This window comes from Salvelinus alpinus, chromosome 38, assembly GCF_045679555.1.
Source record: "Salvelinus alpinus chromosome 38, SLU_Salpinus.1, whole genome shotgun sequence".
Lineage (NCBI taxonomy): Eukaryota > Metazoa > Chordata > Actinopteri > Salmoniformes > Salmonidae > Salvelinus > Salvelinus alpinus.
Window position 1 is genome coordinate 13,402,347 of NC_092123.1, and position 288,358 is coordinate 13,690,704.

Below are 288,358 nucleotides of genomic sequence, written 5' to 3' on the forward strand. Positions count from 1 at the left end.
TTTTCAGAAGGGGTGCAACTCTCGCTCTCTTGAAGACGGAAGGGACGTAGCCAGCGGTCAAGGATGAGTTGATGAGCGAGGTGAGGTAAGGGAGAAGGTCTCCGGAAATGGTCTGGAGAAGAGAGGAGGGGATAGGGTCAAGCGGGCAGGTTGTTGGGCGGCCGGCCGTCACAAGACGCGAGATTTCATCTGGAGAGAGAGGGGAGAAAGAGGTCAAAGCACAGGGTAGGGCAGTGTGAGCAGAACCAGCGGTGTCGTTTGACTTAGCAAACGAGGATCGGATGTCGTCGACCTTCTTTTCAAAATGGTTGACGAAGTCATCAGCAGAGAGGGAGGAGGGGGGAGGAGGGGGAGGAGGATTCAGGAGGGAGGAGAAGGTGGCAAAGAGCTTCCTAGGGTTAGAGGCAGATGCTTGGAATTTAGAGTGGTAGAAATTGGCTTTAGCAGCAGAGACAGAAGAGGAGAATGTAGAGAGGAGGGAGTGAAAGGATGCCAGGTCCGCAGGGAGGCGAGTTTTCCTCCATTTCCGCTCGGCTGCCCGGAGCCCTGTTCTGTGAGCTCGCAATGAGTCGTCGAGCCACGGAGCAGGAGGGGAGGACCGAGCAGGCCTGGAGGATAGGGGACATAGAGAGTCAAAGGATGCAGAAAGGGAGGAGAGGAGGGTTGAGGAGGCAGAATCAGGAGATAGGTTGGAGAAGGTTTGAGCAGAGGGAAGAGATGATAGGATGGAAGAGGAGAGAGTAGCGGGGGAGAGAGAGCGAAGGTTGGGACGGCGCGATACCATCCGAGTAGGGGCAGTGTGGGAAGTGTTGGATGAGAGCGAGAGGGAAAAGGATACAAGGTAGTGGTCGGAGACTTGGAGGGGAGTTGCAATGAGATTAGTGGAAGAACAGCATCTAGTAAAGATGAGGTCAAGCGTATTGCCTGCCTTGTGAGTAGGGGGGGAAGGTGAGAGGGTGAGGTCAAAAGAGGAGAGGAGTGGAAAGAAGGAGGCAGAGAGGAATGAGTCAAAGGTAGACGTGGGGAGGTTAAAGTCACCCAGAACTGTGAGAGGTGAGCCATCCTCAGGAAAGGAACTTATCAGGGCGTCAAGCTCATTGATGAACTCTCCAAGGGAACCTGGAGGGCGATAAATGATAAGGATGTTAAGCTTGAAAGGGCTGGTAACTGTGACAGCATGGAATTCAAAGGAGGCGATAGACAGATGGGTCAGGGGAGAAAGAGAGAATGTCCACTTGGGAGAGATGAGGATCCCAGTGCCACCACCCCGCTGACCAGAAGCTCTCGGGGTGTGCGAGAACACGTGGGCAGACGAGGAGAGAGCAGTAGGAGTAGCAGTGTTATCAGTGGTAATCCATGTTTCCGTCAGTGCCAAGAAGTCGAGGGACTGGAGGGAAGCATAGGCTGAGATGAACTCTGCCTTGTTGGCCACAGATCGCCAGTTCCAGAGGCTGCCTGAGACCTGGAACTCCACGTGGGTCGTGCGCGCTGGGACCACCAGGTTAGAGTAGCAGCGGCCACGCGGTGTGAAGCGTTTGTATGGTCTGTGCAGAGAGGAGAGAACAGGGATAGACAGACACATAGTTGACAGGCTACAGAAGAGGCTACGCTAATGCAAAGGAGATTGGAATGACAAGTGGACTACACGTCTCGAATGTTCAGAAAGTTAAGCTTACGTTGCAAAAAATCTTATCGACTAAAATGATATAGTACTGCTGGCTGGTGAAATAGGCTAGCTAGCAGTGGCTGCGTTGTTGACTTTGTTTGAAAGTGTAGCTGGCTAGGTAACCTCTAACTGGCTAGGTAACCTCGACAATTACTCTAGACTACACAATTATCTTGGATACAAAGACGGCTATGTAGCCAGCTAAGATCAAACAAATCAAACTGTTGTACTGTAATGAAATGAAATGTAATACTACCTGTAATACTACCTGTGGAGCAAAGCGGAATGCAACTACTCGCTCCAAACCAAACCGGAAGTGCGTATCGTAGAGGGAGAGGCAATAAAAGTGTTGTTTCTTGTATTATTGTCTTTTGTGTCTTTAGAGGAAGCACGAATAAATGCAATAACTCCAAAACAGTGGAAAGATTGTTCCTGTGCGAAATGTCATCAGTTTGACCGGTTTTTACGAAATGAGAAGCTGAGAAAACGATGAAACAGGTTTCTGATAATACTTCAGTTAAACTTGAGTGCATATTGTACGTGGTTTAAATACTGTAAATATCTGCAAGTATGCATGTATGTATTACAATGATACACTTCAACAGTGTTTACCACTCCTGCTCTGAGGTGGGGAGAGAGGTGTAGAAGACAGAAAGGGAAAGAGGTAAGAACATTGGCAGACAGCATATGATTCATGAATTACAGTGCTACCCTAATATTCTCTCAGTTCATCACAATTGCGGTGTCTCCTAACCAGCCAGTTGGCCCGAAGGTTATCTTAAGAGCGGGTGAGGTGGCGATGACGGGACTGGCTTCCTCTCTCACATCCAAACATACCTGCAGACGAGTGACAGATGGATAGAGAGAGAGCATGATTAAGCCTTGTTTTTTTTATTCTAACAGGGTCAGTCATCATAATCAGGAGGTGAAATGCTAAACTGACCTTGGATCATTAACTCTGGGACTACTACATCTCTGTCTGTAATTCAATGTAAAGCATCTCTTTAATAATACTTCCTGTTGACCCGACCAACTGACATCTCACCTATGATCATGCTGTGCCCTCAGTGTCAGCCAGTTCAGATGCGGGAGGGGTTCACCTAAACAGCTGATATAACCTAGAGGATTTAGGGAGAAGGGGGAGAGGGATGAAGTGAAGAAGAGAGACTGTTATTGTGTGTGTGTGTGGTCTCACCTGGTGTCTACATTAAGTGGCTACAGATTACTTTATGCTGAAAAACAGACACATGAGGACAAACAATAGAAGATAATGTCAATAGAAGATACTGTATGTGACGCAGACACCTATCGGAGTGTACGTGAAACATTTAAATATAGAGGGCTATGTGTCTCACCACCAGGGAAATCATGAATTGGCAGCAACAGAACAACAACAGGTGAAAAAATGGCTGTGTTAATGTGGTGTAAATCTGAAAATTAGCAGCTGACATCTTAAAGTTTTTTAAATTAATGCATGTGAGACAGGTACAAAAAATGTACAAAAAACCAGACAGAGATGGAGAAAAAGAACACAGAACAGTTTAATTAATTATGGACACTTTTGCCAGCAATAAAGCTTCCATGGCCTGTTCCTCGGACAGTGAACATCTAGCAATATCTACATTTTCGACCCCTTGATCAGCTCGCTCTCTGAAAGTTAAGAAAACAGCTTATTTTTTATAGATATGAAAACAATAACTGAGATATGACCATTCAATTTAAATCAGCAGATGTCCTTTTTGGGATATGTCAATACAGCCCAGTGCTGCTTACCTGAGATGACATCTTCGTAGGTGTCCGCTTTGACTTCCTTTGTGTCGAGAAAAAGTTGCTTTCAGAATAATTATTTTTGATTGAAAATAAAAAAGTTTTTTCTCTCGACAAAAAGACACAAAATGTACCTCCATAGCATATAACAATTTGCCTGTGAAGAACCACACTTTCATACAAATGTGCTACTGTATGCAGAATTCTTGACACACAACCGAAGATGCTGCCATATCCTGCCAGCACGCCCACAAGCGAGCCACTCAGGAGCAGAATGATGACGCATGGAAGAGGGAAAGGGATGAGATGGGAACAACAATTTGTTGCAAGTTGGGGAGGGGGGCTCTTAGCTGAACAATAGACTATAAAACCTTTACTAAAGAATAGTCTAATAGCTGAGCTAGGTGTGAGAAGAAAAAAAACTCCTATCACAGACCAGATTTGACCTAACGACCAAGGGGTAGCTTGCTACTCAATGTAATAAAGTAATTACTTTTCAAATAAGTTACCTTGCATGTTATGTTGGCTGACAATTTGCTAGCTACGCTGTCCTTATGAACCACATAGCATATCATTACAGCAGTATGTACTGGTATGTCAGTGTCACGAACCGGCTCGAAGCCCGTAACAAAAATGGAGACAACGTGGAGATAAAAAATAACAAAACATATTTATCAACTGAAGTAAAGTAAATACAATTAACAATGGTGTGTGTTTAGTCAGTAGTGTAAGTGAGTGGTCACGTGTATACATGTGATGAGGGGTGTTGAAAGGTGCCAACGCAAACAAACCAAATAGCCACAACCAAAATCTGTCTGTGTCTGTATGGAGAGTCTCCCCAATGAATGGGGAAGAGGTGCATTTATCCTGGGACACAGCCGAGCCCAGGTGTGTCCCATTTCACTGACGACCCTCCCGGTTCCGCCCACCGACATCCTATTTAAGGAAAACAAGAGCCAAGAGAAAGAATTCGGCAGACAGAGTGGGAGGGTCGTCACAGTCAGCTAGCTACCTAACGTTAGTAGTTATACATCAAACTTGCCAGTATATTAACTATAGGCTAACTATCTACCCAACGTTTATTGACTTGATTATAATTGTCATTTTTAGCTTAGCTAAATGGTATAGTCGTTGTGTTTTCTCAATGGACATTTGGGTGCTTTCGTAAATTCGCTCTGGCTATCTATAGGCTGGACAATAGAACGAGTCAAAAATCACCCAAGGCTGAAAAACAGCTTAAGAACGTTGGCTAAACTGGAACACTAGCGCGAGCCCATAGCAAATTAATTGAATCGAACGTTCGCAGAGCCTGTTTTTACTGGAGTGATGGTTAGAATTCCATTAAAAATGTATCCCTTTTTCTTTTACCACAACAATCTGTTTGTGGGACGAAACTGGAAAAAAAACTACTTGTGTAGAAAGTATCATCCGCACCTCGATGGTGTCAACTGTGCTTATGTCTCTGAAAGAAAAAGTAGGGAAAAAATAAAAACTTCAGACTTTCTGGTCTAGCGATCGATGACAAACGAGCTCGCTGCACAGACTTACATAATTAGAAAGGTGGAGATTCTCCTGATTAAAATGGTGCCCTACTTGAAAAAAGCTTTTTGGCGAAATAGACCGGCATGCCTTTCCATAGGAAAACAAAGGGGGGAGCTCAGCGTTCCAAGGGCAAAAAATATTTGGGGGCTAGCATTTGATGACAACCGAGCTAGCTGCCCAGGCTTACATAATTAAAAAGAGGGGATTCTCATGTTTAAAATGGCGTCGACTTGAAAAAATATCTAAATATACACATTGCGAGATATTTTGTGAAATAGACAGACATGCCTATATTTCCCCCATAGGAAACAATGGGAAGACTGCAGAGTTCCGATATTATTTTTGTTGTTTACATTTTAACTATAAAACAATGTGAGCAGGTCTCATTGTCAACAATAGTGAAGCAGGCATTGTGACGTTGAACAATAAACTGGGAATAGGACGTTCGGAAGGCGAGTTGGTACCACGGTGCTCAATATAACTAATAGGAGCTGGCAGGGTGAAAAATGCACTAAGGCCTGTTTTTTTTCGTGATTACTTCAAAACGACGGCAAGCAGCTGGGAAATATGGTCATATTATGAAACTGGGCTCCATGGCGGATGCAATTAACTAGTTTTTTATCAGAAAAGAACGTTGTTAAAAATGTCATGTGTCCAGCCTTCTATCTACATGGATTTCAGAGCACTCTCGTCAGTGTACCAGAGCGCAGAATAATTACTTTACGAGCGCTCAATACCCGTTGAATATTTCCAGCAGCACATTTACAGTCATCAACGCTCTGGTTAACACAAAAACTGCCTTACCAGCTCTGCTAGGGCGAGAAAAATAGTCAGAGTGGTCTCATTTGTGTCTGGAAGTAGCTAGCCAGCGTTATGGCCGTTGTAAGGCCAGAACGCTCAAATCAACCCTACTCCTTGGCCCGAACGTCCAGTGTGCGCTCCGAGAGAAAAACGGTCTGAATTTACAAACCAACAATGCTCTGAATTTATGAGCGTCACAATGTACAGCGCTATATTTTCGGTTCTATCCTAACGGAAACCCAGAGGGTTTTTCATTTTTCATGGAGTAGAAATACCATAATATTAATCAAATTAATTAAGCAAGTACCAGTCAAAAGTTTGGACACACCTACTCATTCCAGGATTTTTATTTATTTTTACTATTTTCTACATTGTAGAATAATAGTGAAGACATCACAACTATGAAATAACACTGGCCTCCCGCGTGCCCTGTATTCTGTATTACAGACATGGCCTGCTCTCCCTTATGTAAGGAATTAGGCACTTTCCCATGTTTACTACAGTATGTATTGTAGACTGCACAGTAGCCTAATAAACAAATAAACACATTTCGTTCATAAAATAAAGATTAAAAAAATACTCTCTCAAAATGCAGATGTTTATTTAGTTATGGATCCATAACGAATTACTTTGGGAATAAATATCACTGATTTACAGAAATATTGGAACAAAGTTGTCTAATGAAGGCAAACAATTTAGAATCCTTCAATCCTGTAGCCTACTCCCGACAATCACGTTGTACAGCGCCATATTTTCCATTCCATCTTAACAGAAACCCCTAGGGTTTCGTTTTTCTTCTTTCTCTGAATGGAAACACCATAATATCAATCAAATTAATTTGGCCAAATTTCTTAAAATCAATCCCATTACTATGTTATTACAAGAAAGGTTTGAAATTCTCTGGTAATGCCAATACGGAATACTATAAAATGCTTCTCAAAGATGCCCTCTGGTGGTCAAACTAGCAATAACTTGCAGTAACAGAAAGAATGGCTGAGAATTGAATGACTGCCCCAGAATGCCGCAGCAGCACGCAAGGTGTACCGCAGTATGACACAACTTTTAAAGGAGGAACCACAAATCAGGATGTTTCATCATAGACATAGATACATTCTATTATGGTTTTCTTGGTAGCCTATTGGTTTTCGTTGCTGTAGATGTTACTTTACGTATTGGAAAAGTGTTTATGTTGAACTCATGAGCTAGGGGCATGATTTTCCATGTTTGAAGCGGGCCTGTATAGGTCTATTTATTTGGGAAGACAGCTGTGCATGGCTGCATCTCACCATAGTAGGCTGTGTTTTGGTTATTTAGATCTCCATTCACCTTTAGTTTACTGTGTTTCCTGTTAACTAACTTTATCGAACTGATATTTTGTTTAATAGACCTACTACTTTGTACCATTGTTTTGTTCTGTTCGCATTCGCAGTTGTGTCTGTATGGTAAGCCAAACTGCTATTCTGTTTTTTGTTGCAGGCATGAATAACTAGGCTATTACTTTCAGCATTTAGTTTGCATTATTTTGGTAAGACAGCTGTGTGTATGGCTGCATTCACATAAACTATTTGTAATAGGTGAATTGCCCTATCTATCTTGAGGCATATATTCATTACCAAAACGGCCTTGCTGTAGCACGCTGTTCATTGTGCTGATACAGCGCAGCAGAGCTCAAATCAAACTTTATTTGCCACATGAGCCAAATACAACAAATGTAGCCTTTACCGTGAAATGCTTACTTACTATCCCTTAACCAACAGTGCAGATCAAGATTTTTTTTTTTTTTTACCAAGTAGGCTAAAATAAAAAGAAATAATAAAAAGTAATAATAACGAGGCTATATACAAGGAGCACCGGTACCGAGTCAGTGTGCAGGGGTACAGGCTAGTTGAGGTAATATAGATGACATGTAGGTGGCGGCAAAGTGACTATGCATAGGTAATAAACAAACGAAGAGTAGCAGCAGTGTACAAGAAGGGGGGGGGGGGGGGGGGGGGTCAATGGAAATTGTTCGGTGGCTATTTTTATGAATTGTTCAGCAGTCTAATGGCTTGGGGGTAGAAGAAAATTACTATATGCAAAGATATAGAAAACATGAAAGGCTATTGAAGCAAATTGCTGCATTTCCGATTCATTCTTGTTACATATAATTTAGTAGTCATTAAAGTGAAATGGTGTTATTCTTATTCTATAATGACATACTTATTCATGTGAAAAATCATTCAAACTTCAAAGAGAAAAGTTCATCATTCATGTAATGCTCCCTGTTGTTAGTGTTTTGTAGGTCAGTGTGTTATGGGTGACAATGTATGCTTTCTGAGTGAGAATTGTTGCCAGTGTTATGGTCGAACGAGCTTATTGTGAGACATGTATGAAGCGTTTTGGTGGTTTGATGCATGTTGGTAATGCAGACTATGTGAAGAGTTTTGAAAAAGTGGCTTCTGTATTGACCGATGCTTGTTAGCAATTGAAAAAAAATGTAACAGGTGTGCCTTCTTAAAAGTTAATTTGTGGAATTTCTTTCCTTCTTAATGCGTTTGAGCCAATCCGTTCTGTTGTGACAAGGTGGGTGGGGGTGGGGGTATACAGAAGATAGCCTTATTTGGTAAAAGACCAAGTCCATATTATGGCAAGAACAGCTCAAATAAGCAAAGAGAAAAGACACTCCATAATTACATTAAGACATGAAGGTCAGTCAATATGGAAAATTTCAAGAACTTTGAAAGTTTCTTCAAGTGCAGTCACAAAAACCATCAAGCCCTATGATGAAACTGGCTCTCAGGAGGACCGCCACAGGAATGGAAGACCCAAAGTTACCTCTGCTGCAGAGGATAAGTTCATTAGATTTACCAGTCTCAGAAATTGCAGCCCCAATCAATGCTTCAGAGTTCAAGTAACAGACACATCTCAACATCAACTGTTCAGAGGAGATTGTGTGAATCAGGCCTTTATGGTCGAATTGTTGCAAAGAAACCACTACTAAAGTATACCAAAAAGATGAAGAGACATGCTTGGGCCAAGAAACACGAGCAATGGACATTAGACCATTGGAAATCTGTCCTTTGGTCTGGAGTCCAAATTTGAGATTTTTGGTTCCAACCGATGTGTCTTTGTGAGACGCGGTATGGGTGAACGGATGATCTCTTCATGTGCATTTCCCACCGTAAAACATGGAGGTGTTATGGTGTGGTGGTGCTTTGCTGGTGACACTGTTTGTGATTTATTTAGAATTCAAGGTATACTTAACCAGCATGGCTACCAAAGCATTCTGTAGCGATACGTCATCCCATCTGGATTGTGCTTAGTCCCACTATCATTTGTTTTTCAACAGGACAATGACCCAACACACCTCCAGGCTGTGTAAGGGCTATTTTACAAAGAAGAAGAGTAATGGAGTGCTGCATCAGATGACCTGGCCTCCACAATCCCCCGACCTCAAGCCAATTGAGATGGGTTGGGATGAGTCGGACCGCAGAGTGAAGGAAAAGCAGCCAACAAGTGCTCAGCATATGTGAGAACTCCTTCAAGACTGTTGGAAAAGCATTCCAGGTGAAGCTGGTTGAGAGAATGCCAGGAGTGCGCAAAGCTGTCATCAAGGCAAAGGGTGGCTATTTGAATCTCAATATATTTGGATTTGTTTAACACTTTTCTGGTTACTACATGATTCCATATGTGTTATTTCATAGTTTTTAGGTCTTCACTATTATTTTACAATGTAGAAAATAATACAAATAAAGAAAACCCTTGAATGAGTAGGCGTTCTAAAACTTTTGATCGGTAGTGTATATATATAAATAAAACACAATTTTGGGGGCTTGCCTGTTTTGCATGTTATTTTGGCATTAATACGTGTCACACATCAGTTTGCAAACAATGTAAAAAAATATATATATCGTTGAGTAAATAAAGCAGCATTACAACATGGTCTGTCTCTCAGTGCTTTCTGTGGTGGTGTACAATGATGTAATATGCAAGGGAGATATGTATACTGTAGCTAAGAAAGTAATACTAAGTGTATGTTGTGTAGTAAGCTGTTAGTAGCCCATGTGCCTCACCCTAATATTTATGTCTATTTTCACCAACGCGATATTGTAAACGCATCGTTCGTGGCCAGTGTGTGCTTGTTTGCCAACTTTTTTTGTACAGCTTTTGTCACGACTTCCGCCGAAGTCGGCCCCTCTCCTTGTTATGGTGCTGTTCGGCGGTCGACGTCACCGGCTTTCCAGTCACCACCGATAAATGTTTCATTTTCGTTTTGTTTTGTCTGTATTACACACACCTGGTTTCAATTCCCATATCATGTTCCCTTTTTAACCCTCTGGCATACCTTTCTGTTCTGTCCGTGATTGTTGGTGTCTTAGTGGTTGTTGTAGGTGTTAGTTTGTATGTATTTTCCTTATTGGAATATTGCGTGTTTGTTTTAGAGTAAACTCAGTTGTTTTGCTCTAGCCTGTGTCCTGCGCCTGACTCCATTTGAAATGTCCGTGATTCTGTCAGCGATTGGGTGCAGAGATGTAGCGGAGTCAGGCGTTCTGTATATAGAGTTCTGTATATAGTTGTCATCCTCAAAGACAAACGCACAAAAATAATACATTCTTGTAATGTATTTTGAAAATCTACAATAATGTCCATCAGCGTGGCTAATATCACGTCTAGAGATACTACAAATGCACACCCCTATTTCTAGGTGTAAAATGGAACAGACCCAGCTCGAGGCGTGGCCTTGGAACGTGAGGGGTTGTACAAAAAGGTTGACCATAGAGGCGACAAGGTGACGCACACGAATGCATAGCCATGTGAGTTTGAGATTGCTCTGAAGGGATGGCATGTACTTTTAGGACTACATGCATGGGAAAAACAACTTGAAATAGATTTGACAAATGTATTTTGTGGTCTTTGACCTACCTTAAAATTAGTCAAGTCACACCTTATCCATCCAGGACTTCTACATCAGGTGGTGTCAGAGGAAGGTCTGAAAAATTGCCAAAGACTCCAGCTACCCAAGCCATATACTGTTGTCTGACACACGGTGCCTTCTCGAATCAACAGGCGCCAAGACCGCTAGTACCCCCAAGCCATAAGACTGCTAAATAGCCAGACCACTAAATTAGTCAATTAATGGGTACCCAAAATATCTGCAATGACTCTACACACACACTACATTGTCACTCCCACACATATCCCTCACACATTAAGAGACTACATATGCACACACACACATACTGACTACAAACATATACACTCATTTGCTGCTGCTACCCTGTTCTTATTTTACTCTTATCTATCCGGATGCCTAGTCACTTTACTCTGCCTTCATGGACATATCTACCACAAGTACATCTGCACATTGATCTGGTACTCCCTGTATATAGCTCCATTCTTGTGTATGTTATTTTATTCCTCATGTGTTAGTTACTATTTTCTTTTTAAAACTCTGGATCATTGGGAAAGGTTCGTAAGCAAGCATTTCACTGTAAAGTGTACACCCGTTTTATTCGTCGCATGTGATAAAATTTGATTTGATTACAGTAGTATCTCATGAAAGCACATGATTGTACATCTTCAGACATGATTGAGTTTGTATTATTAAATCCAACACAACCCTATAATTCCCATTAAAAATAAATGCTAGTTGCACAAGCAAGATAAGACAAGGTCATTCAAAAAAATCATTCAAACATTTTAGCAATGTCATAGAAGCAAAAGGGAAGACATGGTCAAGCACGCAATTTGATAAAACATTTATTTCAGAAGACCCAACAAAAATGAATCTAAACAGGACTGTCATAAGTCAGTTTACAGATTGTCTACATGATAAATACTGTTTGCAGTGCTCCAAGTACAGACAAGGAACAACAAGGTAAAACAAACTCAGTAAAAAACACTTTTTTGTGCCATAATAGATTTGTGTTGGTACAGAACCTACATGCCAAACACAAGTCATTTACCCTTTTGGTCTAACACACACAAAAAAAAACAACATAACATTAGGCATCTGTAACGACGTTCCTCCTCCTCTTCATACGAAGAGGAGGAGTAGTGATTCGACCAAGGTGCAGCGCGTTGAAATGCCATAATGAATTTTATTAAACAAGAACAAAAACGAACTATACTTGAAATGATTACAAAATAACAAAACGAATGTAGACAGACTAGAACGATGAACTGACATAAAACACGCAGAACGAACAAGTACTTACTACAAACAAAATGACAAACGAACGAAACAGTCCTGTATGGTGCAAACAAACACAGACACAGGAGACAACCACCCACAAACCAACAGTGTGAACAGCTAACCTATATATGGTTCTCAATCAGAAGACAACGTCAAACACCTGTCTCTGATTGAGAACCATATAAGGCTGATTACAATAGACCTACACATAGAAACACAAAACATAGAAATGCCCACCCACACTCACGTCCTGACCAACAAAACATACAAAACTAACAGAAAACAGGTCAGGAACGTGACAGCATCGCTGACTTATCATAACTCATAATTCTAATAACCTGCATTTTAAGCAATACCATCACCAGACAAACTAGGATCAGCTTACCACAATCACATCTCTTGCATTACAACACAGACAGTAATAAAATAAGAATTTCAAATATCAAATACAAAAACGACAATGCTACAGTTGAAGACAGAAGTTTACATACACTTAAGTTGGAGTCACTAAAACTTGTTTTTCAACCACTCCACAAATTTCTTGTTAACAAACTTTAGTTTTGGCAAGTCGGTTAGGAGATCTACTTTGTGCATGACACAAGTAATTTTTCCAACAATTGTTTACAGACAAGATTATTTCACTTATAATTCAATGTATCACAATTCCAGTGGGTCAGAAGTTTACATACACTAAGTTGACTCGGCCTTTAAACAGCTTGGAAAATTCCAGAAAATGAGGTCATGGCTTTAGAAGCTTCTGATCATTTGAGTCAATTGGAGGTGTACCTGTGGATGTATTTCAAGGCCTACCTTCGAACTCTGTGCCTCTTTGCTTGACATCATGGGAAAATCAAAGAAATCAGCCAAGACCCCAGAAAATAAATTGTAGACCTCCACAAGTCTGCTTTCATCCATGGGAGCAATTTCCAAACGCCTGAAGGTACCACGTTCATCTGCACAAACAATAGCACGCAAGTTTAAACACCATGGGACCACGCAGCCGTCATACCGCTCAGGAAGGAGACGTGTTCTGTCTCCTAGAGATGACAGTACTTTGGTGCAAAAAGTGCAAATCAATCCCAGAACAACAGCAAAGGATCTTGTGAAGATGGTACCAAGTATCTACAGTTGTGGTCAAAAGTTTTGAGAACGACACAAATATACATTTTCAAAGTCTGCTGCCTCAGTTTGTATGATGGCAATTTGCATATACTCCAGAATGTTATGAAGAGTGATCAGATAAATTGCAATTAATTGCAAAGTCCCTCTTTGCCATGCAAATGAACTGAATCCCCCCAAAAACATTTCCAATGCATTTCAGCCCTGCCACAAAAGGACCAGCTGACATCATGTCAGTGATTCTCTCGTTAACACAGGTGTGAGTGTTGACGAGGACAAGGCTGGAGATCACTATGTCATGCTGATTGAGTTTGAATAACAGACTGGACGCTTCAAAAGGAGAGTGGTGCTTGGAATCATTGTTCTTCCTCTGTCAAACATGGATTCCTGCAAGGAAACACGTGCCGTCATCATTGCTTTGCACAAAAAGGGCTTCACAGGTAAGGATATTGCTGCCAGTAAGATTGCACCTAAATCAACCATTTATCGGATCATCAAGAACGTCAAGGAAAGCGGTTCAATTGTTGTGAAGAAGGCTTCAGGGTGCCCAAGAAAGTCCAGCAAAATGCCAGGACCGTCTCCTCAAGTTGATTCAGCTGCGGGATCGGGGCACCACCAGTACAGAGCTTGCTCAGGAATGGCAGCAGGCAGGTGTGAGTCCATCTGCACGCACAGTGAGGCAAAGACTTTTGGAGGATGGCCTGGTGTCAAGAAGGGCAGCAAAGAAGCCACATCTCTCTAGGAAAAACATCAGGGACAGACTGATATTCTGCAAAAGGTACAGGGATTGGACTAAAGTCATTTTCTCTGATGAATCCCCTTTCCGGTTGTTTGGGACATCCGGAAAAAAGCTTGTCCGGAGAAGATAAGGTGAGCGCTACCATCAGTCCTGTGTCATGCCAACAGTAAAGCATCCTGAGACCATTCATGTGTGGGATTGCTTCTCAGCCAAGGGAGTGGGCTCACACACAATTTTGCCTAAGAACACAGCCATGAATAAATAATGGTACCAACACATCTTCCGAGAGCAACTTCTCCCAACCATCCAGGAACAGTTTGGTGACAAACAATGCCTTTTCAAGCATGATGGAGCACCTTGCCATAAGGCAAAAGTGATAACTAAGTGGCTCGGGGAACAGAACATCGATATTTTGGGTCCATGGCCAGGAAACTCACCAGACCTTAATCCCATTGAGAACTTGTGGTCAATCCTCAAGAGGCGGGTGAACAAACAAAAACCCACAAATTCTGACAAACTCCAAGCATTGATTATGCAAGAATGGGCTGCCATCAGTCAGGATGTGGCCCAGAAATTAATTGACAGCATGCCAGGGCGGATTGCAGAGGTCTTGAAAAAGAAGGGTTAACACTGCAAATATTGACTCTCTGCATCAACTTCATGGAATTGTCAATAAAATCCTTTGACACTTACGAAATGTTTGTAATTATACTTCAGTATTCCATAGCAACATCAGACAAAAATATCAAAAAACTTTGTGGAAATTAATATTTGTGTCATTCTCAAAACTTTTGGCCACGACTGTATATCCACAGTAAAACAAGTTCTATATCGACATAACCTGAAAGGCTGCTCAGCAAGGAAGAAGCCACTGCTCCAAAACCGCTATTAAAAAAAGCCAGAGTACAGTTTGTAAATGCACATGGGGACAAAGATTGTACTTTTTGGAGAAATGTCCTCTGGTCTGATGAAACAAAAATAGAACTGTTTGGCCATAATGACCATCGTTATGTTTGGAGGAAAAAGGGGGAGGCTTGCAAGCCGAAGAACACCATCCCAACCGTGAAGCACGGGGGTGGCAGCATCATGTGGGGGTGCTTTGCTGCAGGAGGGACTGGTGCACTTCACAAAATAGATGCATCATGAGGATGGAAAATTATGTGGATATATTGAAGCAACATCTCAAGACATCAGTCAGGAAGTTAAAGCTTGGTCACAAATAGGTCTTCCAAATGGTATTGGAATGGCCATCACAAAGCCCTGACCTCAATCCCATCGAAAATTTGTGGGCAGAACTGGGACCAAAATTCTCCCAACTTATTATGGGAAGCTTGTGGAAGGCTACCCGAAACGTTTGACCCAAGGTAAACAATTTAAAGACAATGCTACCAAATACTAATTGAGTGTATGTAAACTTCTGACCCACTGGGAATGTGATGAAAGAAATAAAAGCTGAAATCATTCTCTCTACTATTATTCTGACATTTCACATTCTTAAAATAAAGTGATCCTAACTGACCAAAGACAGGGTATTTTTTACTAGGATTAAATGTCAGGAATTGTGAAAAACTGAGTTTAAATGTATTTGGCTAAGGTGTATGTAAACTTCCGACTTCAACTGTACTTGTTCCCTTTGGTAGATGGGCCAAAGTGTCTCTTTCTCCTCTCCATCCCCAGTGCAACAACGATGTTATAGTAACCATTGGATTTTAAGGCAGGCTAGCGGCTCTAGGCAAAGTTGCGTCACCGCTGGGGCAGGTAGATACACTGACTACTTTCTTGGGAAGGGCCAGCCTCCCCCGATTTAGGATCCGTGGTAGTGGTGCATGTCACTGAGCACGGCCTGGTCGTAACACTGCTCCACGCACACCGAGCTGCTGTGCTCTTCAGCCAGGTCCTCTGCCGTGTCCCCAAAGCCATGGTAGTGTCCGTAGTGCAGGGTGTCTCCCAGGTCGCTGGCCATGGCCTCCCAGGAGGGCCGGTGGGACACGCAGCTGCTGGGGCTTCCTGTCAGGTGTAGCGAACCGCACATCTCGTGGGCTGAACGCTGCCGGGTCTCCTCCGCCTCCTGATTAGCTAACCGTGTTGACGACAATCCGTTTTCAGTGGAAGTAGCCAAGGCCGTCAGTCCCCATGGCGTGGAGAAGCCGGTTGACAGCACAGCAGGGTTGTCCCCACTGAAGTGTTTTGGCATGTGGCCATTGGTGGAGATGGCACCGTTCTGTGGCCCATTGTTGCCGTTCGTCTGACCCGTGGTGGCTTTGGGGTCATCTGCTGTTGAAAAAAAGACATGACTAGTCATATTCAAATGTTGGATGACACAAAGAAGGAACACACTTGGCAGGTTAATGAACAGGATTTGGTAGCAACTCTCCAAACACATAAATACGAGGTAAGCATCTTGATTTTGTTTTGCAAACACGTCCTTGTCCGATTCTCATGATACGTTTACAAAAATAAACCTTTGAATATGACCCAGACAATTACTTTACCCTAGATAGATGATTTCAATGTAATTAAATGCCTATCATCACGTCAAGGTCATCAAAAAGGTTAATAAAAATATTACTTTCGAGTATACATTCTCTATCGATGTGCCTTTCAAAAGCATGACAATGTACCAGAAATACATACCCCTGGCCAAACTAGATTTGTACTTACACTAACAAAACATTAATAACTGTCAGAATCAGAAAAAAATCTAGGCGTACTATAAACATTGGTAATTATTTCTATAATGTACAGTTGAAAGATACTGTGTCAGATTAATCACTACCATACCATGCAAATAAAATTGAAAATGTATTATTTGCTAAGGTTTATCAAATATAGTGGCACAGCACAAATCCTTAATTAGCCTATTATACAATGCAGTCCATATTGTGTTTCATTGAACTGATTAAACCACAACTGGCCAATTTTATAGTACAAACAAGTTCATTTCTCATCGCTTTCCTTTGGAATGTAAAATCAGTCAGGGGAGTAAGAAGTCTACCCTTTGGCTCTTAAACAAAGGATTTACAAGGAGTTAAACTTCTTGTCAATAGGGGGGCGCTATTTTCACTTTGGGAAAAAATCGTGCCCAAATTAAACTGCCTCGTACTCTATTCTAGATCATACATATGCATATTATTATTACTATTGGATAGAAAACACTCTCAAGTTTCTAAAACTGTTTGAATTATATCTGTGAGTAAAACAGAACTCATTTTGCAGCAAACATCCATACAGGAAGTGAAGAATATGAAAACGAGGCTCTGTTCCAGGGCCTGCCTATTCAACTGGCTTATATTTATCGATATGCATGCACTTCATACGCCTTCCACTAGATGTCAACAGGCAGTGGAAGGGGGAATGGGGTGTCTAGCTTGATCTGAGGTCGAACAAGAGCTTTTGGAGTGGCAGGTCAGGAATTTCCTTTCTCTACCTAGGCGCACGAAGCACCTCCATATTGTCTTCTGATAAGCGTTCGGTATACACGGCTAATATCTCCGGCTCTGATTTTATTTGATACATGTGATAATAACATCGTAAAGTATGTTTTTTCAACCGAGTTTTATCAGATTATTCAACGTTTATTGGGACTTTTGGAGTTTTCCGTTCTTTGCGTCGAGAGAAACTGGGAACGTCATCAACATTGGCTAGCATTGTGGCGCGAATTCGACAGGAGAAAAGGACATTCTAAAACCAAACAACGATTTATACTGGACCAAGGACTCTTTGTACAAGATTCTGATGGAAGCTCAGCAAAAGTAAGAACAATTTATGATGTTATTTCGTATTTCTGTGGAAAATGTTATTTCTATTCTCCGCCGTTTTGGTTGGCGCTGTCTCGCAATAACGCAAGCTGTTTGTTATGGTAAAGTTATTTAAAAAAATCTAACACGGCGGTTGCATTAAGAACCAGTGTATCTTTCATTTGCTGTACAACATGTATTTTTTTGTAAAGTTTATGATGAGTTCTTTGGTCAGATTAGGTGAGTGTCCAAAATAGCTCCTGACATTCTGCGGAAATGTTGCTACATTTTCACAATGTATAACCACGGTTTGCAGCTCTAAATATGCACATTTTTGAACAAAACATAAGTGTATTGTATAACCTGATGTTATAAGACTGTCATCTGATGAAGTTGTTCAAGGTTAGTGATAAATTTTATATCTTTTGCTGGTTTTTGCGAATGCTATCTATGCGGTGAATAAATGCGTTTGTGTGTTTGGCTATTGTGGTAAGCTAATATAATGCTATATTTTATTTTCGCTGTAAAACACTTTTTTTTTTTTTTTTTTTTTTTTTTTTTAAATCGGGAAATATTGGCTGGATTCACAAGATGTTTATCTTTCATTTGCTGTACACCATGTATTTTTCATAAATGTTTTATGATGAGTATTTAGGTATTTCACGTTGCTCTTTGTAATTATTCTGGCTGCTTTGGTGATATTTTTGATGGTAGCTGCAATGTAAAACTATGATTTATACCTCAAATATGCACATTTTCGAACAAAACATACATTTATTGTATAACATGTTATAAGACTGTCATCTGATGAAGTTGTTTCTTGGTTAGTGACTAATTATATCTCTAATTGGTCGGTTTTGTGATAGCTACCTATGCGGTAGAAACATGGTGAAAATATGCGGTTGAGTCTTTGGCTATTGTGGTTAGCTAATAGAAATACATATTGTGTTTGCTGTAAAACATTATAAAAATCGGAAATGATGGCTGGATTCACAAGATGTTTATCTTTCATTTGCTGTATTGGACTTGTGATTTCATGAAAATTATATTATATGATATACCTGTCCCGTTAGGCTAGGCCAGTCAGCTTTTTTGATGAGGAGGATCCCGGATCCGGGATGGGTATTAAGTAAAGGTTAAACCAAAGCACCAGCTTGTATCTCATTCTCTTAATTTTCTTTAGATCAAACAGGGTATGGGACAAGGTTATTATAGTTGTGATTTTGTATTCGTTTCTATTAGTTCTTCAAAGTTGTTACGGACAGAAAGTAGCCCATGTGTGGGAAGCTAGGAGCCATTTATGTGTTGTTGGCCTTTTGTTGTTTTTTGGGGGATTTTCACATCTTGCCACTGGGGGCAGTAATACAAGCTGAAGGTCAGGTAATAGGTTTGGCTATGTTTAAAGGAACATAATGTGACTTGGATTTGAAAGGATAATCGTCGGTGTCTGACTCAGATTCAGACATTTCTGCCACGCCGTTTATAGTCATGGCCAGCTCTGGTGATTCTTGTTCATGGGTATTCTCTTGCCTGTTGCCTGTTCTCTTGCCATGTTCGCCCCGTTGTCAGTTACGAGTAGGCTCTTCTCGTTTGGTATGTCCTATACGTCCAATGTGCAGTCAATTACCACTCCGGTGTGTGGATGTTAAATCCAATAGAGGCTGAGCAACACGTGGTGTCTTGTTGGAGGAGCGGTGATAGAAGCAGGCTGATATGCACATAAACAAAGCAGTCAGTCTTTTCTTGCTCCAGCAGTCTACACACAAGGTTGCTTTTCATGCCTCTTTTAGAATGTCCTTAACTTTATGGGTTGCTGTACCCATTTGCAAAGCAATCAACACGTTTACTCTAGCAGAGGCAGAAGTTTTAAATTTGGGATCAAGTCCCACTGGGCAAAGACGTCAATTCAGAATCTATTCCACACTGGCGTGGAAACAACATTGATTCAACCAATGTATGCCCAATGGGCTGGTTCATCGCACGGTCTTGTGGACTTGCCAGACTGGATGAATAAATTAACCAATGCTGCTTTAATACATTTTTTACACATTTGAATGAGGTTTCCATGTTTCTGCTCTTTTCATTCAAACTGCTAGTTGGTTGTCCTAACGTTGCCGTGCAGCTACTTGTAGCTTCTGGCTGTCTCACCTTGTCCTTAGCCTGAAATTGTTTGCATGATTCTTTGTGGGCACTGTTCAGATTAACTTTGAGATTGGTTGGGATTTCCCTTTTGCTGCTGATACTATAATACATGGTTCTTTCCAGCGTACTCAATGTACTCAAAATAATCCCATACAGCGCTTTACCTTTTGCTGCCACCATTGCTCACCCTCAGATTTCTTCCCCGTTAGGTTGTGATAGTGATGCACAAGCTAGGCCTAGTTGAAACATTGCCATCTACTGGCAGCATTTTTCCACCAGATTCAGAAAACTAAGTCATGCGTGCTCTGAAACATGACTTGCCAAACCGTGCTTCTAAACCCGGAAGCCAGCTGCACCAATGTGTCAGAGGAAACACCATTCAACTGACGACTGAAGTCAGCCGGCCCGCCATAAGGAGTCGCTAGAGCGCAATGAGCCAAGTAAAGCCCCCCCGGTCAAACCCTTCCCTAACCCAGACAACGCTAGACCAATTGTGCACCACCCTATTGGCCTCCCGGTCACAGCAGTTTGTGACACAGCCTGGGATCGAACCCGGGTCTGTAGTGACACCTCAAGCACTGCGATGCAGTGTTTTAGACTGCTGCGCCACTTGGAGGACGATGTTTTTTATTTTAATTCGTTATACAGTCAAAGATAGAAAAATATTGAAACTAAATGTTCTTCATTATTTTAACAAAAACTGGAAAAACAATTTAGTTTTGTTTACTATAACCTCGGTATTGACAGAAGGGAATATGTAGGGGGCGAACTTGGAATAACACTTATACCATGTAATCAGTCAAAATGTACTTTCATAAACACCCTCTTTCAAGAAAACCTGAATCTACAGGATACATTCATTAAAGCCTTACAGTTTCAGTCCAGGTAGGGATTCTGCCATTTAGTTGTTTGCAAAGCATAAATGGCACGCAGGGATGTGGATATAGTCATATTTTTTTTACACAGGATTCGACTATGGCATAACCAAATTGTGGATGACAGACGGTTGTGGAAAAACAAATGTCATTTTTTGAGGTTCATTCACACAACTACCATATTGGGGAGGCCTATCAAAAACAAGGGAAATCATTCAAACTGAACAGTAAGGAAAGGGCATTTGCATACACACGGAATGGGAAAATGCATTAATGGATTCCATGCATAAAATATGCATGTCTGGATATGTGTGCATTCCTACATCTTGAACATGAATGTGCCAGAAATGCAGAAGGTGTGGGATGAGCTGCTCAGGGATAGTGAAAGTTAACATTGACATTACTAGAAGCTTAATACATTTCTTAACCACTGAACATTTTCAGATGCCTTGATCTTGACAAGATATTAAAGTCAAGACCATAACAACCTAGCTTATACATACACATGATTCAGAGAGTGAAACTGGCTTTTTAAGAAATGCCACTACAAATAGGTGCAGGAGTTTGTGTAGCGGCATAGGATCTGCATGGAGACCACAGTAGAGATATCCAGCTCTTTCGGGGCTGTGGAGGGGCCAGTCCCACCTGAGACGGGGTCTGCAGACTCCATATACATGGTCTCCAGCTCCTCCCCGCAGCCATGCTGCATCCACTTGGGCAGGTCCACACCTGAGGGACGACGGACAGACAGAGCTGAATTAGACATAGTTAATGACCTACTATAAGAATGTCTACAGATCAAATGTTGTTCATTTGGTATCTATAAGAGTTGCCGTTCGGACTTTAATGCCCACTGACATTCCATGCAATTACATTTTTGTAATAGCTAGAAAGATAGTCCAACTGATTCATATCGAATCAGCACATTGGCAAAGATAAATACACACATTTGAACATTTCGCAGGCCCTGCATCAGACTAGATAGGCCCCTACCGTCTGTTCTGGCCTTCTTGATGTGATTGTGCTCCACGCCGTCCAGAAGCCTCTTTCTATTGGCCAGCCCATTGAGACCCTGGCTTTGGCTGAGAGAGCGGTGGCCGTTTAGCGCCCCGTTGGAGTGGAAACCATTGAGCTGGTTGAGGTGGTTTTGAGCGTTGGAGAGCAGCTGGGCGCACTCCCAGAAGCCCTGGGCATGGGCCAGGTCTGCCGCCGTCAAGCCATTAGCGTTCCTTAAGCTGCCCGGTGAGATGGGACCGAAGTTAAGAACTTCCGCAAGCTAAAGCAAGCACGTACAAGACAAGTCACACAGCCCCCTCTATATCCAACCCTGTCTGCTCTACTTCTGCTATCATTCTACAGATTATTGCACTGACTCAGTTACACTGAAACTGACCCAATTCTTATCCTGAAATAACAAAACAAAAATAGACGAAGGATGGTAGAAACCAACACTGCAGTAAGAGATGATTAATGTCCATCTATGGGTAGCATTAAACGTGACAATCCAGGAAAGAATTTTACTTTTCGTAGTAGTTCAGTAGATAGAGTAGGTCCAGCTAGACAGAAGAGGACCAGAGCTTCAACTGCAAAGTAATCCAAAAGTGAGGTTTTAGAGAATGCAGTCCCAAAAAGATAAAATTGTGGAAAAACCTTGTGCTTAAACCAACTGGTAGAAAAAGTGTTCCGTTTACATTTTTTTTTTTGGATAGCAAGGTAGACTGAATAGAATGTCACACCATATAGACAGAGCATCTAAGTTGTTTATAAGGATTCAAAGATGTAGCATTTCTCTGCTTTGAAACTCACTATAATACTCAGTTGGTTGTTGGAGTCAATGAATGATTAATTACATGGTAAGAAGAGTTAACACACGTAAGAAAACTATCCTTTTAAGCACAGACTTGAGAATGTAGGCTATTGCAACAACCTATTGGTCCCGGTTCTCTGGGCCCTACCAATAACTTATGTTCAAATAGTCTTACCAAGAGGATGCCATGTCAACAAGCTCCACAAAGTCCAGATCTTCATGATGTGGTTGATGATGGAAAAATATGATAATTTGCAGAGTGAATAAGAGTGGGATCCATCGAGAAAGTGAAGACCCGGTGTAGTGTCCCTTCATTATAGACATTAGAGAAGCCAAGATCGTCAAGCTTCCTGGATATGGACAGACAAATGTTCAAGTGAAAGCCCCTGCCGGAATGTAGATCTGCGTGAAAGCCATGATCCCAGATGGTATTTCAGGCATTGAATAGGCCTAGAAGTTCAGTCCATATTCATAGCTAACAAGGTTAGATTTTCAGAATGTCTAAGCAGGAACAGAGAAGACCAAAATAATGTTTAATTGAAGTTAAGGAACTGTATTCCTTCCCCCTAAATGGATAATGTGAAAGTAGTAAGGCTGTGTTAACACAAGCAGCCCAATACAGATTTTTTCCCCCATAATGGGCTGCCTGTGTAAGCACAGCCTGAGACACACAGGAAAGGCATGTTGGCCAAGTGACTGTTTGGAATGGACACAGCATCAACATGGATTGTAGCATCCTCACCTTAGACCTGACCATCTCCCACTGCAGTGTGAGCTAATCCTGGTCCGAATTCATGAATGAACAAAACCCTTTAATTAGTCTCGTAACTCACTTGTATAAATGGGCCTCCCAATACTATTCATTGAAGAAATCAAGTCATAAAGTGCATGTCACTAGTATGGGTTGTCTGTACCACAATACATCAAGATGTTCAGAAATCTAATTAAATATTTGTATATTTTTAATATGACTGGTTGAAAAAGTAGAAGATATATTACTTGATCTTTATCTTGTCATTTAAGAAAATATGTTATACCCTTGGTTTTAGTGATGGGAAGAAAATAAAAATCGATTTAGTTATCGGGAAATTATTTGACGATATTTCGTATGGTATCAATTTGACAATATTGCAATATTATTTGTGCGCTAGTTGGCTGTACCTGCGTCAAAACACTGCATAGCTTGTTTTTTTGTTTTTTTTAAGGGAGCCAATTTGTTGTTATCAGCACTTTTATTTGTAGAACTGATCAAAATAAATTCTCAAAGCTCTCCTGTTCCTCTGTAGCAGACATATGGTGGGCAATATGTTTGGAACGTCGAATCGCAAAAAAAGAATATATATTTTTTTATATGATTACAGTAGCGAATTGCAATACATACAGAATCATGAGAATTACAATACATATCGTATCGGCACCTAAGTATCGTGATAATATCGTATTATGAGATCCCTGGCAATTCCCAGCCCTACTTGGTTTCAGTGTAAACAAAATGTTTAGAGAACATTTTCCATCTGACCTAAACTGTCAGTTCCTTAGGCCTCGTCTACCTCATATTTAAAAGAGGTAGCCAAAAACATTACAATATACAGTGCATTCTGGAAAATATTCAGACCCCTTGACTTATTCCACATTTGTTACGTCACAGCCGTATTCTAAAATGGATTAAATAGATTTTTCCTCAATCTACACACAACCTATAATAGCAAAGCAAAAGCTGTTTCAGAATTTGTTTAAATGCATTACAAATAAAACAAATACCTTATTTACTTAAGTATTCAGACCCTTTGCTATGAGACTCGAAAATTGAGCTCAGGTGCATCCTGTTTCCATTGATCGTATTTGATGTTTCTACAACTTGATTGGAGTCCACCTGTGGTAAATTCAAATGATTTGACACGATTTGGAAAGGCACACACACCTGTCTATATAAGGTCACACAGTTGACAGTGCATGTCAGAGCAAAAACCAAGCCATGGGGTTGAAGGAATTGTCCGTAGAGATCTGAGACAGGATTGTGTCGAGGCACAGATCTGGGGAAGGGTACCAAAACATTTCTGCAGCATTGAAGGTCTCCAAGAACACAGTGGCCTCCATCATTCTTAAATGGAAGAAGTTTGGAACCACAAAGACTCTCCCAGAGCTGGCTGCCCAGCCAAACTGAGCAATCTGGGAAGAAGGGTCTTGGTAAGGGAGGTGACCAAGAACCTGATGGTCACTGACATAGCTCCAAAGTTCCTCTATGGAGATGGGAGAACCTTCCAGAAGGACAACCATCTCTGCAGCACTCCCCCAATCAGGCCTTTATGGTAGAGTGGCAAGACAGAAGCCACTCCTCAGTAAAAGGCACATGACAGCCCCCTTGGGGTTTGCAAAAAGGCACCTAAAAGAATAAGAAGCAAGATTCTGGTCTGATGAAACCAAGATGGAACTCTTTGGCCTGAATACCAAGCGTCACATCTGGAGGAAACCTAGTCAGGATCGAGGGAAAGATGAACGGCGCAATGTACAGAGATCCTTGATGAAAAACTGCTCTAGAGTGCTCAGTACCTCAGACTGGGGCGAAGGTGCACATTCCAACAGGACAATGACCTTAAGAAGACAGCCAAGAGAATGCAGCAGTGGCTTCGGGACAAGTCTCTGAATGTCCTTGAGTGGCCCAGGCAGAGCCCAAACTTGAACTCGATCTATCATCTCTGGATACCTGAAAATAGCTGTGCAGCGACGCTCCCCATCCAACCGGACAGAGCTTGAGAGGATCTGCAGAGAAGAATCTGAGAAACTCCCCAAATACAGTTGTGCCAAGCTTGTAGCATCATATCCAAGATGACTCGAGGCTGTAATCGCTGCAAAAGGTGCTTCAACAAAGTACTGAGTAAAGGGTCAGAATTCTTATGTAAATATAATATCAGTTTATTTTTAATACATTTGCAAAAATGTCTATAAACCTATTTTTGCTTTGTCATTATGGTGTACTGTGTATAGATTGATACATTTTCATCCATTTTTGAATAAGGCTGTACATAACAAAATGTGGGAAAAGTCAAGGGGTCTGAATACTTTCAGAATGCACTATATATTCCACAGGTGGTAAATGTCAAACTTGTTTGGCATCAGAAGGGTTGGCACTCAGAGGGCTGTGGGCAGAACATTGGTTCTGGCAGGGACATTCTGCTGCTGGCGATAGCTTCTGTAATTACATTGAAATTAGGGAATGTTAAGACACTGTCTCCCAACACTGCAGCATCAGTCAATTGTACAGGGTTGCTCATTATAGCAGCCTATATCAACGTCGAACAGATTTTTGGGTGCATTGCAACAAAGACAAGGGACTTTACATTGAGCCCTGTGTTAGCGCGTTTTTTTCTCTTCTCAAAACTATACGACCAGATGATTACAAGCACACTGCACATGCGTACTAAAATGAGCTTGATTGCAACGAAAAACCAACAAGAATAAACTAGTGATTTAGCTGCTCTTCCGTTGACAGACAGCTTGCTGTAACTTGTTGTCATCCAGGTTCTCTATTCTCACCCCTCAATGAAATAATGACCTATCAGGAGCATAGGAAACCATAAGCCTGATGAATGTAAAATACTTAATATAAGAGAAGTAGTAGTAGACTTCATTCAAACGTTTCATCTTAAAATTGCAAAATAATGTGTGCCATTTGAAATAACTTTTTACTATTTTCATTTGATAAATGAAGATGATATGTAACTCATCATGATTGACTTGATTTAGTTACATATTTCAAATATGGACAGTGCAGGGATATCCCCCCCCGGTCTTGATAAGAAATTATTATAGTTTGTAAAGACACATTGTAATTACTGGATTACATAAATTGGAAATAAAAAATTAACATGAGCACCAAAATTTGTTTTCCATTAGTATCTAGGGTAAATTACCACAGCAGATTTGCCATGGTAAATTAGGAAATACTTTATTTCAGTTGTACGGAATGATTGTCAAATTGATACATCGCTTTTAGGATTAATTATGATTCATTTTTCCCGATGATAACCACCAGACGGCGAAAGTCTTCAAATGTTGGCAGCGATCGGGACTAAAATAACCTTGGCATCTACTTTAGGGAGTAGTAAAATCGGTGGCCAATGATGGTTGTAATTGAGATCAGCTGTGCAGGAGATAATCTTGTGTTAGTACGCTGACCAATGTTCGTCGAAATAGGCCCTACGTGTGTGACATGTGTGACATGTGACATTCATTTGGTCATTACTACTACTTATGGAGATTGATCATTTATGAATTCAGACAAATGCAACATAGGCCTAAGCTCTACTTTATTCCTCATCACTTGTATAACAAGCTCAAAAAATGTAGTAAAATAAACAGCAAAATGCAATTAGTTGTAAGTTAGAATTTCAAGTGCACAATCATATCACATTACAAATGAAATGAACAGATGATTTGCATACAGCTATTTCCCCAGTATACCCCAGCTATCCACTACTTACAAATAAAATGTTTCCAAACATGATCAGATTTTTTTTTTTTAACTGTCTTATAAACAGACATTACTTAGTATTGGGGAGTCACCTGGAGAGTCGCTCTCAATGCCAGGCAACCTGCAAGGAAGAACCCTAACCCAACACCTTTGAATGGTCTGCTCATCTATTTTCCAATCAGTTCACCTATTTGCGATCAGTTGAATGGAGGTTGGTTGTACCCAAATCCATAGATCCTAATAAAAATCAGTTAGGAAAGCACCATTTTGGCTCGGTCCCCAAAAATATAAATAAATAAAAAACTCAGTGATCATGTTTGCTTGGGCTTTCTTTCAGCGCGGAAAGAATAGGACTACTGTTTTGCCTTGCAACACTAACATCCGGATACCAGGGGTCCATGAAAACAGACCAATATAGCAACAGTGTTGGCTATTAATAGAGAAGTCTGTGTATGCAATATCCTATGATGGACTTGGGCCTGGTGCACATTGTATGTATGCCAGTGGCTCCTGTCGTTATTTAGTCTGATTATAAAATAATGAACAAGATGCTTATCAGGCATCTTGTAAACAAGGATTGATCTTTTTCTAACGGCATTGATTGAGTCTATGGGATTTATACCCTGTCAAGACTGGGTATTAAATTAGGCTTACTTCTCTTGTCTGGCATTGAGAGTAAGACCTGTAACAAAAGTTGCTAAATGCATACTAATGACTCAATTGGACTGCATTCTGCACCATTTCTGATTTGTAAATCCTGAGCTTGACCAATAATCCTATGGTTAGTTAGCAAGTATCTGAATAAAATTAGATGAACAATTAGGTAAACTAAACATGCAGGTCTAGACATGACTATCATGGCTGCTATCCTAGCATTAAAACCAATCACTGCAAGAAATACCTTGACAGTTTGCCAGTGTGTAGAAACCAAGCGATAGTGAGAACACTCAATGCCACAACTGTAAGATGTTCGCTGTAGCACTTGTGGCAGATTCTGCAGTGCCTATTTGGAATGCTCCCCCTTTCTGGGATTACTTGAGAAATTCAAGTTCAAATTCAATAGCTGCAAAACATCGAAACGTGCAGGGGATTTGTTTTTTAGTGACAGTACAATTTTTTTGCAATCAATTCTTAGATGGCCATTTAGCAAATGATTTCAACAAGATCTAAATCAAATATATTAACATTCAAAACAGTGAAACAATCCTACATAAAACATGGAAACATTAATGAATCATTGTTATGCTGTAACAAGTAAGCAACCTAAACTCACGCAGGAACTGCTGTCCTAACATAACTCTCTATATTTTCACCCCTTCACTGACTGTCCCACTAAATTCAGGAACCTGAAAGCTCATGATGTAGAAAAATATAATAATATAGCAGTCACTTAACTGTACATGTATACATTTCGGGACTATGCATTTGGTTTCTCTTGAAAATGTATCTTTAAATCAATGAGTAATTTGGTAATTATGGCACTTGGAGGATTGTTAATAAGTTGACAAGAAATGACCAAAAAAACTACTGCTCCATGTCCTGGTGAATCTGGCAGTATAAATAATGGAAAGTAAGACAATAATGGAAAGAATTGGAACGCATGGGGTAGTTAATAATAAAATATAAATAAACATTTGATGGGTACTTATATTTGTCCTGTTTCACATATGCACAAGTGTGTATTATACGCATGGAACTGAAATGTATTTTTTGCATATCCCAACTCCCCCTGAGACAACCTTGGAGAATAAGGTCACAGCCAGAGTCAGCCATTATCAACTGCAACCCTGGAGCAATTAGGGCTGAGTGACTTGCTTAAGTCGGCTCGGGAATTGAACTAGCAACCTTTCGGTTACTGGCCCAACGCTCTAACAGCTAGGCTACCTACAGCCCGGTGATCAAGGCATTGGCACGTAGATAACTTGATTTCGGAAAAGTATATGCAAGAATTTGGAACAACGTAGAGGCCTTCGATTATTCTATGCAATTGCTCACATTAAGCTCCATCAGAGTTATACAGCAAGTAACTGCATGCTTTTCATGATCTGTAAACATCAATTGATGAAGTATTTTCAGATACGCAAGGGTAGCCTATCCATTTGGCATGTAGCTAGCTAAGCAGCGTGTCATTTAGCTTGCTTTATCAGAGATTAGGCTTTGGAAAGAGCTTGACATTGGCAAGTCCTCGTCTTAGTAAAGTTGTCAGTCGGACTACTGTCATCACCAGTATAGATTGCAAGCAAATCAAATAATATTTGGATATAGCCATCTAGTTTATCCCCTGAAGTTTGCTTGTTAACTAGCCATATTGACGTGATCTGTTGTTACCTAGCCAATTTAATGTGGTCCATCATTAAATGAAGCCTATGATGTCTGTCAGCAGCTATCACGATTAACACTTAAAAACAATGTTCAAAAGGGGATAATGTTAGCTAACTAAGCTAGGTAGGCCTACATTGCTTGGATAAGAATGTACATTAGGTCTAGTCAACTGTACAACGTTTCTACCAGTAGCTTACATAGTAAACATGATCAGCAAACAGTAAATCTGCAAAAGCACCCTTCTGCGTGACAGGCTGAACCCATAAAGTATGGGAAATGAACCTAAACCCTGTCAGGTATAGTTCACTTTTATTTTATAAAATCACTCAAATATCCAATTAATGGTGGCCAATATTGAGAGATATCGTAAGGCTACCCTCACGTATCTGAAATTACATGATAAATGGCTGTTTACTGATCTTTTAAAGAATGCCATTACTTTCTGTACAACTATGATGGAGCTAAATGTGAGCAATTGTTTTGCACGGAATAATCAGAAATTTGTGGTTCTGACTATGCTCTTCAAGAGGTGATGATATTACAACCAAATAGTTAACATTATTTAACAATCCCTTGAAAACGTCACGCAGATGTCAGTGGTTTTAGCAGAGCTTGGAGTCTCCTTGCCCGCCAGCAGGCAAATCTAATCCTCTGCACCTTATTGTGATGTTTTATTGATAATGGCATCTTCAAGATGTATAGTTGTTCAAGCTATGTTATCAGGTATAGCTGAGGAGGGTGTTATAAAAACATGTAATGGTGTAATTTGGGTAAGGAATGTTAAGGTTTGTTCTGCTCAGAATGTATTTGGAGTTACGATTTATTTTAAGAGAAAAACTGAGTAATCATGTGGTCTAGGACAGAGTCATCCTACAACAAAAAAGCTCCTTATAAAGTTTAACGTTAAACCCACGATTTGGAGAGATGTCCAATAAGATCAATACGAACAGTCTCTCCATGGACACAACGTCAAATGAATTGTGAACAAGTACAAATCTGCCTTCACCTAATCTCCAGGCTTTGAACGAGAATAAATATGATGTAACAAGGACATAACATGTAATAATTGTTCCATGGTGGCTTTGGTTGGTACGTGTTATTTTTTGAAGTCATAAGGGATTCAAGAGAAATCAAAAGTTTCCATCTTTTGTAAGACACTACAGTCCTGATTGAGTGTGGTGAGGAAGGACACTTTTGAGAGACATTATTTAAAACCTCAACTCTTATTGAGCCACAGTTGGAGGCAATATCAACTCTGAGGTATAAACAGTTGAATAGTCTGTTTTTCCATGGAAGCCGCTAATCCAGTATTTTGGCTCACTTGGCTTGGGGAAGTCAATACAGAGGCATTGACCATTAAAATTAGAACCAATCCCTGCTACAGAAATGAATTTAGGTTTGCCAGGCTTTTGAAAGCCATAGAAATGGTGAGTTCTTATCTTATAGCCATATTCTAAATTGGTGGATGTGGAATAAATATTGGATTTAAGGTTCTCGTATTGTGCCAATTTAAGTTACTTTAAAGGAATTACCATGGATCTTTAATTTTCAAGATAGTTGAAAATATCTCAAACTAATGTTGAGAGGATAATGTCAGTGTCAGATGTCATCTTCTTGAGTGACTGCAAATTAAAATAGTCTACGAAACATGAGCTTCCTTCACTTTACTAGTCACTATACATTTTACCTAAACTTTTCACTAACATAAGGACTAAAATACTAGATCTTAGTAGCTGTCAAAGGCATGAAAAAGCATGGGTAATACATAATGCTATAAATATACACAGATGCAGACTACTAAGAGTTATATTATGACTTGTACCACGTTTCTTACAAATCATTTTTCATTGATAGTTTTGGAAGGAAACATGGACCAAATGCACATTTGCTCATTTTCAATTCTTTCATGATTAAATAATCCTTGTGGAGATTTGTGAAATTGTGACAAAAACATGACAAGGAAGTGAAATCGTCATTGTGACTAATGGGCTTGACTGTGAAACTTGACTGTAAATGTGGTTAAATCAATTAGGCGAGGTGTCCAGGTACAATGCTTGTTATCAAGCTTACAGAATACTCAACACTTAAGGTGGGGTATGCCCTTAACACTGCATTCCTTAATACCACCAAACGTACTAAATTAGTACAGGGCCTAACTGTTTGCGCCAGCTACAAGTTCATGCGTATACACTAATGAAAAGTATCCGATAAGATGCAGTTTAAAGCAGATTAAAAAAACTCAACATGACAACTGAATAAATTCAAAAGACGCCAAAGTAAACACTTACACTTCAACATTCACCTTCTGCTACCATTTCTGTCAAGCCGTCTCCAGATACAGTTTGTCACATACGCTTGATAAATCCAACGTATGAACCACACAGAACGCACTGCAACGCTGCAAGGCCAACGCAGCGTTCCGATGGAAATGAATGTACTTCTGGTGTACCAAAATGCACTGACGCGATTGGTGTGATCGAGGCGTTAGGCCAAGGTTAAGTTAAGATATCACATACCACTGTAGTTCCGTAACACTACATATATGCTATAGTTCTGTTGTCACATCCCTCACATGGTGAGATAATTATTAGATGGCACTAGCAAGGAGAGGGAGAAATCCAGACTCCGTATAAGAAAGGAGGAAATGTGCATTTGCCCTATGCCCTGCTGAGAGAAGTACATTAACTCTGAATAGTATATTTCTAGTATATATTTACAGACATTTTAAACGCATTCAGTTAGCATAACCTTACATTATTTAACTTTACCGAGTTACAATTAAAGACAATGAAACGTAAACATTGAAATAACCACTACAGCAGCAGACTTATTGATGAGGAACGCCACCAACAAACATTCTCCAAAACCCATGTGTATCGCACAAACGGCAGTAGACAAGTGGGACAAAAAGTCACCTACAATAAGTATGAGAGTGTGGTTGTGATGGCAGATTTTAATTCAAGACCATCATTTCGAGTGGTTGAAGTGGATGGCACATGGTAATGATACAGTGCAGCGAGGGAGAGTATTACTGAGAAGGTTGGGAACTGACTAATTGGCACTGTCGTCGCCAACTAAGCTGTTTTTAAATAAAATCACACAGAAACAACTTCCTCATCAACCCCTCGGGAAAGGGGCTTTATCATGAGTCACCTTATGGACACAGAGGATTTGGATGTCCCCCACCGAAATGCAAATGAGCTTATGGCGCAGCCTAACAGCCAAATCCTTACAAAGCTCCATTTGCTGCAGAAGCACCCCGAACGAATCAGCCAGTTCAGGCCTTTCATTACAGAGCCATCTGGCACCTGTGCTGTGACAATTGTGTCAATTAGTGATTTCATTTAAAAAGAGAAGTAGGTCCCTCGTGTCACTCAGAAATGATCCGATTTATTACTCGTTTCTGCCATGTTTGTACTGATTTGGTTCATAAAATAATTTGTTTGAGCAAGCATGCTTGTAAAGACACCCTACTGGCACAAACATTTTCTACAACACAACCCAGCACAGAAGTGGCACAAAGACAATCATTGAGAAATACGGGATGCCAAATTCACACAGCTAAATTGCCTCGACTTCAAGGGGGGGGGGCAGAATGCAGAGTGGAGGCCATCTGGTGGAGTTCCCCTTCTCAACAATAATGTTGTTGCCGTGGTAACAACGTATTGTGTGGTACAGTTTGGTGTAAACGGGCACAGTGAAGTGGGGGACTTACTCCGGTTTAGCACCCTGTATCAAGAGGGCGTTGACACACTCCATACTACCAGCCCGGGCTGCCTTGTGGATAGGGGTCTCACCTACATAGTCCTGGAACAAGACAAGGCAAAAACACATCACTATATAAAGTGATAGAGAACACTTTAGATGGATTAATCATGCACTCAACCAGTACAATGGGGAGAATGGAAAAACATTATGGCTTGCAATATATCAATATACAAGGCATTGTTAATACATTTTAGTAATTTAGCTGACGATTTCCAGGAGCAATTAGGATTAAGTACCTTGCTCAAGGGCACATTCACAGATTTTTCACCTAGTCGGCTCAGGGATTCAAACCAACGACCTTTCAGTAACTGGCCCAACGCTCTTAACCACTAGGCTACCTGCCGCTTATGTTGATATTGGCCACTCATAAATAAGGCTCTAAGTGTCTGCTGAAAGGGGCCACTATCTGTGCAGCATGCCCCAACAGTTGAGCACAGCTGCAGACAGCAGCAACAGTCCTCCAGAGAGACTAATCACAGAGAGAGGCTGTGAAAAGGTGTCTGCTGCCAACAGAGACAGTGGGCACTGGAGACAGGTGCTGAACTCCTCACCCAGCTCTCCGGCACCCCCTCAAGCCAAGCAGAACTGACACATTGCACTCTAGCCAGAATATCCGCCCTCCAGCTACCATCCCGTTCTGCTCCATGCAGCCAGAATGTAAGTCAGGCTGCACAATTTCACTGTTAGTGAACAGTTAAGGGTGGTGAAGGGATAAGGGGCTCTGTGTGTATGTATTAGAGATGTAACGTTCACTGATATGCATCTGTCCCTGATTCAAATGTTTAAGATATGATTGCATGGTTCCGTGGACCCCAAACTGATCCAAATTAAGCTTGCGGCGGTCCAAAAATCAAGAACTGTTGCTCATGACTTTTTCGACCTTCCGTAAATACCTAATCTTTTGTGACAACTGATGCGTTTTTCACCTTCAGTGTCAAACTAAGCATGTTACTGTGTTGACAGTCATTGATCTACAAGTCATTTTGCATACTGAACAACCCCAGGGAATATCATTAGCCTAGTCAAACTGTGCCCAGCTTAGCGAGCTAACCAATGTGAAGTAGGCGGCCTGTTCCTGATTTTGCACATTTGCGTGGCACCTTCAACATTCAAACACAAAAATGGCTAGATATTAGGCTTTATTAGTTGAGTGACAACCTATGTAATTTGCTAGGTGGTTGTTGTCTATGCGCTGTTAAATTATTTTAGCATAATAAAAGTAAGCTACCGGAGACAACCCTCAGCTGGCTATACCTGCTGAACGGAGCTTACAATATATATTTTTTTCACCATCAGCAATAGTTTTGGTAGTTTTGCTTTAAACAATCAGGGTATATGGTCATTTTTAGATACACAGGGTAAAGTTGATAATTTCATAACTAGGACAAAAATCACTTGCTGGGTTTTTCACACTCAACAGGTTCCTATGTGTATCAAAAATGGTCCACCTCCCAAAGGACATCCAGCAAACTTGACACAACTGTGGAAAGCATTGGAGACAACATGGGCCAGCTTTCGACACCTTGTAGAGTCGATGCCCTGACGTGTTGAGGCTGTTCTGAGGGCAGAGAGGGGGGAGGGGGTATAACAATAGTAGGAAGGTTTTCCTAATGGTTAGTATATTCAGTATACATCGAACGGAAAATTTATGCGTTTACGTAACAAATATTAGTGCATCGAATCATATCGCAGTAAACGGAATCGTACCGAATCGTTTCAAACTAAAACGTATCGTTCCTGAATCATTTCGGAGCCCATGTATCCATTTGCGTATCAAATCGTCTTAAACGGGAACGATGCACATCCCTACTATTTATTTATGTGTGTATGTTTGTTGTAGGGCAGTGTAGCGATGCTCCCCCGTAGCTCTGAGGCATCACAATCTTCTCCTACTTACCCCATTTACATTGGATCAGACTGCTGAACTTGACCCATAAAACCTCTAAATGTCACAGTGGCAAGAGCCAGGTGGAAAGGATGAAGCAGTGGAGTGTTATGCAATCATGACGACCTAATCTGAATTCCTGAGCAGAGCTTCCCTGGCTGCTTCTTTTAGGTGCATTTAAAAAAGGTAGTCACAGACAAACTGTAGCACCGGCAGGCCGGGGCAGAACCAATTTGAGCTGTGGTCATGACATGGCTGCCTGCCTGTTGGCTCTATGGTGTGACTCCGAGGCCATACATACTCTCTAGTCAAACAGTCTGGTGTGACGTGAAGAGACAGTCTCAGACAAACCGACACACAGCATGAACTATAGCTCTGTCTCCCAGAAAGCCTGATCCCTCCATAGTAGGATAATTCTGGCCAACGTGGGCCGCATGGAAAAGATAGACATAGGAGGTTTGACTCACTTTTGCAAACAGGGAAATTACTGACAGTTTGACACAAACAGGCCTACAAATCATGTAGCTCTTGTAGTCGGTCCTGTTATTTTGTCTATCCAGTCATAAGTGCCATTGTTGTGTAACCTGTAAGACTGAGACCCACCTGTCTGTTGATGTCGGCCCCGGCCTGCAACAGCCACAGCACACACTCTGGGTGGCCTCCAAAAGCCGCGATGTGGGCGGGCGTCTGGGCAAACCTTGTCGTCATGGCGTTCACCTTGCAGCCCACCTGCACCAGGCACATTACACACTCCAACTGTAAAGAAAATGAGAGTGAGTCAACATACTGTAGTTGATCAATCACAAAAGCTTTTCTGTTGAGAGCAGAGTTAATGATTGACAAGAAACACAGCCGTTACGCAAATCACAGTGAGTGTATTACTACAGACTGTTGTATTCAGAGCTCTATGTCATTACAGAAACCAAACCACAGCAAAGAAAGTGTGTTTGTTTGAGGTAAACCCCAAAGGCACACTAACCAACCAGTGGCATCTTTATTAGGGCTTGGACGATACCAGTATCGCAATATTTTCATACCAAAAATAAAAACACGAAGAACAAACTCTTCCGTGCTTCTACACCTGCATTGCTTGCTGTTTGGGGTTTTAGGCTGGGTTTCTGTACAGTACTTTGTGACATCAGCTGATGTAAGAAGGGCTTTATAAATACATTTGATTGATTCCATCCTTTAAAAACCTGCTGTATGTCAGATAGTGTGCTATAGCTTGGAAAATGTGACTCTGGATGACAACATAATTGTTTGTTTCCAACATTAGGGCTGTTTTCCCAAAGCAGTTCAATACACTTTGTGTTTTGTTTCCTTGCCTCGATAGTAATCGCGACATTGGCATTGTCCCAACCCTAATCTTGTTGGTCTCCACATTTTTTCCCCCTGTATTGAGCTTCTTGTACCGAAGAGGACACCTAAGCCCATATATGGTCACAGTATAGGGGCTTCAACTGCAGTCACTCCCACTGACTGTTATGTTCAGACCAGCCTCTGTGTGGGAAGAGTGGGCACACCCAGCCTAAGCAGTTTTGGCGGGAGACACTACTGTTTTCCTGGCCAACAAAGACACTTTAACCCCGCAATATCAAATAATGTTGTCTGGGAGGACATGTAGCCTAATAGCTCTGCAACAAAGACCAGGCCATGAGTCATAGTTGATATTGTACTGAAGTCCCACTTCAAGACGGGGCTTGGTAAATACAGTACATGTAGTTTAAAAACATGATCCAAGCAGCTGTTCAAAATGTGTATGCCTGACTGACTTAACTAAACAATCTCTCTCCTGTCAAATGTGCATCTCTAGATTGAGAAGTGCCGAAATGATAAAAATAAAATGAAGATATGATAGTCCGGGTGGCCATGCTGTGGACACGGGGCAGAGAACGCAGCTGTTTCATTGTTTCGGCTTTGGGCACAATAGTAACTAATAACTGCCTCATTCCTTCCCTCTTCTGCCCTGTTCCTTCTCTAACATCTGTGGAACTTTCTCCAAACCACCTCACCCAGGGGAAACTTGCCAGTGACAAACACAGAGCTCTAGTGTGACCAATTTGGTCACATATGCGACAAAATATAGTGTATTCGGAAAGTATTCAGATCCCTTTTTTTCCACATTCTGTTACTCTTATTCTTTTTCCACATTCTGTTACTCTTATGTTATTCTAAAATGTATTAAATTGTTCTATCAATCTACACACAATACCCCATAATGACGAAGTAAAACCAGTTTTTTTAAATGTTCGCAAATTTATAAAAAATAAAAATCTCACATTTACGTAAGTATTCAGTACTTTGAAGCACCTTTGGCAGCAATTACAGCCTTGAGTCTTCTTGGGTATGACGCTACAGCCTTGGCAGACCTGTATTTGGGGAGTTTCTCCCATTCTTCTCTGCAGATCCTCTCAAACTCTGTCAGGTTGGATGGGGAGCGTCGCTGCACAGCTATTTTCAAGTCTCTCCAGAGATGTTCGATTGGGTTCAAGTCCGGGCTCTGGCTGGGCCACTCAAGGACATTCAGAGACTTGTCCCAAAGCCACTCCTGCGTTGTCTTGGCTGTGTGCTTAGGGTCGTAGTCCTGTTGGAAGATGAAACTTCACTCTGGAGCAGGTTTTCATCAAGGATCTCTGTACATTGCTCCGTTCAGCTTTCACTTGATCCTGACTAGTCTCCCAGTCCTTGCCGGTGAAAAACATACCTACAGCATGATGCTGCCACGACCATGCTTCACTGTGAGAAGGGATGGTGCCAGGTTTCCTCCAGCTGTGACACTTGGCATTCAGCCCAAAGAGTTCAATCTTGGTTTCATCAGACCAGAGAATCTTGTTTCTCATGGTCTGAGTGTCTTTAGGTTCCTTTTGGCAAACTCCAAGGGGGCTGTCATGTGCCTTTTACTGAGGAGTGGCTTCCATCTGGCCACTCTACCATAAAGGCCTGATTGGTGGAGTGCTGCAGAGATGAGAAGCTTCCAGAAGGACAACCATCTCCACAGAGGAACTCTGGAGCTCTGTCAGTGACCATCAGGTTCTTGGGCACCTCCCTCTCCGATTGCTCAGTTTGGCCTGGCGTAGGAAGAGTCTTGGTGTTTCAAACTTCTTCCATTTAAGAATTATGGAGGCCACTGTGTTCTTGGAGACCTTCAATGCTGCAGAAATGTTTTGGTACCCTTCCCCAAATCTGTGCCGACACAATCCTGTCTCTGAGCTCTATAGACAATTCCTTCGACCTCATGGCTTGGTTTTCGCTCTGACATGCACTGTCAACTGTGGGACCTTATATAGACAGGTGTGTGCCTGTCCAAATCATGTCCAATGAATCGAATTTACCACAGGTGGACTCCAATCAAGTTGTAGAAATATCAAGGATGATCAATGGAAACAGTATGCACCTGAGCTCAATTTCGAGTCTCCTAGCAAAGGGTCTAGGAGACCCTTTGCTAGGAAACACATAAGGTGTTTATGTTTAAATTGGGAAAACTTTATTATTATTATTTTTTTTTTTATATCTGTTTTCGCTTTGTCATTATGGGGTATTGTGTGTAGAATGAGTTAAATTACATTTAATCCATTTTAGAATAAGGCTAACATAACACAATTTGGAAAAAGTCAAGGGGTCTGAATACTTTCCCAAGACACTGTACTTTGAGGATTTTGGAAATTAGGCCCTTTATCTACTTCCTCAGAGTCCGATGAACTTGTGGATACCATTTTTGTCTCTATGTCCAGTATGAAGGAAGTTAGAGGTAGTTTTGCATGCTAGCAGATACCCATAAACTTCCAGTCATTGCACTAGCCAATGCTAACGCTAGCCAATGCTCACAAAACTACCTCTACCTTCCTTCATACTGGAAACAGAGACATAACAATGGTAGCCACAAGTTCATCTGACTCTGGGAAAGTAGATAAAGTCCCTCATTGCCAAAATCCCGAACCATCCCTTTAAAAAGATCTGACCATATCACCAGCGCAATGTTTTTTTCTTCCTGTCGATGATTGGGGGAATGGATTTTACATTGAGGGAGCTCTATTACGCTGGCCCAGGTTGAACCAAGCAATGGCCCGTCACGTCACTGAGCGAAAGCAGGGAGGGAGGAGCGCCCTTCTCAAATCAAACAAATCTGCACCGCTCGGTCATGTGGTCAACAAGGCAGCATGGTGCATCGTCCATAAACATACAACATCTATTGTCCATTAAATTAATGTTTGAAACTAGTTATCATTGGAAAGGCCAATACAGCGTTTTTTCAAAATCAATCACTTTTCCATATGAAAACACAGAATCCTACTCATCACTTAATTACGCAGAGGTGGAAAAAGCACCCAATCGTCATAGTTGAGTAAAAGTAAAAATAACTTAATTAGAAAATGACTCGAGTAAGTCACCCAGTAAAATACTACTTGAGTAAAAGTCTAAAAGTAACTAAAGTAAAATATACTTTATCAGAAGTAAAAGTATACATTTCAAGTTCCTCATATTAAGCAAACCAGACGGCACATTATTTTCTTTTTTGCGGATAGCCAGGGGCACACTCCAACATAATTTACAAACTCAGCATGTGTGTTTAGTGAGTCCGCCAGATCAGTCAGTAGGTTAGACCAGGGACGACAAATTAGAGCATTCATGTCCTGCTAAGCATTCAAAATATAATGAGTACTTTTGGGTGTCAGGGAAAATGTATGGAGTAAAATGCATTATTTTCTTTAGGAATGTAGAAGTAAAAGTTGTCAAATATAAATAGTAAAGTACAGATACCCCCAAAAACGACTTAAGTAGCATTTAAGTATTTTTAAACCACTGTAATTATTCCCTTTTGTTTTGAGCAGACTTCACCATAGGCCAGAGCGTGGCACCTGGCTCACCCCCAGGAGGCAGCCCGGTTCTAAAACAAATGCAATCACATTTCACCCGGCTCAAATTCTTCCCGCTGGGGTAACCCAGCCAGAAAAACAAACCCCTTTATTCATAAACCATGTCACAGGTTGTTCTAAAGCCATTTGCGAGCAAGTTTAACCATTTGTTTTACACATTGTTCAGTCATGTTTGTTACCTCATTAGCTAGCTAACAACCTGGTAACATTACCAGTATATCCAAAAATTTGGGGGCACAAAAAGAAAGGAAACGCTTCTTCAGGAGATCTATGATCATAGCAATATACAAATGACAGATCTCTTGCATGTTGTCATCAGAAACTTGACCTTCTTAAAGAGACAGTGTAAATGTTCTAGAATGTATTGCAATAGGAAAATTGTGCTTTTACATGTTGAAACCTCATATTACACATGACTTGTTAATTTTAAAAGTGTAGCTTTTAAAAAAGTGTATTTACAGTTAAATATTTTTTTCTAGGGCACAGCATGTGCTTCACAAGTAGCTAGAATTCATATAGGCTATATCTCAAGGCGGTGACCCGTTCCTGTAGGTTCATGCTCTACAACATTCGCAGAGTACGACCCTGCCTCACGCAGGAAGCGGCGCAGGTCCTAATCCAGGCACTTGTCATCTCCCGTCTGGATTACTGCAACTCGCTGTTGGCTGGGCTCCCTGCCTGTGCCATTAAACCCCTACAACTCATCCAGAACGCCGCAGCCCGTCTGGTGTTCAACTTTCCCAAGTTCTCTCACGTCACCCCGCTCCTCCGCTCTCTCCACTGGCTTCCAGTTGAAGCTCGCATCCGCTACAAGACCATGGTGCTTGCCTACGGAGCTGTGAGGGGAACGGCACCTCCGTACCTTCAGGCTCTGATCAGGCCCTACACCCAAACAAGGGCACTGCGTTCATCCACCTCTGGCCTGCTCGCCTCCCTACCTCTGAGGAAGTACAGTTCCCGCTCAGCCCAGTCAAAACTGTTCGCTGCTCTGGCACCCCAATGGTGGAACAAACTCCCTCACGACGCCAGGTCAGCGGAGTCAATCACCACCTTCCGGAGACACCTGAAACCCCACCTCTTTAAGGAATACCTAGGATAGGATAAAGTAATCCTTCTAACCCCCCCCCCCCCCTTAAAAGAGTTAGATGCACTATTGTAAAGTGGTTGTTCCACTGGATATCATAAGGTGAATGCACCAATTTGTAAGTCGCTCTGGATAAGAGCGTCTGCTAAATGACTTAAATGTAAATGTAAATCTCAATAGATACAAATAAAACAATTATGGTGCTCTTAAATGTACTGTTGCGTTCTTAACTTCTTAAAGTTGTGAGTACCAGTGATCCCAGTTGGGAGCCTGTCAGTTCATTTCAATTAAACAAGTCAAGAGTTTGAAAGATATTGGTGGGGGAAAAAATGTACGTACATTTGTTTATGGGATATACTTGTAAAACAAAGTTTGAATAAAACAATGCCACAGTCATGCAAGACTTTTGAGAAAATGGTTTGTTCCATGAGCACAGCACAGCCTATAAATGTATGCAGAGCAGGTACGTGCAAGTTGTTTCAACTGTAGATATTTTTTGGCGGGTTGTTTGCCATTGGCCCATGCACAGCCAATAGAAAACGATGCAATGCTTTATAAAATATTGGACATTTCCTGAAATAAACTGACAGGAAGGGAAGACTAGCTACTTTCTCGGGAAGACTAACGTTAGCTCTATGGCCCAACAAATACTGACAACTAGGCTTCAACAGCAGCATGAATTTACTATTAGGACAATCAATTTCGCTATTACATAGCTGTACATTCACACAATAGTTGCTTTCAGGTATGAACGCACGCACGTTTCACGACATTAGGTGATAACATTTGATTTCACATTATGGAGATGAACAAACACCTAACGTTAACAATTAGAAAATATAAGAAAACATTCTTCTTATGATGAGTGTTGAGACAAAAAACGTAAGTCGCTGTTCAGATAGACAGCTTGCTACATTGTAACGTTTTAGATAAATATACATACTTAAATTGTATCGGATTAGCATCACAAATCGGAAAATCTAACTTTGTCAGTTTTTCGAAAATGATAACAGCATTTCTAGCTATATTTACGCCTGCTAACAATGTGACCGGATGAATCATCTATCCCTATTGGTTTTAGATTGTTTGCGAGCTACCTTTCCAAAATGTGCTGCCCAATGAATGGGAGTCCAGCCATAGACGGAGTCTTCCGTGATGAGGTCTGCTTGGTTTGTGGTGCACTGAAGAAGCGAACACAAAGCAACAACGTCTCCATCCCTGCACGCCCGGTGGAGAGGGTAACGAATGTTCAGCACCTCGTCGTTTGAAAATCCAGACTCTACGCCGACGGACATGGTTGCGGTACGGTGTGTACAGATGTTTGGGAGAAAAGTAGCCGTATCAAGTTGCCTTAGTCGCCAAGAATTTAACCAACTTCGCACGCCCCTGACGGTACATGCACAAGTGATACACAAAGGAAAGGAAGAGATGAGAGCTCGCGCTTTCAACTTGGCGCGAATCGCAAAACACGGACTGATTTTTTTTCTTGGCTGTTTGGTTCTATCAAAACCCGTCATGGAGTCCTTTGTTAAATCTTCTTCTTTGTCGATGAGGTTTAACGGCGGTTAGCATCCAATAAATGTTGCATTACCGCCACCTACTAGACTGGAATATAACTCACTTAGACTTTGCTTGAGAATTATTTATTTATTTTTTAAACAAATACCCTACCATCTAACCCTACACTCACTAAAAACTCACCATCCTACTCAACTGTTTAAATCAATTTAGTCCTACCTCAGGCCAACAGCATGAAAGGATGGGATACCACCACTTAACATACCCTGTAACTCTTCTGACGTCCAGTCTTGCACATCCAAATACCTCTCTGCAGCTGCCACCACAACCTCAATTTTCCGCGACTTACATTCTATCCCTGCAGTACAGTTGATAACCATTGCTATAAATGCTAAAAATCCAATCTTACTGAAACATTTCACTTGTTGGCCTATCCTTGTACAGCTGTACTACTCACACCACTCCTCTCAGGATCCCTCCCCCTTCATCCATCTTCCTCTACTTTCTTCATTGCTTCAGCATACAACAACTTCTGCACTATAACCCTGGAAACCTCAATCTGCCTCTCTTACACCGGACATTTCTGATCCCCAGCCCCATGGGCACCCCTACAATTAACACCTACCACTATTTTCCCCAATGCTACACATTCCTTTGTCTCATGCCCTTCTGCACATTTCTCACACCTAGGAACCTCCCTCCTACACACTGCTGCAACATGCCCATAAGCTTGACACCTATAACAACAATGTATTTGGCACAAAGCTCGTACGGGATAATTTACTATCCTAACAGCACTTTGTTGGGCAGTGTCAACATCAAAAGGACAGACAACAACTCTTCCATTTCACCACTCACGCCACCCTGTCTGCATCGCACCAAAGGACGAGCATCACAAACACCATGAATCTTCCCCTTCAGTTGGTCAACTTTCACATTTACCGCTACCCCAGTAAACACTCCTCTCAATGGCACCATTTCCTTGAGAGCAAAACAATTCACATCTCTTGTCCCCATTCCTTTAACACGGAGCACCTACTTCCTCTGACAAGCAGAAACCCAAGCAATTATCACAAGACCACTTTTGGTTACCTTCACCGATTCCACAGCACCCACCTCTGTTTTCACCCACCCTGAAACCACAAATGAATCAGCCAAAAGGCAAGGGTCCACTTTTCACTGCTACTGTCACAGACTCAACTTTAGCCTGGGCTCCGAGAACTTCACCACACCTACCACCTCCGATACTTTTCCCTCATTCACTTCCATTTCTCCTCCTGTCTTCGATCTGACGTACAGCCGACTCTGCTTACACTTTCTATCATTCTTCTTTAACAAATAATCTCCCTTTTTCCCGCCATGTTTAACCTACTCAGGCTCAACCTCTTCCTCCCTCTCTCTCTTCGAACTCCTTTGCCTCTTTTTCCCTCCATTCCTCCTCCTTATTCCAAGTATACGTCCCCTTATGATAATACTGCACTTCTCCTGACATACATCCTGACATCTTGTTCTTGCCCTCTCAAGGGGCACCATTTAACCGGCTGTCACAATCTCTGTACAATCAGCACAAACCCCTCGGGATGTAGCGCTCAACAGTGCATCCCACTTCTAAAGCAGCTGCTTTGTCTTGATGTTCTTCTTTGTCATTAGCTACCGAGAAGCTTTTCCATTTCAAACAAGCGCGCTCTTCCAACCACAGACACTTCATTTTCTACATCATTGCTACTGCTTCTTCTGTCCCTTTGTTGAATCAGGCTATACAGTGTCTTTAGAAAGTATCCACAACCCTTGACTTTTTCCACATTTAGTTGTGTTGAAGCCTGAATTTTAAATTTGATCAATTGAGAATTGGGGTTAGATTTTGGGTTACACAATAGCTCATAATATCAAAGTGGATTTATGTTTTTAGAATTATTTACAAATTAATTAAAAAATTAGAAGTTGAAATGTCTTGAGTCAATAAGTATTCAACCCATTCTTATGACAAGCCTAAATAACTTCAGGAGTAAAAATATGCTTAAAAAGTCATATAATAAGTTGCATGGACTCACTCTGTGTGCAATAATAGTGTTTAACATGATTTTTGAAGGACTGCCTCATCTCTGTATCCCACACATCTGTAATGTCCCTCAGTCGAGCAGAATTTTCAAACACATATTGAACCACAAACACCAAGAAGGTTTGTCAATGCCTTGCAAAGAAGAGCACCTATTGGTAGATGTGTAAAAATGAAATGATTAATTACACTTTGGATGGTGTATCCATACACCCAGTCACTAGAAAGATACAGGCATCCTTACTTACTCAGTCACCAGAGAGGAAGGATGTCACGACTTCCGCCGAAGTCGGGTCCTCTCCTTGTTCGGGCGGCGCTCGGCGTCGCCGGTCCTCTAGCCATCATCGATCCACTTTTCATTTTCCATATGTTTTGTCTTGTTTTCCTCACACCTGGTTTCAATCCTCTCAATCATTTGTTGTGAATTTAACCCTCTGTTCCCCCCATGTCTTTGTGTGGGTTTGTTTATTGTTTCATGTATGCGCACGTTAGGCTGGTTGCGCTGGGTTATGTCAACCCGTATTGTATTTCGTGTTCGTTGTGCCGTGTGTTTTTGGTTCGCCTAATAAAAGGCTCTGTTTGCTACCCAATATCTGCTCTCCTGCGCCTGACTCCCTTACAGCCATTTATGCATACCTAACAAAGGAAACAGCTCAGGGAATTCACCATGTGGCCAATGGTGACTTTAAAACAGTTCAATGGCTGTGACAGGAGAAAACTGAGAATGGATCAACAACATTGTAGTCCCTCCACAATTCTAACCTAAATGACAGAGTGAAAAGACTGAAGTCTGTGCACAAGGCACTAAAAGTGAAACTGCCCCAAAAATTGGCAATTTTTTAAAACTTTATGTCCTGAGTACAACACATTATGTTTGGGAAAATTAAACACAACAACTCACTGAGTACCACTCTTCATATTTTCAAGCATGGAGTTGACTGCATCATTAAATCTGTTTTACCAAATTTCTACCAGCATGTCATGTGCAACCAGAGGGGAAAAAAGTTGACCACCTTTACTCCACACACAGAGACGAGTACAAAGCTCTCCCTCGCCCTCCATTTGGAAATTCTATCCTCCTGATACCTGCTTACAAGTAAAAACTAAAGCAGGAAGTACGAGTGACTCGCTCAATATGGAAGTGGTCAGACGACACGGATGCTATGCTACAGTAATGTTTTGCTAGCACAGACTGGAATAAGTTCCGGGATTCATCCAATGGCATTGAGGAGTATACCAACTCAGTCACCGGCTACATCAATAAGTGCATCGACGAAGTCGTCCCCACAGTGACCGTACGTACTTATCCCAACTAGAAGCAATGGATTACAGGCAAAATCGCACCAAGCTAAAGGCTAGAGCTGCTGCTTTCAAGGAGAGGGGCACTAATCCGGACACTTTTAAGAAATCCTGCTCTGCCCTCAGACGAATCATCAAACAGGCAAAGCATCAATACAGGTCTAAGATTGAATCCTAATACACCAGCTCTGACGCTCATCGGATGTGGCAGGGCTTGCAAACTATTACGGACTACAAATGGAAACCCAGCTGCGAGCTGCCCAGTGACGCGATCCTACCAGAGGGGCTAAATGCCTTTTATGCTCGCTTTGAGGCAAGCAACACTGAAGCATGCATGAGAGCACCAACTGTTCCGGATGAGTTTATGATCACGCTCTCCGTAGCCGATGTGAGCAAGACCATTAAACAGGTCAACATTCACAAGGCCGCGGGACCAGACGGATTATCATTATGTGTACTCAGAGCATGCGCGGACCAACTGGCAAGTGTCTTCGCTGACATTTTCAATCTCTCCCAGTCTGTAATACCTACCTGTTTCAAGCAGACCACCATAGTCACTGTGCCCAAGAAAGCGAATGTAACCTGCCTAAATAACTACCGTCCGTAGCCATGAAGTGTTTTGAAATGCTAGACAAGGCTCACATCAACACCATCATCCCGGAAACCCTAGACCTACTCCAATTTGTATACTGCACCAATAGATCCACAGATGACACAATCTCAATCGCACTCCACACTGCCCTTTCCCACCTGGACAAAAGGAACACTTACAGTGGAGAGAACAAGTATTTGATACACTGCCAATTTTGCAGGTTTTCCTACTTACAAAGCATCTAGAGGTCTGTAATTTTTATCATAGGTACACTACAACTGTGAGAGACGGAATCTAAAACAAAAATCCAGAAAATCACATTGTATGATTTTTAAGTAATTCATTTGCATTTTATTGCATGACATAAGTATTTGATCACCTACCAACCAGTAAGAATTCCGGCTCTCACAGACCTGTTAGTTTTTCTTTAAGAAGCCCTCCTGTTCTCCACTCATTACCTGTATTAACTGCACCTGTTTGAACTCGTTACCTGTATAAAAGACACCTGTCCACACACTCAATCAAACAGACTCCAACCTCTCCACAATGGCCAAGACCAGAGAGCTGTGTAAGGACATCAGGGATAAAATTGTAGACCTGCAAGGCTGGGATGGGCTACAGGACAATAGGCAAGCAGCTTGGTGAGAAGGCAACAACTGTTGGCGCAATTATTAGAAAATGGAAGAAGTTCAAGATGACGGTCAATCACTCTCAGTCTGGGGCTCCATGCAAGATCTCACCTCGTGGGGCATCAATGATCATGAGGAAGGTGAGGGATCAGCCAAGAACTACACGGCAGGACCTGGTCAATGACCTGAAGAGAGCTGGGACCACAGTCTCAAAGAAAACCATTAGTAACACACTACGCCGTCATGGATTAAAAATCCTGCAGCGCACGCAAGGTCCCCCTGCTCAAGCCAGCGCATGTCCAGGCCCGTCTGAAGTTTGCCAATGACCATCTGGATGATCCAGAGGAGGAATGGGAGAAGGTCATGTGGTCTGATGAGACAAAAATAGAGCTTTTTGGTCTAAACTCCACTTGCCGTGTTTGGAGGAAGAAGAAGGATGAGTACAACCCCAAGAACACTATCCCAACCGTGAAGCATGGAGGTGGAAACATAATTCTTTGGGGATGCTTTTCTGCAAAGGGGACAAGACGACTGCACCGTATTGAGGGGAGGATGGATGGGGCCATGTATCGCGAGATCTTTGCCAACAACCTCCTTCCCTCAGTAAGAGCATTGAACATGGGTCGTGGCTGGGTCTTCCAGCATAACAACGACCCGAAACACACAGCCAGGGCAACTAAGGATTGGCTCCATAAGAAGCATCTCAAGGTCCTGGAGTGGCCTAGCCAGTCTCCAGACCTGAACCCAATAGAAAATCTTTGGAGGGAGCTGAAAGTCCGTATTGCCCAGCGACAGCCCCGAAACCTGAAGGATCTGGAGAAGGTCTGTATGGAGGAGTGGGCCAAAATCCCTGCTGCAGTGTGTGCAAACCTGGTCAAGAACTACAGGAAACGCATGATCTCTGTAATTGCAAACAAATGTTTCTGTACCAAATATTAAGTTCTGCTTTTCTGATGTATCAAATACTTATGTCATGCAATAAAATGCAAATGAATTACTTAAAAATCATACAATGTGATTTTCTGGATTCCGTCTCTCACAGTTGAAGTGTACCTATGATAAAAATTACAGACCTCTACATGCTTTATAAGTAGGAAAACCTGCAAAATCGGCAGTGTGTCAAATACTTGTTCTCCCCACTGTATGTGAGAATGCTGTTATTTGACTACAGCTCAGCGTTCAACACCATAGTTCCCACAAAGCTCATCACTAAGCTAAGGACCATGGGACTAAACACCTCACTCTGCAACTGGATCCTGGACTTCCTGACGGGACTCCCCCAGGTGGTAAGGGTAGGCAACAACACATCTGCCACGCTGATCCTCAACACGGGGGTGCCTCCTCAGGCCTACCACAATGATGAGACAGCCTATAGGGAGGAGGTCAGAGACCTGGCTGTGTGGTGCCAGGACAACAACCTCTCCCTCAACGTGAGGAAAACAAAGGAGATGATTATGGACTACAGGAAAAGGAAGGCCACACACGCCCCCCATTCACACCAACGGGGCTGTGGTGAAGCGGTCGAGAGTTTCAAGTTCCATAGTGTTGACATCATCAACAAACTATCATGGTCCAAACTCACCAAGAATGTTGTGAAGAGGGTACGACAACACCTTTTCTCCCTCATGAGACTGAAAAGATTTGGCATGGGTCCCCAGATGCTCAAAAAGTTAATCAGCTGCACCATCAAGAGCATCCTGACATGTTGCATCACCGCCTAGTATGGCACCAGCTGTTCATCCGACCGTTAGGCGCTACAAAGGGTAGTGTGTATATCCCAGTACATCACTGGGGCCAAGCTTCCTGCAATCCAGGACCTACATACTAGGCGGTGTCAGAGGAAGGCCCAAAAATGTTCAGACTCCAATCATCCAAGTCATAGACTGTTCACTCTGCTACCGCACGGCAAGCGGTACCGGAGCACCAAGTATAGGTCCAAAAGCCTCTTTAACAGCTTCTACCCCCAAGCCATAAGACTGCTGAACAATTAATCAAATATTTGCATTGACACCCCCGTTTGTTTTTACGCTGCTGCTACTCGCTGTTTACTACAGTTGAAGTCGGAAGTTTACATACTGTCACGTCCTGACCATAGAAACCCTTTATTTTCTATGGTAGAGTAGGTCAGGGCGTGACTAGGGGTTTAGTCTAGTTTATATTTTCTATATGGGGTTCTAGTTTGTTTTTTCTATGTTGGTGTTTTGGTATGATTCCCAATTAGAGGCAGCTGGCTATCGTTGTCTCTAATTGGGGATCATACTTAAGTAGCATTTTTCCACCTGTGTGTTATGGGATATTGTTTGGAGTTAGTGCACATAGCACTAACGTAGTCATGGTTTGTTCGTTTATTGTTTTGTTAATTTTCACTAGTAATAAAGTATGTGGAACTCATATCGAGCTGCGTTTTGGTCCGTCTCTACAAACGACCATGACACATACACTTAGGTTGGAGTCATTAAAACTCGTTTTTCAACCAATTTCTTGTTAACAAACTATAGTTTTGGCAAGTCGGTTACGACATATACTTTGTGCATGACACAAGTAATTTTTCCAACAATTGTTTACAGACAGATTATTTTGCTTATAATTCACTGTATCACAATTCCAGTGGGTCAGAAGTTTACATACACTACGTTGACTGTGCCTTTAAACAGCTTGGAAAACTCCAGCAAATGATGTCATGGCTTTAGAAGCTTCTGATAGGCTAATTGACGTCATTTGAGACAATTGGAGGTGTACCTGTGGATGTATTTCAAGGCCTACCTTCAAACTCAGTGCCTCTTTGCTTAACATCATGGGAAAATCAAAAGAAATCAGACAAGACCTCAGAAAATAAATTGTAGACCTCCACAAGTCTGGTTCATCCTTGGGAGCAATTTCCAAACGCCTGAAGGTACCACATTCATCTGTACAAACAATAGCACGCAGGTATAAACACCATGGGACCACGCAGCCGTCATACCGCTCAGGAAGGAGACGCGTTCTGTCTCCTAGAGATGAACGTACTTTGGTGAGAAAAGTGCAAATCAATCCCAGAACAACTGCAAAGGACCATGTGACGATGCTGGAGGAAACAGGTACAAAAGTATCTATATCCACAGTAAAACGAGTACTATATCGACATAACCTGAAAGGCCGCTCAGCAAGGAAGAACCCACTGCTCCTCAACCGCCATTAAAAAGCCAGACTACGGTTCGCAACTGCATATGGGGACAAAGATCATAATGTTTGGAGAAATATCCTCTGGTCTGATGAAATAAAAATAGAACTGCTTGGCCATAATGACCATCGTCATGTTTGGAGGAAAAAGGGGGACGCTTCCAAGCCAAAGAACACCATCCCAACCGTGAAGCACGGGGGTGGCAGCATCATGTTGTGGGGGTGCTTTGCTGCAGGAGGGACTGGTGCACTTCACAAAATAGATGGAATCATGAGGATGGAAAATTATGTGGATATATTGAAGCAACATCTCAAGACATCAGTCAGGAAGTTAAAGCTTGGTCGCAAATGGAAGGCTACCCAAAATGTTTGACCTAAGTTAAACAATTTAAAGGCAACGCTACTAAATACTAATTGAGTGTATGTAAACTTCTGACCCACTGGGAGTGTGATGAAAGAAATAAAAGCTGAAATAAATCATTCTCTCTTCTATTATTCTGACATTTCACATTCTTAAAATAAAGTGGTGAACCTCACTGTCCTAAAACAGGGAATTTTTACTAGGATTAAATGTCAGGAATTTTGAAAAACTGATTTGAAATGTATTTATCTAAAGTGTATGTAAACTTCCGACTTCAACTCTATCTATGCATAATCACTTTACCCCTACCTACATGTACAAATTACCTCGACTAACCTTTACCCCCGCCGGTACGTGGTTTCGGTACCCCCTGTATATAGCCTCATTATTGTGTTGCGTTGTGTGACAAAACTGCACATTTAGAGTGGCCATTTTTGTCCCCAGCACAAGGTGCACCTGTGTAATGATGATGCTGTTTAATCAGCTTCTTGTTGTGCCACACCTGTCAGGTGGATGGATTAGCTTGACAAAGGCTAAAATGCTCACTAACAGGGATGTAAACAAATATATGTACACAATTTGAGAGGAATAAGCCTTTTGTGCATAATTCTGGAACATTTTGGGATCTTTTATTTCAGCTCATGAAACATGGGACCAACACTTTACATGTTGCGTTTATATTTTTGTTCAGTGTAGTATATTTGAATTTAACCATATTAGTTGTTGTAATATTTGATCTGTATTTTCTGGAGGATGAAACTGGAATTGCAACCAGCTTTGTGTGGCTTGTTTTAGAAAAGGAAATATTTTAGAAAAAGGGATGATCCATTTTTACTAATCTACTGGAGAACAAGTTCGGGTTTAAGTATAACTTTTCGATGACAGGTTTTTTCAATTCATTTTATTTAACCTTTATTTAACTAGGCAAGACAGTTAAGAATAAATTCTTATTTACAATGACGGCCTACCAACGGCCAAACCCTAACCTGGACGACACTGGGCCAATTGTGCACGGCCCTATGGGACTCCCAATCACGGCCGGTTGTGATACAGCCCAGGATATAACCACGGTCTGTAGTGACGCCTCTACCACTGAGATGCAGTGCCTTAGACCGCTGTGCCACTCTGGAGCCCTGATGCTTTTAGTGAGAGGTTTAATGCTTTAATATTTTAAGCCCCCAAAACTCATATTCATTTACAAATAGGCACGTTTTATTTTATCTGGCTTGCCATTCCAAATAAAGTGAAATAATTTTTGCTCAAATTATTTTAAAGACAAATTGTTTTCCATGTGCCGGGCCATAAATAAGATAGGTAAACTGGGATGTGTTCTAAAGAATGAATCATGGTGATTTTTCCACAAATAGACAGGTATTTTCCTTACCATAGTAGCAAAATCTTATCTATTTTTGCTAACTTTCTGTTCAAATTTGTTGTATTAAGTTATTTTATTTCTTTAGGGACCTTTTAATTAACATGTTGATGTAACCTTCAATCGGTCCAAATAACTGTCTGGTAATGTATTATGTCAAAAAAGGAGTTATTATTGTAATTCATTTACATTACATTTACGTTTAAGTCATTTAGCTGACGCTCTTATCCAGAGCGACTTACAAATTGGAAAGTTCATACATATTCATCCTGGTCCCCCCGTGGGGAATGAACCCACAACCCTGGCGTTGCAAGCGCCATGCTCTACCAACTGAGCCACACGGGACCATTATAGATTATAGAGTTCATTTTTATTAATCAAAATTACATTTGATGATTTAAACAATAACTGTGACCATTATTATTTTATGTAAAATTGTTATGTCTTCTAATCAAATTAGAAGTTTTAAGAAGAAAAAAGATTCACAATAATTCAATTTACAACAATAGGCACAATAGTTTCACAATATCATATAAACAAAGGCCTGCGCAGGATTTACAATGAAAATAATAGGATACATAAAAAAATTAATAAAAAAAAGAGTAGAACAGTACATACTGTAGCAGGGGTTCTCATAAAATCAGATTTGCATCCATAACAGTTGTCTGAAGTTTACATATTTTTTTGTTCTTCATCAATTTAAGGGATTCTGTATAAATGTGGAATTCATGTTGGAAAACAAAGTTGTGGATAGCCTTCGTAAATGTCACTTTGTGGATAAAAAAATGGGCAATATTTATTACATTGTTCAGAAATTCCGAATTTGAATATTTTATAATATCACCATATACAGTATATGATATAATTGCTTGAAAACGCTATCTCTGGTAGCGCAAACCAGTCTTGAAGAGCAGTCCAGCATGTTTGGGTGAAGGTACAGGAGAAGAATACATGCATGGTCCGCAGTTTTGACCAAGGTTGAAACGAAGCCTTAGAAATTAACTGGATGGATAAATAGTATTGAGAATTTTTAATTGCACTTTAGTTTACAGGGGAAGCTAAGACAAATCGTTTTTATTGCAATGGACAGGCCGCCTACTCGTCTTCTTTCTTGGATTAACTGCCAGTTACCTCATCTCACCAAAAGCAGGGGGTATGAAATCAAATCGATTATAGAGTTCGCCAGTTTGTAGTCCTAGAACCCGGAAATTAGTTTCCTCTGGTTTGTTCAACCATCCCTTTGGAATAAATGCCAAAATAAGGTCTGAGGTTGACACAAGTTTAGGAGATGCTATACTTTTTGTTATATGAGATAATATTAGTCAGTTAATTTATGAATAGGCCTTTGTGCTTTTTTTATTACATAAATTCTTCAAAATTCACAAAAAGTGAAATTAGCTGATGAAAATGAACGCATAGAACAAAACGTATAAGATCTAAACCTGTGTTTAAAACATAACTTATTTTCAGAGTTTACGCTATTACTATTTCTCTCTTCCATGTAGGATAATTACGGGGTGTAAAGAAGGCATCTAAATCAAACGAGAGCTTGTATTTTGAAGGCTCAAAACGGACGTGACGTTATTTTTGTTTACAAATATAGCTAGCTAGCTAGGAAGCAATCCGCTGGCAATTGTTTATTCAACGCTAGTTCAATTACAAAACGATAACAAAATGAACGGAGTTTACACTGTGTTGTTGGCTGACGCATAGTCATTCACATGGCACTATATACTGTGAGGTTAACATACATATTTAGTTTGGTTTTAGCTAGCTATCATCATGAAGTTGGCAAGCTAAATGGCTTATTAGCTTTGGTACGTTATCAGTATTAGCTAGTGACGAGATTTTTGGGGACGTGGATCGTGTGGTATTTCTGCAAGCTCATTATGGAAGGAGTTCTCTATAAGTGGACAAATTATATGACAGGTAACGTTATGCATTTAATGTGTTTGGTCCATAGTTTAGCTAGCTAGCTTGACTATCTCGTTAGCATAGTTGTCACACTGACATTCAATTTAGCTAAGCTAACGTTAGCTTAGATACACAACCTACCTCTGCTTGTCTGCCCTTCACAGCCCTTGCTGTGTCATTTGATATATGTGTAAGGTAACTAACTTATAAGATTCTTACTAACTTACAACCTACACTTATAAGCTAGCTAACTTTGCACTAACCGACTAAACTCAACGATTTACGATGGAGTTGGGCTGTGACTAGTGCTGTGCTTGTGGGCGGACTGGAGCTGTCACATACAATTACCAATGTTGTGTGTAATTGCGGGCTGTTCTTTGGGTGCTGAAATCAGTCGTTTTTTTATGTGACGTTGATGTTCCAGTCTGCCCACACTAGTCAATTGTGTATGATTGCGACCTGCAATTCGGGGCGTTCCTGCATGTGGGCATTCACCCCCCCCCCCATGCCATCTTCATGCTTCTGTGACACTTTTGATATTCTGGATATCCCCTGATTGTCTATGCGATTTAAAATATTGTCAAAAGGGAAATACAAGTATTATCAACGTTTTTTGGGGGTGAAGAACACTGTACCAGTGTCCTAGATATCTATCGGTGTCACCCTGCCTCCCGCCTGCTGTGCATCGGAGTCCTCCTAGTTGGGTCATTCCTACATTGCAGTACCTTTTGGACCTCATAACTTTAGAATACAAAACAAATATTTGTATATATTTTTTTATTCAGGAAAAGGACATCTTTGACTTTCAGAAAAACATATTGGTCAAACTAAGACACTTTGATCTATTTTAGGTGCATAACCCCATACAGTTATTGCATAATAACAGGGTGGAACCTAGCCTAAAGACCCTAGACATAGAAATTAACGTTTGAACCAGGAAAGTTTCCTTTCACAACCTCTATGAGCCAGAATGCTGAATAAAATCATACTTTACCGGTTGTCCGTGTGGTTGGTCCTTTTGCAGATAGGAATGTGAGACAAAATATTCCCAGAGTAGTGTTATCAACCCGACCTTAAGTAGGCCTATGCTGGTCTGTTTATCGTTTGTATTTCTGGTTTTTATTTTCAATACTGATGCAATTCGCATGTGACAAACACTTACACAATATGGCCGAGCCTAACCGAACGGCAAACACTTCCAGCTGATTGTGAGGAAATGTGCTTCGGTCGACTACATTTGGTTATGTTCGGCTATTTTTTACACATTGAGCATCACGTGCAATGCATCAACCGATTAAAAACACAAGCGACAGAACCCACCGCGCCACAAAAAGTGGGGTAAACGACACTTTCCTGTGGATACCCTATCTCCACCTCCTACCGCCAAAAGAACCAATAGCATGTACAACCAGTAAATTAAGTGTAAATATAATTTTATTTAACTTTCTGCCTTGTAGAGACTATTGCGTCTTTTTTACAGCGACTTCTTTCAGACTGATATTCATAATTAACCATGGAAACAGTGATATTTAGGCAAGGTAGAACCTAACAGGGTGGAAATGTGTAGCCTTAATTAGCCATAGCTCTGTGGGTGATTGAGATTAAACTAGCATAATGGTAAACATTTGAACAGGTTTTGAACTTCTATATGAAATGTATTTTAACATTTAGAAAATGTGTTACATTTTCTATATAATTTAGCCTAATAGGGTGGAAATGCATGTGTGAGACAAGTGTCATGAAACATGGGAAAATAAGTGTTTTATATTTATTTAGCTTTGCACCATTGTTTTCCCACCAAACAACAACATGAACATAGAAATAGGAGTTATGGATATGACATTGTCATTGAAAGCAAGTCTAAAGATGTGCTATGCAGAAATCGCTCTGTCATTTTCTTTTGCTTAAATTCTAATAGAATGGGCTATTTTCAGTTCATGTGACAAAATAAGCAAGGTTGTTGTAGAGTGATTGTACCATCTAAACCGTTGTGAAAAATATTTTCCATAACTAAAAATATTGTATTTTCAACTGTTTGAAACTGGTGTACAAAACTGAGGCTAAAACGAAATTTAAGAATGGGAAGCATAGAAATAGCCCACATAGACTTGCTTTCTATGACACTTTCATCTCTATAACTCATATTTCTATGTGAATTTGGTCAGGTCACCCAAACAGTTACAAATTACAGCTTTAAAGGAGAATTACTACAAACTAACAAGGTAGAAAGTGATATCAAGAATACAGAACATTTTAAATGCAATAAAAATAAATACAATCATGAAAAAAAAACTTTGAGATTTTATTAACTAGGACTATAAAATAATGACTTTTTGGGGGGGGGGATTTTTTTATGGCTTATATTTCTATTAGAAGTTGATGAATAACACCTGGGTACATGGCAAAAACACCCAAATCCACAGAAAAAGTATTCAAAATGCATAAAATGCCCTTTCAATATCCATATTTTGGTGTTTTTAAGGTAAAGGACACCTGATCTCATATTTACATTTTTTTGTAATCACATTTTAAACTAAATAAGAACTGATATTTCCTGGCAACAGAACATGCACCGCAATGTAGGAATGACCCAGTTAACTAGCTAGCACACAGTGTCTTTTGCTCCCTCTTGCCAAACACCTGGCCTCACCATTGTTAACAGAACTGCAGAAAAGCAGTGCCTGACAGGCCGGGGCGAGGGATACTGTCTACCGGTGTGCTAGCTAGCTACCTATCCCGCCTGCTGCTTGCTGTGTAACGGAGTCCTAGCTTGCTAGCTAGCACCTATTGTCCTAAATGCCTGCCGAAGAACTGCCCTTGTTAACAGAACTGCAGGAAAACATTGCACGACAGGCGGGAGTGAAGGACACTGTTTACCATAGCTAGCGACCGTTGTCGCCCCGTCTCTTCTTCTGTGGAGTTTATTGTCAGTTGGCATCCATCGTTATGGTGCATTATCGCCACCTACTGTACTGGAGCGCCCCACCCCCTGCCTGTTGTACCGGAATCCTAGCTTAAAAATGGACCAATAGAAGTATAAAGAGGGATTCCTGCATATGCAAGAATGCCCACGTGCAATTCTGCCCCAAATTGCAGGTCGCAATTGCCCCCTTCTCACACTAGTCACCGCTCAACTCCATCGTAAATTGTGGAGTTGAGTTTAGGCTACCTGGAAGAGAGTGTTTGACTAGGTGTTCTTGGTAATACTGGTTGGTTGTGTTGATATCTAGCTATGTTGATTCATCAGTTGTCTGCACAGGAAGAACCAACCTGTAAAAACAGAAGTTGTCAGTGCAAGAAGAACTAACCTAGCTCATCTGAAATGATTACAGGGTGGCAGCCACGCTGGTTTGTTTTACACAATGGAATAATTTCCTACTATGATTCTCAAGATGATGTCTGCAAAGGGAGCAAAGGAAGTATTAAGATGTCCGTCTGTGAAATCAAAGGTATGATTTGTTTCTGAAAGGCCTATATTGTGCCACTCACCCAATGAATTTGGTAGTGGTTACATTTCTCAACTCCCATCCCTCAGCTGTTTTCCCAAACATTGGCAGGGTTTCTGCTTCATTGTTCTTTTAAATCCCAGATTGCCAGTTAAACCCCTCTAATCTCAGTACAGGTAGTATTTGCTATTGAAATCTCAATTTATGGTTGATTCTTGTGCTGAAGGGTTGTGTTGATGTATTTTTCATTAGTTCACCCCACTGACAATAACAGACTGGAACTGATCATACCAGGAGAGCAGCATTTTTACGTCAAAGCTGTCAATGCTGCCGAACGACAGAAGTGGCTTGTGGCACTTGGAAGTTCTAAAGCCGGCCTTGCTGACACGAGGGCCAATAAAGAAAAAGGTACTGACCCAGCAGTGTTTTCTTTGTTTGTCATTAATCTCCCTTGTGCTTGTCTCCCTCTCACATTGACCCTCATGCGTTCTCATTCAGTGTCCTAATTGAACATGTACTGTATAGGCCTATCCTTTAGGGTGTTTTCACATATTGTCCTCTTTAAAATAACCAATCGCAGTCCTCTTTAAAGTGAACTTTGGGGTAAAAAAAATAAGCTAAATAACTCACACCGGCCATCACAAAGCCTTGACCTCAATCCTATAGAAAATGTGTGGGCAGAACTGAAAAAGCGTGTGCGAGCAGGGAGGCCTACAAACCTGACTCAGTTACACCAGCTCTGTCAGGAGGAATGGGCCAAAATTCACCCAACTTATTGTGGGAAGCTTGTGAAAGGCTACCTGAAACGTTTGACCGAAGTTCAGCAATTTAAAGGCAACGCTACAAAATACTAATTGAGTGTATGTAAACTTCTGACCCACTGGGAATGCGATGAAAGAAATAAAAGCTCCAAAAAATCATTCTCTCTAGTATTATTCTGACATTTCTCATTCTTAAAATAAAGTGGTGATCCTAACTGACCTAAGACAGGGAATTTTTACTAGGATTAAATGTCAGGAATTGTGAAACTGAGTTTAAAAGTAGTTGGCTAAGGTGTATGTAAACTGTCCTAACCAACTTGCCAAAACTATAGTTTGTTAACACAAAATTTGCGGAGTGGTTGAAAAATGAGTTTTAATGACTTTAACCTAAGTGTATGGAAACTTCCGACTTCAACTGTAAGTGAACTGGCATTGTGGCGTCGTGACAACAACCTCTCCCTCAACGTCAGAAAAACTAGTTGATTGTTGACTTCAGGACTTCAGGAACCAGAGGAGGGAGCAGGAGAGTCACAAGTTTTAAGTTCCTCTGTGTCCACATCACGAGGACTTGTCATGGACCAACTACACTCTTGTCAAGAGCGCGGCTGAAGAAATTCGGTATGCTGCCCCGGGTCCTCAAGGTTTTACCGCTTTGAGAGCGTCCTGACCAGTTGCATCACGGCCTGGTACGTTAATTGCTCCGTCCACGACCACAATGCCCTCTAGCAGGTGGTGAAGATGGCCCAATACATCACTGGGACCGTACTCCCACCCATCCAGGACATCTACTCAAAATGTTGCCTGAGGAAGGACCCCATCGTCAAGGACCCCACACACCCCCAGCCACAACCTGCTCTGATTCTCCGCACCTTTTTCAGGACCCTGTCTTTAAAAGATAATTCGTAAAAATCCAAATAACTTCACAGATCTTCATTGTAAAGGGTTTAAACACTGTTTCCCATGCTTGTTCAATGAACCATAAACAATTAATGAACATGCACCTGTGGAATGGTCGTTAAGACACTAACAGCTTACAGACGGTAGGCAATTAAGGTCACAGTTATGAAAACTTAGGACACTAAAGAGGCCTTTCTACTGACTCTGAAAAACACCAAAAGAAAGATGCCCAGGGTAGGGTGCCTGCTCATCTGCGTGAACGTGCCTTAGGCATGCTGCAAGGAGGCATGAGGACTGCAGATGTGGCCATGGCAATAAATTGCAATGTCCTTACTGTGAGACACCTAAGACCGCGCTACAGGGAGACAGGATGGACAGCTGATCATCCTCGCAGTGGCAGACCACGTGTAACAACACCTGCACAGGATCGGTACATCTGAACATCACACCTGTGGGACAGGTACAGGATGGCAACAACAACTGCCCGAGTTACACCAGGAACGCACAATCCCTCCATCAGTGCTCAGACTGTACGCAATAGAGAGAGGCTGGACTGAGGGCTTGAAGGCCTGTTGTAAAGGCAGGTCCTCACCAGACATCACCGGCAACCCACCGTTGCTGGACCAGACAGGACTGGCAAAAACTGCTCTTCACTGATGAGTCGTGGTTTTGTCTCACCAGGGGGTAATGGTCGGATTCGCGTTTATCGTCAAAGGAATGAGCGTTACTCCGAGGCCTGTACACTGGAGCGGGATCAATTTGGAGGTGGAGGGTGTTCTGAGGCAGTGTCACAGCATCAATGGACTGAGCTTGTTGTCATTGCAGGCAATCTCAACGCTGTGCGTTACAGGGAAGAGATCCTCCTCCCTCATGTGGTACCCTTCCTGCAGGCTCATCCTAACATGGCCGTCCAGTATGACAATGCCACCAGCCATACTGCTCGTTCTGTGCGTGATTTCCTGCAAGACAGGAATTGTCCGTGTTCTGCCATGTCCAGCGAAGTGCCCGGATCTCAATCCCATTGAGCACGACGGAACCTGTTGGATCGGAGGGTGAGAGCTAGAGCCATTCCCCCCAGAAATGTCAGGGAACTTGCAGGTGCCTTGGTGGAAGAGTGGGGTAACATCTCACAGCAAGAACTGGCAAATCTGGTGCAGTCCATGAGGAGGAGATGCACTGCAGTAGTTAATGCAGCTGGTGGCCACACCAGATACTGACTGTTACTTTTGATTTTAACCCCCCTTTTGTTCAGGGACACTATTCCATTTCTGTTAGTCACATGTCTGTGGAACTTGATCAGTTTATGTCTGTTGAATCTTATGTTCATATGAATATTTACACATGTTAAGTTTGCTGAAAATGAACGCAGTTGACAGTGAGAGGGCGTTTCTTTTTTTTGCTGAGTTTACGTTCATGCTACACACATTTCACAACTGCTGCTACCAGGCTCTTATTATACTGCTCAGATTAAACACTGCCCTGCCCCCCTTCCACAATACACTTGTAAATATTAGACTTCCTGTATTATACCAATGCTAAAATATTTATTCTATTCTACTAAGCCATTTACTTTATATTTTATTATTTCTTATTGTTGCATTGTCGAGAAGGAACCTTCAAGTAAGCATTTCGTTGGACGATGTATACCATGTGTATCCCGTAAATACAACTAATAAAACTTAAAAACTAACATTTTGAAAGCTAATAGATTGCATTTAGTTAAAAGATGAGACAATTCTAATCAGAACATAATATTAGCATGTAAATATTATTGGTAACAGAATAAATAGCAGAAGAATACTGCAGATTAAATAATGCTGTAATGGCGAAGGTGCATAAAGATGGCGGAATTCAGATATGAAGTCTTTGTTTTGGCACTATCCACAGAGTTTTTAATCTGTGACGTGATACAATGTACCTATAAATCAGCACAATCTAGTTTTCCATTTTTTTCTAATTGCGGCCGTCTTTGAACTTGTATTGGGATCATTCATGTACAGTGCCTTCAGAAAGTATTCACACCCCTTGACTTTTTACATGTTTTGATGTGTTACATCCTTAATTTGTAGGCTATAAAAATAAAGAGAGCCGCACACTCAAGCTCCCAGTAATTTATTTGGTAAACCTGAATTTTTCTCTCGCAGGCCTACAAACAATACCCAATAATGTCTAAGTGGAATTATGTTTTTCTGAAATGTTTACAAATGAAATGTCTCGAGTCAATAAGTATTCAACCCCTTTGGTATGGCAAGCCTAAATAAGTTCAGGAGTAAAATAATTGCTTAAATGAATTTCACTTTCAGCAGAACAATAACCTTAAAACACATGGCCAAATCTACATTGGATTAGATCACATGTAAAGTGGTTGTTCCACTGGATATCATAAGGTGAATGCACCAATTTGTAAGTCGCTCTGGATAAGAGCGTCTGCTAAATGACTTAAATGTAAATGTAAATCACATATTGCAAACAAATAATCTGATTATCGTGCCAGTACAAATCTCTACACATATTTGGGAATTTCTCTCCATCCTTGAAAATCGCTAATCAATATCCAAAAACGGACATGTTTTCCCCACGAACTTTCTCATCATCATCTCTGTTTTGTGGCACCAATGTGAGGGGCATGACAGGGGAAACAGTGTTGCAGTAGTCTGTGTGGTGCGGGAATAATGACAAGTGAACCTGGGGAGCTTTGTGTTCACATTGCCCTTAAAAAGGGAACCGAACTTAGATGAGTGATCATGTGTTACCTTAACCTGGATGTCAGTCTGTTTATGCTCTCTTGCTGACTAATCCTTATGGAATTGTGATGCCAAATGACAGCAATGAAGTTGGAAATGGCTGTGTTTCCCCTTCAAGCATATCGCAATCGTGGCTGCAATGGTAAAAAAAATATGGAGATATATAGATGTATGCCCCAGAAAGACCCCATCTCCCCCGCAGGGAGACCCCCCTCACCGCTAACTCTGACACTGCTGCTGGAAAAAATCCTAGGGGGAAACTGAAGAGCACCAACCGATCTAGGACCACTGACCAGGCTAGAGTTACAGTACCTTACCTTAAAGGGCCTCTCACTAACATAACAGTGTTCTGTTTTTTTTATTGGAAGAAATAACAGAGACGACAGAATCTCTGAAAACGAAGATGTCCGAGCTGCGTCTCTACTGTGACTTGCTAATGCAGCAGGTCCACACGATACAGGAGTCTGTGGGCCAGGAGGACCAGGAAGGAGACCACTCCAATTCCAGCTCGGAGGTAACTATACCTGCATGGTTTTAGCTAGGCTGTGTCCCAAATGGCACCCTATTTCCTACATACTGCACTTATTTTGCCCGGAGACCTATGGGCCCTGGTCAAAAGTAGTGCACTGTATGGAATAGGGTGCCATTGGGATGCAGCCCTAGTGTTGGCTGTCAGAAATCACCAGCGTGGCGGCAGGTAGCCTAGTGGTTAGAGTATTGGGCCAGTAACCGAAAGGTTGCTAGATGGAATCCCTGAGCTGATGAGGTAAAAATCTGTCGTTCTGCCCCTGAACAAGGCAGTTAACCCACCGTTCCCCGGGCGCCGAAGACGTGGATGTCGATTATGCCAGCCCCCCCCCCGCACCTCTCTGAATCAGAGGGGTTGGGTTAAATGCGAAAGACACATTTCAGTTGAATGCATTCAGTTATACAACTGACTAGGTATCCACCTTTCCCCATTTGCTCTTTTACTCTTCATCTACGCCAAATTAAGTCTTGGTAGTGCCACTGTACTCGAGATCAGAGCGACAGGCCAAGATCTGGACGGTTGCCGGTGTGAATCCCTGGGCTGGCGAGAAAATATTTGGTGCAAGCTGGTACTGCAGTTGTGCCTTTGAGCAAGGCACTCATCGTGGGTGTTTGGTGTGTCTGCAAGCCCAGGGTTGGGAATTAAAAACAGTCAACAAAAATATGTATTTGTTTTGATGAGTACAGAAATTAAGTTAATTCTGTTAAACCAGAGCTCCAGACTAACGTTTCCCCCTGGTGGCACTGGAGCCAGTAACTTTTTCAGTTGGTGGCACTAGCAGCAATTTGGTCGGGGTCACGCAATAGAAAGTAATTTAGATGTACAATGCTAGTGTAATGGACTGATATAGTATTCAATAAATACGTTGTTACATATAACATGTCCAAGCAGGAATGCGTAATTCAATATATTTTTGATATGTAACATAATCCAGTGATTGTCATGAATGGTTGATAATTAATTATTGTTATGTTTTACTGTCAAAATAGGACTCCAGAATTAAATTGGTACTAATTCACCACCTAAGGGAGTGAACATTTCAAACACATTAGCTAGATTGCTGACTAAAAATATAACACCTACTGCTTGTGTTGCCATGTATTAATCTAACAGTATATTAAATGTTCCCAATGAGGCCTAGTGCACTCGTGATGGCTGATATGCAGTTCGCACGCTCCGTATTTCAAAGCCATATCAGACATCTTGATTGTAAAACAGTGTGCTTTGAGCTAAATATTGAGAGTTGAGAAATAATAAGTATACCTACAGAAAGCTGAGATCCTCCTTTTTTTGTTTTTGTTGCATGGACAGCGGCTTGCTTCCAAAGTTGTTTTACCCCCGCAATTACATTTTTAAATGTTATACAATCATAATGCATTTTTCGGGGTGCACGAGGGGGGAGAAGAGGGTGTGAGAGACTCACTCATTGCATCAGCCGGCCCCATCAAAACAGGCACAGTGGCAGGCCAGACAATTTCATTACAGGAACCATGAGGATAATGCACTTTACTGTTTGACAAAAGCATGGGTTTATCCACCCAAAACATTTTAAGTTTTGATTGAGGTGACCAGGTAAAATGTGCAACTCTCACCGGTATGTCCAATTTAAAAAATGTAACCTTCACAGCCAAGTCAAAGGGTCGTGAAATGTGACTAAAATGGTTGTAGTTTGGAGCGTTGTAAACTCTTCAAGCACTTTTTAGTAACACATTGTGTTGCCAATTTAAGGAGTAGTTTCTTCACACCACCTAAGAAGGCCTGAGGCACATGTAGTAATATATTAGGCTTAATATTGTGTATATTTATGTCTTTTATTTTTGTCCGTGCCCAATCTCCAATTGTAGTTGACTGATTCGCCTCTCCTTGTCTTTTCTTTGTTGCTCCAGACTCTGAATGAGGCCTCCTCTTTACTGAGTGCCACGTGTAACACCTTCATCAAAACACTGGAAGAATGTATGAAGATGGCCAACTCCAAGTTCAAGACAGACATGGTGCTGTTGAACCCTCCAGACGATATGATGATGTCCCCTGTTTCTCCGTCCCCAATACAGATGGCCCGGGTAGGATGGTATTCAATGTACTGTCTAGTGAAGTTTCCCATAGGTACAGATCTTGGATCAGATTCCTCTCCCCAATCCAATTAGTGGGGAAAATGCAACACTTGACCCATGATCAATGTCTAGGGGCAACTTCACCATACTCTGTACAGCTTCATCACAGGGGTGTGTTCATTAAGGCATGCAACAGACAACGTTTTAAAACATTGCAAAATGAGCATTTCGTATTGGAAAATTACAGGTTGTCACTCCGTTTCAATCCGTTTTCTCCCATTTGGTGCCTAATGAACACTACCCAGATGTCTTATCTCTTTATCTCTTATCTCTTCTCATCTGTTGCATCCTTGCTTGACTTGATCCAAAGCATAGCTATACAGTCCCCTATGTATGCTAAACAAGAATATAAACTCAACATGCAACAATTTAAAAGATTTGCATTTCATATCCCCATGTTAGGAATAACTTTACCCGCTCTGAGAAACAAGCCCTTAAATCTCCAGAATGACACCTCTATAATCATCCACCCAGTGGACAAGGGATGTGCTTTTACTGTACAAGAATATGCTGTCTATAAAACTGAATTACTCAGGCAACTGAATTATCAGACGTTCTATAAGAGACTCACTACAAACCCGACAATCGGGTTTAATCTAACACACTGTCAAGTGCATGCGCAATGGTGATATCACCAAAAGAGAACACAGATTATTGCGTAAAAACAGCTCTACGCTGGTAATCTGCACTCCCTAAAATACTGTTTAATTACAATACCTTCAGAAACTATTTACACCCCTTGACTTTTTCAACATTTTGTTGTGTTACAAAGTGGGATTAAAATGGAAACGATCTACATAAAATACTTAGTAAAGTCAAATTGGAAGAAAAATTATAACATTTGTAAAAAATGATTGATATTTGAAAAACTAATATCTTGATTAGATAAGTATTCAACCTCTTGAGTTAATATATGTTATACCTTTGGGAGCAATTACAGATGTGGGTCTTTCTGGGTAAGTCTGTAAGAGCTTTCCTCACCTGGATTGTGCAATATTTGCTCATTATTATTTTCTAAATTATTCAAGTGCTGTCAAATTGGTTGTTTATCATTGCTAAACAACCATTTTGAGGTCTTGCCATAGATTTTCAAGCAGATTTAAGTCAAAACTGTAACTTGGCCACTCATGAACATGGTAAACAACTCCAGTGTAGATTTGGCCTTTTGTTTTAGGTTATTGTCCTGCTGAAAGTTGAATTCATCTCCCAGTGTCTGGTGGAAAGCAGACTGAACCAGGTTTTCCTCTAGGATTTTGTCTGTGCTTAGCTCCATTCTGTTTCTTTTTTATCCTGAAAAACTCCCCAGTCCTTAATGATTACAAGCATACCCATAACATAATGCAGCCACCACTATGCTTGCAAATATGGAGAGTGGTACTCAGTAATGTGTTGTATTGGATTTGCCCCAAACATAACACTTTTTCATCAGGAAAAAAGTTAATTGCTTTGCCACATTTTTTGCATTATTACTTTAGTGCCTACTTTACTGCCTTTAGTGCCTTGCATGTTTTGGAATATTTTTATTCTGTACAGGCTTCCTTTTCACTCTGTCAATTAGGTTAGTATTGTGGAGTAACTACAATGTTGTTGATTGATCCTCAGTTTTCTCCTATCACAGCCATTAAACTCTGTAACTGTTTTAAACTCACCATTGGCCTCATGCTGAAATCCCTAACAACTAAGTTAGGAAGGACGCCTGTATGCTTGTATTGACTGTGTGTGTTGATGCACCATCCAACGTGTAATTAATAACTTCACCATGCTCAAAGGGATATTAAATGTCAGTTTTTTTGTTATTTTTTGTTATCCATCTACCAATAGGTGCACTTCTTTGCGAGGCATAGGAAAACCTCCCTGGTCTTTGTGGTTGAAACTGTTTGAAATTTACTGCTCGACTGTAGGACCTTACAATTATCTGTATGTGTGAAGTACATAGATGAGGTAGTCATTCAAAAATCAAGTGGATCCCTGCAATGCAAGGATTTATTTAGCAACACTCCATCCATTACACATGGTTCTCCCTCTCAAGCGCTCCTTCTCAAGGATGCTTTCAAATCAATATTTTTTTTTTGCCTTTCCATCAAGTTAGTAGGTTATTGTCATCGGTGCGATTTGAAAATCAGATAGCTTCCTTATGTTTCAGTAAACCATTAGCCAACACTTTAAAGATTAAATTAAATGTCATAAGTTTACTATCGCTTCATTTTATTTCAGTGATTTTAAATACATTTTTTCCTGTTATTGTGAACTGTGGGCTATAACTATTAAATTAAAGGCCTATCACGAACCTGTTTTTGTAGGTGATTCTGGTAGGCTGATAAAAGCATGTTGTTCGCAGCATAAACCAGCCTATTATCTCGGAAATTCATGAATTTGTTGGTGATGGATACTTTACTTTAGGCTACTGTTAAAGAACTCACGGGCTATTTCTCTGCCAGAGCGCGTAAGATAACTAGTCCTACCGGTAAATGCGGTCTAAGCAATTTCCTTATATCACGTTACCTCCCTACATTGATTCTATTGATGGAAAACCGTTGTTTACGTGTAGTGTTGCACACATTTAATTCTAGCTCACAATCAAGGACGGCTGTGTATTCCGTACAGCAATGGTGAAGTGTAGGCCTACGACTATGCAGCCTTGTGACACTGTCCTGCTGGACTCTGTGCCTGCCCCTACTTAAATGTAATAGATTTTTTTTAAATAACATCCACACAAGGTGACGGCTTTATCTCAATTTCAAAATTGAAATTACATTTCCTATAGTTAGAAAGTAGAATATAAACTAGATATAGACTACTGTGGGTGGAGTAGGCTAAATGATTACAATTGAATAGGCCTAATTGAAATCGTGATAGAGGAAACGAAAAATGCTAGGCAGAGCATGGCCAGAACTTATGGCTGAGCAGTACCAGAGTGACATTGGAGCAGAAGAGAAGGCCGACACCATTTTAAAAAATCTGCTCAAATTACGCTCTGCGGCCTACTTACATGCTCTGGCATTCAAAAGCAGCCCTGCATGATCAAAGAACTGTCAATTAATAATCATATCAATGGATGGAATGGCTGCAACAACCATTACACTGTCTGACAAGCTACGTAACAAATTAGGCCTAATTAGGCAAAATAACAATTAAGTCATTCAAACAAGATAAGTGGTTGAAACTACTTATACTAATTTGTTTAAAATGGATACTATCGTTTGAATGACAAACGAGATACAAATTGTTCGAAAAATATACTAAAAGTCGTTTGAACAAGATACTAAGTCATTCAAACGATATACTAAGTCGTTCTAATGAGAATTCCAAGAGTGTACAATTTATTTTATTTTTTGCCTCGGGCTTCTGTAGACTTGAACAGAGACTGTGTTTTAGTTTCCTATGTTACTTACTTTTGATACACCTGTTTTGGAATATACCACAATTGCGGATGTTCGCTTTTATGCTGCTGTGAATAGGCTCAATGTAGGAATCATATTTTGTAATTTTAAAGTCCTTGATATTCAGTGATAGGCACAGGTACTAACGGTGTCCATTTCCTTTTTTCATTTGCAGATGAAGCGGTCCATAAGTTACCCGGGCACGTACAATTTCGACAGGTATTCTTGCGTACAGAAAACATTCCACTGGTTCTACTACAAAGGTCCTTGTCATTACCAGTGTGCTTCTAGGTGTAGAGTGAATTTGCCCTTAGACGCTGATCTTGGGACAGTTTTATATTTCCCCCACTAATGGTTAGGGTTGGGGAAGCTGATCCTAGATCTGTATCTAGGGGAAAATTCACCCTGGAGCTGTGTTTCTAAGTGAAGCCTTTGTCATTTCCAGGTCTGGTCTCCCGCCAAAGGAGAGTGTGTTATCAGGTCAAAGGTCAACCCAGAGGAGGACACGGACTTGTTCGGACACAGAGGCTCACAGTGACAGCTGTGTTTATGAGATGGACCGTAAGAGATATGAATGAACAAACACACACGCACACTGCTCCCCTCAAACATTACAGTAATTACCAAATTATGTCACTTCTCAGACTCTACGTTTGTGAATTCACATACCAGACATTTTCCATGTGTTTTCATTTGATTTATTCATATACCTACCCTGCCTTTCTAAGGTCTTCGAAAGCCTAGTTAACAAACAGATCACCGACCATTTCGAATCCCACCGTACCATCTCCGCTATGCAATCTGGTTTCCGAGCTGGTCATGGGTGTATCTCAGCCATGCTCAAGGTCCTAAACGATATCATAACCGCCATCGATAAGAGACAATACTGTGCAGCTGTATTCATCGACCTGGCCAAGGCATTCGACTCTGTCAATCACCACATTCTTATCGGCAGACTCAACATCCTTGGTTTCTCAAATGACTGCCTCGCCTAGTTCCCCAACTACTTCTCAGATAGAGTTCAACGTGTCAATTCAGAGGACCTGTTATCCGGACCTCTGGTAGTCTCTATAGGGGTACCACATGGTTAAATTCTCGGGCTGACCCTTTTTTCTGTATATATCAATGATGTCACTCTTGCTGCGGGTGATTCCTTGATCCACCTCTACGCAGACGACACCATTCTGTATACTTCTGGCCCTTCTTTGGACACTGTGTTAACTAACCTCCAGACAAGCTTCAATGCCATACAACTCTCCTTCCATGGCCTCCAACTGCTCTTAAATGCAAGTAAAACTAAATGCATGCTCTTCAACCGATCGCTGCCCGCACCTGCCCGCCCGTCCAGCATCACTACTCTGGACGGTCTTGACTTAGAATAGGTGTCTGGTTAGACTGTAAACTCTCCTTCCAGACTCACATTAAGCATCTCCTGTCCAAAATTAAATCTACAATCGGCTTCCTATTTTGCAACAAAGCATCCTTCACTCATGCTGCCAAACATACCCTCGTAAAACTGACTATCCTGCCGATCCTTGACTTCGGCGATGTAATTTATAAAATAGCCTCCAACACTCTACTCAGGAAATTGGATGCAGTCTATCACAGTGCCGTCCGTTTTGTCACCAAAGCCCCATATATTACCCACCACTGCGGCCTGTATGTTCTCGTTGGCTGGCCCTCGCTTCATATTCGTCGCCAGACCCACTGGCTCCAGGTCATCTAGAAGTCTTTGCTAGGTAAAGCCCCGCCTTATCTCAGCTCACTGGTCACCATACAGCACCCACCAGTAGCAAGCGCTCCAGCAGGTATATTTCACTGGTCACCCCCAAAGCCAATTCCTCTTTTGGCCGCCTGTCCTTCCAGTTCTCTGCTGCCAATGACTGGAACGAATTGCAACAATCACTGAAGATGGAGACTCATATCTCCCTCGCTAACTTTAAGCACCAGCTGTCAGAGCAGCTCACAGATCACTGCACCTGTACATAGCCCATCTGTAAATAGCCCATCCAACTACTGCATCCCTATACTGTTATTGTTTTTTGCTCCTTTGCACCCCAGTATCTCTACTTGCACATTCATCTTCTGCACATCTATCACTCCAGTGTTTAATTGCTAAATTGTAATTATTTCGCCACTATGGCCTATTTATTGCCTTACCTCCCTTATCTTACCTAATTTGCACACACTGTATATATACTTTTTTTCTATTGTGTTATTGACGGTATGTTTGTTTATTCCATGTGTAACTCTGTGTTGTTGTTTGTGTCGCACTGCTTTGCTTTATCTTGGCCAGGTCGCAGTTGTAAATGAGAACTTGTTCTCAACTAGCCTACCTGGTTAAGTAAAGGTGAAATAAAAAAAAGTGTATTTTTTAGCATTTTGTTATGTTAGTTCAGTATTTTTCTTGCACACATACATTCCCTTTTTATAAGTTGTTAGTCGGGGCTGGTGTGTAGTAGGGGAGGACACAACGTACCGAAACACTTTGGATTCTAATTGGACAAGTTCATGTATGACGAGGCACCTCCGTTTCAAAATACTTTCTCCTGTATTCTCCTGCTGAAAATGAGCCTCCATTTTGTCTCATCCATACAGGCACTGCTGTGCTGTGTCTCAATGCCAGTGTGAACGGGCACTCCTCCCACAGTATCCCTGAGGAGTGTGGTGCCATCAGTCCTACCAGTCCCAGAGCTATGTCAGACACTCCAGATACTGACCTGTCCATCTGATCTGTCCTGTCACTCACCAAATACATTGCAGTATCTTCAGATAAAGAGAGACTGGGCCCGAATTCACAAACCTTCAAAATAATATATTTTACGAGGTTCATAAGAAAATCATGAATTATTAAGAATATGTTTGTGAATTGCAGTTATGAACAATCTTCTGGACTTTTTCTCTTTTTTTTCTTAAGAAGCTTCTTATTTTTTCTTTAGAAGTGTTTTGTGAATCCAGGTCCTGGAGTTGAGATTGGTAGTCTACTGTCAAGTGACTGGTCCGTCTGGTCAGTAGGCGTAGTACTGTCTATCTTTTATGAATATTGACTTGGCTAAAGCGTGAATAGTTTTGAATTCTGCAGAGCTGAATGTATCAGGTACTTCAGTTACTCCACTGACGTTAGACTGATATGAGGCTACTGTAATGTGAGGTGTTACTAAGGTTGTGTTCATTAGGGCACGCAATGGAAAAAAAGTTTTAAAACTAAAAAAATAAAATTAGTGTTTCTTATTGAACGACTCTAGTTGTCCTTCCCTGTCGTTTTCTTCCCTTCAGTGCCTAATGAACACTCCCCAGCTTTTATTGCTCACATACTGCAATGCAGTCACTGCTTGGCAATGCGTTAATGGTATTTTCAAAAAGTATTGTATTTTTCCCTGTGGAAGCTTTGCTTTGCACTTTAAGAATTATGGATCAGAACAAAGTCCTTTTTGAATGTTTGTACTATTCCAGGAAGTTTTATGTTATTATTTCAGAATAAAATGTTTGGTTTGTTTGATATGCAACGTAATCCCTTAAATGTTAGGGTTGCTAACTGTGCCAAGGACCAATTCAGAATGTGTGGATGTGGTTACATTTTCATCAATGGGCTGAGTTGGCATGCATCTCCTGGTACACTGGAGGGCAGAGTTTGTCTATTTTAGACCATTCCATTGGTCCTAAAGTGAAATCTCCACCCTCCCAAGTCACTGGGAGATGCAAAACAAACTTGCCCAATATTTTTAACTTGGCACGCCCCCAGTGTTCACCATATTGCTATGTGACAGACACTTTTTATTGTTATTTTTTAAAGTTATATTTGCCATTCATGACATCCACCAAAAAAGAGTAATGCCTTAACAGAGATTCTGGGCATGGAAGGAGTTCTGTGACTGTATGATGTTGATGTTTGAAATGTAAAGATGCGTCTTAAAAATGAAGTGAAATCACTTGTTTGTATATCATTTCTACATTGATTGTATCATAATACTGTATTTAATCTGACAGAAGACGAAAGGTCGATGTTTTCGTAGTGCAAAAGAATTGTGCAAAGTCCAAAACTACTGTAAACCTCAATCTTGCAGGTGATAAAACATTTTTTTTACTGAACAATGCATGAATAGTCACCTCTTTATAACACACATTGTTGAAGAAAAGTTCCTAATTAAACTATGCTGCCAGATTATATAATGAGGCATTGATGGCAATTTTTGCACTTCCCACAATTATTTAGCACTATGAAAATGTCCTTATGAAATATGTTGCAATGAGAAGCAGGGCTCATCTTCATAGTGTAGAAGTGCTGATCTAGGATCAGTTTTGCATTTTAGATCATAATGAATAAAATGATAGGTGCCGATTCTAGATCAGTACTACTAGTCTAGTCTAAAATGTTTTATGAATATTGCCCCCTTGGTGTATCTGACAGAAACCTGTCATATTGGACAGTTGTGTCTCTCTATTCTGAAAGGTTGTTACAAATGACCTAACCCCTTTTCATCTTAAGAATACGATGAATTATGCAATGCATTCATTATCTGTGACAGAATTTCAGATGCCAGCCAGTTTGAGACTGAAAGCTTCTCAGAGAGAACTGACAATGAAGTGACACAGCAGCAGGGGGTGCTGCTGACATATTGATGACCCATTTCAAGCACCTGAACTCCAGGGTTGCACACACCTGCCACTGTGAAGGAGACCAATTTACTAAATGTCACACAATGAGAATCTCAATTGCCTTTCCTTGTGTCCTTCTGCCTCCTTTTGGGGTTTGAAAGATCAGAAGGGAGGTCCCTCCTTTCTGATCTCATCCAATGGTTTTTGAGAAGGAGGCAACGAGAGAGGATGCAAGGAATCAAGGAAGTGCAATTGAAATTCTCCCTATGTCAGTGTAGTGACTGTAAGGGTCCCACACTGAGCATGACCTCTGTGGCCCATTCTTCCATGGACAATAATATGGTTTATGTTGCATCATCTCCAATCTTTTGCTTTTTTACTCAAAATGCTCTATCATAAAAACTTTCCTGCTGACATGCTCAATTTTTGGGACCATATCAACAGCGGACTTATACCCAAACATGATTTTGTTTGGAAAGTGATCCTTTTAAGAGTCGAAGCAAGCAGGTCAAAGCATCACTGACATGGAACTAGGTCTACTTTTAATGTAATGAATGATAGCTTAGGAATTGTACAGTAGGTCGTTCACACCACAACAAAATGTGGTGTGAATACTTTCTGAAAGCACTGTTGTGTGACTGTCAGTGACTGACAAAACGAGAAAAACTGCTGCTGCACAACCAAATTTTGAACTTACAGCTTCTGTCGCTTATGCCTGAAAGCTGTTCTAAAATGTAAAACAATATTTCTCACAGCCTTTCAAGTCAAGATGTCAGTTTATTTAGAAGTAGTGTAAATTCAACTAGGCCTAGTTTGTAATCTCCAAATACTCTCCGCACGTTTCAGGAATCCATAGGAATAGTCTCTTGTGACAGACGATGCATTTTATTGGATCTGGGTTCTGAGGTTACCACAGGATGCAACTCGGATGAGAACCCCAGTCTCTAGTAAGAGTAGCATACTGCTCAAGTCTCCAATGGTAACAACCCGGCTACAGCTCCATCTCTTGGTTCCGAATTCAAAGTCACTCTCCGTGCAGGAACTGCTGACCGGTGCAAGGCTAAATTCCTCTGGGAGTCCATCCTGTGTGTCGACCCCAGAAACCCCTCTGATGATCCTGAGGGAGGTTGACTGTCCAGGCTCATCTCAGAAGGTTGTGTCGGATCCCGAGCTGAACCGCATGTCTTGCAGCGTCCCGGCCTGGCCCAGAGTGCTGTGCATCATGTGCAGGCCAGAGCCAATGACAGTAAGGTGTCTCGGTTCCTTTTCTGCCGTCCTGACAGGGGAGTGGTTGAAGGATAGTCCTCCTGTCAATCACGAGGTGAGCCAGCTCAAGAGGTCTGAACTGTCTCTTGAGGATTGCAGCATCATAGCAAACAGTCAGTCAGCCATGTGTTTTTATTCACCTTTATATTTGAGTTACACCTATGTTAACGTCTGTCATGAGAGACTAGTCTTTAGGGCACATAGATGATAACAGTTGCTTTTATTTCCAAGAAATGTGAGTCAAACACCCACAAAGGCCAATTAAGTGAACTGAACATTCTGTTCCTCTCAAGATGTAGTGCAGAGAAAAAAAAAGTGATTGCTGTCAATTCGATTAATTTCCTTGTTGATTTTCCATTTTATTTTATTACCGACAGATCCTTATTGTTTTACCGTCACTTACTGGAACCTCTTTCCTTCAAAGAAAGTGTTGTGTCTTTGGCATCATTAAAGTGAAGACTTATTTTATCAAATCAATTCTCTGTAATTATTATTACGTGATTAATCATATCATGTAAATGTAATTAACTAGGAAGTCGGGGCACCAAGGAAAATCTTCAAATTACAAAGTTATAATTTTCCTAATATAACGCTTCAGATATTTTAATCTCTGATCAATTAGTCTTCTAATTAATGAATTATTCTTTAACTCACGTTAGTCTCATTCCAAACGTCGTAAATTGTTTGTTATCTGCACGAACCCAGCCTTTACTATGAATCATCCATACACCAATTGTCTTAATCATTTATTTACTAACTAACTAAATAATCACAGAAATGCATAAACAAACAACAGTTATGGTTACAATGAAATGATAGGGGGGTTCCCTAGCGGGCTAGCCGATATGAAGGCTTGGTGGACAAAGGGAAGTGGGTGTGGACTGAGAACAGGCCGGAAAGACAAAAAGGAATCACTACACAGTTGATAATTATATTAATTGAAATGTTAATCCTTTGCACATGAACGCTCACTCATTCGGGAATAATTGCAATCAATATATATTTACGCCTAGTGTGTCGTCGTGATTTCTGTTGGAATCCGGTCCGTCTGTTGGAGAGTCAGTTCATCATCGTCTCTCTCTCTGCTTCCCTGAAGATCAAAGTCTTTCCTGTTAGAATGGATACTTCAGAGTACCATTTAGAAATGTTCTCATAGAATAGATGTTTCGGTAGTTGTCTGTCTTCGCATCCCAGGTTGACATAATTTTTAGCTGCAGACTAGTAATTATTATCTAAGATTTGTTCTTATTCTGTAGGGATCAATAGTCTCAGGGTTTAACCATTTCCAGCCGTGTAGCCAATGCTCCACGTGGTATGGTTAGGAATTCAACAACCATTATAACCTTAGCTTATACTGAGGTTTTTGTAGTCTGAAGAGGATTTCCTCAGGAGGGGGTTTTATTCTTAACAGTAGAAAAGGGCTGTTCAATGACGCCAGATCATGTCTGTTCTCACGGGGGAGGGCCAATGACTTAGTTAAACTTTAAAGGGAATACAATTCTCTTTCATTAAAGGTTTAACATCACCTTCCATCATTTCACAAATAGTTTAATCTTTACTCATTCATGTTATACAAGAATTAGATGCAAACCCCATAATTGAGAAATTTACATATTCAGAGAGATAGTTATGTGTGTTTCCTGTCCTCTCTGAGGTCACCAAATTAAACACACTCGTCATACCCGTCCCTTAGGTGTCCACGGACCATTCCCACCTTCTCACAAGTGGACCTTTTGTATCAAATTCCCATTTTGGGAATTTAGGAGTTCGCCATGTGAAATCCTTTGTTCTCTCTATGTGGCTCTCTTTCTGCATTCCCAGGGGAAGAGAGTCTCCTCCAGGAATTTACGACCTGAGATAACAGAACCTGAGATAGAGAGAGAGGTGGATGCCACGATCTATACCCAGAAAGGGCCACGTCATGACAAAAGATTGGTCATTTTTGTGGTGATAAATGCTCTATTTGCATTCTAAATCAGATCTTCCACCTGTAGTTTGTACATCAAGATGGTCAAATTAAAAGTGAAATCAAACTTTAAAGTGCATTTGAAATAATTTAAAATTGCAGTGCATTTAAAATCGCAGCACACTTTACAGTAAAATAGTCAAATGAAAATAAGTAAAAGCAAACAAGAAGCATTAAATGGGAATAATAAAAGAATATAAAACACAAAGGATGTCTAAAACAAAAAATGTTGGTTCAATGCGCTTTTGTTATAACACATATAACAGTAGAGGGCGCCATACTATCATGAAAACAAGTTCAGGGCCCAGTTCCAAAATCATTCTCGTTAGCAGTTGAGATGTGCTGTAATTCTGGCGTGACAAGATCATTTGAACTGTAGAAAAGTATGTTGTCATTATACTATCGTACACCTCACCTCACTGCTTACTGTCGCTGTGGAGCAATTGAGTGTAGAGAATGTGAAATGGAAATGGTTTGACTGGAGTATGTTCGTGAGAAATGAGCCTGCAAAGCTTTTCACTTTGAATTGGATTATACTGATTGGCTGTAAATTGCTCTAAATCAGGAGCCATCAGCAAACAAATGTGGAACACAGAGTGATGTCATTATGACTTCACAAAATGATCATTCTTCTGAGAGCTGTAATAAACTGTCACAGATCTTTCAACCAAAGACCAAAGTCTAGCGCCATGGCGTATGAGATAGCAAAAGCTCAGGTTGCCCAGCCCGGCGGAGATACAATCTTCGGCAAAATCATTCGCAAGGAGATTCCTGCAAAAATATTATTTGAAGATGAGGTGAGGTGTACGACAGTATAATGACAACAGACTTTTCTACAGTTTTTACTACGCAAGTCAGCTAAGAACAAATTCTTATTTTCAATGATTGGCTAGGAACAGTGGGTTAACTGCCTTGTTCAGGGGCAGAACGACAGATTTGTACCTTGTCAGTTCAGGGATTTGATCTTGCAACCTTCCAGTTACTAGTCCAACGCCTCTAACCACTAGGCTGCCTGCTGCCCCGAAGTGATTTATCAGCTAGTTTACACTGGCAACAAGTCATGTGCTTCTCTTTAGGCTTTTAGAATAAAGGTCTATAGGCCCTATCCAGAAACAACTCCTGGCTCGCCACACCGGTGTGAAGTTAGCCACAATAAGGATTAGCTACAATGGTGGAATTTGAGATTCGCCTTCAAAATAAAAGTCCCCAATTGAAAATGATTCAAACGAATTAAAAATAGTGGAATCATATTTGGACTAGATAATGCTAAATAAGGTTGGAATGTTTTTATATAAATTAAACAGATGACAAAAGTTCATTTAAAACAAAAAATGTAAAAATCTGTTAAAATCACACTGTCGATTTAGAATTGCATTGGGGGTATACTTATATGCACAGTACAGCCTAAGCTATGGATTGTGCACCAGCCTACACAGTGACACCATTGTACAGCAATTAGGCAAGGCACAGTGACAGATTTATATATCATTTTTACCTTGTTGGATCTGGTATTTGAACCAGCAACCTTTCAGTTACTGGTCTAATGCTCTAACCTTGAGGCTACCTACCTAGTCCAAATATGTCTTGATAACACTATTTGTAACCATTTGTATCACTTTCAATTAGTGATTTGTATTTTGAAGGCTAATTGCAAATTCTACTATTGTGGCTAATCCTAATTGTGGCTAGCTTCACATATGTGCCCGCCACTACCCCCTGGCCTAGGCACTTGTGGAGATGTGAGAAGATTGCACAGTTGTTTATTCCACCTAGCCTATCAGAGGGAAAGCATATTAGCATATCCTCTCAGATCTTCAAGGGTGGAGGAGGGCTGGGGGTTGTTTCTGAGCACCGATGAACATTGGTAGTAGGCTCAATAATGTTAAGCACCCTTCCCTCACTACTGAACAGAATGGGGCTTCCCTGCAGAGAGGATGCCAGGGCCAACTCAATAAGACTAACACAGAGCTTCCTATATATCAGGAGGAAGTGAGCAGCCAGCCCAGATTAACGGTCTGTAGTGATGCTCTTCTAAATGTTTATGTCCAAATGCAAACTACTGTATTTATTTTCCCAATTGTTTTTAACAGAGGCCCATTCTCCCTTTCCTACCTGAATGGTATCAAGCTCTGGTATGTTCAGTCATGTCAGTGTGATATTAGCTCTGAGAGAAACTGAGAGATTCCATGGTGTCATCTTTTCATAACAGAAGGCTAGAGTCAAACTGTTGCTCCCAGTCTCACAAGGATTAACAGACTAATGGTAATTTTCATGTAGGGCCAACCATAAAATGATATAATGAGAACTGCCCAGTGTTATTGCTATTTAGTGTTTACTATTCATTCTCACTCTACAGTAGCACAAACCAGCTAACCATGCCTATCAGATCAAATTTGCAAGTTAAGTACTGACATTTAAAAAATATGAAAGGAGACAACTATGCTCTTTCTAAATCTGGCATTAACTGCAATCAAGGGAGATTTGTGATACTTGTTCCACTTGTGTTCCTCTTTCAGCGCCCTTGACGGTAATGACTTGCTTTCAACATTATGCATGGGGCCTGGGTGTTTAAGTGGGATCAACCGCATCAAGTGCGAGTGAAAAGAGTAGATAAGCTGACATAAGGCTTTCATAATACTTTGACAACCACGGTTTAACCTCGGCATTCACTTCAAAGGAAAGGGGGGGAAAGACTTGAGGACTTGAGTCTTTCACACTGCTAAAATACTTTCCTAAGATTTCTTAAAGCTTTTCTAGGGTTAGATTGTGTTCTTTGACATATGTGGTAAGATTTGCCTGTCATAACAGCAGCATTAAGGCTCAAAACTATAATGCAGAACTAAATTATCAACATGGCCAATGTAGATAATGTGTAAATTGTTTAAATATGAAATGTACTCTATCCGGTGATTTCGCTGCTATGGCTGAAAACATAACTGGTCATTTCAGCCATTGCATATTTTTGTTCTTGCATGCTTTTCTCATGCAGTGTAGCCTGTACTAAGTGATTTTATGTAAACATGAGTATAAGCTAGATGTGGTGTCAGTGGAGTGATGCTGAGCTTCTTACACAGCACTCGGCAGGAGGATCAAAAGACACACATGTTCTTTACATAACCTGCTTGCATAACGAAATCCTGCTGCGGCATGAGTCACACTAATACTTACTCATATTTGTGGATAAACCCATATGACATACAATGCATTGCAAAAGTATTCACCCCCCTTGGTGTTTTTCTTATTTTGTTGCATTACATCCTGTAATTTACATGGATTTTTATTTGGATTTCATGTAATGGACATACACAAAATAGTTCAAATTGGTGAAGTGAAATGAAAAAAATTATTTGTTTCAAGAAATTCAAAGAAATCCAAAAATGGAAAAGTGGTGCGTGCATATGTATTCACCCCTTTTGCTATGAAGCCCCTAAATAAGATTTGGTGCAACCAATTACCTTCAGAACTCACAGAATTAGTTAAATAAAGTCCACCTGTGTGCAATCTAAGTGTCACAAGATCTGTCACATGAGCTCAGATTCTGCAACACCACTAAGCAAAGGGGCACCACCAAGAAAACGGCACTATGAAGACCAAGGAGCTCTCCAAACAGGTCAGGGACAAAGTTGTGGAGAAGTACAGATCAGGGTTGGGTTATAAAAAAATATCAGAAACTTGAACATCCCACAGAGCGCCATTTAATCCATTCTTAAAAAATGGAAAGAATCTGCACCACAACAAACCTGCCAAGAGAGGGCCGCCCACCAAAACTCACGGGCCAGGCAAGGAGGGCATTAATCAGAGAGGCAACAAAGAGACCAAATATAACCCCGAAGAGACTCCCCAAACATATGGAAGAAGGAACTCTGGTCAGATGAGACTAAAATGTAGCTTTTTGGCCATCAAGGAAAATGCTATGTCTGGCACAAACCCAACACCTCTCATCACCCCGGGAACCCCATACCCACAGTGAAGCATGGTGGTGGCAGCACCATGTTGTGAGGATGTTTTTCATTGGCAGGGACTGGGAAACCGGTCAGAATTAAAGGAATGATGGATGGCGCTAAATACAGGGAAATTGAGGGAAACCTGTTTCAGTCTTCCAGAAATTTGAGACTGGGACGGAGGTTCACCTTCCAGCAGGACAATGACTATAAGCATACTGCTAAAGCAACACTTGAGTGGTTTAAGGGGAACATTTAAATGTCTTGGAATGGCCTAGTCAAATCCCAGACCTCAATCCAATTGAGAATCTGTGTATGACTTAAAGATTGCTGTACACCAGCAGAACCCATCCAACTTGAAGGAGCTGGAGCAGTTTTGCCTTGAAGAATGGGCAAAACTCCCAGTGGCTAGATGTGCCAAGCTTATAGAGACATACCCCCAAGAGACTTGCAGCTGTAATTGCTGCAAAAGGCGGCTCTACAAAGTATTGACTTTGCGGGGATGAATAGTTATGCACGCTCAAATTCTTCATTTTTTCCTGTATTATTTCTTGTTTGTTTCACAATAAAAAATATTTTGCATCTTCAAAGTGGTAGGCATGTTGTGTAAATCAAATGATACAAACCCCCCAAAAATCTATTTTAATTCCAGGGTGTAAGGCAACAAAATAGGAAAAATGCCAAGGGGTGAATACTTTCAAAAGCCACTATACGGTATGACGTTTTTACACTCACATAGGGCCAATATTGAAAAAACCTTGCTTGCACCCGATGCAAACATGTATATTCAAATTGGAATTAAACATTGAGGACAGAGCAAAACAAGTAAAATAACAGTTAGGAGAAAGAATACAACAAAAGTAAATTGTAAATGATGCAGTTTCATGTTTTAGCATTGTTTTTGGTGTTTTATCACTTGTTGAAAAAACGGTTGCAATTTTGCACCTGATGCAAATGCTTAGTAAATCTTCATATATCTTGCCTTGACATTTTTGTCAAGCAAATAGGACAAAAGAGGAAAAATAAGACCAATCATCCAATTTTGTGTTCCATTGCACCTGATAAGTGGGTAATAATGATGGTAGTTTAATTGATGATCTCCTCCCATTCAGAGCCTACATTTCCGAAACACAGTTTTATTTATTTCTAATTACACTCAAATTCAGGCATGATCATACTGTAATCAGGATTAAAGCATTGTTAATGTGCAGTAAAAAACAACAACATTGAGGTGGTTGTGAAACAAATATATTATTTTTTTGAAATACTTTCAATGTATACTTTTTCCTCATACATACATCTTATACACATCAAGTCTCCACATACTCACAAATAACCTCTGTTGACTCATCTGAGCAGTGTAAATGACTTAATATTCTAGAAATACCCATGTATGGTGCCTATAAACTAAAAGCAATTTTTTAGGAGGACTTTGTCAATTCTGGTTAACACACCATATTACAAATCCCACTGTGGACCCATAGAGGCACAGTGCCTTAAGAAATTATTCACACCCCTTGACTTTTTCCACATATTGTTGTGTTACAGACAGAATTTAACATTTATTAAATTTGTCACTGGCCTACGTACAATACCCTATAATGTCAAAGTGGAATTATGTTTTTAGAGCTTTTTACAAAAATAATTTTTATGAAAAGCTGAAATGTATTGAGTCAATAAGTATTCAACCCCTTTGTTATGGCAAGACTAAATAAATTCAGGAGTACAAATCTGCTTAACAAGTCCCAATAAGTTGCATGGACTCTGTGTGCAATAATAATGTTTAACATGATTTTTGCAAGACTACCTAATCTCTGTACCCCACAGATACAATTATCTGTAAGATCCCTCAGTCAAGAATTGAATTTCAAACACAGATTCAACCACAAAGACCAGGGAAAAGCAGACATTGAATATCCCTTTGAGCATGGTGAAGTTACTAATTACACTTTGGATGGTGTATCAATACACCCAGTCACTACAAAGACACAGACGTCCTTCCTAACTCAGTTGCAGGAGAGGAAGGACACCGCTCAAGGATTTCATCATGACGCCAATGGTCACTTTAAAACAGTTACAGAGTTTAATGGCTGTGATAGGAGAAAACTGAGGATGGATCAACATTGTAGTTACTGCACAATACTAACCTAATTGACAGAGTGAAAAGAAGGAAGCCTGTACAGAATAAAATCTTCCAAAACATGCATCCAGCCTTTCTGCATAAGGCACTAAAGTAAACCTGCAAACAATTTGGCAAAGAAATTAACTTTTTGTCCAGAATACAAAGCATTACGTTTGGGGCAAATCCAATACAACACATCACTGAGTACCACTCTCCATATATTCAAGCAAAGTGGTGGCTGAATGATGCTATGGGTATGCTTGTCATCGGCAAGGACTAGGGAGTTTTTAGGATAAAAATAAATGGAATAGAGCTAAGCACAGGAAGAATTCTAGAGGAAAACCTGGTTCAGTCTGCTTTCCAAAAGACACTGGGAACAAATTCGCCTTTCGCCTTTCAGCAGCCTTAAAACATAAGGCCAAATATACACTGGAGTTGCTTACCAAGACGACATTGAATGTTCCTAAGTGGCCTAGTTTCAGTTATGACTTAAAAATACTTGAAAATGGCTGTACAATCCAGGTGTGCAAAGCTCTTAGAGACTTACCCAGAAAGACTCACAGCTGTAATTGCTGCCAAAGTTGATTCTAGCATGTTTTGACTCAGGGGGTTGAATACTTACAGTTGAAGTCGGAAGTTTACATACACTTATGTTGGAGTCATTAAAACTCATTTTTTAACCACTCCACACATTTCTTGTTAAGAAACTATAGTTTTGGAAAGTCGGTTAGGACATCTACTTTGTGCATGACACAAGTAATTTTTCCAACAATTGTTTACAGACAGATTATTTCACTTATAATTCACTGTATCACAATTCCGGTGGGGCAGAAATTTACATACACTAAGTTGACTGTACCTTTAAACAGCTTGGAAAATTCCAGAAAATGATGTCTTTAAGAAGCTTCAAACGCAGTGCCTCTTTGCTTGATATCATGGGAAAATCAAAATAAATCAGCCAAGACCCCAGAAAAAAAATGGTAGACCTCCACAAGTCTGGTTCATCCTTGGGAGCAATTTCCAAATGCCTGAAGGTACCACGTTCATCTGTACAAACAATAGTACGCAAGTATAAACACCATGGGACCACGTAGCTGCCATACCGCTCAGCAAGGAAGAGCCACTGCTACAAATCCACTATAAAAAAGCCAGACTACGGTTTGCAACTGCACATGGGGACAAAGATTGTACTTTTCGGAAAAATGTCCTCTGGTCTGATGAAACACAAATAGAACTGTTTGGCCATAATGACCATCATTATGTTTGGAGGAAAAAGGGGAAGGCTTGCAAGCCGAAAAACACCATCCCAACCGTGAAGCACGGGGGTGGCAGCATCATGTTGTGGGGGTGCTTTGCTGCAGGAGGGACTGGTGCACTTCACAAGATAGATGGCATCATGAGGCAGGAAAATGATGTGGATATATTGAAGCAACATCTCAAGACATCAGTCAGGAAGTTAAAGCTTGGTCGCAAATGGGTCTTCCAAATGGACAATGACCCCAAGCATACTTTCAAAGTTCTGGAAAAATGGCTCAAGGACAACAAAGTCAAGGTAATGAAGTGACCATCACAAAGCCCTGACCTCAATCCTATAGACAATTTGTGGGCAGAACTGAAAAAGTGAGGAGGTCTACAAACCTGACTCAGTTACACCAGCTCTATCTGAAGGAATGGGCCAAAATTGACCCAACTTATTGTGGGAAGCTTGTGGAAGGCTACCTGAAACTTTTGACCCAGGTTAATTTAAACAATTTAAAGGCAATGCTACCAAATACTAATTGAGTGTATGTATACTTCTGACCCATTGGGAATGCGATGAAAGAAATAAAAGCTGAAATAAATAATTCTCTCTACTATTATTCTGACATTTCACATTACCACTTAAAACCACTTAAAATAAAGTGGTGATCCTAACTGACCTAATACAGGGAATTTTTACTAGGATTAAATGTCAGGAATTGTGAAAAACTGAGTTTAAATGTATTTGGCTAAGGTGTATGTACACTGCCAACTTCAACTGTATCTAATCAAGAATTATTATTGTTTTATTTTTCATTAATAGTTTTTACAAATGTTCAAAAAAAATATCCACTTTCACATTACATTTTGTGTAGATCGTTATCAAAAATGACAATTAAATCCATTTTAATCCCATTTTCTAACACAACAAAATGTGGAAATAGTCAAGGGGTGTGAAGGCATACCTTCAAAGAATTCCTATGGATAAACATCTAGCCTCCTTCTATTTTAATCAACTCTGTTTGACGGTGTACATATTAGGACAGCCTAAGTCCTGCTAAGATTGAAACAAGTCCTGCTGAGAATGAGGGTGTCATAATATTAACACCATACAGGTTAAATCTTGCTGTTGTTGCCGCGGTTAAAATCGTACACAATATCGCTTAAAATGTGGTGACAATAGTTAAAAACTTCTTGCATAGCAAAGGACATCACTGTATCATCCAGAGATGGCAGTTTTTCAATTTTGATCCTAAGCTCACAATTCCCTACTTAAAGGAGCACAACTATAACATTCATATCTCGTTTCTTGATTTAAAAAAAAGTTTAAAGCAGTATTTCCAAACTCTCCAAACCACAATGTATGCATAAACTCTATTTCTAGTACTCTCTCTACAATACTACCTAACATAGTTTTGTGTATACTGTACACGTATCTTAAAACTCTGTACATTATTGCATTAAGGAGTCACAATACAGTGCCCTGACAAAAACATTGACATCACATAAAAATCAAAGGCCCATGACGTCCCTGCCAGACAACAGGCAGGTCAGCATTAATGTGCAATTCTCCATTTTGTCTTTGGAAAAACAAACAGTTGTTTATCTTATAATAACACTGAAATTGAAGGACCGAAGGAAAATATCCCAGATTTTGCAGGGATGTTTTTTGTGGCTTTGAAAGAGTTAATCGCAGCTGGTGTCAGTTGTTCAGCCCACAAGAGTTAGAAGAAAAGTTGAGACGCCTGATTTGAGGTCAATCATGGCACTGTATCCCATAGCTTTCTCCACCATACAAACACTGGAGACAAGCTAGCCCCCATCATCGGTCTAAAACAACACAGCACTTCCTCTGCTGTCCAGCACTACCACAAATTCACACCGATCATGTGTAAGGTGAGATTGAAAGAAGTCCTGACACTGAGGCTGTCCTAATAGGACACCGTACATGTGACTGGTGTTGTCCTTACATTGTGCCGAGAAACCGCGGTAATTCAAGTCAATCAGGGTGTAGACAGTTCAATGCTCCCCTCGGTTAAGGTTCAGCAGGTTTAGGAGAAACATGTTGTCGGGTCAAGCTCCGTAATCCTGACTGCCCCAGTGTGAACGTTGCCATGGTAACACCTCTCATACACATCTCAGAGCTCTCTGAGGAACAGTTTGACACCAACCACTTGTGACTCTGAGGCTGTCATAATATGGACACTGTGCACACAAAGCTGGACCTCCCTCTGTGCTCAGGTGGTCGGGATGAGGGGTTCAAAGGTCAATATGGGGCGAAGAGGATGGACCCTCCTGTTGGCCGGATAGGGCCAGGAGCTGCTCGCAGGAAAGAGGGCGGGAGGGCGACTTTCTGGAAGATGGAGGTGTTGGGCCGCGGGTGGAGGGAGATGGAGGGTATTGTGGTGGGAATGAACGGGCTGGAGAGGAAAGCCTGAGACAGGGGCTTCACAAGGTCCTTCTGGAATGCGAGTTTAGCCTGAGGGGAAGAGAACAACTCCATGAGACACAACAATTCACATGGGGTAAGATGTGTAATGCTATCCAATTCTATAATTGACTGATTAGTCAACAAATAAATCTGTAAACTAATCCACCAGAGAGACTACTCTAGCCTCTCTGCTCAAACAGACTACCCATAGGCAATGTGTAATATCAATTAAAAGAGAACAGCCACCGGGTGAGATAATACAGTTAATTTTGTACATTGTCAACTGAATTAATAAAGATATAATCTCAGGACATTATCTCAGGATACTGGATATTATTAGTTGCTATTCTCTTTTCGTCTGGAAACATAGTGTATATACACTGAGTATGTATACACTGTGTAAGGGAGTGCGTAATTGGCGGCAGGAGAGCAAAACATGACAGTTTTATTCATAAAACCACCGGTAACCAGAACCACAAACAAATGGGTACAAAACCCGTCGCGCACCAGAGAAAACGTGCACATGCACTTACAATAAACAATGCCGCACAAAGACATGGGGGGAACAGAGGGTTAAATACACAACATGTAAAGAAGGAAATTGAGACCAGGTGTGTGAGAAGACAAGACAAATGGAAAATGAAAAGTGGATCGATGATGGCTAGAAGACCGGCGACGCCGACCGCCGAGCGCCGCCCGAACAAGGAGAGGAACCGACTTCGGCGGAAGTCAGACTGACCAGACCGAAAAGGTGAATCGAGGTGAAAACTATGATACCTTATTGATGTCACTTGTTAAATCTACTTCAATCAGTGTAGATGAAGGGGAGTAGACAGGTTAAAGAAGGATTTTTAAGCCTTGAGATTATTGAGACATGGATTGTGTATGTGTGCCATTCAGAGGGTGAATGTGCAGACAAAATATTTAAGTGCCTTTGGACGGTGTATGGTAGTACGTGCCAGGCGCACCGGTTTGAGTGTGTCAAGAACTGCAACACTGCTGGGTTTTTCACACACAACAGTTTCCCATGTGTAACAAGAATGGAACCACCCAAAGGACATCCAGCCAACTTGACACAACTGTCGGAAGCATTGGAGTCAACATGGGCTAGCATCCCTATGGAACGCTTTCGACACCTTGTAGAGGCCATGCCCTGCCGAATTGAGGTTGTTCTGAGGGCAAAAGGAAGATGGAAAGGTGGAAGGTGGAATATTAGGAAGGTGGAAAGGAAATAGCTAGTCAGTTGAACAACTGAATGCATTCAACTGAAATATGTCTTCCACATTTAACCCAACCCCTCTGAGTCAGAGAGGTGCGGGGGGCTGCTTTAATCAACATCCACGTCATCGGCGCCCGGAGAAAAGTGGGTTAAATGCCTTGCTCAGGGGCAGAATGACAGATTTTTACCTTGTCAACTTGGGGATTTGATCCAGCAACCTGTCGGTCACAGGCCAACGCTCCTACCCACCAGGGTACCTGCCGTGTTCTTAATGTTTTGTGCACTCAGTGTAGATTTGACAAATCTCCACCAAAACTGAGAAAAATGACTGATGATAATACTGCCTTACTTCTAGTGTGGTGGTGGCGGTGCTGTGTTGCTGCTTGCTGTAAGGACTGTATTTGGGCTTCAAGGGTTTCCCGGCCACTCGGTCTTTGTGCCTCCGACTGGAAATGTGCTGAAACAAGTACAAAAAAGGGTTGACATTAGTCCTGTTGGCGCATTAAATATTACCTTTCAAAGTCGTTCATACTCAGTGTATATACAAACTCAATATGGCCGACGTAAGCAAATCACTAAACTGGCACTGATTTCGTATTTCTTCAGAGCTAATCAGTTTGATCTAGTTGTAACCTTTCATTGTAGAACATATCTCAGGGATGGGAAGCTCTGGTCTTACAGGGTCGCAGTATGTGCAGGCTTTTATTCCAGCCCAGTACTAACCCATGGCTGATTGAAATAATACATTCTAAATCAAGACTAGTTTATCAGGTTTTTTCAACATTTGGAACAAAAGCCTGCACATACTGCGGCCATCCAGAAAATGACAACCCATGCCTTAGGCCTATTCATTATAAATGTGAAGTTATTAACTGCTAATTTTGGTGGAGATTCACATAATTACACTGTCATAGTACCTGTGGGAGAAAAATACAAAAGCCACCCGCCTAGTGTTTGACTCATGGAGGCCATATTCCATGAATTAGAGACTTCATATGATCATCTTTGCAAGATGATAGGCATTTCAAATGTAATTTGACTACACAGGCAATGGCATGGCACATACACAAAAAGTTGTACAAATAACAAACTATACCGCGGTATAGGATTTTGTGACAAAGACAGTGTTGTGTTGCACACACACTGAGGCAATTGTTCTGCCAACTCAATCCACTTGTTGTACAGAGGTAAAATGTATTATTTTGGATTTGTGATCAATTCAATTAATAAATGTTGAGATTGTCTGTAATTGTTTATTTCTTTACCTGTTTGAGCTGGATCTCTGAGTTGACGTGGACATCACAGATTTCGCAGTGGAACGTCTTGTTCTGCAGGCCTGAGCCTTTGGTGATGGTGGCCTGGACCTTGAGCTTAGCCCCTGGCCTGGGATAGGCTTTGATGGGCCCTGCTCCATCCCTCGCATCCAGCATCGTTTTGTGCTTGGAACCTGGTAAGGATGTGGAATAACAAGCAAGCAAATTAAAGAGGCTATTCGTCACGTTTAAAGGGTGCTCTTGAGCCAAAAGGAGCACATCCCATAGATGGACAGAAATTACACCTCCCCAGACAATAAATGTATCATTACATTATATGTACAGTATATGAACCATAGCCAAATTTTCACGTGAACAATTAGCAACTAGTAGATTCCATTTAGCCGACCTGTGTTGTGAGCCTCAAGCTGGGAGAGGGAGTTGACGGCTACTTTGCATAACGAACAGTAGAGAAGCTTCTTGGCCTTCTCCTCCTCTGATTCGTCGGAGTGCGTGCATGGGGCGGGGGCAGCAGGCACAGCAGGCACCGGGGTTGGTTTAGTGAGTGTGGGCTTTGGCATCTCTGGGGCCGGACTGGCAGGTGTGGGCTCACACAAAGGTTTACACAGGATAGATGAAGGCGCCAATGCCAGGCCAGAAGCTGGGAAAAACGATTTTGAAGACGCCATGGTGTAGAGATTGTTTGGATATAACCCTTTTTTAACTGAAAATCAAACAGACCCAACAGTTAAACCACCTCATAACCCACTTAACACAGTGTTGTGCTACAGAGTTAGTACGTATGGGGATTGGGCTTTTTCTGTGTGTGTGTTTTATTAGATAGGACACTAGCTCGAAACCACGCTTGCACTGATACAGTGGCTGTATTCTGGAGGCAGCGGCTTAGACCGCTTGACCACGACAGGCCACAGAATTGGGCATTGATACATGCAATCTGTGATCAATTGAATGAATGCGATGAGAGCCTTTTCTCTCTCAAACTAGTCTGAATTGCACGTATCAAAAGGTATTAAACTAGTCTGAATTACATGTCTGTAAGGTATTGATACATGCCGTTAGACTCCCTCTATGGTTTTATCTAACCTTAATCCAACCTAACGTCATCTGACCTCCATCTGTTCAGGATTGATGAGTCAGAGAGCATTTCCACAGATGCTGTCAAGCAGTGCTCTGGGTCGTGCAAATAGGGGTACGCTGTAGCAAAACGAAAAACACCATTTCAGGTATTACCTCCACATTTTGGACCAATTTCTTCCTTTTCGTGCCTATGAATTAGCCAGTAAATTTGAGCTGACCTGCGGAGGAACAGGCCGTACACATGATGATGGTGCTTTTTTAAAATATTCTTTTTACAGGCAATCTGCAATTGGTACATAAATTAATGATATATGTATCCATTGATTCTCTGAGAATAGACAGTAACTTCTGAATGCCACATGAGCTTAATTCAACTGTCGTGACCGATCAGAACCCAAAATATAAGCGTGTTTTACTCCATTGTTTGTAAACAATGTAACTGTTGATGGCCACTTTGCCTATAATGCTGATATCATGGATGGTCATTCCCTGCATCCATAACTTTGTCTATGAATTTGCAGGTGCTTACATTTCTCCAGCCCCATCCCTAAGCTGCGGCGGGATCTATCACTAAACCAAGCAACAGCCCAGGTGGTAGCGTAGCCTACCAGTCCCAACTCAGACCAATGGGTATGCAATCCAACACCACTTTCATAGGTCAGTGACTTTAGCAATCCAACTCAGCACATTGATGTAGGCACCACATTCAAATGACCCTGACACATGTTCACAAGCTCCTCTGAGCTGAGGCATAACAATAACACACAGAGAAGCGAATACACACACTCACAAAAACACACTTAACATCATCACAAGTCCAAACGCCTGAGACAAAGACCAATAAGAAAACGGCTGTATAGAGCATGCAGCATAAATATTCGGAGTAGACAATGGCCTGTCCCAAATGGTACACTATTCCCTATATAGTGCGCTACCTTTGACCAGAGCCCACATAGTGCTCTAGTCAAAAGTAATGCACTATGTAGGGAATAGGGTGCCATTTGGAACTCAACCTTAAACAAGAGGAGCTATTAACCTGGTTGTTCAGAGCTGCAGGCAGTGAGAGCGATACTGGAGGAGGAAGAGGAGGTGGTGGAGGATATGAATCTCTTTCCTCTGTCCTGGCTGGGTGTGCTGTAGTTTTTCAGGGTCTTATGTTTAGGGGTCTCCTGCGCTTTGAGCTTCTTGGCATGTTTGCTGCCTTTGTAGTGCGCATCGGCTTGGCTCTACAAAGGGGAAGAAATGAACTGTTCTGTCAGGCTCATTTCTAACACAGAGATTACCGCCACACACACACACACACACACACACACACACACACACACACACACACACACACACACACACACACACACACACACACACACACACACACACACACACACACACACACACACACGCAGACCAAGGGCTGTTAATGTGACCTTATTACCGCCACACCAGCAGTCACGATCATGATGACCACAGTTAAATTCCACGTGACGGTAACTAGTAGCCTACCAGACTTGTAGCCTACCAGACTTGCTAACTGCCTGGTATTAGGGACTCTATTGTCCCACTCATCACTCAAAAATATTTATTAAACTCTTCATGAGAGCCCATGAGCTCATGTTGCACAACAATTCTATAGGCTATGTAATTGTGTGAAAAAACAGAGTTTTGATGGCCTCTATTAAAAAGAGGATGATCCCATCAGCTTTCTATAGGCTAGGCCTACTATATTTATTTATCAACTGTCCTAATATTAAGCACATTGCTTTGCTTTACAACAGGAGTATAGCCTACCTGGCTGGCATGAAAATGAACCACGTGTCACGCTGGCATGAATGATTCGGGCGACAGACGCAGGAATGCGTAATAGGGTTTTTATTTAGCCCAAATTACGCGGTGCCGTGTAAAGGCACAGGGACGAAGACCGAACAAACAGGTAACTAAAACACAGGGTTGAAACCCAAACAAAAGAGCGAGCAGTACCTCGAATAAATACACACGCGCACAATGATGAACACACGGGACGAGACCCGTAATCATCTGCGCAATCCACAAGGGCACGAAAGCCCAAAACACACAGCACATGTACTCACACGCACCAATGGACATTGTAACAATAATCAACCCCACCATGGTGAACAAAGGGCACATATATACAAATACAATCGGTGGGAATAGGGGCCAGGTGTGCGCAATGAAAGTTCCGGAGGGATCCGTGACACCACGGGAAAAGCATCCTCCATTCGCTATTTAAGTGCATAGATGATATATATTTTTCCCCATGCCCCTGCTCCGAGACAGGTGCATGATAATGGTCCATCCTAAATCAAAACTCATTACACACATATATTATTTAGTATATGTAAAGACAACATTAAATTAAGAATAGTCTGATGGGTGACAATATTGGTCTATCACTTGTGAATTATATATTAATCTGCTTTATAACCGGTGTAGAGCCTAACTGGCATACTGTACATAGGCTGCATGTGAGTTTCAAGTTATCATTTTCACCATAAAAATGCACCTTTATAATACAGCATTACATGCATAATTGCTGTCACTTTCGAGAACAGTGTATTACCGCTAATTGATTTTATTTTGGAATATTCGCATTTATAGCCTACTGCCGTGTGCGCATTGCTACGCTTATAATGTGAAAAAATAGCCTAATAGTTTATCCACATTTTAAGCTAAACGTTCTGATCTGTTACATCAGCCTCAATGCTTTTAAAAGTTTTTTTGATGCGAGTATGTTTGGAATATTCATTTTGACTACAAGAATAGGTCAACTTTTGTACTATAGGGGGAATTGTAGATTGATATAGGCTAGTGCTTTTTGCTGTTTGTTAGGCCTACTCATCTTGTTGGCTGATGAAAAGTAGGATAAATGTGGACACTTCTAACATCTTCAATATGCTCCTCGGGATTCGATAAGAGGGACACACGCAGTTGCGTCCCTAATGTGTCTGTATTCATTCACTTGTAGCCTACTTCTTAGCTGAAATGCATCTGAGAAGGACCCGATCACATGACTGGCATTGGCTAATAAGAATTGAGATATCTGAGAGAGCCACGTGAGCGAGAGGTGCTTTGGAGCATTGCAGCCAGGAGAAGGGAATTATATTCATTATATTCAGCCCAAAAGGCATGCATTTTTTTCGGGGGCATTACGCCACACAAGGGGAATTGCCACCAGGATATCTGAGGCCTGTTGAAAATATTATCTGTGTGTGCAGCCGGCACAATAAACAAATCAGAGATCATACCTTTCATGCAACTATTTTTTCGAAATCATCATTAGAGTCCCATCATGCAGCCTTAGAATGTATTCAAAATCTAAACATATATCCCAACATTTGTATCACAACTCAAGTGGCATAAATAACTCTAAATTAAGCATACAGTTGAAGTCGGAAGTTTACATACACTTAGGTTGGAGTCATTAAAACTCATTTTTCAACCACTCCACAAATTTCTTGTTAACAAACTATAGTTTTGGCAAGTCGGTTAGGACATCTTATTTGTGCATGACACAATACATTTTTCCAACAATTATTTCACTTATAATTCACTGTATCACAATTCCAGTGGGTCAGAAGTTTACATACACTAAGTTGACTGTGCCTGTCCAGAAAATGTACATGTCACGGCTTTCTAATTCCTCCTCCTCGGACGAGGAGAGGCGAGAAGGATCGGACCAATACGCGGAGTGGTTAGTGTCCATAATTTATTAGCATCGAACTGAACACTATAATGAAACAAAATAACAAATAGAAAACCGACAAACAGTCCCGTGTGGCACAACGACTACACGGAAGACAAACACCCACAAAACACAAGTGAAACCCAGGCTGCCTAAGTATGATTCTCAATCAGGGACAACGATTGACAGCTGTCTCTGATTGAGAATCATACCCGGCCGGACACAAACATCCCAACAAAGAAAATACCACATAGACAAACCCACCCAACTCACGCCCTGACCAACTAAATAAATACAAGAAAAAGGAAAACAGGTCAGGAACGTGACAGTCCAGAAAAGGATGTCAAGGCTTTAGAAGCTTCTGATAGGCTAATTGACATCATTTGAGTCAATTGGAGTTGTACCTGTGGATGTGTCTCAAGGCCTACCTTCAAACTCAGTGCCTCTTTGCTTGATTTTCATGGGAAAATCAAAGAAATCAGCCAAGACCTCAGAAAAAGAATTGTAGACCTCCACAAGTCTGGTTCATCCTTGGGAGCAATTTCCAAATGCCTGAAGGTACCACATTCATCTGTACAAACAATAGTACGCAAGTATAAACACCATGGGACCACGTAGCTGTCATACCGCTCAGGAAGGAGACGCGTTCTGTCTCCTAGAGATGAACGTACTTTGGTGCGAAAAGTGCAAATCAATCTCAGAACAACAGCAAAGGACCTTGTGAAGATGCTGGAGGAAACGGGTACAAAAGTATCTATATCCACAGTAAAACGAGTCCTATGTCGACATAACCTGAAAGGCCGATCAGCAAGGAAGAATCCACTGCTCCAAAACCGCCATAAAAAAGCCAGACTACGGTTTGCAACTGCACATGGGGACAAAGATTGTACTTTTTGGAGAAATGTCCTCTGGTCTGATGAAACAAAAATAGAACTGTTTGGCCACAATGACCATCATTATGTTTGGAGGAAAAATAGGGAGGTTAGCAAGCCGAAGAACACCATCCCAACCGTGAAGCACGGGGAGTGGCAGCATCATGTTGTGGGGGTGCTTTGCTGCAGGAGGGACTGGTGCACTTCACAAAATAGATGGCTTCATGAGGCAGGAAAATTATGTGGATATATTGATGCAAGATCTCAAGACATCAGTCAGGAAGTTAAATCTTGGTTGCAAATGGGTCTTCCAAATGGACAATGACCCCAAGCAAACTTCCAAAGTCATGGCAAAATGGCTTAAGGACAACAAAGTCAAGGTATTGGAGTGGCCATCACAAAGCCCTGACCTCAATCGTATAGAACATTTGTGGACAGAACTGAAAAAGCGTGTGCGAGCAAGGAGGCCTTACAAACCTGACTCATTCACACCAGCTCTGTCAGGAGGAATGGGCCAAAATTCACCCAACTTATTGTGGAAGGCTACCCGAAACGTTTGACCCAAGTTAAACAATTTAAAGGCAATGCTACCAAATACTAATTGAGTGTATCTAAACTTCTGACCCACTGGGAATGTGATGAAAGAAATAAAATATGAAATGAATCATTCTCTCCTATTATTCTGACATTTCACATTCTTAAAATAAAGTGGTGATCCTAACTGACCTAAGACAGGGAATTTTTACTAGGATTAAATGTCAGGAATTGTGAAAAAGTGAGTTTAAATGTATTTGGCTAAGGTGTATGAAAACTTTCAACTTCAACTGTATACTGTAGGAGAACCAGTTTCTTTGTTAACCGCTCAACACAGAATAGCCGCATGTGCACACTTCCTTTGAAATCATTTGGAGAAACTATCCTTTCTATTTTATTAAGTTATGTTCAATTGTATTCTTCATAATATATAATTATAAAAAATAATGCCATGGGATTCTAAACAAATCTTGTCTGCTAAATGAACTAGTGTAGCCCACAGCCATATGGCATAGCCATATCAGGGCCTAACATAATGACAACTCACAGTATGCTATTCTGTTCTTCTGAAATAACACTCTTTTTCATCGCTATAGGTTTGGTAAATTCACCTCTGAAGGTGACATGTGTACTTACATTCTAAAATCTTGCTCTGATTTATCATCCAAAGGGTCCCAGAGTGTCGTTTTGTTAGATAAAATCCTTTTTCATATCCTGAAAAGGTCCATATAGCATGCACGATCGGTTTTGTATTTCCACTCATTCAATTTGCAAAGAAAGGAATCTGTGAAAATCTAACCCTAAACGTTGTTTCAACCAGTCAAATCACGTTTGTATGTATTGCTCAGAGATCCTAGAACGTAACCAGACTTGACTATATCATTAGGGGTGTAGTATATCCTATATTGGTCAGAGAGCGACGCCTTCATGGCACGCCGATGGTGGTCTTCACTTGATCGACTAACTTTGTCAAATAAGCACCAATCGGGGTCAAACAAGGCTAGCTAGATAGCCAATGAGCTGGGCTTTACGTAAAATGTCAAATAAAATGTAAAATGTAGCTGCTAAACTTGTGCAACAGCATGCCTTTCCTTTTTGGACAAAAATTATAAGAATATTCAGAGTTATGAGGTTATGAAAACTGGTTGTTTTGCAAATGTTGAACTTATAATATGGCTACTAATACTGGAAAAGCTAAGTCATAGTCCAAGTATACAGATTTGATGATATTCTTGCAGAAAAATGTAATATGAATGCAAATGTCTCCTTCACAATTTGCCCAAATGTACTTGGATGACTTCACACTAAATGTTATGTAGTTTGCTCACACTTCAAGTTATCCGTCTGAAAATTTGCACATACACTGCTGCCTTCTTGTATCGGAACCAGAGTGATGGCTAGAAATGGGACCTTTTTGTTGCATTTCAAAGATGGTGGTAGAAAAAAACCCCAAAACAGTTGTTTTTTTCTTTGTATTTTCTTCTACCAGATCTATTGTGTTATATTCTCCTACATTTAATTCACATTTCCACAAACTTCAAAGTGTTTCCTTTCAAATGGTTCCAAGAATATGCATATCCTTGCTACAGACAGTTCGATTTGGGCATGTCATTTTAGGCGAAAATTGAAAAAAAGGGGGTATCCCAACCATATTTTCACATGTATTAAATTTTGCGGTTTCACATGTATAAAATGTTCACATGTGAAAATTGGATATGCAGTTTCACAAGTCAAAAACACCCTGATCTGTTTCACCTGTCCTTGTGATTGTCTCCATCCCCCTCCAGGTGTCGCCCATCTTCCTCATTATCCTCTGTGTATTATACCCGTGTTCTCTGTTTGTTTGTCTCCAGTTCGTCTTGTTTGTCGAGTCAACCAGCGTTTTTCTCAGCTCCTCTTTTTTCCCCAGTCTCTCCTTTTCTCACCCCTCTGGTTTTGACCCTTGCCTGTCCTGTCTCTGAGCCCGCCTGCCCGACTACTCTGACTGTCCTGACCCTGAGCCCACATGCCATCCTGTACCTTTGCCCCTATACTCTGGATTATCGACCCCTGCCTGCCTTGATCTGTCATTGCCTGCCCCTATTAAACATTGTTACTTCAACAGTCTGCATCTGGGTCTTACCTTGATTCCTGAAATTCACATGAAAATCTCACTTTTACATGTGGAATTGGTAAGTTCACATTTGAAAATAAAATACAATTTGTGGGTTCACGTTTAAGAAAACTCCACGTGAAAAACATTCACATGTGAAAATCACATTTGCAGTTTCAAGTGAAAATCTGAAGTGAGATTTTTTCCACCGGTGGAATTAGGGTGACCACATGTAAAATGCCCAATTGAGGGACAAAGAAATTTTTTTGCGGGACATACACAGAATACATTCACAGAATACATTTATTTGGGACAATGTCCGCATAGTGTTACGCCTGTCGTCGGAATGAGACCAAGGTGCAGCGTAGTAGGCGTACATTTTGAATTTCTTAAATGAACACCAAAAAAACAAGAAAGAAAAACGACACGTAAAGTATTGTCACGCTAACACAGCAACTAACAAAAACAAGATCCCACAACAGAAGGTGGGAAAAAAGGCTGCCTAAGTATGATCCCCAATCAGAGACAACGATAGACAGCTGCCTCTGATTGGGAACCATACTCGGCCAACAAAGAAATATAAACACAGATTTTCCACCCTAGTCATGCCCTGACCTACCAAATAGAGAATTTAAAGGATCTCTAAGGTCAGGGCGTGACAGTACCCCCCCCAAAGGCGCGGACACCCGGCCGCAAACCTGAACCTATAGGGGAGGGTCCGGGTGGGCATCTACCCTCGGTGGCGGCTTCGGTTCGAGATGTAGCCCCCACTCCCTACGCTGATCCCTCCACTTCTGTGGAACCGTACCGTGGATCATCGCCGGAGACTCCAGACCATGAATCGTTGCCGGAGGAACCGGACTGTGGATCATCGCCGGAGGCTCTGAACTGGGAACCACCGCTGGAGGCTCTGGACTGCAGATCGTCGCCGGGGGCTCCGGACTGGGAACCCCCGCTGGAGGCTCTGGACTGCAGCTCGTCGCTGAAGACTCTGGACTGCGGATCGTCGCTGGAGACTCTGGACTGCGGATCGTCGCTGGAGACTCCGGACTGCGGACCGTCGCTGGAGACTCCGGACTGCGGACCGTCGCTGGAGACTCCGGACTGCGGACCGTCGCTGGAGACTCCGGACTGCGGACAGTCGCTGGAGGCTCCGGAATGCGGACCGTCGCTGCAGGCTCCGGACTGGGGACCGTCTCTGGAGGCTCCGGACTGGGGACTGTCTCTGGAGGCTCCGGACTGGGGACTGTCGCTGGAGGCTCCGGACTAGTGACTGTCGCTGCAGGCTCCTTACCATGGATCGTCACTAAAGGCTCCGGGCCATGGATCATCACTGGAGGCTTCGTGCCATGGATTATCACTGGAGGCTTCGTAGCATGGATCATCACTACAGGCTCCGGGCCATGGATCATCACTGGAGGCTTCGTGCCATGGATCATCACTGGAGGCTTTGTGCCATGGATCATCACTGGAGGCTTTGTACGTGGAGCTGGAACAGGTCTCACCGGACTGAGGAGACATACTGGAAGCCTGGTGCGGGGAACCACGTGTCCTGGCTGGACACCCACTTTAGCTCGGTGAGTGTGGAGAGCTGGCACGGGATGCACTAGGCTATGAAGGCGCACTGGAGGCATAGTGCGTAGAGCCGGCGCAGGATATGCTGGGCCGTGGAGGCGCACTGGAGGTCTGGAGCGTAGAGCTGGCACAACGCGTCCTGGCTGAATCCCCCCTGTAGCACGGCAAGTGCGGAGAGCTGGCACAGGCCGCACTGGGTTGTGCTGGCGAACTGGGGATACCGTGCGTAGAGCTGGCGCAGGATATCTTGGGCCGAAGAGACGCACCGGAGGCCAGGAGCGCTGAGCCAGCACAATCCGTCCTGGCTGAATGCCCACTCTAGCACGGCAACTGCGGGGAGCTTGCACAGAGCGCACCGGGCTGTGGATGCGCACTGAAGGCATGGTGTGCAGAACCGGATAACACGGTGCTTGACCGGTCACTCGCTCCCCACGGTAAGCACGGGGAGTTGGCTCAGGTCTGAACCCTGACTCCGCCAATCTTCCCGTCTGCCCCCGGGGGATGCTTCTCGTGCTTGCTTCGTTGAGCTAACTCCTAGTAACGTCGCCGTTCCGCTTTCGCTGCCTCCATCTCCTCCTTCGGACGGCGATACTCCCCTGCCCTGTCCTCCCTCCAGGATTTCCTCCCGGGTCCAGTCCTCCTGACCACACTGCTTGGTCCGTTGGTGGTGGGATCCTCTGTTACGTCTGTCATTAAATTAAGACCAAGGTGCAGCGTCGTAGGCGTACATTTAGAATTTCTTAAATGAACACCAAAAAAACAAGAAAGAAAAACGACACATAAAGTATTGTCGCGCTAACACAGCAACTAACAAAAACCAGATCTCACAACAGAAGGTGGGAAAAAGGGCTGCCTAGGTATGATCCCCAATCAGAGACAACGATAGACAGCTGCCTCTGATTGGGAACCATACTCGGCCAACAAAGAAATATAAACATAGATTTCCCACCCTAGTCCAAAAATGGATGTAGCAACTAAGGATTTCCCCTTTAACAGGCCTTGACCTTAATACAGCAGACACATAGTTCTGCTGTATTAAGGTCAAGGCCTGTTAAAGGGGAAATCCTTAGTTGCTACATCCATTTTTGGACTATAAATGAATGATTCTTGAAGAATATAATGTATAAATGCCTCAAGAGCTTAGTACAATTCTCGAACCCCATCAGAACCCAAAATATACGTCTGTTTTACAGTGTTTGTAAACAAAGTAAATGTAAACATCCTAACAACATGGTTAAAACTATAATTTTGATATCATGTAATGGTCAGTCCTTGCATCCATAGCCCTCTCCTGTACTCGCTGCTCACCCACGACTGCGTGGCCTTGCATGCTTCCAACTCAATCATCAAGTTTGCAGACAACACTACAGTGGTAGGCCTGATTACCAACAATGATGAGACAGCCTACAGGGAGGAGATGAGGGCCCTCGGAGTGTGGTGTCAGGAAAATAACCTCTCACTCAACGTTAACAAAACAAAGGAGATCATTGGGGACTTCAGGAAACATCAGAGGGAGCACCCCCCATCCACATCGACGGGACAGTAGTGGAGAAGGTGTAAAGTTTTAAGTTCCTCGGCGTACACATCACAGACAAACTGAAAGGGTCCACCCACACAGACAGCGTGGTGAAGAAGGTGCAACAGCGCCTCTTCAACCTCAGGAGGCTGAAGAAATTTGGCTTGTCATCTACAACACTCACAAACTTTTACAGATGCACAATCGAGAGCATCCTGTCGGGATGTATCATCGCCTGGTACGGCAATTGCACCGCCCTCAACTGCAAGGCTCTCCAAAGGATAGTGTGGTCTGCACAACGCATCACCGGGGGCAAACTACCTGCCCTCCAAAACACCTACAGCACCTGATGTCACAGGAAGGCCAAAAAGATCATCAAGGACAACAACCACCTGAGCCACTGCCTGTTCACCCCTCTATCATCCAGAAGGCGAGGTCAGTACAGGTGCATCAAAGCTGGGACCGAGAGACTGAAAAACAGCTTCTATCTAAATCAAATCAAATGTATTTATAAAGCCCTTCTTACATCAGCTGATATCTCAAAGTGCTGTACAGAAACCCAGCCTAAAACCCCAAACAGCAAGCAATGCAGGTGTAGAAGCACGGTGGCTAGGAAAAATTCCCTAGAAAGGCCAGAACCTAGGAAGAAACCTAGAGAGGAACCAGGCTATGAGGGGTGGACAGTCCTCTTCTGGCTGTGCCAGGTGGAGATTATAACAGAACATGGCCAAGATGTTCAAATGTTCATAGATGACCAACAGGGTCAAATAATAATAATTACAGTGGTTGTTGAGGGTGCAACAGGTCAGCACCTCAGGAGTAAATGTCAGTTGGCTTTTCGTAGCCGATCACATTCAGAGTATCTCTACCGCTCCTGCTGTCTCTAGAGAGTTGAAAACAGCAGGTCTGGGACAGGTAGCACGTCCGGTGAACAGGTCAGGGTTCCATAGCCGCAGGCAGAACAGTTGAAACTGGAGCAGCAGCACGGCCAGGTGGACTGGGGACAGCAAGGAGTCATCAGGCCAGGTAGTCCTGAGGCATGGTCCTAGGGCTCAGGTCCTCCGAGAGAGAGAGAGAGAGAGAGAGAGAGAGAGAGAGAGAGAGAGAGAGAGAGAGAGAGAGAGAGAGAGAGAGAGAAAGAGAGAATTAGAGGGAGCATACTTAAATTCAAACAGGACACCGGATAAGACAGGAGAAATACTCCAGATATAACAGCCTGACCCTAGCCCCCCTGACACAGACTACTGCAGCATAAATACTGGAGGCTGAGACAGGAGGGGTCGGGAGACACTGTGGCCCCATCCGACGATACCCCCGGACAGGGCCAAACAGGCAGGATATAACCCCACCCACTTTGCAAAGCACAACTCCCACACCACTAGAGGGATATCTTCATCCACCAACAACATCCTGAGACAAGGCTGAGTATAGCCCACAAAGATCTCTGCCACGGCACAACCCAAGGGGGGGCGCCAACCCAGACAGGAAGATCATATCAGTGACTCAACCCACTCAAGTGACGCACCCCTCCTAGGGACGGCATGGAAGAGCACCAGTAAGCCAGTGTCTTCAATGAAGACTTAAAAGGTTGAGACCGAGTCTGTGTCTCTCACATGGGTAGGCAGACCATTCCATAAAAATGGAGCTCTATAGGAGAAAGCCCTGCCTCCAGCTGTTTGCTTAGAAATTCTAGGGACAATAAGGAGGCCTACGTCTTGTGACCGTAGCGTACGTGTAGGTATGTATGGCAGGACCAAATCGGAAAGATAGGTAGGAGCAAGCCCATGTAATGCTTTGTAGGTTAGCAGTAAAACCTTGACATCAGCCCTTGCCTTAACAGGAAGCCAGTGTAGAGAGGCTAGCACTGGAGTAATATGATCACATTTTTTGGTTCTAGTCAAGATTCTAGCAGCCGTGTTTAGCACTAACTGAAGTTTATTTAGTGCTTTATCCGGGTAGCCGGAAAGTAGAGCATTGCAGTAGTTAACCTAGAAGTGACAAAAGCATGGATACATTTTTCTGCATCCTTTTTGGACAGAAAGTTTCTGATTTTTGCAATGTTACGCAGATGGGAAAAAAGCTGTCCTTGAAACAGTCTTGATATGTTCGTCAAAAGAGAGATCAGGGTCCAGAGTAACGCCGAGGTCCTTCACAGTTTTATTTGAGACGACTGTACAACCATCAAGATTAATTGTCAGATTTAACAGAAGATCTTTTTGTTTCTTAGGACCTAGAACAAGCATCTCTGTTATGTCCGAGTTTAAAAGTAAAACATTTGCAACCATCCACTTCCTTATGTCTGAAACACAGGCGTCCAGCGAGGGCAATTTTGGGGCTTCACCATGTTTCATCGAAATGTACAGCTGTGTGTCATCTGCACAGCAGTGAAAGTTAACATTATGTTTCCGAATGACATCACCAAGAGGTAAAATATATTGTGAAAACAATAATGGTCCCAAAACGGAACCTTGAGGAACACCAAAATGTACAGTTGATTTGTCAGTCTACAAACCATCCACAGAGACAAACTGATATCTTTCCGACAGATAAGATCTAAACCAGGCCAGAACTTGTCCGTGTAGACCAATTTGGGTTTCCAATCTCTCCAAAAGAATGTGGTGATTGATGGTATCAAAAGCAGCACTAAGGTCTAGGAGCACGAAGACAGATGCAGTGCCTCGGTCTGACACCATTAAAAGGTCATTTACCAACTTCACAAGTGCAGTCTCAGTGCTATGATGGGGTCTAAAACCAGACTGAAGCGTTTCGTATACATTGTTTTAACTTCAGGAAGGCAGTGAGTTGCTGCGCAACAGCTTTTTCTACATTTTTTGAGAGCAATGGGAGATTTAATAGAGGCCGATAGTTTTTTTATATTTTCTGGGACAAGGTTTGGCTTTTTCAAGAGAAGCTTCATTTCTGCCACTTTTAGTGGGTTTGGTACACATCCGGTGGATAGAGAGACGTTTATTATGTTCAACATAGGAGGGCCAAGCACAGGAAGCAGCTCTTTCAGTAATTTAGTTGGAATAGGGTCCAGTATGCAGCTTGAAGGTTTAGAGGCCTTGCTTATTTTCATCATTGGGTCAAGAGATGTAGTACTAAAACACTTGAGTGTCTCCCTTGATCCTAGGTCCTGGCAGAGTTGTGCAGACTCAGGACAACTGAGCTTTGGAATTTGCTTTCTAATGATCAGGATCTTTTCCTCAAAGAAGTTCATGAATTTATCACTGCTGAAGTGAAAGCCATCCTCTCTTGGGGAATGCTGCTTTTTAGTTAGCTTTGCGACAGTATCAAAAATAAATTTAGGATTGTTCTTATTTTCCTCAATTAAGTTGGAAAAATAGGATGATCGAGCAGCAGTGAGGGCTCTTTGATACTGCACGGTACTGTCTTTCCAAGGTAGTCGGAAGACTTCCAGTATGGTGTGGCGCTATTTCCGTTCCAATTTTCTGGAAGCTTGCTTCAGAGCTCGGGTATTTTCTGTATACCAGGGAGCTAGTTTCTTATGACAAATGTTTTTAGTTTTTAGGGGTGCAACTGCATCTAGGGTGTTGCGCAAGGTTAATTTCAGGTCCTCAGTTAGGTGGTAACTGATTTTTGTACTCTGACGTCCTTGGGTAGGTCGGAGGAAGTCTGGAAGGGCATCTAGGAATCTTTGGGTTGTCCGAGAATTTATAGTAAGACATTTGATGATCCTTGGTTGGGGTCTGAGCAGATTATTTGTTGCGATTGCAAACGTAATAAAATGTTGGTCCGATAGTCCAGGATTATGAGGAAAAACATTAAGATCCACAACATTTATTCCACGGGACAAAACTAGGTCCAGAGTATGACTGTGGCAGTGAATAGGTCCGGAGACATGTTGGACAAAACCCACTGAGTCGATGATTGCTCCGAAAGCCTTTTGAAGTGGGTCTGTGGACTTTTCCATTTGAATATTAAAGTCACCAAAAATGTGAATATTATCTGCCATGACTACAAGGTCCGATAGGAATTCAGGGAACTCAGTGAGGAACGCTGTATATGGCCCAGGAGGCCTGTAAACAGTAGCTATAAAAAGTGATTGAGTAGGCTGCATAGATTTCATGACTAGAAGCTCAAAAGACGAAAACTTTGCGGGATGCGCTGGGGATATGGTCACTAGTGTAACCAAGAGGTGATGCCTCATTTAACACAGTAAATTCATCAGGCTTAAGCCATGTTTCAGATTATGATCAGTGATTAGTTCATTGACTATAACTGCCTTGGAAGTGAGGGATCCAACATTAAGTAGCCCTATTTTGAGATGTGAAGTATCACAATCTCTTTCAATAATGGCAGGAATGGAGGAGGTCTTTATTCCAGTGAGATTGCGAAGGCGAACACCGCCATGTTAAGTTTTGCCCAACCTAGGTCGAGGCACAGCCACAGTCTCAATGTCGCAACTTAAATCTCAAGGTCATCAGACTGTTAAACAGCCATCACTAACATAGAGAGGCTGCTGCCAACATACAGACTCAAATCTCTGGCCACTTAAATAAACAGACTTAATAAAGGTATCACTAGTCACTTTAAATAACGCCACTTTAATAATGTTTACATATCCTACATTACTCATCTCAAGTACATACTGTATTCTACACCATCTACTGCATCTGCCTATGCCATCGCTCATCCATATATTTATATGTACATATTCTCATTCATCCCTTTACATTTGTGTGTATTTGTGTGTATATGGTAGTTTGTATTGTACGATTACTTGTTAGATTTTACTGCATAGTCGGAACTAGAAGCACAAGCATTTCGCTACACTCGCATTAACATCTGCTAACCATGTGCATGTGACCAGTAAAATTTGATTTGATTTGATTTAGTCTATGAATATGAGAGTGGTTGCATTTCTCCAGCCACATCCTTCAGCTTTTTACTGAAACTGTGGTGGGGAATACACTTCGTTAATGTTTCAATTAAGGATTGCCACTATAAATACCTTCAGTAGAGTAATAGTGTTATTATAGGATGCAATCCTCTAGACTGAGTTACTTTTGTGCCATTGATATCAAGCAAAACTTCTGAAGTCGAGAACAAAACTCTTAGTATTGGAAACAAAAACAATGAACTGGAAGCGAAACTTAAACCCAAAAGTATTGATAGCTTGTGATTTCTTCATGTGTCTTTTTGTAACGGGACACTCACACACACACACGTACACACACACACACACACACACACACACACACACACACACACACACACACACACACACACACACACACACACACACACACACACACACACACACACACACACACACACACACACACACACACACACACACACACACACACACACACACACACACACACACACACAATCACTTCCAAATTAAGTGAAAGTGTACACCCAGCAGTCACTCTCTAGACCAGGGGTGTCAAACATACGGCCCGCGGGCCGGAACCGGCCCCCAAGGAGGTTCGATCAGGCCCGCAGGATAATTTGAAAGTGGAAAAAATGCATAAAAGACATGGAATTAATATTTTTAATTCGCTGCAATTCATGGATTATCCGCTAAGGGGCGCACTCTTTCCATCAGAGTAGAAGACAAGCCGCATCACTGAGACAGACTGAAAACAGCAGACGGTATCAATGCGCCATCTGCTGCTTGTTACGACGTTGTTAATACCTTGGTCTCTACCTCTCCGCTACACCCTCATTAGCCAAAATGTCGTTATCCAAACGGAGAAAAGTAGATAAGGAGTGTAGAATTTTCAAAGAAAAATGGACCACGTCCTATTTATTTACAGAGATGCACGGAAAACCTTCGTGCTTGGTGTGTTTGCAACAAGTTTCGGTATTGAAGGAATATAATATTCGACGCCACTACGAGACTCATCACAGCGAAAAATATGACGGCTTGCAATTAAAGTTTTGTGCCTTTGTACAATCAGTGGGATCAGTTGCAATGCATATTTGTGAATGATAAAAGTAAATTGCACATTTGTCTAAGGAAATATGAGGTGTTTCATGAAATGTTTTGTAAAAGGATAGTTCATTAAATTTCAATATTTTCCTAATGTTCTTGTGCTTCTTTACACCAAAACAAAGGAAAGACATGATATTTTGGTTATTTATAGCAGAGTATGGTATAATTTTAATGGTCCGGCCCACTTGACATCTCCCTAGGCCGTATGTGGCCCACGATGCGAAATGAGTTTGACACCCCTGCTCTAGACCAACGGTTGTGACTGCAGTTACCGCCACACTGGCAGTCATGCGTTATGACTGGAGTACAATTACATGTGACCATTGAGTCACAGTAATCTCCTTTAACGCACTCTGGACATACATTGGTAGTACCCAACTCCCTAACAATCATCAGGTCGCTAATGGCCTAGTACTCAGGGCTCTATTTTATTTAACCTTTATTTATCTAGGCAAGTTAGTTAAGAACAAATTCTTATTTACAATGACAGCCTACCCCGGCCAAACCCTAACGACGCTGGGCCAATCACAGTGCACCGCCCTATGGGACTCCCAATCACAGCCAGTTGTGATTCAGCCTGGAATTGAACCAGGGTCTGTAGTGACGCCTCTAGCACTGAGATGCAGTGCCTTAGACCGCTGCGCCACTCGGGAGCCACATCAAACACCTATCAAACACTTATCAAACATCAAACACTTAGCATGCACGCTGACTTTGGTCACCAGTTGTATGGTGTTTCCTCTGACGCATTTGTGCCGCTGGCTTCTGGGTTAAGCGCGCAGTGTGTCAAGAAGCAGTCCGGCTTGGCAGGGTCGTGTTTTGGAGGACGCATTGCTTTCGACCTTCGCCTCTCCTAAGTCCACACGGGAGTTGCAGCGATGGGACTACCGATTGGCTATCACGGAAAAGGGGTAAAAAAGTACAACAAAAAAGATAGAGGGGCTGTCAACAGTTTAATGACATGTGTTTTGTGGAGAAAACATGTTACTATCGATGTTGCCAAACAGATTTCACTTGGTTTCCCAAATTATGCACTGGGTAGCTGCAGGAACAGGGTTGGAGAACCCATGGCATACAGAGTTTGGGCGGAATATCACCTGTGGCACAGCGAGAGGCTGCATGCTCCTCAAACAGTGGTTGATGTGTGGAGTAAAATAACGTGGCTTCCATCAGTTATTCGAGAGCGTACAGATTTTTTCCCCCTGCACCTGTTCCTGCCCATTAGATAATGGGCCATTCTAAATCAAAACGAATTTGACATATTAGCAAAGATTAAATTGAGAATAGTCTGATGGGTGAAACAATTACTTGAGAATAGTCTGATGGGTGAAAAAAAATCACTTGATGAGAGAACAGTGTGTGCAGCCTGAGACAAGGAACAACTTGCAACTTTTTCAAATCCTCAATAGCCTATAGTCGCATCATGCAGCACATGTTCTGATTTCTAAAACATTCTGAGATTTGCTAAAGTTGCCAAATAACTGTAAATCTACGTATAGGACCTGTTTCAAATGATCACTTTTATGCTCAACATAGCCACTTCATATGCAAACGTACTCGCTCTGGAATGGGACATTTTTTATTTATATTTTATTACATTTTGGGTGTTTTAGCTAACTTTTGTACACATGTGGTGTTCCAAGTCAAAAATGAACGGTCATTAGAAATTAATGGGTGAGACTACAATTTGTGTATAAAATTGAGTTCATCAAATGGACACACTTCCTTTCCCAGACCCCCACATGCATGTGTGTTTGAGCACACACACACACACACACACACACACACACACACACACACACACACACACACACACACACACACACACACACACACACACACACACACACACACACACACACACACACACACACACACACACACACACACACACACACACACACACACACACACACACACACACACACACACACACACACACACACACACAATTCTTGGTTCTTGGCATCCATGGCAACTCCCACGGGAACCTTTCTTCAATAGAATATTTCCCCCACGGGAACCACACCTCACAAACAATCACAACATTGTTTCAATAATATATAGAACTTTTCTCGCAGCTCTGGTATATGAAGCTTTTTTGAGGCCTTGCTCACAATTCATTCTGTGGGAGCACAATGACCAAACGATATACTGTATGTGAGGCTCTTTGATCATATCTTTGATCATGACACTGGTGAGGAGGAGAGAGGCCAGGAAACTGACAGTGAAGATGCATTAGAGGTGAAAGTAGTCTGTGATTAATAGCACAATATATTTCACCTGAGTATTTGTGTTAGTCAAAATAATCCATACATGATGTTTTTTTTTACTCAAAAATGTGCTGTATGAGCTCAGGTCAACGAGGCCTATAGACCATAAATAGCAAATATAAGTAAAAAATGTCACAGATCAGGTTTTCTCCCTTGAGTGTACTACTTGAGGTTGCCACTGGAGAGCACCCTTGAGTTACTTCTAGTATCCAGGTGACCTTGACTGGGCTTATTGGGATCACCTGCTGGATGACTATTTAGGTTCCTCTGTGGACTGGGCCAGTTGCTCAGGTCTCATGTTTTGTTCAGTGTTCTCATGTGGCCTTGCGTTGTTGTTTTTCTATTAAGACCTTAGGTAAACATTCTGGATTCCCCCTTACCTCTGCCTGCTGTGTTTCTCTGCGCCTGGGTCCGAGTTCGTACTAGCATTGATGTCACACAAAACATGTAATGTTCGCAAGAACTTAAGCCGATTAATAGCTCTAACACAACGTTAGGTGATAATATATGTATTATTATGGATTTATAATCAGCTATAATGGGGCGGTCATTTTGGACAGGGAACACAGAATGAATTAACATGAAACGAACACAACAGGAGGGTTAAGGCTTCTCACAGCTCACGCTGCTGCAGAGTACCGAAGGCTCCTTTGTCATTTTCTAATAGTCACTTCAATTAAAGAAGGAGAACATTTTTCATTGAGGAGACATATAATGTCTTTATTTTGAGACATACTGGAGTGGGATTTATGTTGGCAAAGGGAACAAAGCTAGCAGATAGTTTGACCCTCTTTAATATGAGGATAAATTAATACATTCATATTCAAATCTCAAATGGTGGTAGGCCTATTGAGCCAAATTCCAAACTTTGGAAATACATCAAACTGATCAATATCCCAGGCCAAGACAATAAGCTTGGTTTAAAGAAGAGAACGCAGAGAGAAAACAAGTGGTTACTACAGTGTTATGCTGCCTAATTGTAAAACAGTACTTGTAAAGCTACAATGGCATGAATTTGCATTGCATTGTATTGTATTGTATTGATACCTGTATGCTTGTGTGTGTGAGGTGTTCCGTATGTAATTATTGTGGGCTTTGAATGCATTTTCAATTGCAAACTTAATATTTTAGTACAATAGTGCCTTTACTGACAAGAAGATTCACTTTCAAAGTTGATAACTTCAAAGAGTTAACACCAGATTCACTTTGTCAACTCCCAGACACAAAGTACTGGCAGGTAAAGCATGCTGCTAAAGATAATATTGTTGCTAAAGCGGAGAAAGAATACATTCCTACACATGCCCAAAACTACAGTTTCCTTATTGGTTTACAGGTTTACAGAGAGAATATCATGACACGAGGAAGACCTAGGATTACATTTGTCAATTTAGTCAGACATTTAACTAAGGTAAGTAGGACAACCATATCACAGTCATTGCAAGTAAAGATACCCAACACTACTACTCTAGCCTGGTCCCATATCTGCTTGTGCTATAGGTATGTTTGTGCTGTAAGGCTCTGGGACCAGGCTACTATACCAGGCTACTATACTATATACCTCCCTGATTTTGCATGGCCATCTGAATCACTTGTCAGTCTAGTGCTCCAGAGCAGACTCATGCTCCCTCCTAACCTCTTTCACCCTGTACACCTGACAATACCTGGCTATTGGCATAATCCTTGATTTGTACCAAATGTGTAAGCACTGGCCACTTCAGCCTTGTTATAGCTGCCACCATAGAAACAGAATCTTGATTCTAAACTCAGGAAAAAAAAGAAACGTCCTCTCACTGTCAACTGTGTTTACTTTCAGCAAACTTAACATGTGTAAATATTCATATGAACATAATAAGATTCAACAACTGAGACATAAACTGAGCAAGTTCCACAGACATGAAACTAACAGAAATTGAATAATGTGTCCCTGAACAAAGGGGGGGGGGGTCAAAATCAAAAGTAACAGTCAGTATCTGGTGTGGCCACCAGCTGCATTAAGTACTGCAGTGCATCTCCTCCTCATTGACTGCACCAGATTTGCCAGTTCTTGCTGTGAGATGTTACTCCACTCTTCCACCAAGGCACCTGCAAGTTCCCGGACATTTCTGGGAGGGAATGGCCCTAGCCCTCACCCTCCGATCCAACAGGTCCCAGATGTGCTCAATGGGATTGAGATCCGGGCTCTTCGCTGGCCATGGCAGAACACTGACATTCCGTTCTTGCAGGAAATCACGGACAGAACGAGCAGTATGGCTGGTGGCATTGTCATGCTGGAGGGTCACGTTAGGATGAGCCTGCAGGAAGAGTACCACATGCGGGAGGAGTAACACTTCCCTATAACGCACAGCGTTGAGATTGCCTGCAATGACAACAAGCTCAGTCCGATGATGCTGTTACATACCGCCCCAGACCATGACGGACCCTACACCTCCAAATCGAACCCACTCCGGAGTACAGGCCTTGGTGTAATGCTCATTCCTTCGACCATAAACGCCAATCTGACCATCACCCCTGGTGAGACAAAACCGCGACTCGTCAGTGAAGAGCACTTTTTGGCAGTCCTGTCTGGTCCAGCTACGGTGGGTTTGTGCCCATAGGCGACGTTGTTGCCGGTGATGTCTGGTGAGGACCTGCCTTACAACAGGCCTACAAGTCCTGTCCAGCCTCTCTCAGCCTATTGCGGACAGACTGAGCACTGATGAAGGGATTGTGCGTTCCTGGTGTAACGCGGGCAGTTGTTGTTGCCATCCTGTACCTGTCCCACAGGTGTGATGTTCGGATGTACCGATCTTGTGCAGGTGTAAGTTGCCACTACGAGGACGATCAGCTGTCCGTCCTGTCTCCCTGTAGCGCTGTCTTAGGCGTCTCACAGTACAGACATTGCAATTTATTGCCCTGGCCACATCTGCAGTCCTCATGCCTCCTTGCAGCATGCCTAAGGCACGTTCACGCAGATGAGCAGGCACCCTGGGCATCTTTCTTTTGGTGTTTTTCAGAGTCAGTAGAAAGGCCTATTTAGTGTCCTAAGTTTTCATAACTGTGACCATAATTGCCTACCGTCTGTAAGCTGTTAGTGTCTTAACGACCATTCCACAGGTGCATGTTCATTAATTGTTGATGAGTCATTGAATATGCATGGGAAACAGTGTTTAAACCCTTCACAATGAAGATCTGTGAAGCTATTTGGATTTTTATGGATTATCTTTGAAAGACAGGGTCCTGAAAAAGGAACGTTTCTTTTTGCTGAGTTTATTTATTTGGATGCCACTATAGCTGTAGTGTTTAGAGACTCTACAGGTATAGTAGAAGCCTACATATAAAACTACTCAATAAAGTTCCCTTAGAAAGAACAATGGATCCTCTTTTCAGTGAAAAAAAGCTTCTTCCTTCTCTTAAATTTATCAGCTTTTATCCTATCTGATTATTCTCTGCCGTCTAGATATAGGAATCGTCCCAAATGGCACCCTATCCCTATAAAGTGCACTACTTTTGACCAGAACCCATAGGTCTTGCACTGAATAGGGAATAGAGTGCCATGTGGGACTCAAACATAGAAGTAATACATCAAAGTGTTCATGGTTATCTTATTCCTTTTCAATCCACTAATGCTTCACCCCCAAAAATACAAAAACAGTGGCAGCGGATTTAATTCTGTAAATTGCTATCTAACTTCACTGGCTTGATTTGGGAAATATTCTTGGTGTTAGATCTTCACTCAGAGTATGTGCCTTGAGGGGAACACATGGAACCGGATTATATCAATCACATTTTAATCTGTAGGGCCAAACACAGACGCGCACGCACGCACCAGACACCTGGGTTCAAATACTATTTGAAACCCTTCAAATACTTTTAGCATTTGCTTTAGCCTACTTCAAGTGCAGAAGGTGCAGTTTGCACTTTTGTGACTGTTCCATTGTGCCAGGCAATCTCAAAACCCAGCTAACGTATTTATAATGATTTCAAAAGTATTTAACCCAGTTTGGCATGCATGCATGCACACACGCATGCACGCACACACACGCACGGGCACACAGACACAGTGTCATATTTCAGTGTCAAAGGTAATTATATTCAGCCCTAACCAAAGCGCATGAGGCAAACTTGTGGGATGTCAGGAAGTTGCAAACACTACTGAATTTTTGATTGGTTGCGTTTCCTCCATTAGCTGTCTACTTTAACAGGTCGATGGTCTCGGTCCCTCCATGCATCCTTACTGAAACAAAGTGTTCATTAGGCACCAAACTGAAGAAAACAGACTGAAATAGGGAGGGACTACCTAGACTCGTCCAATAAGAAAAGCTCATTTTGTTTTCCAATGTGTGTCCTAATGAAAATGACCCTAATCACCTGTCAGTCCACCTCAGAAATATGACAATACAGGGCATTCGGAAAGTATTCAGACCCAATGACTTTTTCCACATTTTGATACGTTACAGCCTTATTCTAAAACTGATTAAATAAAACAATTTCCTCATCAATCTACACACAATATCCCATAATGACAAAGTGAAAACAGTTTTTTTGAAATTTTTGCAAATGTATTAAATGTAAAAAACAGATACCTTATTTGCGTAAGTATTCAGACCCTTTGCTTTGGAATCGAAATTGGGCTCAGGTGCATCCTGTTTCCATTGATCATCCTTGAGATGTTTCTACAAATTGATTGGATTCCACCTGTCGTAAATTCAATTGATTGCACATGATTTGGAAAGGCACACACCTGTCTATATAACGTCCACAGTTGACAGTGCATTTAAGAGCCATGAGGTCGAAGGGATTGTCCTTGGAGCTCAGAGACAGGATTGTGTCGAGGCACAGATCTGGGGAAGGGTACTGAAAAATGTCTGCAGCATTTAAAGTCCCCAAGAACACATTGGCCTCCATTATTCTTAAATGGAAGAAGTTTGGAACCACAAAGACTCTTCCTAGAGCCGTTCGCCCGGCCAAACTGAGCAATCAGGGGAGATGGGTCTTGGTCAGGGAGGTGACTAAGAACCTGATGGTCACTCTGACAGAGCTCTAAAGTTCCTCTGTGGAGATGATAGAACCTTCCAGAAGGACAACTATCTCTGCAGCACTCCACCAATCCTGATCAAACATCTCTGGAGAGACCTGAACATAGATGTGCAGCAACGCTCCCCATCCAACCTGACTGAGCTTAAGAGGATTTGCAGAGAAGAATGGGAGAAACTCCCATGTGCCAAGCTTGTAGCCTCATACCCAAGAAAACGTGAGGCTGTAATCCCTGCCAAAGGTGTTTCAACAATGTACTGTACTTTGTACTTTTTAAAATTTTTATAAATTTGCAAAAAATCTCTAAACCTGTTTTTGCTTTGTCAATATGGGGTAGTGTGTGTAGATTGATGAAGGAAAAAAACAATTTAATCAATTTTAGAATGAGGCTGTAATGTAACAAAATGTAGAAAACGTCAAGGGGTCTGAATACTATCCGAATGCACTGTATCTCTGCTTTTCTACCTGCCTCCCAGAGGCAATGTCACACCCTGACCATAGAGAGCCCTTGGTTCTCTATGGTTTAGTAGGTCAGGGTGTGACTAGGGGGTGTTCTAGGTTATATATTTCTATGTTGGTGCTCTTGGTATGGTTCCCAATTAGAGGCAGCTGATGTTCGTTGTCTCTAATTGGAGATCATACTTAAGGGTTCCCTGTTCCCACCTGCTTTGTGGGATATTGTTTTGTGTTTGTGCATGTGCACCACGTAGTCACGTTTAGTTGTTCGTTTATTGGTATATTTTTGTTTTGCTGAAGTTTCACTTGGAAATAAATATGTGGAACTCAACATCCGCTGCGCCTTGGTCCCTTTCTTACGACAACCATGACAGGCTACCACACGGCCTGTGGGGTTTGAATCGCCTGACAAGTGGGGCGAGGGAATATTAAATGACATGGTTTTGCATGGAGAGAGATGAAGGGCAATATAACATTGACAAAGCCAATGATTATAGACTTCATACAGAAACTGACAAGGCCCATTGAGAGTGACACCGATAGCCTTCAATCCTTACATTTTTTAATTAGTTGATTTTATATTTCCAGCCTCTGACTTTCTATATATATATATTTTTAATTCTCTTTGATCAATAATGCAGGGCAAATGCATGCCGGTTTGGCCAAATGATAATCATGTTTTGGATATTCTTTAAAATCTGTAGAAAGGTCCTTGGAGGGAAGGGTGTTTGGCATACATTTAAAATCTGTATTCAAAATAATTTGAGAAATAATTCATTCAAGTTAGAAACTTTGTGACATTTTGGCCTTACTCGCAGGACACCATCTGTAATATGAGTGTGCGTATTGGAAAGGGTCAAATTGAAATGTTTCTACCAGAAGAAATATGAGAAGCATATGCATAACCATGGTAGCAATTGAAAGGGATCACTTTGGAGATTATGGAGAAATTATTAAACCAAAGGTGAGGTGAGGACACTACAGAATAAGTGAGAAATTCTAGACGAAACAAATTACTAGACTGCAGCTAGAAATTACGTAAACCTAGGACGAGAATACCGACAACCGCCGAAGCATCTATCCATGAGAACATCTGAAGTAACCATTCTAACCGCCTACAACCACGAAAGACTTTGTGACTTCAATTAAAGTTAACCAGAGACTCTGATGAACCCTACAGGACGATCGAGGATTCCAACAGAGAAAACAACGAGGATTAGCATTTAAATTAATATAATTATAGACTGTGTGTAGTGAATCCATGTTGTCTTTCCCGCTCTTTCTCAGTCCACACCCCCTTCGCTTTGTCTACCAAGCTGTCATATCGGCTTAGCTCACTAGTGACTTTTCTATCATTGTAAGTAACCAATATCTACTTTTTTTTGTGATGTATTTCTGTGATTATTTAGTTAGTTAGTAAATACATAATTAAACCAATTTGTATGTTGCTGATTCATTATTGAAACTAGGGTTTGTGCAGATAACAAATAATTTTACGACGTTCAGATGAGACTGATAGAAGGTAACAATTAGTAAGCATTAATGGGAGACTAATTAATTAGAGTTATATTCGGGAAATTATAACTCTGTAACTCAAAACATTTTCCCGTCGTGACCCGACTTCCTAGTTAATTAATGTTTACGGATTAGTTTAATCATGTAATATTTAAACCTAGAGAACTGATTTGATTTAAATACATCTTCACATTTAATGATAGTCCAGACATGACACATTACACTGTTGGTTTAATGTGCATTTTACATTTACTGTACTTTTTTAGCCAAAGTAGCCCAATTAGCTGTGAGGATGGGGGCATCTTCTTGTTGCATTTGCTGCTCAAGTTTAGAACAGCTGTCAGTTGAATAGTAGACAGAGCTGTAAAGTGGAGACCCTGGGCTCCGACGTCATGTATTGTATAGAATGTTACTGTACAGCCACTACGTTCCAATTTAGGCACTTATCAGTGACCAAATCTGCCATTTGCAGCAATTACTGTGAATTTGGTCTCTGCGAACACGGGAACATTGGCTTTAACACGTACATTGCTGACAAAGTTTGATCGGATTGAATCCCGGTCCTTTCTATGAATTTAATTTGGGGAAGACGCAAAACATCATAATTATATTTTTGGCAGTCTGGCGTGGAATGCCTCTGCAATGTTGTTGATATTGTATCAGCTATGCTCTCAATCACATAGTAACCAACTTTTTCATAAACCGTTTCAGAGTAGGAGTGCTAATCTAGAATCAGGTCCCCCCCATGTCCATGTAATCTAATTCGTCATAATACAAAATACAAAACTGATCCTAGATCAGCACTCTTGCTCCGAAACACTGATGAGTCCAGGAATAAGAGTTCAGCACTACAGTTCAGTAGAAACGGAAGATTCTTGGATAACCATTGAAACACACTGACAAGAAAGAACCTCCCCTGATACCCTCCCTTGAAACTTCCATTATGTCCTAAAGGAGTTGGTAAGGAAACTTAAAAGTCAATGTTCCAAGTCCTGTTTTGCCCATAGTGCTGTGGTTTGTTTGATTTTATGACCATGATGAGTGGAGGACAGTGGAACCCTCCTCTTCCACAGTAGGGCTTATTACACATGATATCGCTCACATGATCTCGCTTTTCCTCCTCTCTCTGTCACTGTCTCTCTCTCTGACTGCATCTATTTGATGAGCCTTTCAGAGTCAATAACTGCTACCTAATTACACAGGGCAGAGAATGTCAACTCCACAATTCTACTGAACTTAAGCACTGCAACGCTTAAGCTCTCCTGAACGCTGCCTGTCTACAACAGTCTCAAACACCCTCAGTCATTTCACATGTCTGGCGAGAGAATGAGAGAGGAGAACACTTGGACCGAGGACAATAGAGCCCAGTTGCTGTCAATTGAAGAGGCATTAAACAGGAGACACAACAAGCAGTATGTTAACGAATAGCAAATCGCCGTGTCCACCCCACTGTTTTTAGCTCCCGAGTGGGACAGCGGTCTAAGGCACTGCATCTCAGTGCTAGAGGCATCACTACAGACCCTGGTTCGATACCGGGCTGTATCACAACCGGTCGTGATTGGGAGTCCCATAGGGCGGCGCACAATTGGCCCAGCGTCGTCCGGAATAGGGAAGGGTTTGGCTTGGGTAGGCCGTCATTGTAAATAAGAATTTGTTCTTAACTGACTTGCCTTGTTAAATAAAGGTTAAATAAAGAACACAAAAAAAATAAAAATAATCCATAACATCCTATAGAGTTGATTGACTGTCAGAGACCTTACTGACAACTTACATTTGTCCTAATATGGACGCCGGCAAATAGATGTGTTGATATCATACATTAGCGTACTCCCCGAACCTTTAGAGTGGACTGTCTGGGGAACACACAACTTAATATAGCTACCTGAAGACAAATGACAATGCACAAAGGTGAGTGAGTGAGTGAGTGAGTGAGTGAGTGAGTGAGTGAGTGAGTGAGTGAGTGAGTGAGTGAGTGAGTGAGTGAGTGAGTGAGAGAGAGAGAGAAGGGATTCCCATATACTCACATCTGAGTTGAAGCGCAGTTGGCAGATGTTGCAGGAAATAACTTGCTTTCTCTTCGGCGCGATGGAGACTCCAAATGTGTGATTAATTACGGCCTTCTGCACAGGGTCCATCTGGAAAACAAGCAGAGCACATAGAGACCAGATTAAAAATAAAGGGGGAAAAAGAGAAAAGGAGAGAGAGTATGTGTGTGAGAGCAGGGGCGCAAGTTTGACTGGTAACGGGTGGGAAATGTCCTCTCCCCCCACACACACATTCTGAAATTGCATTTCAGAACGTGAAAAGCAAGTTATTTCCTGCAACATCTGCCAACTGCGCTTCAACTCAGATGTGAGTATATGGGAATCCCTTCTCTCTCTCTCACACACTCACACACACAGCTTTGTGCATTGTCATTTGTCTTCAGGTAGCTATATTAAGTTGTGTGTTCCCCAGTGTGATAGTTGGAATGTGATACAAAATGTGACCCGCTGTGCTTTAGGACCATGCGGACGCCTGCGAGCGGTCGGGTAGGCTCTTTTGGAGTGTTTATCGGACCGGACACCACAGAGCAGGCTGACAGGCTGTGTGAAGGCAACGTTTCTGGAAGGTTGACTGGACCTACACGGAACAGTTGAACATAGTTCAGTGTGTTCTGGCTACTCTTTAGTTGACTGATGTAACTCGCAATGTAACTGCTGTATAACATAACAGAAAAAAACGAAACTATTGTTTATTCGCAGTGCTGAGCTAGTATTGTAACTGACATGTAACGTTATCTAATGTTTCATCCCCTTTTGACTGAGGTGAATGAATAAAAACTACAGTAGCCACCACAGCCAGGTCAGCTCTAGTCTGTAGTTATCTGTCAGATAAGTAGTAGTAATAACCACCTCATATCATTATCTAACAGCAGTTGTTTGTATGGAAAAGTTTTGTAGCCTTTGTCTTGTTTCAGAAGTACATTTACATTTAAGTCATTTAGCAGACGCTCTTATCCAGAGCGACTTACAAATTGGAAAGTTCATACATATTCATCCTGGTCCACCCGTGGGGAATGAACCCACAACCCTGGCGTTGCAAGCGCCATGCTCTACCAACTGAGCCACACGGGACCAAGTAAATTAACCTGGCAAGCTTTCGCCAGTTGATGTACCATTATTTTTTGCCTCAATCAAACTAGACCCGAATCAAACGATGAAACCATCAGCCATACAATCGAAGATTGATATTCTGATGTTTTTTTCAGTGCAATGTGAGCTATATTAGTCAGTATGTCAATGTAACGTTATTGATCTGTCAGTTTCCCAAGCTAATTCCCTACTTTTCACACTGACACAGTAAAAAAAACAGCTCTAACATTACAAGCTTCACTGTCATGGTGCACAGTAGTGATCTACGCTGGACCGATTTCTTCATGCTGCTCCCGCCCGCACCTGCTGGTTTTCTGTCGGACTCCCACTCCCTACTGCAAGAACTGGTCACAAACCCAACCGCAGTCCCGCAATGTTATTTTAGGCGTATGTGACGTAGCTCACTTGCCTGCCATGTTCCCAGGAATTTTGCACCCTATAGGCAATATCAAATGTGCAAAAATAACTTAAGAAATAGGTTAAAATGCCAGAGATTCTCACATGGCCCTTACATTGTATTACTGGGCTATATCAGCCAATATGTGTAGATGTAGTTTGAAGAGAGCAGAGTTGGAGAGACTTGCACTTTCTCTGAGCTATTTTCATAGCCTATCCTTTAGGAGTGGGAAGATTTTCAGACGGATAAATATATTTAGTCCTATTACTATTCAATGTAGTAAACTATAGCCTAACCTATAGCCTAATCATAGGCCTATTTAGGAGTCTGTGGCTCAAGTGGTTTGAAAGCTATTGAGGTTTGAAAGCGCGAATATCCATATAATATCCAACTTGAAACGGTCTTTACCTCGGTCTATAGCCTACTCTATTTAATTGGGACCAAACGCGCACCTGATCTCGTAAGTATGCCTACTGAACTGGAAGCAGCGAGAATGATGACAGACACTTGTGACGTTTTGCATAGTCCTATATGATATAGCATACCTTTTAGGAGTACGATTTGCAGGCAGAGACAAATAAATGCGTAATCCATACTTATTGAAAATGAAAAGGCGCAACACTCCACTCACCATAGTAGCTCCATTTATGTGCGGGTTGTGCCTTTTCCTTTTCAATGATGATTACATTTTTTGGATTGCACTTTGACTCGCGTTGGGTGAGCGCCCTCCACTTCTTTTCATTATCAATATGTATTTACAGACACTAGTAAAGTACAGTCTAATCATATTTAAGTTATTTTCCAATTCAGGTTAACTGCCACGTGATTCTCCGCCCATGTAGGGAGCTTACTCTATTTCAATGAGACCACACATACTAGGCGCACTTGAACTCTCACGCCGAGCTAGGAGAGGTGAGGCTACTGAAGGTGAAGCTGGGAATTCTGAGTGTGTGAATAGTGCGAATAATATGTGATTTTAATACAATAGCTAGGCTAAAGCATACAAAGCAGAAAAAGGAACGTTTAAAAAATAATCTGCTGGACAACAAAACTATTTTCATCCCAAAGTTGTCTGTCTGACCGCCCGCACCTGCCTGCAGCATGGAAAATGCTGACCGCCCGCAATGATCTCTGTGGGGACTCGCAGGTCCCGCAAGCATCCCTTGGGAATGCAGCCCTCTAGTGCAGTCAGTACCCAACACTATGCTCATCATGTCTTAGCAGGATCAGATAGTGACAGGGTCCCAGCAGGGTCAGACAACCAGTCTACAGAGCTCAGGTGAATTTTGCAGTACATGTTGTGAATGATACAAAGTTCCATCTTGAATTGATGGGTAGACCTACAGTAGCTACAGGATAACAGTTTACGTTTAAACTGCAGTAATCTCTGGCATAAATTACTGCAGTTAAAACCATCCATTGAATGTACTGTATGCCAGTGAAACTGAATATCATGCACTCAGGAATTGTATTATTCTGCTGGAGGTTTAAAGCACAAAGGGGACATATTTGCATATGTTGTGGTCTTGTGAAGGCTGCCTGAATTGTGGCAAAGAGTATGTTCTTTTATTTCAACATGTTTACTTATTCTCCCTTTTTTTGTTTGCTCAGAAATGTTGATACTGGAGACTTATCAGAAGTATAAATATATATAAATACATACAGTTGAAGTCGGAAGTTTACATACACTTAGGTCATTAAAACTCATTTTTCAACCACTCCACAAATTTCTTGTTAACGAACTATAGTTTTTGCAAGTCGGTTAGGACATATCATTTTTCCAACAATTGTTTACAGACAGATTATTTCACTTATAATTCACTGCATCACAATTCCAGTGGGTCATAAGTTTACATACACTATGTTGACTGTGCCTTTAAACAGCTTGGAAAATTCCATAAAGTGATGCCATGGCTTTAGAAGCTTCTGATAGGCTAATTGACACCATTTGAGTAAAATGGAGGTGTACCTGTGGATGTATTTCATAGGCCTACCTTCAAACTCAATGGCTCTTTAATTAACATCATGGGATAATCAAATGAAATCAGCCAAGACCTCAGAAAAAAATGGTAGACCTCCACAAGTCTGGTTCATCCTTGGGAGCAATTTCCAAATGTCTGAAGGTACCACGTTCATCTGTACAAACAATAGTACGCAAGTAAAAACACCATGGGACTATGCAGCCGTCATACCGCTCAGGAAGAAGACGCATTCTGTCTCCTAGAGATGAATGTACTTTGGTGCGAAAAGTGCAAATCAATCCCAGAACAACAGCAAAGGACCTTGTGAAGATGCTGGAGGAAACAGGTACAAAAGTATCGATATCCACAGTTAAACGAGTCCTATATCGACATAACCTGAAAGGCCACTCAGCAAGGAAGAAGCCACTGCTCCAAAACCGCCATTAAAAAGCCAGACTACGGTTTGCAACTGCACAAGGGGACATTTTTGGAGAAATGTCCTCTAGTCTGGTGAAACAAAAATAGAACTGTTTGGCCATAATGACCATCGTTATGTTTGGAGGAAAAGGGGGGAGACTTGCAAGCCGAAGAACCCCATCCCAACCGTGAAGCTCGAGGGTGGCAGCATCATGTTGTGGGGATGCTTTGCTGCAGGAGAGACTGGTGCACTTCACAAAATAGATGGCATCATGAGGATGGAAAAATATGTGGATATATTGAAGCAACATCTCAAGAAATCAGTCAGGAAGTTAAAGCCTGTTCGCAAAAAAATGGATATTGACCCCAAGCATACTTCCAAAGTTGTGACAAAGCGGCTTAAGGACAACAAAGTCAAGGTATTGGAGTGGCCATCACAAAGCCCTGACCTCAATCCCATAGAACATTTGTGGGCAGAACTGAAAAACGTGTGCAAGCAAGGAGTCCTACAAACCTGACTCACTCACACCAGCTCTGTCAGGAGGAATGGGCCAAAATTCACCCAACTTATTGTGGAAGGCTACCCAAAACGTTTGACCCAAGTTAAACAATTTAACGGCAATGTTACCAAATACTAATTGAGTGTCTGTAAACTTCTGACCCACTGGGAATGTGATGAAAGAAATAAAAGCTGAAATAAATAATTCTCTCTCCTATTATTCTGACATTTTACATTCTTAAAATAAAGTGGTGATCTTAACTGACCTAAGACAGGGAATTTTTACTAGGATTAAATGTCAGGAATTGTGAAAAACTGAGTTTAAATGTATTTGGCTAAGGTGTATGTAAACTTCTGATTTCAACTGTAGCACAGACACTTCTAAACCCATATTCATGATTGTCTTTTTTCCCCATTTATGAATGTGTTATACAGTACATTTCTATGGGCTGTAGTAGTAAAGGCCAAATTCAATATTTTATCAAATAATCATTTTATGTATTTATATTATACTTAAAGGGGTCCTAAAATTCTAAATCAAATTGCTAAATGATCCATGGCATGACCATCTTAAAACAATTCCATATGTTAGCTTAGTACGTCGCTACTGCCTTCCTGAGATCTAGATGTACTGTCACCATGGAAACAGAAATGCCTTGGCAATGGTGCTTTGTGAGAATGTTAACTTAAGGGACGGATGGTTGTGAGTTTGCACTCTCACACACACACACACACACACACACACACACACACACACACACACACACACACACACACACACACACACACACACACACACACACACACACACACACACACACACACACACACACACACACACACACACACACACACACACACACACACACACACACACACACACACTAGCTGTAGGGATTAATGGATGTGACTAATTGTTTCTATTCCTGTGTAAAAACAACATTCATTACTCTTCATTCTACCTTAGCTGCCACTCTTCATATAAAAAGATAATTACCCCTCACGATACGCATGAGTGATGCCAATCTGTTAGCTCACTACCGCTGTGTGTGTGTGTGTGTGTGTGTGTGTGTGTGTGTGTGTGTGTGTGTGTGTGTGTGTGTGTGCATGCAATATTTAAAACCACACTAAATGGCTTAATAATGAGATATATGTACACAGTATGTTGTGGTGTTATTCTTAATAAAATGTTAATCATGTTATTCCAATGATGATATATCCTTATCAAATGATGATTGGGAGGGTGCACTGTGTCGATCCTTGTCAAATTATCTTATTCTGTTCTCTACTCAATTGGATCAATTTAAACTTTGTCATCATATAGAACATAATCCAGGGATTTATTATTGCCAGATACTGTACAATCCAGGGTTTCAGTGTTTTTCAGACTTCAATAGTAGATATGTTCCCCATCCAGCTCTCCTCTCCTGTACCAAAGCCAATAAAAACCTATTCCCATCATCCTCGGCTAGGAAGAAACAGGTGTTTTTATAATCGAACAATGACTTAGAAGGTGATGTGTGATCTTCACAGTGTGTTTATAAGTTTGGTTATACAATAAACTATTTACACTGTGGCCAATTCATTAGGTACAGCCATCTAGAACCAGGTTGGACGCCTCCTTTCCTCCACAACAGCCTGATTTCTTCGGGGCATGTAAACGTGGTGTACCTAATAAACTGGCCACTGAGTGTATATTTGATAATAAAGTGTGTCACGCCTCATCTTCCCAGGCACACCTCAGGCTATGAGTCATAACCAGTGGTGTATAGTCGTGGCCAAAGGTTTTGAGAATGACACAAATATAAATTTTCACAAAGTCTGCTGCCTCAGTTTGTATGATGGCAATTTGCATATACTCCAGAATGTTATGAAGAGTGATCAGATGAATTGCAATTAATTGCAAAGTCCCTCTTTTCCATGCAAATGAACTGAATCCCCCCAAAATATTTCCACTGCATTTCAGCCCTGCCAAAAAAGGACCAGCTGACATCATGTCAGTGATTCTCTCGTTAACACAGGTGTGAGTGTTGATGAGGACAAGGCTGGAGATCACTCTATGCTGATTGAGTTTGAATAACAGACTGGAAGCTTCAATCGTAGGGTGGTGCTTGGAATCATTGTTCTTCCTCTGTCAAACATAGTTACCTGCAAGGAAACACGTGCCGTCATCATTGCTTTGCCTAAAAAGGGCTTCACAGGCAACGATACTGCTGCCTGTAAGATTGCACCTAAATTAACCATTTATCGGATCATCAAGATCTTCAAGGAGAGCAGTTCAATTGTTGTGAAGAAGGCTTCAGGGTGCCCAAGAAAGTCCAGCAAGCACCAGGACCGTCTCGTAAAGTTGATTCTGCTGCGGGATCGGGGCACCACCAGTACAGAGCTTGCTCAGGAATGGCAGCAGGCAGGTGTGAGTGCATCTGCATGCACAGTGAGGCAAAGACTTTTGGAGGATGGCCTGGTGTCAAGAAGGGCAGCAAATAAGCCACTTCCCTCCAGGAAAAGAATCAGGGACAGACTGATATTCTGCAAAAGGTACAGGGATTGGACTGGTGAGGACTGGGGTAAAGTAATTTTCTCTGATGAATCCCCTTTCCGATTGTTTGGGGCATACAGAAAAAAGCTTGTCCGGAGAAAAAAAGGTGAGCACTACCATCAGTCCTGTGTCATGCCAACAGTAAAGCATCCTGAGACCATTAATGAGGGGGGTTGCTTCTCAGCCAAGAGAGTGGGCTCACTCACAAGTTTGCCTAAGAACACAGCCATGAATAAAGAATGGTACCAACACATCCTCTGAGAGCAACTTCTCCCAACCATCCAGGAACAGTTTGGTGACAAACAATGCCTTTTCCAGCAAGATGGAGCACCTTGCCATAAGGCAAAAGTGATAACTAAGTGGCTCAGAGATCAAAACATCGATATTTTGGGTCCATGGCCAGGAAACTCCCCAGACCTTAATCCCATTGAGAACTTGTGGTCAACCCTCAAGAGGGTGGACAAACAAAAACCCACAAATTCTGACAAACTCCAAGCATTGATTATGCAAGAATGGGCTGCCATCAGTCAGGATGTGGCCCAGAAGTTAATTGACAGCATGCCAGGGCGGATTGCAGAGGTCTTGAAAAAGAAGGGTCAACACTGCAAACATTGACTCTTTGCATCCACTTCATGTAATTGTCAATAAAAGCCTTTGACACTTATGAAATGCTTGTAATTTTACTTCAGTAATCCATAGTAACATCTGACAAAAATATCTAAAGACACTGAAGCAGCGAACTTTGTGGAAATTAATATTTGTGTCATTCTCAAAACGTTTGGCCACGACTGTACAGTACTTATACTGAACAAAAATATATAAACGCAACAAGCTACAATTTCTAATACTTTATTTCGTTACAGTTCATATAAGGAAATCAGTCAATTGAAATAAATTCATTATGCCCTAATCTATGGATTTTACATTTACATTTACATTTTAAGTCATTTAGCAGACGCTCTTATCCAGAGCGACTTACAAATTGGAAAGTTCATACATATTCATCCTGGTCCCCCCGTGGGAATTGAACCCACAACCCTGGCGTTGCAAGCGCCATGCTCTACCAACTGAGCCACACGGGACCGGAAGGACAACCATCTCTGCAGCACCCCACCAATCAGGCCTTTATGGTAGAGTGGCCAGACGGAAGCCACTCCTTAGAAAAAGGCACATGACAGCCCGCTTGGAGTTTTCGAAAAGGCACCTAAAGGAATCTCATACCATGAGAAACAAGATTATCTGATCTGATGAAACCTAGATTGAACTCTTTAGCTTGAATGCCAAATGTCACGTCTGGAGGAAACCTGGCGCCATTCCTACGGTGAAGCATGGTGGTGGCAGCATCATGCTGTGGGGATGTTTTTCATCAGAAGGGGCTGGGAGACTAGTCAGGATCGAGTGAAAGATGAATGGAGCAAAGTACAGAGAGATCCTTGATGAAAACCTGCTCCCGAGCGCTCAGGACCTCAGACTGGGGTGAAGGTTCACTTTCCAACAGGACAACGACCCTAAGTACACAGCCAAGCCAATGCAGGTGTGGCTTTGGGACAAGTCTCTGAATGTCCTTGAGTGGCCCAGCCAGAGCCCGAACTTGAACCCGATCTAACATCTCTGGAGAGACCTGAAAATAACTGTGCAGCGACGCTCCCCATCCAACCTGACAGAGCTTGAGAGGATCTGTAGTGAAGAATGAGAGAAACTCCCCAAATACAGGTGTGCCAAGCTTGTAGCGTCAAGAAGACTCACGGCTGTAATCACTGCCAAAGTACTGAGTAAAGGGTCTTTTTAATTTTTAATACATGTGCTAAAATGTCAGTACTTTCAGAACGCACTGTATATATGATCCTTAATTTATCTCTGTGTACCAGATATCATTCAGATTACACTGACGTTCTGAGACGGAATAGGGAGATTATCAGATCACGCTGACGTTCTGAGACGGAATAGGGAGATTATCAGATCACGCTGACGTTCTGAGACGGAATAGGGAGATTATCAGATCACGCTGACGTTCTGAGACAGAATAGGGAGATTATCAGATCACGCTGACGTTCTGAAATTCTGAAAATTCTGAAGTTCTGATTTCACATGACTGGGAATAAAGATTTGCATCTGTTGATCACAGATTCCTTAAAAAAAAGGTAGGGGGCGTGGATCAGAAAAGCAGTCAGTATCTGGTGTGACCACCATATGCAGCGCGACACATCTCCTTCACATAAAGTTAATCAGTGGCCTGTGGAATGTTGTCCTACTCCTCTTCAATGGCTGTGCGAAGTTGCTGGATATTGGCTGGAACTGGAACACGCTGTCGTACATGCCAATCCAGAGCATCCCAAACATGTTCAATGGGTGACATGTCTGGTGAGTATGCAGGCCACCGAAGAACTGGGACATTTTCAGCTTCCAGGAATTGTGTACAGATCCTGCAGCATGGAGCTGTGCATGATCATGCTGAAACATGAGGTGATTGCGGAGGATGAATGGCACGACAATGGGCCTCATGATCCCGTCACGGCTTATTGTAGAGAAATTAACATTCAATTCTCAGGTAACAGATCTGGTGGACAATCCTCCACAATCTGTGGCATTGTGTGACAAAACTGCACATTTGAGAGTGGCCTTCTATTGTCCCCAGCACAAGGTGCACCTATGTAATGATCATGCTGTTTAATCAGCTTCTGGATATGCCACACCTGTCAGGTTGATGGATTATCTTGGCAAAGGAGAAATGCTCACAAAATTTTGTGCACAACATTTTAGAGAAATTAGCTTAAGTAGTTTAAGCTTCTGTACTTTACTATTTATACTTTTGACAACTTTTACTTCACTACATTTCTAAAGAAAATAATGTACTTTTTAGTCCATTTATTTTTCTTGACACCCAAAAGTACTAGTTATACCTTGAATGCTTAGCAGGACTGGACATTAGTCCAATTCACACACTTCCCAAGAGAATATTAGGAAAGCTAAGAAAATGACTGTAAAAACTGTTAAATCCGCATGGATTGAAGAGGAATTGAAACATTTTATGGTTGAGAGGGATAAGGCAAAAGGAATGGCAAATAAGTCTGGCAGCATAAACAATTGGCGAACCTCCTGCAAATTGAGAAATCGTGACTAAACAGAACAAAAAGAAGAAACTATACTATGAAACAAAGCTAAATTATATAAAGAATGATAGTAAAAAGCTTTTGAGCACCTTAAATGTAATCTTGAGCAAAAAGGCAAACTCAGCTACATCATTCATTGAATCAGATGGCTCATTCATCACAAAACCCACTGATATTGCCAATTACAAATTTTTTCATTGGCAAGATTAGCCAATTTAGGCATGACATGCTAGCAACAAACGCCGAACCCACACATCCAAGTTTAACTGACCAAATTATAAAAGACAAGCATTGTAATTTTGAAATCCTTAAAGTGGGTGTGGAAGAGGTGATTTTATTTGTCGTCAATCAACATTGACAAGTCACCTAGGTCTGACAACTTGGATGGAAAATGACTGAGGATGATAGCGGATGATATTGCCACTCCTATTTGCCACCTTTCAATCTAAGCTTACAAAAAAGTGTGTGCCCTCAGGCCTGGAGGGAAGAAAAAGTAATTCCACTACCCAAGAATAGTAAAGCACTCTTTACTGGCTCAAATAGCTGATCAATCAGCCTGTTACCAACTCTTAGTAAACTTTTAGAAAAAATTGTGTTTGACCAGATACAATGTTATTTTACAGTAAATAAATTAATAACAGAATTGCTGCACGCTTATAGGAAAGGGCATTCTATATGCACGACACTTACACAAATTATGGATATTTGGCTGAGAGAAATTGATAATAAAAAGATTGGGAGCTGTTTTGTTAGACTTTTGACATTATCGATCATAGTATGCTGCTGGAAAAACATAGAGTATGTATGGCTTTATAGCCCCTGCTATATTGTGGATTGTGGAATTTGAAATTATTCATACTTTTACTTTTGATACTTAAAGGAAAACGCCACCCCAAAACTATATTTTGGTATTTGTTTGGTATTTGTTTCATTAGTCCATTATTGACATAGTCCCAAAATGTTTTGTTTGTTAGCAATCAAGTTTTAAAGACATGTAACTTTTGAAATACAGAAATCACATCATGCAAAACGCACCAAACGGGGGTGATTTCTGTATTTTAAAAGTTATGTCATGTCTGGAAAACATTGATTTCTGACAAGCAAAACATGATGGGAGTCAACAATGGACTAATGAAACAAATAAAAAAAGATTGTTTTGGGGTGGAATTTTCCTATAACCTTTTCACGCGTGAGTTCCAAATATCTTAACTGTCGCCCCTGCGTGAGTTTATTCATGCGCGTGATGTCAGAATGCTATCACTGTTCCAAAATGTGATTGTTCAGCAACAGGACAGCTACCCGCGCAGCCCTCAAACCAAGGCACGCTGCCTGCTAATTATCTATAGGCTATGCTTCAACTTGTCATTTTCAAATTATTTTCGAACAAGTTTTATTTTCTAAAAACAGTTTAAAATGAGGTGTGTTCTACCTCCTCGTTAATTTGCATAAGAAGTGGCCCATTTCACTGTTGTGGACAATTTATGTTTGAGGCTTTACAGAGAGGACAAAATTCTCTCTTCATCGAGAGCCTGAGCACCTCCCTAGTGTTTCCAGAGATTAAGTATGAAGACATTGCACATTTCTATTCAGAACAGACCTTGCACAAATGTTTTCCACCAGCACATTTTCTGGCTGGCGCCCGCATTACCTTCATGGTTGTTTTCCTTACACATTGGACATGTGTGCGTTCCTATCAAAGTAAGTGGCTTATTGTCTGTATATTGTGTTGTCGTTTCTGCTGTAGCACACCATATTTATGTATGGATCATAATGTATTTACTGTTTTATTCAAATGTTTTCAATTACTGGTAACTTGCATTCCAATTCTTGTATAGATTGTAACAGACACATATTACTTTTTTGAATGTTGTACTGATTATGAGGAGTTAATGCTAAGCTATTTGCCGGCTATGTGTGGCGCCATGTTTGTTGACATCATACAATGCATTCTGGTTGTCATGTAAGCATCTGTCAGACCAAAGATGTTATCACAAGGGATAGTTCACTTGACTGACTTATGGTGCTTTCAAGACAACTGTGAACTTGGAAAAATACTAGGTCAAATTATGATGTCAATAATCTTCAGGTAGGAAAGTCGGAGCTCAAGAAAGAGGTCCGAGTTCCAGAGTTGGAATTCCGAGTTGGATGACCGTTCCAAATTATTTTTCCCAGTCGGAGCTTGTTTTTTCTCTGAGTTCCCAGTTGTCTTAAACGCACTGAAGTTGGAAGTCAGAGATTTCCCAGTTCCCAGTTGTTTTGAACACGGCATCAGATTGTAACTTTGGTACCTCAGGGTTGCCAGCTCAGACCCCCCCTTTCCAGGGGTTTTAATTATATTTGGCGTATGAACTTATCTTGTGTTTTTCCCCATTTATTGATAAATCCCCCATCATAGTAATATGTCCTGCATCATATCCCCCCACGATACCTTCCCCCATTTCTACCCCCCAAGGACTTGAAAACCCCCTACAAATGAAATTAACCCCGCTCACAAACACCCCTAAACTGGTTTCATCCCTGTTTAGATTTTGCACTACGGTTAGGCTAGGCAGTAGGCTTGTATTTGATGTGATGAGCTGTGAGGTGAAAATATTTTATTTGCTTTATGATTTGTCAAAAAAACTATAAACGACTTGTCAAGTCATGTGCTCCGGTTCTTGTAATACGATTTGTAATATGCTGAAAAGTGGCTAAACTAAGTTAATATTTTTCAGGAAATGAGCACAGCCATCTTTGACTTTATTTGCGTCTCATAGTGAATGGCATTCTGAGATTATGGAGTTTTCGCCAAGTGAAACATAAACAAACATGGCTGCCATCATAAGGAATGTAGTTGCTGTTAGCTTAGCTGACACACATTTATTTTCTAAACATTACATTAGGCTCTTGTGCTCACCAAAGATGTGGTACATTGTAAACTAGTCTAGCTGTTAGGTCGCTAAGTTGTTTTCTTTTTGTCAGCGCAACCTGTTATTTAGACTGGTTTATGTAAGGTTCTTTATTTATTTTCTTAGTCAACCTCACCCTCCAGATTGAAGTCTTCCACACCGAAACCATTCAACTCATGGAACTCTCATCCCCCAAACAGCTACTCATCCTCGGACACCCCTGGCCTTGTCGTCACGACCCTGCCATCTCGTGGCGACAAGGTGAACTACTGTCATGGTCTTCTACCTGCTTCACCAGTTGTCTCAGCCTACCCTGCAGGGCCACCACCATTGAGGACTCTGCCTCTGCAGTGCCACCCACCATACCATCTGAATACGCCCAGTACAGCAATGTCTTCAGCAAAATCAAGGCCTCCACTCTGCCACAACAGAGTCACCCAGGGGATTATGCTATTGACTTACTCCCTGGAGTGTCCCCACCAAACGGCCGTGTTAACCCCCTATCTATCCCGGAAAATGAGGCAATGGAGAACTACATTGATGAAACACTTTGAAAATTGAAACACTCGAAAATGGTTTCATTCATCCTTCTTCTTCCCCGGCTGCGTCCAGCTTCTTCTTCGTTGGAAAAAAGGACGGTGGTCTCCGTCCATGTATTGAGTACCGTTCCCTGAATGACGTCACGGTCAAGAACCGTTTCCCTCTTCCTCTGATCCCAGTGACCCTTGAACAAGTGGGCCACACCAACATCTATACAAAACTCGACCCGCGAAGTGCATATAACCTTGTCCGTATATGTGAAGGCGCCGAATGGAAGACGGCCTTTATCACCGCACTTGGGCACTACGAACACCTGGTCATGCCCTACGGCCTTACTAACACCCCCACCGTCTTCCAATCCTTTATGAACAAGGTTTTCCAGGATATAATCAACCGCTTTCTCATCATCTACATTGATGACATCCTGATTTACTCCCACTCCCTGAAGGAACACATACAGTATGTGCAAAATGTTCTTCAATGGCTCCTTGACCATAACCTTTATGTCAAGACTGAAAAGAGAACCTTCCATGTAACCTCGGTAAGCTTCCTCGGTTTCGTACTGACACCTGGAGGGGTCAGCATGGATGAGAACAGAGTCACCAAACCCAACACCGTTAAGGAACTCCAGCGTTTCATTGGGTTCTCCAACTACTATCGCCGGTTCATTCGGAACTTCTGTTATACTGCCGCTCCCCTCACTGTCCTTACCAGCCAAAAGACTCCTCCAGGTACCATCCCCATACCAACGGGCAGACGGAATGCCTGAACCAAGAAATAGGGAAGTACCTCCGCCAACAATGTTCTGCCTCTCCACACTTTTGGAGTCGGTATATGGCCTGGGCCGAACACGCTCAGAACTCACTCATGCATTCATCCCTCCTCCTTACTCCGTTTCAGTGTATACTTGGTTACCAACCCCCCATGTTTCCCTGGGAGGCAAAGTCCCAGCTGTCAATGACTGGTTTTGGCGTAGTGAGCGGGTATGGGAGACCGCTCACCGGCATCTGCAGGAAGCCTCTAATACCCGGAAACGCTTTGCCGACAGACGCCGCCAACCTACGCCACTCTTTCACCCCAGACAGCATGTGTGGCTCTCTACCAGAGACATCTGGCTCCACCTCCCCTGCAAAAAGTTCTGTCCTCGCTTCATTGGTCCCTTCAAGATAACCCATCGCATCAACCCTGTCACGTACCCCCTCCAGTTACCCCGTCAATATAAAATCTCCTCGTCCTTCCATGTGTCTCTGTTAAAACTGGTCACCTACAGTCTACCTCGGGGGTGAGGTCCAGCAAGTCAACCTTGTGTTCTGTTTCTTTTGTGTTCTTGAACGTAGCCCTGTCTTTCATTTTTGTTCATTGATTTCACCTGTGTTAGTTACTCACCTGGTCTCATCAGCTCCTTATTTAGTTCAGTTCATTCTGTTTGTGCCTTTGTAAGGTATTGTTCGTTTTGACTCAACTAAGCCTTTTCCCAGCTCGTTTGTGAGAACCAGTTATAGCCTTCAGTCCTAGGTTTGATTCACCTGCCTGTTTGCCTTACCTGTGTATGACCATTGCCTGCCTTTGACCACGATTCCTGCGTTCTGCAAGGGCGAAATAAACACCTGCCGCCCTCTGCGCGTGAATCTACACCTTTTTCTCCCTGAGTATTCATTACAGTTTATGGAATGAGTTTGACTGTGGATGTGTTCCGTGTGATGCTTGGATGATGAAGTTCGCATTTCTCTTTTACGTTCTGTTGCTTTCATAATAAAAGGTCAAATTGAGGAATAAAGTTTAAGACCTTTATTTTCCATTCGTACAAAACAATATTTAGATGCTGTTCAGACGCGTATGTTGCGTTGTACATTCTGTTGCTACTGTTCCAGTCACATATTTGAAAGCATACGCTGCAGGGACCGCTCAACAAATACGTGATCACACGCGACAAAGGGTTAAGCATATTTTAGTAATTACAATTACTTTTGAGACTTAAGTATATGTAAAACCAAATACTTTTAGACTTTTACTCAGGTAGCATTTTACTGGGTGATGTCAATTGGGTATTTCTTCCACCACTGGTTCTAACTCAAACACCTTATAAGGGTATGTGTGGGAGCAATAATTAATAATTTGGCCAGAGCAAAGCAGCAAGAGAGAGAGAAAATAATTTAAAACAAGTGGCGAGGTACAGTGTTTGTTGATTTAACAGGCATTGAGAGGTCCTGTGTGGCAAATGTCAAGTCTGGAGCCAGGAATGCTTGGCATGAAGAGCCGAGGCTCGCCAGGTTTACATGTCCTGGCGCGGGAACAAAGCGGTTGTGTGCTGTGGGATGCATAGAACATGGGCAGCAAACGAAGAGGCAGGCTGTAGCATACAGTAGCAGAAAAAGGAAACTAACGACACAGATGCACACACGCCCACGCACAGGCAACGCACACACACGCAAAGCTGTGGTTCTTGCTGGTGCAGTGTTGTAGACCATCAAAGCCTAATAGGCTCATTCTAACACACACCTTCAGGGGATGTTAGTGAAGTGACAGTGACAAAAACGTCGAGAGACACAAACAAAATATAACCTGACTGTAACAGATGCTTGGAACAAGACAAATATATTCCGACACGGCACATGCACAAGAAAAACTCATTTGATCAAGCGGTGGCAATAGTCATGGCACCATGTGAGGTGTTTTGTAACAGTCTATCACGAATGTGCTTGTGTGTGTGCGTGCGCGCATGTGTGTGTCGGTGTGTTCAGGCTTGTCACTCACACGCGCTGGTTTGTCGCTGGCTTGCTATTGTGAGTGCTTGCTTGTTTGTTTTGGTATCTGTCTGTCTACGGAGGAGTGCGTGTGAGTGTGTTTGTCTATTACCTTGTTTATTGTCCATCCATTGTCCATCCATTTTGATCAGGGCCTTTCTTAGGCCTGGCTGCCCTCTAGCTGCCCATTGTCTGTGTCCCAAATGGCACCCTATTTAGTGCACAACTTTTGATCACGGTCCAAAGAGCTTTAGTCAAAGGAAGTGCACTATATTGGGAAAAGGCTACCCTTTGAAACGCAGGCATTATCTGCTGTGTTTGCTTTCCAACAAGTATTGATTACACAGTCTCAGAATGGAGAGCACGCACCGGCTCTGGGGCTATGATGCAATCATGTAGAAATAATTTTCAGCATGCCCAGCCACACACCACGAATCAGCCTGATAAATGGGTACGCGGAATCGTTCTAATGAAGTCTTGCCTAGTTATTCATCACGGGAAGTAGTGTGTGTATGTTTATGTGTGCACACATAAGCACACATACACAGTCACACACACAAATGCCTTTTTAGATTACCAATGGAGATACAGTAGTTCAACCAGAAAATCAAGGGCTTTCACTTTTCTGAACAGACACATCAATGTGTATAGGTTATAGTCTGGTGTGTTTAAACATTAATCCCAGTACCTGCACACACACACACACACTTGTATAGCTAACCTTAAGGGGACACACAATTCAGTCCCATTCAAAATCCTATTTTCCCTAACCTCTAACCCGTACTCTTACCCTAACCCTAAAACTAACCCTAGCTCCTGACCCTCATTCTAACCCTAACCCCCAGTTGGTCAACATTATGTTTGTTTACTATTCTTGTGGGGATAGTTAAACACACACACACACACACACACACACACACACACACACACACAGTCATAGAGGCCTATCGGTGGGATATAAACCTTATGTTAAGAGAGCAGGGGCTAGATTGGGTGAGCACAATACTATGCCACCTATTGCCCTGCCTATTCTCTTCGCTCGGAAAACAAGTAACCACTGCGAATTATAACTATGGACGCCTGCTCGCTGTTCCCATGAAAGATGCATGGACACTGCTGACCTCATGCCAGGGCAGCGGAGTATCTCTTACACTCCATCACAACTCTGTTTTATTTTATAACGCATGGTCAGGTTGTATACTGATCATATAAGGACGTTTTGCTAACATATTTTTAGCAGCCAGAAAAGGCTGTCTATCTGGTTGTAATCTAGTTATATTACATATTTTTCCTCTAATTTTCGAAATCATGAAAAAGGTATCTTTACCTGGTTATAACAGAGATCAGTTGGTTGTAAACTGGTTATATGACGTCTTCTCAACCAGAAAACGAACTCACAACCAGAAAATAATGTTATTAAATATTGTGTGCCAAAAACACTGAGAAATAAAACAGTTCTAGGTCCTTCTGAGTGCTCTTCAGGCCAAGCGTCTGTCATGACGCCACCCCCCCTTCTCTATCTCTCCACAGTTTTATGACAGGTTGTAAATTCCTTGAAGAGACCCTCTCCCCGTTTGGACATGCAGTATGGGGAGAGAGGATTTCACAGTGGAACAAATAAGCTGTTCCCACAAACTCCTACATCCCCAAAATTTGAGAATTATACAATATTTCTATTTTTGAGAATGTGGAACCGGTCAGTGGGGAAGCAAAGAATGACCATGTCGAAATGTGTTTCATTTGGTGACCTCATGAAAGACAGGAGACACACATTGAGAAGTATACACATAATTGTTTTTCATAGTAACTTACGATCAGTCAGTGGCCACGCTCCCGTGAGCACAGACATTACACGGCGTCATGGAACGCCCCCTTTTCCACTAAAAGTATAAAACCTACTTCCGACAAAATTTACATTAGACCAGAACACTGCTGTCGGTGTGTGAAGTGATTCTATCTGTGACCCGAATAATCCACCATTGAGACCAGAAAACATGGAAGCTGTCGCTACATGATGAAATGGTTGGCAACTCTACCAAAGAACAAGACCAGAGAACGTGGAGATCATCCACGCCGAAATGGTTAAGAAATCTACAAATTAAAAGACCAATTATGCAGACTGTACCTGTTTAAATACTTTAGTCTAGTAAAGACAACACGTTGAACGATTATAACAAGCTACAACTCCGAAAGACTTGGTGGACTATCCAGAGACTTTCTGTCGACAATCTATCCAGCAGACGGACCGGCGATCGCAGAGAGGGACAACAAAGGCACTTGTAAATATGTAAATTGCAATTTATTTTCTAATGAGCAGTTGTTCATGTTCAAAGTATAAGCATTTCCATGAGTGTAGTGTATGTACGGGGGTCCACTCTGAGTTTCCTGCTCTTGAGCTCGCCCCTTCCCTTTCCTTTCTCTACCAAAAGTCCCTAGTGGCTTAGCCCACTAGGGACTTTTCAGTGTATCATGTCAGTAATCAATGTATAACTATTGTGTGTGTGTGTGTTTATGTAATTCTGTGATTGATTAGTTACATAGTAAATAAATAATTATGCCAATTTGTATATGGCTGATTCATGATTTACGATGCTAGGGTTCATGCAGATATACAAGGGTTTGCAACATTCAGGAATGATATTGATGAGGTAATACATTAATAGAAGACTATAATCAGTAAGATAATAAAATATCTGAAGAGTTATATTCAGGAAATTGTAACTCTATAACAACTTTTTCCCGTGATGCCCCGAGTTCCTAGTTAATTACTATTTCGTGATTCACTTAATCACGGAATAATTACACATAGAGAATTGATTTGATAATATAACAGTCTTCACATTTAATGACAGCAAACGCTACGACACGTCCTAAGCCATGCTAAGCTGGGCACACAGCCACGTGTCTGTGACAGAGAGATGTTGACAGGCCCCTGGCGAGGCTTTCACTAACTACTCTAAAGATCCCTGTCACATCACACCATGAAAGTCAGTTTGGGAGGACAGTCAGAGATGCAAGTGGTGGAGAAGACACAGCGTGGAGTGAGGGAACACGCTGGCTGGATGTAGACACCCCACATGAAACTTCAAGCCCCTGACTTACTGCTCTAAGCATGACATAAGAGATGCCACAAGTGAAAATGTATGTTTTTGTCTATGACTAGGTTTAAATGTATACTGAACAAAAATATAAATGCAACATGTAAAGTGTTGGTCGCATTTTTCATGAGCTGAATAAAATATCCCTGAAATTATCCATACGCAGAAAAAGCTTTTTCTCAAAAATGTTGTTCACACATTGGTTTACATCCCTTTTAGTAAGCATTTCTCCTTTGCCAAGATAATCCATCCACCTGACAGCTATGGCATAACAAGAAGCTGATTAAACAGCATGGTCATTACACAGGTGCACCTTGTGCGTGGGACAATAAAAGGCCACTCTAAAATGTGAATTTTTGTCACACAAACACAATGCCACAGATGTCTGTGGCATCACTACCATGTGCCGCCTCCAATGTTGTTTAGAGAATTTGGCAGTACATCCAACCAGCCTCAGAACCGCAGACCACGTGTAACCACGCCAGCCCAGGACCTCTTCACCTGCGGGATCATCTGATTGGCTAGGCCTGGCTCCCCAGTAGGTGGGCCTATGCCCTCCCAGGCCGACACATGGCTGCGCCCCCTGCCCAGTCAAGTGAAATCCATAGATTAGGACCTGATGAATTTATTTCAATTGACTGATTTCCTTCTATGAACTGTAACTCAGCAAAATCTTTGAAATTGTTGCAGGTTGCGTTTATATTTTTGTTCAGTATATACTGTATGTACTATATATGTCGTTTGGCCGTGTATGTGCTATGGCTGTGTGGGGTATGTCATTGTGGTAGTTGTATTGCAATGAAATGAAAATCAATTCAGCCGCTAGAAAAGTTAACAGTGTTGAAATGGATGTGATGGTATTTGAGCCAAACACTCAAGTTTAGCAACAAGTAAACTGCAACAAGGAAACAGAGTGGAACATAGAGGTGGGCGATATGTCCTAAAAATTATATCTAGATCATTTAAAAAAAAATAATAATAATTAAACTTATGGACGATTCACAATATATGTCTCGATTTTCTCAAAATAAGCGTTGTTGTACAATTAAAGGTTAAATACACTGCATTTCAAATAGTCAGCAGTAATCTAATGATTTTAGGGCTTGTGTAATTATACACATCCTAAATATAAGCCATCTACAAAGAACCATTAATAATGTAGCTGTTTTATCTAAGTAGTTTAACCTACTTTTTTGCAATAATCACTGACCTGGCTTTCAAGTCTGTCTATGAAAATGCCAATTTTGTTACATATTTAACCAGAACCATGCACAATGCACGTTCACTAATAATGACCAACTTCTGGTAGCAGGCATTACAGAAAATGAACACAGAACTCAAGCACAAGCCCACGTACTAGTGCGCAGCCAGCTAATCTTTGTATTTCATGTTTCGCCAACTTGGATCTACACTACCGGTCAAAGGTTTTAGAACACCTACTCATTCAAGGGTTTTTCTTTATTTGGACTATTTTCTACAATGTAGAATAATATTGAAGACGTCAAAACTATGAAATAACACATATGGAATCATGTAGTAACCAAAAAAGTGTTACGCAAATCAAAATATAGTTTATATTTGAGATTCTTCAAATAGCCACCCTTTGCCTTGATGACAGCTTTGCACACTCATTCCTTCTGGAGCCAATCAGTTGTGTTGTGACATGGTGATAAAATACCAAGTCCATATTATGGCAAGAACAGCTCAAATAATCAAAGAGAAAGGACAGTCCATCATTACTTTAAGACACGAAGGTCAGTCAATACAGAAAATTTGGTCAGTCAATATGGAAAATGTAAAGAACTGTGTGCAGTCGCAAAAACCATCAAGCGCAATGATGAAACTGGCTCTCATGAGGACCGCCACAGGAATGGAAGACCCAGAGTTACCTCTGCTGCAGAGGATAAGTTCATTAGAGTTACCAGTCTCAGAAATTGCAGCCCAAATAAATGCTTCAAAGTAACAGACGCAATTCACATCAACTGTTCAGAGGAGACTGTGTGAATCAGGCCTTCATGGTCGAAATTTCTGCAAAGAAACCACTACTAAAGGACACCAATAATAAGAAGAGACTTGCTGGGGCCAAGAAACAAGCGCAATGGACATTAGACCAGTGGAAATTTGTCCTTTGGTCTGGAGTCCAAATTGGAGATTTTTGGTTCCAACCGTTGTCTTTGTGAGACACGGTGTTGGTAAACGGATGATCTCCACATGTGTATTTCCCACAGTAAATCATGGAGGAGGAGGCAGCAATACGCCATCCCATCTGGTTTGGGCTTAGTGGGACTATCATTTGTGTTATGTGTTATTTCATAGGCGCAATAAGCATAAATTGCAATTATGTAAGGAATTGGCAACTCGTTCTCATTCTGAGAAATAAGGGAGGCCACTTGATTTCATCATCTAAACAAAGTATAACAGTTAGTATAACAGTCTTTGGCTAAAATAATGTCACACACGACAAACTGAGCATGAATTTTCCAGGATCAATTTTCATGAATAGTGCCGTTTTAGTAGTGAGATTTGAGGAGTTGAGACTTAAAAAGGGTATTGTTAGAAAGGTTAACAAATAATGTCTAAATGTCTTTCAGTGTCCTTATGACCGATTTTGTTGGACCAAACCTCAAATGCAAATGGCGAGTTAAAACCGCTTGACAGAAAGGAAGAAGTGATCTCTCATCTTTGTTGTTGTGAGTGGCAGGGTAAGGGGCTTGGAGTTTGTGAGTAAATGGGAAGGTGCGCACAGCACAGAGTGAAGCGAAAGAGATGAGACCAAAAAGACAACATGAGAACAAGTGGACATAAATGCTCATGAAAACAATACATTTGTGATGGAGTAAGACAGTCGATCCAAGCTTATGAGCCATTTATATATAGGTTGTATTCATTTAAAAGTCCCAAAATGGATGTACCAAATACCAACTTTAGCTTTAATTGTCCTGCTTAAAGCATCATTTATTAATTCAGATCAGAGCAGTTCAGCGAAATAGGAAGTGATAGCAGGAGACTCACTGTGTTGAAGTTGGGGAAGAGTCCCACTGCTGATGTGGTTTCCACCGGGAAGGACATGAAGGACTTCATATCCAGAGTGGACTGCATCATAACAGGAGGGGTCCGCACCAATGCCGGGTGACAGCTGCTATTGAAGGCACTTCCTACAGAAAGAGAGAGAGAGAACGCAATTTTGCAACAGTAGCGAGAGACAAAGCGACAGTGAGGGGAGGAAGAGACAGAGAGAAATTAGATACGTAAATGTCTTCCAAACTCACAGGAACCCATGGTTATATCTGCAGTAGTGCTTGCACACACATGTAACTCATTCCTACAGACGGCATCAAGAGGACGGAGGAAGAGGAGATGGAGCGTGGATAAGTATTTTATTCAATTTTCTATTTAACCTTTATTTAACTAGGCAAGTCAGTTAAAAACAAATTCTTATTTACAATGAGAGCCTACACTGGCCAAACCCGGACAACGCTGGGCCACTTGTGTGCAACCCTATGGGACTCCCAATCACAGCCAGTTGTGACACAGCCTGGCTTTGAACCATGGTGTCTGTAGTGACGCCTCTAGCACTGAGATGCAGTGCCCTAGACCGCTGCGCCACCTGGGAGCCCAAGTATTCAGTGATGATGCGTGAGAGAGTAACAAGACACACACACACACGACATGCCTTCAGAATTTCCCTACTGCCTCACTTTTTTTGCTTCGCCACTGAGCTCATGGATCCCCTCACAGAAAATCATGTCATACAGTACGACGCACCAAGGGACTAGAATGCACCTGTGCTGAGGAAGCATGGTAATTCTGCGCCCAGTGAACCATTGATACAAACCCACATCAATCCAGTCAAACATGCATGCTGAATCTCCAGAAAACAGTCCCACTCAAAATAACCCAACACATCATAATATATAGCATAGTACATCCATTTTTGCAGACAGTTTTATCAAAAGCGTCGTACAGTTATGCATGCATACATTTTTAGAATGGCTGGCCCCAGCAACCCCAGCATTGCATCTATATACAGGCTATAGATAACCAGTCTAATACACACTGAAATGTAACTTGCAATATCTTATAACAACATTGTAGTTCATAGCTCTTTACTTAGATCATCACATAATCCATTATTGATGATGTGTAAGCAGACAGAATTCTATGAAAGCGTATATCAAATTTCAAATCAAATCAAATGTATTTATATAGCCCTTCTTACATCAGCTGATATCTCAAAGTGCTGTACAGAAACCCAGCCTAAAACCCCAAACAGCAAGCAATGCAGGTGTAGAAGCACGGTGGCTAGGAAAAACTCCCTAGAAAGGTCAACTGCTGAAATCCTGCTGAAATCCAATTAAAAAGAAAACGACAACAATAAATCAATAACAAGTTTGCAATTTCTGCAGCTATACATCACAACAGGACGAATACATCACAGCAGAGTTTCAGAAAACGTGTCTAACTTTATTTTCAAGATCTTTTCAGATAAAAACACACACTTTGGCATGCGGTTTTGGAGGAACGGAGGATCCTTGAGGCAACGTAAAGAAAGGTCTATTTGTTTTTTATTACCTTTATTTAAGCAAGGAGTCAACCATTTATACAAGGGTCTCTTTCAAAGGAAGCCCTGCATCTACAATTCCATTAGAGAAAATCAAATACAATATAAAACAAGTCAAATACCACACAACACACATTTACAAGAAAACAATTACATTCCTCAATAAGAAGGTCTCCAAACAATATTTTAAATTGCCCAAGCGGCACAAAAACATTCAATTGTAATGTATTTTGTAGTTGGTTCCAGCAATGAGGTGCTTTAAAATTAAATGCAGATTTACCTAGTTTGGTGGAGACCTGAGGAACCTCAAGAGTTAAAACTTCTTAGGGATAGCCCCCTTTTTTTCCAATTTCGCCTAAAATGACATACCAAATCTAACTCTCTAGCTCAGGCCCTGAAGCAAGGATATGCATATTCTTGGTTCCGTTTGAAAGGAAACACTTTGAAGTTTGTGTAAATGTGAATTGAATGTAGGAGAATAAAACACAATAGATCTGGTAGAAGAAAATACAAAGAAAAAAACGAATGTTTTTTTTCTATCACCATCTTTGAAATGCAAGATAAAAGTCCCAGTTCAAGCAATCATTCTGTAAGTCCGATGGTGTCCACAAGATGGCATCAGTCTATGTGCAATGTTTCAGACAGATAACTTGAAGTATGAGCAAACTACATGACATTTAGTGTGACGTCACCCAGGTACATTTGGGCAAATCGTGAAGGAGACATTTGCGTTCATATTAAATTTTTCTGCAAGAATATCGTCAAATCTGTATACTTGGACTTTGATTTAGATTTTCTGGTATTAGTAGCCATATTATTAGTTCAACATTTGCAAAACAACCAATTTTCATAACTTCATAACTCTGAATATTATTATAATTTTTGTCCAAAAGGAAAAGGCATGCTGTTGTACAAGGTTAGTAGCTACATTTTATGACACATACAGGGTTACCAGATACTCCCGTAAAGGCCAGCTCATTGGCTATCTAGCTAGCCTTGTTGACCCTGATTGGTGCTTATTTGACAAAGTTAGAGTCGTTTAAGTGAAGACCGCCCGTGTCTTGGTCAGAGGCGTCGCTCTCTGACCAAATATGGTGTCCTATAGGATATACTACACCGCTAAGGATATAGTGAAGTCTGGTTACATTCTAGGATCTCTGAGGAATACATGCGAACTTGATTTGGCTGGTTGAAACAACGTTCAGGGTTAGATTTTCACAGATTCCTTTCTTTGCAAATTGAACGAGTGGAAATACAAAATTGATCGTGCAAGCTATATGGACCTTTTTAGTATATGAAAATTATTTTATCTAACAAAACGACACTTCATGTTATCTCTGGGACCCTTTGGATGATAAATCAGAGCAAGATATCAGAACGTAAGTACACGTTTTACCTTCAGAGGTGAATTTATCAAACCTAATGTGCGTGAAAAGAGTGTTTTGTTGTTAGGAGCTCTTCTCAAACAATAGCATGGCATTTTTTCGCAGTAATAGCTACTGTAAATTGGACAGTGCAGTTATATTAACAAGAATTTAAGCTTTCAGCCGATATAAGACACTTATATGTACCGACATTTGTTGTTTCTCTAGAATCTGCGATCGTGACAAGGCGCTGCATGATTTACAACTGTCCCGTTGACAGGACGCCGATCCGTTCCAGGAATGAGGTGCTTTAAATTTAAATGCGGATTTACCTAGTTCGGTGGAGACTTAGCAACCAAAAAGGGAATACAGAAGTGATCTACGGGACTTTAATGAAGACCAGCCAAACTTTTGGGTAAGTCTCTGAGACATCTAACATTTTCCAGTTGCCTTTCCCGTTGAAGTGGTTGAAAAGCATGCCGTGTCATCTAAGGGAACCAATAACTCATGCACATCTGCATGGAATAAGGTCAACGTAAAGAGTGTTTATTGAAAACATGGAGTAGGCAAACTGACAGCTTAATCCAGAGTTTTAGGTTAATGGCCTCAATTAGATCCTCTTTCCTAAGGTCATACCAAACTCTCGATGCAATGGAGCATCCCTCTCATAATCTCTTTTGATGAAATATTAATTTGACAATGTAAGGCCATAGATTTTTTTTTTTTTAATATGTATGCTAACGTATGCTAACAAAAGCTATTGGTGCCTGAGGGTAGCCTTGTCGTTAAGGCATGTATATGATTCCTCTGCCTGCGATGGTACAGCATCTAGCAGCTCCCTTCTCTCTATCTCCCCTTCATTTCGTCCTATATCTGTTAATAAACAATAAAAAATGGATGGACAGTAACATTTTGCAGGTATACTTTTACTCATTAAAACATGATTGAGAGATTTTGCTCAAATATCAATATAAGTTATAGCACAGTACACCAGTAGCAAATATACACTAGTCATATTAGTGGTGCTGCAATCAGAAAGAAACGTATGAACTCTCATCAATATTCAAAGCAGTGATCGCAGCTCCACAGCCAGACTGGAGAGAGACAAAAACAACCGGCACACTCTGTTCTGAATAACATCAAGGCAATTTGAAATCTGAAATGGTCACTAAGGGAACACAATGATGATTCAAAGAAATGTTAACCAAATTACAATACCAAAACAAAATTATTTAATGGCAGCACGCACACACCCTTTTTTTTTGCCTGGATAATACCTGCCAGCCTTGGACTGTTTTTCTCCACTACAACGCCAGATTCCTGCCGTAAACCCTGTACCATTGATCATCACATCTAGCTAGCTGCCACTGAGTGACCTAGCCCCGAAGCTAGCTCTGAGCCAGGCGCATCTCCTGGCTAGCAAACGAAATTACCACAACTACAATACCTCTTTCGCCATCTGGCCCGGTCCCTTCATCGACACGGCGCCCCGCCGTACCACCATGACTGGTCCGCAGACATATTTCCATCAGTTGTGCCTTCAACCGGCCTTTGCCGGACGACGGAGCAGACGCTTCTACTTACCCCGGACTGCTAACTTTAAACGCCGTGTCTCCCGCGTGCTAGCGTAGTAACGAATACCTAGCGGCTTCCCCGTTTCATCTATTGCTGCACACTGGACCCTATGATCACTTGGCTACATAGCTGATGCCTGCTGGACTGTTCATTTATCACGATACTCCACTTTGTTTACCTTTGTTTATCTGTTGGCCCCGAACTCAGGCCCTGTGTGTAGTTAACTGACCCTCTCTGCCCATTCATCACCATTTTACCTGTTGCTGTTGTTTTAGCTGATTAGATGTTGTTGTCTTACCCGTTGTTGACTTAGCTAGCTCTCCCAATCAAAACCTGTGATTGCTTTATGCCTCGCTTTATGTCTCTCTCAAATGTCAATATGCCTTGTATACTGTTGTTTAGGGTAATTATCATTGTTTTAGTTTACTGCGGAGCCCCTAGTCCCACTGTACATGCCTTAGATACCTCCTTTGTCCCACCTTCCACACATGCGGTGACCTCACCCAGTATAACCAGCGTGTCCAGAGTTGCAACCTCTCTTATCACTCAGTGCCTGGGCTTACCTCCACTGTACCCGCACCCCACCATACCCCTGTCTGCACATTATGCCCTGAATCTATTCTACCACGCCCAGAAATCTGCTCCTTTTATTCTCTGTCCCCAATGCACTAGACGACCAGTTTTGCTAGCCTTTAGCCGTACCCTCATCCTACTCCTCCTCTATTCCTTGGGTGATGTGGAGGCTAACCCAGGCCCTGCGTGTCCCCAGGCACTCTCATTTGTTGACTTCTGTAATCGAAAAAGCATTGCTTTCATGATTGTTAACATCAGAAGTCTCCTCCCTAAGTTTGTTTTACTCACTGCTTAAGCACACTCCGCCAACCCTGATGTCCTTGCCGTGTCTGAATCCTGGCTTAGGAAGGCCACCAAAAATTCTGAGATTTCCATACCCAACTACAACATTTCCATCAAGATAGAACTGCCAAAGGGGGAGGAGTTGCAATCTACTGCAGAGATAGCCTGCAAAGTTCTGTCATAATTTCCAGGTCTATGCCCAAACAGTTCGAGCTTCTAATTTAAAAAATGTATCTCTCCAGAAATAAGTCTCTCACTGTTGCCGCCTGTTATAGACCCCCCTCAGCACCCAGCTGTGCCCTGGACACCATATGTGAATTGATTGCCTCCAATCTATCTTCAGAGTTCGTTCTGTTAGGTGACCTAAACTGGGATATGCTTATCACCCCAGCAGTCCTACAATCTAAGCGAGATGCCCTCAATCTCACACAAATCATCAAGGAACCCACCAGGTACAACCCTAAATCCGTAAACATGGGCACCCTCATAGATATTATCCTGATCAACTTGCCCTCCAAATACACCTCTGCTTTTTTCAAATCAGGATCTCAGCAATCACTGCCTCATTGCCTGCATCCGCTATGGGTACACGGTCAAACGACCACCCCTCATCACTGTCAAACGCTCCCTAAAACACTTCTGCGAGCAGGCCTTTTTAATCGACCTGGCACAGTTATCCTGGAAGGATATTGACCTCATCCCGTCAGTCGAGGATGCCTGGTCGTTCTTTAAAAGTAATTTCCTCACCATCTTAACTGACTTGCCTAGTTAAATAAAGGTAAAAACAGGTCTCTTAGGGTATGTCTCTATAAGCTTGGCACATCTAACCACTGGGATGTTTGACCATTCTTCAAGGCAAAACTGCTCCAGCTCCTTCATGTTGGATGGGTTCTGCTGGTGTACAGCAATCTTTAAGTCATACCACAGATTCTCAATTGGATTGAGGTCTGGGCTTTGACTAGGCCATTCCAAGACATTTAAATGTTTCCCCTTAAACCACTCGAGTGTATGCTTAGGGTCATTGTCCTGCTGAAAGGTGAACCTCCATCCCAGTCTCAAATCTCTGGAAGTCTGAAACAGGTTTCCCTCAAAAATGCCCCTGTATTTAGCGTCATCGATCATTCCTTCAATTCTGACCGGTTTCCCAGTCCCTGCCGATGAAAAACATCCCCACAGCATGAAAACCACCACACTTCACTGTGGGGATGGTGTTCTCAGGGTGATGAGAGTTGTTGGGTTTGCGCCAGACATAGCATTTTCCTTGATGGCCAAAAAACTTAATTTTTGTCTCATCTGACCAGAGTACCTTCTTCCATATGTTTTGGGAGTCTCCCACATGCCTTTTGGCGAACACCAAACATGTTTGCTTATTCTTTTCTGGCCACTCTTCCATAAATCCCAGCTCTGTGGAGTGTACGGCTTAAAGTGGTCCTATGGACAGAGCTTTGCAGCTATTTCAGGGCTATCTTTTGTCTCTTCGTTGCCTCTGATTAATGCCCTCCTTGCCTGGTCTGTGAGTTTTGGCCCTCTCTTGGCAGGTTTGTTGTGGTGCCATTTTCTTTCCATTTTTTAATAAAGGATTTAAATGGTACTCTGTGGGATGTTCAAAGTTTCGGATATTTTTTTATAACCCAACCCTGATCTGTACTTCTCCACAACTTTGTCCCTGACCTGTTTGGAGAGCTCCTGTAATAGTTCTGGGTGTAGCTGGTGCAGAGGAGTCAGGCGCAGGACAGCAGAGATGAGTAATACACGTAATTTTACTCAAGACTTACAAATACAAGTCGAATATACCTAGCCCACAATAAGGACTGTAAATACAACAAACAATCAAGCACAAAAACCATGGGGAAAACAGAGGGTTAAATAATGAACATGTAATTTGGGAATTGAAACCAGGTGTGTAAAACAAAGACAAAACAAATGGAAAATGAAAAGTGGATCGGCGATGTCTAGAAGGCCGGTGACGTCAACCGCCGAATGCCGCTCGAACAAGGAGAGGGACCGACTTCGGCGGAAGATAGTGCCGCTTGCTTGGTGGTGCCCCTTGCTTAGTGGTGTTGCAGACTCTGTGGCCTTCCAACGAGATCATGTGACAGTCACACAGGTAGTTTGCACACAGGTGGACTTTATTTAACTAATTGTGTGACTTCTGAAGGTAATTGGTTGCACCAGATCTTATTTAGGGGCTTCATAGCAAAGGGGGTGAATACTACATATGCACACACCACTTTTAAGTTTTTTATTTATTATAATTCTTTTAAACAAGTAATTTTTTTCATTTCACTTCACCAATTTGAACTATTTTGTGTATGTCCATTACATGAAATCCAAATAAAAAAATATTTAAAATTACAGGTTGTCATGCAAAAAAAAATAGGAAAAACGCCAAGGCGGGTGAATACTTTTGCAAGGCACTGTATGGAATCATTTAGTAACTAAAAAAGTGTTAAACAAATCAAAATATTGTTTTTTTTGGATTCTTCAAAGTATTCACTCTTTGCCTTGATGACAGCTTTGCAGACTCTTAGCATTTTAAAATAAGGATGTAACCTAACAAAATGTGGAAAAAGTCAAGGGGTCTGAATACTTTCCGAAGGCTCTGTACTTCCATTCATTTTTTCAACTGGTACCCCCGGACCTTCAGACGGGTATTCTGAGGACTGTGGGCGTCCTAGAGCAAAATAACCAACATGTACATGTTCGTGAGAGTCTCGCCATTCCACGGAAATATTAGTGTGTAGTTTAAACTGTTTGGACGCTACAGACAGAAGTTGGCAGATTGGCTGTACCGACATTAGACAGAGTCCTAAGACGCTTGTGGGGGGGTCGTAGAGCAAAACATGTTCGTGAGAGTCTCATCTTTCCATAGAGGGGTCATAATAGTTTGTAGGCCAAACCGTTCTGGTGCTGCAGATGATTTTGTGAGAAGATTGAAGGTTCCCTTCTATTAGAAGCACCTGATGCAGGCTGGGTGAAATGAAATTAGGGCTTATCACAAACTTGAGTCCGCATGCCAGGGAGGACTGATTCAATCGCAGAGGAAGATGACCTGGTGGGAGCAGAGGCTAATAAGTAGAGACCTGCCAGTCATAAGGCAGAGTTGGGTTAGAGCAGTGAACAGGGTCACCAAACAGAAAATATGCTCCACTTCCTTAAAGAATGTACATTTCAGAGCATCTGTGCATAACACTGAGGCTCCATCCCACATAATTAAGTCATAATTAAATATTGCTTGCTAATATGGACAAATGCAAAGACAAATCCAACATGTTGGCATAAAATGAAAGTAGAGTGGTGGATCTCAACGTGTGAATGAAACGATAAATACGGGCGCACCTGAGATCTCTCTCTACAGCAGCGTTTTCCAAACTCGGGGTGCAGGTTTTGCTCTAGCAATACACAGCTGATTCAAATAATTAACGCTTGATGATGAGTTGATTATTTAAATCAGCTGTATAGTTCTTGGGCAAAAACCAAAACGTGCAAACCTTGGGTTCCCCAGGACCGAGTTTGGGAAACGCTGCTCTACAGAAAAAGAAAGTCCAGATTCCACATGGGAAATAAACATAGACAGCCTTTATAAGTCAAAGCCAGTGGCAGAACAATTGGAAAACAGGCTACAGTAATGCTTTTATAAGATATAGAATCTCCAATTGCAATTAGGCCTAACTTAAAGAACACAGGTGGTAGAGAGCCAGTCAGTGTGGGTCTGTGAAGTTCACATCTGCACAGTATTGTGTTTTTATTCTACTATTATTTCCTAGTATCATTGTTACCAGTCATTGCATTAAACAGTGACACATACAATGAAACACATACAGTACAGTACATGAAAAGTTCACAAGATGAGGACAAGAAGAGGCGACGATGCCCAATGAAACAAACATGCAGGTAAACCACTGCAGACACCAACCCAGGCACATCTAAGCTGTAGCTAAATGCAAACCCGTCTCCATTTAGCAGCCAATAACACTATTAGTCTCACACACAGAGTGTATCTCAGTGAAATCGTTCATTTGGATGAATATCAAGACACTTTAGGCCCTTGAAAAGTCCACTAAACAGGGAAAAAACAGGAGATGAAACACAAAACAGTTGTATGACTCACACTGTAAATGAGATGCTGAATACAGTAGCATACACAATAAAATCGATCAAATGAAATTGCCTTCCATTGCATTCTCTTCACTATTTTGAGACCACATATTACCAGAAGGAATCAACAAAATGCCCAAGATGCACTTCTCATAAGCTGTCATGAAACACAATGTAAAGATATAAAGCACAATGCCATAGCCTACCATTGCATTCATTGAATGCACTGAGCTAACCTAACTTCTTCGGGATAGGGGGCAGTATTCGGAAGTTCAGATGACTGAGGTGCCCAAAGTAAACGGCCTGTTACTCAGGGCCAGAAGCTAGGATATGCATATAAGTAGTAGTATTGGATAGAACACACTCTGAAGTTTCTAACACTGTTAAAATAATGTCTGTGAATATAACAGAACTGATATCCCAGGCCAAAACCCGAGGAGAATCCATCCGGAATTTCTTTTTTGAGGTGACCACCATTTAAAATGCCTGTCTATGGGAACATCAAAGGAATACCTCCCAGATTGCAGTTCCTATGGCTTCCACTAGATGTCAACAGTCTTTAGAAAGAGTTTCAGGCTTGTTCTTTGAAAAATGAGCTAGAATTTGTAGTTTTTCTAGGTGGCTCTCATTTTGACTGTAGTGTTGTTGCGCGCGTGGATGAGGGCGCGGTCTTCGTTATTTATCTCCGGTAATGAATATACTATTCTCCGTCTTAAATTGTATCATTTATTTACATATTAGGGTACCTGAGGATTGATTAGAAACGTTGTTTGACTTGTTTGGACAAAGTTTATTGGTAACTTTTGGGATTCCTTTGTATGCATTTTGGACAAGTGGAACAGGTGGATTACTGAATCAAGCGAGCCAACTAAACTGACTTTTTTGAGATACAAAGAAGGACTTTATCGAACAAAACAACCATTTGTTATGTAGCTGGGACCCTTGGGATTGCAAACAGAGGAAGATCTTCAAAGGTAGGTGATTTAGTTTATCGCTATTTCTGACTTTTGTGTCGCTTCTGCTGGTCTGGAAAATGTTTTTAATGCTTTTGTGTGGGGGGCGCTGTCCTCAGATAATCGCATGGTATGCTTTCGCTGTAAAGCCTTTTTGAAGTCTGACAAAGCGGCTGGATTAACAAGAAGTTAACCTTTTAAACGATATAAGACACTTGTATTTTCATGAATGTTTAATATTACAATTTTTGTATTTGGAATTTTGCGCTCTGCAATTTCACCGGATGTTGTCGAGATGGGGAGCTAGCGCCCCACCTTTCCCAAAGTTAACCAAATGTTAAATTCTGAACAAAAGGGTTTGACAAAGAAAACAAACGGTCAAGCACATTCTCACAGCAATCAATTAATTCCCATCACAAAACATCACCCTCGCTGTGTAAAAAATATACTTTCATAAACTGATTTTATTTAGGGCATGTTCTTGTTGTTTCAGCTTTAAGATTTCCATGGAAACAAAGGGCCTGCTTAAGGAGAGGAACTTCCCTTAATTTTCTCCTGACAGTGGAACCGACACACACACACACACACACACACACACACACACACACACACACACACACACACACACACACACACACACACACACACACACACACACACACACACACACACACACACACACACACACACACACACACAGATCTTAAGACATGTCCTAGATGGTAAAGTAATTACTGCTGCAAAGTTGTAATTAGTAACAAAACAGACAATATAAAGGTAGATACTGTAATACACTCATATTGCCTTGAGCTCAACACTGTACAACTGCAGTTGAACATGCTGGCATTTCTACCTCAGTTTAACCAAGTTGTGTCTGATAGGAGCAACTGTTCGCCCCCTGGACCATTTGCCAGACGGGCCGAGTGGTCCCAGCAGTGCTCTGTCTCAGGGTCAGTCTGATACAGACCCCATTGGTGTTCTCCAGGGCCCTATGAGGACAAACACACACAAACACGCTCACCGAGGCACACACACCCAGACATTGGTATGCATGCATGTGCACAAGCAGAGACACACACGCATGCTCACGTACAAACACAACCACACACACACGCAAACACACAAGCTTAATACATCCTTTCACTCTTAGCAGTGGAAACAGGTCTACTCGGACAGCAGTGTAGTATGTTACACCAGCTATTCAATATCGGTGCGAACGCCATTTCATCGAGTCGCCAAGTGACAGTTCAGTCATTCAGTCAGGGTGATCTTTCAGATGATCGCTGCTATATTCAGAGTGACGCGTTGTTATCATTCAATTTAAGTTGACAGGAATTTCCACAATAACAACTGATGTACTCTCCTATCTGGGATTGACATCTCCTAGAATTTGAAGCAGAAGTAGGATCATCATCAATGCTCTTTCAAACACCTTCACAGTTCACACAATTCACTTCAACATCCTCTGTTCTGCTGGCTGTTCACTTAAGGAACACTGTCACTGTGAGATAGGGTAGGAGCACAGCGCATATTTCAAAGACATGGGAATGCAACAACAACTATATATTGTATTATGTAATGGCAAACAGAGGATAGCACAGCTATTGTCTTAAGACATTTCCACATTTCAAAAACCTATTCAAATTTAGATCAAACAAACAATTCATTCCAGACAATTCTACAGACACAGGAGTGTTCTGATATCAGCACAAACTGCCTACACCATGTCAACAGACGCCTTCACCACACACTGCATGCTCCCATCAAATCAAAAGGAATCCAACTGTCTAACTCACCTAAAAGCATGCTTGCACTATGTAGTGTGACCGTGAATACGCCTGAGTACATCCCATGCAAGTCCCCTCCTGGTCCACTTTGGCATTCTGCTGTCACTGCTGGCTCTACTGTGAGGACAGGGGAACACACGCTGGGGCGCGGTGGGGGGAGGAGGTGGCTGGTGCCAGGGAGAGGGGAGGACTACTGTGCTAACTGCCAGACTCACCCAGACAATAAAGCAGCTGTCAGTGGAGCAGCAGCCACAGCAGAGGTAGAAGCTAAACTGTAATATGTAGGAGGTACTAGGTAGGAACAGTTACTGTAGGAGGTAGGAGGTATGAAGGTACGAGTTACAGTAAGAGGTAAGCGGTAGGAGCAGGCACCGCATAAGTTACAAGGTAAGATATAAGAGGTAATAGTGAGCGACTGTAGAGGGGTAGGAGATAAGAGCTACAGTAGGAGAAAGGAGGTAAGAGGTAGTATATAGCATATTTGAGGAAAAAGGTAAGACGTAGAAGGAGATCAATCAGCCTAGGAGGAAAGAGATAAGGTGTAGTGACAGTAGGAGGAAAATATATATATTTTTATTTGTAACCTTTATTTAAGTAGGCAAGTCAGTTAAGAACAAATTCTTATTAACAATGACGGCCTACACCGGCCAAACCCAGACAACGCTGGGCCAATTGTGTGCCGCCCTATGGGACTCCCAATCACGGCCGGATGTGTTACAGCCTGGATTCAAACCAGGGACTGTAGTGACGCCTCTTGCACTGAGATGCAGTGCCTTAGAATGCTGCGCCACAAGGTTGGAGGCTGAATCTAGGAAGTAGGAGGTAAAAGTTAGGATGTAAGAGGTAGGATGTAGGAAGAAGGATCAACAGTAAAGGAGATGGTCACCTTCACCGGTGTAACCACAAGAGCCACAATCAGAAATATCTAGGTCGCTTCACAATAGTTTTCAGATAATGGGGGAAGGGGAGTGAGTACAACAAAAGCATCAATCTTCAATGGCGTAGATTTAAGGGCTGAGTTAATCAGTTTTATAAGTTCTGCTCCTGGCGTTCGTTCCCTGAGAATAGGACTTCAATCAGAGCTGACCCACTGCCTCTCTGTTGCTATGTGTCTAGTTGTGTATGGTGAGCAGACACACACAGACACACAAAGGTGGCGTTAGCAAAGGACACTGTGTAATAGCTTGCTAGGAGGACACCTTTATACAGCAGGTGGGAGGTATATAGCTAGACAGTGTCCTTCATCCCCGAAAAACTCAGGTAATACTTTTATTTCAAATGTATTTTCTTCACATTATAATCGCATAGACAAAATCGAAAGTGTCACACAAGCATGAATCAAATCAAAGTTTATTTGTCACGTGTGCTGAATACAACAGGTGTAGACCTTACAGTGAAATGCTTACTTACAGGCTTTGTCCAATAGTGCAAAAAAGGTATTAGGTAAACAATAGGTAGGTAAAGAAATAAAACAACAGTAAAAAGACAGGCTATATACAGTAGCGAGGCTATAAAAGTAGTGAGGCTACATACAGACACCGGTTAGTCAGGCTGATTGAGGCAGTATGTACATGTAGATATGGTTAAAGTGACTATGCATATATGATGAACATAGAGTAGTAGTAGCGTAAAAGAGGGGTTGGCGGGTGGTGGGCGGGACACAATGCAGATAGCCCGGTTAGCCAATATGCGGGAGTACTGTTTGGTCGGCCCAATTGAGGTGGTATGTACATGAATGTATAGTTAAAGTGACTATGCATATATGATAAACAGAGAGTAGAAGCAGCGTAAAAAGAGGGGTTGGAGGGGGGCACACAATGCAAATAGTCCGGGTAGCCATTTGATTACCTGTTCAAGAGTCTTATGGCTTGGGAGTGAAAACTGTTGCGAAGCATTTTTGTCCTAGACTTGGCACTCCAGTACCGCTTGCCATGCGGTAGTAGAGAGAACAGTCTATGACTGGGGTGGCTGGGGTCTTTGACAATTTTTAGGGCCTTCCTCTGACACCGCCTGGTGTAGAGGTCCTGGATGGCAGGCAGCTTAGCCCCAGTGATGTACTGGGCTGTACGCACTACCCTCTGTAGTGCCCTGCGGTCAGAGGCCGAGCAGTTACCGTACCAGGCAGTGATGCAAACAGTCAGGATGTTCTCGATGTTGCAGTTGTAGAACCTTTTGCATCATCTGTGGATCTGTTTGGGCAGTATGCAAATTGGAGTGGTCTAGGGTTTCTGGGATAATGGTGTTGATTTGAGCCATTACCAACCTTTCAAAGCACTTCATGGCTACAGACGTGAGTGCTACGAGTCTGTAGTAATTTAGGCAGATTGCCTTTGTGTTCTTGAGCACAGGGACTATGGTGGTCTGCTTGAAACATGTTGGTATTACAGACTTAAATCAGGGACATGTTAAAAATGTCAGTGAAGACACCTGCCAGTTGGTCAGCACATGCCCGGAGCACACGTCCTGGTAATCCGTCTGGTCCCGCAGTCTTAAATATGTTGACCTGTTTAAAGGTCTTACTCACGTCGAGCTGATGCTCTCATGCATGCCTCAGTTTTGCTTGCCTCGAAGCGAGCATAGAAGTGATCTAGCTCGTCTGGTACGCTCGTGTCACTGGGCAGTTCACAGCTGTGCTTCCCTTTGTAGTCTGTAATAGTTTGCAAGCCCTGCCACATAAGACGAGCGTCGGAGCCGGTGTAGTATGATTCAATCTTAGCCCTGTATATTGACCTTTTGCCTGTTTGATGGTTCGTTGCAGGGCATAGCAGGATTTCTTGTAAGCTTCTGGGTTAGAGACACGCATCTTGAAAGCGGCAGCTCTACCCTTTAGCTCAATGCGAATGTTGCCTGTAATCCATGGCTTCTGGTTGGGGTATGTACGTACAGTCACTGTGGGGACAACGTCCTCAATGCACTTATTGATAAAGCCAGTGACTGATGTGGTGTACTCCTCAATGTCATCGGAAGAATCCCGGAACATGTTCCAGTCTGTGATAGTGAAACAGCATCTGCTTCATCTGACCACTTATTTATAGACCGAGTCACTGGTGCTTCCTGCCTACATTTTTGCTTGTAAGAAGGAATCAGGAGGATATAATTGTGGTCGGATTTACCAAATGGAGGGCGAGGGAGAGATTTGTATGTGTCTCTGTGTGTGGAGTACAGGTGATCTAGAATTGTTTTCCCTCTGGTTGTACAATTAACATGTTGATGGAAATTTGGTAGAACTGATTTAAGTTTCCCTGCATTAAAGTCTCCGGTCACTAGGAGCGCCGCCTCTGGGTGAGTGGTTTCCTGTTTGCTTATTTCCTTATAAAGCTGACTGAGTGCAGTCTTAGTGCCAGCATCTGTCTGTGGTGGTAAATAAACAGCCATGAAAAGTATAGCTGAAAACTCTCTAGGCAAGTAGTGTGGCCTGCAATTTATCACAATATACTCTACTTCAGGCGAGCAAAATCTAGAGACTTCCTTAGATTTCGTGCAACAGCTGTTGTTTACAAATATGCACTAACCCCCCCCCCCCCTCGGGATTGACAGGGGTGTGCTCAAGTGTGGGGGACCAATGGGAAGTGGGCCGCAATCACACACTATTGGCAAGGCGTGTGTAGTAGTACACACACCACAGTCCCTGTCCATTGTCACTCAAAATTGTATTTTAAAAATAATGGCCACCTAATATTTGAAAATACGCACACACTGTGCATGTGCAGGCCGGTGTGTGTGTGTCGGGATTGGCAGGGGGGGTGTCAAAACTATAAACATAACAGAATAGTCAATTTCTCCTCCGAGAGGCGAACCCAGGACCTTCAGATTGGTCGGATAACTAGTTACCACAACCATAAAGTCATGAACCCTGCTTATTTCTACCATTTATCTTCTTAAAATCCGATTTTAAATCTAACCTTAACTTCAACCCTAACCTAATTTGTGTTTGTGGTAACTAGTGGAAACTCTTCAGATTCCATGGCGGTGGCGTTAACGCTTACGCTATGAACCCTGTCATGAACACATCTTGACACACTTTATATGGACAGTATGGTAATAACAGGAAACTTTTGTCGTTGTTCATTCACTCAATACTGATTGAACGTTTATTTTTCTTGCTTGGTTAAACGGGATCTTTAGTGACCACAGAGAGTCAAATCACCCTTTCAACATACCATCTGAAAGACAGCACCCTACACAAGGCAATGTCCCCAATCACTGCCCAGGAGTATTGGGATATTATGTATTTTTTTAGACCAGAGGAAAGGGTACCTCCTACTGGCCCTCCTACACCACTTCCAGTAGCATCTGGTCTCCCATCCAGGATCAACACTGCTTAGCTTCAGGAGCAAGCCAGCAGTGGGATGCAGGGTGGTATGCTGCTGGTGGTATGCTGCTGGCATGTAGAAAAATGTCACATTGATAATCAAATTAGCAAGCATGGCATTTTCAATTGACTGTACAAAGGTCGCGCAAGGACGCGATGATGTTGGTCTAGTTTAAACTGGGTGCCCTAGCACCCCCTGGATACTTTTTACTTCAGGTTTTCGGGAATATGGATTTATTTCAAGGCCTACCTTCAAACTCAGTGCCTCTTTGCTTGACATCATGGGAAAATCAAAAGAAATCAGCCAAGACCTAAGAAAAAAAATTGTAGACCCCCACAAGTCTGGTTCATCTTTGGGAGCAATTTCCAAACACCTGAAGGTACCACGTTCATCTGTACAAACAATAGTACACAAGTATAAACACCATGGGACCATGCAGCCATCACACCGCTCAGGAAAGAGACGCGTTCTGTCTCCTAGAGATGAACCTACTTTGGTGCGAAAAGTGCAAATCAATCCCAGAGCAACAGCAAAGGACCGTGTGAAGATTCTGGAGTAAACTGGTACAAAAGTATCTATATCCACAGTAAAACGAGTTCTATGTCGACATGACCTGAAAGGCCACTCAGCAAGGAAGAATCCACTGCTTCAAAACCGCCATAAAAAAGTCAGACTACAGTTTGCAGCTGCACATGGGGACAAAGATTGTACTTTTTGGAGAAACGTCCTCTGGTCTGATGAAAAAAAATAGAACTGTTTGGCCATAATGACCATCATTATGTTTGGAGGAAAAAGTGGAGGCTTGCAAGCCGAAGAACATCATCCCAACCATGAAGCACGGGGGTGGCAGCATCATGTTGTGGGGGTGCTTTGCTGCAGGAGGGACTGGTACACTTCACAAAATAGATGGCATTATGAGGAAGCAAAATTATGGGGATATATTGAAGCAACATCTCAAGACATCAGTCAGGAAGTTAAAGCTTGGTCGCGAATGGGTCTTCCAAATGGACAATGACCCCAAGCAAACTTTCAAAGTCGTGGAAAATGGCTTAAGGACAACAAAGTCAAGGTATTGGAGTGGCCATCACAAAGCCCTGACCTCAATCCAATAGAAAATGTGTGGGCAGAACTGAAAAAGCGTGTGCGAGCAAGGAGGCCTACAAACCTGATTCAGTTACACCAGCTCTGTCAGGAGGAATGGGCCAAAATTCTCCCAACTTATTGATGGACGCTTGAAACGTTTGACCCAAGTTAAAGAATTTAAAGGCAATGCTACCAAATACTAATTGAGTGTATGTAAACTTCTGACCCACTGGGAATGTGATGAAAGAAATAAAAGCTGAAATAAATCACTCTCCTGTTATTCTGACATTTCACATTCTTAAAATAAAGTGGTGATCCTAACTGACCTACGACAGGACATTTTTACTAGGATTAAATGTCAGGAATTGTGAAAAAGTGAGTTTAAATGTATTTGGCTAAGGTGTATGTAAACTTCCGACTTCAACTGTGAGTCCTCAGACTGTCTTATAAAGGGAAACTTGATTGGCAATTATAATAAGCTGCGCTATTTTCAAACCCTCCAATCCATATGGTTCCCTGTGGATTCCTGACAGCAGTATTTAAAGAAGAACATCAAAGCTGTAGTGGGGTTTACCTCAAATTGAAGTCTATGTTTCTCGGCCCCCCTTGGTAAGAGCATAAATCCTTAATTTTGCAGAAAATAGGAAGTGGTTTCACATTGAGAATATTGAATCTTGTATGATATCACACGGTTCAGTTTATTCTCCAAGGACTTACTCACACAATAACAATTCGGTACGAGACAGAAACGTCAGGACTAGAATACACGATTGGTGAACACCAAGCCAGAAGCACAATGATGCCTTTGAAGTACCAAACTAGAAAGTCAAATATGTGTACACAGACAAAGTGCTCAGTGCTGCTGTCGGCACCCTGAATCCCCTTTTGAAATGAAACTCATATTTAAATTTAACATCTCTCTTTAGAGAGAAGAGCCCATGGCTGCAAAAAGGAGACACACACATACAGATTGAATTCTCTGCTATCAGAAATAAGTTTACCTCAGGGTTTTTCCAGTCTAACAGAAAGGGGTTAAAGGGATAGTTCACCATTTTTGTGTGCATTGTTAGCACATGTACTGCTTTTGACTTTCAACTTTCTTTCGGAAAAATGTTTTGGAACATGTAGCAATGTTAGTGGAAATGGATTGAATCAGCTAGCGGTGCATTGAAAAGTATGAGGAAAGAGAGGTGGAAGGGAAAGCATAACATGAGAAACAAACTTGAAATAAAATTTAATTATAACACCCTTTTGGTAAATCAGAAATAAGCTACCTTTAACCTGCTTAACAACTCCATTATCCAGTTTGTAGTGGTCATACAATACTGTTTGTCCTTTATTTCACAAACAGATCTGGTTTTCTTCACAAACAACTCCTCAAAGGAGTCCGATTTTCACAAAGGCCCCATACAAACGTGTAGGTTATATACTCCATCTCACACAAACAGCAGGCTTATATCTTTTGAATGGTTGGTCAGATTGGAGAACCCATGTCAGGTGTGGCATAAATGCTATCCTGGGTAACCAACCCAGCCTGTAACTCCACCATCGTAATGCCATGGGTAAACCACAGCGATGACAGCAGCTGTCTTTGCTCTCCCAAGGTCTCAAACATAAAACTTGGCCAAGGCGCTCGTTTCTTGTCTTCTGTAAAACTGGGTATGTGTCACACCTTGATCTGTTTCACCTGTCTTTGTGCTTGTCTCCACCCCCCTCCAGGTGTCGCCCATATTCGTCATTATCCCCAATGTATTTATACCTGTGTTCTCTGTCTGTTGTCAGTTCGTCTTGTCTTGTCAAGCTTACCAGCGTGTTTTTCTGTGCTCCTGTTTTCCTAGTCTCTGTTTTTCTAGCCCTCCCGGTTCTGACCAGTTCTGCCTGCCCTGACAATGAGCCTGCCTGCCTGACCATTCAGCCTGCCTTGACCTCGAGCCTGCCTGCCCCCTACTGTACCTTTCGGACTCTGACCTGGTTTATGAACTTCTGCCTGTACCCAACCTGCCCATTGTATTTCAATAAATATCAGAGACTCGAACCATCTGCCTCTTGTGTCTGCATCCTGGTCTCACCCTGTGTCGTTATAGGTATGAGTCTCAATTGGCAACCTATTACCTACACTAGGTTTGACCAGAGTCCAATGGGCTCTGGTTAAAATAGAAGTGCACTAAATAGGGAATATGGTGCCATCAGGGATACAACTGAGATCCAATCCATGGTATCAATTTCCCAAGGCCTAGTGAGATGCTTTTACAGTACAACCAAGCAGCATCAAATGGAAAGCTTGTGTTGTTGGTTCCGGTTACATGCATATCCTTATTTTACACATCCCCACCCCAGCCCTAATCTCCTCCACAGGTGACAAGAAATGTAAGGAGAGGATAGAAATGGTTTAGGGTCTGCATGCGAAAGAGTGAACTCCCATTCCAAACACTCTGGCTCATAGCTGAGGAGACAGAGAGACCATAGGTTTTCACTGTGATCATTCAACAGAACAACACTCTCACCAAATGGATTCCAGACCACACTGGGCGAGGTTTGCCAAATGAAACTATTCTTGTTCTTATTTTTCAATGAAAATTCATAAGTGAATTTCCTGCTGAGCTTTTACACGTGGGTAGGAGAGTCTGATCTAATGTAAGGTCCTATAGAAGCATGAACAAGATGGACAAGTAGAGAGGGGCAGTGGAAAGTGTTTCTGAATTAAGTGACTATTAATCACCGAAATAAAAGCTATAGTTAGGGAGAATCGAAAGTTTAAAAAAAAAGAAGACCAACACAGGACTATTTCTTGGGGGGGGGGGGGGGGGGGGATTTGCCAGCAAGGCAGTATACCCAAATTTGTAGTGAGTGCCCGAATTCGGGGGGAGACCGATATTCGTATGACCCCCCTGACTTAGACATCTTGAAATGAAGCATATACAAGCACCTCTTATTTATTCACACCATCAACCAGAGCTGAAGCATTATGCTACAGATCCCATATGCTCTCTACACCATATCCAGTATTGTCTTAGTAAATATGTTCTGAGGCTAACATAATGCTGTCCTGTCTCCTTACCAATACAAAAGCTTGAGTATTCCCCTCAACACAACAAGCGTGGTGCTGTGTGTAGACTAAGCTACTAGACATAAGTAACAGAGCTCCCAGTGAAATCCGACCGTGTCATGATCTATAATTGTATCTCCCAGTGATAATGGCCTTTCATCCCAAACAGCTGACACACTCATCAATCACAGATCACACACTCCAGCTTTCATTTCCACAATGTTCACAACATCATTAACATTGAGCAGAACAGGACAGACCTTCCAGATAATCTTTGTGCTGAAATACCCTTTTAGCGTTGGTGGGGGTGCTGTATGTGTGACAGTGTGAATGAGTCAATGGAGTCATCGCTCTCGAACTGTCACTGTCATTTGAGCTGACGGAACAAACTATTGAAAGAGGTTGGTAAAGTGCGGTTTTGCTTTGCGTCATACAGTGCCAGATGAGAATAGACCAACGGAAAGACAAAACAGGAAGACAAGCAGGCAGGCAGACAGGTCGACAGGTAGACAGACAGGTAGACAGACCAACAATAGGTGTGATGTGCAGTGCAACGAAACCCAAAAAGTCTGGATTTATCAAACAAAGAAATGTGGTTGGGCCAACGCTAACAAACAACCAATTTGAAGGCATTTTCACAATGCTGTGTGTTTTGACCTATAGTGCTGTATAATTACAAGTTCAAAGAGTAACAAGTCCACCATTCCATTATTTTTATTGGCACCATTCACAACAAAAAAATACCCTCAATGTCCCAGTCTAACCAGTCAGAGGTGGGAACTTCTGAGAGCTTCAAGCTCTTGAAATGAACATCAAACAACATATGCACTGTTCATCAATGCAGTGTTTAGCAATTTAGGATTTGAATAATGCCAGTAATTGGGTGGGAGCCTTCTGAAACTTTCATTGGGTTCTTATTGATCTCAGGATGTAGTGCCTAGGCTTTGGCATTCTGGGTGTGTCACAAAATGCACCTTATTCCAATATAGTGTGCTTCTTCAAATGGCACACTATTCCCTACATAGTGCACTACTTTTGTCATTTTAGGCAAAAAAAAGGGGGCTAATCCTTAAGAGTTTTAAAAGTCGAAGCCGTTGGGGGAGGGGGGGGGGTTCCAAACTGACATATCGAAATGTTTTAAGGTGGTCACACTATGGATCATTGAACTATTTGATTTGGAATTTTAGGATCCCTTTAGGGAATTTTTTTTGGCGATAATATATTGGATTTGGACTTTACTACTATAGCCCAGAGAAACACACTGAATAACACATTCATAAATGGCAACAAAGACAGTAAAAAAAATATATTATAAGAAAAGGTTTTGAGGTGTTTGTTCTATATCTAGGACATATAAGAAAGCTCAGGAAATACATATACACCGTACCGGTCCAAAGTTTGGACACACCTACTCATTCCAGGGTTTTTCTTCATTTTGACTATTTTCTACACTGTAGATTAATAGTGAACACATCAAAACGATGAGGTAACACATATGGAATGATGTAGTAACCAAAAAAGTGTTAAACAAATCAAAATATGTTTTATATTTGAGATTCTTCAAAGTAGCCACCCTTTGCATTGACGAGAGCTTTGCAGACTCCTGGCATTCTCTCAACCAGATTTATGACAGTCACCTGGAATGCATTTCAATGAACAGGTGTGCCTTGTTAAAAGTTAATTTTTGGAATTTCTTTCCTTCTTTACGCGTTTGAGTCAATCAGTTGTGTTGTGACAAGGTAGGGGTGGTATACAGAAGATAGCCCTATTTGGTAAAAGACCAAGTCCATATTATGGCAAGAACAGCCAAAATAAGCAAAGAGAAATTACAGTCCATAATTTAGACATGAAGGTCAGTGAACTTGGAAAATTTCAAGAACTTTGAAAGTTTCTTCAAGTGCAGTCGCAAAAACCATCAAGCGCTATGATGAAACCGGCTCTCATTAGGACCGCCACAGGAAAGGAAGTCCCAGAGTTACCTCTGCTGCAGAGGATAAATTCATTAGAGTTAACTGCACCTCAGATTGCAGCCCAAATAAATGTGTCACAGAGTTCAAGCAACAAACACATCTCAACATCAACTGTTCAGAGGAGACTGCGTGAATCAGGCCTTCATGGTCGAATTGCTGGAAAGAAACCACTACTAAAGGAAACCAATGGGGGCTGCAAGTAGCCTATTGGTTAGAGCATTGGGCCAGTAACCGAAAGGTTGGTAGATCGAATCCTCGAGCTGACAAAGTAAAAATATGTCGTTCTGCCTCTGAACAAGGCAGTTAACCCACTGTTCCTAAGTCGTCATTGTAAATAAGAATTTGTTCTTAACTGACTTGCCTAGTTAAATAAAGGTTACAATAAGAAGAAGAGACTTGCTTGGGCCAAGAAACATGAGCAATTAACATTAGACCGGTGGAAGTCTGTTCCTTGGTCTGATGAGTCAAAATATTTTTGGTTCCAACAGCCGTGTTTTTGTGAGACGCATAGTAGGTCAACGGATGATCTCTCCATGTGTAGTTCCCACCATGAAGCATGGAGGAGGAGGTGTGATGGTGTGGGGGTGCTTTGCTGGTGACACTGTCAGTGATTTAATTAGAATTCAAGGCACACTTACCCAGCATGGCTACCAAAGCATTTTGCAGCGATACGCCATCCCATTTGGTTTGCATCAGATGACCTGGCCTCCACAATCATCCGACCTCAACCAAATTGAGATGGTTTGGGATGAGTTGGACAGCAGAGTGAAGGAAAAGCAGCCAACAAGTTCTCAGCATATGTGGGAACTCCTTCAAGACTGTTGGAAAAGCATTCCACATGAAGCTCGTTGAGAAAATGCCAAGAGTGTGCAAAGCTGTCATCAAGGCAAAGGGTGGCTACATGGAAGAATCTTAAATATAAAATATATTTTGATTTAGTTAACACTTCTTTGATTTATTTAACACTTCTTTTGATTCCATATATATTATTTCATAGTTTGGATGTCTTCACTATAATTCTACAATGTAGAAAATAGTAAAAAATAAAGAAAAACTATTGAATGAGTAGATGTGTCCAAACTTTTGACTTGTAATGTATATATTTTTTTCATTCATTAATTATTATTTTTACACATATTTAACCCCTTTTTTGGATGACCACAAAACTACCTTCCCATTCATTTTCTTAACCAGTACCGGTTACCTTTATATGAGTCCCGTGACACTTGTGGGGGTCTGCAAAACTGAATAATCAAACTGAAACCGAACCGACCTAAAAAAGCACTAATTGCTCAGGACTAACTATAACCTTTCAGAAAGCAGACACACACACTTTCGATTGCCCATTGATTGTATTTGGCTTGAAACAGACTTTACCGGACAGAGGTTGCTCTCCGGTTTCGTGATGAAGCCAAGGTGTGGTTGAATTTATTCTGCCACTGTGGCTTCTTATTGTTTTGGCCTCAGGCCTACATATCACGGTTGCAAGGCATATAAACTAACTGGTTATAGAGCAAACAACGCAATTATAACACCACATAGGTTGTGAAATGGCTTTGTTTCCCCATTGATTTTACCCACGCACCGCTACTGGCAAAACCGAAGCTAATATTTGATCTCTAAAGACATTCCTCACATTATTCATCTAATATTTGATCTTGGCACATCACTAAATCAGCAGTATGTCGGTTGTTAGAGTTGACTTGACTAAAAGTAATTAAATTGCATTGAACTCTCATATTAACGTGCAAAGACGCACACATTTCCAAAAGGTACTCACTTCAGTTGTACTGAAATTGCAATCTGGGATTGGTACATACAATTTTTGACTGTTAAAGTAATGATATATTGCCATTGATCCTTGCATCCAGTCATTTCCATGGCACAAGGTGGGCTTAATAGAGTTCATTGTTAAGCCCTAAGAATGAATACATCACAGAAGAAACTTCAAAGATTCAATTAACCCTCCTGTTGTGTTCGTTTCATGTTAATTAATTCTGTGTTCCTTGTCCAAAATGACCGTCCCATTATAGCTGATTATAAATCCATAATAATACATATATTATCACCTAATGTTGTGTTAGATCTTTTTATCAACTTAAGTTCTTGTGAACATTACATGTTTTGAACTTCTATTTGCTATTTATGGCCTGTAGGCCTCATTGACCTGAGCTCATACAACTAGTTTTTGAGTAAAAAATGCATAATGTATGGATTATTTTGACTATAACAAATACTCAGATAAAACATATTGTGCTATTTATCACAGACTACTTTGTGTCAAAGTTTATTAAGGACATTTGTTTTGAAACCATTTCAACATTTTAAATAGTGGCACAAAATAACATCTGTTGAGTTCCCGGTCAACACTGACCAGTATGATTTTATTCGTGAAGAAAGGACATAGGCCCAAAACCACACATGAAAACTTTACCATATTACAAAATGTATGTCTGAACACACTAAAGAACAACAGTAATAATAACAGTATTACTAACAATAACAAACATTAAAATGTTCACACACTGTCAATCAATGGTGGTAACATTTTGTATGTTCTCATGCACATGTTGGACAATACACGGTGGTTGTTGCATGTGCCTGGACTTGGGTTATAGATGAGTGGCAGGCTCTCCACCCACTTGTGCCAAACCCTTCTGATTGCTGCCAGCTTGTCTTGTTGACGGCGGCCTGGTCTTGTATCACGGTTGTCGAAGCGAATCACCCTTGACAACACGGGTGAAATGTCTGGAATGACATAGTGGCACGACCAGACTCTGCATCCCATAAACTGGTGGTAGATTGTTTCTGGATCTGTACACGTCAGCCAAAATCAAGAGACCCACGTATGCTTGAACATCTGTCCGGTCTACCTACTTCCAGGTGTCTTTGTAAACGCGTCTTCCCTCCAAGTTGGTCATGTTTATCACTATAGTTTCGATTGACTCTGTCAGAAACAGTTTGAATCAGGATTTTATGTCATCAACCCGGGATATGGCGTATCTCGTTGGCCCTGGGCTCATCCTGATAACATTTTCAGCCGACAGCTGACCTCTCCTCTCAGGTGGGGATGAAGACCAGGACAAATTCCCATTCTTTGACCGGAATGTAACAACAACCTCAGCAGGGCCTTCTTCCTCATCACTGGATTGTTCCACATCGGTTGTCTCTTGGTCTGGATCATGTTCCGTGTTGTCTTCAACTTCTGACACTTCCTCCTCTAATGCATCTTCACTGTCAGTTTCCTGGCCTCTCTCCTCCTCACCAGTGTCATGATCAAGAACCTCACATACAGTATATCGTTTGGTCATTGTGCTGCCCCATAATGAATTGTGAGCAAGGCCTTAAAAAAACTTTATATACCAGAGCTGCGAGAAAAGTTGAGATGTTGTGAGAATGCCAACAGGTGCGGTTCCCGTGGGGGAAATATTATATTGGGGAAAGGTTCCCATAGGGGGTTGCCATGGAAGACAAGAAGGGGAGTGAGGTGTGTGTGTGTGCTCAAACACACATGCATGTGGGGGTCTGGGAGAGGAAGTGTGTCCATCTGATGAATGGGCATGTGCCTGAACCCACTAATTGTAGTCTCATATATTAATTTCTAATGACTGGTCATTTTTGACCGGGAAAACCACAGGTGTACAAAAGTCAAATAAAAAAACCAAAATGTAATGAAAATCATCAAAATGTATTTTGTGTGTTCAGATGCCCTGTGTAAATTTTTCAGAGAGAAAACTTGTAAATCGGTCCATTTCGACCGGAACACAACAGGAGGGTTAACTCAGCAGAGAGAGCAAATAAAAAATATCCAGAGGAACTCACATGCACATAAAAATGTAAATGTTTGTATTAATTTCAGCCAGCCGGTCTGAGGACAAACATCTGAGAAACCCTTTCACCATGGTTCCTCCAGACTATGACCTGGTTATACTGTGGAGGAGCAGTGGACTGCGAGGCTAAAGCATCATACAAACAGGGTCCTGTTCATTAGGCAAGAAACCGAAGAAAATGGTCCGAAATAAAGGGAAATGGAGTGAAACAGGTAGGTACTACCTCGATTTGTCCAATAGAAAATGTTCATTTTCGTTTTTCCTTGCAAATTGTTTTAAAGTATTTTTTGCTGCAACCCTAATGAACACAACCTAATATAAGGGAGCCTAGGGGCGAGTATTAAGCAGACTGACACTACTTTTCAGCCCCCCATAAAAGTGACATGGTGTGAGAAGGCGATATGGAGTTCCCCCCCTACCACCGTAAAGCTGATTTAAAGCTATTCTCCACATTAATACGGTGTCTATTGATCTACAGTAATTGAACTACATAAGCTTGAAGAACATAATGTATAATGCTGGACATACATTCAAATCCAGACAACATCAATAAATACAATCAATAGGCATTAGAATTGACCAATATACTGGGTGCAGGGCAGCCACACTAATTTCTGATGGCCCATGTTGAGACAGACAGGCAGACATACAGACAGGCAGACAGATAGACGGTGTGATGTTGACCTATTGAATGAGCTTTCTGCGTAACGACTGAGAGAAGAAAACTCCAGACTCCATACAGTTCTTTCAGCAAACAAACACACACAGTCACGCATGCACAGATGCACAACCAAAGAAAATGCACACACAGTCACAAACCCTCTCACACACACAGACAGACACACACAGTCATGATTGACTGTTACAGAATACAACAGCCCTCACTCTCGTATCAACAATCTATGGTCACACGCTGTATGCATACACACACACCTTCTGATTCCCAAGTAGATGAGTAGAGTACATACACACACACACACACACACACACACACACACACACACACACACACACACACACACACACACACACACACACACACACACACACACACACACACACACACACACACACACACACACACACACACACACACACACACACACACACACACACAGTCATGGAAAACTGTAATTTATCTGGTAATTTGGGGTATTATCAACAGTAAAATACTGTGAAACGATTTACTGAAGCATACTGTAATTTATGATGTGGGAAAGGTTTGTGTGCAGTAATTCCATCCCACAGAATACAGTACAGTACCAAGTTATTGGAGTACCAAAAGCATTTTGACCAAGAGTGGGTGCATGGTATTGCTGTTTCTGGCACATTAACATATTTAAAGAATGCTGTACCAATTTAACTGGTATGTAGTAGTAGTGCCCCATGAAATGAAAATGTATAGGGGACAGATTGGAGTGGCATCAAGTCTTAAACCTTGTTGAGCATTTTGACATTTCCTTTTAGTCAGTTTTGCCCTGTAGTCGCTGCCAATTTGGAAGCATTTGATAAGACCTCTAGAAGTGCAAGTGATATAACATACCAAATATGAATTGATATGCTTTAATGTGTAAACACATTAGCTATCAGCCAACCTGCTTGCGCCAATCCCATATAATTACAGTATAATACTGTGAAATACAAATCCCATCTGCACTTAAAGAATTTAACTAATTACTCCATTCATTCAGTACAATTACATTAGCATTAACTTTTTTTTAACAGTATAATACAGTCAATTCTACGGCATGTATTTTACTGTGTGTCATTACTCAGTACCTCTTTGATACTGCATTTAGATTCCAGTAGTTGTACTCCAATATGAAATACAGTAACTTACTTACCACTAGCTGCCTGTCATTACTGTCAAATTCATGGCATCCTCTTTACAGTGTGCTATAAAGAGTTGTCCATGACTGTGTAATCAAAATACTATACCTCATAAAAAATTGCTTCTCAAATGGCAATACATAAAGACAATAAATCAGAAAATCTGTTGGCATACTGTAACCTAACAGAGACACTATATATCAAACACTTATTTACTCAAAGCAGGGAACAACTACAATGAAATCAATAAACTGAAAGAAATTTCAAAGTCATGCATTTGCTGTACTGTTACCAGCTACGAGTTCTGTCAAGCACAGCAGTACTGAAAACAATCAGCAACAACGGAACAGCGTCGCTCACCTCGGCTCAGTAGACTGGTCCACATATTCACACACACAACTCCTCCCTCCCAATGCTGAGTAGAATATGTGTCCTCCTATGTTAAAAGAGAGATAGAGAGAGGTAGGTGTGTGTGTGTGTGGGGGGGTGGGGGGGGTGGGGGGGCAGAGAGAGACAGAGAGAGACAGAGAGAAGAGGATCGAAGGAGAGAGAGGTGGACAAAGAAAGAGAGAGGGGAAAAGAGAAGGGGACTAAGAAAGAGAGAGAGTAGGGGAAAAGGGAGAGGAACAGACAGAGAAAGAGAAAGGGAGAGCGAGTGAGCGAGAGAAAGAAATGCTGCACTGTGTTGAGTGGTGAAGAACTAGTACGCCTTGCCTCTGAGCCTTATCGTCAGTGTGACAACACACTTTAAGATCAGCACACCTCCACAGCTCCCTAGACACTGGCTCATTTCCCCCTGAGCAAAACCCTTCACTCTGTGGGAAGAAAGAGAGAGACACGCACACACGCACAAACAAACATGCGCAAGCTGGCACGCACACACAAACGCACACAGAGATAAGCCATGCCATTAGAGATAACAAATGAGGTGAGGAGAGACTAGTTCACAGTGACACTTCTGAGTAAGTTGGAAATAAGTGTATGTATGTGTGTGTGTGTGTGTGTGTGTGTGAGAGAGTGTGTGTGTGTTTGACGTTCAGAACATGTTATTCCTCTCACTATCTGACCAAGCAGCTAACAAGCCTGTCTACCTGTCTACTCTTGTTAGTCTCTGTCATTTTTCTCACATGTACGCACACACAGTTTAAAGTGAGAGAAATCAATGACACACATGCACGTAGATTCACGGGGCAAGCGTAGTACGCCAGACACACACACACATTTTTAAAGAGGACGAAGACATTTCCATCAAATTTCAACTGACAATTCCCTATCGGCATTTCCTTTTAAATCTCTGAACCTTTAGTGCCTGTGAGTCCCTATTAGTGGTTGCCCAGTTTAATCGCTGTATGAAGGAGTGGGAGGGCTGGGGTCTTCCTGGCGTCAGCAGGGCCTGGCATGGGATAAATAAAGCAGGACTGGCACGGAGAGCCAGGCACACAGCGAGCGAGAGCGAGAGAGCGCGAGAGAGAGAACCTCCTGCCAAATGTATGGCCATATTAGAGACACATATTTCCCTCAGATTACACAGACCCAAATAGAATTCGAAAACAAATCCAATTTTGATAAAGTCCCATATCTATTGGGTCAAATACCACAGTGTGCAATCAAAGGCGCAATATTTGTGACCTGTTGCCACATGAAAAGGGTGACCAGTGAAGAACAAACACCATTGTAAATACAACCAATATTTATGTTTTAATACTTTAACACGTACTTTAACTATGTGTACATCATTACAACACTGTATATAGACATAATACGACATTTGAAATGTCTTTTGGAAATTTTGTGAGTGTAATGTTTACTGTTCATTTTTATTGTTTATTATCTATTTCACTTGCTTTGGCAATGTAAACATGTTTCCCATGCCAATAAAGTCCCTTAAATTGAAATTGAATAGAGAGAGAGTGAGAGAGAGATGACGGACTAGAACTACAAAACACTGAGCTCCCGACAGAGACAGAGCATGTGTTCTCACTGACACAGAGTGAGAGCCTCAACATGTGCCAAACGCCACAAATGTTCCACCTTCTGATATAGCAAACATATGTCTCGAGCCTTGGGGGAAAACATGAGGGATGTACTATGGCCGAAATAAAACAAAGCTTCTGAAAAGATCTTGGCTATGTAAAGCTCCTCAAATATATTGTATGCTGCCAAGTCAATGGTGCTGGCCAGGAGTAATACTGAGAATGATGAAACACAAGGACAGTAGCCATAAAGGGTGTCATTGATTCAAACAACTTTTTTCATGTGGGATATATTTCAGTCTCTCTCTCACGTCAATCTACAAGAGCAGACAATAACGTGCTACATAAAGAGTGTGAAAGTGACCTTGGAGTGTGAAAGCAATGCATGCACAGCAGTCCGCCACAACCCCCGACACTACACAATCCTACGCTATACTACGGTACACTACACAACAAGCTAGTCCCAATTCGTTCCCTATCACTTTACTTGGCCAGAATCCTTGCAGGAAGCAATACGGCGGAAGCTCTACTACGACACTGCTTATACCTATCCAGACTCTTCAGACATGCTAACCACATTGAGGGGTTATAGGGAGCAATTTGGACCAGCTGTACTCCATAGCCTGTCCTAATGAAAACGACCTTGTGTTCCGAGTGGAGTCTGTTGAGGCAGAGGGAGGAAGGGGCTTGGTGGACAGGAGCAACAGAAATGTCAGACAAACATCTAGCTCTTTCGAGATTGTTCTCTAGAGGTCCTACCGGTCCCAAAACCCAATCAGTCTGTCCTCGCCCCTCACCTCCCCCTTTCCTTCCCCCTAACCTGCCGTGTTAGCCCTGCTCTGCTTCTGTTGTTGGAGGCAGTTTGAATAGCAAATCACAAGCACGGGATGCCACTCACACCAAAATTAGATCACTTTTCATGTGCATAATTTCTCTAACCCAAACAGAAGTTGTCCTTAATGGAAAGTAAATAGAGAGATCCCACAACCCAGCCCGGAATGCTGCACTGCACTTGCCGCCATCTGTGTGTGTGTGTGTGTGTGTGTGTGTGTGTGTGTGTGTGTGTGTGTGTGTGTGTGTGTGTGTGTGTGTGTGTGTGTGTGTGTGTGTGTGTGTGTACAAGAGTGTATGTGTGTCTGAGTGAGTGCCACAATGTCCTCTGTGCAATCTGTCCCAATAGCATCTTGATGCTCCCCAATGACGTGTCAGCAGTTTCTCTGACCTAGCTAGCAGCTCATTTCTCCAGTGACCGTGCCAAGTACAGAAACAAATAAAGCCTGTCTGATTGCCCTCACTGGTGAGTAAATCAATTAAAGTCTGCGTTCCAAATGGCACCCTATCCCCTACATAGTGCACTACTTTTGACCAGAGCCCCATGGGCCATTTATGACTCTGCCATAGCATCTGGAGCAATGCTTCAATAATCACCAAGAGAGGGCCAACTTGGCATCTTGCCAACGTCTGTTATTAAGCTCGAAGGGCGATTTCAAATTGTGTCCGTTACAATTGTAAATAAAGAGGCGAACAAATTAGTTTGAACTGTACAGTACCTGTACCATGTGATTGCAACATTGGTTGGGAAGTACAATTGGGGAATAATTAATTAGTCACTGATTAGTCACTGGTGCGATTCAGAAAGTCTTTTCGATGACTATATCAGAAGATAAGGACTAAACACACTGCGGAAACACTCTCCTCAGGGAAAGGCAGAGGCATGTGTTTGTGCGTGTGTTTTGTTCTGTTTCTTTGTCATCAATGTTGGGAGATGTATAGACGAGCATATACGCGCACACACACACACACACTGTACAGTATACAGCACATATCCCATTACATGATTATATTTACAGCATGGCCCAAGAGACACAACTCATTAATGAATTAATAAAGTAATTAAACTTTCCAAACAGTTATGCTCCCAGCCTAGTTTTGATAAGGTCATTGTTTCTGTCATATACATCTCAAGGTGATGGAAATCGACTACGGGTGAAAATGTGCTTTGTTGCTCACTCATGACTCTTTTACATTTTACTTTTACAATAGCTTCAGAGCTCAGGAACCTACCAAAGCACCAGAACAGTTTTTACCCCAGTGCTGTGTGTAGCCTAAATAACATCCACATAAGACAATTGCATTTGTACTTTCAGATACTATTTTTGTATATACGGATGATGTTGGCCACCATTTGCACTGTGACATTCCTATATTTTTATTATTGAGCTCTCATCAAAGAGACATTTCAATGTTTTATGAACAAATTTCACATAAATGCAACTTGCACTGTGTTGAACATGAACGGTCAAATTCATTCCAGTTCCTGTAATTATTCTATATTGATAAAATAATTGCTAGAATTTCAATGAAACCCCATAGCAATTGTTTTGTCTACAATGTATTGTTATTCTGATCACTGGAAGCATGCAACTGTGAGGGGAGTCTACCTGTTGGTGGTCGTAGTATTAGTAGTGTTAGTAGTAGTAGTAGTAGTAGTATTTAAAGTCCCCACAACAATTCTTTGGTTTTTAAATCGAACATGGGAAAAAAAGAGCTACTGTGCAAATACAGCAAATAGTCTTTATTTTATATTCATAACACCAACACTTACCATAAACCCTTAGCGGCTCTATGGTGCAGTGTCTTGGCTACTGCTTTTTGTCAGCACTGCCATCTAGTGGTGAGCCCAGTGTTATTTGGATACTGTAGGCTGGTAGTTGGTACTGTTTAGGCTACCTACACCACAAGACCAAAAGTATTTCAACATCTGCTCGTCGAACATCTCATTCAAAAAATCATGGCCATTAATAGAGTTGCCCCCCCCCCCCCCCCTTACTGCTATAACAGCCTCCACTCTTCTGGGAAGGCTTTCCACTAGATGTTGGTAAATTGTTGCACAAGAGCAGTACATGCTGACCAGACTGCTCACGTGCGCCATCGCACGCATGATGATTTTGTCCACCCACAGCAGACGCAATCACGACACGCAGGTTGAAATATCAAAACGAACTCTGAAACACGTATATTAATATGGGGACAGGTCGAAAAGCATTAAAGATTTACGTCAATTTAGCTAGCCAACTTGCTGTTGCTATCTAATTTGTCCTGGGATAAACATTGGGTTACGCCAGTGTAGGTCCTCTACTCCGACAATTTATCCACAGATAAAAGGATAAACCTAGCTCGTTTCTAGTAGTCTCTCCTCCTTCAGGCTTCTTCTTCTTCTTTGGACTTTATATCCTGAGGTGCTGACTTGCTACACCCTCGACAACTACTGTGATTATTATTATTTGACCATGCTGGTCATTTATGAACATTTGAACATCTTGGCCATGTTCTGTTATAATCTCCACCCGGCACAACCAGAAGAGGACTGGCCACCCCTCATAGCCTGGTTCCTCTCTAGGTTTCTTCCTAGGTTTTGGCCTTTCTAGGGAGTTTTTCCTAGCCACCGTGCTTCTACACCTGCATTGCTTGCTGTTTGGGGTTTTAGTCTGGGTTTCTGTACAGCACTTTGAGATATCAGCTGATGTAAGAAGGGCTATATAAATACATTTGATTTGATTTGATATATGGCGGTTGGAAAACAACTTTAAGGTGCATTACCACCACCAACAGGACTGGAGTGTGGACCTCAGTTCATCTTTCAATCACTCACGTGGGTATATGCTCATAAAAGCCAATGAGGAGAGGCGGGACTTGCAGCGCATCAAGCGTCAAAAACAGAACCAAGTTCTATTTTAGCGCCTTACTACGCAGATGCTCGTTGACATGCGCAATCAGTGTGGGCACAATGATTGAATAACATGTGAAATTGTATTTACAACACTCGCGCACGCGACGCGAGATGTGTGGTCAGCATGTTGGTGAGGTTGGGCACTGATGTTATGCGATTAGGCCTGGCTCGCAGTCGGCATTCCAATTCATCCCAAAGGTGTTCGATGGAATTGAGGTCAGGGTTGTACAAGACATTCAAAGTTCTTACTCACCGATCTCAACAAACCATTTCTGTATGGACCTTTTTGCACGGGGGCATTGTCATGCTGAAACAGGAAAGGGCCATCCTCAAACTGTTGCCACAAAGTTGGAAGCACAGAATCATCTAGAATGTCATTATATGCTGTAGCGTTAATATTTCGCTTCACTGGAACTAAGGGGCCTAGCCCGAACCAAGAAAAACAGCCCCAGACCATTATTCCTCCTCCCCCAAATTTTACAGTTGGCACAATGCATTGAGGCAGATAGCGTTTCCACCAAACCCAGATTTGTCTGTTGGACTGCCAGATGGTGAAGCATGATTCATCACTCCAGAGAACATGTTTCCACTGCTCCAGAGTCCAATGGCGGCCATGGAAACCCATTTTATGAAGCTCCCGAAGAACAGTTCTTGTGCTGACTTTGCTTCCAGAGGCAGTTTGGAACTCGGTAGTGAATGTTGCAACCGAGGACAGACGTTTTCTACACGCTGCGCGCTTCAGCAATCGGCGGTCCCGTTCTGTGAGCTTGTGTGGCCTACCACTACGCGGTTGAGGCGTTTTTGCTTGTGAGGGAAGATTTGATAATACAGAAATTAAACACCACATTTGGCGATGAGGATGGGATGTGAATCGTCACTTGGTGACCGCTCCTGAAGATCTGGGTAAATCGTGCACGAGGGATCCCTCAAACTTGGGATCTCAGGGAAACCACACTTCGGGAACGAAGCAGATGGACCCACCTTTGATCTGAGAGGCAGTGAGCCGAGTGGATACCACATCTCAAACTTATTATTATTATTATTATTATTTTTAACTTCTTGACGCTAGGATGCAGAATTTTTATGTTTGGAAAAATGCTAGAATATGCATATAATTGACAGATTAGGATAGAAAACACTCTAAAGTTTCCAAAACTGTCAAAATATTGTCTGTGAGTATAACAGAACTGATTTTGCAGGCGAAAACCTGAGGAAAACCAACCCGGAAGTGCCTCTTATTTTGAAAAATCCCTGTTCCATTGCCTGCCTATCCTCCATTTAAAGGGATATCAACCAGATTCTTTTTCCAATGGCTTCCACAGGTTGTGAACAGGCTTTAGACATAGTTTCAAGCTTTTCTTCTGAAAAATGAGCGAGATTTATCAAAACGCGTCAGTGGATGGCCAGGTGTCCTTTGATTAGTTCATGCGTGCGAAAGTTGTAGCTCGACATTTTCTTTCTCTCTAGTATTGAATAGTTTACCGTCCGGTTGAAATATTATCGATTATTTATGTTAAAAACAACCTGAGGATTGATTATAAAAAACGTTTGACATGTTTCTACGAACTTTACGGATACTATTTGGAATTTTTGTCTTCCCTTCATGACTGCTGGAGCCTGTTGATTTCTGAACATAACGCACCAACCAAATGGAGGTTTTTGGATATAAAAATAATATTTATCGAACAAAAGGAACATTTATTGTGTAACTGGGAGTCTCGTGAGTGCAAACATCTGAAGATCATCAAAGGTAAGCGATTAATTGTATTGCTTTTCTGACTTCCGTGACCAATCTACATTGCTGCTAGCTGTTCGTAATGTTTTGTCTAGTGATTGATAAACTCAAACGCTTGGATTGCTTTTGCTGTAAAGCATATTTTCTAAATCTGACACGATAGGTGGATTAACAACAAGCTAAGCTGTGTTTTGATATATTTCACTTGTGATTTCATGAAAAAAAATATTTGTAGTAATTTTTTTGGGAATTTGGCGCTCTGCAATTCAGCGGTTGTTTACGAAAATGATCCCGTTAAAGGGATCCGTGCGCCAAGAGGTTAACTAGTTCACACAGATTCTAGATATTTAACGCTAAATGACCAAACCCAGGGCATACCCGGCAAGCACATTTAAAACAATTGGAATTCACCACTTCTGAGGGTCACTAAGACAGTCACACAGACACTTTACAGAATGAGGTCCATCTTCCAATAGGGTTTCACCAGGTACTGTGCTTCACACAGAATCCACAGTCTCCCTGGCTCCTCACCCCTACAGACCGCACCAATCCCCACTGTGATCAATTCAGTGTCAGGACGGCTCTAGGTTGCCCGCAACCGACCAATGATAGGTGTCTTTGAGTCGACTAACTCTCAGATCATCCTCCACTGACTCGGCCCTGCTTACGCCTCCAAGGTGCCCCCCTCACACAGGAATACACACTCAGAGCCTACGTAACAGGGGATTATCTAAAAACTTGACTTCAAGTGTGGTGCGCTCACCTCTTTCTTAAGACCATTTATGACATAGTATAAGATAGTAAGGTGGAACCTGTACTTGTTTTAAACCTGTACCCCATTTAAAAGTATTGAAAGATGTAAATGTATGAGTTGCATTTTCCTAGGAACTAATCATGAGATAGAAATTAGAAAGTATTCCTGCAGGTTAAAATATTGTTGGAAAACAACTAATTGATTAGGTATGTTTGAGTATAGAATTGTGTGACTGTGATATGAGAGTTGTGTGAATATGGATATGAGTCTTAATCTGACGTTTGGATAGTAACATATAGAAATACGCTTAATCAGATTATTGAAATCTGGATAATAAGCTTTGATATAACGTTATCCTGGGGTTCTGTTCCTTCACTGCCCATCATAGAATATCACAGTGTGGTATTGAGAGCGGGATGATATTTTAGAAAGCAGCGGAAGGTCTATAGTTCCTGAGAGGCTTGATTTTGCCGTGGTCTCTGGTCATTGTCTGGGAAACAAAATTATTTTTTTCTGATGATTGTTGCTTGGTTTTATTGTTTAGGTAACACCAGTGAATTTGAGCAGGAAGTTAATGTATTCTAACATTATAATCTGTTTACATTACGTGGAACAATGTCAGGTCATTAAAGTGGATTACAGTTTGAGTTTGATTTTATTTTTGCAGACTGTGTTTTTTAAATGTTTTATTGAGATGCAAACATGACTCCCTGAGCAACTTTGTCATCTGAAACATTACAGTAGTGAGTTCTTGTGTAGCTTGTTGTTTACTATTTGCATGCATATATCACTGTATCATCTGCATACATTGGAACTTCAGACCCTGTACAGACAGAAGGAAGATCATTAATGTACGAGCTGAACAGTATTGACCTTTGGGGCATGCAAACATTGTAGATATGAGTGGAAAAAAGTTAGTTTTGACTCTTACGCTGATGAGACAGCACCAACTTTTTAAAGGTTTTCGATTTGTTAAAAACAACACGTTTGTTTTTACAAAATGTATGCAACAGGTTGAAATTATTAGATTGCTGGAAAGGCGTTATGGGTTTGTTTAAGGTTTACTGTTTATTGTAGGTGTTGATTTCACTTAATTAAACATTGTATTATCTGATGTGTTTGAGTAGGATTCTTTCTTCCAGGACGGATGGAAGTCACCTAAAGTATGTATGTTTAAGGAGACATAGGAGAACACGTCAAAATTTTTATTAAATGCCTGGGATTAAATAACGCTGATTCCTTATGCTGAGAAATTTACTACATTTGCGACAGAGGAGAAATTATTACATTGGTCTAGTAATGATACCAGGATAATTGTGTCTAAGGGTAGCACATGCTAAATTAAGTACATATAAACATTGAGGAAGTTTAAAACTAACGATTAATGATTTGAGGGAGTACAGTGGAATTATCATTATTATTAGGTTTTGTTTGTAGTTAACTTTTGGGTTTCTGAATCGGTGTAGTATAATGAATGCTGACGAGGTGTTTTGTGTTTTTTCTGGGAAAATGGGGGTTTCATTGTCTCTCTTTGGAATGTTTCCTGGGGCTATAATCTTGGGGAGAGTGAGTGAGATTGAGGCCGTAAACTACCAAATTGAAAAGGCCTGGCAATTTTGGGTTTGTTTTTACCTTAAGGTTTGCAAATACCAACACACACAACACATTTGTTAAGACTATCTGTTGGTGTTTTTAATATACTATGTCTGATTTGTGTGTTCTATTTCCTTTGGGTTTAGTGAGTTTTTCATTTGTCTTAGTGCCAAGGTATCTTCAAGGGGCACATGGAATTTTTTAAAGTTTTTATTTTCTGAGTTTTAATTAAACACGTGAATTATTTTGATAAAGGAATGTTCTGGGAACCTGGGATACAACATGTAGGAAATGGTTGACTATTTTTCTTTAAATTTGTCTGATATAGTAAGAAACACTTCTTTGAAGGGTTTGTATGACCTATGACCTCTGTCATGACTTTCCATTGTGGTTTGATGACCCTCATTGGAAAGCCATTTGGATAATGAATTTAAGGTCATTTGTTATACTGATTTCTAAGTCATTTGTAATATTGATAATTATGATGAAGTTTATAGTTCTTAGCCATATTTGTAATTTGGAACAATGTGAAGAAGGAGAGGGCATTGCCTTTGACTAAGTGTAGGTTGCTTTAAGTCTATTTTCCTTTGACCATATAGGTAAAATAATTTTTCTTTGTGTAGTTTTTCAGAGTAGTGATTTTAATTTGAAATTTTGTTTTATCTTTTGACCAGTAGTAGTGTTGTTTTATACATTACTCTCATGGAGAGTTATGTGTTAAAAATGGGGGAGGGTACAGTCCTTTGAGGTTTTGGATTCAGTTCTTTGAGGTTTTGGATGGAAGTTTACACCTTGAGTGATATGTGTAGGAGTGTATTGTTGTGTTGTTTGTTCTGTTCCCGATGGGTTATGTCTAACTTCCTGATCCTGTGGCTCTGCGATGAAGTTGACAGTGTGTTGGGGAGTATAAGCCAATTTGAAAGAATAGTTTCAATAGAATGGGTTGTTATTCTCTTTGACATATGTTAAGACATTTGTATTTAGAAAAATTGGTAAAAGTAATAATTTATCATATAGTTAATGAACTGAACTAAACTGTTGTTCTGATCTGTTCTTTCGAGGTTATCATGAAGTGACATCAGACGGTATCTTAATGCATGGAAGAGATAATTGGACTGAACAGTGTGTGTACCTCAGAGGGATGACTGTCCTATCTGTTGTGATGAGGCCTGTGTTTAGACACTGGTTCTCCTGTAATTTAGGGAGCATTTCTGTTCTGTTATTTTTGTATTTTCCTCAACAATGTATTATTCTGTGTGAGATTAAACATGTGCAAGTCTGTCTTGTAGAATAAATGTTGTAAACTCAGTTTCCGAAGGGAGAAAGCTTACATGGAACTAAGGTACTCGACATTGAAGGGATTTGATTCTTTATTTTCTTTTAAATTTGATTATGTATGTTTTTTCATAATTAATATACTCTGCAAACTACTGTTAGTAAGGTACCATGTTACTGTTCTGATTTTCCAGAAGGGACCGAGTCCCTTGAGAGGGGAACGTGGTGGATGAATCAGAATTAGTTGGGTAACATGGATAATTAAGATGTCTTATCTGCATAATATGCTTATGTGATATACTTGTTATTAGAATGTATCCCTTCGGACTCTGGTGTTGGCAGTTGCACTTCTTCCCTCAGCTGGGGCTCAGTCACCTGGGGCCCAGAGAGGGGAGTGGTCAGGCTTGTCTTTTACATGTCCCTGGTGCTATGCAGAATATCAGAAAGGGAAGAGGACAGGAGGGAACATTGTGACTTTCAACGTGTCACCATCATGGGATGCCACCAACAATTTCTGCCTTACTAGCGTTGCCCCTGAAAGAAAATAAATAATTCTTGAACCTAGTTCTGCTGGATGGTCCCAGTCATTTTCTTCTAAAACTCTGTTACTGTTTAGCTAGTGGTGTTCCATTTAAATGTTTCTGCAAATCGCTTCAATGTTTTTTTAATAACATCTAACCTTACCTACTCTACTTGTAAGGGTTTAATCTTGTTTCCCCAATGCATCCCTCTACAACATCAGTGTTATTAAATGGTGTTTCATCCGCAAGTGCTCTTTCCATGCTGCTTACAGTACATCTGCCCTGGTAACTGTGATTACATTCCTCTGCCTCACTGCACCTGACCTATGTAATCCTCTCACTCTCTTCCTTGCTCTCTCCAATAATACACAGAGTGGTGTTTGAGCTGCAGCTATGCCATGAGCAGGCAACAGTCGACCTCCAACCCCAGCCGACCCACAATCCCAGCCTCAGCCCGACTTCGGGCTCCAACCTCAGCATCAACTGACCCACAGCCTCAGCTCCAGCCTGACCCCCAGCCCCAATCTCCAGCTCCAGCCCCAGCTCCATGGCTTCTCTCCTCCATGAGAGCTCGTTACTCTAGGGTGTGCGGGTGCATGATGCTCAGACTCTGGCCCTAACCAGGCATCTCCAGCTGGGTTAATTCAGGGAAGAGAGCGGGCACAGCCCATCACAACCCTCGTCAACCATGGGGGGGCAGGGCATCTTCACCATGAGTAACCCACAGGACACAGATGTGCTTTTCTCTCTCACTCACAAAAACACACACACCTCCGTCCACAATTGCATGTGTGCACAGTGCACGCCCAGAGAGAGAGACAGATGAACAGAGACAAACAACTCTTTGGGTGTTGGAAGTAGAGCGGAATTATTCTGTCTCAGTAGACAAACTAATAACATAATATTGTATTCTATGTTCCAGTGAATGGTGAGTTGTCCCAGCTTACCTGTGCTGGAGCAGGTGAGAGTGCCGGCCGGTGCTGGACTGGTGCCGCTGCCTGTGCTCGGGGGGAGCTCTCCATTGTTGAGCTGCTTGACCCTGCGCAGGTGGGAACGGCCATTGTAGTGGACCTGGGCCTGGGCGGCTGAGTTGAGCTGGAGGTTGCACACCTCGCAGAGGGAGTAGAGCAGCCTTTTCTTCTGCTGAGGGCCATCTGGGTGTCCTTCTTCGGGCTCCTGTAGCAGCTCGCCACACAGGTTGAAGGGCAAGCACACGCCGCCGCCACTGCCTTTCTGCAGCAACTGGGTTGGACTCAGAGGCCTCTTCATACCTAGAAATTAACACAGCGGGGGAACAGGGTGAGTCAAGAGATGAGTAATACGTACAGAATTGGCAAGGTCTTCTTTAGACATCTTACAGTGTGCTGCCCTTCAGTTTTCCAACTCCGGTGCAAACGGCTGGGATTTCGTAGCGAAACTCCTCAGGTAACACCAAGAGCATAGATACAGGCAAAAAATATGAGGACGGTAATAGCAGAGGGAGAAAAGTCTTCTCTCCAAACCACATTCACAACATATTTCGCAATTTCTTTAGCGTCACCTTCTGCACAAACTCTTCACATGCCATTACCTTTGAGTTCCACTCAAAAACTGCTAGTCAACACATCAGCTAGTACCACTTGTTTAACCTCTGCTGCCATCATCACAAAACGTGTATCCAAAATGGTACCCATTCCCTATATAGTGTGCTACTTATATCCCAGGTATAGGGTGCCATTTAGGGCATAGACAAAGCTATAGCCCAGACCCAGCATCACTCACCGCCCAATTACCTATCAGCAAAAGGTCAAGTTAATTTTCTTTGACAGAGATGAAAGATGATGATTCTCAGACACTCGTTGTGTCAAACTAAGGGTGCAGGCTGCCCGGGGGCCAGAGGTGAACCTGGTGCTTATCAAAGCACTGTCGCTCCACTCGTTCCAAATGGATTAGCAACTAGTTGGTAAACACCAGGTCACCTCCACTCACATCCACATATTCACAAGCAGAAAGGCCTGGGAAACTCATACAGTGCCTTCGGAAAGTATTCAGACCCCTTGACTTTTCCCACATTTGGTTATGTTACACCCTTATTCCAAAATGAATTACATTTTTTTTTTTATCCTCATCAATCTACACACAATACCCCATAATGACAAAGCGAAAACAGTTTGACATTTTTGCAAACGTATTACAAATAAAAAACAGATACCTTATTTACATAAGTATTCAGATAATTTGCTATGTGACTCGAAATTGAGCTCAGGTGCATCCTGTTTCCATTGATCATTCTTGAGATGTTTCTACAACTTCATTGGAGTCCACCTGTGGTAAATTCAGTTGATTGGACATGATTTGGAAAGACACACACCTGTCTATATAAGGTCCAACAGTTGAAAGCATTTCAGAGCAAAAAACAAGCCCTGAGGTTGAAGGAATTTTCCGTAGAGCTCTGAGAAAGGATTGTGTCGAGGCACAGATCTGGGGAAGGGTACCAAAAATTCTAATCAAATCAAACTTTATTTGTCACATGTGCCTAATACAACAAGTGTAGACCTTACCGTAAAATGATTACTTACAAGCCTTTAACCAACAGTGCAGTTCAAGACGAGTTCAGAAAATATTTACACAAACTAAAGTAAAAAATGATAGAGTCAATGTCAATGTAAATTGTCCGGTGGCCATTTGATTAATTGTTCAGCACTCTTATGGCTTGGGGGTAGAAGCTGTAAAGGAGCCTTTTGGTCCTAGACTTGGTGCTCTGGTACCGCTTGCCGTGCGGTAACAGAGAAAAGTCTATGACTCGGGTGACTGGAGTATCTGACCATTTTTGGGCTTTCCTCTGACATCGCCAATTAAATAGGTCCTGGATGGCAGGAAGCTTGGCCCCAGTGATGTACCTGGCCGTTCGCACTACCCTCTGTAGCACCTTACGGTCAGATGCAGAGCAGTTGCCATACCAGGCGGTGATGCAACCGGTCAGGATGCTCTCGATGGTGCAGCTGTAGAACTTTTTGAGGATCTGGGGACCCATGCCAAATCTTTTCAGTCTCCTGAGGGGGAAAAGGTGTTGTCATGCCCTCTTCACGACTGTCTTGGTGTGTTTGGACCAGTTCGTTGGTGATGTCTGCAGAATTGAGGGTCCCCAAGAACACAGTGGTCTCTATAATTCTTAAAGGGAAGAAGTTTGGAACCACCTAGAGCTGGCCGCTCGGCCAAACTGAGCAATAGGGGGAGAAACAAGATTCTTTGGTCTGATGAAACCGAGATTGAACTCTTTGGCCTGCATGACAAGTGTCATGTGTGGTGGAAACCTGGCACCATCCCTACGGTGATGCGCGGTGGTGGCAGCATCATGCTGTGCGGATGATTTTCAGCGGCAGGGCCTGGGAGACTAGTCAGGATCGAGGAAACGATGAATGGAAAGTACAGAGAGATCCTTGTTGAAAACCTACTCCAAAGTGCTCAGGACCTCAGACTGGGGCGAAGGTTCACCTTCCAACAGGACAATGACTCAAAGCACACAACCAAGACAACGCAGGACTGGCTTCAGGACAAGTGGTGGCCCAGCCAGATCACGAACTTGAACCCAATCTAACATCTCTGGAGAGACCTGGAAATAGCTGTGCAGCAACACTCCCCATCCAAGCTGACAGAGCTTGTGAGGTTCTGCAAAGAAGAATGAGAGAAACTCCCCAAATAAAGGTGTTCCAAGCTTGTAGCGTCAGACCCAAGAAGACTTGAGGCTGTAATAGCTGTCAAAGGTGCTTCAACAAAGTACTGAGTAAAGGATCTGAATACTTATGTAAATGTGATATTTAAGTTTAGCTTTTATAAATGTAAAAAAATTCTTACAAACCTGTTTTTGCTTTGTCATTATGGGGTATTGTGTGTAGATTGTTGAGGGACAAATACAACAATTAAATAAATGTTCAAATAAGGTTGTAACGTATAAAAATGTGGAAAAGGTCAAGGGGCCTGAAATACTTACCAAATACACCCCAACTGTAAGAATATTCTAATATAAATACACAATACAGAGGACTAGAGGTCAAGAGGGCTAGAGAGCAATGGAACTAGTGTTTTTCAGTTCAACATCTATTTAGGATCTGTGTAGGAATTTCAGTCCGGGACTCATAGCTACAGATGGCAAGTTTTCATTGGTCCAAACTGTTTATACATTGAACCTGAAATGGAAAACTTGGTATTTTGCCATTTTTTGCCATTATTTTGCCATTGCCATTTTAACGCAAGGAATTCTAATTTGTCAACCTAAGGCTAGGCTTGGGTATAAACTACATCCTGTCACTTTGTTCCCTGGAGAAAACACTGAGGACAGGGAAGAATAAACATCTAACATATACTTTCCAGCATAACAACTATGATTTGTTCTCTTTGAATAAATATATTTGACTCCCCATGATTTGCTTTAGGGTTTGTGTTATTGAAGAATAACATCAACTGCTAACACAACTCTCCAGATACACACATTCTAATGCAAACAGCGACACATCTCGTGCATACGCAGTCACAAACATTCAGGCGCACATCCAAGCACATACACACTAGGGTTGAATGGCGGGAAACCAGTTACCACTCCCTTTACCCGGGATAAATAACTGCGAGAAGCTGGTGAATTATAATAAATTATTTATATGAACAGCATGGCGTGAAATGGAACTGTTCAATTACAGTGGGGAGAACAAGTATTTGATACACTGCCGATACTGCAGGTTTTCCTACTTACAAAGCATGTAGAGGTCTGTAATTTTTTATCATAGGTACACTTCAACTGTGAGATGGAATCTAAAACAAAAATCCAGAAAATCACATTGTATGATTTTTAAGTAATTAAATTGCATTTTATTGCATGACATAAGTATTTGATCACCTACCAACCAGTAAGAATTCCGGCTCTCACAGACCTGTTAGTTTTTCTTTAAGAAGCCCTCCTGTTCTCCACTCATTACCTGTATTAACTGCACCTGTTTGAACTCGTGACCTGTATAAAAGACACCTGTCCACACACTCAATCAAACAGACTCCAACCTCTCCACAATGGCCAAGACCAGAGAGCTGTGTAAGGACATCAGGGATACAATTGTAGACCTGCACAAGGCTGGGATGGGCTACAGGACAATAGGCAAGCAGCTTGGTGAGAAGGCAACAACTGTTGGCGCAATTATTAGAAAATGGAAGAAGTTCAAGATGACGGTCAATCACCCTCGGTCTGGGGCTCCATGCAAGATCTCACCTCGTGGGGCATCAATGATCATGAGGAAGGTGAGGGATCAGCCCAGAACTACACGGCAGGACCTGGTCAATGACCTGAAGAGAGCTGGGACCACAGTCTCAAAGAAAACCATTAGTAACACACTACGCCGTCATGGATTAAAATCCTGCAGCGCACGCAAGGTCCCCCTGCTCAAGCCAGCGCATGTCCAGGCCTGTCTGAAGTTTGCCAATGACCATCTGGATGATCCAGAGGAGGAATGGGAGAAGGTCATGTGGTCTGATGAGACAAAAATAGAGCTTTTTGGTCTAAACTCCACTCGCCGTGTTTGGAGGAAGAAGAAGGATGAGTACAACCCCAAGAACACCATCCCAACCGTGAAGCATGGAGGTGGAAACATCATTCTTTGGGGATGCTTTTCTGCAAAGGGGACAGGACGACTGCACCGTATTGAGGGGAGGATGGATGGGGCCATGTATCGCGAGATCTTGGCCAACAACCTCCTTCCCTCAGTAAGAGCATTGAAGATGGGTCGTGGCTGGGTCTTCCAGCATGACAACGACCCGAAACACACAGCCAGGGCAACTAAGGAGTGGCTCCGTAAGAAGCATCTCAAGGTCCTGGAGTGGCCTAGCCAGTCTCCAGACCTGAACCCAATAGAACATCTTTGGAGGGAGCTGAAAGTCCGTATTGCCCAGCGACAGCCACGAAACCTGAAGGATCTGGAGAAGGTCTGTATGGAGGAGTGGGCCAAAATCCCTGCTGCAGTGTGTGCAAACCTGGTCAAGAACTACAGGAAACGTATGATCTCTGTAATTGCAAACAAAGGTTTCTGTACCAAATATTAAGTTCTGCTTTTCTGATGTATCAAATACTTATGTAATGCAGTAAAATGCTAATTAATTACTTAAAAATCATACAATGTGATTTTCTGGATTTTTGTTTTAGATTCCGTCTCACAGTTGAAGTGTACTATGATAAAAATTACAGACCTCTACATGCTTTGTAAGTAGGAAAACCTGCAAAATCGGCAGTGTATCAAATACTTGTTCTCCCCACTGTATATTTGAGATTCTTCAAAGTAGCCACCCTTTGCCTTGACAGCTTTGCACACTCTTGGCATTCTCTCAATCAGCTTCATGGCGCCGGAGGACTTGGCTGCTAGCAAATTTTTCTGTTGTGTGTGTTTTTTCCGCATTATTTGTAACTTATGTTGTACATCTGCCACTGTCTCTTAAGACCATAAAGAGCTTCTGGATATCAGGACAGCTATTACTCACCTCGTACTGGAAGAAGATTTTTTTCCTTTAACGAGTCGGACGCAAAGGATTTACCTGACAAGGCCCTCATCCCCATCATTTGCAGGAGAAAGAAACAGATATCGGGGACGTAGGTTGGGGTGCCTTGTAAGGATCCGACGTGAGTGGGTAATCTCCCTTAACCATCAGTTCTATTAGCCAACGTTAAAAAAAAAATTGGATAACAAACTACAATCACGTATATCCTACCAGCTATCACGTTTAAGGTAAGACCCAGGTGCAGACTGTTGAAATAACAAAAGTGTATTATTTGAACAGGGGCAGGCAAAAGGACAGGTCAACGGCAGGCAGAGGTCAGTAATACAGATAGGTGGGGCAAAGGCACAGGATGGCAGGCAGGGTCAGGGCAGGCAGGAATGGTCAAAACCAGGAAACAAAAGACAGGAGCAAGGGAAAAACCGCTGGTAGGCTTGACGAACAAAACAAACTGGCAACAGACAAACAGAGAACACAGGATTAAATACACAGGGGATAATGGCGAAGATGGGTGACACTTGGAGGTGGTGGAGATGAGCACAAGGACAGGTGAAACAGATCAGGGTGTGACACCAACGGGACATTAACTGTAATATCTTATGTTTCACCGAGTTGTGTTTGAACGACAACATGAATAACATACAGCTGGTTGGTTTTACGCTGCATCGGCAAGATAGAACAGCCTCTTCCGCTAAGAAAAGGTGTGGCGGTCTGTGTATATTTGTAAACAGCTGGTGCACGAAAACGAATGAGCTGTATATGGCCATGAGCAAACAGGAAAACGCTCATCCAGAGGCGGTGCTCCTAGTGGCCGGGGACTTTAATGCAGGGAAACACATCGTTTTACCTAATTTCTACCTACCAGCATGTTAATTGTGCAACCAGAGGGGGAAAAAAATCTAGACCACCTTTACTCCACACACAAAGACGCGTACAAAGTTCTCCCTTGCCCTCCATTTTGCAAATCTGACCATAATTCTATCCTCCTGATTCCTGCTTGCAAGCAAAAACTAAAGCAGGAAGCACCAGTGACTCGGTCAGTAAAGCAGTGGTCAGATGACACAGATGCTAAGCTACAGGACTGTTTTGCTAGCATAGACTGGAATATGTTCCGGAATTCTTCCGATTGCATTGAGGAGTACACCACATTACATTTACATTTACATTTAAGTCATTTAGCAGACGCTCTTATCCAGAGCGACTTAGAAATTGGTGCATTCACCTTATGATATCCAGTGGAACAACCACTTTACAATAGTGCATCTAACTCTTTTAAGGGGGGGGGGGGGGGTTAGAAGGATTACTTTATCCTATCCTAGGTATTCCTTAAAGAGGTGGGGTTTCAGGTGTCTCCGGAAGGTGGTGATTGACTCCGCTGACCTGGCGTCGTGAGGGAGTTTGTGCCACCATTGGGGTGCCAGAGCAGCGAACAGTTTTGACTGGGCTGAGCGGGAACTGTACTTCCTCAGAGGTAGGGAGGCGAGCAGGCCAGAGGTGGATGAACGCAGTGCCCTTGTTTGGGTGTAGGGCCTGATCAGAGCCTGAAGGTACGGAGGTGCCGTTCCCCTCACAGCTCCGTAGGCAAGCACCATGGTCTTGTAGCGGTGACCACATCAGTCACTGGCTTCATCAATAAGTGCATCGATGATGTCATCCTCACAGTGACTGTACGTACATAACCCAACCAGAAGCCATGGATTACAGGCAACATCTGCATCGAGCTAAAGGTTATGAATGATGAGTGAATGATGAGTGAGAAAGTTAGATGCACAACTATCATACCTCCCCTATTATTGTATTAGTGAGAGATTAGCATGTCTTGGAGGTATGACATTTGTGTGTATAACTTTCTCGCTCATCATTATTCACTATTCAGTCGGGATGAACAAACAGCAAATGCATCCAACAAATTAGTAGAGTCACAAGCTTGATGTGGTCATTGTGTGCATGGAATGTGGGACCACATACTTAACTTTTTACTACTTTAATACCCATACAAGTGAATTTGTCCAAATACTTTTGCTTCCCTACAATGGGGGGACTATGTACAAAACGTTCTGTAATTTCTAAATAGTTTCCCGATATTGATAAAAAAAAAAACTAAAATGAAAGCTGACTGTCTGCACATTAACTTCATAGTCAATGTTTGATTTCAAATCGAAACTTTTGAGCAGAGCCAAATTAGAAAAATGCTTCACTGTCCCAATAATTACAGAGGGCACTGTCATTCATACCATAGGCCTAATCTTACTGTAGAGCTCTTTTTACTTGTACACAATATAGCTGGATCATCTCGTCCTGCCCTCAGGGGTCCACCGCCCTGCAGCGCCCCAACCCAACACCCCAGTCTGCTTTAGGATCTTAGTGAAACATTCATTATTGGTTTCAGGTGTGTTAGGCCAGAGTGACAGTACGGCAGACCCTCTGAGCCAGGACTGAGCAGCCCAGCAGCTCGGGATTGCCTAAATAGGTATCTCCCCTGACGTGGGCATGTTTCAATACAGACACTTTTGTCGTACAGTATTCTATATAAGGCATCCAGACCTAATGAAAGTTGCACAGTATACTCTCAATCTTGTAATACATCAAATCTAGTGATACATACCTTGGGATTTCTGCCATACATGGTGGGAGGATAACCAACCATACCAATTAAATGGCAATGCATTTTTTAGACATATAAATGCTTGGTTACAGAGATTCTTCAGGTAAGAGTCTCCAGTATCAACATTCCCAAGCAAACAAAAACAGGGAGAAGGGAGAATCTGTAGACATGCTGAGATAAAAGAACACTCTTTGCCCGAATTCAGACAGCCTTCACAAGAGTATAACATACTGAAATATGTCCTTTTTTGTGTTTTACACCTTCAGCAGAGGAATTACATTTCTGAAAGCATGATCTTCAGTTTCACTGGCATATAGTACATTCTATGGAGGGTCTTAAACTGCAGTAATTTATGTCTGAGATTATATGAACATGACTGTATCCATTCATCAGTAGTGTCTCCTAGATCTTTCTCACATTTCTGTTTTACATGTTTTGTGTCATCGGGAAAAGCCTCTATTGATACAGTTTGGAAATCAACTTCAGAAGTTTGTCAAACCGCCTTCAAATAGTTTTAATCTTTGAAGTGTCTGCCTTGTCCAGTGTTTGCTGCACAAAGAGAAGAAAGTGCTGCATCTCCTAGAGTTCCCCTCAGCACCATCACAGACTGGTCTTCTCTAGTTGCCTGACCCTGCTGAGACCCGTCACCATCTTATCCTGCTCAGATGAGGCATGACAAAGAATTACCTTAGTATACATTTTTACATTATATTATCCAAGAATATAATTAATAGTTCAATAATTGAAATTACCATTATTCCCAGATCCCAAACTGTAGCCTACCCATCAACTCAAGATGGAACTTTGTATCCATTCACTAATTGCTATAATATACTGCAGAATTCACCTGAGCTCTGTAGACTGGTCTTCTCTGGCGGCTGTCTGACCCTGCTGGGATACCTGTCACCATCTGATCCTGCTAAGATATAATGAGCAAAGTGTTGTGTACTGACTGTGCACCATGAAAGTGAAGCCTGTAGAGCTGTTTATACCGTGTCAGTGTGTAAAGTCGGGAATTATCTTGGGAAACTGACAGACCAATAATGTTACACTGCTATACTGACTGTGATTGAAGTAAAAAATAATATCTAAGGTTAACCAACTTTTGGCTAGCGCTAATGGTACATCAATTTACTTCTGTTGAAAGGGGACAAAACAAAGGCTACAAAACATTTCCATACATACAACAGCTGTTAGATACTGCTACCTCACAGATAGCTAGAGGCTACAGCTGAACTGGCTGTGGTAGCTAGCTAGCTAGTTCATTCACTTCAGCCAGAACTTCACTCAAGAGCGGATGAAACATTAGCTTACTTTACTTGTCTGTCACACTACCAGCTCAGCACTGGGAATAAACACTTGTTTTCTGTTAAGTCAAACAGCAGTTACCTTGCCAGCTACATCAGCCAAATAAAGAGTAGCCAGTTTCTGCTCTGCTTGCGTTACAAATCTGATAAAAAGCAAAACACACAGAGACAACAGCTGCCTCTGTTCGCACGCTCTGTGGTATCCGCGTCAACCTAAAACCACCAAACAGCCTACCCAACCGCTCTGAGGTGTCCGCATGGTCCTAAGGCAACCCGGGTCCACTTTTTGTATCACAGTGCAATTATTAAACTTCAGTGGATGGGGACGGGGACAAAAATGCAATTTCAGAATGTGGGGCGATCATGTCCTCTCTGTCCCCAGTGACGACACGCCCCTGGACAAATCTAAGTCTTAGTGTCACTATGTTACCTCGGAAATTGCCTTACTGCTTTCAAAGGTTGGTAATTATTCAATGTCAGTTAGTTACCACTTTATTTAACATGTATCTAACTTGAATATTTTCTCTGTCTTCATTTTCAAATAGATGTTTTGAATAGATTAGGTACAGATACAAATTAACAGTTAAAACAGTTTTTCAATACAATGCATCGTAGTTTTAGCCAATTTGTGATAGAATTAGCTGATTTCCCATGTCCACCCCTGACTGGTGTCAATTAAAGTAACAGGGTTGAAGTTATCTTAAATCGGTTATAAATCCCCTAGTGACAGGGGGAATGGAAGCTCGTTGTATGCAACAGGGAGGGCAATTGAAGGCAAGTTTTACAAAAAACTCAAATGGCCTATCTGTCTATGGTTAACAGGGTTGACATGTTGTGCTCGACCCGCTCAGTTTTCCACCACAAAACACCAGAAAATTGCCAAAAAGAGTAGAACCAGCTCACTGGCCATTACATATTGATTTGACTATTAGATGTTCAATGTTTCGTTTGAAAAAATAATTTAAAAAATAATATTTTCACCATATTAAAACAAGAGTTCAGTTCACGTGACAGGGTTGACCTTAAAATGAAGGACAAACAGAAATGAATCACTAATCACGTGAAACTAATAATCTTCAGAAATGGTAAGAAAGTAACTTTACAATAATGATAATTTTTGTGTTAAGTGTGTAAAAATCTTCCTAGCAATTGGAAAACATTAGGGACATGTCAAAATGCAGATTTTTGGCACTTTAGCAAGCCTTTATTCATATTAAAATGAATTATGAATGTGGTCTATATTAAAAAGGCAATTCATTTAATATAACAGGCTTTTATAATTCAATATTGGTGCACAATTTCTACTTAAAATATCAAAGGGATGCATGGGTTGAGAATGGAGCAGAAGACAAATGTTCATCTTTCGGCAGTAGTAACATATGGACAATACAGTTGTATTGTATATTTCTGAAAAGGTAAAAAAAAAAGTGTTTTTCTACTCATCTTTCCAAATAAAATTAATTTGATTTGACTAATCTCTCCAGTGCTTCTGCATGCATCCCAAATGGAACCATATTCCCTTTATAGTGCACTACTTTGACTAGAGCCCTATGGGCCCTAGTCAAATGTAGTGTACCATAAAGGGAACAGGGTGCAATTCAGGACTCATCCTCTGTGTTTGCTAACAATCCCTATGAGGAGGGTAACAGCTGGACACAACTCTTAATTCTCCCATCCAGGTCAGTACTTGCCTCAGGTTGTTTGTTTTTCTCATTCAGCAAATTAGTCTTCACAAGTCCACAATGCCTCTGTTCCAAACAGAAAACAAAGGAGTTGATGAAAGCGAGAATATATATTCACTGTGATAAACAAGAACAAACAATTGGATAAAACTTCTGGAGTGCAGCTCAGCAAACTTTGTTATGTATCCCAAAAGGGGCTTCAAGTGCCAAATAGGGGCTTGAATCAGCATCCTTTTGATGCCTTGTCTTTTCCCCTAGCGGTTTGGCCATACTGTCTCTCCATAGGGAGGTACTTAGTGAGACTCGTGCCACGCATGTAGCCAGGTTTTGTGACGACACAGGGCGGTGAGGTAATGGCCAGGCAGGGAACCAGGAGTAGAGGAGAGGAGGCAGCGCCAACACAGTGACGGAACATTTAATTTTAGTTTCTCCTCGGAGGGCTGTGGACAAGGTGATGATGGTCGGTCGGGGGGGGGGGGGGGGGGGGGTAGGACTAAACTCACCTCCATCTGCCACGCTGGCATGTGGAGTGGCAGAGGTCAAAGTGTCTGTGGTGTATGCACCTGCTCAGCACAGCATCCGGCCGAACATGATATCATTACTCTGACGACGGACACACTTGCTGCATGCAAAACCAATGTCAGTAGGACGATATGACTCTCTCTTACTCACATAAACACACCCGTGCCGAAGTCTGGTCTAGTTGTACTGCCGACTCCGGACCCCACCTCGGCCCCTACTCTCTACCTGCTGACTTAGCTGTCAATAAAACAATAACAAATCGAGATGGACATTTCAATGACGGCACACACACACATCACTGAGAGTGGAGGGGACCAATACTGTTTATAATGTGTGGTTGTGATGTTTTTTTTTGTGTGCTCTTCATTTCCACCCCAGGGATTGCAATAATAAAGTCCAATTCATTTCCACAAATACGCAGAATGGTAAGCCTACCCTGTGGGGACTCTATCAGTGGTGGGCCGTCAGGGCCAGCAAGGCCTTCTCTGCTGGCCTAAACATCATCAGAATATATATTTTTTTTAAATATATTTTCCCACAAATATATATTAAATTATTCCCCAGAGTAAGAATTATACTCTTCATTTCATAGCTTTCCTCTTGGTTGCACTGCTTCCAGCCCCAGCTTGAGATTTGGAGGGCTGGTCTTTATGTTAGATCTTTTATCCAATCATATTCAGCCATCATGTGTTGCCAGGGGTCTAGAATCTGCCCTCAGGCCTTCAGAATCAACAGTGCGGGCGCTTGTAGCTTAAAGTGAATGGAAATGAAAATTTAGTGTCAACCAATCAGCTTTAGAGTTGGCTATTGTACGCCTGCTGGCTGGCTCCAGTGTTACACAGGAGCCAGCTAGCAGGCGTAGTGGTGCACGTCTTTTGATTGGATTACCAATATTGAGAAGCAGGTCCTATGGGCAGGTCTATGCAGATCCTCAGAACTAGGAAACTGAATTTGATAAACGAATTAATTCGCGTACTACTAAGCTGTTTTTTCAACCCACAATGGCGGAAGGAGGAGAAGATATCGATTTGGTCGAGGATATAATTATAACGCCATTCTCAAGACGAACTTTTCAAGAAAAGTTAGACATTGTAAGGAGAGGTCACCCGACGCCGATGCTACAAAGCCTGTCACAGGCGGGAAAGGGGTTCGTTCGCCACTTTCAAAGTTCCAACTACGAGCGCTATCAATGGCTCACAGGCTCCGAGAAGCACTGCAAACTGTACTGCTGGGAATGCCTATTATTTGCAAGTGATCGATTTGGTGTTTGGAGCCACACTGGCTTTGCAAACTTGAGTTGTCTAACCAAGGCAGCAACGAGACACCAAAGGGGAAATGCAGTACAGCTCTCACTCGTCCTGCGTTATGTGACGGACACAGGAGTCAAGGAGCGATTTATCCGATTTGAAGATGTGACAAGCGGGAAAGGGGGGTGATGACATTGCCGCTCTTATTTTCCGTTTCTTGGAGGAAAATGAATGTAGTCTGGATAAAGTTGTGGCACAGTGTTTTGATGGCGCAGCAGTCATGGCATCTGGACTCAATGGGGTGCAGGCTAAAGTTAAGGAGAGGGCACCGATGGCCTTATTCATTCACTGCTATGCACATCGATTAAATTTAGTACTGACTCAAGGAGCCTCAAAGCTTAAAGAATGCAAGGTCTTCTTTGCCAACCTCAATGGCCTTGCAGCATTTTTCTCACGATCCCCTAAGCGCACGCAACTGCTGGATGACATCTGCAAGCGTCGTCTTCCTAAGGTTGCACCAACGAGGTGGCAATATACATCTAGATTGGTCAATGCAGTCTTTGAAAAGAGAGTTGCCCTAAAGGAGCTGTTTAACCACGTACTGGAACATCATGATGACCATGACGGGGATACTGTGCTAATGGCTGATGGATTTAATGCACGTTTGGATGATTTTGAGTTTTGTTTTTTGCTTGAAACATTCAATGGGATTTTTAATTATTCGGATGTGCTTTTTGGAATTCTACAGAAACAAACTTTGGATGTACAATTCTGCCTGACAAGGGTGAACGAGTTTTGTGACACAATTGAGCGAGAGAGGTGCAGGTTCAGTCAAATCTACGATGACACAGCGCGCATCTCAAGTTCACCCAGCGCACGCAGAGGCCCAGCACAAGGAGACCCTCGCACATACTATCAACAACTCCACAGCAATATTCTGGACAACATTCTTTGACAGATATGAAACAGGTTTCAAGACCACGAAAAATTCATGTTTCTCTCCCTCCTGGACCCCCGGCACTTTCAGACCTACCGGAAAAAATTCCCGCAAACAGCCTTCTGCAGCTTAACAGAGAGTCACGGAACACTGTTCGACCTATCCAAGCTAAAAACAGAACTGACTGTAATGTATGCTATGACTGATTTTGAAGGGAAAAGTCCCTCTGATCTCCTTGATTTCCTTAAGCAGAAAAATCTGAATGAGGACATGGGGCAACTTTACACATTGGCATGTGTGACAGTGACTATCCCTGTGTCCACGGCTTCTGTCGAGCGGTCATTCTCGGCCTTAAAGCGAATCAAAACGTATTCCAGAAATGCTACTGGACAGACTCGGCTTTCAGCATTAGCCTCCATGTCGATAGAAAAGGACTTATTGGTGGAACTAAAACGCACAGATAGACTGTACAACAGAGTCATTGAAGTCTTCTTGAGGAAAGAAAGGAGGAAGGATTTTGTGTTCAAATAATCAGTCTTTGGTGAGTAGGCATACAATGCATTTTATTTTTTATTAAATGTGTATGTATGTTTCGCATTTTATTTCGTTAATATTAAATACCCTATATATTAACAAAATAAAATGGCAAATAGCCTATGTTGCAAATTATTTGTTTTCTTTCTTTTATTTTCAGTGAATAGTTATGTGTCTTTATCATCACGGTGAAACTGCTTTGGGTGCGACAATGCGCTGTTTAGTGAACACACTGTATTTATTTTTTGGGGGACTTAAAGCTCAAAGTTTGTGGACCAGAAATGGATAGAAGAAGAATATTAATATAACTCTGTTGCACTCGACTATGTTCTTGCCTATTAGTTGAACTGTACTGTATTGTACTCTTCCCCTGCAATTCTCTGAATAAAAATGTCAATTTCAAGGTGACGCAATGCCTGGTTATACTGCGTTTCTGTAATAAGAGGTGGATTAATTCGGGTGGGACTGTGTAGGACCTCACTGAAGGCCCAGGCCCCAGGCCCACGGCACGCTACTGGACTCTATGCTAGATTGATTTCTTAATGTACATAATGGCAATCACCTGGGTCATGTTCATTGGGGCACACAACAGGAAACATTTGAAAAAAGCTTTGCAACGAAAATTGAGTGTTTCTTATTGTCCAGGTACTCCTTGTCAAGGTATTCCTTTTACTTTCCTACATGAAAGGAGTGTTTCTTATTGTCCAGGTACTCCCTTCCTGTCTCCGTCCATTTCCTTCGGTTGGGGCCTAATGAACACAACAAAATATAAATAGTAAAGTACAGATACCCCAAAACAACTTTGTAGGTAAAAAAACGTTTAAGTTCTACTTAAGTATTTTTCAACACTGCTGGTACTGAAGGTTAATTCTATACAATCATAACCTTATGATGGTCTGCAAGATTGTTATAATACTGTATTGCATCAAATGGTTGTTTTATGCAACATAATAGATGGTTCTTATAACTCTTATGTCTCTGTGAACTGAAAGTGGGCCTCTGGGGGGCTTAATGCTGACAGAAGATTTGCAATGTTGGTGTTTTTGTTCTATAAGGTAACAGGGAGAGATGGTTCAGGGCCAGACCCTGGTTTCTACACAATGAGAACAGTTTTTACAGCAGATACTGTCTGCTGTGAATTATCAGTATCTGTCATACAAATCTTAACCTTGTGACCCATTCCATACATCTGTTGTTTGTCATGTAGACTGAAGGGGGTGTATCTTGGCTATAAAATACCTTTGCACCTTTGTCTCTGGGCTCTCAACGAATCACCTAAGAGTGATTCGTCGTAGAGCACTCAATCTATTCACTTTATATGTGTGTGTTGTACTGACCTGCTCCCTTATTAATAAGTGAATAAATATGTAGTTTAAGTATGGCTCTGACTTGTGTAATAGGTTTGTCTCTCCTCATTTGATAGTAATTAACCACCATATTTGGAGATGAGGATGGGATGTGAATCTTCACTTGGTGACTGCTCTTGACGGCCTGGGTAAATCATGCACGAGGGATCCCTCTAACTTGGGATCTCAGGAAGACCACACTTCGGGAACGGAGCAGATATACCCACCTATGATCTGAGAGGCAGCGAGCTAAGTGGATGGCACCAGAGAACATGTCTGATGTTTTAAATTCTCCAAACCAATTTAATTCTCTTTAAGGAGTCCAAAGAGAAGGATATCCTGCGTTCAGTGGAACAGGCCCAGATCCACTCCTTTTGTGTGAAAAAGACACCGGAAAAGGGGACGCAGATTGGGGATCCTTTTGAGAATCCGGAGGCGAGCGAGTAAACTCCCTATGCCTTCCATTCTTCTTGCTAACGTGCAATCATTGGAAAATAAAATTGATGACCTACTATTAAGAGTATCAACGGGACATTAAAAACTAACATCTTATGTATTTTCCATGCACCGGCAGAACAGAGACACTACCTCTGGTAAGACGAGGGGTGGGAGTGTGTGTCTTTTTGTCCATAACAACTGGTGCACGATGTCTAATATTAAAGAAGTCTCGAGGTATTGCTCGCCTGAGGTAGAGTACCTTATGATAAGCTGCAGACCACATTATCTACCAAGATAGTTCTCATCAGTATTATTCACAGCCGTCTATTTACCACCACAAAACGAAGCTGGCACTAAGACCACTCTCAACCAATTCTATAAGGTCATAAGCAAAGAAGAAAATGCTCAACCAGAAGCGGCGCTTCTAGTGGCCGGGGACTTTAATGCAGGCAAACTTAAATCAGTTTTACCCAATTTTTTCCAGTATGTCACATGTGCAACCAGAGGGAAAAAAAATCCTAGACCACCTTTACTCTACACACAGAGATGCGTACAAAGCCATCCCAAGCCCTCCATTTGGCAAATCTGACCATAATTCTATCTTCCTGCTTTCAAGCAAAAACTAAAGCAGGAAGTACCTGTGAATCGCTCAATACGTAAGTGGATGCTAAGCTACAGGACCATTTTTCAAGCACAGACTGGAATATGTTCCGGGATTCATCCAGTGACATTGAGGAATACACCACCTCAGTCATCGGCTTCATCAATAAGTGCATCGATGACGTCGTCCCCACAGTACGTACACAGACTGTACGTACATATCCCAACCAGAAGCCATGGATTACAGGCAACATCCACATCGAGCTAAAGGCTAGAGCTGCCGCCTTTAAGGAGCGGGAGACTAATCCGGACGTTTATAAGAAATCCCGCTATGCCCTCAGACAAACCATCAAACAAGCAAAGCGTCAATACATAAATTAATATTGAATCCTACTACACCGGCTCTGACACTCATTGGATGTGGCAGGGCTTGAAAACTATTACGGAGTACAAAGGAAACCCAGAGGCCAGCTGCCCAGTGACGGGGGCCTACCAGACGAGCTAAATGCCTTTTATGCTTGCTTCGAGGCAAGCAACACTGAATCATGCACGAGAGCACCAGCTGTTCTGGATGGCTGTGTGATAACGCTCTCGGTAGCCGATGTGAACAGAACCTTTAAACAGGTCAACATTCACAAAGCCGCTGGGCTAGGCAGATTATCAGGACGTGTACTCAAAGCATGCGCGGACAAACTGTCAAGTGTCTTCACTGACATTTTCAACCTCTCCCTGACCGAGTCTGTAATAGCTACATGTTTCAAGCAGACCACCATAGTCCCTGTGCCCAAGTAAGAGAAGGTAACCTGCTGAAATGATTAACGCCCCGTGGCACTCACATCGGTAGCCATGAATTGCTTTGAAAGGCTGGTCAGAGCTCACATCAGCAGCATCCTACCGGAGACACTAGACCCACTCCAATTCGCATAACGCCCCAACAGATCCACTGATGATGCAATCTCAATCTCACTCCACACTGCCCTTTCCCACCTGGACAAAAGGATCACCTATGTGAGAATGCTGTTCCATGAATACAGCTCAGCGTTCAACACCATAGTGCCCCTCAGGGGTGTGTACTTAGTCCCCTCCCTTATTCCCTGTTCACCCACGACTGCGTGGCCAAACGACTCCAACAACATCATTAAGTTTGCGGACGACACAACAGTGGTAGGTCTGATCACCGACAACGATGAGATGGCCTTTAAGGTAGAGGTCAGAGAACTGGCAGTGTGGTAACAGGACAACAACCTCTCCCTCAATGTGAGCAAGACAAAGGAGCTGATCGTGGACTACAGGAAAAGGCGGGCTGAACTGGCCCCCATTAACATCGACGGGGCTGTAGTGGAACGGGTCGAGAGTTTCAAGTCCCTTGGTGTCCACATCACCAATGAACTATCATGGTCTAAACATACCAAGACAGTCGTGAAGAAGGCAACACAAAACTTTCCCCCTCAGGAGATTTGGCATAGGTCCCCAGATCCTCAAAAGGTTCTACAGCTGCACCATCAAGAGCATCCTGACCGGTTGCATCACCGCCTGGTATGGCAACTGCTCGGCATCTGACCGTAAGGCGCTACAGAGGGTAGTGCAAACGGCCCAGTGCATCACTGGGGCCAAGCTTCCTGCCATCCAGGACCTACATTAATAGGCAGTGTCAGAGGAAAGCCCATAAAATTGTCAGAGACTCCAGTCACCCAAGTCATAGACTGTTCTCTCTGTTACCGCACAGAAAGCGGTAGCGGGGCACTAAGTCTAGGACCAAAAGGCTCCTCAACAGCTTCTACCCCAAGCCATTAGACTGCTGAACAATTCAAAAAAATCTCCACCGGACAATTTACATTGACACCCCCCCCTTTTGTACACTGCTACTACTTGCTGTTTGTTTGTTACCTATACATAGTCACTTCATCCCCATCTACATGTACAGATTACCTCAACTAGCCTGTACCCCCGCACACTGACTTGGTACCGGTGCCCCCTGTATATAACCTTGTTATTGTTCTTCTTATTGTGTTGCTTTTTATTATTACTTTTTATTTTACTTGGTAAATATTTTCTTCTTCTTGAACTGCACTGTTGGTTAAGGGCTTGTAAGTAAGCATTTCACAGTAAAGTCTACACTTGTTGTATTCGGCAAATAAAGTTTGATTTGATACCACATCGCAAAACATGCGAAGTCGAGTCTTTAGGAAAAGTGTGTGTATGCACAGATTTTTACCTTGTCAGCTCAGGGATTCGATCCAGCAACCTTTTGGTTCCTGGCCCAGCGCTCTAACCACTAGGCTACTTGCCAACTCTAGATTTCCCAGAAAATGTGTCATTAGTATAGTCCAAAATAGATAACGCTTATTGCCAGCAGCAGTTTGTCACCAACGTTTTGAATGAACATGAAAAAAGCCTAACCAGCTCTGCTAGGCGAGTAGAATGGAGAGTGAAGATGTATTCTCTTGTTTGTGTCTGGAAGTAGCGTTAGCTAGCAAGCTAACGAAATTTAGCCAGTTAGCTTGTGTGTGAGGCAAGAAAAGTATTATATTTTATGAATCAGAGAGCTTGGATTAACTCTGCTCCTTAGCATATTTTGGGGTTGAATAATCCTTGTGAGAATCAAGGACAGTGGATATTAGGGAACATATTAAAATTGGCAGATTATATGGGCGAAAGCGCGAATGATGTTACGAGTAGTCAAACTTTGTTTCATGCCGCTTTTAAACAATCGCTAAAATGGTGCAGATTTCAGGGTTTTATGTTGATACAATATGTTGTGAATTTGATATTGGCGTGAAAAGACGAAGCAAACATCGCCACATTAGTAAACTATGTGGTAGAGCAGGGTCATTATATGGGAAAGCGAAACAGGAGATAACATATTAAAGAAGTTGTTTGTTTTGACTATAATTTAAAACTTTTGCCATGTTTGTTCTTAGATATAGCAGCCAGTGTTTGTTTAAGATTTATTTATTTCACCTTTATTTAACCAGGTAGGCAAGTTGAGAACAAGTTCTCATTTACAATTGCGACCTGGCTAAAATAAAGCAAAGCAGTTCGACACATACAACAACACAGAGTTACACATGGAGTAAAACAAACATACAGTCAATAATACAGTAGAAAAATAAGTCTATATATAATGTGAGAAAATGAGGTGAGATAAGGGAGGTAAAGGCAAAAAAAGGCCATGGTGGCGAAGTAAATATAATATAGCAAGTAAAACACTGGAATGGTAGATTTGCAGTGGAAGAATGTGCAAAGTAGAAATATAAATAATGGGGTGCAAAGGAGCTAAATAAATAAATACAGTAGGGGAAGAGGTAGTTGTTTGGGCTAAATTATAGATGGGCTATGTACAGGTGCAGTAATCTGTGAGCTGCTCTGACAGCTGGTGCTTAAAGCTAGTGAGGGAGATAAGCGTTTCCAGGTTCAGAGATTTTTTTAGTTCGTTCCAGTCATTGGCAGCAGAGAACTGGAAGGAGAGGTGGCCAAAGGGGGAATTAGCTTTGGGGGTGACCAGAGAGATATACTTGCTGGAGCGCGTGTTACAGGTGGGTGCTGCTATGGTCACCAGCGAGCTGAGATAAGGGGGGACTTTACCTAGCAGGGTCTTGTAGATGGCCTGGAGCCAGTGGGTTTGGTGACGAGTATGAAGCGAGGGCCAGCCAACGAGAGCGTACAGGTCGCAGTGGTGGGTAGTATATGGGGTTTTGGTGCCAAAACGGATGGCACTGTGATAGACTGCATCCAATTTATTTAGTAGGGTATTGGAGGCTATTTTGTAAATGACATCGTCGAGGATCGGTAGGATGGTCAGTTTTACAAGGGTATGTTTGGCAGCATGAGTGAAAGATGCTTTGTTGCGAAATAGGAAGCCAATTCTAGATTTAAATTTGGATTGGAGATGTTTGATGTGAGTCTGGAAGGAGAGTTTACAGTCTAACCAGACACCTAGGTATTTGTAGTTGTCCACATATTCTAAGTCAGAACTGTCCAGAGTAGTGATGCTGGTTGCGATTGGTTGAAGAGCATGCATTTAGTTTTACTTGTATTGAAGAGCAGTTGGAGGCCACGGAAGGAGAGTTGTATGTCATTGAAGCTCGTCTGGAGGGTTGTTAATTAACACAGTGTCCAAAGGGCCAGAAGTATACAGAAGGGTGTCGTCTGTGTAGAGGTAGATCAGAGACTCACCAGCCGCAAGAGCGACATCATTGATGTATACAGAGAAGAGAGTCGGCCCAAGAATTGAACCCTGTGGCACCCCCATAGAGACTGCCAGAGGCCCGGACAACAGGCCCGCTGATTTGACGAACTGAACTCTATCAGAGAAGTAGTTGGTGAACCAGGTGAGGCAATCATTTGAGAAACCAAGGCTATTGAGTCTGCCGATGAGGATGTGTTGATTGACAGAGTTGAAAGCCTTGGCCAGGTCAATGAATACGGCTGCACAGTATTGTTTCTTATCGATGGCGGTTAAGATATCGTTTAGGACCTTGAGCGTGGCTGAGGTGCACCCATGACCAGCTCTGAAACCAGATTGCATAGCGGAGACGGTGCGGTGGGATTCGAAATGGTCGGTAATCTGTTTGTTGACTTGGCTTTCGAAGACCTTAGAAAGGCAGAGTAGGATAGATATAGGTCTGTAGCAGTTTGGGTCAAGAGTGTCCCCCACTTTGAAGAGGGGGATGACCGCAGCTGCTTTCCAATCTTTGGGAATCTCAGACGACACAAAAGAGGTTGAACAGGCTAGTAATAGGGGTTGCAACAATATCCGCAGATCATTTTAGAAAGTAAGGGTCCAGATTGTCTAGCCCGGTTGATTTGTAGGGGTCCAGATTTTGCAGCTCTTTCAGAACATCAGCTGACTGGATTTGGGAGAAGGAGAAATGGGGAAGGCTTGCCTAAATGTGACCTTATTCAGAAAACTGTCACGACTTCACAGGAGAGCTGTTTGAATGATGTTTGAATGTAAAATATATATTTTTTAACAAAATGCGTTTTTTGGCAGAAATGCCTTCTCGAACATGTGAACTTTCACATGCCTTAAAATCAAACATGTATGCCATCTGTAAATACGAATAAAAGTGTTCAATTATGAGCCTAGTTGGTTTATCCACAGAAAAAGACAGCAACCTTCCCGCTAGCCATGATTGGCTGAGATAATGAGTGGGCTGGACATGCCGAGAGATGAGTTTGTATCGGTCTGCCATATAATGTTAGCTGGCTGGGTTGCTAGCTAACGGTATGTGTATGATCTTATTCTTCGTATCTCAGACACATTTGCTTGACTAGTTACAGCCATAGAACCTGGTTAGTTAGCTACCTGCAGATTCATGAAGGGTAGTAACATCATGAGTTGTAATTATGGTCCATTGTTTAGCTAGCTAGCTACATGTCTCTTAGGGATAAGCGTCCCACTAGCAGGACAACTTCCGGTGAAACTGGAGGGCGCGCAATTCAAATAAATAATCATAATAATTATGGATATTAAACATTTAGGAACATACAATTGTCTTATATCAGTTGAAAGCTTAAATTCTTGTTAATCTAACTGCGCTGTCTGATTTACAGTAGCCATTACAGCGAAAGCATGCCATGCGATTGTTTGAGGACTGCGCCCCACATCAAAATATTTTTCCACCGGCACAGGTTTCATAAATTCACAAATAGCGATTAAATATTCACTTTTTGAAAATCTTCCTCTATCTCATCCAAAGGGTCCCAGCTATAACCTGTAGTGTCGTTTTGTTATATAAAATCCTTCTTTATATCCCAAAAAGTCTGTTTAGTTGGCCCCATCGATTTGAGTAATCCACTCGTTCAACATGCAGAGAAAGGAATCCAAAAATCTACCGCTAAACTTTGTTGAAAAAAGTCAAAATACGTTTCTATTTCCTCAGATACCCTAAAATATAATCAAACTATAATATTTAATATGGAAGGAGGTATGTTAAATAAGAAATCGATATTAGCAGGTGCGTCTTGTCTTCATCGCACGCACATACACACATTTCCAATAGTGTGTCCCAGTACTAAAACTCATTCTTACTCGTTTTGGAAGAAACAAGCCTGAAACCTTTGAACAGAGTGCTGACACCCTGTGGAGGCCATAGGAATTGCATACTGGGAGCTAGATTTAATTATTTCTCTATACTTTCCATTGTACGAGCATGGGCTCAAAAAAATAATTTCCGGTTGGTTTTTCTTTGGATTTACTTCTACCACATCTATTGTGTTATAGTCTCCTACGTTATTTTAACAATTCTACAAACTTAAAAGTGTTTTCTTTCCAAGGTACCAATTATATGCATATCCCGGCTTGAGGGCCTGACCAACAGGCTGTTTACATTGGGCACGTCAATCAGGCGGAAATTGAGAAAAAAGCCTAAAGTTAACAAAAGACTACTCTAATTTTGACAAAGTATGTTCAGTTTAAGTTAGTACACTGTTAGCTGGCTGGCTCGCTAACTAACATTACGTCATGTGTTGGGATTCATTGTTAACCTAGCTAGCTATCTAGCTACATTTCTTAACAAAAGACTCTCGTCTTAGTGTGCCAGAGCGCAGAATAACATAATTTTTTTAATGCTCAACACCGGTTGAATATGTCCGATGTCAGTAAACATAGTGTAATTAAATTGTTGCCAGCAGCACTGTTAGTCACCAACGCTCTGGATAACATGAACACTTCCTAACCAGGTCTGTTAGGGGGAGTCAGAGTGGGGTATTCTCTCATTATGTGTCTGGAAGTAGCTAGCCAATGTTAGCCAGTTAGCTTGGGTGCTTGACTGTCGTTGTGAGGTCAGAGCTTTAGGAACAACCCTACTTATTGGCCAGAGCGTCCAGTGTGCACGCTGAATGCGAAGTGCTCTGAATTTACAAACGGGCAATCTGACAGCACAGTTGCAGTCACCAACGCTCTGGAAAACAAAGCAGCCTAACCAGCTCTGCTAGGGCGAGTAAAGTTCAGTGATCTTTTCTCTCTCTCTCTTATATGACTGGAAGTAGCTGCCAAGTTAGTACAGAACACACGGATCAACGATTAAAGAGATGGGTGTGGCTAAGGCTTAAGAGGGTGTAAACAATGCTGAATGGGTGTAGACAAAGAAGGGCTCTCCAATAGCTGTATGTACCAAAACATTGAAAGACTGTTTTCTTGAAAGTAAGTTTACAAGTTGATGAACTTTCAAAGCATAATTACTTTCCCATTGTAATATCATGTGCACTGTATTATATACCATTTTGTAGCTCTGAGTCTCTACTTTTATCCAATGTAAAACAAACAGACGTTCAAATGTTGCTACGTAAGACCAAATCCAAGTGGTGAGTCACAAATAGTCTGCTGGAATAACATATTGAGAATGGAGTCGTATTTAAATAACTGAATCGAATATGGATATGAATTGAATACAGTTGAAGTCGGAAGTTTACATACACCTTAGCCAAATACATTTTTCACAATTCCTGACATTTAAACCTAGTAAAAATTCCCTGTCTTAGGTCAGTTAGGATCACCACTTTATTTTAAGAATGTGAAATGTGAGAATAATAGTAGAGTGAATTATTTATTTCAGCTTTTATTTCTTTCCTCACATTCCCAGTGGGTCAGAAGTTTACATACACTCAATTAGTATTTGGAAGCATTGCCTTTAAATTGTTTAAATTAACCTGGGTCAAATGTGTCGGGTAGCCTTCCACAAGCTTCCCATATAAGTTGGGTGCATTTTGGCCCCTTCCTCCTGACAGAGCTGGTATAACTGAGTCAGGTGTCACGATCGTGTGGAGGAGAGACGGACCAAGACGCAGCATGTGGAAAATAAGCCATCTTCTTTTATTATAGAAGAAGGCAAAACGAAACAAAACACTTACAAACTACCAAAACAATAAACGACCGTGAAGCTAATAAACGTAGTGCACACACACAGGCTACAAACGTTCAGACATAGACAATTCCCCACAACAAACTAAAGCCCATGGCTACCTTAAATATGGCTCCCAATCAGAGACAACAGAAACCAGCTGTCTCTAATTGGGAACCCATTCAGGCAACCATAGACTTTCCTAGACAACTACTCACAACATAGACACAGCTAGACAACTATACTAAACATAAACCCAACTACTCTAAATAAACCCCCTAAACCTTACAATCACCCTGGACACTACAAAACCCACATAAATACCCATGTCACACCCTGACCTAACTAAAATAATAAAGAAAACAAAGAATACTAAGGCCAGGGCGTGACATCAGGTTTGTAGGACTCCTTGCTCGCACACACTTTTTCAGTTCTGCCTACAAATTTTCTATAGGATTGAGGTCAAGGCTTTGTAATGGCCATTCCAATACTTTGACTTTGTTGTCCTTAAGCCATTTTGCCACAACTTTGGAAGTATGCTTGGGGTCATTGTCCATTTGGAAGACCCATTCACTACCAAGCTTTTTAACTTTCTGACTGATGTCTTGAGATGTTCCTTCAATATATCGACATAATTTTTCCATCCTCATGATGCCATCTTTTTTGTGAAGTGCACCAGTCCCTCCTGCAGCAAAGCACCCCCACAACATGATGCTGCCAACCCTGTGCTTCACGGTTGGGATTGTGTTCTTCGGCTTGTAAGCCTCCCCCTTTTTCCTCAAAACCCAAAGTAGTTATTGCATTATTGCCAAGTAGTTATATTTTTGTTTCATCAGACCACAGGACATTTCTCCAAAAAGTACGATCTTTGTCCCCATGTGCAGTTGCAAACCGTAGTCTGGCTTTTTTTAATAGCGGTTTTGGAGCAGTGGCTTCTTCCTTGCTGAGCAGCCTTTCAGGTTATGTCGATATAGGACTCGTTTTACTGTGGATATAGATACTTTTGTACTTGTTTCCTTCAGCATCTTCACAAGGTCCTTTGCTTTTGGATGAACCAGACTTGTGGTCAACAATTTTTTTCTAAGGTCTTGGCTGATTTATTTAGATTTTCCCATGAGGTCAAGCAAAGAGGCACTGAGTTTGAAGGTAGGCCTTGAAATACATCCACAGGTACACCTCAAATGATGTCAATTACCCTATCAGAAGCTTCTAACGCCATGACATAATTTTCTGGAATTTCCAAGCTGTTTAAAGGCACAATCAACTTAGTGTATGTAAACTTCTGACTCACTGGAATTGTGATAGTGAGTTAAAAGTGAAATAATCTGTCTGTAAACCATTTTTAGAAAAATGACTTGTGTTCTGCACAAAGTAGATGTCCTAACCGACTTGCCAAAACTATAGTTTGTGGAGTGGTTGAAAAATGAGTTAATGACTCCAACCTAAATGTATGTATTTTAATTTGTAGAAATAAGTAGATAAATAGTTGGAACATTTGTGAGAAGAAAATAGTAACAATAGTTAAAATTGGAGTGTATTAGAGTGTGGGTGCAGAGATTTAAACACCCTGGATACCGTCGGGAGAGGTTGAACCCAAAATTTGTAGATTAGTACTCAGCTGAAAAAAGACTGGGTTCATGAGTAAATTGATATAATTCGTACGTCTGCTTTGATAGCAGGTTTAAAACCTGTTATCAAAACGGCAAATGCAGGTTATTGGATGAAATGGAGCAGGATGATTTGAGAGTGGAATCTAACTCCGCTCACTGCGCAGTCTTGCAAGGGGTTAATACAGCCACAGTGAAAGTCACTAACGGTGGTTTTACTGGCCAAGGTAGGACAAAGAAACAGGGAGGGAAAAGTTGAGAAACAATTATAATAACATCAAAGCTTAAAGCGATAGATCCCAGTTTTAGATGTGGGGCCGTGGGTCATTGGAAGAATGAGTGTAGAGTGGTAATGGAGCCTACTACACCCGGTGCATTCGGAGGGAATACAGCAATGCAAGCGTTTGCATCTTTAACAAAAGAACAGAGCAACTGTTAAAGGCAGTGGAGCAGGAAACTTTTAAATAGCGTTGTATGGCCTCGGTTCGATCAATAGTGGTTCATAGAGATCATACAGTTATGTGAAGGGAGACGTGGGAGGACACGTCTCACGCAACATTTTAAGATGCCAGGGATTAAATATAGCTGATTCCTTAAGGTAAGATATGCTAAATTTGCGACAGGAAATTTAATTTAGCAGGGTAATAGGGGCATCATCTAAGGCAATACAGCTATTAACCATGTCATTGAACATAGATCCAGTAACAATACCCAAATAATTTTACATGGATGGAAGTGGAGCCGATTGGGGGGGGTTGGAAAATCCTTGCGCGAATCAAAGACAATGGAGGATAAAAGGTAACAAGTTAGAATCGGAATGGGAAAATACTCCTTGCAAACTCAGAAAACATTGGGGGAAATGTTTTAATCTCGTGAGACATATTTCGTCTTATTCTGAAATAGATTTATAGAATTGATGAAAGGCTGGATGGGTCACGGGAAATTAGAGAGTCAAAATTGGGAGAGGCCGAGCAAGATGGAGAGGCTAGAGCAAGATTTGATAGAGGAGGTGATAATGGAAAAGGAGTGTAGATCGCACTGTGGAAGGGCAATAATGTGGGGCCTAGGGACATTTTTAGTTGGGGTAGTTTTTGTGGCAGCTGCTATAATCATTACTACTCCAAGGGGAGAAAATCAAATAACACTTTGATACGAAGATCCTCGGGTTCATTGGGAGAGGGTAACATCCAAAGTTGCTGAAGCCATGAGCGTAACTAATAATAAAGGGCATGGGGATATGGGTGGCTCCATTAGAAAATAGGTCTAGTGTCCTAGACGTAGGATGCTCTGATAAGAGGATGGTTCTCTTACAAACATGAATTTGTAAAGAACGCAATGGAACAGATCGTTTGAGGGATGAAACCAGATTCTCGACCGTCCCTCAACTTGGCATTGTGTGCGATAGACTCCAGATAAAAGAACAGCAGTTAATAACCTTCAAGTTAGTGTGGGCAGAGGACAAAACTTTTGACAGTTATACGACACAGGACGTCATTGACCCTTGGGGAACACCCACATCATAGCTAAGAGTGGGTGACAGTTAGTTTTGACTATTACGCTGATGAGACCGCACAAACGTTTTGAAGGTTCTAGATTTGTTGAACAACAGGTTTATATGTTTACTTAGATTACTGGAAAGGGGTTAAGGGTTTGTTTGTTTATTTTAAGTTTTGATTCCACTTAATGAAACACAGTATTATCTGATGTGTTTTGAGTAGGATTCTTCCATCCAGGACTGATGGAAGTCCCCTATAGTATGTACGTTAAGGGAGACGTAGGAGACCATGTCTCAAACAACTTTAATAGATGCCTGGGATCAAATATTACTGATACAAATATTACTGACGCTGAGAAATTGACTACATTTGCGACAGAAAAAAAAACTATTACATTTAGTAACGATACCAGAATAATGTTATATGGTTACAGAAAAGAGAGACCAGTCATATAATATGGGAGGGAATTGTTATACACAGCAAAATGTATTTTGCCACGGAGTCTAAGGTTAGCACATGCTAAATTGAGCGCACATAAGTGTTGGGGTAATTAAAACAAACGATTAATGATTTGAGGGAGTACAATGGACTTATTATCATAAACCTCTGGGTTACTGATTTTGATATTATTATAGTGAATGCTAATGAAATTGACATTTTTTTCCAGGATAATGGGGGTAGTCATTTTCTCTCTTTGAAAAGGTGTCTTGGGGAGAGTAGTGGGAACTGGGAACTTACTGGAAACCTGGGATATGAAATGTATGAAATGTTTGACTGTTTTTCATTAAATTAATCTAATATAGTAAGAAACACTTCTTTCGAGGGTTTGTATGACCTCTGTCCTGACATTCCAGTGTAGTTTGATCACCCTCACTGGAACGTCATTTGGATAATTAATATAAGGTCATTTGTAATACTGATTTGAAGGTAATTTGTAATATTGATAATTATGGTGACGCTTATAGTTCTTAGCCCTATTTGCAGTGGTGGGCCGTCAGGGCCTGCAAGGCCTTCTCTGCTGGCCTAAACATCATCAGAATATAATTTTTTTTAAAATATATTTTCCCACAAATATGTATTAAATTATTCCCCAGAGTAAGAGTTATACTCTTCATTTCATAGCTTTCCTCTTGGTTGCACTGCTTCCAGCCCCAGGTTGAGATTTGGAGGGCTGGTCTTTACGTTAGATCTTTTATCCAATCATATTCAGCCATCATGTGTTGCCAGGGGTCTAAAATCTGCCCTCAGGCCTTCAGAATCAACAGTGCGGGCGCTTGTAGCTTAAAGTGAATGGAAATTAAAATTTTGTGTCAACCAATCAGCTTTAGAGTTGGCTATTGTACGCCTGCTGGCTGGCTCCAGTGTTACACAGGAGCCAGCTAGCAGGCGTAGGGCGTCCACGTCTTTTGATTGGATTACCAATATTGAGAGGCAGGTCCTATGGGCAGGTCTATGCAGATCTAGGAAACTAAATTTGATAAACGAATTAATTCGCGTTCTACTGTTTTTTGAACCCACAATGGCGGAAGGAGGAGAAGATATCGATTTGGTCGAGGATATAATTATAACGCCATTCTCAAGACGAACTTTTCAAGAAAAGTTAGACATTGTAAGGAGAGGTCGCCCGACGCCACAAAGCCTGTCACAGGCGGGAAAGGGGTTCGTTCGTTCGCCACTTTCAAAGTTTCAACTATGAGCGCTGTCAATGGCTCACAGGCTCCGAGAAGCACTGCAAACTGTACTGCTGGGAATGCCTATTATTTGCAAGTGATCGATTTGGTGTTTGGAGCCACACTGGCTTTGCAAACTTGAGTTGTCTAACCAAGGCAGCAACGAGACACCAAAGTACGGCTGGGCACTTAGAAGCAATGGTGCTTTTGAAAACGTTTGGGGACACCAGAGTGGAGCTACAGCTCTCACTCGTCCTGCGTTATGTGACGGACACGGGAGTCAAGGAGCGATTTATCCGGTTTGAAGATGTGACAAGCGGCAAGCGAGCTGATGACATTGCCGCTCTTATTTTCCGTTTCTTGGAGGAAAATGAATGTAGTCTGGATAAAGTTGTGGCACAGTGTTTTGATGGCGCAGCAGTCATGGCATCTGGACTCAATGGGGTGCAGGCTAAAGTTAAGGAGAGGGCACCGATGGCCTTATTCATTCACTGCTATGCACATCGACTAAATTTAGTACTGACTCAAGGAGCCTCAAAGCTTAAAGAATGCAAGGTCTTCTTTGCCAACCTCAATGGCCTTGCAGCATTTTTCTCACGATCCCCTAAGCGCACGCAACTGTCTAATAATCAGTCTTTGGTGAGTAGGCATACAATGCATGTTATTTTTTATTAAATGTGTATGTATGTTTCGCATTTTATTTCGTTAATATTAAATAGCCTATATATTAACAAAATAAAATGGCAAATAGCCTATGTTGCAAATTATTTGTTTTCTTTTATTTTCAGTGAATAGTTATGTGTCTTTATCATCACGGTGAAACTGCTTTGGGTGCGACAATGCGCTGTTTAGTGAACACACTGTATTTATTTTTTGGGGGACTTAAAGCTCAAAGTTTGTGGACCAGAAATGGATAGAAGAAGAATATTAATATAACTCTGTTGCACTCGACTATGTTCTTGCCTATTAGTTGAACTGTACTGTATTGTACTCTTCCCCTGCAATTCTCTGAAAAAAATGTCAATTTCAAGGTGACGCAACGCCTGGTTATACTGCGTTTCTGTCTAAATGTATAGTGTCTAGAGCCATGGCATCTAAATGATGGTAATAACAGGTGGATTAATTCGGGTGGGACTGTGTAGGACCTCACTGAAGGCCCAGGCGCCAGGCCCACGGCACGCTACTGCCTATTTGTGATTTGGACCAACGGGAAGAAGGAGAGGGCGTTGCATTTGACTAAGGGTAGGCTGCTAGTCTATTTTACTATGAACGTATGGCTACAATCTTTTTCTTTATGGAGTTATTAAGGGTAGTGAATCTAATTCGATTTTGTTATTTGAAATTATTTATGTGTTTCGGTGTGTGCTACCTTACTGAAGAGACCTCTACCTGCTTTCTATCCACTTTATGAAATAACTCTTTACTTTTACTTTCCTACTTGAAAGGAGCGTTTCTTATTGTCCAGGTACTCCCTTCCTGTCTCCGTCCATTTTCATTGGTTGGGGCCTAACGAACACAACCCAGGTTGAGATACAGATTAATCTCTGTTAAAGATCACAAGGTCATCTTAAAAGAAGTGTTGCTATAGAGAAAGGTCAACAGAGCCAAAACAACTTCAGTCCACTTAAGTCTCCAGGAATATCTTCAAATCAATATGGCTGCCTGTCCACCCAATCACAGGATATTGACTTGAATGGGATTGTCCGTTCTAGTCATTCCATTATTATGGTCTCAGCTGTAGAGGGGGTTTCTGCCTGCCTGTGAATCTCCTACTGTGGAAGTAATTAAACACAATCTACTGGAGCCCTTTCCTCTCTCTTTCTTTCTCCGCCATAGTGGAAATGAGGAAGTGTCTGTTGGAGGATGTGACACAGTTAAGGTGTAGAGGGATTTCATTCTGTCATTTACGAGCAAAGAGTTGACAAAGAGTCACTGTGGGTACTAAAGGTGAAACTAAAGACTGTTGAAGTGTATTTTTTCCCCAGCTAATGCTGATTCATGTCATTAAAAAAATCTATTAAAAAAAACTCTTCAGCTACAAGTAATGTGTGTCTCTCTGAAAGTGAGTGTGTGTCAGTGTCTGACTGTGTGGTACTCAGTGGTGGAAAAAGTACCCAATTGTCATACTTGAGTAAAAGTAAAGATACCTTAATAGAAAAATGACTTAAGTAAAAGGGAGTCATCCAGTAAAATACTACTTGAGTAAAAAAGTCTAAAAGTAATTGGTTTTAAATATACTTAAGTATCAAAAGTAAATGTCATTCCTAAAATATATTGAAGTGTCAAAAGTAACAGTATACATCATTTCAAATTCCTTATATTAAGCAAACCAGACAGCGCAATATATATATATATTTTTTTTCTTTTTACAAATATCCAGGGGGCACACTCCAACACTCAGACATAATTAGCAAATGAAGCATTTGTGTTTAGTCAGTTCTCCAGATTGAAGACAGTTGGGATCACCAAGGATGTTCTCTTGATAAGCACGTGAATTGGACCATTTTCCTGTACTGCTAAGCATTACAAATATAACGAGGACTTTTGGGTGTCAGGGAAAATGTATGGCGTAAAAAGTAAGTTATTTTCGCTAGGAATGTAGTGGAGTTAAAGTATAAATTTCACAAAAATATAAATAGTAAAGTACAGATGCCCCAAAACAACTTCTTAAGTAGTACTTTAAAGTATTATTTTTACTGAAGTATTTTACACCACTGGAGGTGTACAGTGTATAATCATAACCTTATGAGGTTGGTCTGCACCAGTTACGTGTTTGGGTGTGTGCCTTAAAACCTCCTATACCTTACTGAAGAGACCTCTACTTTCTTTCTATCTACTTTATGAAATAACTCTTTACTTTTACTTTCCTACTTGAGGTGACCTCTGCCCTGTTCAGAAACATTAAGAAATGTAGGGCATTTATGGGACTGACTGCTATTCAGTTTGCCTGTAATTCATTGTATTTAAGATAATCAGTTAATGAAGTAAGTCGTTGCTTAAACAGTCTGACAAATCAATTTTATATTGACTGTAAACATTGATTAGTAGGTATTCCGGCACAACAGGATTAAGTGGACTGATTGAGGCTATTTTGGCTCTGTTGACCTTTTCTCCATGACATCACTTCTGTTAAGTTGACCTTGTGGTCTTCAGAGAATCATCTGCTGACTGGGTTTTGTTAAATCAGGTACCAAATTTAAAAAACATAATGAAACAGAGCGGGATCTACCTGAACGCTTGTTTTCCTTTTCCGTTGAAAAAGGTTTTGAAGCAGTGTGCACTAACGAATATGACCCAGATGCTACTGTAGGTATGAAAATACTACTGGACTGAGTTGAAGTATCGTGTGGGAGACAGGGCTGCGTTTGCAACCAGTGCCTTGTTGTGAGGAGTGCTTTCCATCTGACTGCCTCTCCAAACAGACCCGATGACTGGCAGAGCTTCAACATGCCACGTAACCTGACCTCAGTTTAATGAAGCGAAGGCAGCCCAGGGAATAGTTATACCTCTTCGAAAACAAGGGAGAATGAGCCATGTTTTGAAGTTGCATAATAGCCTTTGCTAGAGCAGAGAGAGTGGAGAGGAGAGGGTGAGGTAACAGATGAGGGTGGCAGCCTCTTGCTCTGCACTCCAACAGTCAAATATGCATCAGCTCCTCTCCTTCACTCTGCCCTTGATGGGCATCGAGTGCACTATCACACATTCACATCGAAGGGCTGTCGATGTTGTGGGGGACGTGACCTCCAGATCTGACAGCCAGAGAGGGGCCTAGATTGGCATCTTTAACCTATGGGGGAGCGCAGAGTACAGGGTCACATTGGACAGTGGTAGCCTCTACAGATCAACTGAAGGGCAGAGCAGGACAAAATGACCAAACAAATAAAAGAGAACCTTGCACAAGATTGGCTAGCATATAATCACTGGCAACCTGAGATGAACTACGGTTCACAGCATACCTCTACTTGCCTGCCCTCTCCTCACCCAACTGTGAGAAGGCCAAAGGATAAACGTAGGTGTTTTTTTTTTGTGTGTGTGAGTGTGTGTGTGTGTGTGTGTAGTGTAGGGGAATGTGAGAGATGAGACACTAAAAAAAGCTAATGACATGAGTTTACATAGACCATCGCTGTTCAAGACGTCCTTTCTACTTTTTCCCCTCTGTTCTCTACCCATTATAGCTCCTTACCTGTCAGGAATGATGAATTAATCACCCAACAGTCGGGGTCTTCCTCAGCCCTCCTGTCTTGTTGCACCGCCCCTCCGAGCTCCCAGGCTACATCCAACTGGCACGCTATTCCCTACATACTGCTCTGCTTTTGACAAGAGCCTGATCAAAAGTAATGCACTACATATGGAATAGGGTGCCAGTTGGGACGTAGACCTAAACTCCTTCACTCTCTGTATCCTTGCAGCTATTTGCTGGAACCAGCTGACCTTCCCAATATCCTAGTTCATCTCCACAGCGACCATTTGTTTAGGTCCGCCGAGACACCCAAGACATGCAGCCAATTTATTTATGTGCAGTTCACTACCCAGCAACCTCTATGGCGGGCTCCGTCGAGTGTCGTATAAAAATGTACATTTCATGGTGAACACAGGGCCCCACAATGCAAAGGCAATGGCAAAGTACAAGGGGGGGAAAAAACTCCACATGAGAACATAATGTAGTCTGTAGCGTTGAATCTCATTTCTCTGATTTATGCTGATAGTGGGGTCTAGATTTGGACTAAAGTATCTTAAAGTATCACCTTTAGTATCTAAATCTCAACACCTTTTTACTAATGTTAGAGCAACATAATGTGGCAAACTCAAAGATGGGTACATACTATAGAGTTTCATCCATAGAGTACAACCTTTCTTCATACAGGAAGTGGCACAGGTCCTAATCCAGGCACTTGTCATCTCCCGTCTGGACTACTGCAACTCTCTGTTGGCTGGGCTCCCCGCTTGCGCCATCAAACCCCTGCAACTTATCCAGAACACTTGGTGTTCAACCTTCCCAAGTTCTCCCAGGTCACCTCACTCCTCTGCACACTCCACTGGCTTCCATTCGAAGCGTGAATCCACCACAACACCATGAGGGTTGCCTACGGAGCAGCAACGGGAACTGCCGCTCTCTACCTTCAGGCTATGCTCAAACCCCACACCCCAACGGGAGCACTCCTTTCTGCCACGTCTGGTCTCTTGGCCGTCCCAGCCCAATTAAAGCTCTTCTCTGTCTCGGCACCCCAATGGTGGAACAAGCTTCCCCCTGACACTAGGATAGCAGTCACTGCCCGTCTTCCGAACATTTCTGAAACCCTACCTATTCAAAGAGTATCTTAAATAAGACATCTCATTGTTACCCCCATACATGTTGTGTTTTTTACTGCACTTGTCTTTTCGTAATAGCACTGACTTTGCTGATAACTCCTTTACTGCGAAAAAAAAAAAAAAAGACTTACTACAACTGTGATATGTGGTTGTCACACCTAGCTATCTTAAGATGAATGCACTAACTAAGTCGCTCTGGATAAGAGCGCCTGCTAAATGTAAATGTAAAATGTAAGGTTATGAAAGCATTCCAATATTGCATACATTTTACCTATTGACATTACAATTGTTTATTTCTATATTTTAGCCTTCAGTATACTTCAACTCAAATGCTCATTCAAATAGTATTCCCAATTCTAGCTTGTTGAACTACTTAGCCCCACTACTGTGCAAAAACACTCTACTTCAGTGTTGTGTTCATGAGGGCAATCAACAGAACATGTAAATGAGCGTTTCTTACAGGTCCAGGCAGCACACAATTGGCCCAACATCGTCCGGGTCCATTCTAACATATCAACATGAAAGTATCAAGTCAAGTTCATAGTTTGCATTCAAAGTGTTTTTTGTGTTTCTGCATTTCACGTGCATAGCCCAGTATCAAATTTTTTCCCCATGCCTATTCTGCTGATTTATGACTTATTTTCAGGTGCACCTGACGCTTCTTTCTTATCTAGTAGGCAGTGCACACCTGGGAGAGAGAGGGAAAGGGGGAAGTGGGGATGAAGGTTGACCTCAGGGCTAGTCAGCACAGCTCACCTGGATTGCACTTTTCTCATGGGAGTGGGAGGAGGATTTGCCTCAATGGCACATTCACAAACAGTATGAATCTTCCCACACCATCTTCTCAACCATGCGCAGGCCCATATAGAGACCCCTGGAGGCCGTGTATAGGGGCCCCAGCAGCATCCCTCCCTCTCCCTGTTCACAAGAGCATACTATAGGAAAGAAATTCAGAAAATGAAGACAAGCACTTCTTATTTGACAATTAGAGATACCTCCCCATTTCACAGTTTTTACTGTTTGGTGCCAACTTAACACAACCCTGTTTTCAAAGTATCCACCTCCGATTTCCAATTTGCAATACATGGACTGTTTTGAACAGATTCACAGTAATTTCTAAAACATAGCCAAGTCACTTCAGGAGTTGGGATACGCAGCTAATATTCTATTTCTTTGAACAGTGGGCTTACCTACAGCAAAACAAGGGCATGCTGTAATCTACAACAGATATTCTCAAACTGGGGTACGCGTCCCCCAGGGGTACGCACACTGCCGTCCAACGGTGCTATACATTTGTGTGAGGTTTTATTCATGCCCGAGTAGCCTCGTTTCACTGCCAAAAATAAAATGTAACTATCTAGTGTTCAGCGAAATAACAACAATGTCAAATACAGGTAGCCTAGTCAAATAATTTCCATCCAATCACATTAACCGTTACTCTCTCGCGGGAATTCCACTACCGGTCTGTATGTAGCCAAACGTAGCTGCTGCTCATTCTTTTTGCTCAAAAATAGATAAATGGTCAATTAAAAGTAAGGCCCGCATCCATAAAGACACATACCAGCTCTACTGGTAGTACTGCTTCTACCAGCAGTTCTACACCTGCACGTGTCGACGACACAAGTTGTTCTGCTTCCACGAGCACATCCAATGCTAGCATTAGTAATTCTACATGTGGGGTTCACTTATATTGGGAGTAGTGCCTTTCCTCAGCCACAATGTGTTATATGTGCAAAAGTACTATCTCACAACTCGATGAAACCTTCACTCTTGTGAAGACATTTAGAAACAAAACATGCCAATATGAAAAATAAGCCACATAAGCTTTTTGAGTGAGAATTAAGACAACTTTCGAGTAGCAAGACACATATAAAAGCAACAGATACCATTAATAAGAAGGGGCTAGAAGCGTCTTATATGGTGAGCTCCCGAGTGGCTACTATTGCTTTCTGTATCACTGCGACCTTACCATCTGCCCTGTGAGTTCCCCCAATTGTTTGTTACCGTTATGTACATTCAACCGAAAGCTAATATAAAAAGGCATCAGAGATTATTCATAATCTGTCACAGAAACTGGAATCATCTCCCCCGACGCTCCCAAATGTATTTTAGGGGATTTTAACAACTGTACCTTGCAAAGTCCTGCGCACATACCACCAGTATGTGAAATGTCACACTAGGAAAAATAGGACTCTTGATTTGTGCTATGGGACAATACCAAATGCGTTCTCTGCCACCACCAGACCCCCCCTGGGGACATCAGATCACAATGTGGTCTACCTCAGGCCAACCTACTGTCGGCTCCTGGAGAGGGAGAAACCCAGTTAAAACTGTCCAGATCTGGAATGACAACAGTATCACTTGTCTCCAGGGGTGTTTTGACTGTAATGTATGGGAGGTATTTGAGCACAGCAGCTCTGATCTTGATGAACTCACATATGTTATTTCAGACTATGTAAACTTCTGTGTTGAGTCAGTTGTGCCTACTAAAACCTGTAAAATCTTCCCTAACAATAAGCCTTGGGTATCAAAATATCTAAAATCACTAATTGATAGGAAGAAGGCAGTTTATGCTGTGGGTGATAGATATGCTTTAAGAGATATACAACGTGAGATCAAAAGACAGATACTGGTGGACAAGGAGGCATACAAGCAAAGGGTGGCCTGGCAAGGGATTAAATCCATGGCTAGTGCCCCCCACATAGGCAGGGGAAAAACCAGTGCTGACCTTGGGGGATATGAGGGCCAGAAAATGGCTAATGAACTGAATATTTTCTTCTCAAGATTTGAATCAGATAACTTTGTGTCGGAGGTAAAACAAATGGAAGCATCATTACAAATGTTTGAGTTGTTGTTAAACAGTCTGATGTTTTAAAGTTGTTCTGGGGATTTAACACATACAAAGCCCAGGCCCAGACAAAATAAGTGGTCATGTGTTAAAGCACCGTGCTGAACAATTGGCTGGTGTTTTTAACAGACATTTTCCAATCCTCACTCGACCAGCAACACGTGCCAGTATTGTGGAAAAACTCAATAATTATACCAATTCCTAAAGCATCTAATCCCTCTGTGCTGAATGACTACCGCCCTGTCGCCTTGACATCTATAGTAATGAAATGCCTTGAGAAAATTGTGAAAAGTCATATTCTCAGTGTCACCCATTTCAGTTTGCCTATCAGCCTAGCAGAGGAGTTGATGATGCCATTCTTACCCTCCTTAACATGGACTATAGACATCTAGAGGGTGCCAAAACCCATGTCAGGGTCCTGTTTGTTGACTTTTCTTCTGCCTTCAACACAATCCAGCCTTAATCTCTGTGCCAGAATGTCATTCGGGACGTATCCTTAGATGGGGGGCTGGTTTTGTGGCTGTTGGACTTCCTGAGCCAACGCTCAAAATAGGATATACGCAATACCAACACAGGCTCTCTTCAGGGATGTGTTTTGTCCCCACTCCTGTACATCTTGTACACTAACAGTTGAAAAAGCTTTGTATTTAAAGTTTTGTATTTAAACACCACTTTAAATGTGTACATGACACTGCAACAAAATTTCTCCATGGTGACAAAGTCAGTAGGTAAGTATTGTGGAGGACTTAATTCTTCCAACTGCCAAAGATATGGCTGGCACAATAATGGGGGAAAAGGAAAAATAAACTATGCAGACAATTCCTTCATCAAACAACACTGTTTCACGACGCATCAGTGACATGGCAGGAGATGTTTTGAAACAATTACTGCTTCGCATACAAGCCAGTGAATTATATGCGTTACAGCTGGATGAGTCAGACGTGGCGGGCTTGGCACAGCTCCTGGTATATGTCCGTTACATTTATGGGGGGTCAATTAAGGAAGACATCCTCTTCTGCAAACCACTGGAAACCAGGACAACGTTAGAAATATCCTCTAAGTACTGGACAGCTTTGTGACATCAAATGGAATTTGGTGGTCAAGATGTGTTGGTGTCTGTACTGATGGCGCAAAAGCCATGACAGGGAGACATGGCGGAGTGGTAACGCACGTACAAGCAGTTGCTCCCGACGCTACTTGGGTACACTGCAGCATCCACCGAGAGGCTAAAGCTTCCAAGGGAATGCCTGACAGCTTGAAAGACGTTTTGGACACTACAGTGAAAATGGTTCACTTTGTTTAAAGCAAATTCTCAAGTATTTTCTGCACAATGCAATGATATGGGCAGCGACCATGTAACGCTTTTACAACATACTGTGCTGGTTCTCAAGGGGAAAAGTATTGACACATTATTTTAATTGAGAGATGAGCTAAAAGTTCTCTTTACTGACCATAATTTTCACTTGTCTGACTGCTTGCGTGATGACAGGTTTCTCACACGACTGGCCTATCTGGGTGATGTTTTTTCTCACCTGAATGATCTGAATCTAGGATTAGAGGGACCCTCCGCAACTATATTCAATGTGCGGGACAACATTGAGGCTATGATTAAGAAGTTGGAGCTCTTCTCTGTCTGAGATTCGTTATCCGTTTTCATACTCTGCCTCCAGTCCACTGCAACAAGCGGTTCTGTGAAAATTGAATTTAAATCAGAAGCCACTGCCTGATTTCTGGATTGGGCTGCGCTCAGAGTATCCTGCCTTGGCAAATCGCGCTGTTAAGACAATGATGCTTTTTGCAACCACGTGCTTAAACTCAGCCCAAAAAAAAAGTCCACTCACTGTCAACTGCAATTATTTTCAGCAAACTTAACATGTGTAAATATTTGTATGAACATAACAAGATTCAACAACTGAGACATAAACTGAACAAGTTCTACAGACATGTGACTAACAGAAATGGAATAATGTGTCCCTGAACAAAGGGGGGCTCAAATATCAAAAGTAACAGTCAGTATCTGGTGTGGCCACCAGCTGCATTAAGTACTGCAGTGCATCTCCTCCTCATGGACTGCACCGGATTTGCCAGTTCTTGCTGTGAGATGTTAACTCACTCATCCACCAAGGCAGCTGCAAGTTCCCGGACATTTCTGTGGGGGGGGGGGGGGGGGGAATAGCCCTCGCCCTCAACCTCCGATCCAACAGGTACCAGATGTGCTCAATGGGATTGAGATCCGGGCTCTTTGCTGGCTATGGCAGAACACTGACATTCCTGTCTTGCAGTATGGCTGGTGGCATTGTCATGCTGGAGGGTCATGGTAGGATGAGCCTGCAGAAGGGTACCACATGAGGGAGGAGGATGTCTTCCCTGTAACGTACAGCATTGAGATTGCCTGCAATAACAACAAGCTCAGTCCGATGATGCTGTGACACACCGCCCCAGACCATGACGGACACTCCACCTCCAAATAAATCCCGCTCCAGAGTACAGGCCTCGGTATAACGCTCATTCCTTCAACGATAAACACGAATCTGACCATCACCCCTGGTGAGACAAAACCACGACTCGTCAGTGAAGAGCACTTTTTGGCAGTCGTCTGGTCCAGCTACGGTGGGTTTGTGCCCATAGGCGACGTTGTTGCCGGTGATGTCTGGTGAGGACCTGCCTTACAACAGGCCTACAAGTCCTGTCCAGCCTCTCTCAGCCTATTGCGGACAGACTGAGCACTGATGGAGGGATTGTACGTTCCCGGTGTAACTCGGGCAGTTGTTGTTGCCATCCTGTGCCTGTCCCGCAGGTGTGATGTTCGGATGTGCCGATCCTGTGCAGTGGTCTGCCACTGCGAGGACAATCAGCTGTCCGTCCTGTCTCCCTGTAGCGCTGTCTTAGGCATCTCACAGTACAAACATTGCAATTTATTGCCCTGGCCACATCTGCAGTCCTCATGCCTCCTTGCAGCATGCCTAAGGCACATTCACGCAGATGAGCAGGGACCCTGATCATCTTTCTTTTGGTGTTTTTCAGAGTCAGTAGAAAGGCCTCTTTGGTGTCCTAAGTTTCATAACTGTGACCTTAATTGCCTACCGTCTGTAAGCTGTTAGTGTCTTAATGACCGTTCCACAGGTGCATGTTCATTAATTGTTTATGGTTCATTGAACAAGCTTAAACCATTTACAATGAAGATCTGTGAAGTTATTTGGATTTTTATGAATTATCTTTGAAAGACAGGGTCCTGAAAAAGGGACGTTTCTTTTTTTGCTGAGTTCATGTGAGAGTGGATTCTCGACCCACACTAGCATGAAAACTAAATACAGGCATAGACTGTGTGTGGAAAATGTTTTAAGACAGACTCTCTCCAATACAACCCAACATTGCAGAGTTATGTGCATCCTTTCAAGCACATCCTTCTCATTAACCTGTGGTGAGTAATTCACAATTTTTGATGAACAAGTAAGGTTTTATAGGAAATATTGTTAAATAAAGAGCAAAATGATTGATAATATTTAGTTTATTATTTGTGCCCTGGTACTATAAGAATTCTTTGTCACAATCCGGGGCGTGGGAAGTGACAAAAACTCACACTCATCCTTATGTTAAATAAATGTATTGTATAGTGTGTTTGTGGCAGGCTTACAAAGATGGCCCAATTTTTGGGGGGAGAGTATGCTGACCCTGGTGCTAGGGGGGTACGCAGCTGGAGGTTGAATGTTTTAAGGGGTACCGGACTATAAAAAGTTTGGGAACCACTGATCTAAAACATCTGAACCTATTGCATTTATGGATTGTGTGGCCACATAAATCACCACATAACAAACTGTCTTCACTTTTAACTACAGTTGAAGTCGGAAGTTTACATACACTTAGGTTGGAGTCATAAAATATCATTTTTCAGCCACTCCACAAATGTCTTGTTAACAAACTATAGTTTTGGCAAGTCGGTTAGGACATCTGCTTTGTAATTTTTCCAACAATTGTTTACAGACAGATTATTTCACTGTATCACAATTCCAGTGGGTTAGAAGTTTACATACACTAACTTGACTGTGTCTTTAAACAGCTTGGAAAATGCCAGAAAATTATGTCATGGCTTTAGAAGCTTCTGATAGGCTAATTGACATCATTTGAGTCAATTGGAGTTGTACCTGTGGATGTATTTCAAGGCCTACCTTCAAACTCAGTGGCTCTTTGCTTGACATCATGGGAAAATCAAAAGAAATCAGCCAAGACCTCAGAAAAAAAATTGTAGACCTCCACAAGTCTGGTTCATCCTTGGGAGGAATTTCCAAATGCCTGAAGGTACCACAATCATCTGTACAAACAATAGTACGCAAGTATAAACACCATGGGACCACGCAGCCATCATACTGCTCAGCAAGGAGACGCGTTCTGTCTCCTAGAGATTAATGTGCTTTGCTACGAAAAGTGCAAATCAATCCCAGAACAACAGCAAAGGACCTTGTGAAGTTGCTAGAGGAAACAGGTACAAAAGTATCTATATCCACAGTAAAACGAGTCCTATATCGACATAACCTGCTCAGCAAAGAAGAAGCCAATGCTCCAAAACCACCATAAAAAAGCCAGACTACAGTTTGCAACTGCACATGGGGACAAATATTGTACTTTTGGAGAAATGTCCTCTGGTCTGATGAAACAAAAATAGAACTGTTAGGCCATAATGACAATCGTTATGTTTGGAGGAAAAAGAGGGAGGCTTGCAAGCCGAAGAACACCATCCCAACTGTGAAGCATGGGGGTGGCAGCATCAAGTCGTGGGGGTGCTTTGATGCAGGAGGGACTGGTGCACTTCAAAAAATAGATGGCATCATGAGGATGGAAAAATATGTGGATATATTGAAGAAACATCTCAAGACATCAGTCAGGAAGTTAAAGCTTAGTTGCAAATGGGTCTTCCAAATGGACAATGACGCCAAGCATACTTCCAAAGTTGTGGCAAAATGCCTTCAAGACAACAAAGTCAAGGTATTGGAGTGGCCATCACAAAGCCCTGACCTCAATCCCACAGAAAAGTTGTGGGCAGAACTGAAAAAGCGTGTGCGAGCAAGGAGGCCTACAAACCCGACTCAGTTACACCAGCTCTGTCAGGAGGAATGGGCCAAAATTCACCCAACTTATCGTGGGAAGCTTGTGAAAGGCTACCCAAAACGTTTGACCCAAGTTAAACAATTGAAAGGCAACGCTACCAAATACTAATTGAGTGTATGTAAACGTCTGACCCAATGGGAATGTGATGAAAGAAATAAAAGTTGAAATAAATCACTCTACTATTATTCTGACATTTCACATTCTTAAAATAAAGTGGTGATCCTAACTGACCTAAAACAGGGAATTTTTACAAGGATTAAAATGTCAGGAATTGTTAAAACTGAGTTTAAATGTATTTGGCTAAGGTATATGTAAACTTCCGACTTCAACCGTAAATCCACTAGTGTTCTGTAATTACACTATTAGTTTGTGACTTCTTACATCTGCAAACAGCTAGATTGTATTCAGCAAGTTGGGCATCAATCTTGTTAGCCGCTAATAGTCCATACTAATTGCTAATCGCTAGCTAGCTAATACTTGTACTGAGTCAGAGCAAACCCAATTAGCTATACAGCCTGATAATACCAGTGATGGTGTAGACCTAAATCAGCATGTTTTTGCAACAGTATCTTCTAAATCAAAGAGGAATATGCGAAGCAAGAATATGTCAGCTACATCTATTAGCAAAGAGAAAACGTTAAATGTATCCAAAGATTATAGAGTACACAAGGAAAACACTTATCAACACTTTGGTTCCTACTCTGCATTTTCATTCGTTGTCATGTCACACACTGTCTTGAAAGTGCCCACTATTATATTCTAACTATAGAATTTGAATTATCATTCTATTTCCGTTATTGCAACAGTTTACCCAAGTGTTTTGCTCTAAATCGCAATTAACATCGCAATTGCAACATTTGGTTAGAAATACGGCTTAGATTGTTTGGCCATATCGTGCAGCCCTACGTGGCAGTGTGGAATTGATCTGAAATGAGTGCAGGAAATGCAGAAGTTGATGAAAATGCTGAAAATTATTTTCGGTTGAAGTTGAACTGAACAGTATAAAACAATCAGAATGGAAAAAGACCCATTGAAATCACTTAGAATGTATGTGTTGCCACCCTAGGTGGCAACACATACAGAGATATGATACAGAGATATGATATTTTGGCCATATCACCCAGCCCTAGTTCACACACACCAACACAGTCCTGAAGAGGGCATGACTTCAGCCTCCTGAGAGGGATGAGGTGTTAAGATTTGGCATGGGCCCTCAGATCCTCAAAACATTCTACAGCTGCACCATTGAGAGCATCTTGATGTGCTGCATCACCACTTGTGTATGGCAACTGCTAAATAGTTAACTATCTGCATTTACCCTTTTTGCACTAACTATTTTGACTCATCACCTATTCTGCTGTTACTGTTTAAAACCTCTTAAAGGATCGGACCCTTTTTTTCAATTTTCACCTAAAATGACATACCCAAATCTAACTGCCTGTAGCTCAGGACCTGAAGCAATGATATGCATTTTCTTTATACCATTTGAAAGAAAACACTTTGAAGTTTGTGGAAATGTGGAATGGATGTAGGAGAATAACACATATCTGGGTAAAGATAATACAAAGACAAAAACATGCGTTATTTTTTGTTCCATCATCTTTGAAATGCATGAGAAAGGCCAATATGACTTAGGAATCTAGGTGCAATTTAGAGTTGGCCACTAGATGGCAGCAGTGCATGTGCAAAGTTTTAGACTGATCCAATGAACCATTGCATTTCTGTTAAATGTTGTGTCAAGACTGCCCAAATGTGCCTAATTGATCCTGTAGAGGTTAATAAATCCTCTTAAGGATCTCTACGGAATGAATCTTGGAGCAGAAGGTAGCCTAGTGGTTAGAGCGTTGGGCCAGGACCCGAAAGGTTGCTGGATCGAATCCCCGAGCTGACGAGGTAAAAGAAATCTGTTGTTCTATAACCGAAATGCTTTTCCAATTTCCCACCCTAACATAACAAGCTAGAACGGGGCCTGCATCTCAACCAATAGCGAATATAGGCAAAATATCCCAAGCAACATCCAGAGACATTCAGGCTCCTTGGGCTTTGAGGTGACCACTCCGGTGTGGGTGTCCTCAGCAGAATGGTGTGGAAATAAAAGTATTATCTGAGTTTTTCGCCCCTGCCTACCGGAGTCCTCCTTGCTAGCTAGCCGGAGCGACACCAGTAGACAGTGTCCTTCCCTTCCACCTGCCCTCACAATCATTAACAGAACTGCGGAATTACAGTGCCCGATAGGCGGGGACGAAGGACACTCTCTACCGGTCGTCCCTGCCTCCCACTAGCACAGGCCAGGGTGACACCGTATGCTAGTTTACTAGCTAGCTTGCTAGTTAGCAACACAGTGTGCTAGCTTTCTAGTTAGCTAGCTAGCACACTGTGTCGCACCCGCCTTCTGTGTACCAGACAGGCAGGGGTGAAGTACACTGTCTACAAGTCATCCGCGTCTCCCTCTAGCACAGCAGACAGGAGGCTTGGGCAACACCGTATACTAGCTAGCTTGATAGTTAGTGACACAGTATGCTTGTTAGCTTGTTAGCTTGCTCGCCTCCCAGCTGCTGTGGCCCAGAGTCCTCCTTAGGACTAGCTGGCTAAGCTAGCACACAATGTCCTTCGCTCCCGCGTGCCGAACACCTGCCCTCGCTGTTGTTAACAGAACTGTGGGAAAACAGTGCCTGACAGGCGGGGGTGATGGACACTGTCTACCAGTGTACAGCAAGCTAGCTACCGTAGTCGCCTCCGCCCCTTCTTCTGTGGGGTTTATCGGTGGCTGGCATCCAACATTATTGTGCATTAACACCACCTACTGTACTGGAACGCCCTCTCCTCCCACCTGTCCTAAATAACAAATGGACCAGTTGAAGTATAAAGAGGGGTTCCTGCAGATGCAGAAATGCCCACATGTCGGAACGCCCCGAAAACAGCTGATTTTTTATCAACGTTCTGATTGGCCAAAGTGGACAAGCCTGCGACGGGCATCCGCAGTTCACACAAATAGCCTATAGTTCTTCATCATTCCCTCCAAAGCCATAGAGAAGACAAGGAAGAAACCACCACGTAGCTAGGCCTACCTCTAGGCTGCTATACATATTGTAATGACCTGACTGGATCATAAAGGAACAATTGTCCAGACAGAGGGTTGAGTTTACGAATTGACGGTTTATTAACCGAACTTTACACAGGCTACTGTTTGGCCGTAGCCCACGCCAAATAAACGAAAGGTACCCCATAAACCAACCGTGACCTTCTCTTGTGAAGCCCAGACGTAAGAGAGAGAACAATGGCTAAACCTGGTCTTAACTTCCAATGCTCCATCCCCCTGCCCAACCCCCCTCCACGCCACTCCGCCAAACACCAGGATGCCCGGCATCAGAACATTCCAGGTATCCCCGTGATTGGCAGATAGCAGGTTGATTGGCATGTCGGACCCCGCGAACACTGGTAAGTACAACACAACCCACTAATAGCCTACCACATAACACACCGCTGTCTGTGCGGGTCGCTACAATATTTATTTAGTTTGTCATTCTATCATTTTTAATGAAATAGTTTAACCAGCTTCATGTATTCTCAAATCGAAAAAAGTAAGGGAGCGCCGCTGCCCTGCGCTCTGGCAGCATTACAACCCTACTAATGATCTACATAACATATATACAAAACAGATCCTTACCTGGTAATACAAATATGACTCTTGCTCCATATTCACACATTTGCAAACACCTCTTGGGAGGTCATAAGGTGCCATCTATGCAAAACAACATGAGTTGCATTGCATTAGTATTCTTCAATGATCTGAATGCTTCTGACACAGTGCTTGAGATATGTTAAATATATCACTTTTCCATGTGTGACTTGTTTGAAACCCAGAAACAGTAACACATAACCAGCTAACGGTGGAATTATGTGAACTTGACACCTGCACCAAGAATCTGTTCTTTGTTTCTTTTGTGAGGACAACTGTAATCTGTTTAAAAAGGTGTTACATTTTACACACTCTCTCTCGCTCTCAATGGACTGGTGAGTGCTAAATTTGACACACTTGCCACACACTTGTTGTCAATTACAAAATACAAAGAGAACAGCACTCCTGATAATGTAGGTTAGTCCAAGTGTCCAAGCTCAGCAGGAAAGCTTTTAATGAAAGGTATTTATCTGGATACATATTTATACTATATAGAAAGACCAGACTGATATCGGACCAGAGACGATTAAAATCAAAACGTGGCTGAAATCTACAGTATGTGAATTCCTCCATTGAGAGAAAAGTTTGAGTGTCACAAAACACCTTTTTTCATAATTGAGCTCTTACACAAAACAAACGGATAGCTTTTGGATTTTATGACGGCAAAGGTTCACAAAGCCAGAAATACCAGAACATATATCATCATGCTGGCAACTATAACCAAGATCCAAATTCTGGGGTGGAACAAAATGCACTACTGTAGACTGTCTTAATTTATTACCAGGTAGGATATGTCTTGAAATAGACCGGATCAGTTTGAACAGTGTATCAAGTCAGGCACATTATCATATGATTTTTTTTGTGCACTGACAGATTATTCGCTCGTGAACAAAACAGCCATAATATACATTAAAAACGCTGCTTGACATTTCTCTTTGACATTAAAGTTACTCTTTCCGATCAACAGCCAGGGTAGAAGTATGAACAAAACTTGCGCACTGCATTTGTCAAGCTATTTAAATAAACGTTATATATCCTTACCTGTGGACAAGTGATAGGCAAATTTTCCAACAGATGCCAGTGGAATGCCGAGTCAAAACCTGATGATAACGTTGCGTCTTCGCGTTGTTCGCTCCAAATGTTGGACAGCGATGTGATTCATGTCGGGTTGTAATCTTTCTACGCATGCTCACCCCGTAGCATTCAGGGCTACTCTACACCTTACCAGACGGTTGGCCTACTTTTTCTCCTTGACTGCGCCGTGCCCTTATGTGCGGTTTAATGACAAAATAAGTGATCTTGATGTGATAACGTGTCCAACTATCTGATGGTCAGATAGTTGGGACGCTAACAAGGTATCCCAGCCTCATCAAAACCTGCATATGAGATATAGCGTATATGATAAGATATTAATGATGATGTCTAAATAAAATAAATCATCAATAAATCAACAATAGGCTACAAACTGATACATGTGACATGTCCTTTGTCTTATTCAAAAACATTTTACACCATTCAAAATTATTGAATGGAATATATCCTGTGAAAGTGGAGAAATCAGAGCATTAAAAACTTCCTCAGGCTAGGGTCTATTTTTCTCAATTTTTGCCTGACTGACGTGCCCAAAGTAAACTGCCTGTTGCTCAGGCCCTGAAGAAAGGATATGCATATAAGTGGTACCATTGGAAAGAAAACACTCTGAGGTTTGTAGAAATGTTCAAATAATGTAGGAGACTATAACACAATAGATATGGGAGAGCCCAACACAATAGATTTTTTGAGAGCCCATGCACTTCCATTAGAACGTATAGGGAAAAATGTTTATCTAGCTCCCAGTATGCAATTCCTATTACTTCCACTGGATGTCAGTAGTCTTTGTTCAAGGCTTGTATCTTCCCAAAGAAAAATAATTTATGAGTTTTAGTACTAGGATACAGCTTTGGAAATCAGTCTATCCGCGCGCGACGAAGAGGACGCGCAGCTGCTAATATCGTTTTCCTATTGAAAATACTTATTTCCATATGAAATAGTATAGTTTAATTACATTTTAGGATACCTGAGGATTACATGGAAATGTATTTTGACTTGTTTTAACAAAGTTTAGTGGTAGCTTTTTGGATTCCTTTCTTTGCATGTTGAACAAGTGGATTACTCAAATCGATGGCACCAACTAAACAGACTTTTTGGGATATAAAGAAGGATTTTATCTAACAAAACTAGACTACATGGTTTAGCTGGGACCCTTTGGATGACATACCAGAGGAAGATTTTCAAAAAGAAAGTAAATATTTAACTGCTATTTGTGAATTTATGAAACCTGTGCTGATGGAAAAATATTTTGATGTGGGGCGCCGTCCTCAAACAATCACAGGGCATTAAAATGCTTTACTTGCTTTCACTGTACAGCGTATTGTAAATCGGGAAGTGCAGTTAGATTAACAAGAATGTAAGCTTATAACTGATATAAGACACTTGTATGTTCCTAAATGTTTAATATCCATAATTTTTATGATTATATATTTGAATTGCGCGCCCTCCATTTTCACCGGAAGTTGTCCCGTTAGCGGGACGCCTAGCCTTAAAGGTCTGGACTGAAAGATGAAACAAATTAAATTGGATTTTGTGTGTTTTCCTTTAGAATTGCTACAGTATGTGCCATGTGGGGTAGTGTCAAATATAGGTTGTCAATGTATCCATGAGATGTCTTCACTGATTATGAATGTAATGTTTTAGCCCATGTTTTGGTAATTTTGGGATTTAAGCATAAATGTCACATCAGACCAGACCCACACTATAACTATGATTTAGCAAATTTGCTTTCCATGTATGTCTGTTAAAGTCGGAAGTTTACATACACTTAGGTTATTAAAGTCATTAAAACTATTTTTTTCAAATACTCCACAAATGACTTGTTAACAAACTATAGTTTTGGCAAGTCGGTTAGAACATCTACTTTGTGCATGACTGTAACGATTGTTCTCCTCCTCCTCGTCTGAGGAGGAGCATGGATCGGACCAAAATGCAGCGTGTTGTGTAGACATAATGAATTTATTTAAACAAGACGAACACGAAGCACACTTGAGAAATTACAAAACAAAAAACGAAGTAGACCGACCTGAACATGAGAACTTACAGAAACACGAAGAACGCACGAACAGACTAGACAAACGAAACAGTCCCGTGTGGTACATACACTGACACGGAAGACAGTCACCCACCAACAAACAGTGAGAACAGCCTACCTTAATATGGTTCTCAATCAGAGGAAACGTCAAACATCTGCCCCTGATTGAGAACCATATAAGGCTAATTAACCATGAACCTAAACAAGAAACAAATAACATAGACTGCCCACCCCAACTCACGCCCTGACCATACTAAACAAATACAAAAACAACGGAAAACAGGTCAGGAACGTGACAATGACGCAAGTAATGTTTCTAACAATTGTTTACAGACAAATCATTTCACTTAGAATTCACTGTATCACAATTCCAGTGTGTCAGAAGTTTACATACACTAAGTTGACTGTGCTTTTAAACAGCTTGGAAAATTCCAGAAATTATGTCATGACTTTAGAAGCTTCTGATAGGCTAATTGACATAATTTGAGTCAATTGGAGGTATAGCTGTGGATGTATTTCAATGCCTATCTTCAAACTCAGTGCCTCTTTGCTTGACATCATGGAAAAATCAAAAGAAATCCTCCCAGACTTCAGAAAAAAAAGTCTGGTTCATCGCCTGAAGGACCCACAATTACCTGTACAAACAATAGTACGCAAGTATAAACACCAACAGCCGTCATACTGCTCAACAAGGAGACGTGTTCTTTCTCCTAGAGATGAACGTACTTCGGTGCGAAAAGTGCAAATCAATCCCAGAACAACTGCAAAGGACCTTGTGAAGTGCTGGAGGAAACAGGTACAAAAGTATCTATATACACAGTAAAACGAGTCCTATATCAACATAACCTGACAGGCCGCTCAGCAAGGAAGAAGCCACTGCTCAAAAACCATCATAAAAAAGCCAGACTACAGTTTGCAACTCCACATGGGGACAAAGATCGTACTTTGGAGAAATGTCCTCTGGTCTGATGAAACAAAAATAGAACTGTTTGGCCATAATGACCATCGTTATGTTTGGAGGAAAAGGGGGAGGCTTGCAAGCCGAAGAACACCATCCCAACTGTGAAGCCCAAGTGTGGCAGCATCATGTGTGGGGGTGCTTTGAGCAGGAGGGACTGGTGCACTTCACAAAATAGATGGCATCATGAGGCAGGAAAAGTATGTGGATATATTAAAGAAACATCTCAAGACATCAGTCAGGAAATTAAAGCTTGGTCACAAATGGGTCTTCCAAAAGGACAATGACCCCAAGCATTCGTCCAAAATTGTGGCAAAATGGCTTAAGGACAACAAAGTCAAGGTATTGGTGTGGCCATCACAAAGCCCTGACCTCAATCCCATAGAAAATGTGTGGGCAGAACTGAAAAAGCGTGTGCGAGCAAGGAGGCCTACAAACCTGACTCAGTTACACTAGCTCCGTCAGGATCAGGAGGAATAGGCTAAAATTCACCCAACTTATTGTGGGAAGCTTGTGGAAGGCTACCTGAAACGTATGACCCAAGTTAAACAATGTAAAGGCAATGCTACCAAATACTAATTGAGTGTATGTAAACTTCTGACCCACTGGGAATGTGATGAAAGAAATAAAAGCTGAAAAAATCATTCTATCTACTATTATTCTGACATTTCACATTCTTAAAATAAAGTGGTGATCCTAACTGACCTAAGACAGGCAATTTTTACTAGGATTAAATGTCAGGAATTGTTAAAAACTGAGTTTAAATGTATTTGGCTATTTTATATGTAAACTTACGATTTCAACTGAAAATACCAAAGTATGTGGACACCACTTCAAATTGGTGTATTCGGCTGTTTCAATACTTTGCAGTATTTTTTTATGTGTTATTTCCTACATTACTATCTCTGAATTTTTTTGTGTTATTGCATTCAGCACAGAATAACTTTTGGATATCAGAGCGACGGTAACTCACAAGCATTTCTAGCAATACGTCCATGATTACGACTTTCCCGAATCTAATCCTTTGTTCGTACCCCCCAGAGAAATTGAACTGATTCCAGAGGCCGATCCAAAACAACACCGGTGGAGAGGAGGTATTCGGAGTGGACTTCTAGTCCATGGATACTACCATACCCTCTTCCAAGTATATTACTCGCTAATGTTCAGTCTCTGGATAGTAATGTTGACGAGCTCAGGGTGAGGATTTCCTTCCAGAGAGACATCAGGGATTGTAACTTACTGTTTTTTCGGAAACATGGCTCCCTCGGGATATACAGTACTGTCTGAGTCCATACAGCCAGTTGGCTTCTCAGTCCATTGCTTCAACAGGAATTACATATCTCTCTGGGAAGAAGAAGGGTGGAGGTGTATGTTTCATGATTTTGGTGTGATTTTGTTCACGTGACCTAGAATACCTCACAATCAAATGCCGACCGTATTACCTCCCAAGAGAATTCTCTTCGGTTATAGTCACCATGGGTTTCCATGGCCGAGCAGCCGCACACAAGCCAAAGATTACTATGCGCAATGCCAAGCTTAGGCTGAAGTGGTGTAAAGCTCGTCGCCATTGTACTCTGGAGGAGGAATAATGGGCTGGGGCTGTTTTTCATTGTTCCTGTGTAGGGATATCTTCAAGTTACAGCATACAATGACATTGTAGACAATTCTATGCTTCCAACTTTGTGGCAACAGTTTGGGGACGGCCCTTTCCTGTTTTAGCATGACAATGCCTCCGTGCATAAAGCAAGGTCCAAACGGAAATGTCGAGATTGGTGTGGAAGAACTTGACTGAACTGCTCAGAGCCCTGATCTCAACCCCATTGAACACCTTTGGGATGAATTGGAACACCGACTGCGAGCCAGGCCTAATCACCCAACATCAATGACCAACCTCACTGTGGCTGAATGGAAGCAAGTCCCCGCAGCAATGTTCCAACATCTAGTGGAAAACCCCAGAAGAGTGGAGGCTGTTATAGCAGCAAAGGTGAGTACCAACTCCATATTATTGCCCATGATTTTGGAATGAGATATTCGACGAGCAGGTTTTCACATACTTTTGGTCATGTAGTGTACAGTAGTTATTTTGAACAAGATGGCTAGTTATCTTGAAGGCCATGAAGAAAAGGCTGCTAAGCACAGAGGTTATTAGGAGTCTTCCTGATGGTGCCTTTAGACACAATACAAGGTGTTGTTATCCAATTCATATTAGTGCTAAGAGCAAGAGTTGCAACCCCGAGAGGGGGTTAGAGAACATAGGGAGGTAGGCCTGTGTATGTGTGAGTCTGAGATACTTTTCACTGGTACGAGCTAGTCCAGCACAATACTCACCCCTGCTACAGGCCTGTTCTCTCTCTCCCCCTGTCTTGTGCCAAGCCTGCCTCACCTCTCTGTCAAGGATTCTCTCTGTATGCGAAAGCAGCCACACCAGTCGTACAGTACAGTTGAACATCAAGTGCTTCTGAAGCGCTTATAAGACATTGTTCAGAGGAAGCCCTTTTAGAGAAATAAGACATTGATACTGTATATACATATTAGTATCCCCTCAGTGATGAGTCTTTAATAGAGAGGCACATTGTGATTAAACGCGGCACATCTTCGCTGAAGAGAGATAGTGATAATAACACATGAGCCTTCGCTGACAATTGCTCAGTCAGACTCGACAATTACACACAGAGTGTGACTGAATGACACAGGCTCCTGAAATTAGCCTCGGAGGGTGAGGTGCGACATTCCCTCAAAGTTCTGTGGAGAGACTGTGAAAGGTGTGTGTGTGTGCTTGGCCGATTACCAAGAGTTCCCATTCCCCTCTTCCCCTCATCCCCATGACCAATATCATTGCTCCAAGCGTAACTTTCTCCAATAGATGAGCTATAACACATTCAAAGATCCTGTCGCAACCTTAAAGGAACAGCCCTAGGTTGGAGGAGAAACACTTGGTTAGTATTTTTCTACTGTCAGAGGGGTTAGTGGATAGTTTGTGAAAGTACTGCTTTTTGGTAGTGTTTTTCATGGGTTGGGAGGGCATTTCTTGCTAAATTTATGAAGTGCGGCTATACAATGCTTAAATGTGAACCAATGCTTTGTTTGGTAATATAGCTGTATTTGACCATCTCAGATGATGCAGAGGGACTGTATAGAAATGAGTGAGTGCTCTCAGCTGCTTACAAATGTTACTCCTCCCGCTCATTTTAGCTCTCACTGGTAAGCTCTGATATTTAATTGTAGCATAAAATAAATGAATAGCTCCTTCGTAATTGGGTATTTAAAACACTTGTTTTATCCTACGGTAAATCATAATAGTTATTTGGACATTAGATTTTGTAAGAAGACTTTAATGAATTCGAGATTGATGATGCCAATCGAAGGTCATGTTAATATAGACATAATGTGATAATATTACAGCAACTGTAAGATCTGTGTGCGGTGATAACCAGTTACTTTGATCATTTATATAACATGTGCCATTTAGCAGATGCTTTATCCAAAGTGACTTACTAAAGTGCATGCAAAGATTTTTTCGTATGGGTGGCCACAGGGGGGAATGAAATCCACGACTCAAGTGCCATGCTCTACCAACTGAACCACACAGGACATACATAATACTTAATATAATTTATATAAACAGTTTTGGCAGCTTTCTTTGTGCTATGCCATGCCATGATGCTCTACTACCCTCAGCACTGACCACTATATGCATCAGCCCTAAATCACAAATATCCACATTGTCTTCCTGAAACTTGGAGGACTTCTCCTTGTGATTTGAATTATTTGTGTTTACATAAATGTTGATGGGATTGTTTTTTTTTGACAACTTTATATTCCCAGCAATCATTTGAAAAACCATCTGAGCCCCATTTCAATTTCAACATAACTAACTAAAACGTAATGTAAATATTGCAAGTACACAAACAACTGAGTTGGCTGTCAGTGTCAATGTTGATCATTGCTATAATTATAGTACTGTTTGACACAGACTGTAACGTTGTGCGCTGAGTCGGGAAGCAAGTTCAAGGAGTGAGTGTTTTAATGAAAAAACGCAACATAACCCAAAACAAGAAATACGCACAACGCACAGACATGAAACAGAAACAGAAACAATGACGCCTGGGGAAGGAACCAAGGGGAGTGACATATATATATAGGACAGGTAATCAAGGAGTGTAATTTTGCACTAATGTACGTAACGATGGTGACAGGTGTGCGCCTTAACGAGCAGCCTGGTGACCTAGAGGCTTGAGAGGGAGCATACGTGACACAGACAGGTATATGCTGGAAGAGAACAGTAAGTAAAGGCATTCATGAGATGCAAAAGTAAACTGACATTCTGTTGTCTGTAAACTTCAATCAAAGCGATCAAGGTGAGTCATAATTACAGATTACACACAGTAGAATATCAGTTGACTTCTGCATCTCATGAATGCCTTTACCCACTGTTATATTCCAGCATATACAGTGGGGAGAACAAGTATTTGATACACTGCCGATTTTGCAGGTTTTCCTACTTACAAAGCATGTAGAGGTCTGTCATTTTTATCATAGGTACACTTCAACTGTGAGAGACGGAATCTAAAACAAAAATCCAGAAAATCACATTGTATGATTTTTAAATAATTAATTTGCATTTTATTGCATGACATAAGTATTTGATCACCTACCAACCAGTAAGAATTCCGGCTCTCACAGACCTGTTAGTTTTTCTTTAAGAAGCCCTCCTGTTCTCCACTCATTACCTGTATTAACTGCACCTGTTTGAACTCGTTACCTGTATAAAAGACACCTGTCCACACACTCAATCAAACAGATTCCAACCTCTCCACAATAGCCAAGACCAGAGAGCTGTGTAAGGACATCAGGGATAAAATTGTAGACCTGCACAAGGCTGGGATGGGCTACAGGACAATAGGCAAGCAGCTTGGTGAGAAGGAAACAACTGTTGGCGCAATTATTAGAAAATGGAAGAAGTTCAAGATGACGGTCAATCACCCTCGGTCTGGGGCTCCATGCAAGATTTCACCTCGTGGGGCATCAATGATCATGAGGAAGGTGAGGGATCAGCCCAGAACTACACGGCAGGACCTGGTCAATGACCTGAAGAGAGCTGGGACCACAGTCTCAAAGAAAACCATTAGTAACACACTACGCCGTCATGGATTAAAATCCTGCAGCGCACGCAAGGTCCCCCTGCTTAAGCCAGTGCATGTCCAGGCCCGTCTGAAGTTTGCCAATGACCATCTGGATGATCCAGAGGAGGAATGGGAGAAGGTCATGTGGTCTGATGAGACAAAAATAGAGCTTTTTGGTCTAACTCCACTCGCCGTGTTTGGAGGAAGAAGAAGTATGAGTACAACCCCAAGAACACCATCCCAACCGTGAAGCATGGAGGTGGAAACATCATTCTTTGGGGATGCTTTTCTGCAAAGGGGACAGGACGACTGCACCGTATTGAGGGGAGGATGGATGGGGCCATGTATCGCGAGATCTTGGCCAACAACCTCCTTCCCTCAGTAAGAGCATTGAAGATGGGTCGTGGCTGGGTCTTCCAGCATGACAACGACACGAAGCACACAGCCATGGCAACTAAGGAGTGGCTCCGTAAGAAGCATCTCAAGGTCCTGGAGTGGCCTAGCCAGTCTCCAGACCTGAACCCAATAGAAAATCTTTGGAGGGAGCTGAAAGTCCGTATTGCCCAGCGACAGCCCCGAAACCTGAAGGATCTGGAGAAGATCTGTAGGGAGGAGTGGGCCAAAATCCCTGCTGCAGTGTGTGCAAACCTAGTCAAGAACTACAGGAAACGTATGATCTCTGTAATTGCAAACAAAGGTTTCTGTACCAAATATTAAGTTCTGCTTTTCTGATGTATCAAATACTTATGTCATGCAATAAAATGCAAATTAATTACTTAAAAATCATACAATGTGATTTTCTGGATTTTTGTTTTAGATTCCGTCTCTCATAGTTGAAGTGTACCTATGATAAAAATGACAGACCTCTACATGCTTTGTAAGTAGGAAAACCTGCAAAATCGGCAGTGTATCAAATACTTGTTCTCCCCACTGTACCTGACCTCTCTTTCTATCTCTCTCTTTCCACAGAGTCCTCTGTCATTTATAAGAGAACAGAGGTTCCTCAAAAGAGCTATTCCTTGTGCTTAGATAAAAGTGAACATACTGAACAGTCCCAGAAATCGATGATCTAACTTCAATCAAAGGCATAATTACAGGTAGATCATTGATTTCTGGGACACTGTTCAGTAGGTCGACTTTTATCTAATCACAAGGAAAAGCTATTTTGAGGAACCTCTGATGTTCTCTTGTAAATGACAGGGGACTCTGTGGAAAGAAAGAGAGGGAGAGAGAAAGGAAGGTGGAGAACAAAGCAAAAGAAGGCAATGGCAAGGGCAGAGATCGTAAACATTCTACAAAGCACTGTGTCCCTGTCTTGTACAGTATTTGGACTAGATGGGGCCTATTCAGGCATGCCCTGGTGTTCTGACCCGGTAAGGTCATGTGGCATTTTTGATAACCATGCTGCCAAGTCAACTGTGAAAAGGCCGCTGCATTGCTGCAACCTCTGGGCTGGGGCCTGACCAATCCAGTCCTATGCTAAACGCCTGACAAACCCTCTTACTTCACTCAGAGAGTTAAGTGAGGGCCATTCTGGACTGTGGGGTGAGCTCAGAGAACCGTAGGAGGACATTGCTAATCACTGCGATTCCATCACCAGGCGAGGAGGGGTGTATGACAGGCTGTGGTTTGGGCCTGGGCAGGGGGCTTGAAGGGGGAGAGGTGTGTTAGGGAGGGTATGATGGGTCATTGCTCGGGCTGCCGTCTAGGAGGAAGGCAATAGTGGCCCCTTTTCAAATCAACTTCCAAGAGAACAGTCCTGTGCTTTTGTGCTCACTATGCAGTGCTGTTGATCCCAATGACCCCTGACTTCACCCTGACAGCGATAGGAATTTAGCCGCTGTAGGGACCGATGCTGGAGTCGAGAAGCAGATATGCGGAGTTGACATTTTAATTAGGAATAGACAGAACAGGACAGGAGCAGAGTCTACACATTGGTATACAAGGACACATTACAATTAATGCATTAATTAATTAGTCTCCGACCACTACCTTGTATCCTTTTCCCTCTCGCTCTCATCCAACACTTCCCACACTGCCCCTACTCGGATGGTATCGCGCCGTCCCAACCTTCGCTCTCTCTCCCCCGCTACTCTCTCCTCTTCCATCCTATCATCTCTTCCCTCTGCTCAAACCTTCTCCAACCTATCTCCTGATTCTGCCTCCTCAACCCTCCTCTCCTCCCTTTCTGCATCCTTTGACTCTCTATGTCCCCTATCCTCCAGGCCGGCTCGGTCCTCCCCTCCTGCTCCGTGGCTCGACGACTCATTGCGAGCTCACAGAACAGGGCTCCGGGCAGCCGAGCGGAAATGGAGGAAAACTCGCCTCCCTGCGGACCTGGCATCCTTTCACTCCCTCCTCTCTACATTCTCCTCTTCTGTCTCTGCTGCTAAAGCCAATTTCTACCACTCTAAATTCCAAGCATCTGCCTCTAACCCTAGGAAGCTCTTTGCCACCTTCTCCTCCCTCCTGAATCCTCCTCCCCCTCCTCCCCCCTCCTCCCTCTCTGCTGATGACTTCGTCAACCATTTTGAAAAGAAGGTCGACGACATCCGATCCTCGTTTGCTAAGTCAAACGACACCGCTGGTTCTGCTCACACTGCCCTACCCTGTGCTTTGACCTCTTTCTCCCCTCTCTCTCCAGATGAAATCTCGCGTCTTGTGACGGCCGGCCGCCCAACAACCTGCCCGCTTGACCCTATCCCCTCCTCTCTTCTCCAGACCATTTCCGGAGACCTTCTCCCTTACCTCACCTCGCTCATCAACTCATCCTTGACCGCTGGCTACGTCCCTTCCGTCTTCAAGAGAGCGAGAGTTGCACCCCTTCTGAAAAAACCTACACTCGATCCCTCCGATGTCAACAACTACAGACCAGTATCCCTTCTTTCTTTTCTCTCCAAAACTCTTGAACGTGCCGTCCTTGGCCAGCTCTCCTGCTATCTCTCTCAGAATGACCTTCTTGATCCAAATCAGTCAGGTTTCAAGACTAGTCATTCAACTGAGACTGCTCTTCTCTGTGTCACGGAGGCGCTCCGCACTGCTAAAGCTAACTCTCTCTCCTCTGCTCTCATCCTTCTAGACCTATCGGCTGCCTTTGATACTGTGAACCATCAGATCCTCCTCTCCACCCTCTCCGAGCTGGGCATCTCCGGCGCGGCCCACGCTTGGATTGCGTCCTACCTGACAGGTCGCTCCTACCAGGTGGCGTGGCGAGAATCTGTCTCCGCACCACGTGCTCTCACCACTGGTGTCCCCCAGGGCTCTGTTCTAGGCCCTCTCCTATTCTCGCTATACACCAAGTCACTTGGCTCTGTCATATCCTCACATGGTCTCTCCTATCATTGCTATGCAGACGACACACAATTAATCTTCTCCTTTCCCCCCTCTGATAACCAGGTGGTGAATCGCATCTCTGCATGTCTGGCAGACATATCAGTGTGGATGACGGATCACCACCTCAAGCTGAACCTCGGCAAGACGGAGCTGCTCTTCCTCCCGGGGAAGGACTGCCCGTTCCATGATCTCGCCATCACGGTTGACAACTCCATTGTGTCCTCCTCCCAGAGTGCTAAGAACCTTGGCGTGATCCTGGACAACACCCTGTCGTTCTCAACTAACATCAAGGCGGTGACCCGTTCCTGTAGGTTCATGCTCTACAACATTCGCAGAGTACGACCCTGCCTCACGCAGGAAGCGGCGCAGGTCCTAATCCAGGCACTTGTCATCTCCCGTCTGGATTACTGCAACTCGCTGTTGGCTGGGCTCCCTGCCTGTGCCATTAAACCCCTACAACTCATCCAGAACGCCGCAGCCCGTCTGGTGTTCAACTTTCCCAAGTTCTCTCACGTCACCCCGCTCCTCCGCTCTCTCCACTGGCTTCCAGTTGAAGCTCGCATCCGCTACAAGACCATGGTGCTTGCCTACGGAGCTGTGAGGGGAACGGCACCTCCGTACCTTCAGGCTCTGATCAGGCCCTACACCCAAACAAGGGCACTGCGTTCATCCACCTCTGGCCTGCTCGCCTCCCTACCTCTGAGGAAGTACAGTTCCCGCTCAGCCCAGTCAAAACTGTTCGCTGCTCTGGCACCCCAATGGTGGAACAAACTCCCTCACGACGCCAGGTCAGCGGAGTCAATCACCACCTTCCGGAGACACCTGAAACCCCACCTCTTTAAGGAATACCTAGGATAGGATAAAGTAATCCTTCTAACCCCCCCCCCCCCTTAAAAGAGTTAGATGCACTATTGTAAAGTGGTTGTTCCACTGGATATCATAAGGTGAATGCACCAATTTGTAAGTCGCTCTGGATAAGAGCGTCTGCTAAATGACTTAAATGTAAATGTAAATGTAATGCAGCAGCGGGGAACAGAGATGGGGAACTGACAAATATAGGGGAAGTAATAAACAGGTGATTGAGTCAAATAATACGCTGATGTGCGTGACGGGGAAAGGCAGGTGGCAGGAGGGCGTAATGCTGGGGAGCCTTGCCTCGCACCAGGGAGGGAGAGTGGGAGCAGGCATGACAGCTGCAGTGTTAAGTGGAGACCTATGGATCAAAGAGCATTTCAAAGAATGACTGAGGTAATTACCCCATACGCTGGATGACAACTCAATCGGGAAGACATATTTAATTAAACTGATCTCAACACGTAAGCAGTGTCCTTACCAAAATTGCTGCAAATTTACCACATGTTTGTGGCAAATTTGATACAAACTAAATAGTGTGCCACAAAATGTTGCCAGAAAACCTTTGCCTCTAGTGGCAATACATATTATTGGTGCCAAACTAATTTTTTGCAAACAATTCTCTCAATATTATATTTTAATCTGTGGCATACCTTTGGCAACAATAGTTATTGCAACTAGTAGCAAACAGTTTACCAGAAGACGTCTCTGGTGAACACACATGTTTTCCAAACCAGTAACCATTGACGACGAGTCAGAGGGAGAAGAAAAATATGTTGCTAATGGAGACCAAGGATCTAGCTACCTTGCGATGTAGTCCGGTGAGTGTCTAAACGTATTAATTACACTTCCTAATACATTTTTAATGTGTTAGCTAATTAATGCCTGGTTAGCAATGTCATGTTTCATGGGATAGAGTGAAACACATATTTTTATATCAGTTTCAACCTGGCAATGCCACTGACTGGCTAGCTAGCTAGTATCTAGCGCTTAACTAGCTAAAGTTAGCTATCAAATATTTTTTTGCATGTGATAGCTAGCTAGCGAACTAATGATTTGCTGGATATTTTCAACACATACTTTTTGGTGAAGACGTTGCTGTCTTTTAAAACCTACAGTACCTTCAGAAAGTATTCATAGCACTTGACTTATTGATACTTTTGTTGTGTTACAGCCTGGATTCAAAATGGATTAAAAAAATTATCTGCACTCAATACCCATTAATGACAAAGTCAAAACATGTTTTAAGAAATGTCTGTACATTTATAGAAAATTAAATACAGAAATATCTCATTTACATAAGTTTTCACACCCCTGATTCAACACTTTTTAAAAGACCCTTTGGCAGCAATTACAGCTTTGAGTCTTTCTGGGTAAGTCTTTCTGAGTAAGAGCTTTCCACACCTGGATTGTGCAACATTTGCCCATTAATCTTTTCAAAGGTCTTCAAGCTCTGTCAAATTGGTTGTTGATCATTGCTAGACAAGCATTTTCAGGCCTTGCCATAGACTTTCATGTAGATTTAAGTCGAAACTGTAACTTGGCCACACAGGAATATTCACTGTCTTCTTGGTAAGCAACTCCAGTGTAGATTTGGCCTTGTGTTTTAGGTTATTGTCCTACTGAAAGGTGAAATAATCTCCCAGGGTCTGGTGGAAAGCAGACTGAACAAAGTTTTCCTCTAGGATTTTTCCTGTGCTTAGCTCCATTCTGTTAATTTTTTTATTCGGAAAAACTCACCAGTCCTTAACAATTACAAGCATACCCATAACAGGATGCAGCCACCACCATGCTTGAAAATGTGGCGAGTAGTACTCTGTAATGTATTGAATTGTATTGTATTTGCCCCAAACGTAACACTTTGTATTTAGAACAAAAAGTGAATTGCCTTGCCACATTTTTTTGCAGTTATAATTTAAACATGATTCTTATTTTGGAATGCTTTTCTTTACAGGCTTCCTTCTTTTCACTCTGTCAATTCCGTTAGTATTGTGGAGTAACTACAATGTTGTTGATCCATCCTCAGTTTTCTCCTATCACAGCCATTAAACTCTGTAACTGTGTTAAATTCACCTTTGGCCTCATGGTGAAATCCCTGAGCGGTTTCCTTCCTCTCTAGCAACTGAGTTAGGAAGGACCCCTATATCTTTGTAGTGACTTGGTGCATTGATGCACCATCCAAAGTGTAATTAATAACTTCACCATGCTCAAATGGATATTCAATATCTGCTTTTTGTATTTTACCCATCTACCAATAGGTGCCCTTCTTTGCGAGCCATTGGAAAACCTCTCTAGTCTTTGTGGTTGAATCTTTGTTTGACTGCTTGACTGAGGGACCTTATAGATAAATGTATGTGTGGGATACAGAGATGAGGTAGTCATTCAAAAATCCTGTTAAACACTATTATTGCACACAGAGTGAGTCCATGCAACTTCGGTGACTTGTTAAGCAACTATTTTATTCTGAAGTTATTTAGGCTTGCTATAACAAAGGGGTTGAATACTTATTGACTCGATCAATCAATCAAATGTATCAGAAACCTAGAGCGTAACCAGGCTCTGATGAGTGGCCAGTCCTCTTCAGGCTGTGCTGGATGGAAATGAAAAGAGTACATGGCTATTAAGGCGAGATTGTTCTTCAAGAGTCAAGACATTTCAGCTTTTAATTTTTATGAATTTGTAAACATTTAGAATAAAAAATATTCCACTTTGAAATGATGCGTTATTGTGTGTAGGCCAGTGACCAAAAAAATCTATATTTAATCCATTTTAAATTAAGGCAGTAACACAATAATATGTGGAATAAGTCCACGGATGTGAATACTTTTTGAAGGCGTTGCATATGCATTTTAATATGCTAGTGTCACTGTTGAGTAGCATGTTACCTAGCACAAAAGCTAAGGTAGCAACAATATGAGCTGACTTGACATCAAAGCAAAACTTCGCTTTTGCAGATGGATACCTTTCCCTACCCATGGTGTTGAAAGAGGCTGCATGGGAATGAGGATGCATCAACACCCTGGAAAGATGTTTGTGGTGCACTCACTCATACACTAATTTATCACAACAAAAGTGTTATCGTCTTCAAGCTTGATAAGGTAAGCAAATGCATGTATTATTCTCATAATTGTAGCCAACTCATTGTCTTTGTAACAACTGCTTTAAACTGTTGTTCCTTCTCTCTTTCTTGCTAGAAGCAGTTACCAGGCAAACATACAAATTGAGGCTGTAACGCACTTCTATGCTAGTCGGTGCGGAGTTAGGCACAGGAAGCAGAGGGTAAAGGACAATGTTTTATTCCGGTGCAGGAAAATGGTCACGCTAAAACACCAGGCGCAATAACAAGACCGGCCCAAAAGTCCGGAGTCCGGAGAAAACCAAGAAAACCGCACAACCACAAACATGAACAGAGGAAAATAAACCTGCACAAAGAGCAGGCGGGCATTACCGGCTTAAATAGCCCAACTAAAACCTGAACAAGAAACAGGTGTAACCAATAAGACAAAACCAACAGAAAAGGGAAAAGGGATCGGTGGCAGCTAGTAGACCGGTGACGACGACCACCGAGCACCGCCCGAACAGGAAGAGGAGTCGTGACAGAGGCCTTCAATCAAAATGAGGACAGAGAAATATGTGTGCACAGGGTTAATACTTCTTGCATGCATGTCCTTGAGATGTAAGTTAACAATAATAATTTTTTGAAAAATATAAATTTCCATAAACATAACATTTTATTTTGCTTTTCTTCCACCCAAGCCTTATACACTGGAGTCACGAAGAATAGACAATTAGTAGACAACTGGCTCTTGATGATGACGTCCCCAGTCTAGACGGAAGATCATAATTAGTTGATTGGTTCGAATCAATTGTGTTGAGGCTCGGCTGGAGAAAAATCGTGTATACTGTGGCTCTCTAGGTACACATTTAAATGTAGAATTAAATCCCAGTTTCTGCTAGCTAAATTGTTTGTTTATATAGCATTGATACAATTGTTTCCATGCTGAAAAATATATAGAATGCCAGTTTAAGTGAGAAGCATAGCAACATCAGCGCAATTTTGTAACAGCTGACCCTGCTTTTCCAAAGCCAAACCTGCCCAGTAGCCTCCCAGTCCACATTTCAAGATGCCAAAATAGAAACATGTTTTGAGTAATTGTTTTCAGTATCTTAATGTTGTTTTTGTTTTGTGTTTTCTGATTGTTTCCGTGCCCTGTATTCAACAAGCTTTGTTGGACTTCCACAGGTCTGCCATCTCCAATGTTTACTCAGAACAGGGTAGCACGACTGGCCCTTAAATGTACATGGGGAGCTAACATTAATATTATGCATTTACATCTCTCATGGCTCAAAGTGGAGAAGAGATTGACTTCATCACTACTTGTTTTTATAAGAAGTGTTGACATGTTGAATGTAAAAAAGTGTCTGTTTAAACTACTAGCTGCTTGGACACCCATGCATATCCCACAAGACATGCCACCAAAGGTCTCTTCACAATCCCCAAGTCAAGAACAGATCATGGGAGGCGCACAGTACTGCATAGAGCCATGGCTACATGGAACTCTATTCCACATCAGGTAACTGATGCAAGCACTAGAATCAGTTAAAAATACACCTTATGGAACAGTGGGGACTGTGAAGAGACACACACACACACAGGCACAGAAACACATACACGCACTCTACACACACATGGATTTTTTTAGTCATAGATACAGTACCAGTCAAAGGTTTGGACACACCCACTCATTCCAGGGTTTTTCTTTATTTTTACTATTTTCTACATTGTAGAATAATAGTGAAGACATCAAAACTATGAAATAACACATATGGAATCATGTTGCCACAAAACAAATTTGCATGTGAAAATATGAGCTTGGGCAAAAGATTTGCCACAATTGTTTGGCAGAAGCCTGTTTTTTTGGTAAGGGTGCCTCAATCACAGTTAAATAAAGGTAAAAAATATATATATAAAAATGTAGACCTTTCCCAGGTTCTCTTGTTAATGTGAGTGGGGAAAGAATTTATTTCATGTGGGGATTAAAGGTATACTTTGTGATTTTGGCAATGAGGCCCTGTATCTACTTCCCCAGAGTCAGATGAACTTGTAGATACCATTTGTATGGCTCTGTGTTAATTATGCATGAAGTTTGAGGTGGATTTTGCAAGCCAATGATAACTAGCATTAGCACAACTAGCATTAGCACTGGAGGTCTATGGGTATCTGCTTGCCAAATGTGACAAAACCCACTATGTCAAATATGATATAAACCTGTGCTTTATAAAGGGTGGCATAAGCACCGCCGAATAAAGGCTTTATAATTCATATTCAATTGAGGATTCACAAAGAATTTAAAACCTTGTCATGCTTCTTGGAAGAGCATTGTAACGCCAGGATAGTGGGTTAGATTCACGGGAACACCCATACGCAAAAATGGATGCACACATGACAGAAATCGCTTTGGATAAAAGTGTCTGATAAATTGTAAATGTAAGCAATAAGGCCCGGGGGGTGTGGTATATGGCCAATATGCCACAGCTAAGGACTGTTTTCATGCACAACGCAATGTGGAGTACATGGACACAGCCCTTAGCCGTGGTATACTGGCCATATACCACAAACCCCAGAGGTGCCTTATTGCTATTATAATCTAGTTACGAACATAATTAGAGCAGTAAAAATAAATGGTTTGTCATACCTGTGGTATACGGTCTGATATACTACGGCTGTCAGCCAAACAGCATTCAGGGCTCGAATCACCCAGTTTCTAAATTATATTCTATTACTTTAAAACATTTCTAGGATGGCCCTCTTGGGTGCATAGCCAATATTGGACCTGACCTAAACTATCCCCAAAATGCTGTGCTGCAGGATGACACACCAAAGTGCAGTCATGCACAGTCAAATAAACTCAGCAAAAAAAGAAACGTCCCTTTTTCAGGACCCTGTATTTCAATGATAATTTTAAAAAATCCAAATAACTTCATAGATCTTCATTGTAAAGGATATTAACACTGTTTCCCATGTTTGTTCAATGAACCATGAACAATTAATAAACATGCACCTGTGGAACAGTTTACAAACGGTAGGCAATTAAGGTCACGGTTATGAAAACTAAACACTAAAGAGGCCTTTCTACTGACTCTGAAAAACACAAAAAGAAAGATGCCCAGGGTCCCTGCTCAGCTGCGTGGACGTGCCTTTTTTTGCTGCAAAGAGGCATGAGGACCGCAGATGTGGCCAGGGCAATAAATTGCAATGTCCGTACTGTGAGACGCCTAAGACAGCGCTACAGGGAGACAAGACGGACAGCTGATCGTCCTCACAGTGGCAGACCACGTGTAACAACACCTGCACAGGATCGGTACAGTCGAACATTACACCTGCGGGACAGGTACAGGATGGCAACAACAACTGTCCGAGTTACACCAGGAACGCACAATCCCTCCATCAGTGCTCAGTCTGTCCGCAATAGGCTGAGAGAGGCTGGACTGAGAGCTTGTAGGCCTGTTGTAAGGCAGGTCCTCACCAGACATCGCCGGCAACAACGGGCACAAACCCACCGTCGCTGGACCAGACAGGACTGGCAAAAAGTGCTCTTCAATGACGAGTCGCGGTTTTGTCTCACAAAGGGTGATGGTCGGATTCGCTTTTTTCGTCTAAGGATATAGCGATACACCAAGGCCTGTACTCTGGAGCGTTATCGATTTGGAGGTGGAGGGTCCGTCATGGTTTGGGGTGGTGTGTCACAGCATTATTGGACTGAGCTTGTCATTGCAGGCAATCTCAACGCTGTGCGTTACAGGGAAGACATCCTCCTCTCTCATGTGGTACCCTTCCTGCAGGCTTATCCTGACATGACCCTCCAGCATGACAATGCCACCAGCCATACTGCTCGTTCTGTGCGTGATTTCTTGCAAGACATGAATGTCAGTTTTCTGCCATGGCCAGCGAAGAGCCCGGATCTCAATCCCATTGAACACTTCTGGGACCTGTTTGATCGGAGGGTGAAGGCTAGGGCCATTCCACCAAAGAAATGTCCGGGAATTTGCGGGTGCCTTGGTGGAAGAGTGGGGTAACATCTCACAGCAAGAACTGGCAAATCTGGTGCAGTCCATGAGGAGGAGATGCACTGCAGAACTTAATGTAGCTGGAGGCCACACCAGATACTGATTGTTCCTTTGATTTTGATCCCCCCTTTGTTCAGGGACACATTATTAAATTTCTGTTAGTCACATGTCTGTGGAACTTGTTCACTTTATGTCTCAGTTGCTGAATCTTGTTATGTTCATACAAATATTTACACATGTTAAGTTTGCTGAAAATAAATGCAGTTGACAGTGAGGATGTTTATTTTTTTTGCTGAGTTTAATTTACTCGGTTTTGTTATTCCAGGTTCCAGATTTCACCCATTTTTTTTTCTGGTTTTCCCACACTTTTTTTAATAGAAAAAAAAAAGTTCTGTTTACAGCAATGCTTAAACCATTTACATTACATTTACATAAACCACACCAGGAGATGACTTTTGAGGTCTGGGAAAAATCGATGAAACTTGCTCTGTTGTTCGGTTAGCAGTGTTTCTGAAGCGCAGTAAGCACATTTGATGCGTTGGCGAATCAAGTACCCACTTGTGGTGCCACTGGACAGCAAAAAACGAATAAGTTAACCTTTATTTATACTAATTGATTAAAAAACTATTTTTTTTAGATAAAAAAAGGTATAATCTGTGTAAATGATATCATAAATAGGACTGGTGGAGTTATGTCACACATGCAGCTAACACAGACATATGGAAATGTCTGCTCTACCCAAATTACAACCAACTAATTGCAGCATTACTGCAAAAATAGAAGAGGAAAGTGGAAGGGGGAAAAAGGAAGGAACTTGTTTGTCAGCCCTGCATTAAAGACAAAAATTGGTTAAAGAAAATTGTGATAAATAAAAATATATACCAGTTTCATTTAAGGACCTTAAAATTGACAGCTGTACATATAAATTGCAAAATAGTTGGGAAGAGATTTTCGATGTACCGATACCATGGCACATGGTTTATGAATTGACATGCAAAACGATGCCGGATTCAAAACTTAGGATTTTTCCATTTAAATTATGATACAAATTCTTGCAACCAATAGAATGTTATATATACAGGGGATACAATCTTCCCAGCTCTGCAGATTTTGCTGCGAGGAGGCAGAATCATTAGATCATTTATTTTGGTACTGTCCATATGTAGCTTGTTTTTGGTCACAGGTCCGGGAATGGTTGAAGAATTGCAACATTTACTTCGAGTTAATGCTGTACATAGCAATACCGGGTGATTTGAAAAGTCATAGTCAATCGATCAATGATGTAATAATTATTTTAGCAAATATGTTTATCTTTAATTTACAGTCTGTAGAATCTATGCGAATTGAAAGGTTCAGTTCTTTTGTGAAGCATCACAGCACAGTTGAAAAATATATGGCAAATAGAAATCCAAAATGGATGGTGTTAAGAGATAGATGGGAGGGGTTGAATGGAGCTGAAGGGTGGGTGTAATAACAACAAGATAACAAATGTAAAACATACGAGGTCTGTAAAATGTATATAGGTTCAGAACTTTTGTGAAATAGCACAGTTACAAATTGAAATCAGAAATAGAGGAAGGACTAAATACAAACAAAATAGAACTATTGTAAAATAGATCGTGTCTGTAAAATGCATATAGTATTTAAATGCTGGAAGTAGAAGTGTAACGCTCGTCGTTGTAAGAATGGTCGGACCAAGATGCAGCGTGGGGTAGGGCTACTAACCCCGGATCCGGGAGCACCCCCCACCCCCCACACACTGATTAGCATAGCTAGCATAGCTTCACAAGTAGATAGTAGCATCTAAATATCATTAAATCACAAGTCCAAGACACCAGATGAAAGATACAGATCTTGTGAATAAAGCCACCATTTCAGATTTTTAAAATGTTTTACAGGGAAGACAAAATATGTAAATCTATTAGCTAAACACGTTAGCAAAATACACCACTATTCTAACTCCATCAGTTTCTTACTCCTTCAGGTGCTATCACCAATTCGGCTCAACTAAGATATTGATAGCCAATAACCTATAAAAAAAACCATCAGATGACAGTCTGATAACATATTCATGGTATAGGATAGTTTTTGTTAGAAAAAAGTGCATATTTCAGGTAGAAATCACAGTTTACAATTGCACCGACCATCACAAATCGACTAGAATTACTAGATAGAGCAACGTGTATGACCAATTTACTCATCATAAAACATTTCATAAAAATAGACAAAGCATAGCAATGGAAAGACCCAGTTCTTGTGATTTCAGACCATATTTCAGATTTTCTAAGCGTTTTTCAGCGAAAACACAATAAATCGATAAGTTAGCATACTACATGTGCAAACGTTACCAGAGCATCGATTCCAGCCAAAGAGCGCTATAACGTAATCACCGCCAAAAGATATTAATTTTTTCACTAACCTTCTCAGAATTCTTCCGATGACACTCCTGTAACATCATTTTACAACATACATATACAGTTTGTTCGAAAAGGTGCATATTTAGCCATACAAAACCGTGGTTACACAATAAAAATACTAGGAAATCAAGCCTCAATATGTCTGACGTCATCTATCAGAGTGATCTAGTTTAATTGAAAGCTAATCATATACTTGACTAAAAAATACAGGGTAGACAGGAATCGAAAGACAAATTAGTTCTTAATGCAACCGCTGATTTACATTTTTAAAATTATCCTTACTTTTCAATACAGGGTTCGCCAGGTGAAGCTATACCAAACAAAATGGCGAAATATGCGTTTAAAATATTTCGACAGAAACACGGTTTATCATATTAAATATTGCTTACTTTGAGCTGATCTTCCATCATATTCTTGGGCAATGTATCCTTTCTATGTTATAAACGTCTTTTGGTCGATAGATGTCCTCTGTCCTTCGAAATGTCCACCACCAACGACCGACACCCCGAAACGTTTCCAAAGCTAAAAAGGGCACGACAAATAAATTCCTCAAAATCGCACTAAACGGATATAAATTGCTATAAAACGGTTCAAATTAACTACATTATGATGTTTTTAACAACTATAACGACTGAAAACATGACCGGAGAAATATTGCTGGTTAGAAAACGATTTGGAACGAGGCAGGTCCGATGTCCTTTACGCTTCAGGCGCACGTTGAGAAAGGGTGGTCTCTGTACATTTTCGTCTTTTATAATGGCTGTGAACGTCCCATCGAGTCCATTGAAAACGTGATGACGTACAGACACCCAGAGGAAGACGTAGGCAGTGTCGGTTTCTTCATAGCATTCACTGTCGCCTTAAAAACAGACCCCAGATCAGAGGTAAAAATTTCTGAAATCTGAACCCTGTCATGAAAAGTGCTGTAGAAATTGTTCTGTACCACTCAGAGACAAAATTTCAACTCCTATAGAAACTATAGACTGTTTTCTATCCAATAATAACAATAATATGCATATTGTACGATCAAGAATTTAGCACGAGGCAGTTTAATTTGGAGACACAAATATGCTAATGCGGAACAGCACCCCCTATAGTTCCAAGAAGTTTTAATCATATTTATTAATGATAACCAGCAACAAAACAAGAAAGAGAAACCAACGAAACGTACAGCCTTGTAGGGCTCAACAGCAACAATACAAAAAACAAGATCCCATAACAAACAGGTGGGAAAAGGCTGACTAAATATGATCCCCAATCAGAGACAACGATAGACAGATGCCTCTGATTGGGAACCATACCAGGCCAACATAGAAATAACAAAACTAGAATGCCCACCTTAGTCACACCCTAACCTAACCAAAATAGAGAATTAAAAGGCTCTCTAAGGTCAGGGTGTGACAAGAAGGCTAAGTGCTATTGTTTATTCGTTTACTCCAATTGGGAGAGGGGTGGTACGGGTTGCGGGGAATAATGAAGGAAAATATATTCTAAAAAGATACATAGAGTTGAAGTCGGAAGTTTAAATAAACTTATGTTGGAGTCATTAAAACTCGTTTTTCAACCACTCCACAAATTTCTTGTAAACAAACTATAGTTTTGGCAAATCGGTTAGGACATCTACTTTGTGCATGACACAAGTAATTCTTTCAACAATTGTTTACAGGACAGATTATTTCACTTATAATTCACTGTATCACAATTCCAGTGGGTCAGAAGTTTACATACACTAAGTTGACTGTGCATTTAAACAGCTTGGAAAATTCCAGAAAATTATATCATGGCTTTAGAAGCTTCTGATCGGTTAATTGACATAATTTGAGTCAATTGGAGGTGTACCTGTGGATGTATTTCAAGGCCTACCTTCAAACTCAGTGCCTCTTTGCTTGACATCATGGGAAAATCAAAAGAAATCAGCCAAAAATTGTAGACCTCCACAAGTCTGGTTCATCCTTGGGAGCAATTCCAAACGCCTGAAGGTACCACGTTCATCTGTACAAACAATAGTACGCAAGTATAAACACCATGGGACCACGCAGCCGTCATACTGCTCAGGAAGGAGACTCGTTCTGTCTGCAAATCAATTCCAGAACAACAGCAAAGGACCTTGTGAAGATGCTGGAGGAAACAGGTACAAAAGAGCTATATCCACAGTAAAATGAGTCTATATCAACATAACCTGAAAGGCTGTTCAGCAAAGAAGAAGCCACTGCTCCAAACCCGCCATAATGATGTAACAAAAATATAACTGTTTGGCCATAATGACCATTGTTATGTTTGGAGGAAAAAGGGGGAGGCTTGCAAACCGAAGAACACCATCCCAACCGTGAAGCACGGGGGTGGCAGCATCATGTTGTGGGGGTGCTTTGCTGCAGGAAGGACTGGTGCACTTCACAAAATAGATGGCATAATGATGATGGAAAATTATGTGGATATATTGAAGCAACATCTCAAGACATCATGCAGGAAGTTAAAGCTTGGTTGCAAATGTATCTTCCAAATGGACAATGACCCCAAGCATACTTCCAAAGTTGTGGCAAAATGGCTTAAGTACAACAAAGTCAAGGTATTGGAGTGGCCATCACAAAGCCCTGACCTAATTCCCATAGAAAATGTGTGGGCAGAACTGAAAAAGTGTGTGCGAGCAAGGAGGCCTACAAACCTGACTCAGTTACACCAGCTCTGTCAGGAGGAATGGGCCAAAATTCACCCAACTTATTGTGGGAAGCTTGTGGAAGGTTACCTGAAACATTTGACCCAAGTTAAACAATTTAAAGGCAATGCTACCAAATACTAATTGAGTGTATGTAAAATTCTGACCCACTGGGAATGTGATGAAAGAAATAAAAGCTGAAATAAATCATTCTCTCTACTATTATTCTGACATTTCACATTCTTAAAATAAAGTGGTGATCCTAACTGACCTAAGAGGGAAATTTTACATGGATTCACCGGACGTGCTACCTGTCCCAGGCCTGCTGTTTTCAACTCTCCAGAGACAGCAGGAATGGTAGAGATACTCTCAATGATCTGCTATGAAAAGCCAACTGACACTCACTCTTGAGGTGCTGACCTGTTGCACCCTCGACAACTACTGTGATTATTATTTTTTGACCATGTTGGTCATTTATGAACATTTGAACATCTTGGCCATGTTCTGTAATAATCTCCACCCGGCACAGCCATAAGAGGACTGGTCACCCCTCATAGCCTGGTTCCTCCTTAGGTTTCTTCTTAGGTTTTGGCCTTTCTAGGGAGTTTTTCCTAGCCACCGTGCTTCTACACCTGCATTGCTTGCTGTTTGAAGTTTTAGGCTAGGTTTCTGTACAGCACTTTGATATATCAGCTGATGTAAGAAGGGCTATATAAATACATTTGATTTGATTAAATGTCTGGAATTGTGAAAAACTGAGTGTAAGTGTATTTGGCTAAGGTGTATGTAAACTTCCGACTTCAACTGTATGTGTTATGAATAACCAAAGGTTTCTGACTTTATAGTAAGTACAGCGTAATATGATACACGGCATTTAAGTAAATTTGGCTTACCAGTGAATCTCAGAGTGTTCATCATCTATCTATACTGTGTCTCAGAGGTTTCTGTCCATGAGTAATGCAACCTGAAAAAAGCATGAAAGAGAAAAAGCATGAAAGACTCCCTTATCTAGAGAATTAGCCATACAGTTGGTTCCAGTAAAAATATAATTATCTTGTGTTTTGTCTAATTGTAAGGGATGCGTACTGGCGGCAGAGAAGTCAGGCGCAGGAGAGCAAAAACTGTGTTTACAACGGAGCAGTTTAATAATAAAAACCACCGGAATCAGAACAAACAATCAAACGGGTACAAAACCCATAACACACCAGATAAACGTACACATGCATTTACAAATAAACAATTCTGGACAAGGACATGGGGGGAACAGAGGGTTAAATACACAACATGTAATGATGGAATTGAAACCAGGTGTGTGGGAGGACAAGACAAAACAAATGGAAAATGAAAAGTGGATCGATAATGGCTAGAAGACCGGCGACGCCGATCGCCGAACGTCGCCCGAACAAGGAGAGGAACCAACTTCGGCGGAAGTCGTGACACTAATAAACATCCGTTACACATATGCATTTTGAAACAGTTAAAAAAATATCAAATTAAATGTATTTCTACTACTGTAGATGCATTGGTTTTATTGTTAGGATAGAGTTGTTGACAGTAGTGATGGACATCGGTCACAGTTCATACATAGATGAGCCATTCAATTGGACACTAGCCAGCCAAAACAGTCATAATAGCTAATTGGTTATTGAAGCTAATTTGTATCTGGCCATCCAGAAACAACTACAAATGCATCAACCCCAACAAATATGTATATGTATTATAATCCACATATATTTTTATTTTATTTCACTAGGCAAGTCAGTTAAGAACAAATTCTTATTTACAATGACGGCCTACCACGGCCAAACCCTAACCCGGACGATGCTTGGCCAATTGTGCACCGCCCTATGGGACTCCCAATCACGGCCGGTTGTGATACAGCCTGGTAATGAACCAGGGTCTGTAGTGATGCTTCTAGCACTGAGATGCAGTGCCTTAGACTGCTGTGCCCCTTGGGAGCCTGTGTCACCAGCAAAGCAACCCCACACCATCACACCTCTTCCTCCATGTTTCATGCTTCACCGTGGGAACCACACATGCGGAGATCATCTAATTTGGACTCATCGGTCTAATGGCCCAAGCTAGTCTCTTCTTCTTATTGGTGTCCTTTAGTAGTGGTTTCTTTGCAGCAATTCGACCATAAAAGCCTGATTCACGCAGTCTCCTCAAAACAGCTGATGTTGAGATTTGTCTGTTACTTGAACTCTGTGAATAATTTATTTGTGCTGCAATTTCTGTGGCTGGTAACTCTAATGAACTTATCCTCTGTAGCAGTTTAATAATGCTACACCACTCACTTTAAAAATGTTTACATACTGCTTTACTCATTTCATATGTATATACTGTATTCTACTGTATTTTAGTCCATGCCACTCCGACATTGCTTATCCTAATATTTATATATTTCTTAATTCCATTATTTTACTTTTAGGTTTGTGTGTATTGTTGTGAATTGTTAGATATTACTGCACTGTTTGAGCTAGGAACACAAGCATTTCGCTAAACCCGCAATAACATCTTCTAAATATGTGTATGTGACCAATAAACTTTTATTTGATTTGATGCATAGTGCCAACTGTAAAGTTTGGTGGAGGAGGAATAATTGTCTGGGGCTGTTGGTTTGGGCTAGGCTCCTTAGTTCCAGTGAAGGGAAATCTTAACGCTACAGCATACAATGACATTCTAGACGATTCTGTGCTTCCAACTTTGTGGCAACAGTTTAGGGAAGGCTCTTTCCTGTTTCAGCATGACAATGCCCCCATGCACAAAGCAAGGTCCATACAGAAAATGTTTGTTAAGATCGGTGTGGAAGAAATTGACTTGCTGCACAGAGCCCTGACCTCAAAACCTTCAAACAACTTTGGGATGAAGTGGTCTAATAACCCAATATCAGTGCTGACCTCACTAATGCTCTTGTGGCTGAATGGAAGCTAGTCCTTGCAGCAATGTTCCAACATCTAGTGGAAAGCCTTCCCAGAAGAGTGGATGCTGTTATAACAACTCCATATTCATGCCCATGATTTTGGAATGAGATGTTCAACAAGCAGGTGTCCACATACCTTGTATCATGTTGTATATATTGAAGTAGGCCTTTAGGCCAATAAGTAAGTTACGTTAAGACAGATACTGTAAACAGGACTCTTAGGCCTACAGCTCCATGTCATTTCAATAATTTAATATCAATAATAACCTTGAACCCATCTGTCCCTGAATTTTCTTAAAAATTTGTATTTTACACTCTAGCAGTAGTGCTACATTGAGATAAATATCATACATGACAAAAACCTTCTGAGAATTTAATCCTCAAAGCGCCATTAAGGTCTGATGCACCATAAGGAATATTAACAGTAGAATAGCCGAGACTCAACGAGTAGCGTACCAATAAATGTAATACACACAATCACAAAGAAATTTATTAGTATTTTGTATAGGAATGTCATAAAAAACATTCTAAGACTATTTATTTCAAAATAATAGAATAGCATGTTTTTATATATAATAGCATGTTTTTATATATATTCATCTGTGCTATAGTAGCTGAGGCTATGGCTACACCATGTCAATGAAATGAACTTGTTAATATAGCAGACATTACACACTTGTATTCCCCAGCCCTGCCACAGTCACACATACAGTGCCTTCGGAAAGTATTCAGACCCCTTCGGAAAGTATTCAGGCCTCTTTCTAAAATGTATTAAGTAAAATAATATCCTCAGCAATCTACACACAATACCCCATAATGGCAAGTGAAAACAGTTTTTAGTTGTTTTTGTGCTAATTTATTAATAAAAAACTGAAATACCTTATTTAGAGTACATAAGTATTCAGACCCTTCGCTATCAGACTCGAAAATTGAGCTCAGGTACATCCTGTTTCCAATGATCATCCTTGATGTTTCTACACCTTGATTAGAGTTCACCTGTGGTAAATTCAGTTGATTGGATATGATTTGGAAAGGCACGCACCTGTTTATATAAGGTCCCACAGTTGCAGTGGTGTAAAGTCCTTAAGTAAAAATACTTTAAAGTACTACTTAAGCAGTTTTTACGGGATCTGTACTTTACTATTCATATTTTTGACAACTTTTTATTTTACTTCACTACATTCCTAAAGAAAATTATGTACTCTTTACTCCATACATTTTCCCTGACACACAAAAGTGCTCGTTACATTTTGAATGCTTAGCAGGCCAGGAAAATTGTCAAATTCACACACTTATCAAGAGAACATCCCTGGTCATCCCTACTGCCTCTGATCTGGCAAATTCACTAAGCACATGCTTCATTTTTAAATAATGTCTGAGAGTTGGAGCGTGCCCCTGGCTAGCCTTAAATAAATAAATAAATAACTAGAAAATGTGTCTGTCTGCTTTGCTTAATATAAGGAATTCTAAATGATTTATACTTGTACTTTAACTTTTGATATTTAAGTACATTTTAGCAATTACATGTACATTTGATACATAAGTATATTTAAAACCAAATACTTTAAAACTTTTACTCAAGTAGTATTTTACTGGGTGACTTTCACTTTAACTTGAGTCATTTTCTATTAAGGTATTTTTTAGTTTTACTCAAGTATGACAATTGGGTACTTTTTCCACCACTGCACAGTTGATTGTGCATGTCAGAGGAAAAACCAAGCCATTAGGTCGAAGGAATTATCCATAGAGCTCTGAGACAGGATTGTGTCGAGGCACAGATCTGGGGAAGGCTACCAAAACATTTCTGCAGCATTGAAGGTCCCCAAGAACACAATGGCCTCCAACATTCTTAAATGGAGGAAGTTTGGAACCACCAAGACTCTTCCTAGGGCTGGCCACCAGGTCAAATTGAGCAATCGGGGAGGAAGACCTTGGCCATGGTGGTGACCAAGAACCCAATGGTCACTCTGACAGAGCTCTAGAGTTCATCTGTGGAGATGGAAGAACGGACAACAATCTCTGCAGCACTCCACCAATCAGGCGTTTATGCTAGAGTAACCAGATGGAAGCCACTACTCAGTAAAAGGCATATGACAGCCCACTTGGAGTTTGCCAAAAGGCACCGAAAGACTCTCAGACCATGACAAAACAAGATTCTCTGGTCAGATGAAACCATCATTGAACTCTTTGGCCTGAATGCCAAGCGCCACGTCTGGAGGAAACCTGGCACAATCCCTACAGTGAAGCATGGTGGTGGCAGCATCATGCTGTGGGGATGTTTTTCAGTGGCAGTGACTGGGAGACCAGGGTCGAGGAAAAGATGAACAGAGCGAAGTGCAGAGATATCCTTGATGAAAATCTGCTCCACAGCACTCAGGACTTCAGACTGGGGCAAAGGTTCACCTTCCAACAGGACAATGACCCTAAGCACACAGCCAAGACAATGCAGGAGTAGCTTCGGGACAAGTCTCTGAATGTCCTTGAGTGGCCCAGCCAGAGCCTGGACTTGAACCTGAGTGAACATCTCTGGAGAGACCTGAAAATAGCTTTGCAGCGACGCTCCCCATCCAAGCCGACAGAGCTTGAGAGGATCTGCAGAGAAGAATGGTAGAAACTTCCCAAATACAGATGTGTTAAGCTTAAAGGGTCTGAATACTTATCTAAATGTGATATGAATATTTTTTTATACATTTACAAAAAATCCACACAATATGTGGTATTGTGTGTAGATTGATAAGTAAAAAAAACAATGTAATGCATTTTAGAATAAGGCTGTAACGTAAAAAAGTGGAAAAAGTCAAGGGGCCTGAGTACTTTCTGAATGCACTGTATCTGAGTCTCTTTATATTCAGTCACCGCAACTCTTGACGATATTTGAGAGAGGAGGAGGAAGAGAAAGAGAAAGAAAGAAATTGACCGAGACGGAGAGAGAGAGAGAGCGAGAGAGAGAGAGAGAGACTGATCGCTTGTGCCGTCCACAATCAATCGTGCTGCTTTGTTGACAGTGTGAATTGGTTACTCTTCGATTTTATCAAGACACTCCACCTTCCCCATTTACCTGACAGGGCCATCCCTGGTTTCCTCAAATTGAACACACCTATTGACAGGGGGAAAGGTTATACTACACCGTTGAGGAGACATATTTTGCAGCATGCAGCAAGGAAAATGAGATTTGTTAAATCATAATACATACAAATGACAGTTACAGAGGAATTCACTGATGCTAATGAATTGCTGAGAAAGTAGATTGGTACAGTACAGAGCGGCACTTCTCTAAAATGATGTGGTGGAATACCTTAACACCATGGAACAAACTGTATATCAGATGATAATATCGGGTACACTTTGACCTGGTACAGAACCTCAGTGTACTCCGAAAGCTGGGAGGTGGACGGGGTAGGCCTATGCTCTCTTAACAGTGTGTGTGTGTGTGTGTGTGTGTGTGTGTGTGTGTGTGTGTGTGTGTGTGTGTGTGTGTGTGTGTGTGTGTGTGTGTGTGTGTGTGTGTGTGTGTGTGTGTGTGTGTGTGTGTGTGTGTGTGTGTGTGTGTGTGTGTGTGTGTGTGTGTGTGCTTAGAGAGGAGGACAGGGAGAGAGGAGGGGTGGAGAGGAGGTAGAGAGAGAGAGGAGAGCGAGAGCACTGCACATTTTCAAACCTCAGTGCAGAGTGTCTCTTCGATTCACGCTGGGATGTTTAAAAATACTCTTCCAAACAGCGCTTCGACCTTTGCAAAGGAAATATTAGATGACAAACTTGAAATGAGTCCACCTCCTCAAAGAATATTGACTTTTGCTATTTCAAGAGTGGGGAAAAGTCAGTATTTTCAACCAGATGGAAGCGGAGACGACTACATTTCGTCACATTATCCATCTTGCCAATGAGTCAAGGGCACGATTCCTAGAATCCTCTGAGCTTTATAAATGGTTTATTTGAGGATATTGAGGACATGAGAAAGTGGGTAAAATTCCATATCCATCTTTAGCATGAATATGATCCCGTACAAATGTTAAGAATTTGAGAGAATATGCACCTGGCAAGAGTGAAGTATTTGTGGAGTAAGTCATTTTTCACAAAAAAGCAACATGCTGGGCTAGAGACCACAGTTCAATGATAATGACGCATTTAATTGCATAGTGCTTTTCAAGAGACTCAAAGCTTTAGAGGATAGGTGTGACATATGTCATTTTTAGGTGTTAGATATTTAAGTCTGTGATTCAGTCATTCCATGGTCCGGGTGTTGTAGAGCCTCGCTGGTAAGCAGGCCAGTGCAAACATTTAGAGGGAGATGACACATGCATCAACTGTATATCATCCAACTGCCGGTGCCCAAAATAGCCCAATTGGCCTCATTGAGGTCTGTTACTATGCATGGCACAAAGACCTAGTGATTCTACCAGATAGAGTTTATTCATGCATGCCATGCCATGCAGGACCCTGGCATTCTGGTGACTGCCCACCTTCTGGTTGTCTTTCAGTGGTTGTCAATTGCGGGTAACATTATGCCAGGCAATGCTCTGGTAAATTCTCTACAGAAATAAGAACCAAGGAGAAAAAGGCATTCTGCTCCTCTGCCCACATTCACACCCTCACGCGCGCACGTGCACACACACACACGTGCTAACACACATTCTGCCTGTTTTTCACAAATAGGGCAACTGATGCTACTGAGCCAGATGTCTATGTGTGAGGGGAGAAGCTCCAGGTGGTATGCGATTTTAAGTACTTAGGCATCATAATTAATTCCAACCTCTCTTTTAAAAGGCAGGTGAAAAAGGTAACTCAAATAACCAAATTCAACCTAGCTAATTTCTGATTTGACTACAAACTGTTCTTTAATGCTCTGATACTTCACAACTTAACACACCGCTTGACTAGTTGTGCCAAAGCTTGCTGTACAATTTTTATATTTATTTTATTTAACTAGGCAAGTCAGTTAAGAACACATTTTTATTAAAAATGACGGCCTACCCCGGCCAAAACCTCCTCTAACCCGGACGACACTTGGCCAATTGTGCGCCACCCTATGGGACTCCCGATCACGGCTGGTTGTGATACAGCCCGGAATCGAACCCAAATCTGTAGTGACCCCTTTAGCACTAGCGATTCAGTGCCTTAGACCGCTGCGCCACTCGGGTGGTCCAAAATTCAGTCTATCTACAAACAGGCTCTCAATGTGCTTGACAGGAAGCCCAATAGCCATCATCACTGTTACATCCTCAGAGAGCACAAGCTCCTGAGTTGAAAAAATATTGTGCAATACATACACCGACGCATGTCTTGTATTCAAGATCCTAAATGGCCTAGCTCCCCCCCAACTTAGTACTTTTGTCAAACAGAAAATCCAAACTCATGGCAGCAGATCCACAGTCTGCCATGCGAGGTGACTGTATAGTTAAGGAAAAGCACCTGCTTTCTTTGTGAGAGCTTCCCATGTCTGGAACACACTGCCATCAGACACACACAACTGCACCACCTATCGCACCTTCACAAAAAAAACGTAAAGACATGGCTAAGTCAGACTTGTGAACTTAATCTCTAGCTGTGTATTTGACACTTTCCATGTTATCTGTTGTCTGTTGCTTGTGAGGTGTGTAAACACTTTGTTGCTTTTATGGATTTTGTTTTGTTGCTTTTTGTGCTATTGCTCTGTCTGCGTGATACGTGTTGCTTGTCATATGTTTGTCTGCATGTGCTTACTGCTCATTGTTTGTTTGTACTGTTATTGTACTTATTTTTAATAACCTGCCCAGGGACTGCAGTTGAAATTAGCCGGCTGGCTAATACCGGCAATTTTACTGAAATGTTGATTAATTAAAAATAAAATTTAACTCAACTCACACACGTGCACAACAGTGGAGGCTCCTCAGTGGAGGAAGGAGAGGACCATCCTACTAAGTGAATTTCATAAATTAAAAATAGTGAAACATTTAAAAAGTTATCCTTTTTAGATAGGACTATACTAAATATATTATCATGTCAAATAACTCATTTAAACACACTGTTTCACAATGAACATTACAGTAGCCTCAACAGCACTCTGTAGTGTAGCACCATGGTGTAGCCAGAGGACAGCTAGCTTCCATCCTCCTCTTGGTACATTGACTTCAATACAAAACCTAGGAGGCGCATGGTTCTCACTCCCTTCCATAGACTGAGACAGTTACTATGACAACTTACAGAGGATGTCCTCCAACCTTTGAGAGATCTTGCAGCATGAACTGACATGTTGTCCACCCAATCAAAGGATCAGAGAATGAATCTAGTACTGAAAGCAGCTAGCTAGTGCCACAGTGTATAACATGTGGGGAATATTTGACTCAAAGAGAGAGAAAGACAATAGTTGAACAGTTTTTAACCAATTAATTTCTTTAACAATGCAGAAGCTAGAGAGAGAGAGTAAAACGAGAGAGCTAACTATATTTTGTTGTTTTATTTTTCACTTTCACTTAGCTAGCAAATGCAGCTAGCTTGTTTAGCCTACTCAAACACCTGGCTCAAACAAAGAGGGACACTATGCTAGCTAGCTGGCTATGGCTATCCAACACAAACTTTTCCAAGTTAATGTAAGCTTTTGGTTTTCTTAATTTATTGCCACTAGGGGACCGCTGGTGTAACTGCTTAACTGCTTGCTTACACTGTACTGCAAGATTGTAGTGGATTTACTAATGCGTTAGTTCTATTAGCAATGTTGACTTTGACATTAGCTAATATGGTGACAACGATGTAGGCTGTGTATAGCGGTTATCATTTGATTCTTTGGCTTGGAAAGTTTTTTTTCCTGGTCACAGACAGCTGATTTGTACTGAAGTCCACAAGCGAATGAAAAAGGTGAGAGGAGAGCACGTAGATGCGATAAGAAATTATACAACAAGCAACATGATGATGCTGTTTTTATGTGGCTGCTATGAAATGTGGACTGTGTTTGCGTGTGATCAGGGGTGTATTCATTCTGCCAATTCTGTTGAAAAAAAATCTTAAACGGAAGCAAACAAAACAAAACCAGGACAAACATACCTGAATTTGTCCAACAGAAACTCATATTTGCAACTGTTGGACTAATGATTACACCCTTGATCAGCTAGATGCAGGCAATAGTGTTCAAGGCTGTATTGAATGTGTCACTGTCTGTCACCTTGATTACTCAAATCTTTCTCTCAATCTGTGCACCGAGTGTACGTTGTATTCTTTCATTCATAGGATAGGTTGTAGCAACCTCATGATGGGTATAGGGAAATTTGAGTATCATGTAGTAGCCTAACTCTTTCAATGTAACATTGAGCTGGGTGAATGGAATAGGAATGACAGTCATCCAATATAATAGAAATATGGCCATGCTCATTAAAAAAATGTGCGTTCGCCCTCATCTTAAACGGCACTGACGACCACTTGTGCGCACACACACACACACACACACACACACACACACACACACACACACACACACACACACACACACACACACACACACACACACACACACACACACACACACACACACACACACACACACACACACACACACACACACACACACACACACACACACACACACACTCCTCTGAGGCAGAGCAGTTGCCCTATTTCTGAGGGCAGCTTTTCCAGACAAACGGGCAGGAGCAGGAATAGAGAAATCTATATCTGTTGGTTAACCTACCTTGTAGACAACAAGTGCGCATTCCGAATGTCACCCTTTCCCCATTATTATTATTATTATTAATTTTGTTCACCTTTATTGAACCAGGTAGGCTAGTTGAGAACAAGTTCTCATTTACAACTGCGACCTGGCCAAGATAAAGCAAAGCAGTGCGACACAAACAACAACACCGTTACACATGGAATAAACAAACATACAGTCAATAATACAATAGAAAAGTCTATATACAGTGTGTGCAAATGAGGTAGGATAAGGGAGGTATGGCAATAAATATTCCATAGTGCCAACATAATTACAATATAGCAATTAAACACTGGAGTGATAGATGTGCAGAAGATGAGTGTGCAAGTGGAGATACTGGGGTGCAAAGGAGCAAAATAAATACAATAAATAACAGTATGGGGATGAGGTAGTTGGATGGGCTATATACAGATTGGCTATGTACAGGTGCAGTGATCTGTGAGCTGCTCTGACAGCTGGTGCTTAAAGTTAGTGAGGGAGATGTGAGTCTCCAGCTTCAGTGATTTTTGCAATTCATTCCAGTCATTGGCAGCAGAGAACTGGAAGGAAAGGCGGCCAAAGGAGGAATTGGCTTTGGGGGTGACCAGTGAAATATACCTGCTGGAGCGCGTGCTATTATAGTGCACTAATTGTTACCAATTTTGCACTACGTAGGGAATAGGGTGCCATTTGGGATGCCTAAAATAGATTCTACAACGGGAGGCTAAACACACACTTCTAAACACACACTGCTGCTCAGCTTTTATATACTGTACACCATAACACCTATAATGAACCCCTAGCCACTGGCAAGCTCTGTCCCCATAATTCTTTACCATTGGTCGTAAGACAATGATATGGGAGTTTTTTAGTGGCAGTTGTGCTGCTGCTGGTGCACATCACTAAGGCTAGCAAGGTCAGACTGTGATCTTGAGGAAAGAGAGGGAAGGAGAGAGAGAGGGATAGAGAGATAGTGATCAAAAGGGATAGAGAGTGAGGGGAGTAGAGAGGGAGATATCGAGTGAAAGAGATGGGGAGAGGGGAGTAGGGAGATAGACAGAGGGAGAGGAATAGGTATGCAAAGGGAGGGAGAGTGATAGTGAGAGAAGGATGGATGGAAAGAGGGGGTAGTAGAAAGAGGGGTGGTTATAAAGGATGAGCAAGATGGGGAGGGAGAGAGAATGCGGTGTACATGTGTGACTGGTGGTGGGTGGTGGAGATGGTGATGTGTTTAATGTGCTATTTACAGGCATCCCCTGGCAAGCGGCTCCTGCTGTTTTATGACTAATTAATCTGATTTATCAAATTGCTCGGTGGCAAGGCGAGGCAGATTGATTGTAGTCAAATAATTTTATTCTTAACCTGTGGGGGGTGGAGAGAGATGGAGGCTTTGATGTGCTTCCGCATACCTATTAAGTGGCCAGAGTGCGAAGGGAGAGAGGAGGAGAGGAGAAGCAAGTCTAGCAGAGCTGGCTTCTCCGAAGGGTGCGAGATGCACGTGTAGGCCGCGGCAACACCAGCAGCTCACAGGAAATTGGGTTTTGCTGTGTACTAGGCAGGGGGAACATAACCAAGAGCAGGAAAACAACCTTAGATTTGGGGTTATGATAGGGTTAGACAGTTGAACTAAGCTCATGAGGTGTCAAACGATGTATTGAATCAATCTTTAGGATGTTTTTAACATAAATCTTCAATAATGTTCCAACTGGAGAATTCCTTTGTCTTCAAAAATGTGATAGAACAGAGCTCGCTCTCACATGAACGCGCATGGTCAGCGCATGTTCAGGTCATGGTAGACCTTACTCAATCCCCTCTCATTCGTCCCCACTTCACAGTAGAAGCATTAGACAAGGTTCTAAAGACTGTTGACATCTAGTGGAAGCCTTAGGAAGTGCAAAATTACCCATATCCCACTGTGTATTCCATAGGCGATGAGTTGAAAACCTACAAACCTCAGATTTCCCACTTCCTGGTTGGATTTTTTCTCAGGTTTTTGCCTGCCATATTAGTTATTAGTTATAGTTAGTTATTATATTAGTTATACTCACAAACATTATTCAAACCTGTTTTAGAAACTTCAGTGTTATCTATCCAAATATACTAATAATATGCATATATTAGCAACTGGGACTGAGGAGCAGGCAGTTTACTCTGGGCACCTCTAGGCACCTTTTCATCCAAGCTACTCAATACTGCCCCTGCAGCCATAAGAAGTTTTAAAGACTTGGATAGGCTCTCTGCAAGAATTTGTTTATCTTACCTATCATATGAACATCCTCCCCTCAAGATTTCTCTGATGTCTGATTTGCCAGGCTAGCTTGCTCATTCCACCCACACTGCCACTCAACAAGGTAGGTACAGAACTGACTGATTTAGGTGCCGTCAAACATCACATTGATAGCTAAAATGCCATGCAAATTTGTTTCAATCTTGCCTGGCAGGATTTTGATGTTTATGAATGGTTTTTCCAGAACCATCCAGGGATGTTGTGGAGGGTAAATGCACTTAAACGCCATTTATGCACATTGTTATTTGTGAAATAGCATTTACTCACCATTGTTATTTTGTTAATTATAATTTACCCACATATTATTGCGTTCCCAGCGTTGATCAATGTTCAGAAGGCTTCTACATCTGAGTTCTAATCGCATCTACCTTTTCGAACGAGTGAAATCATGAATGATTCATGTAGGCAGCAGGTAGCCTAGTGGTTAGAGCGTTGGGCCTGTAACCGAGAGGTTGCTAGATCGAATCCCCGAGCTGAAAAGGTAAAAATCTGCCGTTCTACCCCTGATAAGGCAGATAACACACTGCCCCTAAGCCATCATTGTAAGTATTTGTTCTTAACTGACTTTCCTAGTTAAAAAAATGTTATGTTCGCTTTCTCCCCTGAATTTGCCTTGTTAACAGCACATTCACCACTCCATCCAATGGGAAACTCTGCCCACAACTCAGGCCGATAGGGGAAACAAACAACATCAGCCCAGACCTACATTGGTGGCAGAGAGAGATGTTGGTGACTATGGGAATTTTTTTAACATCCCTCGACTCCTGCCATGTCAACAGACATCCCCCAAACAAAACCCCTCTGACTCTCTGAATGTACAACTCGTAAATAGCTGCTGATATTTCAGTCAGATAGCTAGCTAGCTAGGTAGCTCAAGGTCTCTCGCTGTTAGCAAGGTAGCTTGCTATAACTAGCTGTCTAAAAGGATGAAGTTAGAAGCTAACGTTGAACGGAGCCTGGCCTCAGCAAGACCAGTTGACTGAAGTTATGCTAGCTATATAAATCGACAGATTGGCTGCTATAAGTTCTCATAACAAAATAGTCAGGCTGCAATGAAGGTGGCAAAGGAAATACACAGAGAGGAAGCATTTAAGCAGGGAGAGAGATTAGTGATACAGTGGTTCCCAAACTTGGGGTCCGGGACCCATGTGGGGTCCCCTAAAATGTAAATAGAGTCTAATGAGAGAATCTGAAATCTTATCGAACACATTAACAACTTGTTTTTCTTCAGATGGGTATAGAATACAACATTTTAGATTCAACTAAGGGCATTTTACACTCTCAGAATTAACTTTCATGTCATTATGTATTGGTACAGCCTGTGGGACCAAAACTTTTGTGAACTATAAAGACAATTTAATATTGTCATGTACACTGAGCAAAAATATAAACAACAATTTCAAAAATGTTACTGATTTACAGTTCATATAAGGAAATTAATCAACATCATCAGGTTGTGGCAATATATTGCCATCTGGTGGCGACTAGAAACAATTGCATAATAGGAACTATTACAAATTTGTTATTTGAAAATAAATACTGTATTTGTGCTTGAAAATGTACTTGAAAGTCCTTGAATTTGACTTGCCACTGTTTATACAAACCCTGTGTCCTGCACATCTAATGCACTTCCTTGTGTCTATCATCAGAATAAACTACAGATCAGCTGGGCTTGCTGGCTGGACAGTCCTTTCTTTAAAAAAACACAACAGAAGAGAGTTAGGAAGTACGATCACATCTGTTACACTGGTTTCGAGACCAGTCTTCTTGTCTTCCCTGGACAGCTGTTACATATGGATAAGCTAGGGACTAGGCTAACATGACTATCCTTTTAGGTCAATGATATGCTATTTTATAAAAATTTAGTTGGCTTTATAATCATGGGAAAAATAGAACTAGCTGGTAGCTAGCTAGTTATACCTAGGTAGCTTACAAGGTCAGTAAACCTTTCTCAAAACAACCCTCATTGTGGCTAGCTACATCTTGTCCCTCATGCTAGCCTTTACAGCCAAATATCTCTAAAGAAACATCATCATTTTAAAATATTAATATGGCCAGCATTGTAGACCATTTCTCCCCTCTTGCTGCAGCTTTAGCTCCTCTCGAAATAAGAGAAATGCTGTGAAAACCAGTGTGCTGCAAACATTCAAAAATGTTTTGTCACCAGGGCTTGTTTTGTTGACATTTTTGTCCTCACGTAAACTGTTGCGACTAACAACAACGATCTGGTGATAACCTTCAGAGCTCCGCCCATGCAAGGCATTTGATTGGTTTGACGTGTTGTGAGGCGTCACTGATTTACACAGGGTACCGTCCCCTCTTTAATTGATTTCTGCAATGGAACTTCCCCAGGCTTCACATTTTAGGGAAGCCTTGTTCGCGATGAGGGTAGTGCTCACCATACACCGTACAGTATTCTTAAAAGATTTGTTTGGTACTGACCTTCTCATGGATGGTGTAGGCCACAGGGATGCCCTCTGTGAGATCGAGCTCCTCATCAGTCACCTCCAACACCAGCTCATTACATGACAGAGCATAGGTCAGTAATAGTACCTAGACAGGATCACTTACTATGGACAGTACATTGAGACAGTATCAAAGCTCTAGCTCACCCCAATCGTTCTCCTCATGAAGCACCTCCTCTACAACCTTTTTCAGCCAAGTAGACTATTTTTTTTCTTCTGTGGGCCACAAAGCACACAACACAGTCAATTACAACTGTACTTGGTCATATACTCTGTGGACAGTTTATTAGGTACATCACCCGTTCACACAAATTGTTCGCTCCTACAGACAGTGAGTCACGTGGCTGTGGCTTGCTATATAAAGCAGGCAGACAGGAATCAAGTCATTTCGTTACTGTTTGATTGAACGTTAGGATGGACAGAACAAGTGATCTAAGTGACTTTGAGGTTGGTATGATTGTCGCTGCCAGGCACACCGGTTCCAGTATGTCAGAAATGGCTGGCCTCCTGAACTTTTCATGCATGACAGTGTCTAGGGTTTACTGAGAATGGTGCGACAAACAAAAAACATCAAGTCAGCGGCAGTCCTGTGGGGGTGAAAACAGCTCGTTGATGAGAGGTTGAAGGGGAATGGCAAGAATTGTGCAAGCTAACAGGCGGGCCAGAATCAGGCAAATAATGACGCAGTACAACAGTGATGTGCAGAACAGCATCTCGGAACGCACAACTCGTCGGTCCTTGTTACCGATGGGCTATTGCAGCAGATGACCACACTGGGTTCCACTCCTATCAGATAAAAACAAGAAGAAGCGGCTCCAGTGGTCACACGATCACCAACACTGGATAATTGAGGAGTGGAAAAACATTGCCTGCTCCTACAAATCCCGGTTCCTGGTGTCATGCTGTTGTTGGAGTCAGGATTTGGCGCCACCAGTTGGTGGCGCTCTTTTTCACAAGGTGTTATTATAAAGTGCTACCCACACTTTTTGTAATGCAATTGCAAATTAAGGACTGTATTGCAGTCACAATAAAGTGACCACTATACAATATGAGTCCAAGACTTGATTGTGTTGTCCGTAATAATGTTTTATGTAACTTATCATTTCTTTAATGTCAAATATTCTGTAATGGAACTGCAATATCATGACTGAACGCTCTGAAGCCGGTTTTCCTCAAGGATCTCGCTGTACTTTGTTCAGTTCGTCTTTGCCTCGATCCAGACAAGTCTCCCAGTCACTGCCACTGAAAAACATCCCCACAGCATGATGATGCCAATACCATGCTTCACTGTAGGGATGGTGGCAGGTTACCTCCAGGAGTGACGTTTGGCATTCAGGCCAAATAATTTTATCTTTGTTTCATCAGACCAGAGAATCTTGTTGCTCATGGTCTGAGAACATTTAGGTGCCATTTGGCAAACACCAAGCAGGCTGTCATGTGCCGTTTACTGAGGAGTGGCTTCCGTCTGGCCACTCTACCGAAAAGGCCTGATTGGTGGAGTGCTGCAAAGATGGTTGTCCTTCTGGAAGGTTCTTCCATCTCCACAGAGGAACCCTAGAGCTCTGTCAGAGTGACCATCGGGTTCTTGGTCACCTCTCTGGCCAAGGCCCTTCCCTCCGATTGCTTAGTTTTGCCAGGCGACCAGCTCTAGGAAGTTCCAAACTTCCAAACTTCTTCCATTTAAGAATGATGGATGCCACTGTGTTCTTGAGGACCTTCAATGCTGACTTTTTTTGGTACCCTTCCCCAGATCTGTGCCTCAACACAATCCTGTCTAGGAGCTCTACGGTCAATTTCTTCGACTTCAAGTTGATTTTTGCTCTGACATGCACTGTCAATTCCAAATCATGTCCAATCAATTGAATTTACCACAGGTGGACTCAAATGAAGTAGTAACATCTCAAGGATGATCAATGGAAAAAGGATGCATCTGAGCTCAATTTCGAGTCTTATAGCAAAGGGTGTGAATACTAATGTAAATAAGGTATTTCTGTTTTTTATTAGAATATATGTTTTTTTTTTGTTGCTTTGTCATTATGGGGTATTGTGTGTAGATTTCTGAGGATTATTATTTAATCCATGTTAGAATAAGGCTGTAACATAACAAAATGTGGACAAAGTCAAGGGGTCTGAATACTTTCTGAAGGAACTGTAGATCAGGCAAAGCCTTGCTTGTAGTGCATTCTTGTGGCTGAACAAGGCGAATGCAATTATATACACATGATACACCACAAAAGTATATCTTTTTGAGGCCTCTTGTTAGATATTGTAACCCAAAAAATTATTATGACATTTGCCAAATAGGTAACACTTTTACTTGACACCCAGCATTCCAACACGTTATGACACGGTCATAACCATGTCATAATATGTCATAACAGCTGACATAACGTGTCATAACGTGTCAATACCTGTTATAATATGGTCACAACACTGTTATGACACATTTACACCTGTTTTGACATATTACATTATTTTCTTGCTGGTTATGACATATACATAAGGATGTCAAAACACACAAAAACTACCACCCAAGGCAAAACATTCCATTACGCTATAGTCTATGTGTCAACCCTATGTTTTTGTTATGTACTTTTTTTATTTTTATTGACCATATTAAATGATCATTGTAACTGCGCACACATTGATGTCAGACGTGCACCTACCCCAATTCTCTGTTGCTGATGACTGGGATGAATGCAGGAGCAGATTTCAGGAACAGGACAAGACACCCTCTTTTTGACTGATGACTGATATAAACGCATGTACGTGAAAAGCCTATCTGATTATGAATGTCATAATGCTTCTTGACCGTGTCAAAGTGTATTTTCTTAATCCAAAGTAAAGTGACACAGGATAGTAATAATGCTTCATGACAGTGTCATGAAGTGTATTTTCTACAAGTTATTTAAAATATGATGATAAAAACATGACTGTATAGAATTCATTAAAACAACAACAAAGGATGTAAGAAACAAACTTTCAAACTTGGTGTCAAGTAAAGTGTTACCAAAGAATGTACTAGTTTCATTATCAAAAACTATCCTTAACTCTTGAATTAAATGTAGATTTCTGCCTAAAATAGATATACTCAAATGTAATAATTTTTTCATGAGATGGCCATAAACAATAACTGGTAATGTTGCATAGTTTTAGAAAGGTCTAGAACTCACCTTCCACGTAAAAATAATTATACATTTCTGTATAATTATTCTTTTGAGAACACAAGCTCAAGTACACTGTACAAATATTGTGAAAATATGAAAAATCATATTTTTTGTTCCTATTCAGTAAAAGTGCGGCTTAAAATGACTGAAATGATTTCTAAACATAGTACAAATTAAATTATAAAGGACTTATTTTAATATTTCAACTTTTTTGTAACTGTAAAATAAATTATCCTACCTAGTGACAGTAAAACATCGGCACCATTTCATATAACTGGTATTTGGTTCTAATTTGAAATATGCTTATTCCTGTCACTACGTTAGACCTTATTGATTACGTTACATGTATAAGAAATGTATATGTTATGTGTCTATAACGGTGATAAACGGTGCCCACAAACTGTTAGGGCCTACATAAAGCTCTCCCAACAGAAGTCCCAACACCTTACCACTTCTACACCTGGTTATCAACAGAGCCTTGTCTGGCAGCGAAACAGTTAATTCAGCCTCATTTACTGCCTTTAAAAAAACATAGCTGATATGGCTTACTTCCTTAAACAAATGTGGTTTCTACTGACAATTGAGAAGTACAAACTATGGCATAAGGGGACGACAAGCGGATATGAATTATTATGAATCCATAATTTCGATTAAGACATTAATGAGCGAGTGTCACGCCCTGACCTTAGTTCCTTTTTTATGTTTCTATTTTGGTTTGGTCAGGGCGTGAGTTGGGGTGGGCATTCTATGTGTTTTTTCTATTTCTATGTGTTTGGCCTGGTATGGTTCCCAATCAGAGGCAGCTGTCTATCGTTGTCTCTGATTGAGAACCATACTTAGGTATCCTTTTCCCACCTGTTTTTTTCAGGTTAGTTGTTTTCTGTTGTGTGTCTGCACCAGCCAGAACTGTTTCGGTCGTTCTCTTTGTTATTTTTGTTATTTCAGTGTTCATCAAATAAATATGGACACGTACCACGCTGCACCTTGGTCCTCTCCTTCCAACAGCCATTACAGCGAGCTACAGTAGGACGGACATTTGTCATCAACGTCTGGCATTCTCTGGATTTACGGGACTTTCAAGACAACTGGGAACTCTGGAAAAAAACAAGGTTGAATCATGATGACAGATCAGTGATCTTCAGGTCGTAGCTCTAGAAAGAGGCCCGAGTTCCTGATTTACAATTCCAAGTTGACCATACAAAATATATTTTCCCAGTCGGAGCTCACTTTTTCCCGACTTCGCAGTTGTCTTGAACTCATTGTTGTTACATTTCCTAGTTCCGAGTTAACAGTTGTTTTGAGCATGGCAAAAATCATGGATTGACAGTATGGCCAATGTTGAATGTTTATCATTTTAAACTAGGAAAAGAGACCCTTAATCTTAGACTTGGGACCACACATCCACTCCACTGAATAGCAGGCTAGTGATGGCTTTGCAATGCTTGCAGTTAGCCAGTGATTCCTTCCAAACCACTCAATGTTGAATTTGCGATATCCAACTTGTTGTGTAAGGTTTATGTCCAATGGCCGATGAGCACAGATTCGTTTTATCTATAATTTCTCATTATTTATCTTCATATGACAAGGATTTAAAAGGATTTCCCAGTAGATTGTCGCCATTTGTGGCCAGTGACCTTGAGCCTTCTTGGATGGGCACTTCTAATGTAACTCTATGGCAGCACCTAAGAGGCTTGAATTTTTTGAGGTCTACCCTTAGATTTGGCAGTGACGTAGTGTCCCCATGAGTGACAGATCACTGAGCCAACCACAGTGCAACTAAAGAACATTGCCAACCGTACGCTCTGTATTTTCCGCTGGCAGCCCCACCACCACAGAAAGCACTGAGCTAGGCTGAAACACCTGCATTTTGGAGCTGCCTTACTCAAGAAAGCAAAAAAAGAGACCATGTTTGTATGGAGGATTTTGTTTGAAAACTGATATGTGACACATTAATGCTAAAATAACATGCAGAACAGGCAGCAAAAGAGGCTCTGCCCCACCTGCCCTGAATGACGGGTCGCCACTGATGGAAAGTTACTGTGTGAGACACAGTTTTGTTTAGCTGTTCATTCATATTTCTGAGAAAGGAGGTAGAAAGCAACAGTTGAGTCTCAGTTCCTGATAAGTCAGGCTAGTTTCTGTGGATCTAGGGTGAGGATGTGAAAGTCAACCCCGAGGTGAGGGCAACAGCTGAAGAGGGACCCACCCCAACAAGGCCAGAGGGATTCACCCCAACAACACTGTAACTACAGTCCTATCTCACACACCCCTCCCCGCCCACGAATGTTTCAAACTAAGGCAGGGCCATATCAATACCAGAAAAAGGAACAGACTATTTTCCAACTCAGCAACAGAGACTGGTTGTTTACCTTAGAAATAAAAGGAGGTGACTCCGCCCAGTCGTAAGGTATAAATATATGTTTGTGTGTTTTGCGGCTGAAGCATCCAGTGGGTTACATAAACCTGGTTTGAGCTTTTTCTTGTTGTCTGTCTGAGTTTCTACTCTGTTTTTGTCAGAGAATTTTCTCCTAAACATCCACTGAGCAGCGCAGAGACTCCATTCAAATGTGTACAGACTCGTTACAACTTCAGCTTTAAGCACAAATAGCTTTTCACAAAGTGATTTTTGTCACCTTTTCAAATGCCCTCAGAGGAAGAGCAAATCGATTCTTAGTCTGGATAGGCCAGAAAATTTGACATGTCACTCACTATGCAAATATGGGGTTTGAAACCTGACACTTAAATCAGCTCCGCTGAGAGAGTGGTAGTGGGAAACAGACAAATGGTGCTTTCTGGCACTATAAGGCACAGGACCCTACGACATTCACATAGCCCTTTCTACACCAAAATGTAATTTGGAACCAGTCCAGACCTATTCAAGGTCACCCATAATGGGGAATTCAATTTTTTTTTTTTTTTTTATATAGCCCTTCGTACATCAGCTAATATCTCGAAGTGCTGTACAGACACCCAGCCTAAAACCCCAAACAGCTAGTAATGCAGGTGTAGAAGCACGGTGGCTAGGAAAAACTCCCTAGAAAGGCCAAAACCTAGGAAGAAACCTAGAGAGGAACCAGGCTATGAGGGGTGGCCAGTCCTCTTCTGGCTGTGCCGGGTGGAGATTATAACAGAACTATGCCAAGATGTTCAAAAATGTTCATAAGTGACAAGCATGGTCAAATAATAATCATGAATAATTTTCAGTTGGCTTTTCATAGCCGATCATCAAGAGTTGAAAAACAACAGGTCTGGGACAGGTGGCGGTTCCATAACCGCAGGCAGAACAGCTGAAACTGGAATAGCAGCAAGGCCAGGCGGACTGGGGACAGCAAGGAGTCACCACGGGCGGCAGTCCCGACGCATGGTCCTAGGGCCCAGGTCCTCCGAGAGAAAGAAAGAGAGAAGGAGAAAATTAGAGAGAGCCAAGATTTTCAAAATGTTCATAAATGACAAGCATGGTCAAATAATAATCAGGAATAAATCTCAGTTGGCTTTTCATAGCCGATCATTAAGAGTTGAAAACAGCAGGTCTGGGACAGGTAGGGGTTCCATAACCGCAGGCAGAACAGTTGAAACTGGAATAGCAGCAAGGCCAGGCGGACTGGGGACAGCAAGGAGTCACCACGGCCGGTAGTCCCGACGTATGGTCCTAGGGCTCAGGTCCTCCGAGAGAAAGAAAGAGAGAAGGAGAAAATTAGAGAGCGCCAAGATTTTCAAAATGTTCATAAATGACAAGCATGGTCAAATAATAATCAGGAATAAATCTCAGTTGGCTTTTCATAGCCGATCATTAAGAGTTGAAAACAGCAGGTCTGGGACAGGTAGGGGTTCCGTAACCGCAGGCAGAACAGTTGAAACTGGAATAGCAGCAAGGCCAGGCGGACTGGGGACAGCAAGGTGTCATCATGCCCGGTAGTCCTGACATATGGTCCTAGGGCTCAGGTTCTCAGAGAGAAAGAGAGAACGAAAGAATTAGAGAGAGCATACTTAAATTCACACAGGACACTGGATAAGACAGGAGAAGTACTCCAGGTAACCAACTGACCCTAGCCCCCCGACACATAAACTACTGCAGCATAAATACTGGAGGCTGAGACAGGAGCGGTCAGGAGACACTGTGGCCCCATCCGAAGAAACCCCCGGACAGGGCCAAACAGGAAGGATATAACCCCACCCACTTTGCCAAAGCACAGCCCCCGCACCACTAGAGGGAAATCCTCAACCACCAACATTACAATCCGGAGACAAGGCCGAGTATAACCCACAAAGGTCTCCACCACAGCACAAACCAAGGGAAGATCACGTCAGTAACTCAACCCACTCAAGTGACGCACCCCTCCTAGGGACGGCATGAAAGAGCACCAGCAAGCCAGTGACTCAGCCCCTGTAACAGGGTTAGAGGCAGAGAATCCCAGTGGAGAGAGGGGAACCGGCCTGGCAGAGACAGCAAGGGCGGTTCGTTGCTCCAGAGCCTTTCCGTTCACCTTCACACTCCTGGGCCAGACTACACTCAACCATATGACCTACTGAAGAGATAAGTCTTCAGTAAAGACTTAAAGGTTGAGACCGAGTCTGCGTCTCTCACATGGGTAGGCAGACTGTTCCATAAAAATGGAGATCTATAGGAGAAAGCCCTGCCTCCCGCTGTTTGCTTAGAAATTCTAGGGACAATTAGGAGGCCTGCGTCTTGTGACCGTAGCGTACGTATTGGTATGTACGGCAGGACCAACTCGGAAAGATAGGTAGGAGCAAGCACATGTAACGCTTTATAGGTTAACAGTAAAACCTTGAAATCAGCCCTTGCCTTAACAGGAAGCCAGTGTAGGGAAGCTAGCACTGGAGTAATATGATCAAATTTCTTGGTTCTAGTCAGGATTCTAGCAGCCGTATTTAGCACTAACTGAAGTTTATTTAGTGCTTTATCCGGGTAGCCGGAAAGTAGAGCATTGCAGTAGTCTAACCTAGAAGTAACAAATGCATGGATTAATTTTTCTGCATCATTTTTGGACAGAAAATTTCTGATTTTTGCAATGTTACGTAGATGGAAAAAAGCTGTCCTTGAAACAGTCTTGATATGTTCGTCAAAAGAGAGATCAGGGTCAAGAGTAACGCCGAGGTCCTTCACAGTTTTATTTGAGACGACTTTACAACCATCAAGATGAATTGTCAGATTTAACAGAAGATCTCTTTGTTTCTTGGGACCTAGAACAAGCATCTCTGTTTTGTCCGAGTTTAAAAGTAGAAAGTTGTCAGCCATCCACTTCCTTATGTCTGAAACACAGGCTTCTAGCGAGGGCAATTTTGGGGCTTCACCATGTTTCATTGAAATGTACAGCTGTGTGTCATCCGCATAGCAGTGAAAGTTAACATTATGTTTTCGAATAACATCCCCAAGAGGTAAAATATATAGTGAAAACAATAGTGGTCCTAAAACGGAACCTTGAGGAACACCGAAATGTACAGTTGATTTGTCAGAGGACAGACCATTCACAGAGACAAACTGATATCTTTCCGACAGGTAAGATCTAAACCAGGCCAGAACTTGTCCGTGTAGACCAATTTGGGTTTCCAGTCTCTCCAAAAGAATATGGTGATCGATGGTGTCAAAGGCAGCACTAAGGTCTAGTAGCACGAGGACAGATGCAGAGCCTCGGTCTGACGCCATTAAAAGGTCATTTACCACCTTCACAAGTGCAGTCTCAGTGCTATGATGGGGTCTAAAACCAGACTGAAGCATTTCGTATACATTGTTTGTCTTCAGAAAGGCAGTGAGTTGCTGCGCAACAGCTTTTTCTAAAATTTTTGAGAGGAATGGAAGATTCGATATAGGCCGATAGTTTTTTATATTTTCCGGGTCAAGGTTTGGCTTTTTCAAGAGAGGCTTTATCACTGCCACTTTTAGTGAGTCTGGTACACATCCGGTGGATAGAGAGCTGTTTATTATGTTCAACATAGGAGGGCCAAGCACAGGAAGCAGCTCCTTCAGCAGTTTAGTAGGAATAGGATCCAGTATGCAGCTTGAAGGTTTAGAGGCCATGATTATTTTCATCATTGTGTCAAGAGATATAGTACTAAAACACTTAAGTGTCTCTCCCGATCCCAGGCCCTCGCAGAGCTGTGCGGATCCAGGACAGCTAAGCCCTGGAGGAATACGCAGATTCAAAGAGGAGTCCGTAATTTGCTTTCTAATGGTCATGATCTTTTCCTCAAAGAAGTTCATGAATTTATTACTGCTGAAGTGAAAGCCATCCTCTCTTGGGGAATGCTGCTTTTTAGTTAGTTTCGCAACAGTATCAAAAAGAAATTTTGGATTGTTCTTATTTTCCTCGATTAAGTTGGAAAAGTAGGATGATCGAGCAGCAGTGAGGGCTCTTCGGTACTGCACGGTACTGTCTTTCCAAGCTAGTCGGAAGACTTCCAGTTTGGTGTGGCGCCATTTCCGTTCCAATTTCCTGGAAGCTTGCTTCAAAGCTCGGGTATTTTCTGTATACCAGGGAGCTAGTTTCTTATGACAAATGTTTTTCGTTTTTAGGTGTGCAACTGCATCTAGGGTATTGCGCAAGGTTAAATTGAGTTCCTCAGTTAGGTGGTTAACTGATTTTTGTCCTCTGATGTCCTTGGGTAGGCAGAAGGAGTCTGGAAGGGCATCAAGGAATTTTTGTGTTGTCTGAGAATTTATAGCACGACTTTTGATGCTCCTTGGTTGGGGTCTGAGCAGATTATTTGTTGCGATTGCAAACGTAATAAAATGGTGGTCCGATAGTCCAGGATTATGTGGAAAAACATTAAGATCTACAACATTTATTCCATGGGACAAAACTAGGTCCAGAGTATGACTGTGGCAGTGAGTAGGTCCAGAGACATGTTGGACAAAACCCACTGAGTCGATGATGGCTCCGAAAGACTTTTGGAGTGGGTCTGTGGACTTCTCCATGTGAATATTAAAATCACCAAAAATTAGAATATGATCTGCTATGACTACAAGGTCTGATAGGAATTCAGGAAACTCAGAGAGGAACGCTGTATATGGCCCAGGAGGCCTGTAAACAGTAGCTATAAAAAGTGATTGAGTAGGCTGCATAGATTTCATGACTAGAAGCTCAAAAGACGAAAACGCCATTTTTTTTTTTGTAAATTGAAATTTGCTATCGTAAATGTTAGCAACACCTCCGCCTTTGCGGGATGCACGGGGGATATGGTCACTAGTGTAACCAGGAGGTGAGGCCTCATTTAACACAGTAAATTCATCAGGCTTAAGCCATGTTTCAGTCAGGCCAATCACATCAAGATTATGATCAGTGATTAGTTCATTGACTATGACTGCCTTTGAAGTGAGGGATCTAACATTAAGTAACCCTATTTTGAGATGTGAGGTATCACGATCTCTTTCAATAATGGCAGGAATGGAGGAGGTCTTTATCCTAATAAGATTGCTAAGGCGAACACCGCCATGTTTAGTTTTGCCCAACCTAGGTCGAGGCACAGACACAGTCTCAATGGGTATGGCTGAGCTGACTACACTGACTGTGCTATTGGCAGACTCCACTAAGCTGGCAGGTTGGCTAACAGCCTGCTGCTTGGCCTGCACCCTATTTCATTGTGGGGCTAGAGGAGTTAGAGCCCTATCTATGTTGGTAGATAAGATGAGAGCACCCCTCCAGCTAGGATGGAGTCCGTCACTCCTCAGCAGGTCAGGCTTGGTCCTGTTTGTGGGTGAGTCCCAGAAAGAGGGCCAATTATCTACAAATTCTATCTTTTGGGAGGGGCAGAAAACAGTTTTCAACCAGCGATTGAGTGCTGAGACTCTGCTGTAGAGCTCGTCACTCCCCCTAACTGGGAGGGGGCCAGAGACAATTACTCGATGCCGACACATCTTTCTAGCTGATTTACACGCTGAAGCTATGTTGCACTTGGTGACCTCTGACTGTTTCATCCTAACATCGTTGGTGCCGACGTGGATAACAATATCTCTATACTCTCTACACTCGCCAGATTTAGCTTTAGCCAGCACCATCTTTAGATTAGCCTTAACGTCGGTAGCCCTGCCCCCTGGTAAACAGTGTATGATCGCTGGGTGATTCGCTTTAAGTCTAATACTGCGGGTAATGGAGTCGCCAATGACTAGGGTTTTCAATTTGTCAGAGCTAATGGTGGGAGCCTTCGGCGTCTCAGACCCCGTAACGGGAGGAGTAGAGACAAGAGAAAACTCAGACTCAGACTCCGACTCGCTACATAATGGGGAGAACCGGTTGAAAGTTTCTGTCGGCTGAATGAGCGACACCGGTTGAGCATTCCAACAGCATTTCCCTCCAGAAGCCATGAGAAAGTTGTCCGGCTGCGGGGACTGTGCGGGGGGATTTATACTAACGTTACTATCTGTACTTACTGGTGGCACAGACGCTGTTTCTTCCTTTCCTACACTGAAATTACCCTTGCCTAACGATTGCGTCTGAAGCTGGGCTTGTAGCACAGCTATTCTCGCCGTAAGGCGATCGTTCTCCTGTATATTATGAGTACAGCGACTGCAATTAAAAGACATCATGTTAATGTTAGTACTTAGCTTCGGCTGTTGAAGGTGTTGACGAACCATGTCCAGATAAAGCGTCCGGAGTGAAAAAGTTGAATGAGGGAAGAAAGTTGCGATGGAAAAACTAAAAATATAAACGGTAATTAAAAACAAAACAAAAAAAACGTAAAGTTGTCAGCTAGCAAAGTAAAGTAAAGTTGGCAGCAAAACGCACAGCAACACGTCTGCAGACTCAACAGGTAGTCAACAGGTAGTGACGCAGGTGGAATCAATCCTTCAGAGCCTATTGATGCACCCGGGTGTCAATGTAAGTAACATCATAAAAAAAATCTGAATCAGTCAATTTAAGCTAGAGATATCTTTATTTATTTTTTGCAAGGCTGCATCTCAATATGCCGCTTCCGCCAATGTCGGCCTTACGCATCTGCGGTGGAAGGTTGCTGAGCTATAGTGGTTTTTGTCAGACCATGAGACATCCCGAAAATCGGTCTTCTCACATAAAAACGTCAGTAGTGTCCAAACAGTTTGCTCAACAAACTAATTTGACCACTTTATGGAAAGATGAGACTCCCCACGAGTCCCGCGGGATTCGTCTCAATTCGGTAACGTTGATGTGCCAACTTCTGTCAATAGCGTCCAAAACCTTTGGGCTGCAAACTAATATGAGACACATCTGTGAAAGGGGAAACTCTCACGAACTTGATGGTTTCTCTATTTTGCTCTACAACCCCAAAAACTATGGAAAAAAAATACTTTGAAAGAATATACAAACATTACAAGATCAGATGATAAGCAATTGGAATAACTAAGCTAACATATGGAATTGTTTTTAAGATGGTCACACCATGGATCATTTAGCTATTTGACTTGGAATTTTAGGACACCTTTAAGGTATTGAAAAAAATATATATTTGATACAATATTGAATTTGGCATTTGCTACTTATAGCCCATAGAAACGCATTGAATAACACATTCATAAATGGCAAAAAGACAGTACAAAAAATATAAAAAAAAATATATACAGTACCAGTCAAAAGTTTGGACACACCAACTCATTGAAGGGTTTTCTTTATTTTTACTATTTTCTACATTGTAGAATAATAGTCAAGACATCAAAACTATGAAATAACACAAGGAATCATGTAGTAACCAAAAAAGTGTTTAAAAAATCCAAATAGGTTTAATATTTGAGATTCTTCAAAGTAGCAACCGTTTGCCTTGATCACCGCTTTGCACACTCTTGGCATTCTCTCAACCAGCTTCACCTGGAATGCTTTTCCAACAGTCTTGAAGGAGTTCCCACATATGCTGAGCACTTGTTGGCCGCTTTTCCTTCACTCTGCTGTCCAACTCATCCCAAACCATCTCATTTTGTTGAGGTCGGGTACTTATGGAGCCAGGTCATCTGATGCAGCACTCCATCACTCTCCTTCTTGGTCAAATAGCCCTTACACAGCCTGGAGGTGTGTTGGGTCATTGTCCTGTTGAAAAAATGTATCATAGTCCCACTAAGCGCAAACCAGATGGGATGGCGTATTGCTGCAGAATGCTGTGGTAGCCATGCAGGTTAACTTCTTGTCGCTACGGATCTCGTTACAGGGATCATTTTCCTAAAAACCACTGAATTGCAGAGCGCCAAATTCAAAAAATAATCCTAAAAATATTTATAATCATGGAATCACAAGTGAAATATACCAAAACACAGTTTAGGTTGTTGTTAATCCACCTATCGTGTCAGATTTTGAAAATATGCTTTACAGCGAAAGCAATCCAAGCATTTGTGAGTGTATCAGTCAATGCTAGAACAGTTAGCCTTATATTAGCTTGGTCACGAAAGTCAGAAAAGCAATACAATGAATCGCTTACCTTTGATAATCTTCAGATGTTTGCACTCACGAGACTCCCAGTTACACAATGAATGTTCTTTTTGTTCGATAAATATTAGTTTTATAACAAAAAAACACCATTTGGGTTGCGCGTTATGTTCATAAAACCACAGCCTCGTTCCGTTCCTGAAAGGCAGACAAATTCCAAAAAGTATCCGTAATGGTCGTAGAAACATGTCAAACGTTTTTTATAATCAATCCTCAGGTTGTTTTTAACATACAGTGGGGAGAACAAGTATTTGATACACTGCCGATTTTGCAGGTTTTCCTACTTACAAAGCATGTAGAGGTCTGTAATTTTTATCATAGGTACACTTCAACTGTGAGAGACGGAATCTAAAACAAAAATCCAGAAAATCACATTGTATGATTTTTAAGTAATTCATTTGCATTTTATTGCATGACATAAGTATTTGATCACCTACCAACCAGTAAGAATTCCGGCTCTCACAGACCTGTTAGTTTTTCTTTAAGAAGCCCTCCTGTTCTCCACTCATTACCTGTATTAACTGCACCTGTTTGAACTCGTTACCTGTATAAAAGACACCTGTCCACACACTCAATCAAACAGACTCCAACCTCTCCACAATGGCCAAGACCAGAGAGCTGTGTAAGGACATCAGGGATAAAATTGTAGACCTGCACAAGGCTGGGATGGGCTACAGGACAATAGGCAAGCAGCTTGGTGAGAAGGCAACAACTGTTGGCGCAATTATTAGAAAATAGAAGAAAATAGAAGAAGTTCAAGATGATGGTCAATCACCCTCGGTCTGGGGCTCCATGCAAGATCTCACCTCGTGGGGCATCAATGATCATGAGGAAGGTGAGGGATCAGCCCAGAACTACACGGCAGGACCTGGTCAATGACCTGAAGAGAGCTGGGACCACAGTCTCAAAGAAAACCATTAGTAACACACTACGCCGTCATGGATTAAAATCCTGCAGCGCACACAAGGTCCCCCTGCTCAAGCAGGCGCATGTCCAGGCCCGTCTGAAGTTTGCCAATGACCATCTGGATGATCCAGAGGAGGAATGGGAGAAGGTCATGTGGTCTGATGATTCAAAAATAGAGCTTTTTGGTCTAAACTCCACTCGCCGTGTTTGGAGGAAGAAGAAGGATGAGTACAACCCCAAGAACACCATCCCAACCGTGAAGCATGGAGGTGGAAACATCATTCTTTGGGGATGCTTTTCTGCAAAGGGGACAGGACGACTGCACCGTATTGAGGGGAGGATGGATGGGGCCATGTATTGCGAGATCTTAGCCAACAACCTCCTTCCCTCAGTAAGAGCATTGATGATGGGTCGTGGCTGGGTCTTCCAGCATGACAACGACCCGAAACACACAGCCAGGGCAACTAAGGAGTGGCTCCGTAAGAAGTATCTCAAGGTCCTGGAGTGGCCTAGCCAGTCTCCAGACCTGAACCCAATAGAAAATCTTTGGAGGGAGCTGAAAGTCCGTATTGCCCAGCGACAGCCCCGAAACCTGAAGGATCTGGAGAAGGTCTGTATGGAGGAGTGGGCCAAAATCACTGCTGCAGTGTCTGCAAACCTGGTCAAGAACTACAGGAAACGTATGATCTCTGTAATTGCAAACAAAGGATTCTGTACCAAATATTAAGTTCTGCTTTTCTGATGTATCAAATACTTATGTCATGCAATAAAATGCTAATTAATTACTTAAAAATCATACAATGTGATTTTCTGGATTTTTGTTTTAGATTCCGTCTCTCACAGTTGAAGTGTACCTATGATAAAAATTACAGACCTCTACATGCTTTTTAAGTAGGAAAATCTGCAAAATCGGCAGTGTATCAAATACTTGTTCTCCCCACTGTACATAATCGATAATATTGCAACCGGACGGTAAGCTATTCAATAAAAGAGAGAAAGAAAATGTCAAGCTGCCCCTCTCGCGCGCAGGAACTAATCAAAGGACACCTGACTCTTTTTGAAAAATCTCGCTCATTTTTTCAAAATAAAATGGAGGAGGAGCAGGCAACAGAACAGGGATACAAAAATAAAAAAAGCACTTCCGGGTTGGATTTCCTCAGGTTTGAAAAATTCAAAAACCTCCATTTGTTTGGCGCGTTATGTTCAGTATTCCACAGCCTTAGACAGGTCATCAAGGCTTGACGAAAATTCCAAAAAGTATCCGTAAAGTTCTTAGAAACATGTCAAACGTTTTTAATAATCAATCCTCAGGTTGTTTTTAACATCAATAAACGATAATATTAAAACCGGACTGTAAACTATTCAATACTGGAGAGAAAGCAAACAGTGTCGAGCGCATCAACTGACGCGTTTTGATAAATCTCGCTCATTTTTCAAAATAAAAGCTTGAAGCTATGTCTAAAGACTGTTCACACCCTGAGGAAGCCACAGGAAAAGGAATCTGGTTGATATCCCTTTAAATGGAGGATAAGCAGGCAATGGAACAGGGATTTTTCAAAATAGAGGTCACTTCCAGGTTGGATTTTCTCAGGTTTTCGCCTGCAAAATCAGTTCTGTTATACTCACAGACAATATTTTGACAGTTTTGGAAACTTTAGAGTCCTAATTTGTCAATTATATGCATATTCTAGCATTCAAAATTCTGCCCCCTAGCTTCAAGATCCTCTACAGGATCGGTGTCCCCCCCGCAGGACGGTTGAGCTAATGTAGGCTAATTTTAATTTAGCATGAGGTTGTAAGTAACAAGAGCATTTCCAAGGACATAGACATATCTGTTATGGGCAGAAAGCTTCAATTCTTGTTAATCTAACTGCACTGTCCAATTTACAGTAGCTATTACAGTGAAATATTACCATGCTATTGTTTGAAGAGAGTGCACAGTTATGAACTTGAAAATGTATTAATAAACCAATTAGGCACATTTGGGCAGTCTTGATACAACATTTTGAACATTGATTCAATGAAGCATTGCATTTGTCTAAAACTTTGCACATACACTGCTGCCATCTAGTGGCCAAACTCTAAATTGTGCCTAACCTGGAATAGTACATTATGGCCTTTCTCTTGCATTTCAAAGATGAAAAAAAAAATTGCATGTTTTTTTCTTTGTATTATCAGATCTAATGTGTTAAATTATCCTACATTCATTTCACATTTCCACAAACTTCAAAGTGTTTCCTTTCAAATGGTATCAAGAATATGCATATCCTTGCTTCAGGTCCTGAGCTACTGGATTTGGGTATGTCATTTTAGGAGAACACAACAAAAAAAGGTAACTTTTAAGTTGTGTTGATATTTTTTCAATAACAGCCTCAATACGATTTTATCTGAAATGGCAAGACAATGTTTCATGGCTGTGGGGTGACAGTTCCTTACAAGGGATGCACCCTTCTTCCTGTTTCCTGTTGAACGAGAACTGTGACCTCACTCAGACAAAGCAGGAGCTCGCAGGGGCCAATGGACAGCACAAATGCTATGATTTTGTAATATTTTATTTTGCATGATACTCTGTGCTCCTCATCGGCAGCAGTACCCTGATCCTGGGTATGCAGAATCTTCGGTTCCAACAACTGTCTTGTCTAGAGGCAAGGGCCGACCCCAGCCTGAGACATGGGCCAGGGATGATGACAAGCCTGGAGCACATGAAGAGGAGACTCTAGTCTAAAGTCACAGGATGGAAGAGGGTGGGGAAGGGATTCTAAGTTTCCTTGGAATATGTATGCTGCAGTGGAGGCTGATGAGGCGAGGATGACTCATAATAATGGCTGGAATCAGTCAATGGATAGCATCAACCACTTTGAAACCACATTTTATGTGTTTGATACCATTTCATTGACTCCATTCCAGCCATTATTATGAGCCGTCCTCCCCTCAGCAGCCTCCACTGGTATGGAGGAACTGTCACGTTCTGACCAGAGTTCTTGTGTGTTTTGCTTGTTTTAGTGTTGGTCAGGACGTGAGCTGGGTGGGCATTCTATGTTGTGTGTCTAGTTTGTCTGTTTCTATGTTTGGCCTAATATGGTTCTCAATCAGAGGCAGATGTTTTGTGTTGTATCTGATTGGGAATCATATATAGGTGGCTTGTTTTGTGTTGGGATTTTGTGGGTGGTTGTTTCCTGTCTCTGTGTTTTCTCTGCACCAGATAGGGCTGTATCGGTTTGCCACATTTGTTATTTTTGTATTGTGGTAAGTGTTCACTGTTTATCGTTTTATTAAACATGTTGAGCACTGGCTACGCTGCGTGTTGGTCTGATCCCTGTTACACCCTCTCTTCTAATGAAGAGAGGGAAGGCTGCCGTTACAGGAACTATGAATATGTCTATTCATATCCAAGTTCATACAGAAGCCATGACTGAAGTGAAATGAGTTGTCTTGGTGGGGGTGATTTTACTTCTCTGCGCTACGGATCCCTTTTACGGGATCATTTTCCTAAATAACCGCTGAATAGCAGGGCGCAAAATATTACAAAAAATATTTATAATCATGCAATCACAAGTGAAATATACCAAAACACAGCTTAGCTTGTTGTTAATCCACCTATCGTGTCAGATTTTGAAAATATGCTTTACAGAGAAAGAAATCCAAGCTTTGTGAATGTATTAATCAATGCTAGAACAGCTAGCCCCAAATTAGCATGGTCAGAAAAGCAATAAGATTAATCGCTTACCTTTGATAATCTTCAGATGTTTGCACTCACGAGACTCCCAGTTACACAATAAATGTTATTTTTGTTCGATAAATATTACTTTTATAACAAAAAAACGCCATTTGGGTTGCGCGTTATGTTCAGAAAACTACAGCCTCGTTCCGGTACTGAAAGGGAGAAGAAAATTCCCAAACGTATCAGATTCAAAAATATTCCTAAAAATATTTATAATCATGCAATCATAAGTGAAATATATCAAAACACAGCTTAGCTTGTTGTTAATCCACCTATCGTGTCAGATTTTGAAAATATGCTTTGCAGTGAAAGAAATCTAAGCTTTTGTGAGTGTATCATCAATGCTAGAACAGTTAGCCTTATATTAGCTTGGTTAGCTTGGTCACGAAAGTTAGAAAAGCAATAAAATGAATCGCTTACCTTTGATAATCTTCGGATGTTTGCACTCACGAGACTCCCAGTTACGCAACAAATGTTATTTTTGTTCGATAAATATTACTTTTATAACAAAAAACGCCATTTGGGTTGCGCGTTATGTTCAGAAAACCAATGCCTTGTTCCGTTCGACAAATTCCCAAAAGTTTCCTTAATGGTCGTAGAAACATGTCAAATGTTTTTTATAACCAATCCTCAGGTTGTTTTTAACAAACATAATCGATAATATTTCAACCGGACCGTAACCTATTCAATAAGAGAGAAAAAGAAAATGGAGATATTCTACGATCTGGACCTGAGAAATAGTCCATTTACCTTGGGAACGTTATTTAAAAATAAAATAAAAATCTGACCCCTAGCGTCAAGAGGTTAATGTGGGTGTCTCTTTTCTGTGTGTTCGCACATGGCATGCGTTTGTACACACTTGTACACTCTGCCAAAACAGAGCACAGTTACAGTCACTCTTCTAAATAACTTCAAACAGTAACCAGGTCATGTGTCTTGAAGTTGCCAAGGTTAGCTAGTGCTAGCCAACTTCTTTCGCCATTTAACTTCAGCCAGCTGGTATGTGACCTTGGCAAAGTTGGTTTGACATTGGATAGCCTTTCTCTGGGGCTAGTTAGGGACCGTCAATAAATTACACAATGTAAATTGGACAATATTTTCATGTTGCTCATCTTTTAGTTGTCTCTTTAAATGCTTCAATATTTGTATATGAATTCTACAATTTACAGTTGGTGTGAGGTTTTTAAGTCATTGAAATTTGGTCCCTAACTCTCCTAATAGGGATATCAAAATGTCAAACCAAATTGACCATGGGCATTGATGATTACTTGGGTCCTGTCAGCTTTGGGCATGTGGGCATGATTGAAATAAACCCAACCCAAGGAAAACTGTTAATGTACAATTCGTTCCGTGACACTTCTTTCCTATCATTTCACAAATATTAGTTTTGGATGAGACCAACGTTATGACCAAAATGATCCTATTTAAACTTTGTAGTCAATTTTGTAGTGCTGAGCGATTAACCAAAATCAAATCAAAGTAAATTTTATTGGTCACATACACATCAAATCAAATCAAATTTATTGATATAGCCCTTCTTACATCAGCTGATATCTCAAAGTGCTGTACAGAAACCCAGCCTAAAACCCCAAACAGCAAGCAATGCAGGTGTAGAAGCACGGTGGTGTTAGGGTTCGTTCCTTACGTCCTTCTTTGTCAATCATTGGTTCATTGGTGAAATTAGCATTATGACAATATCTTTAATTAAATCATTCAAAACCTTTAATGCAATTGCAGACAGAAGTTGACAAACAGGAACATAGCACGCATGTTTCTGAGTATGTTCTGCCCCCACCAAAAGGTCTCCAGTGGTTTTATTAAACCCTAAGTCGCGCCCTGGTGACGTCACTACCTATATCATCATCCTCTACTCCTGGGACCAAAACCATGCCTACAAAGCTGTATAAACAGGGCCCTTATTGTTAGCTAAATACTTAGCAGTAAATGTCCCCTTCCCCCAAAGTTGACCCATTGTGGAATGTTTACCTAGTCTTATCTCCTTCACTCCCCTGCAGAGTTCTGTCTAAGGGCCTCTTTATAATGAGGCAGAGAGAGAGAGAGAGAACTAAAATACAAATGTAGAACAATACTAAACTTCTACAATGACTATATCTATTGTTAATCAGTAGTCTAAAACCCTATAAATGTAAGGAGGGAGGGGTCTTTTAACTCCTCCCCTTCTATTAGTATAACATAAGCATAATCAATTATTCTAATACACCAAACATTTGTACAGCCCCAATCATGACCCCTAGGTAAATCCTAACAGTGGCTAGGAAAAACTCCCTAGAAAGGCCAAAACCTAGGAAGAAACCTAGAGAGGAACCAGGCTATGAGGGGTGGCCAGTCCTCTTCTGGCTGTGCCGGGTGGAGATTATAACAGAACATGGCCAAGATTTTCAAATGTTCATAAATTACCAGCATGGTCAAATAATAATAATCACAGTAGTTGTCGAGGGTGCAGCAAGTCAGCACCTCAGGAGTAAATGTCAGTTGGCTTTTCCTAGCCGATCATTAAGAGTATCTCTACAGCTCCTGCAGTCTCTAGAGAGTTGAAAACAGTAGGTCTGGGACAAGTAGCACGTCCGGTGAACAGGTCAGGGTTCCATAGCCGCAGGCAGAATAGTTGAAACTGGAGCAGCAGCACGGCCAGGTGGACTGGGGACAGCAAGTAGTCATCATGCCAGGTAGTCCTGAGGCATGGTCCTAGGGCTCAGGTCCTCCGAGAGAGAGAAAGAAAGAGAGAAAGAGAGAATTGGAGAGAGCATACTTAAATTCACACAGGACACATGTTTAGCAGATGTTATTGCGGTGTAGCGAAATGCTTGTGTTTCTAACTCCAACAGTGCAGTAATATCTAACAATTCACAACAATACACACAAATCTAAAGTAAAGGAATGGAATATATAAATATTTGGACAAACAATGTCGGAGTGGCATAGACTAAAATACAGTAAAAAAGAATACAGTTAAAACATATGAGATGAGAAATGCAAAATATGTAAACATTATGTAAACATAATTAAAGTGACTAGTGTTCCATTATTAAAGTTGCCAGTGATTAAGCCTACGTATATAGGGCTGCAGCCTCTAAGGGGCTAGTGATGGCTATTTTCAGTCTGATAGCCTTGAGATAGAAGCTGTTTTTCATTATCTTGGTCCCAGCTTTAATTCACCTGTTCTGACCTCGCCTTTGTGGATGATAGTGGAGTGAACAGGCAGTGCCTCGGGTGGTGGTTGTCCTTGATGATCTTATTGGCCTTCTTGTGACATCGGGTGCTGTAAGTGTCCTGGAAGGCAGGTAGTCTGCCCCCGGTGATGCGTTGGGAAGACCGCACCACCCTCTGGAAAGCCCTGCGGTTGTGTGCGGTGCAGTTGCCATACCAGGCGGTGATAGAGCCCGACAGGATGCTCTCAGTTCTGCATCTGTAAAAGTTTGTGAGGGTTTTAGGTGCCAAGCGAATTTTCGTCAGTGGGTGGAAAATTTCAGTTTGTCAGTGATGTGTACGCCGAGGAACTTGAAGCTTTCCACCTTCTCCACTGCGGTCCCATCAATTGAAATAGAGAGGTGCTCCCTCTGCTGTTGCCTGAAGTCGACGATCAGCTCCATTGTTTTGTTGACACCACACTCCCAGGGCCCTCACCTCCTCCCAGTAGGCTGTCT

General features: G+C 41.8%; 3 protein-coding genes and 1 non-coding gene across 8 annotated transcripts; 1 reads left to right on the forward strand and 3 right to left on the reverse strand.

Annotated features, from left to right (window-relative positions):
- Positions 1 to 15,247: 15,247 nt before the first annotated feature.
- ankrd10a (ankyrin repeat domain 10a) lies at positions 15,248 to 54,879 on the reverse strand. 3 transcript variants are annotated; one of them, XM_071387652.1, is made up of 6 exons: positions 41,872 to 42,260; positions 35,420 to 35,572; positions 32,879 to 32,970; positions 21,557 to 21,798; positions 21,209 to 21,292; positions 15,248 to 16,083 (listed from the first exon to the last, which is right to left on the reverse strand). In XM_071387652.1, exons 1-6 carry the CDS (start codon positions 42,067 to 42,069, stop codon positions 15,614 to 15,616), a joined length of 1,239 nt encoding a protein of 412 aa, XP_071243753.1. In that variant the 5' UTR covers positions 42,070 to 42,260; the 3' UTR covers positions 15,248 to 15,613. The 3 variants fall into 3 exon arrangements, with proteins under 3 accessions (XP_071243753.1, XP_071243752.1, XP_071243751.1); XM_071387651.1 differs by lacking the exon at positions 41,872 to 42,260 and adding an exon at positions 54,669 to 54,879 and having other exon boundaries at positions 15,475 to 16,083; XM_071387650.1 differs by having other exon boundaries at positions 15,475 to 16,080; positions 41,872 to 42,190.
- LOC139566462 (pleckstrin homology domain-containing family A member 3-like) lies at positions 53,321 to 71,471 on the forward strand. Of its 2 annotated transcripts, XM_071387654.1 has the most exons (8): positions 53,321 to 53,689; positions 57,007 to 57,123; positions 57,373 to 57,528; positions 61,891 to 62,036; positions 63,938 to 64,111; positions 67,718 to 67,761; positions 67,988 to 68,103; positions 70,141 to 71,471. In XM_071387654.1, the coding sequence occupies exons 1-8, from the start codon at positions 53,650 to 53,652 to the stop codon at positions 70,272 to 70,274; spliced, it is 927 nt and encodes a 308-aa protein (XP_071243755.1). In that variant the 5' UTR covers positions 53,321 to 53,649; the 3' UTR covers positions 70,275 to 71,471. The 2 variants fall into 2 exon arrangements, with proteins under 2 accessions (XP_071243755.1, XP_071243754.1); XM_071387653.1 differs by lacking the exon at positions 57,007 to 57,123 and having other exon boundaries at positions 53,350 to 53,689.
- Positions 71,472 to 74,936: 3,465 nt separating this feature from the next.
- Positions 74,937 to 226,861, reverse strand: LOC139566207 (zinc finger protein 385B-like). Of its 2 annotated transcripts, XM_071387242.1 has the most exons (9): positions 226,681 to 226,861; positions 179,305 to 179,628; positions 138,524 to 138,666; positions 116,209 to 116,319; positions 89,710 to 89,899; positions 87,985 to 88,299; positions 87,588 to 87,769; positions 86,672 to 86,779; positions 74,937 to 85,151 (listed from the first exon to the last, which is right to left on the reverse strand). In XM_071387242.1, exons 2-9 carry the CDS (start codon positions 179,624 to 179,626, stop codon positions 84,939 to 84,941), a joined length of 1,584 nt encoding a protein of 527 aa, XP_071243343.1. In that variant the 5' UTR covers positions 179,627 to 179,628; positions 226,681 to 226,861; the 3' UTR covers positions 74,937 to 84,938. The 2 variants fall into 2 exon arrangements, with proteins under 2 accessions (XP_071243343.1, XP_071243344.1); XM_071387243.1 differs by lacking the exons at positions 179,305 to 179,628; positions 226,681 to 226,861 and adding an exon at positions 167,137 to 167,740.
- trnaa-ugc (transfer RNA alanine (anticodon UGC)) lies at positions 124,139 to 124,215 on the reverse strand. Its single transcript has one exon. It is a non-coding gene; the product is annotated as a tRNA-Ala (tRNA).
- Positions 226,862 to 288,358: the final 61,497 nt, after the last annotated feature.

Bases quoted from the DNA above. Each gene is read 5' to 3' on its own strand.
- ankrd10a (XM_071387652.1), bottom strand. From the start codon at position 42,069: ATGTCCGTCGGCGTAGAGTCTGGATTTTCAAACGACGAGGTGCTGAAC. The intron at 21,799-32,878 runs GTAAGTCCCCCA...CTCACCGGGCAG, and splicing joins ATACAGGGTGCTAAACCGGA to CTTAAGGAACGCTAATGGCT. The intron at 16,084-21,208 runs GTGGGACTGGCC...TTTTTTCAACAG, and splicing joins GTCTGCAGACCCCGTCTCAG to CAGATGACCCCAAAGCCACC.
- LOC139566462 (XM_071387654.1), top strand. From the start codon at position 53,650: ATGGAAGGAGTTCTCTATAAGTGGACAAATTATATGACAG. The intron at 53,690-57,006 runs GTAACGTTATGC...AAATGATTACAG, and splicing joins GTGGACAAATTATATGACAG to GGTGGCAGCCACGCTGGTTT. The intron at 62,037-63,937 runs GTAACTATACCT...TTGTTGCTCCAG, and splicing joins ACTCCAATTCCAGCTCGGAG to ACTCTGAATGAGGCCTCCTC.
- LOC139566207 (XM_071387242.1), bottom strand. From the start codon at position 179,626: ATGAAGAGGCCTCTGAGTCCAACCCAGTTGCTGCAGAAAGGCAGTGGC. The intron at 138,667-179,304 runs GTAAGCTGGGAC...CTCTTTCTGTAG, and splicing joins TCTCACCTGCTCCAGCACAG to GAAGTGCCTTCAATAGCAGC. The intron at 89,900-116,208 runs GTGAGTATATGG...TCCCCTTTGTAG, and splicing joins AACTGCGCTTCAACTCAGAT to AGCCAAGCCGATGCGCACTA.